This window comes from Rhinoderma darwinii, chromosome 1, assembly GCF_050947455.1.
Source record: "Rhinoderma darwinii isolate aRhiDar2 chromosome 1, aRhiDar2.hap1, whole genome shotgun sequence".
In the NCBI taxonomy this organism is placed as follows: Eukaryota; Metazoa; Chordata; class Amphibia; order Anura; family Rhinodermatidae; genus Rhinoderma; species Rhinoderma darwinii.
In genome coordinates, this window is record NC_134687.1 from 602,157,807 (window position 1) to 602,439,446 (window position 281,640).

The following is a 281,640-nucleotide window of genomic DNA, read 5'->3' on the forward strand; positions in this document are numbered from 1 at the left end:
CAGACGGAAGCCATCAACGGAAAGCGAACACTGATGTGAACAGGCCCTTACTGTACTGTAGAATTCTCACAAGATTAGTGATTTTTGTGAAGTGCAGGGGGCCCCAATCATTAACCCATGTTCTGGGCCCCAAACAAGTTAAGGACGGCCCTGCCTGGAAGAAATTCGAAAATAAAAAGTTCACGCAAAATTTGCTGCTATACGCTTCATTTTTTAATCATAATTTCCTAATGGGTTTTCTCTGCGTCTTCTGTTCCTGTGAAGATCCACAATATACGGCCGTTCTGTTCTCGGAACAAGTGCCGGATTAACGGACAAAGAAGAAAAAAAATGTCCAATGCATAAGGAAATGTATGAGCGGGAGTTGTTCTCTTATTACAGTAGTGAAATACAAGTGCTGTTTTTGGACGCCTGTGTTCTCTAAACAGAATGAAGTTCAATAAAAGCCGTCATAGGTCAAGATCGTCCCTTTATCTGCAAAATCGTCCATTCATGAATTAATAAAATACACCCTTTGTGGCCGCACGATTTTGCAAATTACAACAACTTACCCCCTATTCATTCTCTATGGCAACGCCGGAAAAAGCCGAACACTGCACTGCTATCTCCGGCGCTCACATAGAGAATGAATGGAGCGGCAGTGCGCATGTAACCGGAATACCCCTTAACAAGGTATTTGACAGCCGCGCCTACATAGTGCCAGCGCAGTTGTTGGTCACGTTGCGACAGTGTCAGGGCCGCTCCGTGTAGCCGTACCCTCACTCTGTCAGCACTGATTGGACAGTATCAGGCTGTGCATAAACACACCCTCTACCAGTAACACCCAGTTTTCAATTTTCTCATAAATAACAGAGGAATAGAACAATGTAGCGTTCTAAGAAAATATGCTCCAGAATTGTTATATTATAGGGAATACATGTATTTACTAAAATAGACAAGTCAGGGGAGGCAACGGATCCTCTTTAAGATGAACATAAACCTAGGGTATTTGATGGCAGACCCCTTTGATGTCCACAGGATCCCAAAACAATCTAATGCATATAGTAGCCCCATTATACCTAAAAGTTGGTTTTGGAAAGAGATGGAAGGAACTGAATGTGGAGGCTCAAAGATGGTAAAGACTCCAGGGCAATTTTCCCTTTTTCCCTTCCGAGGATCCGGCCCAGAATGGACCCAAAGACCCCCTCTGCCAATGAAGGGGTGTGATTACATATCAAGGTAAAAACTGCACCCAGTAAGGGTATGTTCACACGGCAGCATCCAATACGCCTGAAATTACGGAGCTGTTTTCAGGCGAAAACAGCTCCTAAATTTCAGACGTAATTGCTCGTACTTGTGTTCTTCGCGGCATCCATTACGGACGTAATTGGAGCTGTTTTGCAATGGAGTCAATGAGAAACGGCTCCAATTACGTCTCAAGAAGTGACGTGCATTTCTTTGACGCGGGCGTCTTTTTACGTGCCGTCTTTTGACAGCGGCGCGTAAAAAAAAAGCCTGTGTGCACAGAACACCGTAACCCCATTGATTTCAATGGGCAGATGTTTGCCGGTGGTTTGGAGCCGTATTTTCGGACGTAATTCGAGGCGTAAAACGGCCGAATTACGTCCGTAAATAGGGCGTGTGAACAAACCCTTACTGTACGCGTGACTGCTGGGGGCACTGGTTCCGATTTTAAATTTTGGCCCAGGAGATTGTGAATATTATTTTCTTTGAATTATTATAATCTATAACAGATTATCATTAGATTATCAATTATCAAACATATTGGCAAAATTATTTGTGCATCTTAAAGTGCAACCCAAAAGATGACCCTTCCCCTATACATAATGAGGACAGGTCTCTATCCTGCATCTACGGTCCCATACAATGTAAAGACTGCCCTACACCATGATATAAAGTACAAAGATCACATCATCTTCACATGAAATTCAAGTACCGCTCCCAACGGGACGCCCGGGAATGCCGGCATTAAAGGGAAGAGACCGACCTGTATAATTGTTACCTTAAATAAAAGGGGAAGCCATTGAGCGTTCATTCTCAGGATTGCCCTTTTACAGGCAGATGGCTGATAACAAAAGAAGGTATCGGTGCATAGAAGAAAACTGGGAAAACTACCAAGATACCGGCTGGAAACCTTAGTTAAACTTGTCAAGTGTATTTATATGAGCTTATTATGGATAACAGGTGCAGGGTGACTGCGGAGGGACCTTCTGCCAAGATGGGGAGAGAAATCATCTGGTGACGTTCATAGAAAACGGATTTTAACCATATATGGGCTGCCATTTGTAAATCGTAAAAAAAAATCTTTCGGAAACACAAAATGCAGGAGTGGAAACAATTAAACCCATTTTTTGACAAAACTAAATTGTGTCACAAAATTTTATTTTTAGATCACAAAATTATATTCTGTCACAAAATGACATTCCTTGGCACAAAATCATGGGATGTTGTGTCATATAATGGTATCCGATGCTATACTTTATGTTTATTGACTCGGGGGGACCTTTTGAGGAATGTTAGTTTTAACCATTCACGTGCATGTTTATATCTTCCGAATATAATCCGTGTAATTTTTTAATCGTTTTTTCAAGGTATAAGAATTTTTTTTCTTTTAACATTAAGGCTAAATTCACACAAATATGTCCTTTTTTTGTGAAAAAATGCAGCGTTTTTTTGCGTTGCAGTCCCGTGTGGCATCCGTGTACAGTCTTCTTTTTTACACCCATGTCATCCGTATGTCATGCGTTTTTTACGTCTGAAAAAACAAACTAAAGGAGGTGTTTTGTTTTCCTCAACCGTTCTTTAGCAACTGGTGCGTGAATTACGGACAGCACACGGATTACGTCTGTGGGCTGTCCTTTGTTTTCACGCACCCATTGACTTCAATGGGCTGCATGGTGCACAAAAACGCACAAAAATTTGACCTGCAGTAAGTTTCACGCAGCGGACACATACTACGTGAAAAACAACGCATGTCTGAATAGCCCCATTGAATTACATAGGTCCGTGTGACGGCCGTTGTTTTAACGTCCGTAGCTCGTGTGAATCAGGCCTAACACTAATGCACTTAGTTCAGCTTTATTTTCTAAATTCAGACATAGAATGACATTTTGTAACAGAATATAAATGTGTAAAAGAAAAATATTTTGTGACATAGACTGCTATTTTGTAACACAAACGTTGATGCAATAGCGTTGATGTTGACACATCAGCAGGTGCTGACAATGACTTGTGTATCATCACCAGTACAACTTTCAATGGTTCAGTCCCAAGGATGTTGGATTATTGGAATTTTTATGTCTTTAACCCCTTTAGGACACAGCCTGTTTTGGCTTTGTGGACACAGATGATTTTTTCAAATCTAACATGTGTCATTTTATGTGGTAATAACTTGGGAATGCATTTACCTATCCAAGCGATTCTGAGATTGTTTTCTCGTGACATATTGTACTTTAAGTTAGTGAAAAAAATGTGGTTGATAAATTCAATATTTATTTGTGAAAAACACCAAAATTTACCGAAAATTTGTAAAAATTTGCATTTTTCTAAATTTAAATGTATCTAAAAACAGATAGTATTATGTCTACTTTATGTTTGCATCATTTTTTGAACGTCCTTTTATTTTTCCGGGACGTTACAAGGCTTAGAACTTTAGCAGCAATTTCTCACATTTTCACGAAAATTTCAAAAGCCTATTTTTTCAGTGAACAGTTTAATTCTGAAGAGGCTTTGAGGGACTTATACATTGAAGGAAATTAGTATTTGATCCCCTGCTGATTCTGTACGTTTGCCCACTGTCAAAGTCATGAACAGTCTAGAATTTTTAGGCTAGGTTAATTTTACCAGTGAGAGATAGATTATATAAATTAAAAAAAACAGAAAATCACATAGTCAAAATGATATATATTTATTTGCATTGTGCACAGAGAAATAAGTATTTGATCCCCTACCAACCATTAAGAGTTCAGCCTCCTCCAGACAAGTTACACGCTCCAAATCAACTTGGTGCCTGCATCAAAGACAGCTGTCTTACATGGTCACCTGTATAAAAGACTCCTGTCCACAGACTCAATTAATCAGTCTGACTCTAACCTCTACAACATGGGCAAGACCAAAGAGCTTTCTAAGGATGTCAGGGACAAGATCATAGACCTGCACAAGGCTGGAATGGGCTAAAAAACCATAAGTAAGACGCTGGGTGAGACGGAGACAACTGTTGGTGCAATAGTAAGAAAATGGAAGATATAAAAAATGACTGTCAACCGACATCGATCTGGGGCTCCATTCAAAATCTCACCTCGTGGGGTATCCTTGATCCTGAGGAAGGTGAGAGCTCAGCCGAAAACTACACGGGGGGGACTTGTTAATGATCTCAAGGCAGCTGGGACCACAGTCACCAAGAAAACCATTGGTAACATATTACGCCGTAATGGATTAAAATCCTGCAGTGGCCGCAAGGTCCCCCTGCTCAAGAAGGCACATGTACAGGCCCATCTGAAGTTTGCAAATGAACATCTGGATGATTCTGAGAGTGATTGGGAGAAGGTGCTGTGGTCAGATGAGACTAAAATTGAGCTCTTTGGCATTAACTCAACTCGCCGTGTTTGGAGGAAGAGAATTGCTGCCTATGACCCAAAGAACACCGTCCCCACTGTCAAGCATGGAGGTGGAAACATTATGTTTTGGGGGTGTTTCTCTGCTAAGGGCACAGGACTACTTCACCGCATCAATGGGAGAATGGATGGAGCCATGTACCGTCAAATCCTGAGTGACAACCTCCTTCCCTCTACCAGGACATTAAAAATGGCTTGTGGCTGGGTCTTCCAGCACGACAATGACCCGAAACATACAGCCAAGGCAACAAAGGAGTGGCTCAAAAAGAAGCACATTAAGGTCATGGAGTGGCCTAGCCGGTCTCCAGACCTTAATCCCATCGAAAACTTATGGAGGGAGCTGAAGATCCGAGTTGCCAAGCGACAGCCTCGAAATCTTAATGATTTACAGATGATCTGCAAAGAGGAGTGGGCCAAAATTCCATCTAACATGTGTGCCAACCTCATCATCAACTACAAAAAACGTCTGACTGCTGTGCTTGCCAACAAGGGTTTTCCCACCAAGTATTAAGTCTTGTTTGCCAAAGGGATCAAATACTTATTTCTCTGTGCACAATGCAAATAAATATATATAATTTTGACTATGTGATTTTCTTTTTTTTTTTTAATATAATCTATCTCTCACTGGTAAAATTAACTGTAATGACGGGGTAGGGAGACAGACAGGTGAGCCCTAATCTACCCGCCACTCAGTCCCTGCCTACTTGCAACGGCCCGTCTTAGGCGACGGCGTAAAATTGGGCGACGGTCCCTACACTCAATAAGTGCACGACAGACAAACAGACAAGGGAAATGGGGCAGTTGCCCACGGCAACACAGTGAGCAATAAGAGTAGTGAACGAGCCGAGTCAAACCAGCAGTGCACAAGGTACAAATCGCAGAGCAGGAGCGTAGTCAGTAAAGCCAGGGTCAAAAATGAAGCAAGGTCAATAATCATAGCAGGAGCAGCAGAGCCAGGAAACAGAAAAGAATCATAGGCAAAGGAGGAGCAGGAAATGCAGGCATAAATAGACAGAGGGCGGGAGCTAGCTCCGTCTGGCCAGGCTGTGATAGGCTCTCCCACTCCTCAGCCTCCCAGCCTGACTGGTAGAAGATCGTGTCACTCTCTCAGACTTAGGAGCAGGTGCAGACTGATTACCCACGGGCGTCAACACAGAAGCTGTGTCTGGCAGATCCTTTACATTAACATAGCCTAAAAATTCTAGACTGTTCATGTCTTTGACAGTGGGCAAACTTACAAAATCAGCAAGGGATCAAATACTTATTTCCTTCACTGTATATTAGAAAGAGCCAATAAAATGCCCCATTTTGAAAACTGCACCCCTCAAAGTATTCAAAACAGCATTCAGAAAGTTTATCAACCCTTTAGGCGTTTCACAGGAATTAAGGCCGGATTCACACGAGCGTGTTGCGCGCTCAAAAGGTCCACAAAAGCTCAGTGTGTCATGAGCATATGATGCGTGGCTGCGTGATTTTCGCGCAGCCGCCATCATTATGACACTCTGTTCTTATGTTTGTAAACAGAAAAGCACGTGGAGCTTTTCTGTTTTCATTCATAGTTTTGACTACTGTAGCGCGCATCACGCGCGGCGCACGGAAGTGCTTCCGTGTGCGGTGCGTGGTTTTCACGCACCCATTGACTTCAATGGGTGCGTGATGCACGATAAACTGGCAAATATAGGACATGTCATGAGTTTTACGCAGCGGGCATACGCTGCGTGAAAATCACTGACAGTCTGAACAGCCCCATTGACTAACATAGGTCCGTGCGTATTATACGTTCAGAAGCCATGACTAAGGATGCAGACAGCGTCTGAAACGCGTAGGCACCGCTCACACTACTAGCCCTCCATTGTACTCTGGAATCACCCGCACATATACTTTTCACTGTTTTAACGTTTTGTGGAATTTAAACTTGGCTGAAGCTTCCATTTTTAACAGATGCACAAGATTCAGCGCTGGATCCTTTTTCTACCTTCTTGTATTATACATTCGTCTGAATAAGCCCTAAAGCAAAGTACAGGTGAAATTTACAAATTTGAATTTTTTTTCTGAAATTCATTTGTAATACATTTTTTAATGTAACACAGAAGGTTTTACCCAAGAAATGCAACTGAATATTTATTGCCAAGATCCTGTAGTTTTTAGAAATATCCCAAATGTGGCCCTAGAGCGCTAATATACTGAAGCACCAGCCTCAGAAGCAAAGGAGCACCTACTGGATTTCAGGGCCTCCTTTTTTTTAGAATATATTTTAGGCACCATGTCAGGTTTGAAGAGGTCTTGTGGTGCCAAAACAGTGGAAACCCCCCAAAAGTGAACCCATTTTGGAAACTACACCCCTCAAGGAATTTTTAAAAGGGTATAGTTAGCATTTTGACCCCAAAGTTTTCTTGCAGAATTTAGTGGAATTAGTCTGTGAAGTTGAAAATCTACTTTTTTTCTGAAAAAACATAGAATTTTCTCATTTTTACAAGGAATAAAGAAGAAAAAACACCCCAACATTTATAAACAATTTCTCCCGATTACGGAAATACCCCATATGTGGTAAAAAAAACTGCTGTTTAGACTCACAGCGGGGCCCAGAAGCAAAGGAGCGCCTTTTGGAGCGCAGATTTTGCTGGAATAGTTTTTGGTGCCATGTCATGTTTCAATGCCCTGGAGGGACCAAAACAGTGGAAACCCCCCCAAAAGTGACCCCATTCTGGAAACTACCCCCATCAAGGAATTTTTCTAAGGGTATAGTTAGCATTTTTTCCCAACAGTTTTTTTGCAGAATTTAGTGGAATTAGTCTGTGAAGATGAATATCTACTTTTTTCTGAAAAAAAACATATAATTTTTTCATTTTTACAAGGAATAAAGACGAAAAAACACCCCAACATTTGTAAAGCAATTTCTTCTGATAGCAGTTTATTACCACATATGTGGTATTGCCGTAGTTTAGACCCACGGCAGGGCTCAGAAGGGAAGGAGAACCATTTGAAGCACAGCTTTTGCTGGGAAGGTTTTCGGGTGCCATGTCGCATTTTCAGAGCTCCTGAGGTACCAGTACAGTGTAAACACCAAAGTGACCCCATTTTGGAAACTGCCCCCTCAAAGAATTTATCTAGGTGTGTGATCCCTTTTATGACCCCATATTTTTTAGGGCTGAATTTAGTAGAAATCTGCCATTAAAAATAAAATGTTAAATTTTTCACAAATGCGTCATTTATAGGACAGATTTTTCAGATACAGCATGTAAGTGCAGGAAGACACCTCAATGTTTATTGGGATTTTTCTTCTGAGTTTAGAAATAGCCCCAAAGTGGTCTAAATATGTTGTCTAGACACTTAGCAGTGCCTGGAAGTGAAGAAGTACCACAAGGGTTTTGAGGCCTTATTTTTACTTTGATGATTTTTAGCCACAAGCATAGGCCTGAAAAATTGTGCAGATCATACACATTTGTTAGAGTATTAGGTATTCATCTAGGGGTATATTGAGGGTTTTGAGTGTCCAATTTTAAAAATAGGTAAAAGACCAGAATGATAAAGGGAGAGGTGGGGGTTTTAAACGTATAACATTTTTAATCCAGGGAGGTGTGGTAGATGCGGAAGCACTCCTTCATGCACAGTCTGGGTTTAGATCGGCAAGTGTCGCACTGATATGTGGTATCCTTACGGATACCCCTTTTTGTGCAGATACGGCACCTTTTCTGTGCCCTGCCTTTTTTTTCTGTAGCAGGCCCTTCACTAGGAAAGTGCTGCCCAGGAACAATTCGGCAAACATTACTTGGAGCAGCAGAAGTTTCCCCTACCTCGTCTTTAAATAAAATACATTTTATAATTTTCTCTTGGTACTCCAAGTATGTACCCGGATTGCCAGCTTTCCTAAAAATTAAAAAGGAGTTATATAGTGCCAGCTGGACAAGGTACACTGCCAATTTCTTGTACCAGATTTTACTCTTTCTCATGGCACTATATGGTTTCAACACCTGATCATTCAGGTCAGATGATGTGAATCCACGTGTGGGGATAGGGGTGCAGCTGGCGTCATGTATAGATGTCAGCATAGAGACCTCTTTTTTGTCTCTAAATTTGAGGCACAGGATCCCATCCTGCAGCAATGCCCTGCTTTCGCCAATTTACAGGGATTGGCTGATGAGGGTCTTGGGAAGGTGCCTCTGATTGTAGTGCACCATGGATTCATCTATAGATATTTCTCTTTGAGGGGTGTAGACTGATGAACATTTTTTGGATAAAATGTTAATGAGGGGCCTAATTTTAAAAAGTCTATCGAAGTTTAGGTCATCCGCAGGGGGGCATTGGGAATTGTCATAAAAAGTGAAGAAATTTATGGAGGGCCTCCAAGCGGGATCTGGTCATAGTATTGCGGTACAGCGGACAATGATATAGAATGTCCGTGGACCAGTAGGATCTCACTTCGGGCTTTTTAGTGAGACCCATGTTGAGAACTAACCCCCAATACTTGTGCATTTCTTCACAATTAGTCTGTTGCCACCGATTGGCCTGGGCATGGAAGGCGTTGGGGTGTTCCAAAATAAACTGCTGGGCGTAAATGTTAGTTTGATCAACCATGAGCTGGATCAAATTGTCTGTCAAGAATAATTTGAAAAATCCAATAATAGGCAGCCCTTCTGTCTGTACGTGAAAGCCTGCCGCAGCAGTAAATTCTGGGATTTGGGGGGTGTAATTGGTTGGGGTTGTCCAATCACTGCTGACTGTACCAGGGTCAGGCAGATCGGTCGTTTGAGGGTCAGGCAGAACCTGGGCACTAACCCTCCTGCGACTACGAGGAGGTTCCTCACTGTCACTGGAGGAGGAGGATGAGAGAAAGAACTGTGGTTTCTCACCACTCGCGGAGTCCGTATCGGACGCGATCATGGCATACGCCTCTTCAGCGGTGTAAAGTCTCGCTGCCATTTTGGGTGTGTGTGTGCATATATATATATATATATATATATATATATATATATATATATATATGTAGTGTTTACACACCCGTAGCTCAGAGATCTGTAACAAAGTCTAACAAAGATTTTTTTTTTATAGCACTTAGTAAGACTTACTAACTGACACTGAGGCTGACTGACTCGGACGCTACGTATTGACACTGACAATGGATTGGCTCTGACTAACTGACACTTACTGACAAGTGACGCGACTGACCGTAATAGATTGCCGCTGACTAACTGACGCTGACTAACTGACACTTACTGACAAGTGACACGACTGACAGTAATGGATTGACGCTATCTCACGCTGACTATCTGACGCTTACTGACAAGTGATGCGACTGACAGTAATGGATTGACACTGACTAACTGACGCTGACTAACTGACACTTACTGACAAGTGACGCGACCAGGGCCGCCATCAGGGGGGTATTAGGGGTACTACTGTAAGGGGCCCGGCCAAACTTAATTGAAAGGGGGGCCCGGCAACTGCCGCGACTTGCCTTTGGTAGAAAAAAACAGGCCCCTGCAATGGGGCCTGTCCTTTTCACCAAATGAATGTCGTGAGCTATGGGCCCCCCCCCTCTCGTCAAACACCGCCGTCAAACACCGCCCGCTTGCGCGCGCGCGCGGTCGTACGCACGCAAATGCACACGCGCCCGCGCGAAGCGGTGCGCACCCGCACGATCAGCCGCGAACTACGCGCAAGGACAGCCACACATGGACAGCAGCGCACAGACTACTTACCTGGGCCGCCGACGCCTCCACCTCCTCCTCCTCCTCCAGAGCGTAGCTGCGTAAGGATACGGGGAGGAGTCCAGTTGTAGCGCGGCGGCAGGCGTTCTACGATCCCCGCCATTTTCTGGAGCCTGGCTGGAGGTGAAGGACTGGACGTCTGGACCGAAGACATCGCCTGACAACGAGGACTGGAGTGGGAGCCAGCAGCTCTTCTGACACAGTGAGTAAAGTGTCTCAAAGTGCTGATTGTGTATGGCCCTGTGCACACAGAGTATTTTGCAGGCAGAAAAAATCTGCCTCAAAATTCCTTAAAGAATTTTGAGGCAGATTTTGACCTGCCCACACTATCTTGCTGCGTTTTTTGCCCGCGGCGATTGAGGACAGCAGACAAAAAAACGCAGCGAAAAATGCATTTTATGCCTCCCATTGATTTCGATGGGAGGTCAGAGGCGGAACCGCGGCAAGAAAAGACATGCTGCTTTTTATTTTTTCCGCGACTATCTCCCATTGATTTCAGATTAAATGAATGGGAGGCGGTTTTGGAAGTTGTTTGGTGCTGATTCTGACGCAGTGTCCGAGTCAATATCAAGGCCCAAAGACTCTATGAACTGGGCCTTATTGTTAGAGTAGGAACACACTAGGCATGAACGCTGCAGATTTTATGCAACACATTTTATTGCGGAAAATCCGCAGCGTATTACAGTCGCAGCAGAGTGGATGAGATTTGAACAAATCTCATCCACACGCTGCAAAAAAAATTGACCTGCAGTGTGGCTTTTTTAAGCCGCAGCATGTCAATTTATGCTGCAGAATCAGGATAGGCCATAAATAGTTTATGGGTCAGTCCGAGCGCTGCTTCCTCTTCATTTCTACTTGCTCACTGTGAATCGTTGACACGGATGTAGCGGTGATTCACAGAATTGCAGCCCTCTCCCGATGAAGTGAATGTGAGAAGGCTGCAATACTCTGAATTGCGCTACATCTGTGTCGACGATTCACAGAAAGCAAGTAGAAATGAAGGGGTAGCATGATCTAGTGCTGGACTGAGTATCGTTAACAGGCGGTGCCACGGTAGGGGGGCCCAGACAATTTAGCTGTATGGGGCCCTGAAATTCCTGATGGCAGCCCTGGACGCGACTGACAGTAATGGATTGATGTTGACAACGGATTGACGCAGACTAACCGACAACGGACACTGACTGACACTGACTTACTGACGCGACGAATTGACGTAGACGAGCAACTACCTATGATCTAAATCAAATTATTATTTGTGATCAAAAAATAAAAAATATCTCCCTTATACACTGGGAGGTGGTGGGGAACAGGGGGAAGTGAAAATTAGGGGTTGTTCACTATTTTCACTAACTACACGATGCAGGCTCTGATCTCTCCAACTACTAAACACCAACTAAGAGATCAGAGCCTGTATCCTGTATTTTTCTCCCGCCCTGCAAGAAAACGCACTATAATTGGTGGGTCTGAACAGACCCACCAATCACAGCTCTCGCCGGCAATGGACCAATAGCAGCAGTCCATTGCCAGTCACATGGGTCATGGGGGAAGGGAGGGGGACCTTTGTAACCGTTCCCGGACTTAACTACGAGTCCCGGGAACGGTTTTTAAAACTTTACAGTTAGGCTGGATTCACACAAGGTCATTACGTCCATATTTGACGGATGTATTTCGGCCGCAAGTCCCAGACCGAACACAGTGCAGGGAGCCGGGCTCCTAGCATCATAGTTATGTACGATGCTAGGAGTCCCTGCCTCGCTGCCGGACAACTTTCCCGTACTGTAATCATGTAATCATGTACAAATCCACCGACCACATCGATCGCCGGCATCGGACCGCTAATCGGGGTCCATTCACGGTGACTTGGGAGTGTTAGCTGTCAGGGACAGCTTCTATCCCAGTTCCCGGCGCACACAGCCACCGGCTGTGTACACCGGGAACGATTCAGTAACTGTACATCCTCGTGCGGGAAGTAACCTCCCGCAGCGACCTAGTTACTTACTCGTGCGGGTAGGGGTTAAAGGGGTTGTCCGAGTTTTAATGACTTTGTGTTAATGCTTGTAATTTATAAATGTACATACATTTGTAATATATTTACATTTTCCAAAGTGGCCCCGTTTCCAGATCCTGCCGTGGGGTACTTGACGGGTGACATCACTCTCTGCTCTGGCCGCTTTGTTGATCTTGAATTCTTTTCTGGGTATACGACACGTCACTTGTCACGTGGTGTATATCGGCTTGTTCTGTTGTAACGCGCATGCGTGGCCCCTGCTGTTATCTCGAGAACAGCAGGGACCGCGAGAACAGCAGTGACAGCGCATGCGCGTTACGGACTGAGAAGCAGAACAGCCCATACACGGCACGTCACAAGTGACGTATTGTATACCCGGCAAAGAATTCAAGATCAACAAAGCAGCCAGAGCCAGTGCAGAGAGTGACGTCACCCGTCAAGTTCCCCACGGCCGGATCTGGAAATGGGGCCACTTTGGAAAATGCAAGTATATTACAAATGTATTTACATTTATAAATTACAAGCATTAACACAAAGTCATTAAATCTCGGACAACCCCTTTAACCCCTTAGTGACCACTAATACGCCTTTTTACGTCGGTCACTAATGGGCTTTAGGCTAGGCTGACGCCTTTTCACGTCAGCCTAGTTTAAGTCCTGCACGGGTCTCCCGTGCAGGCAGGAGCCGGGGCTCTGCTGTCTGATGACAGCTGAGATCCTGCTCCAACGCCCGCGATCGAAGTTTACTTCGATCGCGGCCGTTTAACCCGTTAAATGCCGCCGTCAATAGCGACCGCGGCATTTAACTTTGTTTACAGAGGGAGTGCGCTCCCTCTGTCACCCATCGGCGGTCCGCGAATGAAATCGCGCGTCTCCGATGGGGTGTCATGGCAGCCGGGGGCTTGATAAAAGCCCCCAGGTCTGCCCTGGACATATTCCTGTTAGGACGCGCCGGAGGCACGTCCTAACAGATTGCCTGTCAGATTTACACTGACAGGCAATAATGCTGTGGTATACGAAGTCACATGGGTCATGGGGGAAGGGAGGGGGACCTTTGTAACCGTTCCCGGACTTAACTACGAGTCCCGGGAACGGTTTTTAAAACTTTTTACAGTTAGGCTGGATTCACACAAGGTCATTACGTCCGTAATTGACGGATGTATTTCGGCCGCAAGTCCCGGACCGAACACAGTGCAGGGAGCCGGGCTCCTAGCATCATAGTTATGTACGATGCTAGGAGTCCCTGCCTCGCTGCCGGACAACTTTCCCGTACTGTAATCATGTAATCATGTACAAATCCACCGACCACATCGATCGCCGGCATCGGACCGCTAATCGGGGTCCATTCACGGTGACTTGGGAGTGTTAGCTGTCAGGGACAGCTTCTATCTCAGTTCCCGGCGCACACAGCCACCGGCTGTGTACACCGGGAACGATTCAGTAACTGTACATCCTCGTGCGGGAAGTAACCTCCCGCAGCGACGTAGTTACTTACTCGTGCGGGTAGGGGTTAAAGGGGTTGTCCGAGTTTTAATGACTTTGTGTTAATGCTTGTAATTTATAAATGTACATACATTTGTAATATATTTACATTTTCCAAAGTGGCCCCGTTTCCAGATCCTGCCGTGGGGTACTTGACGGGTGACGTCACTCTCTGCTCTGGCCGCTTTGTTGATCTTGAATTCTTTTCTGGGTATACGACACGTCACTTGTCACGTGGTGTATATCGGCTTGTTCTGTTGTAACGCGCATGCGTTGCCCCTGCTGTTATCTCGAGAACAGCAGGGACCGCGAGAACAGCAGTGACAGCGCATGCGCGTTACGTACTGAGAAGAAGAACAAGCCGATATACACCACGTCACAAGTGACGTATTGTATACCCGGCAAAATATTCAAGATCAACAAAGCGGCAGAGCCAGTGCAGAGAGTGACGTCACCCGTCAAGTTCCCCACGGCAGGATCTGGAAACGGGGCCACTTTGGAAAATGCAAGTATATTACAAATGTATTTACATTTATAAATGACAAGCATTAACACAAAGTCATTAAATCTCGGACAACCCCTTTAAGATTTTTGGTGTTGTTGTTTTGTTTTTTTGAGGAGAATGTTATTTATTTGGATATTTAGTTTAAAAAAAAAGAAGCCAGTGTCATTTGCTGCAGAAGAGAAATTTAGATATAAATATTCTGCAATAATCCAGAAATCCTGATAATCCAGCATGCAACTAAAATGCTACAATGCTGGATTATCAGGTATTTACCTAATAGTTCAGCACTTGATTCCCTCAGATCTGACTGTATGTATTTTCCGCAACAATGTTGGCTTTCTGCTGCCTTCCCAATAAATAAATGCCCGCTAAAGACCTGTATTGGCACAACAATGGTATAGTAAACACATACATGCCAGCGACAGCACTACCATCAAGTAGAACATATATATGTACCAGCTTCAGAATTTCTCATAGTCCGGCACATCAATTGCTCCGGGTATGCTGGATTATTGGAATTTTGAAATTACGTTGGCAACTTTGAGCCATTTTTCGTGGCTTTTGGCAGAGAGGTTACGTGCACCCTTATCGAGACGTGTGCTCCACACACTTTGTGCAGCTTGTGATACCCTCTTAGACCTTGTTGAAGTCTCAGGACACCTGCTCCAGTTACATGATTGAGAGGTATAATTCCACATCTCTTTCCAGGGCTGCGCTCTCATTTTCTGCTGCCTTCCTAATAAGTAAATGCCCCCTAAAGACCTGCCGTTATTACTGCGGGTGCATTCTCCATAGTGATGGATGTTATTAAATTCAGCCTACATCCAATTATCCAAATGCACTGATAAGAGATAACAGCCTTTACTGAGAAAATATTGTGTGTTTAGCCCTTGTGTGAACCTGCGGCAAGAATGGATTGAGTTCCAGGGACGTCATCTAATCGGTGAGTCCAATAACACTTACTAAAATAAACCGGTATTATAACACCTTCAATAGGCAGTACGTAGCCCGGCCGGTGGTGATACTGCGAGGCCCTCTAGTGGCCCACGTACAAATAACATTATATAGCATGCAGGTAATAAGTCTATATGCAATTCAGAAAAATACTTTGTTTAAGCTACTCTGACTCTATTATGAGGTCTCTGTGGCTGTTAAATTTATCGTGGAAGTGTGGGGTCACCTACAGTTCCTCCATAGGTGCTAGCCACAGCGCACTCATAAGTGTCTAAGGGTATGTTCACACGAGGTCATTACGTCCGTAATTGACGGACGTATTTCGGCCGCAAGTATCGGACCGAACACAGTGCAGGGAGCCGGGCTCCTAGCATCATAGTTATGTACGACGCTAGGAGTCCCTGCCTCGCTGCGGGACAGCTGTCCCGTACTGTAATCATGTTTTCAGTACGAGACAGTTGTCCGGCAGCGAGGCAGGGACTCCTAGCGTCGTACATAAGTATGATGCTAGGAGCCCGGCTCCCTGCACTGTGTTCAGTCCGGTACTTGCGGCCGAAATACGTCCGTCAATTACGGACGTAATGACCTCGTGTGAACATACCCTAAGACTAAGGTCCTGCAAACAAGTACTACAGAGGAGCAGGACTGTGAGGCGTCTACTCTAAAGGTTAGTAAGGGGTCTGATTCATTTAAAGGGGTTTTCACTTAATAATAAAATGGCTAATCCTCAAGGGGCTGGAAAATGTCTGCAGTCACGTGATTTACACACGTGAGCGCTTCCCCGGATTTCCCTGGCTGCATCCTCTTCTGTACAGGCGCTGAACAAGCCAAATTTATGAAAGCCGAATTGTGTGACTTTATTTAGGGGTCTGAATTCATTTTGGAGCCTGATCCCGGGTCTGAATAATTTGGGTCTGGGGATCAGAATTTTTTATAGGGTCTGGGGTTTGATTCCTGTATTTTCTACTTATGTGGCTTAGTATGTGTGATACTATTGTCCCAGCATGCTCTGATTATCTGTAAGGTCATGCTGGGAATTTTCACAGAATTTATTTTTTTTACCAAGACTCGGACGGCAAGTGTGCCCTCACCCTACCTTTTACATTAAACTGGTAATTGCTTAGGGGGGCAGAAGGCTAGCTCTACAAAAGCCAGTGTTACAGCTAAAGGGATTTTCCCAGAAAGAGGAAATTGATTGGACAGTGCGGAGCAGCTTGAGCAATGAAGAGGAAGAAGTGCTTGCATGAGCACCGCGGCCTCTTCAAAACAGCTGATCGGTGGGGGGTGCCAGGAGTCGGACCCCCACCGATCAGATATTGATAACCTACGCTGAGGATAGGGCATCAATTTTATCTCTCCGGAAAACCCCTTTCAAGCAGACAGTATGATAAGGGATGGGACAAGGGAAGGCAAAAATTTCTACACATTGACATAGGAGCTGATATTTTTTCGTTCTAGGAAATTATCGAAGACTTTTTTTAACCCCTTAAGGACACAGCCAATTTTGTCAAATCTGACATGTTTCACTTTATGTGGTAATAACATCGGAATGCTTTTACCTATCCAAGCGATTCTGAGATTGTTTTCGCGTGACACATTGGACTTTATGTTACTGGCAAAATTTGCTTGATACATTCAGTATTTAATTGTGAAAAACACCAAAATGTAGCAAAAAATTGCAAAAATTAGCATTTTTCTACATTTAAATGTGTCTGCTTGTAAGACAGGCAGTTATAACACACAAAATTGTTGCTAATTAACATCCCCCATATGTCTACATTAGATTGGCATTGTTTTTTGAACATCCTTTTATTTTTCTAGGACGTTACACGGCTTAGAACTTTAGCAGCAATTTCTCACATTTTCAAGAAAATTTCAAAAGGCTATTTTTACAGGGGCCAGTTCAGATGTGAAGCGGATTTTAGGGCCTTATATATTAGAAACCCCCGATAATTCACCTGATTTTAAAAACTTCACGACTCAAAGTATTCAAAACAGCATTTAGAAAGTTTCTTAATCCTTTAGACGTTTCTCAGAAATTACAGCAAAGTAGAGGTGAAATTTTCAAATGTCTTTTTTTTTTTGCAGAAATTAATTTTTCATCTAATTTTTTTGTAACACAAAGTTTTACCAGAGAAATGCAACTCAATATCTATTGCCCAGATTCTGCAGTTTTTAGAAATACCACACATATGGTCCTAGTGTGCTAATGGACTGAAGCGCAGGCCTCAGAATCAAAGGAGCACCTAGAGGATTTTGGGACCTCCTTTTTATTAGAAAATATTTTAGGCACCATGTCAAGTTTGAAAGGCTCTTGCGGTGGCAAAACAGTGGAAATCCCCCAAAAGTGACCCCATTTGGGAAACTACACCCCTTGATGAAATTACCTAGGGGTATAGTGAGCATTTTGACCCCGCAGGTTTTTGCAGAAATTATTGGAAGTAGGCCGTGAAAATGAAAATCTACATTCTTTCAAAGAAAATGTAGGTTTAGTTAATTTTTTCTAATTTCCACAAGGACTAAAGGAGAAAAAGCACCACTACTTTTGTAAAGGAATTTCTCCCGAGTAAAACAATACCCCACATGTGGTCATAAACGGCTGTTTGGACACACGGCAGGGCTTAGAATGGAAAGAGCACCATTTAGCTTTTGGAGCTCAAATTTAGCAGGAATTGTTTGCGGAGACCACGTCGTATTTCCAAAGCCCCTGAGGGACCAAAACAGTGAAAACACCAAAAATGTGACTCCATTTAGGAAACTACACCCCTTGAAGAATCCATCTAGGGGTGTAGTGAGCATTTTGACCCCACAGGGTTTTCATAGATTTTATTAGAATTGGGCAGTGAAGATAAAAAAAATCCTTTTTTTCCAATGAGGAAATGTTTCATTTTCTCAACAAATAAAGGAATAAAAGAACCCCAACGTTTGTAAAGCAACTTCTCTGGAGTACGGAAATACCCCATTTGTGGTCATAAACTGCTGTTTGGGCACATGGCAAGGATCAGAAGAGAAGGTGCGCCATTTGGCTTTTGGAGACAGATTTTGCTGGATTGGTTTCTTGACACCATGTCACTTTTGCAAAGCTCCTAAGGTACCAGTACAGTGGAAACTCCCCAAAAGTGACTCGATTCACGAAACTACACCCCTTGAGGAATTAATCTAGGGTGTAGTGAGCATTTTGACCCCACAGGTATCATAGATTTTATTAGAATTGGGCAGTGAAAATATTTTTTTTTTTAAATAAGACGTAGTTTTAGCTGAAAATTTTTCATTTTCTCAACAAATAAATGAAAAAAAAGCACCCCAACACTTGTAAAGCAACTACTCCTGTGTACGGCAATAATCCATATGTGGTCATAAACTACTGTTTGGGCACAGAGTAGGGCTCAGAAGGGAAGGAGCGCCATTTGGCTTTTGGAGTACAGATTTTGCTGGATTGGTTTCTGGGCGCTATGTCGCATTTGCAAAGTCCCTGTGCGACCAAAACAGTGTATCCCCCCCAGAAGTGAACCCATTTTGGAAAATACACCCCTCAATGTATTCACCTAGGGGTGAAGTGAGCATATTAACCACGCAGGTGATTGGCAGAAATTGGTGTGCACTCGATGTTGCAGATTGAAAATGGGATTTTTTTCATAGATATGCCAATATGTGGTGCCAAGCTTGTGCCACCATAACACGACCGCTCTTTTATTATTATGCTGTGTTTCCCAGTTTTAGAAACACCCTACGTGTGGCCCTAATCTTTTGCCTGGACATTCGACCAGGCTCAGGGGTGAGAGAGTACCATGTAAAATTTTGGCCTAGTTTGGCAATTTACAAAGTATTGGATCACAATTGCAGAGGCTCTGATGTGAAATAATAAAATAAACTACTGAGAAGTGACCCCATTTTGGAAACTGCACCCTTCAAGGCATTTATTAAGGGGTGTAGTAAGCATCTTCACCCCACAGGTCTTTTCCATGAATGATTGCGCTGCAGGAGGTGCAAAGTAAAAATGTACATTTTTCCCTAGGTATGCCATTTCAGTGGCAAATATGTCGTGCCCAGCTTGTGCCACTGGAGACACACACCCCAAAAATTGTTAAAAGGGTTCTCCCGGGTATGGCGGTGCCATATATGTGGAAGTAAACTGCTGTATGGGCACACTGTAGGGTACAGAAGGGAGGCAGCCATTTGGCTTTTGGAGCGTGGATTTTGCTTGGTGGTAGTTTTGTTTGGAGTCTTACAGGTGTTTCCGTTTATAATGTGGGGGTACATGTAAGCTGGGCGGAGTATATAAGGGGCATAGTCAGGTGGTATAATAATGGGGTAAAAAAAAAACAATAAAATAATCCATAGAATATTTGTTACACAATCCTTTCTGCACAGGCCGGTGTCGCGCTGATAAATGGTCCTTACTTATCCCCCTTCTGGTCCACACTCGGCATCTTTGCAGTTTGGGGAATTTTGCTGGGAAAGTGTTGCCCTGGTATAATACGGGCGCCCTCGCTTCCAGCAGATATGTTTGGGCCCTCCCCTTCCTGGTTCCCTAATTTTAGGGGCCTTGATAATTCGCCACATGAAGAGGTGAGCAGAAGCCTAGACAGAGGAGCCGCTGTGGATATAGTGTTTTTGGACTTTGCAAAGGCATTTGACACTGTCCCTCAGACGTCTAATGGGTAAATTAAGGACTATAGGTTTAGATAGTATAGTTTGTAATTGGATTGAGAATTGGCTCAAGGACCATATCCAGAGAGTTGTGGTCAATGATTCCTACTCTGAATGGTCCTCGGTTATAAGTGGTGACCCCATGGTTCGGTGCTGGGTCCAGTATTATTCAGCTTATTTATTAATGATGTAGAGGATGGGGTTAATAGCACCGTTTCTATTTTTGCAGATGACACCAAGCTATGTAGTATTGTTCAGTCTATGGAAGATGTTCGTAAATTGCAAGCTGATTTGGACACACTAAGTGTTTGGGCGTCCACTTGGCAAATGAGGTTTAATGTAGATAAATGTAAAGTTATGCATCTGGGTACCAACAATCTGCATGCATCATATGTCCTAGGGGGAGCTATACTGGGAGAGTCCCTTGTTGAGAAGGATCTGGGTGTACTTGTAGATCATAAACTAACAGCATTCAATGTCAATCAGCTGCTTCAAAGGCCAGCAAGATATTGTCATGTATTAAAAGAGGCACGTACTGGCGGGACAGGGATGTAATATTACCACTTCACAAAGCATTAGTGAGGCCTCATCTAGAATATTCAATTCAGTTCTGGGCTCCAGTTCATAGAAAGGATGCCCTGGAGTTGGAAAAAATACAAAGGAGGGCAACGAAGCTAATAAGGGTCATGGAGAATCTAAGTTATAAGGAAAGATTAAGAGAACTAGGCTGTGTTCACACTGAGTTTTTTGAAGGAGGAAAATTCTGCCTCAAAATTCCGTTTGGGACTTTGAGGCAGATTTTTACTTTCCTGCAAGGTGTTTGCCGCGATTTTCACAGCGTTTTTCGCTTGCGCCCATTCAGTGGTACGGGCAAAAAACTCGCTGAAATACGCTTTCTGTGCCTCCCATTGATGTCAATGGGAGGTCAGAGGCGTAACCGCGCGAAGATAGGGCATGTCCCTTCTTTCTCCCGCGAGGCAGTTTTACCGCTCGCGGGAGAAAACCGCCTCCGCCTCCCATTGAAATCAATGGGAGGCATTTTCAGCCGGTTTTTGACGAGTTTTGCGGAGCGGTTTCCGTGCCAAAAAACTCGGCAAAATACTTTGTGTGAACAGGGCCTTAAACCTATTTAGCCTTGAAAAAAGACTACTAAGGGGGGACATGATTAACTTATATAAATATATTAATGGCCCATACAAAAAATATGGTGAAGTTCTGTTCCATGTAAAACCCTCTCAAAAAACAAGGGGGCACTCCCTCCATCTGGAGAAAAAAAGGTTTAATCTGCGGAGGCGACAAGCCTTCTTTACTGTGAGGACTGTGAATCTATGGAATAGTCACCGCAGGAGCCGTCACAGCAGGGACAGTGGATGGCTTTACAAAAGGCTTAGATAATTTCCTAGAACAAAAAAATATCAGCTCCTATGTGTAGAAATTTTTGCCTTCCTTTTACCCATCCCTTGGTTGACCTTGATGGACATGTGACTTTTTTCCAACAGTACTATCTATGTAACTGTGTAACTATGTAACTATGTAATTTAGCTTGGACCATTTCTACATTCAGTCAATTCAGTATATTAACTGATATATTAACAGCACTGGCACCGGCTACATCAGCTGCTCTTTCTTCAGTTGTATATACAGAGCTAAAGAACCCATTTAGTAACTCTGCCTTCTCTTGATCGCCTGTGACCAACTCCCCATTACCACTATCTAGGGGTCCTACATGTTCAGACCTTGGCTTTTTTGCATTTATATGCTTGAAGAATTTTTTGGGATTTGTTTTACTATCCTTGGCCGTCTGCCTTTTATTTTGTATTTTTGCTAATTTTATTACATTTTTACAGATTTTATTAAGCTCTTTATATTTTACAAAGGCTACAGCTGTACCCTCAGATTTGTATTTTTCAAATGCCCTTTTTTGTCATGTATTGCCCTTTTTACAAAAAGTGTAAGCCATGTCGGATTTAATTTTAGTCGTTTATACTTGTTACCTATAGGAATAAATTTTGCACTATAATTACCCAAAGTAGATTTGAAAATCTCCCATTTATCATTTGTCCCATTATTTAACATTAGTTCTTCCCAGTCTATATCCTGAATTGCAGCCCTCATCCTGGGGAAATTGGCTTTCTTAAAATTAAGTGTTTTTGCCCTCCCAGCCTGTGTTTGTTTTTTACAGTAAAGGTAAAATGTAACTATATTGTGATCACTGCTACCGAGGTTTTCACGAACATTGACGTTCCCAACAAGCTCTGCATTATTAGAAATGACCAGATCCAACAGAGCTTCACCTCTAGTCGGGTCTTCCACAAACTGGCCCATAAATTTTTCCTGCAACAGGTTGAGGAAATGTCTCCCCTTTGCAGTTGAAGCCGAACCATGACACCAATTAATATCCCGGTAATTGAAATCTCCCATTATTACTACAGTACCAGCCTGTGCAGCCCGCTCCTTCTGTTTATATAGCTGACCTTCCATCTCCTCAGTTATATTGGGGGGTCTATAGATGACACCAAAAGTAATTTTTTTCAGTGTTTACCTCCCTTTCTATTCCACCCACAAGGTTTCAACCCCCTCACAATCTTCACCCACTATTGTCTCTTTCACACTCGCCTTCATATCACTTCTCACATACAGACATACACCACCGCCTTTCCTATTTGTCCTGTCTTTCCGAAAAAGTGTAAAACCATGTAGATTTACAGCCCAGTCGTGCGAAGAGCCTAGCCATGTTTCAGCAACACCAACTATATCTATATTTTTTTCCAGTATCAAGGCCTCCAGCTCCTCCATTTTTCTTGCTAGACTTCTGGCATTTGTGAACATACACTTTAACTTGCATTTCAATTTGTCACATTCTGTATCAGAAATGTGTTTTTTTGAAATTATTTGGGCATTTTTATTTTCACTGCTGATTTGTAACAAAAGGATCTCCTTATCCAGTTGTCTAGTCCTCTCCCCTACATCTAGGGGTGTAGTGAGCATTTTGACCCCACATGTATTTCATAGATTTCATTAGAATTGGGCAGTGAAAATGAAAAATTACATTATTTCCAACAATATGTAGCTTTACCTCAAAATTTTAAATTTTTTCAACAAATAAATGAGGAAAATCACCTCAACATTTGTAAAGCAACTTCTCCAGAGTACGGAAATACCAAACATGTGGTTAAAAACTGCTGTTTGGGCAAGCAACAGGACTCGGAAAGGAAGGCACGCCATTTAGCTTTTGGAGCGCTGATTTTGCTGGATTCATTTCTCTGCACCATTTCGCATTTGTAAAGCTCCTAAGGTACCAGAACAGTGGAAACCCCCCAAAAGTGACTCCATTTAGGAAACTACACCCCTTGAGGAATTCATCTAGGGGTGTAGTGAGCATTTTGACCCCACAGGTGTTTCATAGATTTCATTAGAATTGGGCAGTGAAAATGAAAAATTACATTATTTTCCAATAAGATGTAGCTTTACCTCAAGATTTTTAATTTTTTCAACAAATAAATGAGAAAAAGCACCCCAACAATTGTAAAGCAACTTCTCCAGAGTACGGAAATACCAAACATGTGGTCATAAACTGCTGTTTGGGCAAGCGGCACGACCCGGAAAGGAAGGCACGCCATTTAGCTTTTGGAGTGCTGGATTGATTTCTCTGCATCATGTCGCATTTGTAAAGGTACCAGTGAAGTGAAAACCCCCCAAAAGTGACTCCATTTGGGAAACTAGACCCCTCAAGGAATTTTTCAAGTGGTATAGTGAGAATTTTGACCCCACATGTGTTTCATACACTGGGCAGTAAAAAAATAATATGTAGATTTTTTTCAAAGAAAATATTGCTTTAGCCCCAAATTCATAATTTCCACAAGGGGTTAAAGGAGAAAAAGCACCCACAGTTTGTTACGCAATTTCTCCTGAATACGGCAATACCCCATTTATGGAGATAAACTGCTGTTTGAGCACGTGGCGGGGCTCAGAAGGTAAAGAGCACCATGCAACATCTGAGGCCTAGTACGATGTCATTTACTGCCCTGTGTCATGAAAACAGAGGATCTGGGGTATCAAGACATTAGAAACCCAGAAAAGTGACCCCATTTAGGAAACTAAACCCCTCAAAGAATTAATCTAGCGGTATAGTGAGAAGATTTAGATTGTAATGTAACACCTTTCAAGGTATTCATCTAAGGGTATAGTGAGAATTTTTAATTTGTGAAGTGACAACCCTCTATGTATTCATCTAGGGGTATAATAAGAAATACTTTAATTTTAGTAAATAAGGAGGACAACCTGGAAAACCCACTATGGAGGGAGAGGGAATGGCAGGTCCCATTACCAACCTACCCACCATTCCATAAAATCCAGCACAAAAAATAAATCAAAGGCCTCAGCAAAAAAAGATTTGCTGAGACAACCAATCTCATCTGGATTTATTCCTCTCACACAGATTTGCAACCTGGATGAGACAGACACTCCCTCGGGTATAGTGAGAATTTTTAGTTTTGTTTTAGGTGTTTTTTTACACATTTTAAATGGGGCTGGTCAGTAAAAATTTTTATAATTGGTCATGGCCAATATGGGAGACAGAAAAGGTGAATGAAGAACAAATAAATAAAAAATCCAAGGAGCTATGGTATATTTTGAAACATTGGCCGGGATTTGTGGGACACGTCTCACATTGGTATGTGGTGTCCTTACGAATGCCTCGCTTGGCACACACACTGCATTTTTTGGGGGGCTTCTGTTTTTTTTCAGTGGGGGGGATTTCTGTGGGGAAATGCTGACCGGGAATTATCCTGCTGACGGAAGAACCGGATGAACTGCCCTCCCCTTCCTGGTCACCAAATATCAGGGACTTGATGACCTTTCCCTGAAATTGCAGGAACGTATCCCCACTGCCGGCATATCTGCAGAGGACAAAAACGTTGTATAAAGCCATCTGTGTAAGATGCACAGCTTTTTATACCATACCTTGGTCTTGCGCATGGCGCTGTATGGTTTTATAACCTGGTCAGACAGGTCAACGCCACCCATATATTTATTGTACCCCTGTACACAAAATGGTTTGGGAACTTGGGTGGTGGATCCGCGTACAGGGACTAGGCTGCCTCTGCTGTCGTGAATGATGGTCAGTATAAAGACGTCCCTTTTATCCTTATACTTCAGGAGGAGCAGATCGTCGCTGCAGACAGCTTTGCTCTCTCCTAATTTTAGGATCTGACCCAGCAAAGTTTTGGGGAGGCCCTTCTGATTTTTGCAGATTGTTCCGCACGCCAATGTGGAACTGGACGAGAGAACTTTTAACAATGGGACACTATTGTAAAAGTTGTCCAGATAAAAATGATAACCTTTGCCAAGTAAAGGATGGATCCCATACGATCTTTCCACTAATTCCTACGAAGGCGGGGCATTCTGGGGGGATCTATATGGGAGTCTTTCCCCTCATAAACCCTAAAAGAGTAGGTGTAACCAGTGGCACTTTCACACAGCTTGTAGAGTTTTATGCCGTACCGGGCTCTTTTATTGGGTAGATACTGCCTGAAGTGCAGTCTACTCTTGAAGCTTACCAATGACTCATCCACCAAAATATTTTGTTGGTGGTATAAACTTGGGAAAAAATTTGGGAGTAGTGGGCAATTAATGGTCTTATTTTATACAGCCTATCAAAATTTGGGCCATGTGGGGGTGGGCAAGGAGTGTATAGTCAGACTATACACTCCTCGTCCACCTTATTGGCCGTTTGTTCCGACACGCCCCCTGTACATACGTCATCAGATACACCTTTATTAGGTTTGATTCTCTCGCCGCGCCGCCATCAGCCCCGTGTACCCCTGAGGACGCTACTTGTTAGCGAAACATGTCGGGGGGGGCTCGCTTTGTTTTAATTCCTGCCTCTAGCTGTACCTACTGCTATATCACTTAGACAATCTAATTTAGAATTGCTACTGATGACGGTTCTCATGTCTGTTGACACAGCGCTGCATTTGTATCAGCTGATTACTCTCATGTCCGGCTTCTGGCAGTGATAATTTTAATAATCATATATGTGGTCTGTCTCGTTTTGCTATACGTAGCACATTAAAATATTGTTTCTTACTTTTAGGGTAGTTGGGAAAAAGGGTTTTGTTTGCTGCAGGCATTCTTTTTGTTTACACTCCTCTTTACAACGCCCACTTGGTCTAAAGTAAAAATACGCCCAGTTGGGCATTAAGCAACTCATTAGCATAAATCTAAAATCACTAATAAAGTGGTGAAAACAGATCGTTTTATTAAATAAAAAGCACTGCTGTCACCTACATTACAGCGCCCATCTCCTTATGTAGGAGATACGGCACTTATAATGTGGTGACAGAGCCTCTTTAAGTCATGCATTTAACTCCCTGAGCTCCCACTGTCTTTCCTGTGATGCGCATGGCACAGGCAGTATTCCTGAGAATACAACCTTGGAGGTCCTTCCCTTCAGCTTGTAACCTAGTTCCTTGAAATTATTCTTAAGGCTCCTCCACCTACCATTTATTTTGTCATTGGTACCCACATGGACCACGAAAGCTGGATCATCACCAAACCATCCCAGCAATTTGTCCACCAATTCCACCACTTGCTGAATCCTGGCACCAGTCGGTTGAGGCGGTCTTGGCGACAAATTATTCTATCAGTTTTCCTGATTATGAATACACAAAACAACTCATACGGCACGTGTGGGGCTAGATGCTTGAAGTGTAGCATACTACCCAGGTACTGGAAAAAGGCAACTCCTATAAATACTTATATACACTGGAGAAAAATGGAGCATAAAAGCCAAAGGTAAAAAAGAATAGCTTTATTAACCCCTTCCCGCACCTTGGCGTAACTGTACGTCCAGATAAGCAGTAACTTCGCACACCTAGGCGTACAGTTACGTCCGCGCTTTAAAAGTTAACCGCCGCGCGGCGCCACACCGCAGCGGCGGTTAACTGTGCAGGGTGTCAGCCATGCTCTCCCCGTTGCCGATCAGCGGCCTGTCGCCGCTGAAATCGGCAATTAACCCCTTCGATGCGGTGGTCGATTGCGATCACCACATCGAAGAGGTTTACAGCGGATCGGCAGCCCCCCACATGTATTTGCGGGGGCTGGCGATCCTTATCATGGCAACCAGAGGCCAGACAATAACCTCCGGGTTGCCATGTACGGAAGCCTCGGAGGATCAGCCTCCGGCCGTTCCTCCTCTGCTTCCTGTCAGTGTGACAGTTACATCACAATGACAGTTAGAACACATTACACTACGTGTGTAGTGTAATGTGTTCCAGCAGCGATCAGAGCTGCCAGTCTAAGTGTCCCCTAGTGGGACAAGTAAAAAAAGTTAAAAAAAGATAATAAAAATGTTTTGAAAAAGTGTAAAAATCAAAGTTAGAAGTGACATAAACAAAGAATGCTTTTTTTCCTATAATAAGACTTTTATTATAGGAAAAAAATTAACACGTTAAAAAAAATACACATATTTGGTATCACCGCGTTCGTAACGACCCCAACTATAAAACTGTAATATTATTTTTCCCGCACGGTGAACACCGCGAAAAAAATAAACCCTCCCAAAATATACAATAAAAAGTGATCAAAAAGTCGCATGTACGCCAAAATGGTACCAATACAAACTACAACCCGTCCCGCAAAAAACAAGCCCTTACACCGCTTTTTTGACTGAAAAATAAAAACGTTATGGCTCTAAGAATATGGGGACACAAAAAATAATTTATTTTATAAATAAGTGATTTTATTGCACAAACGCTGCAAAACATAAAAAAATGATATACATCTGGTATCGCCGTAATCGTATCGACCCGCAGAATAAAGTATAATGGTCATTTATAGCCCAGGGTGAAGGCCATAAAAAAAACAAATAAAAAACATTGTCAGAATTGATGGTTTTTGGTCACCTTGCTTGCCAAAAAATGGAATAAAACGTGATCCCAAAAATTTCTGGTACCCCAAAATGGTACCAATGAAAACTACAGATTGTCCCGCAAAGAATAAACCCTCACACGGCTCCGGTGGAGAAAAAATAAAACAGTTCTGGCTCCCAGAATATGGCGATGCAAAATGTGCAGTGTTCCAAAAGCAGATAAGATCGGGCACCATTTATCAGTGCGACACCGGCCACATATCTGCGGATTATTATTTATTTACTGCATTATTATACCCTCTTATTATACCCTGATGTACCCCGCACAGATAACATGTACCCTGATGTACTCCGCACAGATAACATGTACCCTGATGTACCCCGCACAGATTACATATGCCCCCACATTATAAACTGAAACACCAGTAAAACCCCAAACAGAACAACTACCAAGCAAACTCTGTGCCCCAAAAGCCAAATGGCGTCCCTCCCTTCTGAGCCCTGCAGCGTGCCTAAACACCAATTTACGTCCACAGATATGGCAGCGCCATACCCGGGAGAACCTGGTTAATATTTTGAGGTATTTGTCTTTAGTGGCACAAACTGGGCATAACATATAGTGCACTAAAATGGCATTTGAGTGGAAAATTGTAATTTTCACTCCGCACCATGCGCTGCGCATTAACTCCTGCGCGCACCATGACATAGCATGTCGTAGTGTGGGGGGTGATGTATGGAGCGTCTCACGTGAAAAATAAAGAATTTAGAACGGCAAAATCGCTGTTTTTTTGGTCACCTTGGCTCTACCTAAAAATGTAATAAAAAGTGCTCAAAAAGTTGTATGTACCAAAAAGTTGCACCAATAAAAACGACCGCTCGTCCCTCAATAAATAAGCCCTCATACCGCTCTATTGACTGAAAAATAAAAAAGTTGTGGCTCTTGGAACGCGGGGAGGAAAAAACTAAGAAGGAAAAGAAAAAAATGGATCACTCCAGAAAGGGTTAATTACTTTCTAATGAAAAACCATTTATGACCACACGTGGGGTATTGCCGTACTCGGGAGAAATTGCTTTACAAATGTTGGGGTGCTTTTACCCCCTTTATCCTTTGTGAAATTGAAAAAAATGCAACATTTTAGTGGAAGAAATGTCGATATTCATTTTCACGGCCTAATTCTAATAAATCCTGCAAAAGACTTGTGGGGTCTAAATGCCCACTATATCCCTAGATAGATTCTTTAAGTGGTGTAATTTCCACTTTTGGGGGGTTTCCCCTGTTTTGGCCTCTCAGGGGCTTTGCAAATGCGACATGGCACCCAAAAACCATTTCAGCTAAATTTGAGCTCCAAAAGCCAAATAGCGCTCCTTCCCTTCTAAGCCTTGCTGTGGGTCCAAACAGCAGTTTATTACTACATATTGCATATTTCCGTAATCGGGAGAAATTGTTTTACAAATGTTGGGGTGCTTTTTCTCCTTTATTCCTTGTAAAAATTAAAAATGGCTACCTTTTTTCAGAAAAAAAGTCGATTTTTACCTTTACAGAATAATTCCAATGAATTCAGCAAAACAACCGTGGGGTCAAAATGCTTCCCTCCAGTGCATTTCAAACGCGACACGGCACTGAAAACCATTCCAGCAAAATCAGAATTTCAAATTCCAAATGGTGCTCCTTTCCTTCTGAGTCCTGCTGTGGGTCCAAACAGCAGTTTATTACCACATATGGGGTATTGCTATAATCAGGAGAAATTGCTTTACATATGTTGGGGTGTTTTTTCTCTTTTATACCTTGAAAAAATTAAACATTTCTAAGTTTTTTCAGAAAAAAGTAGATTTTCATCTTCACAAACTAATTCAAATAAATTTAGCAAAAAAACTGTGGGTTCAAAATGCTAACTATACCCCTAGATAAATTCCCTGAGGGGTGTAGTTTCTAAAATGAGGTAACTTTTGGGGGTCTTTATTGTTTTGGCCCCACAAGACTTCTTCAAACCTGACATGGTACCTAAAATATATGCTAAAAAAAGAAGGCCCCAAAATCCACTAGGTGCTCCTTTGCTTCTGAGGCCTGTGTTTCAGTCCATGACCGAACTAGGGCCACATGTGGGGTATTTCTAAAAACTGCAGAATCTGGGCAATAAATAATAAGTTACATTTTTGGGGAAAAACCTTCTGTGGTATAGAAAAAAATGTATTACAAATGAATTTTGTATAAAAAAAATGAAATTTGTAACTTTCACCTCTACTTTGCTTTAATTCCTGTGAAACGCCTAAAGGGTTAATACACTTTCTGAATGCTGTTTTGAATACTTTGAGGGGTGCAGTTTTCAAAATGGGGTGATTTATGGGGACTTTCTAATATATAAGACTCTCAAAGCCACTTCAGAACTGAACTTGTCCTTGTAAAAATCGCCTTTTGAAATTTTCTTGAAAATATGAGAAATCGCTGCTAAAGTTCTAAGCCTTGTAACGTCCTAGAAAAATAAAATAATGTTCAAAAAAACTATGCCAAACTAAAGTAGACATGTGGGGGATGGTAACTAGTAACTATTTTGTGTGGTATTACTATCGGTTTTACAAGCAGATACATTTAAATTTAGAAAAATGCTAATTTTTGCAATTTTTCGCTAAATTTAGGTGTTTTTCACAATTAAATACTGAATCTATCGGGCAAATTTTGCCAGTAACATAAAGTCCAATGTGTCACGAGAAAACAATCTCAGAATCGCTTGGATAGGTAAAAGCATTCCGGAGTTATTACCACATAAATTGACACATGTCAGATTTGAAAAATGAGGCTCGGTCAGGAAGATCAAAAGTGGCTAAAGAGGGAAGGGGTTAAACATATAAAGACATACATAAGGAATATTAAAAAGGTACAAGGCTGGACAGGAGGACTCTATAATTTCAATGTGACACAGCTAGAAGACTCTCTACATAGTACAAGGTAACATAGGGTTAATGGAAGCAATGGATGGACTATAGGAGTGGTTTTCCTGATTATAGAATCCCATACAACTACTTATTGTCTTGCCTTACCTGCATTACCATCTTCCCAGGCTTCTTCCCATAAATGCAAATGTATGAGGACACTGACTGTCACCGTGATAGGGCACTGTAACTGTCAAAGTTATGTGGCCACTGTGGCTGTCATCATTAACCCCTTCCCTCTTTAGCCACTTTTGACCTTCCTGACCGAGCCTCATTTTTCAAATCTGACATGTGTCACTTTATGTGGTAATAACTCCGGAATGCTTTCACCTATCCAATCGATTCTGAGATTGTTTTCTCGTGACACATTGGACTTTAAGTTACTGGCAAAATTTGCTCGATATGTTCAGTATTCAATTGTGAAAAACACCAAAATTTAGCGAAAAATTGCAAAAATTAGCATTTTTCTCAATTTAAATGTATCTGCTTGTAAGACAGGCAGTTATACCACACAAAATTGTTGCTAATTAACATCACCCATATGTCTACTTTAGATTGGCATCGTTTTTTGAACATCCTTTTATTTTTCTATGACGTTACAAGGCTTAGAACTTTAGCAGCAATTTCTCACATTTTCAAGAAAATTTCAAAAGGCCATTTTTACAGGGGCCAGTTCAGTTGTGAAGTGGCTTTGAGGGCCATATATATTAGAAACCCCCAAAACATCACCCCATTTTAAAAACTTCACCCCTCAAAGTATTCAAAACAGCATTTAGAAAATGTCTTAACCCTTTACACATGTCACAGGAATTAAAGCAAAGTAGAGGTGAAATTTTCAAATTTCATATTTTTTTGCAGAAATAAATTTTTAGTACAATTTTTTTTATAACACAGAAGGTTTTACCAGAGAAATGCAACTCAATATTTGTTGCCCAGTTTCTGCAGTTTTAGGAAATATCCCACATGTGGCCCTAGCGTGCTACTGGACTGAAGCAGCGGCCTCAGAAGCAAAGGAGCACCTAGTGGATTTTGGGGCCTTATTTTTGTTAGAATAAATTTTAGGCACCATGTCAGGTTTGAAGGGCTCTTGCGGTGCCAAAACAGTCAAAATCCCCCAAAAGTGACCCCATCTGGGAAACTACACACCTCAAGGAAATTATCTAGGGGTACAGTGAGAATTTTGACCGCACAGGTTTTTTACAGAAATTATTGGAAGTAGGCCGTGAAAATTAAAATCAACATTTCTTCAAAGAAAATGTAGGTTAAGCGATTTTTTTTCTCATTTCCAGAAGGACTAAAGGAGAAAAAGCACCGTAAAATTTGTAAAGCAATTTCTCCCGAGTAAAACAATACCCCACATGTGGTAATAAACGGTTGTTTGGAGACACGGCAGGGCTGAGAAGGGAAAGAGCGCTATTTGGCTTTTGGAGCTCAAGTTTAGCAGGAATGGTTTGTGGAGGCCATGTCACATTTACAAAGCCCCTGAGGGGACAAAACAGTGGAAACCCCCCACAAGTGACCCCATTTTGGAAACTACACCCATTGAGGAAATTATCTAGGGGTATAGTGAGCGTTTTGACCCAACAGGTTTTTTGCATAAATTATTGGAAAAAGGCCCTGAAAATAAAAATCAACATTTTTTCAAAGAAAATGTAGGTTTAGCTTATTTTTACTCATTTCCACAAGGACTGAAGGAGAAAACGCACCACAAAATTTGTAAAGCAATTTCTCCCGAGTAAAACAATACCCCACATGTGGTAATAAACGGCTGTTTGGAGACACGGCTTGGCTTAGAAGGGAAAGAGCGCTATTTGGCTTTTGGAGATCATATTGAGCAGGAATGGTTTGCGACGGCCATGTCACATTTGCAAAGCCCCTGACACCATTTAGGAAACTACACCTCTTGAGGAATTCATCTAGGGGCGTAGTGAGCATTTTGACCCCACAGATGTTTCATAGAATTTATTAGAATTGGGCAGTGAAAATAAAAACAATCCTTTTTCTTCAATAAGACGTAGCTTTAGCGCAAATTTTTTCATTTTCGCAACAAATAAAGGAAAAAAAAAGAACCCAACATTTGTAAAGCAATTTCTACCGAGTACGGCAATACCCCATATATGGTCATAAACTGCTGTTTGGGCACACGGCAGGGCTCAGAAGGGAAGGACCGCCATTTGGAGTGCAGATGTTGCTGGATTGGTTTCTGGGCGCCTGTGGGCCCAAAACAGTAGAAACCCCCCAGAAGTGACCCAATTTTGGAAACTACACCCCTCAATGCATTTACCTAGGGGTGTAGTGAGCATGTTAACCCTGCAGGTGTTTTGTAGAAATTAGTGTGAACTCGAAGTTGCAGAGTGAAAATGGGATTTTTTCCACAGATATGTGGACAATATGTGGTGCCCGGCTTGTGCCACCATAACAAGACAGCTCTCTAATTATTATGCTGGGTTTCCTGGTTTTAGAAACACCCTACATGTGGCCCTAATCTCTTGCCTGGACAGTCGACCAGGCTCAGGAGTGAAAGCGTACCATGTAAAATTGAGGCCTAATTTGGCGATTTACAAAGTATTGGTTCACAACTGCAGAGGCTCAGATGTGAAATAATAAAAATAAACCCCTGGGAAGTGACCCCATTATGGAAACTTCACCCCTCAAGGCATTTATTAAGGGGTGTAGTGAGCATTTTCACCCCACAGGTCTTTTCCATAAATGAATGTGCTGTGGATGGTGCAAATTAAAAATTTATATTTTTCCCTAGATATGCCATTCAGTGGCAAATATGTCGTGCCCAGCTTATGCCACTGGAGACACACACCCCAAAAATTGCTAAAAGGGTTCTCCCGGGTATGACGGTGCCATATATGTGGAAGGAAAATGCTGTTTGGGCACGCTGTAGGGTTCAGATGGGAGGAAATGCCATTTGGCTTTTGGAGCGTGGATTTTGCTTGGTAGTAGTTTTGTTTGGAGTCTTACTGGTGTTTCCGTTTATAATGTAGGGCATATGTAAGCCGGGCGGAGTATATAAGGGGCATAGTCAGGTGGTATAATAATGGGGTAAAAAAATAAAAAAAAATAATCCATAGATGTGTGTTACGCTGTGAAGCAATCCTTTCTGCACAGGCCGGTGTCGCACTGATATATGGCGTCCTTTCTTATCCCCCTTTTGATCCACACTCCGCGCCTTTGTAGTTTGGGGAATTTTGCTAGGAAGTGTTGTCCTGGTATAATACGGGCACCGTCGCTTCCAGCAGATATGTTTGGGCCCTCCCTTTCCTGGTTCTCTAATTTTAGGTCCTTGATAAATCGCCTCTTCAAACAGAAGAAATGTTCCCCTCGGGCACAACTGCATATTTTTTTATTTCCTGACTTATTGGAGCCATAACTAATTTTATTTTTCATAGACGTAGCGGTATGAGGGCTGGTTTGTTGCGGGACGAGCTGTAGTTATTGGTACCATTTTGGGGTACATGCAACTTTTTGATCACCTTTTATCCTATTTTTTGGGATGCCAGGTAAACAAAAAAACGCAATTCTGGCACAGCTTTTTTCGTTTTTTTTATACAGCGTTCACCATGCATTATAAACTACATGTTAACTTTATTCTGCGGGTCAGTACGATTCCGACGATACCTAATTTATAGCACTTTTTTATGTTTTACAACTTTTTGCACAATAAAATTACTTTTGTAAAAAGAATGTATTTTTTCTGTCGCCAAGTTGTGAGAACCATAACTTTTTTATTTTTTTGTCGACGGAGGTGTATGAGGGCTTGTTTTTTGCGGGACGAGCTATAGTTTTTATAGGTACCATTTTTGGATACGTGCGACTTTTTGATCACTTTTTATTCTAACATTTGTAGGGCAAAGTGACTAAAAAACAGAAACTCTGGTAACGTTTTTTACGTTTTTCTTTACGCTGTTCACCGCGTGCAATAAATAATATAATATTTTGATACCTCAGGTCGTTACGGTCGTGGCGATACCAAATACATATGGTTTATTATTATTTTTCAATAATAAAGGACTTGATAAGTGTAAAGGGGGATTGTGTTTTATTTGATTACTTGAAACTTTTATTGTTTTCAAACTTTTATTATTTGCACTTCTTTTTACACTTTTTTATACTTTTTTTTTACACTTTTTCTCAAGTCCCACTAGGGGACTTGAAGGTCCAATGGTCAGATTTTTTTTTTTTCTAATACATTGCACTACCTATCTAGTGCAATGTATTAGATCTGTCAGTCATTCACTGACAGCAAGCCGATTAGACTTCGCCTCCCGGCGGGGCCTAAATCGGCTTCCGTAATGGCAGAGCAGGAGACCATTGTGTCTCCTGTTGCCATAACAGCAGTCGCCAGTCCTGATTGCCTGTCAGGGCTGGCGATCTGCTAGTAACCGCTACGATGCAGCAATCGCTTTCGATTGCTGCATCGAAGGGGTTAATGGCAGGGATCGGAGCTAGCTCCGGTTCCTGCCGTTACAGGTGGATGTCAGCTGTACAGTACAGCTGACTTCCACCGCTGATGACGCCGGATCAGCTACTGACCCGGCGCCATCTTGCCGGCAGCTACGGAAGCCGATCAGGCTCCGCCGCCGGGCGGATCTTGACCGGCTTCGGTGCTAGGCAGACCGGGAGGCCAGTATTAGGCCTCCGGTTGCCATTGCAGCCACCGGAACCCCGGCAATTTCATTACTGGGGTTCCGATGAGCTGCAAACACCTTAAGTGCAGCGTTTGAGCGCTGCACTTAAGGGGTTAATGGCGGGGATCGAAGCTAATTTCGGTCCCCGCCGTTACAGCCGGATGTCCGCTGTAAGATACAGCTGAGATCCGGTGATGATGGCACCAGCTCATCTTCTGAGCCGGTCCCAAACATTCGGCGTACATGTACGGCAAGATGCGGGAAGTCAATGCTTTCCATGACGTACATGTACGGCAAATGTCGGGAAGGGGTTAAAACCCCTTCCCGACATCCCGCCGTATATATACGGCGCACGTCGGGTAGGGGAGTATGGAGCGGGCTCATGGGCTGAGCGTGTTGGCTGTATATTACAGCCGACACTTCAGTGTAACGAGTGAGATCCCACGGACAATAGTGACCGCGGCTTCTTAGTGGTGAGAAACAGGGGGGCGGCCCCCTACGATGCCATTGAGGGGTGCCAATAGTTGGCATGGCAGCCTGGGGGCCTGGTGAAGGCCCCCAGGTCTGCCATCTTTGTACTACTATGAAGCCCTGCTTCTAGCAGGGCTTTATAGGAGACTATCAGTACAGCAATATACTGCAATAGATCATGCAAGCGATCCAACGATCGCTGGTTCAAGTCCCGTAAGGGACTAGTAAAAAAAAAAGTTAAGTACAGTAGAATAAAGTTTACTAACATATATATATATATATATGAGGATGAGGCTTTTGGTGCATCAAGATACCTGGAGGTGATCCAGACTATTTTAAAAGTTAGCATATGCACCTGCACCCCATACAATTAACACACTTGATGTCACTTTCACATTAAAGACCTATTATGACTTTTAAATATTCCTTTATATAGTAATGATAGTTTTGTATAAATCATTTTGTATTTAGATATACCGTCTCACTGTATCTTCTACTCCATGTGCTTATGATACCTAAATGTGCTACTGTACAGTTTCTTATACACTTTTTCACTACAATTGGATATTGCTAATTATTTGATTAACACGGTGTTATATAGACCCTGATGTTACACCATGTCATTGCTTGAGAAAGACCACAGTGGACGGGGTTGAAACGTACTAGGGTAATAAAGTAGCGCTACTTCTCACTTATATCTACGGAGCGCTGCCTATTCTTTGCTTCCATACTGACGGGATGTTGGTCTGTTCCCCAGGGCTTGCACCCAGACGATGCCAGTGCTGCTGGACTTTTGATTTTCCCCTAAGCACAACGTAAGGAAGAAAAATTAACATAACTGGTATCGCCGCAATCCATAAAAGTCCAAACTATTACAATATATCATTATTTAGCCCGCAAGATGAACGCAGTAAAAAGTGTAAATGCCAGAATTGCTGTTTTTAGGTCACCTCATCTTCCACTAAAAATTGAATAAAAGGTGATCAAAAAGTTTAAAGGGAACCTGTCACCAGCATTTCACCTATTGAACTCTATTCAGCCCTCGCTGGCCGTTGCTATCAAAAGTTCATTGCCGTTATCCCCTCTTCTAAACTCCTCCTCCGACCGTAAATAACGGTCTGCACACATTCCACGCCTTTTATCGTAATAATCCGGCAGTCTCGTTTGTTCCTCTTCTTATGCCCGCACACCACTGAAAACTGGCTTGCCCTGAACGCTGAAACCTCGTCTGAGATAGCGCGCGTGCGCCTGTCATGTATGGTCTGATACCCTTCCCTGCTTCGACAGGGCCTCAAATGTAGTTACTGCGCACGCACCGGAACAGCACGGGAACACTAAAAAACTGAATACTAAAGGTACAGAGCCCACTTAGAAGATAATTATAGGTTACATAAAAAATATTTTTTCCCCCACTACCACCAGGTATTTCTGGTTTAATAGGTGAAATGCTGGTGACAGTTTCCCTTTAATGTACCCCAAAATGGTAGGTTTTCTCTTGTAAAAGTAGTAAAACATAAAAAATACAATATAAATTTGGTATCGCCATAATCAAATTGAACCGCAGAATAAAGTGAACACCATAAAAAAAAAAACTCCCAAAATCGCTGTTTTTTTCACATTTCACCCCACAAATAATTGTTTCCCCATTTCCCACTACATTATATGGTTAAATACATGGTGCTCCGAAAATCTACAACTCGTCCTGCAAAAAAACAAGCCCTCATATGATTATATACAGTAGATGGAAAAATAAAAAAGTTATGGCTTTTGGAAGGTGGGGAGGAAAAAACTTTAGTGAAAATTAGAAAGATGGTTGTGGCGGAAAAGGGTTAAAGAGAATTGTGGCAGTCAAACTTATGTAAACAATGTGGCTTTCACTGTTATGGGGGTACTATGTCAAATATGTGGGGATACCTTGCCTGTCACTGTAAGGCCATGCTCACATGTGGTGGATTCTGTAAGGATGCATATAAATGTAGTATTTTATGGCCTATTCACATTCTCCGGAAAAATGACCAGAACAAGGGTTTTAAAATTTGCAACATGTTTATTATTGATGCAGATTCCGTGCTAAAAATCCACAGATTGGCCACATTAAACTTATATGGAGCTAATCCGCAGGCAAATCCGCATGTCAATCCACGGCAGAAATCTTAGTTTCAGCTGCGGGTTTTCTGCCACTGATCATTTTAAAAAATCACATAGGATTTGCGCAGTGCCTAGTCCCTCCGAGACCCCTCTCTATTAGCCAAAGCAGAGCATTGCTAGTTCTGGAGGACCCGCCATGATCTTATTCAGTTGACAGGCAAGTTTAACTGGAATAAACGTTACGGTAAGCAGCAGCGATTGCCTGCCACTTCACGCAGCATTATTATGGATTACACCGCATCATGTTACAATCATAATAAGGTTATTCTTTTTTTATTTGTGGGAGTTTCAGGGGGTTTTCCAATTTTCCGAAAACCCCTAGCATGCAGCACCAGTAATAAACATTTTTCACCACTAGATGGCAATGTGTAAGCAAAAGGAGTTTGACAAATCCAAATATTTTGTCCAAGACAAGTGGGGACTTAAAAAAAACTTCTAATAGAAACCAAAAGGAAATCTGCTACCCTCTGTCCTACACCCGCGGGCGGCTGATACACTATAGATACAAAATGTATAAAGTGCTAAACCTTATTTTCTGACACCAGTCCTGTCCTACAGCCACTTCATATTATAAGAGTAACATCTCATGTTCTGCTCGGTACATATATTTCTATATAAAGCTGGCTGCAATAACAATTATGTCTTATGCCTGAAGTAAAACATCATCACATCCAACTGCTGGGGATTGGAAAGAAGAAGTGCAAGAAAATGTTTCAGGTGCCCTTTATCAAATACCGAAACCTAGATAACAGTGCCAGTCAGCGTGGCCAACGTACCAATGCCACTAACTGTCTGCCCTTTGAACTGAGGGAGCTATAGTGACAGATAAAGTGTCCACTATAGCAAATTAACCACAACACCCCCATACCAACAGTGACCGCTGTATGGCACCATCACAGAGCTCACCACAGTGCCTTCATACCAATGACCGCTATATGGCACCATCACAGAGCGAACCACCGTGCCTCCATACCAGTGACCGATATATGGCACCATTACAGAGCTCACCACAGTGCCTCCATACCAGTGACAGCTATATGGCACCATTACAGAGAGAACCACCGTGCCTCCATACCAGTGACAGCTATATGGCACCATCACAGAGCTCACCACAGTGCCTCCATACCAGTGACAGCTATATGGCACCATCACAGAGCTCACAACAGTGCCTCCATACCAGTGACAGCTATATGACACCATTACAGAGCGAACCACCGTGCCTCCATACCAGTGACAGCTATATGGCACCATTACAGAGCTCACCACAGTGTCTCCATACCAGTGACAGCTATATGGCACCATTACAGAATCCACCACAGTGCCTCCATACCAGTGACAGCTATATGGCACCATCACAGAGCTCACCACAGTGCCTCCATACCAGTGACAGCTATATGGCACCATCACAGAGCTCACCACAGTGCCTCCATACCAGTGACAGCTGTATGGCACCATCACAGAGCTCACCACAGTGCCTCCATACCAAGGACAGCTATATGGCACCATTACAGAATCCACCACAGTGCCTCCATACCAGTGACAGCTATATGGCACCATCACAGAGCTCACCACAGTGCCTCCATACCAGTGACAGCTATGTGGCACCATCACAGAGCTCACCACAGTGCCTCCATACCAAGGACAGCTATATGGCACCATTACAGAATCCACCACAGTGCCTCCATACCAGTGACAGCTATATGGCACCATTACAGAGAGAACCACCGTGCCTCCATACCAGTGACAGCTATATGGCATCAATCACAGAGCTCACCACAGTGCCTCCATACCAGTGACAGCTATATGGCACCATTACAGAATCCACCACAGTGCCTCCATAAAAGTAACAGCAAAATGGCACCATTACAGAGCCCACCACAGTGCCTCCATACCAGTGACAGCTATATGGCACCATCACAGAGCTCACCACAGTGCCTCCATACCAGTGACAGCTATATGGCCGATTACAGAAACCACCACAGTGCCTCCATAACAGTGACATCACCATGGCACCATTGCATAGCCCACCACGGTGCCTAATAACAACAGTAACAGCTAAATGGCACCATTACAGAGCCCATATAGAAATAAGCACGTTGAAACTTTGTTTCTCTTTGCAAAAATTTTTCGTTTCTTTATCAAAAGATTAATAACGTGTCAAATTAATAAAAAAGCAATTTTAGATTTTACCCAAAGTGTCCATAAGACATCCGGATTAATTCTTTCCGATGGGTTATGGTTCTGTTGCCAGTCACCTCCCCATAACATCATCATCTACAGTGACCCCCAGGTTTGCAATGCATTTACATCAATCAGTTTTGTTTCTTTTTTTTTTTTTCAGCTGCGATTTTGTCACATTGTGGGGACATTTTTTGGGTGTGACTTCACACTGTGTGTAATTTGCCACTTAGGTCTGAGAGACAGACAATGATTTACTGTAAGAGAATGTTCACACAGGCCGGATACGCTGTACTAAAGCAACCGCCCCGCACGCTGCAGGGAGTTTTCCATCCGGAAAGACTGCTGCGGAATACTGCACACAAAAAAAAAAAATGGATACTTACCATGGTGACGCATCCCTCTGACGTCCTGACGCTCGGCAGCCCTGGGATGACGTTTCATCCCATGAGACAACTACAAATCTTTTTCAGTATATTGTAAAGTATAATTGTAGAATGTTTCCTCGGACCAAGTGCATAACCTTACACGTATCCACATTAAACTTTGTTTGCCATTTCTTTGCCAAAACCTCCAGCTTCCTCAAATCCCTCTGTAGTATTACATTATCCTCCTCTGTGTTGATTAATTTACAGATCTTAGTATCATCTGCAAATGCTGAAATGATACTATGTAAAACCCTCTACAATGTCATTAATAAACTTATAAAAAAGAAGAGGTCCCAATACTGCCCCCTGTGGTACAAAAAAATGGGAACTCAGCACTCCAAGGTAATATGCAATAAGTGATATTTTATTTCACATATAGCGAAAAATAGTAATTCAAAAATAGGTTTCACGTTTCGGTCTATACATTCGACCTTCTTCAGACACGGATTACGTCCGTGGATATGGATATGCGGCGCTTGCGACCTCGTCGCTGTTTACCTAACTGCGCCAACATGTAGAATAAACAAAATACCTGATGATGTGAGTGGTGTACAGCTCTACGGTGCCATATAACTAACGTAAAAATAAAAATCAGTGAAATGATCATGTATATTAAACAGTTTATATGGGGGGGGGGGCATTTTCTACATAATTGTTTTGTTTGTTCAAATTTTATACTTTTTTTTATATAAATTTCACAAAAGGAAAGAATTACAAAACCTTTAAACAAATAAAAATAATAAAAATAAAAAAACGGAGAATTTTTCCCAACAAATATTATGACGATTTTCTACACAGTTTAGCCAATAACTCCAAATCAAAATGCCTCATCCTGTCAAGTATCTGTGCATCAATTACTCCCCACACATAATACAGTTTATTCTATTCACTAATCCATAGATCTATCCAAAATCTATCTATCTATCTATCTATCTATCTATCTATCTCATATCTATCTATCTATCTCTCTCATATCTATCTATCTATCTATCTATCTATCTATCTATCTATCTATCTATCTATCTATCCAAACAAACGAATGGATCCAGAAGCACCGGCAAACAGTGGCTGCAATTCCTTAGGAACAGACCACGTTCCAAATTATGTAGTATTCAAAATATAGGCAGCACTCCGCAGTAAATGTGAAAAAAAGGGTACTTTTATTGCCCCCTGTGCAACGTTTCAGCTCTGTCCTCTAGAGCCTGTCGGAACAGAGCCCCGTTTTTCCCATTGAAATCAATGGGCAGATGTTTGGAGGCGTTCTGCTTCTGATTTTTCGGCCGTTTTTCGGGCGTTTACGGCCTGAAAAACGGCCGAAAATAGGCCGTGTGAACATACCCTAAGACTGTGTTCACACTGAGTTTTTTGCAGGAGGAAAATTCCTCCTGCAAAAACTGGTCCAGACGTTTTTTGCACAGTGGTTCGACAAAAACTCGTCAAAACACTAGTCGAGGTGTTTTTTCCCCCGTTTCTGACTGATTGAAATGGGGTTTTGGAGGCGAAAACCGCCTCAAGATGGGTCATGTCGCTTCTTTTTACCGCGACGCGTTTTTTCCGCTCGCGGTAAGCAAACTCATCCGCCTCCCTTTGCAATCAATCGGAGGCATTTTCGGGCGGTTTTTGATGCGTTTATTTTTGGAGCGGTTTCCGCTCCAAAAAACCCGTCATTGGCGCGAATAATACACCAGATAAATGCCGTGTGTGGACCCAGCCCTATAAAGTCCCCCAATCTGCTAACTTCCATAATGGCAGGGCAGTCGTGCCCATAACGGACATTCACAATCTTAGTAATAAATTAATTATATAAACTGCAGTTCGAGTTGTCCTGGGTAATGATCTGAGGAACAAGCACTATGGATACTATTTTATGGAGATCCTAGAGGTTATCACCGTCCTACCACCAAACAGACGGGTAAAGAAACAGAGCCCCCTAGTTTGTTGAAGAAGATTCACCACCCTTGCTTCTTTTAAGAAATATTCCCCCATTAAATCATCCCAGGGATATCTGGACAGTTTCCCCAATATGGCAGCCACAGTGGTCCATAAATGACAGCAAAAGTGTCCCCACAATAATGTAAGCTACAATGCCCCCATAGAAGTGATAGCTATAGTGTCCCTATAAAAGAGCCAACTACAGTGCCCTTATAATAATAACAGTCACAATGTCCCTATGGTGCAAGCAGCCACAGTGCCCTTATAAAAGTGACAGCCCTAGCACACAATAACAGTGACATCCATTATGCCTCCCAAAAAAGTGACAGCTGCAGCACCCACATAACAGCCATCGTCCCTCAATAAAGAGTCAGTTACAGTTGCCCCATAATATTGACAGACTCAATTGCCATATAAGAGTGACAGCCACAGTGTCTTCATAATGGAATAGCCAAAGAGTACCCATAACAGTGAGTGCCACAGATGTCCAGTGATGGTCATAGTGCACAATAATAAGGACAGGTACAGTGCCCCCATAACAAGACAGCCACAGTGCCCTAATAACAGTGAAAGCTATAGTACACAATCACAGTGACTGAAGCACCATAACAGCTATAGCATCATCCCCCATAACAAGTATTCATAACAGCAACAACCACCGTGCCTCTATAACAGGGTCATCACAGTGCACTTATAACAATGACTGCCACAGTGCCCCCATAACGTGCACAACTGGAATAAGTAATGTATATAAATTAAGCATATAAATATATGGTCTATGCTTCAATGAAAAATGCAGAAACCTTTCCCTGTAGTAAATAGTATGACAGATTCTCAGTTGCTCTCTACCCTTTAATGATATTGCCAATCCGTGGGCAAATCCAAAAAACTTTCCAACTGCTGCCCCACATTTTGATCAGTTCAAGCCAGTAGATTCTTCTATTGTATATGCCGAGATATTAACATAGTCTAAATAATCTGTATATCTTGGGGGTGACTACAATGATAAAGACGAGTGCCCTATACTGGACTGTAAAGTAGGAGAGAAAAGGAGACAGTTTTAGTTGGGGAAGGTACAAGTAAAACAAGTTCTCCTGGCATTGGGTGGCATTAACCACTTAGCACCATTGCCTTCCTGGCCGGCATTCATTAAAGTAACTTTTTGGTTGACTAAAAGTATGAACCCCACCCTGACCCCTGTGTCTATCCATACCTGGAGGGGGCAAGAGAATTGGTCATTTTGGACTCTCTTGACCAATCTTCTATGGTTGTCCTCCAAGATAAGTGGCATACGAGATGTTCAGAAGTCATTCTCCTCTCCTACCTCCATAAAAAAAAAACACATTGGACTGGAAACTGTTATCCAAACTATGCCTTGGCCAATAGTCCATATCTTTACGGATCATCTAAAAGCAATGTGTCTGCCCCTTCCTAGTGAAAGACTTACTAGATGTAGCTCCATGCATAGGAGATAGAAGGAACATGGAAAGAAGCATATGAGAATATATAAGGAGTATTAGATTACTACAAGTCTCCTTCACGTTCACATTCATAGAAATTCTCAGCTCATACCAGTCCTCCGACTCTGCCATCTCTTCCTCCACCACATCCCAGGTGTCGGTAACGGATGCCCCTTGCACAGGTCAAGTACCAGATTGCGTCAGATCGCATTGATAGAAGCCATTAGATATATTGCTCAAGTCAAATCAACCGAGCTTTCTAGGTAGTTCTCTCGGGAGAGCCCCAGAGGAGAAAGGTCCCGAAAGGCTGACGTATGGTATTCAACCACAGTGCTTACGAAATAAGATGCCTCTCAGCCTTAATGAGTTCTTTAAAAAAATATGAAGCTCACGGGGAGTGAAGGAGCCTTGGGAGAGTGTGACGGATTGAGAGGCCTGGAGAACCCTCAAGGACTCTATTACTGGGACAACCTTTGCCATATCTTCAGTTCTACCACAAGGAAGACTTTTTTTTTTTTTTTTTGTAAATGGCTAAAGTTACCTTTTATTGTTGAGGATTTACAAAAGGAGACCGAGAAGATTCAGCTAAGGTTCCTTGGTCGGCATGAATTACTTTCTAGGACTTTTGCCATCTGGAAACCAGGCATCATGGGTCAGTGACTAGTGACGTTAGCTGCAAGCATGCATATTGGTTTATTTATTATGACTGATTGTATTCACGAATGAAACTTTATTCTACCATAGAAATGCCTCACCTACGAAATCTCCTATCATCAGTTACATTTTTTAATGAAATATTTAGGTTAATATCTTTTTACTTGGTTTCCCAGCGATTCTTGGACTTTGATATCCTGAAGAAATGATATGACATAGTGTCATCAAATTCATTCGTAGTCCACATCCTTAGCTTTTAATTACTGTACTAAAATGTGGCACCTGTGGCACAATGCAGCCTAGATAGTGGCATACTTACCATAGATCACATAACTGCTGTGAGGCTCGTGGGCAGAGGGGGCCTGGCACAGAACTGCCCTTGCTACTTTCCTTCACATGGTCATAGAGTTAAAGAGGACTTGTCATCTCTTCTGACATGTCTGTTTTAGTAAATACTTGTATTCGAATGAAATAACAATTCTAAAGCATCTTTTCTTTAAACTCTGTATTGTGCCATTCCTCTGTTATTCCTCCTAGAATTCTAATAATAAATTGCCAACTGGGTGTAACCACTTGGGGATGTGTCTCTACCCAGTCTGACACTGTGCAATCAGTGCTGACATGTCCACACTGTGTAGTGACACGCCATTTTGACAAGAGGAATGCTAACACCCAATTGTTAATGTATTACTAAATTTCCAGGAGGAATAACAGAGGTATGGCACAGTGCAAAGTTCTAAGAGAAGATGCTCCAGAATATTTTTTTTTACGGGGAATACAAATATTTACTAAAACAGACATGTCAGGAGAGGTGACAGGTCCTCTATAAAGGCTATGTAGACCTTTGACTTCGTTTTTAAAAAAGTAAAATATTTTTACTTTTTTAGACACAGCTGCTTTGCATTCTATATACAGAGCAGCTGTATCATTCGCTAAGAGTGATCTGATTCCGACAGGTCCGCGGGACTGACAGGTTCAGTGACAGCGGGGCCTGCGTGTCTATCGATCACATCTAAGTTATAAACTTAGACGTGATCGGTAACAGCTCGATCCTGTGTGTCAGAGACAAGCAGGACCCGCTGTCACTGAACCCGTCAGTCCCACGGACCTGATGGATACAGGTTTCAGCGCAAGATACAGCTGCTCTGTAGACAGGATACAAAGGCGCTGTATCTCAAAAAGTTAAAATAATTTTTTAATAAAATGTATTTAGGAAGTTGCACTAATCACATTGATGCACAATTTTATTTAATAATTTTTTTTAAAAAAGACACATGTCAAAGGTGTATAGTCTTTAAATAATACATTTCCGGTCACGTACAGCAGCCTCTAGGGGGAGCTCACATCCTTCAATGATTTCTATGTGGCAAGGGATTGTGTATGTGACCATTATGTGGAGACAGTTGGTAAATATCCACTACATACAGCTGTGTAAGAAGAAATTGGTCTGAATATATACAAGAATTTTTCTATTTACTTTACAGCAAGACCAGGTCTTGAAAAAGGTAAAAATGTTAAATACTGATGTATCCACTTTTTGCTTTGCTTGAATTTGGTTAAGGACTCCAATTACTCATGAAACAAATCCAATACAATATGGGGGCATGCTAGCAAAACTCTTGACAGATTGCAATTCACAACACAAACATTGGATGGCCAAACACAGATACATACAGCATAGACATCTCGTGACAGAGTATCGCGAAATACTGTTGTTTTTTTTTTTTTTCAAAGCTGGTCATCTCATGCCACACATCTCAGAATATGTTGATATTAGAGGAAAGGTAAGGAAGAACATATCGATATAATGTAAATAGGAAAGCGGCAGAACTTTTCAATATACAGTGATTAAGCTTTATTTAAATAAGATTGGGAAACCCTTTTAAAGAGACAGGGCAAAAGCTAAAAATCTTTCTGCTTATGCCCAGAGTGGAAGAGCCCACTACCAAAGTCTCACTTATATGGTCTGCGCCAATTGAAGGGATCCACAGGTGTCTCCTGAAGAGAGAATGACTTACTGCACAATAATAGTGAGTTAGTCGTTGTGCAAGTTCTGTGGCAGGTCACAACAACCCCTACCCAAGAGCTGAGCGTTCGGGTGGGCTTCAAGAGCACGGCCTGCCAGGAAACACCCTTGGATCCCTAGATCGGTGAGACAGTGGGGTGGGGTAGGCTGTGCCGGAGAGACTTCAGGCAACATCCAGTTGCCCAAGCAGAAAGATTGCCCCCTTTCTTCTCTCGCTCTCACTTCTGACGGGATGCAGTCGCACTTATAACTGGAGGTATGCATTAAAGGGGTTATATGAGATTAATACAAAGGGCCACTCTTGTCAATTGCCTGTATCTGGTATTGCAGCTCAGACCCATTTATGTGAATCAGACAGGGCTGCAATACCAAACACTACCCATGGGCAAGACTTGCGCTGAAAAAAAATCAGACCCATTTTTGGAATCCTGGACAACTTCTTTAAGGTTTTGTAGTTGTCTTTTTAATGGAGATTAAGAATAAGATATTTTGACTGTCCTTGATCACTTTTTTATATTTAACGTCCCTTACAAACGTCTTTAACAAACAGTGTACCTAAGTGTCCATGAAACAAGGAGACTCCTGCTATGTGCACAGGGATAAACTTTTATATTTAAGGGGCTGTAAAAGATACTCGGCGGAAACCCTTATTATAATGAAACAGAATTTATTTTCCTGTAGTAATTTGACCTGCGGCTCCTGAGCTTGTTATGTGACATGTATCGGAGCTCATGTTTCACATGAAACGTACAGGGACATGTAAACACGTAGATATACTAACAGATAGAGGTACAAACTAGTCCACAGGTGTGACTAAATAAAAAACTCAGGGCTCATGTACAGATCTGATAATATGGCACCTTACCGACTGTAACCTTAGATTTCATATGGAGGCATACAGTGTTTTTATCTTACAAATTTATAAGTATTCTGTAAAAAAAAAAACGGCATCATGTTCCATCAGATGTTTATTACTAAGGTATTCTCCCCTTGGAGAATGCGGTGCCACACGGAGGCACCATACGACAGCAAATGCAGTCCCTACAAGGCTGTATTAGGGACCTGTAGGGACTATGTGTGCTGCCATGCAGGGTCTGTGCATGAAAGATTAGGCATGAAAAACATTACAGTAAATTAGTACAGAACTTGTATGGAGATTTTACGCAGATCCATGTACTCTGATCACATTTTACAGACTTCATTGACTTCTAGCGAGGAGGGGGGGTCAGCGACCATATGGCATCTAACGGAGCATGCCTTCATATTTTGTCTCCACAAAATGTGTGTAAAAAAGACCACATGCAAAATTACAGTGTCGCCCAAATAGGATAACATTAGCGCCGTATGTGTACCACACAGAAGTGATACCGATCCATAATAAGGTCGCGGGCATGAGGCCTTAAAGTATTGCAAATACTTTGTATTTGTCCTGACCTTGAGTCTCATCACGTCTTATACTCCAGTCCCACCCAGAACTGCATTCAGCACTTTGCTGGTTTCCGGTTAGAATTCAGGCATCACATGTTCACTGCACCCCCTGCTGGCTCAGTGTCTTGTGTGGTGCCCTATGGGACATATAGTGTTTACTCCTAGCATTATACAGTCTGATATGAAAACAAAAACGCATCCCTCCTAGAACAATACACCGGTTCTTCAAACACGGAGCTATGTCTAAAATACACTTGCACTACCATTTAGGTAATATAGCAAATTTTCAGTGGAGTTCCCCAATAAAACTGGAATATGTCTAATCTCTATTTAAATACATTAAAAAAGGATGAGAAGCGTCTTCCTACCAGTGTAATCGCCTGGTTTGCCATCCAGCTGATGAGCAGAGCTTTTATTGGCAGGTGTTAATGTTCTGCTGAGCTGGCAATCTGTATGGTACAGAGAAAACCACCTCCGGCAAGGGAAATGCCACATCTTGTCTCGGTTTGTATTGGTAACAAAGACTTCATCCACATACCAGGCGTGCTGCTGTTCCAGACCATCATGCTGTGCAAAAACACCAGAATTCTCAATCTGATTAGTATCAATGCAGTGTGGATGTAATGAGACTTTTTGATAGAAAATAAAAGTGTTAGGGCCTGTTCACATCACCGTTTGCTTTCCGTTCCGGGGTTCCGTCAGAGGTTTCTGTCGGGTGAACCCCGCAACAGAAAGTGAAAGTGAAACCACAGCTTCCGTTTTAGTGACCATTGATAGCAATGGTGATGGATACATCGCTAATGGTTTCCGTTCGTCGCCATTCCGGCAGGTTTCCGGTTTTCCGACGGAATCAATAGTGCAGTCGACTCTGCTATTGATTCCGGTGTTAAAACGGAAACCAGCCAGAATGGTGACGAACGGAAACCATTAGCAATGTTTCCGTCACCATTGATATCAATGGTGACGGAAACGGAAGCTGTGGTTTCAGTTTCACTTTCCGTTGCGGGGTTCACCCGACGGAAACCTTCGACGGAACCCCGGAACGGAAAGCGAACGGTGATGTGAACAGGCCCTTAGCTCCACTACAAATATTAAATAGAAAATAACTGAATGTATGACTATCCACCGTAGACCATGATAGTCACAGCCTCATACTGTGGGGTTACTTTTTGGAAAGGTTTGTGATGATAAAGGGTAGAACTAATGTAACAAAATACAAGAAAATCATGAAAGAAAACCTGCTGCAGTCTACAAGAGAATTGCAGTCTGGGAGAAAATGAAAAGGGTTCTACTGGAAAAAATATTGATTGCCGGGACCCCCACTGATCATTGGCCAGGAGCTCCACAAAATGACTGAGACACCTACTGATCAGTGACCCTTTCAATATTTAGTCAGGCACAGTGGCTGGTTCATATGTGCAGTTACCCATAGTACTGCAGCTCAGCGCCCCTCAAGTGAATGGGGCTGAGCTGCAGAATCGGGCATAGCTGAATGTAAGGACAAGCTAATGTGCCTGAACAAACAATTATGAGGCCTTGGTTCTGCAGAGAGCATTAAAGCCTCTTGATCCTACAAACCAGAGGAGTCCCAGGGGTCAGACCTCCACACCGATCGCACGTTGTTTGCCTATCCTAAGGGTAGGCCGTCAAAGTTTGTTTACCTCATCTAGCAAGTTATCCCATACAGATTAGCAGGCATTTGCATGTGTTCATCTGATTACTTCTTCCATACCTACCTCCAGTGTAATGTTCTTGATGTCCCCAATATCAGGGCCATATACTTTGAAGTTGTGGGTTGATCCTTTACCGAATTTAAATTCAGACTGTTTGTCAGGACCCGATTTCTTATACAGCTGGGTCTTGTTAAGTTTTCCTTTGGTTCCCTTCATCTGTATAAACACCTGGGACATAATAATCTTCTTAATATTCTTTACATGTCACCAACATATCACACTACTTTATATATTTGACTCCCCTCCTAAAATAAACACATGAATCCAAGAATTCATTGAAGGAAAATCCTGAGGTGCAGAGAAAATTGTTTTGCTAAAATACATTAATTTTCAAATTTTTTCTAAAATCAACATAAAACTTCCAATACACTTATTCAACAGATGAAGAAGACTTTATTTTCTTCCTTAACTCTACAGAGGGAATAATCAAAAGCTGGATTCCGGGCCGGTCTTACATTGTATGATGGCCTCGGCGGTACATTCTGTTGATGCCCCCCCGATATGGTATACGGTCATACCAAACAGTGTCTAATTATAAGTACCATACATTGGTGGAATAACATTTTCATACAGTTGCTTAAAAACAATCCTATAGAGTGCTGCCACCACCATACATTGTAAAAATAACAATATTATACAGTGCCTAAGTATAGTGCCACACAATGCCTCAGTAAATGGCACCATACAGTGGTCAAATAATACCAACAAACAGAAAATGACTGCTCTGTAAAAATAGAATTGATATTAAATTAATTTTAAGATTCGCAGTGGTCACAAGACGTCTTGAGTACCAGGCCTTCTGTGGCACCCCAATTTGGCAAGTTCGGCTAATGCTCCCTGTACAACCACACAGGTCGTAAAGCCCTTAGATCAGCCTTGGCATCACCAACTGCTATGTGACTATTCAGGGCTCTAATAATGTCTACCACGTCTTACCCTGGCACTAGTCCCACACTGCTTCTTATCGCCAGTCTTCACTACTACCTTGTACAGCACCTTCTTCATTGCTGTAGAACCAGGCCGGGATCTGGTAGATGGGCCACTGAATGCCCGCTTCTATGAAATGAAAACGTGAAGAATATTTCATTGTATATAGTATACATTCCTGATAGCTTATTTCCAGATTTGCAGCTTTTCGTATGTGTAGTGTATGTCAGGTTGCTTAAAAATCACGTTCTGCTATACACTAGAGTGCCTCTACATGCTACACAGACTTGTTTTAGGGCCCTCCCACTTAGATAACAGGAAGTTTGAGAGTATTCAGAAAATGATGCAGTTACGTGATGAAAACAAACAAAAGAAGGGGGGAAAGTTGTTGAAAAAAAAAGACAGTAACTAAGATATCTGTGTACGGAGAGAGAGGTGTTCGCGGAGATAATCTGAAAACGAATGGAGTTCTATACATAACTGGAAGCCAATAATAAGCTGGAACTTTTCCACTTTTTAATCACAAATTCATTATTAGAATTGTTGACATTCCCATCCTCCTCAGAGGTTGAATACTCACACTAGTGGAGGGCAGTGTGTTACCCTGCAGCCCAAATTTCTTGGCGTAGTAGTCATATAAGTGAGGGTCGTTCATCGAGCTGTATGTAGTAAGGGTGTCCACATTACCATTTTTATATCGATAACCACCAGAGTTGGCGCTCATGGTTCGTGCTGATGATTTGAAAGAAATATTATGTTAGATAATGGTTCCTCACTGTTTTACATGTTACCAGGCTAGAAGTTATCTGTACCAGGATTGTGGGTGGGTCATTATGATACGATTTTCATCCTGTTTTTCATCTACAAATCTCCCTACATGTTATATCATCGCTGTCCACCATCTGACCCATGCTCTTCCATGAAGAAAATGACATACGACTATGCTCTAGCCTCATCACACCTGTCTCCAATACTTCTCCTGTCAGAAAGTGATATATTTCCATCATGTGTTAATAACTATTTTTTTTTTAATTCTTTTTCCATTGTTTATTTTTGTATTTTGTCATGCGTTTCTTTGGGAAAATATATGATGTCATATTAAAGTTTTCACTATGGCAAATAGATGTCAGACTATATTCCAAACTAGTGTAATATAAGCATTTCAATTTAACTTGCATGTTATTTAGTTTGGTTTTGGATGAAATATCAGTAAAGCTTTGGTCAGCTTTACATTTATTGCCTATCTAGGCTAAGGCATAAGAATAGAACAATTATTCTGTCATTAACCTTCCGCCTATTAGTGATAACATCCATCTTCACTGTAGGCTGTAAATTGAGATGCTTATATTACACCAGTTTGGAATATAGCCTGACATCTAGTGGCCATAGTGAAAACTATGATAATGTGACACCTACAAAGCTTTCTAGAATGCTACAGCTCCTCGGTCATCTCTTCCAGCTTACTCAAGTCAAGGAGATATAATTTTGGTACAACCTTATCCACGTCTCTAAAAGTACAGTTTCAGCATTGCACTGCTCTGTCAGAATAACTTCTAAAATATATTTTTTAAGAATTCTCATAATTTTTTCTGTGTATAGGGGCAACACGACAACACAATCCATTGTTGAATTGAGATTAGTAGCAACAGATGTGTTTGGCAGCCACTTATTCCATCTTTATCAACCTTTCTATGCCAAATTTCTGTTTTTTGGAAACGGGGCATTTCTTAACAAAAGGGTTGAGCATTGATTTTGTAAATTTCACTCTGTGGGGCGTAGCAAGGTAGAGGCCTTGCAAGTTTCCAAGCTGCTCTGTACAATATAGATCCTTAAAACCACAAGCAATAACAAAACTGCTCCCTCTTTCTGATATCATTCAGTGCTCTGCAGCTATTGGCTGCAACTCACACACTTGCACATAATACTGCGAGCGCTCTCATTTATTTTAACTGCTTCCTTCTGCATTTGGACCAGAAAGCAGAGAGAATTATGTAAAAGAAGCAGAGAGCTCTAAGTATGACCAGTATTATGTGCCGAATACATGCAGGCGGTGGACAAAGCAGGAAGTCTGAGAGGTGCAGCTTCAACCAATAGCTGCAGTGCAGGAAGTGATATCAGGGAAAGGGGCGTCAATTTGCAACTTCTCTACAGCCCAGTAACATGCAGACTTTTTGTTATTTCCCGTGGTATTAAGGATCTGGTTTACAGAGCACCTTGGAAACTTACATTTCAGGGAAAACAGAGAAAGAATGAATGGCCCTGGTGTGTTACATGACCCTAGTAGATAAGTTTTAGTAATTATAATTTTTTTTCTAGAGTTTCACTTTAAGGTTATCTCCCCGCAAAATACTGTATAATTAAATAACAAGATCCCCTATGCCTATATGCTTTTGATGGTCTTTGAAGTCAAACATATGCTAATCAGTTTGGGAATCATCATTCTTTAGTTCTACTCTTACTGAATATGATGTTTAGTGATTTGTATAAGGGGAGGAGTTGTGACAACTGCTCAATTAATTTAATGAAATATTGATTGGTTGTCACAATTGGTTTCACAGTGCCCAGATGAAAATATTTTTAGGAAAATCTAAAATAGTTACGCAGGTATGCCAAGAAAAGTTAATAGTCTTTTTAGCTGGAGTTCCCTTCTAAAGTAGAGAAAACAAAAGCTGGTAAATCTATGTGCACCATTGTTTCCTCCTTTTACATTAGATTTTATGAATTTTACATATATACACAGTATATAGTGATGATGGAAGTCTCAACTTTATGACAATTCGATGGGTGTGGTTTCATAAGATAGGGGTGGGGCGAGTCAACAATGCAGTTACATCGGAGAATAGTTTTGTATTTTGAGGATAGCGTCTCTCTTATTACCTGCAAATGGAGCCCTTTTACTCAGCACAGACTCCACAGGTCTATGATTCAGGTTGACTTTATATCTCCGTAATGAATTTGTCCATACTTCCGACTTACGGGAATCATGCCACACTGGCTTACCACGGGGAGGGGAAACATCTCTAAACTGAAACCCTGAAATAGACAAAGAAACCACAATATCATACATTTAAATCCTGACCACCTCAATGTCCAGCGATGATTTAGACCAGCTTTCTCTATGATGGACAGCCTAAACTATTAGATAAAAAAGTGTTTTCTTAAAAACTCTTGCAGGGAAAGTGCCTTCCTGATGTCCATGTAATTTCCTAATGTACATACAGAATTATTCTACATAAAAAGTTGAGTCACTTTATAAATATATTACTTATCTAGTACTGATTGTGAGCCTGTATTATACTCTAGAGCTGCATTCACAATTCTGCATTCTTCAGAGCTGAAATCTCCCAAGATTCCCTGCTTCTTCAGAGTCGGCACAGAGCTTACTGTGGTGACTTGTATTCTGGGTAGTGTAATCTTTACACCAGACACTAAACAGTCATCAGATGTTGGGAAAAACTGTCCCCCTGCACTATAGGAGCTAAGCTAACCTGTTACAGGCATGTCTGACAACAAGTTTGCTGACTGTTTCCAATAACAACCAGCAGACTTGCATCTCTAGGCTGTAACTCTAAATCAGTATAGCATAATGCATTAAATTGACACATTGTTTTATATAATATGTGTGGAATTTATGAACTTTTCTACATCAGTTTGCTGCTCCTCAAAATTTCTACTTAATATCAACACTAACATAAGTCTTTTTATTGGCTGTTTTGTCATGCTTGTTTCCATGATTTTTGTAATCTCAGCAAAACAAACTTTTGCAATTGTAGTATACATTTGGCTGAATGCTACACAGATTAACCAACCAGATTTCCTCTGTTCAGTATAATGTACTTGGGCTTATGTTGAAAAAATGATGTTGTGAACTGCAGTAGGCCCCATGTCTACTTCCACTCTCTAATATTCACCATGGGCAAAATCATTTATTTATTTTGTATCATACAGGAACGTATCAGCTATCTGTACACTGGACCAAGAAAGGGGTGGAATTTATGCTAATTTGTTCCCAAAAGGGGCGTTTCTGGACATTTTGGGGGCATTCCTCTGTGGAACGGGGTGGGGCTTAACATGTTGGTAAGTATGTATCTGCAGTCATTTGTTCTTGCATTTCCTTTTCTGATTTATATATTACCAGTAGAGGGGCGAATACGTGGCACTGTGGCGGCAGGGTAGACATCTCTGGGTCTGACTGGTCCAAAAGAGCCGGGAGCGTTTTGGGGCTGAAATATGCCCGTGACAGAAGGCGAAGAGTTATAATACTGGATTTGGGTAGGCATTTGCAAATTTCTGATGATTTAATATCCGTCTTCTTCCTGCAACAGAAACACATTTATTAAATGTATTAAAATATAGCCCTAACATAGATCCAAGTACACATCTTACTTTCACACCATATGAATGGTCGCCATGTAATACTACATTTCACCTGCAGTGGCCACTACAGGAGAAATTCTGGGCTGGGCGTGGCTTCCCGAGGCAAAATCATCTGCATACCGGGGTTGCAGCAGCAGCCACATTTTGAAAGGAGTTGTCTCTGATTAAACAACCCCTTTAATTGTCCTCTACCTATGCCCTCCCCTACAGAACTAGATCTATAGCATGTTTCATCCAGATCTTCTGGGTTCATGAATATAAAACAGAACTGTCAAAACTATTGTAACACTAGGGCTAGTGTCACACACAATTCTCACGCGTCACAGTTGCAAAGATGCAACTTTAATGCAATATGGTCATGTGTCTTTTTTAACCTAATTTTTTAACGTAAAGCATTGGTAAGTACCGCATGAGAAAAGCTGCATGTCTCCAATTGAAATAAATGGGATGTGCCTATTGCATCATACTAAAGTTGCCGTCAGCTAAAACATTGATGTAATCAGAAGATTCACAATTTGTGAGACCCAAGCTGGGTTCACATGTCTCGTTCAAATTGGCTCCAGTTGTGCCGCAATATTCTGAAAAAAAATAATTTTTAAGCGACGTGTGAACCCAGCTTCAATACTTTTCTATAGAAGTGGCATCCTCTGTTCACACTAGTGTCATGTCATTTTAATGTCTTGTTCACATAGCTGCCTGAAGCGCCGTGCCCGGGGAGGCTCCTGACGTCACTGTTCATATATAGACAGTGATGTCAGAAGCTACAATACCGGAGTCCCCAGCCAGAGCGTCGGAGGCACTCTGGTGAGGGACTTCGATCGTTGGGAAGCCCTTGACATCACAGTCTATATTTCTGATGCAGTAGTCATTGGGCCTCTGGAGAAGCCCCTGACGTTGATGTCCATATATGGACAGTGATGTCAGGAGCTTCCCCAGGGCCACAATCCGCTGGCAGAGCGTTTCCGATGCTCTGCCCAAGGACTCCGGCATTGGGAAGCTCCTGACATTATGGTCCATATATGTCGGGAGCATCCCAATGTATACCTTTAACATATACCTGTGATGTATGCAATACAGTGGCATCCGTCCCTCATAGGCTCTCATGTTAAAAAAAAGTGTATAGCACGGTTTACGTTTTTTTGCGGGATCCCTCAGGATGGAATAGAGTAGTCTACTATGCTGTCCCAGCCGTCAAAAAAAGAATACCGATGTATACAAGCCAAATACGAAAGGGACAATATTTTGGTCTCTGTCGAGCTAATGGAGCGCTATGGAAATGTTTATCGCATATGTCGGAAGCTTTACCGACATACACGATAAACGTAGAGCAAAGAGTATATTGACAAGTTTTTATTAAATAATGATTAAAAAGCGTACCTCCAACTCTGGTCATCATTACGTTTTTGGGTCCAAAATTCTGTGCTGATCACTTTCAAACACAGGGTCAGAGATCTGTTTTTCTGTTACAGAGCACCAAATCCCCTGCATAGACATGTAGTGGCCAGCTATAACATTAGCAACCTGCCTAATATTGCGTAAGTTCACCTTGTGCCATCAACACAGCTCTGACCCGTTAAGGCATGGACTACACAAGACCTCTAAAGGTGTCCTGTGGTATCGGACTCCAAGACGTTAGAAGTAGATCCTTTAAGTCATGTAAGTTGTGAGGTGCAGCCTCCATGGATCAGACTTGTTTACCCAGTACATCCTACAGATGCTCGATCAGATTGAGATCTGGGTAATTTGGAGACAAGTCAACACCGTGAACTTTTTGTCATGTTCCTCAAACCATTCCTGAACAATTTTTGCAGTGTGGCAGGGCGCATTATTCTGCTGGACGAGACCACTGCCATTAGGGAATATCGATGTCATTAAGGGGTGTACTTGTCTGCAGCAATGTTTAGGTAGGTGATAAGTGTCATAGTAACCAGGGCCGGGCCTTAGGGGTGTGCGACATGTGCGAGTGCACAGGGCGCTGCACCTGCCCAGCATGTAGGTGGCGCCACTGGGCTCTGCCTCGGCTTTGTCCTCAGCTCTTAGTTACACAGAGTAAACAGGAGCCGAGGAGGAAGCTCCGCCCACAGGCCGCCCTGCAAAAAGCATGTGAGCCTGTGGAGCAAGGAGAGATGGTAAGTGCCTAGGTGCTTATACATGTCTCTGTGATTGTATGCGTATATGTTCCAGTATGTGTGTGCCTATATATGTGTCTGCATGTGTTTATATCTCTTTATAACTGTGTGTGTTCAATATTAAAGTAGAACAGATAAAATGAAGATATCTGTGCTGGCCCCTATATACTCTGCTGCCCCCTATATACTATGCTGGCCCTTAAGGGAAACACCACTTTTGCATTTTGCATATTTGGTATTCTATAAAACTTTAACCAATTCATGGCAATTAATTCAGGGAAATAATCTTTTTAAAGTGTATCTCCAGTTTAGAGGTGCACTGTGTGTGTTTGTATGTGCCTGTGTGGGTATAGTTATGAGTGTGTTATCTGTGGTGTTACATAGGACTGCGGGTAACACCTACTACATTATCTGTACTCAGAGAGTTATCACTGTGTTATCTGTGGTGTTGCATAGGGCTGAATGTGAAATCTACTACATTATCTGTACTGTGTATATATGTGCCTTTGTGGGTATATATGGGTCTGTATGTGAATGTATCTTTGTGCTTTTATATATATATGTGCCTTTTTTGTATTTGTATATGTTTATGTCTGTTCATTTATGTTCCTGTGTGTGTATGTGTGTGCATATGTCTGCATGTATGTATATATATATATATATATATATATATATATATATACACACAAATACACACACATTTACCTTTATGTATGTATATATTCCAAAATGTATGTGTGTGTGTGTATATATATATATATATATATATATATATATATTTGCCGGTTTGTCTAAATATCTGCCTTTATGTATGTACAGTATATATGTTCTAGTATGTGCGTGTCTATATATATGGTTAATTTTTGGTTTGTGGAGCGCAGAAATAGTCCATCTAACCTAACATGAATGCCAGGACCCAAGGCAATGTTTCCAGCAGAACATTGCCCAGAGAACCACACTGCCTCCGCCAGTTTGTCTTCTTCACATAGTGCATCTTGGTGCCATCTCTTCCCCAGGGAAGGGACGCGCACACACACCTGGCCATCCACATGATGTAAAACAAAATGTGATTCATCAGACCAGGCTACCTTCTTCCATTGCTTCATGTCCAGTCCTGATGCTCACGTGCCAATTGTGGCATTTCAGCAGTGGACAGGGGTCAGCATGGGCGCTCTGACCGGTCTACAGCTACGCAGCAAGCTGTGGTGCTCTGTGTGTTCTGACACCTTTCTGTCATAACCAGCAGTAACTTTTTCAGCCATTGGTGTTAAAGAGGCTCTGTCACCAGATTTTGCAACCCCTATCTGCTATTGCAGCAGATAGGCGCTGCAATGTAGATTACAGTAACGTTTTTATTTTTAAAAAACGAGCATTTTTGGCCAAGTTATGACCATTTTTGTAGTTATGCAAATGAGGCTTGCAAAAGTCCAAGTGGGTGTGTTTAAAAGTAAAAGTCCAAGTGGGCGTGTATTATGTGTGTACATCGGGGCGTTTTTAATACTTTTACTAGCTGGGCGTTCTGATGAGAAGTATCATCCACTTCTCTTCAGAACGCCCAGCTTCTGGCAGATCACGCTGTGACGTCACTCACAGGTCCTGCATCGTGTCGGACGAGCGAGGACACATCGGCACCAGAGGCTACAGTTGATTCTGCAGCAGCATCAGCGTTTGCAGGTAAGTAGCTACATCGACTTACCTGCTAACGCCGATGCTGCTGCAGAGTCAACTGAAGCCTCTGGTGCCGATGTGGCCGACACGATGCAGGACCTGTGAGTGACGTCACAGCGTGATCTCTCGAGAACACGGCTGTGTCTGCACTGCCAGAAGCTGGGCGTTCTGAAGAGAAGTGGATGATACTTCTCATCAGGGCGCCCAGCTAGTAAAAGTATTAAAAACGCCCCGATGTACGCACATAATACACGCCCACTTGGACTTTTACTTTTAAACACACCCACTTGGACTTTTGCAAGCCTCATTTGCATAACTACAAAAATGGTCATAACTTGGCCAAAAATGCTTGTTTTTTAAAAATAAAAACGTTACTGTAATCTACATTGCAGCGCCGATCTGCTGCAATAGCAGATAGGGGTTGCAAAATCTGGTGACAGAGCCTCTTTAAAGTAGTTTAACCCCAAGAGCATCAATGAGCCCTGTCGCCAGTTCATCGTTTGTCCTTCTTTGGACCACTTTTGGTAGGTACTAACCACTGCATACTGGAAACACCCCACAAGATCTGCCGTTTTGGAGATGCTCTGACCCAGTCATCTAGACATCATAATTTGGCCCTTGTCAAAGTCGCTCAGATCCTTACAGTTGCCCATTTTTCCTGCTTCACAACAACTACAAGAACAGACTGATCACTCGCTGCTGATATATCCCACTCCTTCACAGGCGCCATTATAACGAGATCATCAATGTTATTACGTTCACTTGTCAGTCGTTTTAATGTTATGACTGATCAGTGTAGAGTTATATGATAAAATTGTCACTCCCTGCTGCCGGCACTAGAGGGAGCTCACTGCTTACAGATTTAATATTGAGTTCAATGAGAGCTGTATAAATCTGTATGTAGTGAACTCCCCCTAGTGGTGGTTAAAGCCAGGCAGAAATTTATAATTTCACTGATTTATAGTTTAAGTACTGTAAACCAATCCACAGGGTTTATGTTAACCAACAAAAAGAATAGTCTTTCATATTCTTTATTAAAAAAAAAAAGGCTTCTTTGTATTTGCAAGCTGTCACTTCTGTTAACTAAACCAATATACATGTTGTGCAAATAACAATTATCAGTTACAAACTCTGTAGAAGCTTTAACACCAAGTGGTCAAGTATATCTGGTCTATCCAGCCTGACCACATATTCACCTGTACACTGCTCAAAGGGGACAACAAAAACTCAAGATACATATTAACCCAGGAAAAACCATGGGACAGGAGATGCTATATCTGCTTTATACGCTATAGCTCCTTTAAATGCTTTATCTACTTTATTCCTTACAACCCGTCCAGGATTACAAAACAAATGTGTTGTTTTTTTAAACGAAACAGCGCCACTCTTGCCCATAGGCTGTGTATGGAATTGCAACTTACAGCGTAACTCCATCCAAAACTGGAAATTCAGGAGTGACTTCAGATGCCCCAAACATCAAAGCTACTCCCTAAAAACAGTTTTTAAAGTGATTTTCTGTTCTCCCTTTTTAGCAAATAAATCTTAATTATTGTAAAACGAAAAATTATGCAACTTTCTAATATATTTTGTGTATTTGTTCTGCAATATTTTCAAGATTTCTGCTTGCTGTTAGTAAATAGGAATTGTGTCCAGTAGAAGCAATCCTCTGTGAGCTAAATACAGTAGCAGAACAAATCTCTGTCATTACCTGATAGTTTGTTAGGCTGGGTTCACACAAGCTATTTTCAGACGTAAACGAGGCGTATTATGCCTCGTTTTACGTCTGAAAATAGGGCTACAATACGTCGGCAAACATCTGCCCATTTATTTGAATGGGTTTGCCGACGTATTGTGCAGACGACCTGTAATTTACGCGTCGTCGTTTGACAGCTGTCAAACTACGACGCGTAAATTGACTGCCTCGGCAAAAGAAGTGCAGGACACTTCTTTGCAACGTAATTTGAGCCGTTCTTCATTGAACTCAATGAAGAGCAGCTCAAGATTGACGAGCGTCACAGACGCCTCGTATATTACGAGGAGGAGCTTTTACGGCTGAAACGACGCAGCTGTTTTCTCTTGAAAACAGTCTGTCTTTTCACACGTAAATGCCTGCTATCGTGTGCACATACCCTTACAATGTATCAGTGCAGTTAACATGTGTAAGCCTGGAGTCCAAGACAGGAGAGAGATTTGTGCTGCTTAGGGTATGTTCACACGCCCTAATTATGGATGTAATTCAGGCGTTTTACGCCTCTAATTACGCCAAAAAAAACGGCTCCAAACCGTCTGCTAACATCTGCCTATTGAATTCAATGGGTCTTACGGTATTCTGTTCAGATGGGCTTTTTAAAAGACGCCCGCCTCAAAGAAGTGCATGTCACTTCTTGGGACGTAAGAGGAGCCGTTTTTCATTGACTCCAATGAACACCAGCTCCAATTACGTCCGTAAAAGACGCCGCGAAAAACGCCTGCACTTGTCAAAACGTCTGAAATTCAGGAGCTGTTTTTGCCTGAAAACAGCTCCGTAATTTCAGACGTAATTGGGGTTGCCGTGTGAACATACCCTTAGGGTATCTGCACACACACTATTTACGTCCGTAATTGACGGACGTATTTCGGCCGCAAGTCCCGGACCGAACACAGTGCAAGGAGCCGGGCTCCTAGCATCATACTTATGTACGATGCTAGGAGTCCCTGCCTCGCTGCAGGACAACTGTCCCGTACTGTAATCATGTTTTCAGTACGGGACAGTAGTTCCACAGAGAGGCAGGGACTCCTAGCATCGTACATAACTATGATGATAGGAACCCGGCTCCCTTCACTGTGTTCGGTCCGGTACTTGCGGCCGAAATACGTCCGTCAATTACGGACGTAATTAGTGTGTGTGCACATACCCTTATAGATTTAGCTCATAGAGAATCGCCTATACTGGCAAATCCAGTTTTTACCCACCCCAAAGTTATTAATCTGCGTCTATCTAGACCTCGACCAGCTGCCAGATGACTATGATCTCCAGATCTCCAGTAATTATTAGTATAAGCATGGAGTTGTACATTAAACATTATGAATAATAATAAAGCCTACACGCTAACACCCTGGGTCTATGAGGTTCAGCGCAATAGCTGTTGGATGGAGAATCATTATTCAGTTGCCCCATGTGTCCCCATTCCACTCCACACCGATCCTTAGTGTTATTATAGTACATATTTCTTATTCCCTTCCCATATTTGTAGTTCTTAATGCAGGGCTGGCTATCTGTTGTAGGGTTCGCTGGGATCAATTCATATATTGCACCCCCACCCCTCCATGGTGCCCTAGACGGCTGCCTGCTCTGCCTATTTCTCATCCTGGCCCTGATGTGGCCTAACAGGCATTATCATTCCTGCAGGACAACCCTAGGGACCGTAGCTGCGTCTTCGACAGTAAACCTGGTGATTGCCCTGCGGGGGTTTACAGTAACTCCTCAGTTTTTTGACACCGCAATCAGTATTTTAGTGATTAGAAGGCTGAGATCAGAAGTTTCTCTGATCTCGGCTGTTAGTGAGGTGAGACTGTAGTCGGTACTAGAATCCTGCAGGTGATAATGCAGCCAGAAATCACTAGGACGTATATATACGTCCTGATGCAGAAAGGGGTTAATGTTGTACTCTGTTCCCATGCTCGGTGGGAGACTGTACTGTGTGTGTGGCCAGTGCATGGCGGAGCCCTACATTACAGATAATGGGCCGCGCTAAAGACACAGATTTGGCTACAATCCGACAGATCCCCATTGGGGATACAGGACATTCTATCCCCGGAATGTACGTGTGACTAAATCCATCTAAACATAGAAACACCCGGCCCATTACCTTGACTGTCTGTAATGAAGCTCAGAAAAGAAGTCCTACAGCAGACGCCATCACATGAAGGACTGTCTCAGTCGGCGCAATTTAAGGAGTCATAGAAAGTTCTAGTCCCCTCACAATAACCTGTAATGTTGTCATCTCTCCTTAGAGACAAAGTTTATCCTCAGGACGGTAACTAGCGTTCCCTATAGTCGCAGCCTGCCTGACACAAGCAAACATAACACGGCTTAACTCTTTCCCCACTAGTACCTGTAGACGTAGCAGAGCCAGGTATTTGTCATTGAACTGTTCCTTCTATACTAGGTTAACAATGTATTAAAGGGATTGTTCAGTTTTATTGAAATAAAGGTTATTTATTGTATAAAGAAACTTCCCAATACACTTTGTATTTTAATTTCTCACAAATTCCAAGATCTCTACTTGCTGTCAGTAAGCGGAAACATTATAACCAGTACAGACCTAGTACATCTTAATGTTGAGGGTTTGCTACAATTGTATCTAAGAATCCTCTGTGAGCTAATGACATCAGATCTTTGTCCTTTCCTGCCCTGATAGTTTGCTACAATGTATCAACGTCTCAGTATAAAGTCCATACTGTTTAGCTCAGGAGGATGATCTAAACTGGAAACAACTGTAACAAATCCTCAGTTGTAGAAAGTATTAGCATGTAAACAAGAATGTTCCCATTTACTAACAGCAACCATATATCTTAAAAATGGTGAGATATATTAGAATGTGGCAAATTATTACAGAAATCCTCAATAAGAGTATAACGTAGTTTTGCTTGAGTTCCAAGTATGAGACTCAGCTGTGCTACATTGACAAACCTGGCTGTGCTACATTGACAAACCTGACTCTGCTACATCTTAGCTGTTATCAAACACATTCAGATCACAAGACTTTCTAGAAGTGAGCCCGGAACTATACAAGAGACGACAATGTCATACTTCACCATATATGATGATATTATCCTATTTACATGTGACCCCCTCCCCCACACTGCCTAATATAATACAATGTTGTGAGGGTCTCAGAGGGGGGCAGCTAAAGTGAGACCCATCAACCTCAGCCATGGACAGAGTGAACCTGTAAACTTCATGCTTGGAAAATAGCTCTAGCAGCGTCAGGTAAATGCTGATAATACATCAGAGCTGCGAGCGGGATTCTGTCATCTGACTTTCCAAACACTTTTTCCTATAAGAATAGTGGAGCTGAGACGGCGTGTAACTTCAGGCCTCACTCACACGAGCGTGGCGTTTTTGCGCAAGCAAAAACGCAGCATTTTGCGTGCGCAAAAACCACTTAACAGCTCCGTGGGGCAGTAGCATATGATGCGCGGCTGCGTGCTTTTTCGCGCAGCCGCCATCATAATGACACTCCATTTGGATGTTTGTAAACAGAAAAGCACGTGGTGCTTTTCTGTTTTCATTCATCCTTTTGACAGCTGTTGCGCGAATCACGCTTGTCCCACGGAAGTGCTTCCGTGCGACATGCGTGGTTTTCACGCACCCATTGACTTCAATGGGTGCGTGATTCGCGCAAAACGCCCAGAGAACGGACATGTCGTGACTTTTTTTCAGCGGACTCACGCTGAGTAAAAATCACGGACATGTCTGCACGGCCCCATAGACTAATATAGGTCCGTGCAACGCGCGTGCAAATCACGCGCGTTGCACGGACGTTTTTCCCGTTCGTCTGAATAAAGCCTAAGACATACAATTTATCCTAAACATCGGAAGACACTGATGATGAAGGGGGACAACATCTTGCCCACTCTGAGGGTCACATATCAATCAGCATCCGAAAGAGGAAACCAGCGGACACCATGCGCAGGGAATTCCTTCCATTGGTCCGTAATTCACACAGGAAGCAAGAACAGCAGACACATCACCGGTTATGTCAAGTGCCGGACCGATTAACGGGTAATTCTCAACTCAGAAATGTATGGTATATCCACAGGATATGCCATAAATGTCCCCACCACCGACCGCCGCATCCAGGTAGGTAAAGAATGGAGAGGGGGCCACACATGCAGGCTCGGGAGAGGGGGCTACACATGCAGGCTCGGCTGTTTCCATAACCCCCGGTCGCCGACCGTGTGCACCGGGAAAAACTCAGTAACTATACGTCCTCGTGCGGGAAGTAACCTCCCGCAACGAGGGACAGTTACGTCCTGGTGCGGGTAGGGGTTAAAAGGAAAGCAACGGTTCCGTTAGAATTACCATTGATTTCAATTTTATTTATTTTGTTTCAGTTGCTTTCCGTTTGTCTTCGTTCGCTAGGTTTCGGTTTTCTGAATGGAAACAAAAGTTCTGCAGACTGTGCTTTTGTTTCCATTCAAAAAACTAAAACCTAGAGAACGTAGGTAAACGGAAAGCAACTGATACAAAAGAATTACCATTGAAATCAATGGTAATACTAACGGAACCGTTGCTTTCCTTTTAATGTATCGATCCTCTCTTCCTCTGACGGAAGAGAGGTAAACTGATAATAACAGTAGTGTGAACTTAGCTTAAGTTATGAACTTAGATCTGATCGATAACAGCTCGGTCTCTGACACGCAGGATCCGCTGTCACTTAACCTATCAGTCCCGCTGTCCTGACGGATTCAGGTCTTAGCGCTAGATAGAGCTGCTCTGTATACAGGATACAAAGCAATCTCAAAAAGTTAAAATAATTTTTAATAATAAGTAATTACAAAGTTGAAAAAAATAGAAAAATATATTTTACAAAAAGTTTGCTCACCGCGTTACTTTGTACAAGTTGATTTGATCCAAATGCTGCAGGTGCTCGAAAATACCCCCAACGAAGTCCTGTGTCGACAGCAGGTATACAAGGCAATAGAAGTGAACAATGAAAGGTGTATCCAGCACTCGATATAAAAAATTAATGGTTTATTCGGTCATTTTAAAACAGAAAGATTAAAACAAAAATCCCGGGACCACGCTTACGCGTTTCAGACCGCTAGGGTCCTTAGTCATAGCTGTTTTGAAATGACCGAATAAACCATTAATTTTTTATATTGAGTGCTGGATACACCTTTCATTGTTCACTTCTATTGCCTTGTATAATTACAAAGTTGCACCAATCACAATAGTTTTCAATTGTGTACATAGCGTTTAAGATATCTGCTTGCTGTCTGTTTCCATTTCAAAGGCTAAAAATCATTCTGTTTCTCACACGGCTGAGGGTTTGTTACAATGTATCAGTGTAGTCAATGTAGGTAGCTTTGGCAAAGCTTCAGGGACAGCAACACAAGTCTCTCTGCTTTACTGGACGCCAGACTTTTATCCATACTGATACATTGTAACAAATTGCAGCTGTGTAAAGCAGAATAACATCTGGACAGTTTTGATGTTATAAATGCACATTTTTTTCATTCATGGGTGGAAACTACCCAGGTGATATGTATAGCAACTGCTATGGGGCCCAACATCTGAAGTGTTACACTACGAATCTGGTTGTACAGGATTAAAAAACATGTTGACTTTCTTCCAGAAACAGCGCCACACCTGTCCATAGGTTGTGTCTAGTATTGCAGCTCAGCTTTATTAAAGTGAATGGGAATGAGCTGCAATACCACATGCAACCTGTAAACAGGTGTGACGCTATTTTTGGAAAAATGTTTTTCTCATCTTGGACAACCCCTGTAAAGGCTCGTTTACATGAGCGTGTTATTCGTCCGTGCGACGCGCGTGATTTTCACGCGCGTCGTACGGACCTATAATAGTCTATGGGGCCGTGCAGACAGTCCGTTGCAAAAAACTCACGACATGTTCTATATTTGTGCGCTGTTCGCGCATCACGCACCCATTGAAGTCAAAGGAGATAAAATCATGACAGACTATAGAAGGAAAGGCCGTAAATAATGGAATGTAGGGCAAAAGAATAGCCAAGGAAATGAGGAGAAGACTGGGAACCAAGGGAGGACCATGATCATTTCTTAAAGTGTAGCTAAACGTTTGACAAACTTCCGACATGTCATAGTGACATGTCAGAAGTTTGGATTGGTGGGGGTCCGAGCACTGAGACCCCCACCAATCGCTAGAACGAAGCGGCTGAACCCCTCGTGTGAGCGCTCAGCCGCTTCGTGTCTGTTCGGCTTTTTCCGGAAATAAACGTAACGGTGTATGGACTCAATAGAAAGTCTATGAGCCCGTACTCCGATACATCGTCTTTCCGGAAAAAGCCAAATAGACACGAAGAGGCTGAGCGCTCACACGAGTGCCTCAGCTGCTTCGTTCAAGCAATTGGTGGGGGTCTACGTGCTCGAACCCCCCAAACTTCTGGCATGTCTCTATGACATGTCAGAAGTATGTCAAACATTTAGCTACACTTTAAACACTGCTGTTGGTAATCACTGAGGAGCGGGGCACTATTCCAAATCGCTGGGTAACTTGTTGGGCCCCTGTCTACATTCACTGACAGCAAGCACAGCTGTTGAAAATGCAATGAACAAGCTTTATTCCAAGCATGATATTTACAACCTGACTATTAAAATATTAAAACACACCCCTCCCTAAGGCTAAGTTCACATCTCGTTTTGCGCACACCTTTGTGGTATACGATGATGTACACGTTTTTAAAGTTACAAAAACGTATGCATTTGTAACATACGCATACGTTTTTTTGTAGTATACGTTTTTATACGTTCTTACTTCTAAAAACTTATACTTTTTTTGTTCTTGAACTAAGTCAAACTTTGTAAAGTCAAGATTTCCCATATAATGGTGACAAAAACGTATATGTTTTACGTATGCAAATGTAGGGTTTATGATTGCATATGTCGCCATTTACTTCAGTACAAATAAAAACGTATACGTGTGGTATACGTTTTGGAAAAGTACTGAAAAGCGTAGTAGAATATGTTTTTAAGGCCATGGAAAAAAAAGGATAGAACGTAAGGGCACAAAACGTAAGCACAAGCTACACCATTAGGGCGTCCGTCCTGACCACAGAAATCAATGTACACGCTGTGGTCAAAACATGCACGCCAGACGTACAGTAAGGGCTTATTCAGACGAACGTAAAATACGCGCGTAGCTATATTAGTCAATGGGGCCGTGCAGACATGGCAGTGTTTTTTGCGCAGCGTTGCTCCGTTGCAAAAAACTCACGACATGTCCGTTGATTCAGCGTTTTCAACGCATCACGCACCCATTGAAGTCAATGGGTGCGTGAAAACCACGCATGTCGCACGGAAGCACTTCCGTGCGAACTGCGTGTTTGTGCAACAGCTGTCAAAAGGATGAATGTAAACTGAAAAGCACCACGTGCTTTTCTGTTTCCGAACATCCAAACTGAGTGTCTTTGCGATTAGCGAAGTCGGACAAGCGAACCGAACTTCACCGGGTTCGGCCGAATTCGATTTGGCCGAACCCGGCAAAAAAATTATCGGTACGCGACGTCAGGAAATAGTCACTGTCCATGGTGCAGAAAGAGTTAAACTGTTTCAGCACCATGGACAGTGACTACCGATCCCAATAAACATGAACCTGTAAAAAAAAAACGAAGTTCTGACTTACCGATAACTCCCGGCTTCTTCCTCCAGTCTGACCTCCCGGGATGACAATTCAGGCCAAGTGACAGCTCCAGCCAATCACAGGCCAAGCACAGCCTGCAGCGGTCACATGGACTGCCGCGTCATCCAGGGAGGCGGGGCCCGATGTCGAGAGGCGCGTCACCAAGGACGCGTCACCAAGGCAACGGCCGGGAAGTTCTCGGTAAGTACGAACTTTTTCTTTTTTTCACGGCATTCACTGTCGAGGGTGCTGAAAGAGTTAGCTCTTTCAGCACCTTGGACAGTGACGGGCGTCGACTAGACTCATCTCTATGATGGCGGCTGCGCGAAAATCACGCAGCCGCGCATCAGACACGGATGACACACGCAGCTGTCAAATGGTGTTTGCGCGCGCAAAACGCCGCGTTGTTTGCGCGCGCAAAAACGCAACGCTCGTGTGAATCCAGCCTAAAAACGAGATGTGAACTTAGCCTTATTCTGCAACCTCCCCATGCCCTTTACCTGAGGATATGGATCAGTTCCCTAAAGTTCTTCTCTGTGCTCCTTACAAGTTATAAATTTACCTGTATTGAAGAATACACAGAATCTGCACACAGCGACTCCTAGCAGTAAACTCGAGGAACAGCAGGCAATAAAATTCAACCAGACTGGTCGTTGAACTCCTGCAGTGCAGCCACCAGATCACATAGAGTTCATAGGGGCTGTCCTAGGGCAGACATGCACTCCTATATATTCCTCTGCTCTGCACAGCTATAAGAAGGAGCTGCAATGAGCACAGATCTGGTGCAGGGGGCGATGTTGGGATCTACTGTAGATGCCGGGATCAGGATCCTCCAGGTCCAGGGATCTGCAGTCACATACTGTGAGTATATCAGACATGCACGCACAGGGGTTGCTAAGGACGCACATCACAGCTGCAGCCTAAGGGTGTGTATAGAATGAATGAGACTGAGTCACCAGGGAACAATACACTCAGGATAATGTCTCCTGCCCCAGATCACTACTGATCTCCTGAACAGTCACCCTCCTTCTACCACCCAAGATCACAGCAGCACACATATATATATATTACATCAGCTGCAACTTCAGGGGTTGTTGCTTCTTATGATTTGTCCCACAAGCAATATTAAGGCCAGGATCACACACAGTTTTGATGCAGTTTTTAGCTCAGTTTTTTTGAGCCAAACATTGAATTTGTGCTGTCTTCACTATCTCAGGATCCATTTTGAGGCCCTGATCGGAGATGATGTAGCCCAGGAAGGGTAGAGACTTTCTTTCGAACACGCACTTCTCCAGCTTGGCATATAGGGGATTCTCCCTTAATCGAAGCAAAACCTGGCAGACATGTCTCTGATGAGTTACTGGATTTGGGGAAATAATCAAAATGTCATCGAGATACACCACAAAACAGACATAGAGGAGATCACGGAAAATGTCATTGACGAATTCTTGAAAAACCGTGGGGGCGTTACGCAGGCCAAAGTGCATAACCAGGTATTCATAGTGCCCATCACGTATATTAAATACAGTCTTCCACTCGTCACCCTGATGAATCCGGATTAGATTGTAGGCCCCCCGCAGGTCTAGTTTAGAAAAATTGCCCCCTGTATGCAATCAAATAGTTCAGAGATTAAGGGCATTGGGTATCTGAACTTTACTGTGATCTCGTTGAGACAATGGTAGTCAATGCAGGGTCGGAGGGATCTGTCTTTTTTCTTGACAAAGAAAAACCCGGCTCCGGCCCGAGGATGAGGATTTACGTATGAAGCCCCTCCCTAGATTCTCCTTAAAGTGAATGTGTCTCTAGAAATTTTTTATTTTTTTTAGTTAAACAGTTAGTATATACATGATTAGACATTGTTATAATTTTTTTACATATTTTCACAAGTCAGGAAATATTATAAATTAGATTCTAATTTATAACATTTCCCTGTGCTGGTCACTAGAGGGAGCAATTCCCAAAATAGCAGCATTGGCATGTGGTAAAGCAACCACATTGCTTTATGCTGCAAATTTGGTGTAAACACACACGCTCCTGGCTAGTGCCAGGAGAAAGGAGGGGATTGAATGTTCAAGCCTCCTACACTGTGTGCCGCCATTTTTTGAGCGAATACACAGTGTAGTAGGCTTACAGTGGTAATCACACACTAAAACACGAACATACACAGACATAACTTACCTGCTCCTGCCGCCGCCGCTCCCTCTGCTCCCTCCGCTCCTAGTGCTTGCTTCAAAACACATGTCCGGAAGCCGCGACCGGAAGTAGTCATCTTACACATGTCCGGAACACATGTCCGGCCGCGGCTTCCGATCCACAAGAAAATGGCGCCGGATGTCGCTCGGCCGAAGACCTTCCATTTGGACTGTGTGGGAGCGGCGCATGCGCCGTTCCCCCACAGACAGCGTACACCATAGTCAATGCGAACGGCTCCCGTTCGCATTCTCTATGGGGATGTGTGTGCCGTATTCCACCTCTGTATGTGTCGTTAATCGACACATACAGAGATGAAAAAAAAAATAGTGAAGAAAAAGTTTGAAAAAAATAAAAAAGTAAAACAAAAACACACAAATAAATAAAAAAATGTTTAATAAGACACTAAAAGCAAATTGATCTAAAAAAATTTTGGGGGGCGACACCCTTCCTTTAATATAGGCAGACATTTACTGGGTTTCAGGTAAGGAGAGAGTATATACTCTACCGCGAGGAGGGGACGAATCAGGAACCAAGTGAATAGGACAATCATACGCTCGATGTGGTGGCAACGTCTCCGCTTCCTTCTTGTCGAAGACATCTGAGAACTGAGAGTAACAAGGAGGCAACCCTGCCAATGACTGATGCGGAGGAGGCTAATGCGGATGGATATGCCCCAGACAGCGGTTGAGACACTTGGGACCCTACTGGAGAACCTCTCCGGTGTTCCAATCCAGGACTGGGGAGTGTAGACGGAGCCAAGGCCAACCCAGCAGCACGGGGTTGATGGCCTTGGGCAGGACAAACGGAGATGAGCTCAGTGTGAAGGGCACCCATTTGAAGCCTCAGCGGCTTGGTCACAGACAATATTGGGCCAGACAGCGGCAGCCCATCTACCGAGGCAACGACCAACGGCTTCTCCAGAAGGTCAGTTGGCAAGTGAAGAAGATCCACAAGGTCTTGGCGTATCAAATTGTCTGCAGAGCCAGAGTCCAGGTAGGCAGAGACCGGATGGGGCCTCTCGCCAGTGACAATGGTCACAGGGAGGAACAGCTTGGAGGAGAGTTATCTATCAAATGCCGTGTCACCCAGGGTTGTCTCTCCAACCAATCCTAGGCGTTGGAGTTTTTCTGGCTTCTGGGGACACAGACACATGACATAGCCAGCGAGGCCGCAATATAGACAGAGTTCAGAAGTGCGCCTGCGCTGTTTCTCCTGAACAGACAGTTTAAGCTGATCCACTTGCATCGGGACCTCGGGTGGAGTAGTAGATGAAGGCAAGAGGGGTTGCTGGAAGTTGGGCGCCAGTCTTGGAAGCCTTCTTTCTTGTCGAACCTCTTTGGATCTTTCTCTGAGCCTCATGTCCACTCGGGTGGCAAGTAGAATCAGGTCGTCCAAGGTAGATGGTAGATCCCGAGCAGCAAGTTCATCCTTGATCTCAGATGATAGGCCATGCCAGAAGGAAGCTACCAATGCCTTGTTGTTCCAGGACAGCTCTCCTGCCAGGGTCCGGAACTGGATGGTGTACTCGCCCATGGATGCGTCCTCCTGGCGAAGGTTCAGCATTGCAGTAGCTGGCGACGAGACTCGTCCAGGCTCCTCGAACACAGTGCGGAATAACCGCACTAACCCCTGGCATTCTCGGGTCCCTGTCATTCCCAGATTTGGTTCGCCCTTGCCAGGGCCTTGACAGCAAGTAATGAGATAATGAAGGCGATCCTGGCTCCGACGGAAGGAAATGCTCTGGCATGCAGGTAGAAGTGGATATGACCCTGGTTAATAAATCCCCTGCATGTGCTTGTGTCTCCATGGAAACGAGGTGGCAATGGCAGCGAGAACCGAGGATCAGAACCGGAGCTGTCAGGAGGTGTGGCAGGAGGATCAGTCAGAGAGGCTGGAACAGGTGCAGAGAAGGAAGCAGCTAGTGCCCCTAGCTACTGTGCCATGGAGTCTACTGCCACAAGAAGTTGATCCTGTCATGCTCGCAGGTCCTGCAGGTCCACCTGCATGGCTTGGGAGGGTGACAGGCCCTTGAATTGACAAGCGGGGTCCATGGCCTGAGCGTACTGTCACAGCGCGGGGTGTGGACCCACTGGGCCGTACCATGTAGCGGGATAGCAGCTGGCCAAACAGGTACAAAACAATGTCTATAGTCCAGAAAGGGTACCTGAGGCAATGTAGACCGTAGCGGTGGATTCAGGCTAAAATGAGGCTCCTACAGTAGACAGACACCCGGCGGGGTGTGACACAATAGATGCAGCGGAAGACACGACATGAATTCCAACTCTTGACGGCACGGTAGCACGGGATACAGGGTACAGGCAGCAGGAACGGGTAACACTGGGAACTGGAAAACACTAGGAGACCATTTGCAATGACGAACTTTAGGTACCACAACAACACTCAGGCAATGATCTAGAGGGCAGAGCCCTTTTTATAGTCCAGCAGCATTCTGGGTTAATTGCAAATTTTCTGCAACTGTGCGCGCACTGGCCCTTTAAGGCCGTGCAGGCGCCCGCGGTCTGCGGGAGACAGTGTCCGGACAAGGAAGTGAGTGCCGGCATCTCTCAAGAGGGAGATGCCGCCGAGAACTCACACGTACATGACCGCGGCCGTCAGAGGGTAAGCTCATAAAGACAACATAGTAGAACTTTTGGTGCCTTTCCTAGTATCTAGTGACATCAATGTCGCCGAACAGCCAATTTATGGATATAATGTTATTGAGGAAGTGGCCCTTAGAACAACGCCTTCAGCAACTATAGTGGATTCACTTGCTATATCGTTTTCACTGCCAGCATGAAAAGCAGAGATGGTGGTGAAGTTTGTCCAAGTGAGTCAAACACAGAAATTTTTTAAGGAAGTAAGAACTGGAGGACGGCAGGCACTATAACGAGAGTGAAATGTGGTGTTCATGTCGGACCTCCTCAAAAGAACCAGAAAATGCTGCAGGGAATTATTTCAGGTGAGACTATTGTGACGGTACCTCACAACTTTGCTCGGGTAACCATTCCGGTAATGAACCCCACTGAACATGATATTGCATTGAATAAAAAAAACTGTGTTGGGTCACATTGAAACTAGTCAAAGCAGTATACCCAGCCGGTACAAAACCTGTTCAGAATGAAGATCTAAAAATAGAGTCAAAACCACGCTATTGCTGATAAAATGTATAATTTTTATTGAAACAAAACATAAAAATTCGCATATTAAAATCAAAAATGATTACCACAGTGTGCAAAATAGAGGCCAAACAACTACTAATATTAGATGATATATAATAACTATATATAAAATATATATGTTGGAATAAACCTAGAGCAACTCCAAAAATAGAAAAGTAGCCAGTGTTCTAGACAGCATGTAAAGTCCCAGGTCAAAGTTCACAAATGAGAACATGGATGCATATTGTCAACTGTCCCAAACAAGTGGCTACATGAAAGATACGTATGACTGCAAGGACCCATTGTCCACCTTACCTGCCCAGGACCTTATACCATCCTTCATTAAATAACACACCAACACCTTCTTTATGGAAATGTGGAAGTGGCCACAGCTTTATTATATTTACACCATCGGCATGGAGACATATATATATATTTCTTTCTCTCCTTCTCCTGAAATGCCGATGCTCCATGTCTCCATCAGGCATGTAGGGTGCTAACTCTGTCTTCTTCTGCCGTACTTTCTGCCAAGAAGGGGAACTGAGAAACCTACTCAGTCCCCCGACCACCCCCACCAAGCAACGCCAGTCCTCTCTCGGCACCATCCAACAGATCCAATAAAAAGATATCGAGCCCGATATCATTGAGGTGTACCCCATCCGGTGCCAGCAAGTCCGCATTATCCCCTTCCAAGGATTGGTGCCGCAGCCCAACTCCACCTATCGAGCGAATGAACCGCGACACCCGCACATTAAGTAACCTGCGCACTCTCTCCAACGCTGCCATGTTCCTGGCTCCCCGCCACACCGTCCGTGCCACTATCTCCGACCATACCACTACGCAGCGAGCAAACAGATCCTGAAAGCGCGCCAAATTTGTCCGAATTAATGATAACAACTCGGCCATTTTAACTTGGCCGATATCATTTCCCCCAGCGTGAATGATCAGGACAACAGGTCCGTCAGTGTGCCTCGTAACTGCCACTACTTCTGGCAGCAACTGCACCCACCGTAGTCCCCGGACACCTCTCCAGTGGACGTCGGCCTGTGAGAGGCCCAAATTCGGACCCAACGGCCTCCGTACCGCTCGGACCACCGCCCAATGCACATATGAGTGCCCCAGGATCCACACCTGGGGGCGCCGAGACCCTAACAAAAGAAAAGTCAAGCTAAATTCCCAGACAAATGCGAAAGGATACAGACAGGAATAGCATACACGATACCTTAATGAAACGAGGAAGGAGAGGAGGGGTGGGGAGGGGGGGCATCAGGGGGAGGAGGAGAAAAAAGGGGAACTAACAGGGGGATCACATGATTAATCACACTTTAAAACCAAATCCGGTCGCACATACGACTTATAGCTATTAGAACACCATCTGCCCAAACGCATGATAGCCACTGAATCCAAGCCCAAGGCATCTGCTTCCGTGGCAGCGCCAATCCTAAACGAATGCGTGCCAAACTCGCCCTGTGGCAGCCCCAGGTACTTTAGCCCGGCCTTAAAAACCGCCTCAAATTGAAAACGCGACATCGCTGAACCATTTTGATGTATCAAGAATTGAGCCCCGGGCGCCCGTACAGACATAAATTCTTGAACCAACCTTACTGGACACTCCTGGCCCCCAATCTTCCTAATCGACAACCAAGCTCCCCTCCCTGCCGTATCTGTCTTTGACCTCCGAACGCAGACCCGGAGGGAATCCCCTAAAACAACCACATCAGATCCGAGTAGCCCACCGCTTGTGTTCACGCTGTGCGGAACCAGCTCACTAACCCGTAATGCGGCGAAGAAAGCCAAAGAAAAAGCCGCGCCAAACAACGAAACCTCATATTCATCCCGGCATACAAAACACAACACGGATAGAAGCCGACCCAGGAGCGCAAAAGATACTGGACGCCTCATGTCCCTGAAAAACGCCTCTTTCTTCCACCCTTTCAAAGACTGCCTAACAACAAATTCTTTTGTAACATCTCTACATCCCCACAATTTTAACATAAAGGCCACACCTGCTAAATGTTTTCCTGCAGTGGCCGCACTGCAACCCTCCTGACGTAACTGCACCAAGCTTGCAAGGGTGATATCAAGGTGACAACCATCCTGTGATGGGAAATTACCCCCCGCAATCTCCAACCACCAATCCCACGCTCTGCAATGACTCTTCCAAGTCGCTGGCACCACAGAACCCCTCAACAGTCTCATAAGTTGTCCTCGACCAGGGCCCATAAGTGAAGGGGGGGGGGGACTCCCCTTCTGCCAAAGCTGCCGGGTGCAATTCCCGAAACCAGGACATCTGTGAACGAGACAAAGCATCGGCCATCACATTACGGACTCCCGGAACATGTTTTGCACGAAACCACACATTTAACTGCAGACATTTTAAAACCAACCATCGTAATAACGCTAATACCGGCAATGAACTAGATGACAAACCGTTCACCGCGTGAACCACCGCCATGTTGTCTGTCCAAAATACAATCCGCTTATTCACCATCACGCTACCCCACAACTCTATAGCAACTATAATTGGAAACAACTCCAATAACGTCAAATTACGTACCAAACCTAACTCCCCCCAATGCGCGGGCCAAGGGGATCTACACCAACTTCGGCCCAAAATTGCTCCAAAACCATCACTCCCAGCTGCATCCGTGAACAATTCCAAATCTATATTAGACAACTCAGCGTCCTGACATACCGACCTACCATTAAATGAACACAAAAAGGAATGCCAGACAAACAAATCCTTTTTCATCCAGGACGTCACCCGGATGAAATGATTCGGTTTTAATATACCCCTAGTGGCTAAGGACAGACGCCTAGAAAAAACACGACCCATTGGAATTATCCGACAGGCAAACACCAGCAGTCCCAATAACGACTGTAACAGTTTTAACGTCACTTTTTTAGACCCCATGACCTGGTCAACTTGCGACACCAGACTTGCCAACTTGTCATCAGGCAAGCGAAAAAGCATCTGCACGGTATCAATCTCAATGCACAAAAATGACAAAACAGTTACCGGGCCTTCAGTCTTGTCTTCCGAAATAGGTACACCAAAACGCGACATTACCTGTCGAAACACTCGTAGCAACGTGCTGCACAACCCAGAGCCCGGGGGCCCACAAAAAGAAATAATGAATGACCGAAGCAAAACCGGATTCCAAACGAACCACCTATTCTAGAAAGGACGCAAACATTTCAAAGTAACTACACGATATGGAACAACCCATGGGAAGGCACATATCAACATAAAAAGCATTATCTAAATAACAACCCAGCAAGTGAAAACACTCCGGATGAACCGGCAATAAACGAAAAGCCGCTTCAATATCTGACTTAGCTAACAACGCACCTTGTCCTGCCGCCTGTACCAGCCTCACTGCAACATCAAAAGATGTATACGAAACCGCCGCATCCGCCCTGGGAATCCCATCGTTAACAGAACCGCCACGAGGAAAGGAAAGGTGATGAATCAGCCTAAACTTCCCCCGCTCCTTCTTCGGAACTAAGCCAAGGGGGGAAACTCGCAGATTCGGGTACGGCGGCTTGCAGAATGGACCTGCCATTCTCCCTAACTCCACCTCTTTCGCCAACTTTAGACGCGCAATGTCAACATTCTCATTGATCGACTTCAAATTGTCAGCCAACGACAATGTTGCAGAATATTCAAAAGGAATCTCAAAACCAAACGAAAACCCGCTAGTGAGCACCTCTGCTTTCCGCCTCCTGTGGTATCGTTCTAACCATGGGACCATCTCGAGAACGTTCACCGGCGTTCTCCGCTGCGCCGGAAGGAGGTGCCTTGACCGGCTGCTTGCCTCTCCGGAAACAACGGAGCGCCGAATGAGCGCCCCCACAGATGGAGCATTCATGTCGGAATTTGCACGTGGCAAAGAACCGACAGTGTCCCTCATTGTAGAGCCAACAGGCCCCTGTGGGCCTAGCGGCCGCAGCTCCAGGGGCAGGACCTGGCGCTGCGGCCGCACCGGGAAAGGGTCGTTGCTGTCTGCTCCCTTGCGCTAAGATGAGCTGCAACCACACGTCCGTTGCCTTAGTCGCCCAACTAATATCAGGCGACAAAGCCAAACGACGCCGAAATTCTTCATCATATCGCCACCAGGCCGCACCACCGTGCAGCCTGTGGGCGCTGAAAATTGTGTCAAAATAGACAAACAACTCGGCCCCTTTCCCAGGATAGCGTTGGCAAATAACATGAGCCAGTGTAGCGTAACACTGTACCCAGTTGCCAAATGTTTTCGCGACTTTTGCTTTCCTATCTGAACCTCTCTCAAAACCCCGCTCCTTGTCGACAGTCGCCTGCTCCACCGAGACCAAGGACCAAATATCCACAAATTCATTCCTCCAAATCTTGTCCTTGATCTCAGCTGACAAATGAGTCCCGAGAGGAGCGACTCCACAAAACAATGAATCTCTAAACGTCAAACTAGCTAAAGCATTCTCTTTCTCAGACGGGGGCATAGCTCCCTCTGGTGGCACCGAGGGACACGACGTTCCCTCATTCACTTTTAACCCAGCCACCACGGCTTTTAAAACCGAAATCAAATCCGCACCCGATGCATTAGATTTATTAAGCCATGCGTCACCGCAGGCCGACTCACCGCCCCCTTAGGTCCCACCGACTCCAGAGGGTCCTTCAGCCACTTGCCGCGGCACTGGAACCACGGCCTGCACCTCCTCCACCGGCCCGGCGGGAGGGACAACCTGGGACAGCTGCTCCCGATCCACCGACAAGCGCTGCACCTCCCGGCGTCGACTGCGTCTCTGCGGCCGTGATGATCTCCGCGATGACCTTCTCCACGATCCTGATGATGCAGACGTCGTCGCCGACGAGGAGGAGAATCCATCGCTGTAAGACGAGGAATACCGCCGACCACGCCTCTTCACGTCACCTGATCTGCGACTTCTATGATGGCCGTGCCGGCGATGTCCTCCAGCCCGGCGTTTCCTCCCTCGCCTGGAACGCTCCCTCCTTGGACCTGCAGGAGAAAAAGATGACAAGGCAGGAGAAGGGCAAATCGAGTCCAAAACACCCTCGACCCTATCTTTCCTAGCACACTCCCCCCCTGGCCTTGACCCATGCTGACAGGGGCCCGGGGGGGACCGGGGTGGAGAAGCGACAGGCACCGCAGAAGCCCCCGCCCCCTGGCTGGGCTGCTTGCTCACCGCCCGCTTCCCCGAACCCGCCGCCATCTTCTTTTTATGTGAGCCGCCATCTTGTTTCCTGGCCGCACTGCGCCTGCCAGGACGTCCCGCCTCTGTTCTCCCCACCGCCAATTCTGGCTGCGCAGAGAACAGCACGGGGAAAGATGGCGCCGACCCCGGCTGCACACAGGCACCGGAAGCAAGTCCCAGCTCCTGTGAACATGCCGCATGGTAAGCGACCATGTCGGACCAATCACCTGTGCCCGCCATATTCACCCCACAGTCCCGAAAGTCGACCGCTGCCTCCGCGCCCGCATCAGCAGCTCGAGGCGGGTTGTACCGTGCCCGTGCCGATTTAACAGCTGCCCTCTTACCGCCATGGGGAAGGACGCCAGCGCGACGAGTGGGCGGGGGGAGGGGGGCACTATGTCGACCGACGAAGCGCCCGTCGACATAGGCCTAGGGGACCTGCTGGGACCACCGCATGACTGTGCAGCAGTCACAGCACCCCTCATAGCAACGGGGCTAGGGCTCAGTCGAACCAGAGGGCGTGTAACGCGCTGCGGCCTACCTCGGGTAGCCTCTCCCGACTGTTCCGTGCCGCGCTCTGATCCTCGCTTCTCTCCTTCCTCCAACAGGGATTCCAGCCAGGCAGGTCCCTCCGACGCTACCCGCTGTTTCTTTCACTGCAGCTTGAAGGTAAGAGGGCTTTCTGCCCCAAACCCCTGCCTTATATCTTCTTAACCACGCCCCTCTCAACCCCTTGTTCACCAATCCTGGTCCTGGGCATTATTGAAACGTTCCATCCTTCTTAACCCCTTGCAGTCCCTGACACTCTCCCTAGGCGCTTCAGTGTCTACAATGCTGTATAATAGCAGCTTACCCATAGGTGAATGATGTGCTGTCTGGCATCACACCCGACGCACGTTTCGGCTGAAAGCCTTCGTCTGAGGGTGGTGCCAGAGAGACAGGAAGAAGTATTTGTGTCAGACCGCCAATCAGATACATTAGCGTTAACCATATCAGTCCCAGCTGGTAAGTGGAATGTCAATCATCCGGACAATCCAGAGAATGCAAGTGGGGAACAGACGCACAAAGTGTCATGTATCCGGCGCACCACAGGGCTCAGGAAGATACCCTGTAGAGTGCACATGCCTGAACTACACTCCGACACATGTGACCAGCACAGAATCATTGCGCTGGATTGTCACATGATCGGACCAGCATCGTAAAAGGTACCATGGCAACGTTATTGCATAAAAGTTGTATGTCATGCTGATAGTTGTGTAAGTATGGAAGATTGATCATGATATCACGGTATATGGAGTATATTCATGCATAATTGAATTGAATCAGTCACCTAAAAAGAAAATCATATCAACAGCATTACATAGATCGTATACAGTACTAATGATGAATACAATAAAAAATTTAGTAGTAAAATACAGTACTAATGATTATATACAGTACAGGCCAAAAATTGTTTGTTAACATTTCAGGATATAATAAATATATACCAGCATATTAATATCAAAATGATATAACCTGTCCCTATCCTTTCCCTATCCTTTAAAACAAAATATCATTACATAATTGTCATAACATATGTACTAAACATACAATGTACATATGTATGTTCAAATGGCACAGCAAAAATAATAGATAATAAAGAATAATAAAAATATATATATATAAAATAAATAATATGAAAATAATATGTTAAAAAAAATAATAAAACATAAAAAACTTGTAACATCAATAGGAAAACCATAGAGCTCTATAAGAGAGGAAGGGAGAAATATAAATATTCTCACTCCTCCTTCATGAATATGAATTACGTATTAGTGAAAAAGTGTGAAAAAATGTGAGACGAATATGTGACAAACAATAGTGAAAATAAAATATACAGTGCAGAAAACAAAAAGGAATAAGTATAACATATATCCACAGTGATAATGAAATAGATGAAAATAATGCCACGTGATAAGCCACAAATGTGTGCTAATAAAGTATAAATGATATACTGTGTGTACAACTAATGTAATATCCATATGTACAAAATATGTAACACAATAGGGATGTTGGTGTAAAAAAAATTGTGAAATACAAAGTGCTAATGAAAAGTGCCACAAAAATAATTATTTGAGAATCAGAAGTGCTTAGGTGCATGAGACCCACACACCAAAACATGCGTGCGTATCATGCCGACCAAGAAATAAAAAATAAATAATAAAAAATGAATATTGAAAAGTAATAAAATAAATAATAAAAATTATTAATAAGTAAAAATAATAAGAACAAAAATAAAGGGAGGGAAAAAAAGAATAACAACCACCGGACAAGAAATTCATCTATCCATCTGAAATTAGATAATGGCGCAAATGTTCATACTGGACACATAGAAGACCTCTAGGCAGACTCATGGATCATCAAATGAATCTACAAAAACTGAAACAAAAGAAAAAATGTGCAAATGAAAACAATTATGTCATTACTGGACACCACACAGGAGATCCAGACACCAACTCCAGAAATGCTGCAAATCCCAAATTCTCATTTAAGCCCATAGGATGTATTGTTTTTAGTTCCCAAGTCCAGCGGGCCTCTAAGCGTGACAATCTCTTCATCAAAGACCCACCCCTTAGACCTATTTCTACATGGTCAATACCCATAACGTCTAAACCTTTCAAATCACACCTATGGTGGAGAAAAAAGTGTCTAGGTAAAGTTTTTAACAACTCTACCATTTGAGGTTTGGTTCCTCTAGCAGCCTCAATACCGTTCACATGTTCTCTTGTCCTCACCTTGAGTTCCCTTGTGGTCAACCCAATGTATATCCTAGGGCACGGACACTGTGCATAGTAAATCACCCCTTTGGTGTTGCATGTGATAGGTAAAATTCCTCGCTTTCAACAATATTCAGACAGGCAATACAACGTCCACATGGACGACAGTCCCAGCATGGTCTACCTGCACCAAAAATGGGTTTTACTCTCGGGGGATTGTGATGGCTGTGAACCAAAGTGTCACGGAGGTTCCTCGCTCGTCTGGAGGCAACAGCGGTTCTCAAGGGTAACAATTCCGACAATATAGGATCCGTCCTCAATATAGGCCAGTACTTCAGTAGACATTATATCATTTCTCCCCATCTGTCATGGTAGGTCGTCACGTACCTGGTTTGTACAGACAGGGATTTCTTGGCTACAGGTTGAAGTAGTTTAGATCGGGTAGTCTTACGAGCTCTTTGGTACGCCTTCCATATACTTTTTCGGTTATACCCTCTGTCCAAGAAACGCTGCCTCAAAATGCTTGTTTCTCGCGATAAAGGATCTTCACCTCTTTGCCCGGACACTTGTGTTCAAGAGATGGTTCCATAGAAAAGAGGACAATAATATCTTTGATACATCAGAAGAAATGGAGGCACTACGATGTTTGGAACAACTTTTGGATGAGAAGGAACAACCAGTAGCAGGTAGGATTCCACATTCCATACGTAAACGTTCTACTAGATTTCTACAATTTGCAGTATGTCCACCCATTGATTTATTTGTAAAATTGGTGACACAGGAATTGGAGCAGATTCCTGTGTCTATTAGACATGACAACTTGTCCATAGCTGAACGTAAAAGTCTCAAGGAATTGAGAACTCTACAAGATATTGTATACAAACCAGTGGACAAGGGTGGTAATGTAGTTGTCTGACCAAGAGACGTGTATGAGAAGGAGGCATATCGGCACTTAAGAAATCCTACCTGCTACAGAAAGTTTTAATTCCCTTTCCTCTTTCAGCACAGCATTAATGGGCATATTAAAGGAGGCTTTGGATGATGGCATCATTTCCGCTGAATTGAGGGAGTGCCTTACTGTACAAGAACCTACAATAGCGAGTATTTACTTACTGCCAAAGATCCATAAGAACCCTAAACTACCACCTGGTCGCCCCATCATTTCAGGGAGACCTTTGTGACGATATCAGTAAGTACATAGATGCTACTCTGAAACCTCTGGTGGAAACACTTCCTTCTTATTTAAGGGATTCTGCTGATTTTATTCAGAAATTGGAGGGCATCCATCTCGAACCCGATATGCTTTTAGCCACCTGTGATGTCGAGTCACTGTACACTAACATCAGACACGAGGACGGCTTACGTGCAGTAGCTTATTTCTTGAGGATGACTGACATGAATTCTGCTATGATCCAGTTTATTTTAACCATTTTGGAATTTGTGCTAACGCACAACTTCTTTACTTTTGGTGGTTCCTTCTACCTACAGCTCCAGGGCATGGCAATGGGGGATGCATGCGCACCCTCCTATGCCAACTTATTCCTGGGGCTGTGGAAGAGGAACTTATTTTTGTCTGACCGGATGTCATCAGTGAACAGGGTCATTCTTTGGACCAGGTTCATTGATGACATCTTTCTTATATGGCATGGCACTAAGGAAGAATTCTATTCTTTCATGGCAGAACTGAACTGTAATGAGTCCAACATCAGATTAACATGGAGGGTCGAGGATCTGGCGGTTGATTTTCTGGATGTGCTTATTAAGCGTGATCGCAATGGGTACATAAAGACTGATGTGCACAGGAAGGAGACCTCTATAAATTTGTACTTACCTGCATCTTCATCACACCCTAGACACATGATACGTGCCATCCCAACGGGACAATTCCTCCGAATGAAGAGACTTTGCTCTACTGAAGAAGATTTCGAGAAACAAGCATCTATTTGGAGGCAGCGTTTCTTGGACAGAGGGTATAACCGAAAAAGTATATGAATTTGATGTTCGTGTTATTTTTCAACCTTCCATCAAAGGTTTTCTTTAAATATTGATACTCTATTTAGAATTGTAAACAAATCACTGGAGTAGAAATAGAGTTGGATAAAATGTAACTTTTACTCATATTTTTTTTTTAAATGTGCAAACAAATGCATATAAAGACACTCTTTTAAAATAAAACAAAAATATGCTCCCTATTGCAGGGGGAAATTGACAATCTGTGCGGTTATTAAATGGCAATTTGAGCAGGCTGTAACCATGTTTTTCACAGAATACATATAAAGCTCCAAGTCATTGTAATATATTTGTTTGCACATTTTTAAAAAAATTATGAGTAAAAGTTACATTTTATCGAAAAAGTATATAGAAGGCGTACCAAAGAGCTCGTAAGACTACCCGATCTAAACTACTTCAACCTGTAGCCAAGAAATCCCTGTCTGTACAAACCAGGTACGTGACGACCTACCATGACAGATGGGGAGAAATGATACAATGTCTATCGAAGTACTGGCCTATATTGAGGACGGATCCTATATTGTCGGAATTGTTACCCTTGATACCTGCTGGTGCCTCTAGACGAGCGAGGAACCTCCATGACACTTTGGTTCACAGCCATCAGAATGCCCCGAGAGTAAAACCCATTTTTGGTGCCGGTAGACTGTCGTTCATGTGGACGTTGTATTGCCTGTCTGAATATTGTTGAAAGCGAGGAATTTAGCCTATCACATGCAACATCAAAGGGGTGATTTACTATGCACAGTGTCCGTGCCCTAGGATATACATTGGGTTGACCACAAGGGAACTCAAGGTGAGGACAAGAGAACATGTGAACGGTGTTGAGGCTGCTAGAGGAACCAAACCTCAAATGGTAGAGTTGTTAAAAACTTTACCTAGACACTTTTTTCTCCACCATAGGTGTGATTTGAAGGGTTTACACGTTATGGGTATTGACCATGTAGAAATAGGTCTAAGGGGTGGGTCTTTGATGAAGAGATTGTTACGCTTAGAGGCCCGCTGGACTTGGGAACTAAAAACAATACATCCTATGGGCTTAAATGAAAATTTGGGCTTTGCGGCATTTCTGTAGTTGGTGTCCGGATCTTCTGTGTGGTGTTTTTAAGGTGTCCAGTAATGACATAATTGTTTTAATTTACAATTTTTTTTATTTTATTTCAGTTTTTGTAGATTCTTTTGATGATCCATGAGTCTGCCTAGAGGTCTTCTATGTGTCCAGTATGAACATTTGCGCCATTACCTCATTTCAGATGGATAGAGGAATTTCTTGTCCGGTGGTTGTTATTCTTTTTTTTTTCCCTCCCTTTATTTTTATTCTTATTATTTTTACTTATTAATAATTTTTATTATTTATTTTATTACTTTTCAATATTAATTTTTTATTACTTATTTTTCATTTCTTGGTCGGCATGATACGCACGCACCTTTTGGTGTGTGGGTCTCATGCACCTGAGCACTTCTGATTCTCAAATTATTATTTTTGTGGCACTTTTCATTAGCACTTTGTATTTCACAATTTTTTTTTCACCAACATCCCTATTGTGAATGCTGGGAGACAATAGAATAATGAGAAAATACAAAAATACTTTATTGACATGAAATACACTATGTAATGATAAAAGAATCCATAAACCAACAGTAAAAACACGGATACTCGACTGAATGTATACTGAAATACATACAAAACGGTGCATGAAATATATGAACTCCCTAGATGGAAATGATTTCACTAAGTACTTTTTTTAAATATATGTATATAGTAATGTGGTACTCTGGACTGCTTGGACAGGTAAGCAAAAAATATATATGTGTTGATATGCACGGTAATGTAACCTGCATAGCCCTACAAGTAGAGGTCACAACCCAAGCCAAGTTACAATGCTGATGAAGTAATCATGGTCCACTGACCTCAACATTCCATATATCGCTATACATTCAAGTAAAACAAGCAAGTGCAAGATAGAAGTCAAACAAGGTGAATTTGCATCAAGAGGGGTAAAAGTCTCACATACCCATTATGAATGAATAAGGTGAGTACAGCCGGGATCCTCCCCAACGCGCGTTTCGGCGCTAATGCCTTCGTCTGGGGCTTATCTATTCAATTGGTATGCTGTTTGGGTTTAACACCCTGGAATCAACCCGTAGAGCCACAAATATATCTCACTTGTGATATGCTCTTTATTGGGGTATGTAGATTCATGTTGCTTTTTCGGATCGGGAACATCCCTATTGTGTTACATATTTTGTGCATATGGATATTACATTAGTTGTACACACAGTATATCATTTATACTTTATTAGCACACATTTGTGGCTTATCACGTGGCATCATTTTCATCTATTTCATTATCACTGTGGATATATGTTATACTTATTCCTTTTTGTTTTTTGCACTGTATATTTTATTGTTTTTGATATTCACTATTGTTTGTCACATATTCGTCTCACATTTTTTCACACTTTTTCACGTAATTCATATTCATGAAGGAGTAGTGAGAATATTTATATTTCTCCCTTCCTCTCTTATAGAGCTCTATGGTTTTCCTATTGATGTTACAAGTTTTTTATGTTTTATTATTTTTTTGTATATATTATTTTCATATTATTTATTTTATATATATTTTTTTTTTATTATTCTTTATTATCTATTATTTTTGCTGTGCCATTTGAACATACATATGTACATTGTATGTTTAGTACATATGTTATGACAATTATGTAATGATATTGTGTTTTATAGGGTAGGGAAAGGATAGGGACAGGTTATATCATTTTGATATTAATATGCTGGTATATATATTTATTATATCCTGAAATGTTAACGAACCATTTTTTGCCTGTATATCTGTATATGATCATTAGTACTGTATACGATCTACGTAATGTTGTTGATATGATTTTCTTTTTGGGTGACTGATTCAATTCACATTATGCATGAATATACTCAATATACCGTGATATCATGATGAATCTTCCATACTTACACAACTATCAGCAGGGGCGTAGCTAGGGGGGGGGCAGGCGGGGCATGTGCCCCGGGCGCAACCCGGAGGATAGGGAAGGGGGGTGCCGAAGAGCAGCTGATCGCTGCTGACAGGCGCCCCGTATGTCGGACACCTGCAGGGGCTTAGGAACAGCCAGGACATTACGGCGTTCAGATTGGGGTCTGTGACGGCCAGGGAGTGGACCAGTCCAGTCACCTGACCTCACGTCCGTGACATGAGGTCAGATGATTCAGGTCAGGGGACTGGTCCACTCCCGTGCTGCAGCCTTCCTGCATCTGCCTGTTTGCCGAGAAGCAGAGAGGAAGCTTCGCCCACAGCCCGTCCTGATCTGTCAGCAAGGAGACATGGTGAGTGTCTGTGTATATGTTACTGTGTGTGTGTGTGTGTGTGTGTGTGTGTGTGTGTGTGTGTGTGTGTGTGTGTGTGTGTGTGTGTCTTTGTGTGTGTCTGTGTCTCTGCATGTGTTTGTCTCTTACATCTACTACATTATCTGTACTCAGAGAGTTAACACTGTGTTATCTGTGGTGTTACATAGGACTGCAGGTAACATCTACTACATTATCTGTACTGTGTGCTAAATTACAATCTCTGCTACACAGTACAGATAATGTAGTAGATGTTACCTGCAGTCCTATGTAACACTACAGATAACACAGAGATAACTCTGTGAGTACAGATAATGTAGTAGATGTTACCTGCAGTCCTATGTAACACTACAGATAACAGTGATAACTCAGATTACAGATAATGTAGCAGCTGTTGCCTGCAGTCCTATGTAACACCACAGATAACACACAGTGATAACTCTCTGAATACAGATAATGTAGCAGCTGTTGCTTGCAGTCCTATGTAACACCACAGATAACACATTGTGCTAAATTACAATCTCAGCTCTGCTACAATGTGTTATCTGTGGTGTTACATAGAACTGCAGGCAACAGCTAATACATTATCTGTACTCAGAGAATTATCACTGTGTTATCTGTGGTGTTACATAGGACTGCAGGTAACACTACTATCTGTATTTAGAGAGCTATCTCTGTGTTATCTGTAGTGTTACATAGGACTGCAGGTAACACTACTATCTGTATTTAGAGAGTTATCTCTGTGTTATCTGTGGTGTTACGTAGGACTGCAGGTAACATCTACTACATTATCTGTACTGTGTGCGAAATTACAATCTCCGCTCTGCTACTGTGAGTACAGATAATGTAGTCGATGTTACCTGCAGTCCTATGTAACACTACAGATAACACAGTGATAACTCAGATTACAGATAATGTAGCAGCTGTTGTCTGCAGTCCTATGTTATCTGTGGTGTTACCATGGAAACCCGACGGCGACCCGCGATTTCTTTGCGGGGGCGCCGATGGGGGGACAGAGGGAGCTCCCTCCCTCTGTCAAACACATTAGATGCCGCTGTAACTATTGACAGCGGCATTTAATGGGTTAAACTGCCGGAATCGGAGCGTGCTTCGATTCCCGCAGTTGCAGCAAGAGCCAGGCTGTGTATAACAGCCGTGCTCCTGCCGCTGATCGCGTGGGTACAGTGACAGTACCCGCACGATTACAGGACGGATATATCCGTCCTCCTGCGCGAACTAGCTGCTGCTGAGGACGGATATATCCATCTTTCGGCATTAAGAGGTTAAAAACGCAGATATCCAGTGATTTCAGCTTGTGCTATCAGTAATAGAATGAGAGCACCAAAATGAAGACTGAGATTGCAGAAGTTAGTAGAGCTGGGTGTAGTAGGCGGAGCAAGTGCACTGCTGCATGCACATTGCATGCTGGGACTAGAGCAGTGCATGCAGGGAGGAGAAACACAGGAAAAGAAGAGGAATGAACTTACTGAGCAAAACAAACCTCTCAAGGTAAACAATAGGGAGTAATGTTACTAAAACCATTTATTATCAAGAAAAAGCTAGTCAGAGTGCACTAATATATTAATAGAGGAACATTGCATTGATTTAAAAAAAAAAAAAGGATTGGAAAACCCCTTTAAGAGAAAACAAGTCTATCCCAAGGTATCTGGTTAACTTGGTGGTCAGAGTGTGGAAGGCCTTTGATAACTTTTGGTCTAGTTGCCAATCTGGAGTCAATTGGGTAAAAGAGGGCAGCCAGGGCACATTCAGAAATTTGATGTGGTGGAGGCAGGTACAATATAGTTTGGAGCACAAACTGCCCTTTAGCAAAGTTTTATAAGGAACCTGTTATCCCTGGTGGTCTGTGGTGACCATGGTTGATGAAGAATATTCTTAGTGATCTAGGGTGGCTTAGGGGTTAATGATATGATCCCTCATGGCCTAGGCTGATTTAAGAGCTACAATTACTATCTATACAGTTTAGATTGGTTTAGGGGTTAATACATTTTCTCTTTGGTGGTCTAGAGTGGTGAAGGGGCAAATAATTATAAATCTTCCGGCATGATGATGGTGACGCATAGAGTCCACCCAGTGACCATCCCAGTCTCAATCATCCCAAACCTTATTGACTTGTGTCCCTTGAGCAGCAGAGTCCTCTAGTCCTGTTTGTTCTGCTCCAGACGCTCAACTTGTGCCCTCTGTTCTCTTGCACCAGACTTCCTCTTCAGTCTGCACCTGCCAACTGACTCGCCTGGCAGAGCAGAGACGCCACAGCACTGGCCACACCACTGTGTTTTACAGTCACTAATACACTTCTCCAAGGATCAAGGGGAGATGTAGGGGTGGCATCCTCATCTCCTCAGCCTATAATCCTTATGGGCATGAGACAGAGCTGTGGAGCAGGGACTTGTTTTCTTTCTGCAATTTTTGGGAAAGAGTCTAAGGATTCTGCAATGTACCAGTAAGTCAAAAAATACATTTTCTAAATAAGTGTCTGGAAATCACTGGGATCATCATGGGCTTCTGGGTAGTGTACCCCTTGGTCACCGGTGATAGACATTAGTCTGGATCTCGAGTGAAATATACTAAACTCCTGGGTCACCAGGATCTTCTAGCACTATACCACTGGACGACCAGGGATGAGTGCGTACTAAACCACTTCATTATTAAGCAAGGTCACTAAACCACTAGGTCACCAGGACTTCTAAACTCTATACTACTGGACCATCAAAAATGAGAGCCTATGAAACCACGGCTTCTCATACCTTTTCTACTAGGGCCCTGCCAGCTAGAACATGGTGATGCCATACTGAACCACCTGAATACCAGGGAAGAACACTAATCTACTAGGCCATAAGTGAAGGACACTAATCCACTGGATCACCAGGGAAATAAACTCAACCACTGGGATAGGGATTGATACTCAATGACTGGGATGCGTGAGAGTGGACAATTCTCGGATGGGTCACCATGAAGTGGATACTACACTATAGAGGCATCAGCCGCAACGAACCATTCATTTGTGGACGGCACCAGAGAAGATATGTGGTGTGTTAGCTGACTGGTACAGAACGTAACACTATCGGCGGACATAGAAGAGAGGGGGCCCCACAGCAAAAAAGCAATCTGGGCCCTGCTCATTGTTTACCTTTCTTCCCTCTTGGACCAATTCCCCACCCCCTTGTTTGCTAACAACGCAGGTCCTCTGGAGAGGGGGCTCCTGCACACAGCGGAAAAGGGAATGAGTCCAACCAGGGCAAAGACCCCCTCTTCAAGGGCCCCACGACAGCCACATGGTCTGCCCGTATGGTACGCATCATTTCCCTTGTGTAACTCTATGGCTGGTGACATGAGTGGGGTCCGGCCCAGCTACATAATTCCCCTGGTGTTAAAGCAACAAGACAAGAAAACTCTTCACAAATCGTGTGTTTCTAATCATTATTCATGACTTTATTGTAATCTCATCATTGTCAAATGGAATTACACAGATCATTTTCCTCTGAACACAGTGACAGACAAGTATTCGCCTGATTGCAGTCTACAAGTTATGGCTTACATCGATATAGGCTCATATCAAAGTTATGCTTTCTATACTCCTGGCTTGTGCAATTTTGAGGTACTCCATTCACTGACATACAGGAAGATTCCTCTCAGTACCTTCTCCAGGATTAAAGAGAATTACAATGCATCCATTCTCTTCGGAGATATTCTTAGACGTCTCTTTTAACCAATGTTTTTCGTAAGATCGTACAACCAGCACCCACAGGATATACAGTGGTGGCGGACCTTTTGTGAACAAGGTGAATAAACATGAAATCACCAGGAACCATATGTCATAGAGTGTCAGCTGGTCAGCAAGCTCCTAAACACATCCTACATAAAATATTGCAGTTCCAGAATATGTCACCAGGGGGTGCAATTGTTGTCCAAAACTTTTTTTCTAATATCATGCAAATAAAGCGTAATCATTGCATAATGAAAAGTCAAGCCACTTTCTTATATACTTTGTTTCAATTTGTCACCATTTTCAAAATCTCTGCTGGCTTTCTGTGAATCGGAATATACTTGTTTACACCTAACGGCTGAAGACCATACACGTCTAATGCTCTTTAAGGCTGAGGATTTGCTACCATTGCATCTAGTCTGGAAAATTCACTGTGAAGGCTTATGTAGACTAGCGTATTACACGTCCATGCGCTGTACATCCAAAAAAAAACAGACCGCACACGGACCCATTCAATTCAATAGGGCTGTTCAAAAGGGGCCATGAAAAAATAGGACATGTTCCTCAATAGACTCAAGTCTATAAGGGATCCGTGAAATCGGGGCCTGCACAGGTGTGACTCGGATGTGAAAAACTGCAGTTTTTCATGTTCGCGTTTACACTCGTTCACCTGAATAAGCCCTGAGATAAATAAATCAGCGACAGAAATCGGTCCTGATAGTTTGTTACAATGTATCAGTGCAGGTAAAATGTATCAGTCTGGAGTCCAGGCTGTTTAGCTCACAAAGGATTGTTTAGATAGGATACAATTGTAGCAAACTCTCAGCTATGAGAGGTTTTATGTCTGTATGGGTTTCAGCATTTGGGTGTACATAAGAATGTTTCTATTCACTGACCATAAGCAGAGATCTTGTAGCAAATGCTGAGGAACTGAAACACAAAGTATATTAGAAAGTTGCAAAACTTTTTGTTATACATTGATTCAGCAGAAGATTTACAGAAAACCTCATTAACCCGTCTCCCTTGTCAGGCGCTCCTGTACCAGGTACCGGCAAAGGCCAGGGTCTGGAGATTCATATCATGAAAATCGTACAGGTTACAAGAAGTAGAGAACAGATGGAAGGTAGTATTACTGCACGATTAGACTACGTACAGGTTTATTTGGAGTCGGTAACCATGGAGACACATAGCTCTGCATAGGAGCTGTGAACACAAAACAGGATATTTATCATTAAAACTATTTGCAAAGCTGCTTCATATTTTTATTATTTATTACATTTGCACCAATGAGTAGCCAATCAATTATTATTCTGATCCCTGGAACAAGATATAAACCAAAAGATCAATCACGGTGACTGCTGAGATTGCAAAGCCAAAAAAGAATTGTCAGCTCTTTGGATAGATTTTCCCATTAAACCTGTATTTTTCTTTCTTTATTTTTTTTAGTCTGGGCTGGACAGTAATTTTCATTGAGCTGCACATCTTCCTGGTGGATCTGACTTTTTTTTCCGGCTGTTGATGCTGGATATGATATATACACACCATGCATAACCCAATGGTATACATATCCCATTACCCCAAGTCAAACCCAATTAGGATAGTTAGTATTTAAAGCAGATTCCCTATGAATAATGGGCAGTATACAAGAATGACCCCACATTACTGAAGGCTAGTATACAAGACATACCTCATATTACTGATGACTGCATAAAAGCTTATCGATGGGTAGTGTACAAGCAAGACTTCACATGACTGATGGCTAGTATACAAGGCAGACAGTTCGTTACTGTTTTTAGTAGACAAAACAGATCCACAGTATTTATGGCTAGTGTACAAAGCAGACCCAAGATTACTGATGGCTAGTATACAAGACAGACCCGCAGTATTGACGGCAAGTATACACAGCAGACCTTGCATTAGTGATTCACAGCATACTAAGCATATCCACACTATTGATGACTAGTATACAAGACAGTCCCATTTAATTGATGCCTCATATACAGTAAAGATGAATGACATATTATAGGTGGCTAGAATTGGTGTCAAATTGGGCATTCCAGAAAAGAAAGAGTTAAATTGTTAAATTCTATCGTTTCACAACTTAGAAGGTCGGGTGCCCAGTATACAAGTCAGACATCACAATCAACATTCCCGGTGACTGGTTAACAATGGAGCTGCTACTAAAGCATGCAATAAGACTGGGAGCTAGTATACAAAATAGGTCCCAATCTGCTGCTGCTCCCTTCTCTATTTTACCCCAAAACCTCAAAATTTGTACCATCCAATCAGAAATCTTGGCGACTGATGGCTATTACCGGGGCTACATCACCTCCTGTATGTATATATAATAACGGCTATGTGTCAAGCACATCTATATGGAATATGGCAAATGTTTTATACATATGTTCCAAATATACAGGTTGATATTTACAGATATGTAAATCACTGATAACCTATATGAACATATGGACAGATCCAGGAACATTCAGGGATCGTCTAAAAAATCCAAACTTGACAACTAAATAGAGCACCAAAACGGGCAGATCTAGGACATACTGTACATTAAGGCACTGTACAATTCTTAGACGTAGTTCATAATAAATGTAGTAACATTATAGGAATATTATTAAGTGGGGTAGTGTGATGTTTAGGGGCAATTATCTGCTATCATTACAGGGTATGTATAGTTTTTCAACAATTTTTTAGTGTTTGAATAAAAATTGACTACGATTTTGCGTCTCCAGCTCCGATAGTGACCTATGTGTCTCCATGGTAACAGACTACAAACAACCCTTGTGTAGTCTATCCCTGCAGTTGTATATTACTTCAATCCCTCTGCCCCCTCTCCTCGATAACCTACAGTTAGCAGAAGAGTGAGTGACATGAAACATAACAGCAGGATAAGGCCTCATTCACACGAGCGTGAATCACGTCCGTGTGTTGTGTGTTGAAACAACGCACAGCACACGGACCCATTGATTTCAATGGGGCCATTCACACAGGCGTGATTTTTCACGCAGCGAGAGTCCGCTGCGTGAAACTCACTGCATGTCCTATATAGGTGCGTTATCACGCACCTACGTGCCCATTGAAGTTAATGGGCGCGTGAAAACCACGCACTGCACACGGATGCACATGCGTGTGCAGTGCGTGATTTGCGCATCAATTCAATTGAAAATATATTTTAAAAAAAAGATGTGCTTTGCGAGTGCGTGAATAACGCGTGCCACTCGCAAAAGCACACTGATGCATAATGTAACACACTCGGACCAGATTCACGCTAGTTTTTCACATGGGTGATTCTGATAAGCTCATGTGAATGAGGCCTAAGACTACACAAGGTTTGTTTGTAGTCTGTTACCATGGAGACACATTGGTCAAAATGTATTATTCAGTTTATTCCTAAATTTTGTCTTTCCAAAAAAGAAAACATTCGAGAAAAGTGGGCACTATCAAGTTGTAAACATACTTTAGACTAATTTATCAAAGGTTATAAAAGGCCAAAATTATTGGCGCAAATGTATGGCTGCTAATAAAAGTAGTGAAGAAACAGTCAGACAATTTTTAAATGCACCAGACTTAATAATAGGTGTGGGCCTGTTAATAAATTAGGCGCAATTCTCGCCAACTGCCCCCTCCAATTTCATTGGTGCCAAATGCACCTTTGTTAATAATTGTGGGCCAATTTTCTGTATAGGAGCTGTAGACATCAGGAGAGTTTTAGTCAAGACTATTTGAAAAGTTGCTTTTTTATATTTATATGGTTTGGAGAAATACAAAATAAAATGGGTTGAAAAATTAAGACCGGAGTATAAGGGCTAGTTTCTCACGGCAGATTTTTCGTGGCTGGTCACACCGCAAAATCCGGCGCGGAACTATTCCTGACGACGACAGGAAGATTCCTCCCTCCCATTGACATCAATGGGAGGTTCAGGCGGAATCTGCTCGAAGATCGAGCAGGACGCTTCTTTTTCCCGATAGCTGAAATAATCTGCTAGGGGAAAAAATGCGTCCAACTCCTATGGAAATGAATGAGAGGCGGGAGGCGGAATTTTGTGGCGGAATACGCCTGCAAAATTCCTCCGTATGAACATACCCTTAGTGAACAAGGTATGGATAAAAGAACATCAAATAGATTATTTTGGGAGTTTTCTCTTGGGGTGACACAACAATGACACTTGGGGTACAGAAAAATAACACATTGAAACAAGCGCTGCAGAGCTTCGACAAACTTACCCTTAGGGTGACAGGACAATGAAACACCGACACTTGCGGTGACAGAACAATGACACTGACATCTGAGACCATGACACACTGACACGTGGGATGACAGAGTAATGACACACTGACACCTGGGGTACAGGACAATGACACACTGACACCTGGGGTACAGCACAATGACACTGACACCTGGGGTACAGAACACTGACACCTGGGATGACAGAGTAATGACACACTGATACCTGGGGTACAGCACAATGACACACTGACATTAGGGGTACAGGATAATGACACACTGACACCTGGGATGACAGAGTAATGACACACTGACATTAGGGGTACAGGATAATGACACACTGACACTTGGGATGACAGAGCAATGACACACTGACATTAGGGGTACAGGACAATGACACACTGACATTAGGGGTACAGGACAATGACACACTGACATTAGGGGTACAGGACAATGACACACTGACATTAGGGGTACAGGATAATGACACACTGACATTAGGGGTACAGGATAATGACACACTGACATTAGGTGTACAGGATAATGACACACTGACATTAGGGGTACAGGACAATGACACACTGACATTAGGGGTACAGGATAATGACACACTGAAATTAGGGGTACAGGACAATGACACACTGACATTAGGGGTACAGGATAGTGACACACTGACATTAGGGGTACAGGACAATGACACACTGACATTAGGGGTGCAGGACAATGACACACTGACATTAGGGGTACAGGACAATGACACTGACATTAGGGGTACAGGATAATGACACACTGACATTAGGGGTACAGGATAATGACACACTGACATTAGGGGTACAGGACAATGACACACTGACATTAGGGGTACAGGATAATGACACACTGACATTAGGGGTACAGGATAATGACACACTGACATTAGGGGTACAGGATAATGACACACTGACAGGGGTACAGGACAATGACACACAGACATTAGGGGTACAGGATAATGACACACTGACATTAGGGGTACAGGATAATGACACACTGACATTAGGGGTACAGGACAATGACACACTGACATTAGGGGTACAGGATAATGACACACTGACATTAGGGGTACAGGATAATGACACACTGACATTAGGGGTACAGGATAATGACACACTGACATTAGGGGTACAGGATAATGACACACTGACATTAGGGGTACAGGATAATGACACACTGACATTAGGGGTACAGGACAATGACACACTGACATTAGGGGTACAGGATAATGACACACTGACATTAGGTGTACAGGATAATGACACACTGACATTAGGGGTACAGGATAATGACACACTGACATTAGGGGTACAGGATAATGACACACTGACATTAGGGGTACAGGATAATGACACACTGACATTAGGGGTACAGGACAATGACACACTGACATTAGGGGTACAGGACAATGACACACTGACATTAGGGGTACAGGATAATGACACACTGACATTAGGGGTACAGGATAATGACACACTGACATTAGGGGTACAGGATAATGACACACTGACATTAGGGGTACAGGATAATGACACACTGACATTAGGGGTACAGGATAATGACACACTGACATTAGGGGTACAGGACAATGACACACTGACAGGGGTACAGGACAATGACACACTGACATTAGGGGTACAGGATAATGACACACTGACAGTAATCCAATCCTCCACACTACATATGAATGGGATTATTGAACTGTATTTACCCATATGTCTTACTAGGGTTTATAGAAAGTTGTTGTCCAAACGGACTTGGTAGATGCTCATGTCGGCCAATAACATTATCCATTCTTGAACCAATATACAATAGCACGTGGATCAATGATATCATAGGCGCATGTTCATGAATCTTGGTTCATCCTAAAAACTGCTGACTCCACTGTATATGTCAACAGATGTCAGCTATACATCTATATACAGAAAGTGGATACAAGCCCCCAAACTGATTTGTAGGGGGAAGGCCACAACTGAGTGTTCCACATACTAGTCAATCCTGATCTGCAGGAGTTGGAGGGTACAAGATTGAAAAACCATTCATATATATAAATATATATATAGTCAAAAGTCAGGAACCACCTCATTGCAAGTTGTATTCAAGATGGCGGCATGGTAGAGTGGCATATATCACCCATTGGTCTTATACGAGAGAAGTCTTACATGAAAGTCGAACGCCTTGCCCAACTTGACCTTGAGATCACTTTCAAGATCTTTATCACTTCATTGCTATTTCAACTCTACATAAAAATACGCCCTGTGCTGGACATGGCATAATCCAGTATAGAAAAACTTCATTCTCAGGATTGTGGGGGATACCGGCAGTCTGATCTCTACCGATAGCTAATCGATAACATTTCCTAGCAACATGCCATCACTTTGTGTTATTGGAATAACCATTAAAAGTTTGATCAATTATCCCCGTTCTGTCTGACTTACAATTTCCAGTTTTAAAGGGGTATTCCCTACTAAGACATTTATGACATATCCTCGGGATGTTCCATAAATGTTTGATAGATGCGGGTCCTAGAACTGGGCCGCTTGGCTGTTTTTGTAACTTCCATAGAACTCCATTGATTCTCTGCCTGGATGCGGCAGCTGGCGGCCTCCTCACCAGGGAGGATCGGGGTCGAGTGACCCCCGTTCTAGACATAGGTCCAGGTCCCAGAGCTGCCATGGATATGCCATAAATGTCTTAGGCCCCATGCACACTAACGTATTTTTGCGGCCGCAATCACCCGCAAATCTGCAGATGAATTGCGGCCCCATTCATTTCAATGGGCCCCACACGACCGTGGTTTCCACGGTCCGTGCATTGCCCGGGAGCCTGGACCGCAAAAAGATAGGACATGACTTATTATGGCTGCATTTTGCCGTCCAGGCTCATTGAAATGAATGCACAAGGCAATGTTCACGGCCCGTGATTTGCGGGCGGCCGCAGGTGACACTCCGCGGCCGTCTGAGTCGCAAGTCACGACCCATGCACACCACTACGGTCGTGTGCATGAGGCCGATGGGAACAACCCTTTAAGGTTTCCTTCACACACACATTTTGTGTTGTATTCTTAGGGCAAAAAAAGGCATCTAAATATTTTTTTTTGTGAAAAGGTGCACGCGGTTTTATATGGCCGGTTGTGTTGCCATTTTTTGCAAATATTGCGTTTTACTAGCTGTGGTTTTTTTTAGGTGCCGTTTGTCACATTGCAAATCATGTGATTCAAAGATCATGTGATGCAAATATTCCTCCGTGCAACACATAATTTATTCAGAAAAATCTGCACTAAAAATGGCATAAAAAAAAAGCAAATCACACATTGAGGCCTCATGGACATGGCCGTGCCCCTAATCACGGCCCACAATCCCGGGCACGACCGGCTGCCGACGGCCGCATTTTCGTGCCACGATCCCACACAAAGTATGGGAGCACGGCCTGTAAAAAACGAAAAGTAGGACATGCTCCATAATTCCGGGCAATGTTCTACGGCACGGACACCTATCCATAACGGTACAGAAAGGTGTCCACGGCCAATAGAACCGGGCGGGTCCGTAATTGCGGACCGTATTACGGTCCCCAATTACGGAGATTTTTTACGGTCCTGTGCATGGGGCCTGAAACATTTTTTTGAAAAGAAATAAAAAACGATGCCGTTCTATGGGAGAAAAACGCAACTAAATGCCCAGGATTGCTGCTATTTTGGGAGTCAAAAAACCAGAGACAAAATAAAAACGCTACCAAAAAAAACCACACGGTTTGTAGTGCTTTCATAATTTCCTATTGACTACAAGCTACGGATGTAGCCATCTTTATCTTGACTCTGATGACTTGCTGCAGCGTGATATCACACAACAAAGGCCATTGGAAAAGTCACGTTAAAGTCTCTTGCCGCTGTATTTAATGCATTAGGAGTCACTATAAGAAGAGTGCTACATCTGTAACATCTGGCCGCAACAATTTTGCTGCAAAAAAGGCCACAAAAAACGTGGCATTTTTTTCCCCAAAAAATTCTGCCTATGAAACCAACCTAAAGGGGTTCTCCCATTAAGGGAAATATGGCTGAGTTGATGGATGTTCAAAAAATAATGTTATTTGTAATGTAGATCTATTTTTAATATTGCACGGTTTTAAAATGATTAACGTACATGTGTCTCCTCTGTTTAGAAATTCGATTGCCGCTGGTTAAGTCCTCCAGCGACAATCCAGTTTGGTGGTCACGCATGCGCAGCAGTGATGAGTTTGTGTAAGGAGGGTAGCCCTGGAAATGACAGGAAAGCCGCGCTATGTGGAATAAACCATGGATCACATGGGGAGATGAAAACCACTAAAATGTAAGTGCATTATAATAAAAATCAGCCCAATAGATTTGTCCAACAGATTAAGTGGTCCAGGCATTACTTAGCATGGTTACCCGTTTAAAGGGGGTCTCCGGGCATTTTATATTGATGGCATATTTGTAGGATGGGGCCATAGCGTTTCCCAGTTTACAGGCACAGCCGCTACAGATGTGGACAGCACTGTGCCTGATAAACACTGAAGAGGCCGCGACGATGAACGCCGCGGCCCCTTCAGTCAGCTGATCAGCGGGGGTGTCGGGAGTCAGACCCCCACCATTTTTATATTGATGGCCTATCCTAAGAATAGACCATCAATATGAAATGCCATGAGAACCCCTTTAAGTAAATACTTGTAATCCTTGTAAAATGAAAAGTTCTGACATTTTCTAATATCCTCTGTGTTTCAAGATCTCTGTTTGCTGTCAGTCAGTGGTATATACTTAGCAACATTTGAAAATCAAATCATGGGACTTTTTAAATGCTGCCCCTGTTACGCCCAGGAATTCTCCAAAAATGCCCAGAAATGCTCCATTTTGCAGCAAATCAATAAAAAATAAACCTCGGCGCCATTCACAGCCTGGCTCTTGGGACTGTCCCATGAATATTGGGACTGTTGGCAACTGTGAAATGGATATATTCTTCTTTACACCCAAAATCAGAAAACGTAACATATTTCACAGCTGAGGGTTTGTTCCAATTTTATCCAGTCTAGACAATCCTCCCCTGTCCTGATAGCTTTCTATAAAGTATCATTGTATACTTGCCAACAGTAACGTTTTTTGGGGGACTGTCTCACGAACTGGACCTGAAAATGGGAGTGGCTTGTTTATTTTGCTTTAAAAGGGGTGTTTCTAAGAGCTTTTGGGGCGTTCCCATCTAGAAGGGGGTGGGTTTGGAAATGTCCTGCTATTGGATTCAAATAAGTATAATTAAAATGTATTCGGCTGCAGTGCATGATGTTTGGCTGTATTTACACATGCGGTTTTTCTGAGATTTTTGCCAAAGGACACCACCGGCACCTGACGATTCCATTGACTTATTATGGGGTCTGTCAGGTACCGTCGTGGTGTTCACTGCTTTGACAAGTAGCGTCTAACGCAGATGTGAACAGAGCCCAAAAAAATTCTGACATTTCTACAAAGAAAAGTGACAAAAATTACGGCAAAACCATAACAAACTCTCAGCTGTGAAAAGTATTTGGTCTGTAGTGACAGCAAGCAGAGATCTTGAAACTGGTGATGAATCTAAAAAAAACACTAAAAAGCTCATAACTCTTCATTATACAATCAACAAGCTTTATTTATATAAAGCCAGAGAACCCCTTCAACAACCCACTTTATTTTTTTTTTTTTTACAGCATTTTTTTTTTTACATTGACTTTTTGGGAAAATCACAAAATGGAGAACCATGTGTAAAATTAAATACGTTCCAGTTTTACATACAGGACCGCATTTGATTGCTACTTTAATATAAACGGTTTAACCAATATTTCCGAGAACGGTTTCTTAAAGGGAATGTATCATGTTTTTTGTAATTGTTTTTTTTTTTTTAAATTTATTTAAGGAAATATGAAAATTGTATTAATACAATTTCATGTCTCATTATTAGCCAGCAGAGGGAGCCAAGGACCATAAATGTTGTCTTGCCCCACTCTCTATTTCTCAGTGGTACGCTGCAAGATGTTTTTCAAGATGGCTGCCCCTATATAAATAATATAGTAATTCACATAACATTAATTATGTAAAATTAATTTTGAATAATTCAAAGTAATTAACATTTTTAAATACACTTAAATAGAAAAAAAACATGATACATTGGCTTAAAATAGTGGCACAAAGGCAATTTACTTTACGCTCAGATTCTCATACATACAATCTAAAATTTCAAAAATGTATTAATTAGTAAAATAGAACAAAAAAAAATAACTGCCAGCCTGTAGTAAATGTGAATGCAGTTCTGTAAATTATTCCTGAGGTTTAACACCAAATTAATATTGACTTTTTTATTCATATTGCCTGCTATGACATTTATAAGACAAAAAACTATATCCAAGACGACAAAGAAGAACAAGGGAGCGACTTATCCACTGTCGAGTCAAGTTATATCAAACAGAAAAGGCATAAAATGGTGATAGCTTCAGGGGAAGCTCTGGTTCAGAGCCATAGCAAAGGTCATATTAGGGAATTGCATTATGAGCAATTCCCTAATAAGTGGAGCAGCTTCCTTTACGAGCAAGAGAAAGTCCAATAATAATAATGATACAGTGTTGTGCAGGGGGACATTCGTTGACAGAATTCGCCAACCCCACTATCAGGATCACCCTCACAGCGCCCCCCCCCCCCATTTTTTTTTAAAGAGGTTCCCAACTGAACTCTTCTTTGAAATGCAACATATATTTGTTTTCCCTTCTTTTTTTTAAGTATTTATTTTCCATTTTTTGGAAATATTAAGAGCCCCTTAGTCTTCTTTTTTTTTCCGGCCGATATCTGTGTGCCAATGTGGCTAATATGGGTATTTTAATAGTGCCCATCGACCTACTGGGAATGGCAATACAGAAAGCTTTCATGGAGAAGGCGTAAAGGGCCACATATTAATCAACTTGCCCAATTCTTGTTTGTGCTTCATTGGATTCCACTGCACCGTAACCTTCCATTGTTTTTCATGATTTGCCTTGACCAATATTTTATTTATTTTTTTAAATGAGGGTTACATAAAACCCCAAAAGCAGGAGAGGATACAGAACGCTATGTCATTGGGAGCTGTTCCTGTGCTCCTCCAATCTCCTAGGTGGATGGTGGGTTAGTGGTAGATGCTGGTAAATGCACTGCGTGTGCTAATTTTTTTCGTGTGCTTTGCGGTATTGTAGCTGTCAAACCAGTGCTGATGAAAATGCATTTTTTTTTTTTTGGCTTAACCATACCCCCCCCCCCCCCCCCCCTTTGACAATAAATATTTATTTTGAAGTGGCTCTGGCTATTGCCAACTCATTTGGAGGCATCGTTCTACGTAGTCTGCTCAAAGCATTATTGCATAATTTCGGTTCATACATCCAACACATGTGGTATGCATGGACAGGCTTCTTAGAAGCAGGTACCGGTATGGACACGGAGAATGCCCTTACTATGCATATGGATAAAGTTGAAGATCTCCGAAGGCATGGCATGGAAGCCTGGTCGAGGTTTGACATTGTCATAGTAATGATGAGTAATGAAGATTCCTGATGGGTTCATGGGGAAACCCCAAAAGCCATAGAGGTGGACCTCATCGCACAGTTCCAGAGCGGCCGTCACTAGGATCAAGCCGCTGCTTATACGTTTGGCTCTCACACCTTGGATGAGCCAAAACCGAGAGACGTTGATGAGATACTGAGGGTGGAAATAATAGACGGCTTGTTGGGACTCAAAGTCGTCAAGGACGTACTTTACCCGGATAGAGACGTCGGTGTTCCGGGTGTTGTAGAAGGCAGGGAGAAGGATAGAAGCATTTTCGTAACCCTGTACTACATCGTAGAAAGGTTTCCGCCATTTCTCCAACTTCTGGAACCTATCAATGAAGAATAAAAATGGAGGAGGTTTACCAAGAGTAATGTAAAAAAATGTAAGGGTCTGTTCACGACTGCTGATCATAGTGGTGGTAGAAAATGTGGAGGCTGAAAACACAATCTAGTCTCCGTATCAGTCTAGGCAATGACAACAGCTGCCCAAATCTCTCTCTTGTCCTGCACTCCATATTTATAACTCTTGGAAATGACAGAGATCGGGCCCTGAAAAACGATCCGTGTGTCGGCCGGATTTCCCAGCCCGACCAGGATACAGGTGTATGGGACTCCTGGCATCATAAACATTTCTAATTCTAGGAGTCTCTGCCTCCCACGGAACTGCTGTACCGTACTGTATCATTTTGTAAATAAATGTCTATGATGCCAGGAGTCCCGTATGGTGGACCTCATAATCATCACCTCTGGTGGGCCCAAGGAGCCCCAGTCTGACCCTGACAGTACCAGCCACTTTAATGTCATCAATTGTTATGTCTGAAAAACATTGCACCTCGTCCCTGGTGTCCACATGACTGACCTCTCTGTTATAATACTTGGATTGATTGTCACCACGTCTGTCTTCATACCAACATCCCCCACATATTTATCAGATATGGGAGGAAGGTTGCATCTGGAAAAAGAAAAAAAGGGACAAAATACAATGGTCAAGGCAGAAATGTATCATTGCAGGTTGGCAATGGCTCGTGCAGTTTATTGCTGTTTACAAATAGCTTGTTCATGAATAAAGCCGGTGGACATATAGGTAGACACATACATAGGAGGATACATATATTTAAGGCCAGATTCACATGAACAACTCGGATGTGAAAAATTGCAGCTTTTCATGTCAGAGTTGCAACCATGCGGGACCCGTTTTCACATATCCCCATAGACTTGAGTCTATCGAGAGATCCGTGAAAACTGAAGAAAATAGGACATGTTGTATTTTTCAATGGACCCTTCATATGGTTCGTTGACACAACGGCCGTGTGAACAGCCCATTGAAATACACGCATCCACGTGACGGCTGTTGTTTTAACGGCCATCACATGGACGTATGCTACGGTCACCTGAATTCGGGCTAAAAATCAACTTCAAGGAGATTTGAGAACCCAAGGACCTTATGTGCCACAGAAATGTGCTTCCTATGTAAACCCTGACAAGTACAAAATGACAACTAAAGTGCCTCCATTAACACTGCCATCATTTGTAACCCCATAAATAGACTAAGCAGAGTGCCATCCATAAACAATGGCAGCAGAGTGCCCCCATACATAGTGCCAGAAGAGTGCCCCCATAAAGTGTCAGAAAACTGCCCTTCATAAACAATACTACCAAAAGAATGCTCCCAATACTACCAGCAGGGTGCCCTCAATAAACAATACTTGCAGCCGAGTACTCCCAATAAACAACACTACCAGCATAGTGCCCCTAAGAAACAATACAACCAGCAGAGTTCTCCCATGGAACAATACTACCAGCAGAGTGCACCCAATAAACAATACAACCAGCGGAGCACCCCCAATAAAGAATACTTGCAGCGGAGTGCTCCCAATAAACAATACAACCAGAAGAGTGCCCCCAATAAACAATACTTGAAGCAGAGTGCTCCCAATAAACAATACTACCCGCAGAGTGCTCTCAATAATAATACTACCAACAGAGTGCTCCCAGTAAGCAATACTATCAGCAGAGTGCCCCCAACAAACAATACTACCAACAGAGTGCTCCCAATGAACAATACTACCAGCAGAGTGCTCCCAGTAAGCAATACTACCAGCAGAGTGCACCCATTAACTTCACTATCAGCCGCATGCTCCCAAGAAACAATACAACCAGAAGAGTGCTCCCAATAAAGAATACTACCAGCAGAGTGCTCACAATAAACAATACTGCCAGCAGAGTGCTCACAATAAACAATACTGCCAGCAGAGTGCTCCCAATAAATATTACCAGCAGAGTGCTCCCAATAAATAATACTACCAGCAGAGTACACCCAATAAATAATACTACAAGCAGAGTGCTCACAATAAATACTACCAGCAGAGTGCTCACAATAAATAATACTACCAGCAGAGTGATCACAATAAACAATACTACCAGCAGAGTGCTCACAATAAACAATACTGCCAGCAGAGTGCTCACAATAAACAATACTGCCAACAGAGTGCTCACAATAAACAATACTACCAGCAGAGTGCTCACACTAAACAATACTGCTTGCAGAGTGCTCACAATACTGTCAGCAGTCTGCTCACAATAAACAATACTACCAGCAGAGTGCTCACAATACTGCCAGCAGAGTGCTCACAATAAACAATACTTCCAGCAGAGTGCTCCCAATAAATATTACCAGCAGAGTGCTCCCAATAAATAATACTACCAGCAGAGTACACCCAATAAATAATACTACAAGCAGAGTGCTCACAATAAATACTACCAGCAGAGTGCTCACAATAAATAATACTACCAGCAGAGTGATCACAATAAACAATACTACCAGCAGAGTGCTCACAATAAATACAACCAGCAGAGTGCTCATAATAAATAATACTACTTATACGCTGTATAACAAAAGGAATTGTTAAGAAAAAACTAATAAAGTATAATTTTTTTTTAAAAAAGTAAATCCCCACCCACTTTAACCCTTGACTGCTGAACAAAAATAACATGCTTAAACATTTTAAAAATACAAAATATAAGAATCTCTGGTCAATAAGTAGGAAATGAGTCCAGTTATGAAAACATTGAACCTTGTTTCCATCTTCATGGCTTATTTCAGCAAACAGCATCGAGATTTCTTAATTAAAATCTACAAAGCTTCCATCTTTACATTCTTTTCCCTTCTACTACGATCACAATCTAATGAACGAAGACGATGCAGAGACTGGTATTATTTGTATTGGGCAACAGATGGCGCCAGTGAGATTGATAGCATAATTCTCCGTTCAGCACAAAACAATACAATACAATGAGGACAAAGCGTGTTTAATGTATTCATTCATTTATAAATCCACACACTTTAGAAATAGCTCTCCTGACAGAAAGCCGGGCATTGTCCTTGCTGTGGCCTTCACTGTGTGCCTATTGGCTACTGATAAATTAGAAAAAACAGCAGCAGCGGTGCTCAGTGGATTAAAACCAAGGTCAGGATGAAAAACATTGCTTCAGAAAGGATTAAAAAAATCAGCTGCTTTGACAAAATCTTTGGCCTGGTAATAAAATGTTGTAGAATATTCTAATTTCAATGGATTGTATCCGCCTTTTAACCTATGCACTGCAAGTTTATCCAGAGTATTCCGAGTATATATATACGCAAATGCAGTTAAAGGTGTTAACAACAGATAAATAATAGATTGAGTTACAACAGGTTATCGGCAGTCCAGCCCAATGAAAAATGTGACTCAGCTCCTGATTGATACTTCAAATTGTGCTGGGATTTCCTGCTGTGAATGAGAAAGAAAGAGCTGCTTGATTCAGTATTTAGGTAGGGAGCTGTTCACATGACTGAGTAAAATAGTGGTAAAAGACTATTGTTTTTGCATGTCTGTGAGTAGTTCTTTCAATCGACAGATGAAGCATATTGTGAGTCTTCCTTGCAACAACGCTGAATTTTCCTGCACTATTACAAGGATCCCATTGAAATGAATAAACCATCTATGTAATGTCTTACTGAAACTGTAGGGTTACAAAACAGGGGACCCACTACCATCCATCAACTAAGAATACCATAATGGGACAGAGGAAAAATGCTAGTTCGACCAACTAAAAAACGATTTGAGTAGGATTTTCTTAGGGTATGTACGATATGGAATTTAATTCCATATATATATATATATATATATATATATATATATATATATATATATATATAACACTTCAGGAAATAATTAATAATTGAAAAATTGACCCATTAGGGGCATTTAAAGGGGTATTCCTATTGCTAATATATGCCATCTCTTACTAATCATGGGGTTCCGACAGCTGGGATCCTCAGAATGACATCAGAATGGGAGGGGTTGGTTATGATAACTGCTGCCACTAGATAAGCAGAGTCTGGTATATTTGTGTCACACTGGCAATTTACACTATACAACAGGCATTTGGTGGAACATATGAAACCATGTAATAGCCCCGGTATGTTAAATGTCCTTAGTGGATTAATTTTAACAGTTACTAATAATTTCCCCGATTTTTTTTGTGTGCAAACATTAAACAAGCAAGGGTTGATGGGAGATTTCAGCTCTGAAGCCTGCAGAATTGTTAATGCTGCTCTGGAGTATAATACAACTTTAAAGAGGCTCTGTCACCAGATTTTGCAACCCCTATCTCCTATTGCAGCAGATCGGCGCTGCAATGTAGATAAGAGTAACGTGTTTTTTTTTAAAAACGAGCATTTTTGGCCAAGTTATGACCATTTTTATATTTATGCAAATGAGGCTTTCTAAAGTACAACTGGGCGTGTTTAAAGTAAAAGTACAACTGGGCGTGTATTATGTGCGTACATCGGGGCGTTTTTACTTCTTTTACTAGCTGGGCGTTGTGACTAGAAGTGTCATCCACTTCTCTTCAGAACGCCCAGCTTCTGGCAGTGCAGACACAGCGTGATCTCGAGAGATCACGCTGTGACGTCACTTCCCCAGGTCCTGCATCGTGTCAGACGAGCGAGGACACACCGGCACCAGAGGCTACAGTTGATTCTGCAGCAGCATCAGCGTTTGCAGGTAAGTTGATGTAGCTACTTACCTGCAAACGCTGATGCTGCTGCAGAATCATCTGTAGCCTCTGGTGCCGATGTGTCCTCGCTCGTCCGACACGATGCAGGACCTGAGGCAGGAAGTGAGTGACGTCACAGCGTGATCTCTCGAGAACACGCTGTGTCTGTGCACTGCCAGAAGCTGGGCGTTGTGAAGAGAAGTGGATGATACTTCTAGTCACAACGCCCAGCTAGTAAAAGAAGTAAAAACGCCCCGATGTAACGAACACAATACACGCCCAGTTGTACTTTTACTTTAAACACGCCCAGATGTACTTTAGAAAGCCTCATTTGCATAAATATAAAAATGGTCATAACTTGGCCAAAAATGCTCGTTTTTAAAAATAAATAAAACGTTACTGTAATCTACATTGCAGCGCCTATCTGCTGCAATAGGAGATAGGGGTTGCAAAATCTGGTGACAGAGCCTATTTAACTGGTGTATTATATTCCAGAGCTGCATTAACAATACTATATATACAGTGGGTGCTGACCGCCCACTGTCTATATAGTATATAGTCCCCAAGGTATATCTACAGCGCAAGATTTAGTGAGAGACTGCCGGGGGTCCTGGAGAGACGATAGAAGCGGTTTTCACCGGTTTTACATACACATCTATGTATAGAACAGGGGCAGCGGCAGCGCCACTACGTTTATTGGTCTCAGGGATCATGTGACTGTTCACATGACTGCCAGAATGACATTAGTGGGAGGCTGCTACTGGGTCTCACTTGACTCAGCACAGGCCTAACAGGGCTGATTTTGCCTTTAACTAAAGCTGCCCCAGTTACAGTGGAAAAACATTGTGTAAACGGAAATAAAAATACAAAGCCCCAAAGGTCTTTTCTGACCTTTGAGGAACAGGCCATAATAATTTAAAAAAATAAAAAAAATTAAATGAATACGCATAAAATACCCCCCCCCCCCAAAAAAAACCATCTCCACGGCAATCATTGTCGTAACGCTAATCCTAACCGAATTACCCTAAAATGGACATGTAATATGTCAAAATAAAAGGTCTATTTTAGGGTAATAGCATATTTTTTACTATTATTTTCCATCTATAAGCCTAAAAATTAGAAAATACCAAAAAAGTCATGTATATAAAAATGATGAAAAAAGAAACTGCATTGTTTACGAAGAAAACGTAACTTAATTTAACTAACGCATGCTAAACAATGGCTAACCTGTGTCTGGTCCTGAAGGCTCGAAATAGACTGGTCCTGAACTGGTTAACTCAAGACAGGTAATGCAATGTGGTGGTATCTAAAGGTGATCATTCACTTTAAATCCCTCGCCCCTGCCCAAATTATACTTGACTGCAAAGTGTCCAATATACATGATATTATTATATAATATCATTATATGATTTACCGGAAGACAAAGTCTGCATTGTCTATATCTTTTCCACATTTGCTGTTCTTCAATATTCCTCCATTCCCGACCACAGCGCATTTCTTGAACTGTGATCGATAAAAGGGCATGTCCTGCAAGAAATAAAACACTATTGTTATAAGTTATAGGAAATAGTATACCAGAGCTCTCCACCCTGGCTCAAAACGTGGGGTCCGAGCAGGGGACCAACTCTATGACGTATGAGTATAAATCACAAGAGCTCTGTCAGCATGGAATGCTGGGAGATCTCAGCTCTGAAACTTGCAGAATTATGAATGCAGCTCTGAAGTATAACACAGACTGTAACTCAGGATCTGTGCAAGATAAGTAATGCAATGTATTTACAAAGTGACTCAACTTTTTATATTGCAAAAGGGGAACCTTTTTTGTTTCATCTGGGAAATAGTTTTATTTCTTATATATTAGGTTTTAAAGTTTTGAAAAGGTTATTTTATTTTGTCAGAAATTTGCTGTACCCTCACTTTACCCTGGCTTGCACCAGCACATCATCAGTAACCCAATAGTACACATTTTAGGTACCTTGGGGAATATCTTGAAGATCTCAGGGGTGATCTGAAATATACCGCTTGTATCAACTTCATATCGGAGCTTCGTCCCCAGTGGTGTGTTCTTCTGGGTGGTGAAAAGGAAGGAAGGGGCATTGCAACATCTCGACAGATGAGATCTACAACAAGAAGGTCATCACGGAAGGTTAAAAAGACAGACCAACATAGCCAAGAGAGAAGGGGACACCGGAGAAGAGCTGGATTGGAAAACTTCTTGGCTTCAGTGCAAAATCTGAACCACCGCCACCAAACCATTGCTTTCCATTTATAGAACTAGCTAATGGACCTTTAGGCCCACACAAACCCTCGGGCCCAGGTTCTATGTAAGCTTCTGTTTCTCCTACTTCTGCTTGCCTACTTTGTCAAAGATTTCCATTTTGTTCTAGTACACAATCCTATACCGCTGTAAAACAATGAATACACAAGAATCAAACTATTATTTCTTTTTTTTGTATCCTTAGAAACAGTGTAAGTGCCACAAACATGATTACCAATAATAGAGAAAGCGTTGGCACCTGGCACTCAGAGAAAAAAATAGAAATCTTTCACTTTTATACACTCATTTTAACCTCCTTAAAATTTATGTCCCAATTTTATAATTGATATAAAGACATAAAACATAGATTTAGTATGTTATCAAATAGTATTACTTTTACTGACTGTTGGAAACAATCAGCAAGCTTTTCTAAGACCCTTAAAGCTTAGCTGAGCTCCTATAATACAATGGGACAGTAAGTTTTACTGATTACTATACAATCCCTGGTATAAAAACTAAACTTTCCAGTCTGTAAATTACGAGAGCCAGCACTGGGCAGACACTGAGCCAGAAGGGAATGCTGGAAGGTGAGGGCTCTGAAGCATGGAGAGTTCTGAATACAGCTCTGGAGTTTAATACGGGATGTAACTCAGGATCAATACAGGTAATACAATGTATTAACAAAGTGATACAACTTTTTATGTAAATTAATTCTATGTGGAAACGCTAAAATGGTGCTCAGAGGTGGAGATACCCTTTAATTATGTCCTGTAGGTAAGGGGTCTCCCTGCCACCTTATTGGTAATCTAAAAACGCTTCTACTATAAATTAGACAGCAATCAAACATTGCATTAACTATTGCCATAGCTCACAATTCAGTGGGGGTCACTTACTTGAAAATATTGGCTTCTGTCACATTCATCTCCCACTTGCAGATCTGAATTCCTTTCCATCGATCAAACAAATCTGTTTCCTTCACCCTAGAAGTGAGAAAAAGCAAACATTGTAAATAATAGATATTGCGATATCATTTCCATACTATTGTGAATCCCCCTCCCTTCATGCTTCAGAACGGAGTACAGTTTTTATATTCTCTGTACAGTGGGAAGAGATTAAATAAGAGTAAATAAGGCTGTGCTACCTGTGGCCGGGAGCACTACTGTGCAGGGAAATTCTCAGGATAGGTGGGGGACCCGGCACTCGGACTCCCACCAATCACAAAGTGATGGCATGTCCTAGCAAAACTTCATCACTTTCTGTGAGGGGAAAACCCTTTTAAATGGTACAATTTTGGCTTCCTTTCGCCACCACTAGGGGGAGCTTAGGAATTGACTAAATACTGTTTGATTATTGAGTTCAAAATATTTATGTAGAAAACTCGCCCTAGTAGCGGCTGCATATAGCTAGAATTCTGTCAGAAAGAAATATAAATATAAATGTGGTCCTATTTAAAATAAAAAATAAATACATGGTGTTTAACCCCTTAAGGACCCAGCCACTTTTGGACCATATGACACAGCCTCATTTTTTAAATCTGACATGTGTCACTTTATGTGGTAATAACTCCAGAATTCTGTCACCTATCCGAGCGATTCTGAGAATGTTTTCTCGTGACATATTGTACTCTATGTTAGTGAAAAAATTTGGTCGATAAATTCAATATTTATTTGGAAAAAACACCAAAATTTAGAGAAATTTGCAAAAATTTGCATTTTTCTAAATTCAAATGTATCTGCTTGTAAGACAGATAGTTATACCACAGAAAATAGTCACTAGTTAACATCCCCCATACGTCTACTTTATGTTTGCATCATTTTTTGAACATCCTTTTATTTTTCTAGGACGTCACAAGGCTTATAAGTTTAGCAGCAATTTCTCATATTTTCAAGAAAATTTCAAAAGGCTATTTTGTCAAGGACCAGTTCAGTTCTGAAGTGGCTTTGAGGGCCTTATATATTAGGAACCCCCACAAATCACCCCATTTTAAAAACTGCACCCCTTAAAGTATTCAGAACAGCATTTAAAACGTTTCTTAACCCTTTATGCGTGTCACAGGAATTAAAGCAAAGTGGAAGGGAAATTTGCAAATTTGATTTTTTTTTCAGAAATTCCATTTTAATCCATTTTTTGCTGCAATACTGAAGGTTTTTACAAGAGAAACACAACTGAATATTTATTGCCATGATTCTGCAGTTTTTAGAAATATCCCACATGTGGCCCTAGTGCGCTACTGGACTGAAACAAAAGCCCCCGAAGCAAAGGAGCACCTAGTGGATTTTTCGGCCTTCCTTTTATTAAATTATATTTCAGGCACCATGTCAGGTTAGAAGAGGTCTTGTGGTGCAAAAACAAAGGAAACCCCACAAAAGTGACTCCATTTGGGAAACTACACCCCTAGAGGAATTCATCTAGGGGTGTAGTGATTATTTTGACCACACAGGTATTTCATAGATTTCATTAGAATTGGGCAGTGAAAATGAGAAATTACATGATTTTCCACTAAGATGTAGCTTTAGGTCAAAATGTTTCATTTTCTCATCAAATAAAGGAGAAAAATAACCGTAACATTTGCAAAGCAACTTCTCCAGAGTACGGAAATACCCCATATGTGGTAATAAAGTACTGTATGAATACACATCAGGGCTCAGAAGGGAAGGCACGCCATTTAGCTTTTGGAGTACAGATTTTGCTGGATTAATTTCTTGGCACCATGTCTCATTTGTAAAGCTCCTAAGGTACCAGTACAGTGGTAACCCCAAAAAGTGACTCCATTTGGGAAACTACACCCCTAGAGGAATTCAACTAGGGGTGTAGTGAGCATTTTGACCCCCCAGGTGTTTCATAGATTTCATTAGAATTGTGCAGTAAAAATTACATTTTCTTCCACTAAGATGTAGCTTTAGGTCAAAATGTTTCATTTTCTCATCAAATAAAGGAGAAAAAGCACCGTAACATTTGTAAAGCAACTTCTCCAGAGTACGGCAATACCTCATATGTGGTAATAAAGTACTGTATGAATACACATCAGGGCTCAGAAGGGAAGGAGCACCATTTGGCTTTTGGAAAGCAGATTATGCTGGATTGGTTTTTCTGCACCATGTCGCTTTTGCAAAGCCCCTTGGGTACCAGTATAGTGGAAACTCCCCAAAAGTGACTCCATTTGGCAAACTACACCCATTGAGGAATTCATCTAGGGGGATAGTGAGCATTTTGACCCCACAGGTGTCTCATAGATTTTATTACAAATGGGCAGTGAAAATTAAAAATTACATTATTTTCCAATAACACGCAGCATTAGTTCAACATTTTTCATTTTCTCAACAAATAAAAGAGGAAAAGCACCGTAACATTTGTAAAGCAACTTCTCCGGAGTACGGAAATACCACACATGTGGTTATAAACTGCTATTTGGACACACAGCAAGGCTCTAAAGGGAAGGAGCGCCATTTAGTATTTGGAGTGGAGATTTTACAAGATTAGTTTTTTGACACCATGTTGCATTGAGCTATAGTACCAGTACAGTGGTACCCCCCAAAAAATTACCCCCTTTTGGGAACTAGATCCCTCAAAGAATTGATCTAGGGGTGTAGTGAGCATTTTGACCGCACGAGTGTTTTGCAAAAATGAGTAAACAATAGATGTTGCAGATTGAAAATTGCTGTTTTCCACAGATATGCCATTTCAGTGCCCAATGTGTTGTGCCCAGCTTGTACCACTGTAGACACACATCCCATAAATTGTTAAGCAGGTTCTCCAGAATACAGTAATACCCCATATGTGGTCATAAATTGCCGTTTGGGCACACTTCCAGGCTCAGTTGGACCACCATTTGGCTTTTGAAGCGCAGATTTTGCTTGGTGTTTTACTGGTATTTCAGCTTATAATGTGGGGGCATATGTAAGCTGGGCAGAGTACATCAGGGTATATGTAAGCTGGGCGGAGTACATCAGGGTATATGTAAGCTGGGCAGAGTACATCAGGGTATATGTAAGCTGTGCGGAGTACATCAGGGTATATGTAATATGTGCGGGTACATCAGGGTATATGTAATATGTGAGGAGTACATCAGGGTATATGTAAGCTGGGCAGAGTACATCAGGGTATATGTAAGCTGTGCGGAGTACATCAGGGTATATGTAATATGTGCGGGTACATCAGGGTATATGTAATATGTGAGGAGTACATCAGGGTATATGTAATATGCGCAGAGTACATCAGGATATATGTAATATGTGCGGGTACATCAGGGTATATGTAAGCTGGGCAGAGTACATCAGGGTATATGTAATATGTGCGGGTACATCAGGGTATATGTAATATGTGAGGAGTACATCAGGATATATGTAAGCTGGGTGGAGTACATCAGGGTATATGTAATATGTGAGGAGTACATCAGGGTATATGTAATATGCGCAGAGTACATCAGGATATATGTAAACTGTGCGGAGTACATCAGGGTATATGTAATATGTGCGGGTACATCAGGGTATATGTAATATGTGAGGAGTACATCAGGGTATATGTAAGCTGGGCAGAGTACATCAGGGTATATGTAAGCTGTGCAGAGTACATCAGGGTATATGTAATATGTGCGGGTACATCAGGGTATATGTAATATGTGAGGAGTACATCAGGGTATATGTAATATGCGCAGAGTACATCAGGATATATGTAAACTGTGAGGAGTACATCAGGGTATATGTAAACTGTGCGGAGTACATCAGGGTATATGTAATATGTGTGGGTACATCAGGGTATATGTAATATGTGTGGAGTACATCAGGATATATGTAATATGTGCGGGTACATCAGGGTATATGTAATATGTGAGGAGTACATCAGGGTATATGTAATCTGTGCGGGTACATCAGGGTATATGTAAGCTGGGCAGAGTACATCAGGGTATATGTAATATGTGCGGGTACATCAGGGTATATGTAATATGTGAGGAGTACATCAGGGTATATGTAAGCTGTGCGGAGTACATCAGGGTATATGTAAGCTGGGTGGAGTACATCAGGGTATATGTAATATGTGAGGAGTACATCAGGGTATATGTAATATGCGTAGAGTACATCAGGATATATGTAAACTGTGCGGAGTACATCAGGGTATATGTAAACTGTGCGGAGTACATCAGGGTATATGTAATATGTGCGGGTACATCAGGGTATATGTAATATGTGAGGAGTACATCAGGGTATATGTAAGCTGGGCAGAGTACATCAGGGTATATGTAATATGTGCGGGTACATCAGGGTATATGTAATATGTGAGGAGTACATCAGGGTATATGTAATATGCGCAGAGTACATCAGGGTATATGTAAGCTGGGCAGAGTACATCAGGGTATATGTAATATGTGCGGGTACATCAGGGTATATGTAATATGTGAGGAGTACATCAGGGTATATGTAATATGTGAGGAGTACATCAGGATATATGTAAACTGTGAGGAGTACATCAGGGTATATGTAAGCTGTGCGAAGTACATCAGGGTATATGTAATATGTGCGGGTACATCAGGGTATATGTGAGCTGGGCAGAGTACATCAGGGTATATGTAATATGTGCGGGTACATCAGGGTATATGTAAGCTGGGCGGAGTACATCAGGGCATATGTAAACTGGGTGGAGTGAATCAGGGTATATGTAAACTGGGCAGAGTACATCAGGTTATATTTAAGCTGGGAGGAGTACATCAGGGTATATGTAAACTGGGCGGAGTACATCAGGGCATATGTAAGCTGGGCGGAGTGCATCAGGGTATATGTAAGCTGGGCGGAGTACATCAGGGTATATATAAGCTGGGCGGAGTACATCAGGGCATATATAAGCTGGGCGGAGTGCATCAGGGTATATGTAAGCTGGGCGGAGTACATCAGGGTATATATAAGCTGGGCGGAGTGCATCAGGGTATATGTAAGCTGGGCGGAGTACATCAGGGTATATATAAGCTGGGCGGAGTACATCAGGGCATATATAAGCTGGGCGGAGTGCATCAGGGTATATGTAAGCTGGGCGGAGTACATCAGGGTATATATAAGCTGGGCGGAGTGCATCAGGGTATATGTAAGCTGGGCGGAGTACATCAGGGTATATATAAGCTGGGCGGAGTGCATCAGGGCATAATAGGATGATGTAATAATGGGGTGAATGAATAATCCATGGATTGGTGTGGTACGCTTTGAACCAATCCTTTATACACAGGCCGGGGGTATTATACTAAATATCTGCGCTCCAGTATTGCCTAATCTTTGACTTCTTCACTAGCCCTATAAGCCGCACAAGGCCCTAAAGTTTCCTCATCTCCGCTGCATCTACAGGGTCCACCTGTGGGGTCCAGCAAATGACGATGTGGGGTATTTAGTGAAATTCTACTGGACCTATAAATTAGTCTGGGCCGTCATTTTGCATCATTTTGCATCATTGTGTTTTGAGAGTCATAACGTGTTATTTTTCCGGTGACGGAGCTGAGTGAGGGCGCGTTTTTTGTGGAACGAGATGTAATTTTTATTGGTTCTATTTTACCTGCGATTTTTTTTATCACTATTTATTCCATTTTTTGTTAGATGAGGAAACCAAAAAACAGCCACTCTAGCACTATTTTTTATTTTATTTTTTTACAGTGTTCACCGTGCAGTATAAACAACATGTTAACTTGATTCTGCGGGGCGATACGATTACAGCGACACCAAATTTATATAGTTTTTTTTACATTTCACTTCGTTCCCACAATAAATATACTCTTTTCTAAAAAAAATCATGTTTTAGTGTCGCCATTTTCTGACAGCCATAACTTTTTTATTTTTTAGTTGATATCACTGCGGGATGGCTTGTTTTATGCGTGACGAACTGTAGTTTCTACTGGTGCCATTTTGCGTTACTTGCAACTTTTTGATCACTTTTTATTACATTTTTTTTGAGACAAGATGACCAAAAAAAAAAATGCTGTCATTGTTTTTTATTAACATGTTTTACGGTGTTCACCGTGCGGTAAAAATAATGTGATATTTGTATAGATCAGGCCGTTCCGAACGCGCCGATACCTATTATGTATAGTTTTTTTCATGTTTTAATTTTTTTTCTAATAATAAAGGAGTTGATCAGGGAAACAGGGCGATTGTTGTTTTTATTATTTATTTATTATTTATTTATTTATTTATTTTTCTTTCACATTTTTTTTTTACTTTTTTCACATTTTTTTTACACTGACCTGGGGACTTGAAGATCTGGTCTTCTGATCCCCGGTACAATACACTGCACTACATAAGTAGTGCATCGTAACTGTCATTCTTCATTTGACAGTTAGCCTATTACATCCTGCCTCGGGCAGGACTTAATAGGCTACCGTACCTGGGCAACCAGGAAGCCTAGTAACGGATTCCTGGTTGCCATAGCAACAATCGCCACCCGCGATCCATCGCGGGGAGGCCCGGGGGGGGGGTAAAGAGGGAGCTCCCTCCCTCTGTGAACCACTTCAATGCGGCGGACGTCATTGACAGCCGCATTGAAAGGGTTAAATGGCTGCGATCGGCGGTAACAGCCATCGCAGCCATTGCAGCCGCATGTCAGCTGTGCATAACAGCTGACAGCCGCTGAAGATAAAGCATGCACAGCTCCTGTGCACGCTTTATCTACAGGGCGTGACTGTACGCCCGTCTGCGGGAAATCACTTTGTATTTGGACGTACAGTCACGTCCGTGTGCGGGAAGGGGTTAATGGTGACCCTAAGGACTATGATGGGGTTAGCCTATTGACTAGGAAAATAGTAACACCCAATTGTCAATTTATTTATACATTAACAGGAGGAGCAGCAGCGTTGTAAGAAAAGGTGGTTCAAAATTTTTATTTTATTGGGAATTTAAGTGTTCACTAAAACAGACAAGTCAGGAGAGCTAAAAAGTCCTCATTACTAAACCACACAGGAGAGCTGACAGATCATCTATACTACACCACACAGGAGAGCTGACAGATCATCTATACTACACCGCACAGGAGAACTGACAGATCCTCTATACTACACCACACCGGAGAGCTGACAAATCCTATATACTAAACCACACAGGAGAGATGACAGGTCCTCTATACTATACCACACCAGAGAGCTAACAGATCCTCTATACTACACCACACAGGAGAGCTGACAGATCATCTATACTACACCACACAGGAGAGCTGACAGATCCTCTATACTACACTACACAGGAGAGCTGACAAATCCTATATACTAAACCACACAGGAGAGCTGACAGCTCCTCTATACTACACCACACAGGAGAGCTGACAAATCCTATATACTAAACCACACAGGAGAACTGACAGCTCCTCTATACTACACCACACCGGAGAGCTGACAGATCCTCTATACTACACCACACAGGAGAGCTGACAGCTCCTCTATACTACACCACACAGGAGAGCTGACAGCACCTCTATACTACACCACACAGGAGAGCTGACAGCTCCTCTATACTACACCACACAGGAGAGCTGACAAATCCTATATACTAAACCACACAGGAGAGCTGACAGATCCTCTATACTATACCACACCGGAGAGCTGACAGATCCTCTATACTACACCACACAGGAGAGCTGACAGATCCTTTATACTACACCACACAGGAGAGCTGAGAGATCCTCTATACTACACCACACCACACAGGAGAGCTGACACATTCTCTATACTACACCACACAGGAGAGCTGACAGATCCTCTATACTACACCACACAGGAGAGCTGACAAATCAAATATACTAAACCACACAGGAGAGCTGACAGATCCTCTATACTATACCACACCGGAGAGCTGACAGATCCTCTATACTACACCACACAGGAGAGCAGACAGCTCCTCTATACTACGCCACACAAGAGAGCTGACAGCACCTCTATACTACACCACACAGGAGAGCTGACAGCTCCTCTATACTACACCACACAGGAGAGCTGACAAATCCTATATACTAAACCACACAGGAGAGCTGACAGATCCTCTATACTATACCACACCGGAGAGCTGACAGATCCTCTATACTACACCACACAGGAGAGCTGACAGATCCTTTATACTACACCACATAGGCAAGCTGACAGATCCTCTATACTACACCACACAGGAGAGCTGACAGATCCTCTATACTACACCACACAGGAGAGCTGACAGTTCCTCTATACTACACCACACAGGAGAGCTGACTGCTCCTCTATACTACACCACACAGGAGCGCTGACAGATCCTCTATACTGCACCACACAGGAGAGCTGACAGATCCTCTATACTACATCACACAGGAGAGCTGACATCCTCTATACTACACCACACAGGTCCCCTGTTCTAGTATACAGGTACCACCACACAGGAGCGCTGCCAGATCCTCTATACTGCACCACACAGGAGAGATGACTGTTCCCCTATACTACACCACACAGGAGAGCTGACAGTTCCTCCATACTACACCACACAGGAGAGCTGACAGATCCTCCATACTACACCATACAGGAGAGCTGACAGTTCCTCTATACTACACCACACAGGAGAGCTGACAGTTCCTCTATACTATTCCACACAGGAGCGCTGACAGATCCTCTATACTGCACCACACAGGAGAGATGACAGATCCTCTATACTACATCACACAGGAGAGCTGACATCCTCTATACTACAGCACACAGGTCCCCTGTTCTAGTATACAGGTACCACCACACAGGAGAGCTGACAGGTCCTCTTTACTACACCACACAGGAGACCTGACAGCCCCTCTATACTAGTCCACACAGGAGAGCTGACAGATCCTCTATACTACAGCACACAGGAGAGCAGACTGCAGACATGTCCTCTATACTACACTCCACAGGAGAGCTGACAGATCCTCTCTTCACCACACAGGAGAGCTGACAGAACCTCTAAACTACACAACACAGGACAGCTGACAGGTCCTCTTTACTACACCACACAGGAGAGATGACAGATCCTCTATACTACACCACACAGGAGAGATGACAGCTCATCTATACTACACCACACAGGAGAGCTGACAGATCCTCTATACTACACCACACAAGAGAGCTGACAGATCCTCTATACTACACCACACAGGAGAGCTGACAGATCATCTATACTACACCACACAGGAGAGCTGACAGATCTTCTATACTACACCACACAGGAGAGCAGACAGATCCTCTATACTACACCACATAGGAGAGCTGACAGATCCTCTATACTACACCACACAGGAGAGCTGACAGCTCCCCTATACTACACCACACAGGAGAGCTGACAGATCCTCTATACTACACCACACAGGAGAGCTGACAGCTGCTCTATACTACACTACACAGGAGTGCTGACAGGTCCTCTATACTGCACCACACAGGAGAGCTGACAGATCCTCTATACTATTCCACACAGGAGAGCTGACAGGGACTCTTTAAGGTTAAAAACTAACTATGGGAAATGTAAAAATAGAACCTGATATGCTTTAATAATACATGTTTAACCTCCTAAAGGAACAGGGATGAGTCAGCAGCAATAAGTGGGATAAGTGCCTGGAGATTCACTGCCAAACCCACATGCTATTGGTAATAAGCTCTGGGTTTACTGCATTCTGCCTGTAATATGCAAGCTCAGTATCCTATATAAAGAGACCTTAATGCATTAGGCAAAATGTATGTGTTTTTTTACAATGCATCCTACTAATATTTATTGATTATGGACTAGCTTTTAAAGAAACGTGATTGTAAGGAATTGTCATTGTTAAAGAAAGTTTTTGGCTTACATTTTATTTTATTGTGTCTTTCCACACAAATAATATTATTTTTAAGATCTATGCTTGCTGTCAGTGAATGGGAACATTTTTGCTTCCATCCAGAGGGCTGAAAAACCATGCAGAACTAATTATTTTCACAGCTGAGACTTTGCTATGGTGTATCCAGTCTGGGCAACCCTTAAGGAGAAATCTTAAAAATGGTAAGGAATTAAAACAAACACTGTGTAAATAGAAATCATTGGTCCGTCTTGCAAAAAAAAAAAAAAGACCACCACGCCCCACTGGGAACTCTGCAAATTGTCACACCTTTATTAACGTCAATGCCCACCATTCTGTTCTTATCTCCATTTCATAATATATCTCTATAGAGGATCTCTGTTTTCTGAATTGATAAATTATATAATTCTGGCTGCCTGTAGCCACCACTAGAGGGAGCTAGTATTATACAGCTAGTATTTGAACAAAATTGGTGCTGTATACTTCTGTATACTGCGAGCTTCACCGAAAGGCTATCATGGCAAGAAGAGGAAGCAGTTCAGGACCATACACCCTCCCAACAAGGCCCCATAGATATTGCACAAAACATATAACACTTAATATTATTCTACAAATACATAAAGGTCTGGAAAATTTATTTCACCTTTAATATTTCACAAACTGTTATTTCATGACAATGGAAGGTTGTGGTCCCTGCAGGATGCAAACATACTCACATCGAGAGAACCTTCACACCGATGATGTCCTGCCTCAAATCTAAGCATTTTGATGAATTGAAGTCCAAAGGACTTTCATAAAACTCAAAATACCTGAAAAGGAGAAGAGAATAAAGATATTAGATTTACAGACATAAAACCAGCTCTATAAGGTGAATACAGAGAGTAGCAATATACTGTGTTTCACATTAATGAGTAGGTTCACTTTTAAGAACAGGGGATTGTTATATAAGCACTTTCCCCATATATAAGGATATGTTTAACAATTTCAGGGCTATCCTGTGAGGTGATGATTGATGTAAGGTGGGACAACCAGAACAGCCAACTGTCCCAGATTTCCCAGGAAATCCCAAGTTTTAGTCTCCATCAAGCAATTTTCCAGTCTTCACAGTCTTCCATCTCCTTGATGTTTGATAGATATCCTGCAGGCACCACTAGGGGGAGCTCACTTAATACACATTTATACAGCTAAGACTCTGTTCACATCTCCACCACTAGGGGAAGCTCACTTCCTAAAATGCACACAGCTAAGCCTCTGTTCACATCTCCACCACTAGGCGAGCTCACTTCATAACATTTATACAGATAAGGCTCTATTCACATCTGTATCATGGTTTCCGTTATAAACAGAAATATCAATGTAAGATTGTATGATAGATACCAGCGGCGCCCGATTGATACGATCGCCACCCGACAGACCTTATTGACTTATAATGGGGTTCATCAGGTTCTGTCAAGGGGTCTTTCGTTATGATGGGAAAAATAGCGTTGCATGTAGCGTTTTTCTTCCTGTTAAATATGATCAAATCTGTGCTGGAGGCTTCGAGCAGATGTGAACAAAGCCTTATACAGGGAACTGTGTAAATTTGTATGCAGTGCACTCCCCCTAGTGGTTGCTACAGGCAGTCTGAACTGTATCAATTAACTCTATAGCAGTCAGCAGAAAAGCTGGGGATTTAGAGCTCCGTAAAAGAAAAAGGGGGCTTCACACCTCAATATAGGTATATTATGAAATGAATCAGTACAAAATTTTATTTTATGTACATTTAACCCTTTACAGCCCTAGATCACCACAAATAATGCCATAAACCCCTTAAGGACCAGTTCACACTGAGTTTTTTTACGCTGATTTTGACGTGGAAACCACGTCGGAATCAGTGGCAAAAACATCCGAAAACACTGGTGGGAGGTGGAAGCATTTTATTCTACGGCTAATCAACGGCCGCAGCGGAAAACGCAGCAGTTCCGTCTCTGAACTCCCATTGAAATCAATATAAGAGGCAGAGAAAGCGTTTTTCACTGCGTTTTTTTTGTCCGCGGCGCTTAATGGCAGCGAGCGAAAAAAGATGCAAAAATCGTGGCAAGAATTTGCAGCCATGTCAAAATCTGACTCAAAAATCCTGATGGAATAAAAATCTGCCTGCAAAAAAACTGTGTGAACAGGGCACAGCAATGTTAAAGCACTAGTAATATTATGTGTTGACCCCTAAACCCCACTAGACATACAAACGTATTAGCTATTGATGTATTACCCCCGTGGAGCACCATGAATCTTACAATGTAGATACTGTGGGTTCATATGGAGGTATTATTTAGGCACTTTATAGTAGTATTATTTGAGAACACTTATATTTAGACACGCCAATCCACATCAAGCCACATCCACTTTTATTGCGCCCCCTCGCTATACAAGACAGTGAGGGATCACCCTATTATCTAGAGAACCCACAATTCCATATAAATGTTGACTTGGAAGTGAACCAAGGGCCACAGTAAAATTACCAGGTCATATCTAGCATGCTCTTAGCTCCAGGAAAGTTGGGTGACAATCAATATGTCTATCAGGTCCTGTGGTCCTCTGCTGGTTTCTGCTTACATTGCCAGAGCAATTATGTACCATACTAACATGTGGCCGCTGAAGTTAGTATATACAGCACTTGACCGCTGAGGCCAGTGATTTGCTGCAGCAGTCACATATCAGTATAGTACATATTCACTGTGGCAATGTAAACAGAAACAAGCAGAGGACCACAGGACCCGCACCAGAGGATTAAAATAGTGATTAGGTGCTTATTTTTTATTTTATGATATAAGTAGCTGCCAGAATATTTGGAGCTCACCCAGCTTTTCTTCAGTTATGAAGAGTAAATCTTCCTAGTTAAACATTGATACACACCCTACCATGTTGATGTATGACAAGATTTACTACAGAGGAGACTAGGATTGCTGGATACAACCTCATATAGGATTTAGTGGTGGCCATATTGATTGCCACCCAACTTTCCCAGAATAGGATATAACATTAGTAGAAAGTGCTCCAGTGGATAATGTTAGATCTGGAAAGTTTATTCCTACCCCGTATTGGATTTTCTGCAATACCTAGATAAAGGTGTACTTTTAATCTACTCCGCAAGATCCCATAGCGCTGTAAAACACCCATGTGAATGGCAGAGGGACTCTCAGAGATAAGTCTGCTGTTGTTAGCTTACTCCCCAGGATGTGTAATGGTTTTCCCATAGAGCGCGGTGCCTGGAGCTCACATGTCACACATGTCCCCAGCAGGCAGGAATGACCCGGACTACTTATAGCAATGAGACATTAATATGATGGATATTATTATCCCAGTAAACCACAGCAATGTTAATTATTTCCTCTTTCTCCTGATCTATGTCTCTTGTCATTGCCAACTATGTCCAGGCTACTGGGGGAATCATAGTATTCAAAGCCTTTTGACTATAGATTAACTCTCAATGTTACAAACATTTCCATCGTTTTTATTAGCAGAATATTCCTTATTAAAGGGCTGCAGGTCCAAAATTCTGCGCTGATTACTTTCATACCATATCTGTATAGGGGTCAAAGCTCCAATTCTTTGATGCAAATCCCCTGCTTCCCGCCACAGTGCTAAATTATAACATTCTGGTTGCCTGCAGCCACCACTAGGGGGATCCTAGGAGTTTACAGCATACTACTTATACACTGAACTAAATAATAAAATAGTATGCATTAAGCTCCTAAGCTCCCCCTAGTGGTGGTTGCAGGCCATGAAAAGTTAAACATTTTTCTAACATACTTTGAGGGAAATTTATAAGCCAGTCTTAATATGAAGAGCGATGGCGTGAAATGCACCTGGAGTAAGTTATAGTAAATGTGTCACGCTGTGAGTGGCCCCGTCTCCTTCTGCTAAGCTCTCTGCACTTTTTAGAAAAGTGGTGTAAGCAGCACAAATGTCAACATTTTGGGCCTACTGCAAATTGCTCATTTTGGGTCTTCTACGACTTTTTTTTTATGTCAGTCTCCCGTTTGTGTTTCAAGTTCTCACCATTTTATGCTTGCTGTCAAAGAATGGGAAAATTGTTGTTAACATCCAGAAAACTGTGTAGACGTCACCTCATATTTCTCACAGCTGTTTGCTTGCTACAATTGTATCTAGTCTAGGCAATGTACTGTTAGGCCCCATTCACACGAGCGTCAATAACGTCTGTGTGCTGCGCATGGAAATCACGCACAGCACACGGACCCATTGATTTCAATGGGGCCATTCACACATGCGTGAGTTTTCACGCACCTACGCGGCCATTGAAGTCTATGGGTGCATGAAAACCACGCACTGCACACGGATGCACATCCATGTGCGGTGCGTGATTTGCGCATCAATTCGATTGAAAATAAAAAAAGATGTGCTTTGCGAGTGCGTGAATAATGCACGCCACTCGCAAAGCAAACTGATGAATAACGCTACACAAACGGACCAGATTCACGTGTGGTTTTAACGCGTGTGAATCTGATACGCTCGTGTGAATGAGGCCTAAGTAAAACAATGTGGACTCCAGGCTGATGCTTTACTTGCAATGATACATTGTTGCCAGCTGTCAGCATGAGAGAGATATGCCGCTGAAGTATTTTGCTCACAGGATATTGTCTAGACTCCATTCTATCAAACCCTCAGCTGGGAGAAGTACAGGACTTCAGATCCTCAAGGGGATAAATACTAAGAGGAAATTACTAATGGCTTTACACCACTTTTGTGGCATTAAAAAGTTACAACTATTGCAACTTTTTACTCCAATCGTCACTTTTCAAAAGTGGTGAAAAAAAGTAGATGAAGTGGAGGAGGCCACCAACACACCAACAGATTTACTATAATTTACGCCAGAAACTGTTCATAGCAGGCGCAGATTTCAACTTCTGTCGCACGGACATCCAAAGATGCGCCAAATTTACCAGGAGCCATGCGCCTCTTAATAAATTTGGTGAATTTTATCTCAGCGAAGACTGGATTAAAACTGACGTATGAAACTAAATCTGCCCCTACGAGTTCAGCAATAATAAAAATGCAAGGAAAAAACTTATTTTTATACATTTCACTATAGGGGAGAAAATCTTTCCTCTTGGATGCAAATCACACTTGCAGGAGTCCCCTCTGCTCGTCATGTGCTGCTTTTTAGCCAATCACATGGCAGATCGTCTACCCTACTTATCATGTGATCTGCAGGGAAATCAAGTTTTACAATGTTGCCATGTGTCAGCAGAATACAAGATGCTGTTGTTTATGGCAGTCTGTGTACCAGGCAGTTGATATTTATAATAAAACACATGTCAGCTTGCTCTGTTAATTTGCCTTCTGGAAAGAGTCATCTTTACACCAGGCATTTGATAGAAATCTGATGTAGGAAAAACGTTCAGCTAAGCTGTTAGAGGTTTTGACTGTTAACTGTTTCCAATTACAACCAGCAGAATTGTGAATGCAGCTCTGGAGTATATTACAGGCTGTAACTCAGGATGAGTACAGGATAAGTAATGTTGTGTGTTTATAAAGTGACTCAATTTTTTATGTAGATTATTAATTTTATATATAAACTGGTGTTTCGAGATGAATGTATTTGGTTCGCTGTCAATAGATGTACAAGCATTTTGGTGGATACAATCAATAACATGTTTTCACGCTGATGTTTGAGAGATCTATTATAACAAAGAAGAGTCCCAGTGACTCAGCTGCTGGATATTTATATGTATGATGTCAGTGACTACAGACTCTAAAACCGCCTAAATGTTCCGCCTTGTTAAATTGTCTCAACCAATTCATTAGATTTGTTCCATTATTATTTACAATTCCAGCCAGGAATAAAACTCTACTGCATGAAGTGAACCAGGAGACAGCTGAACAGCGAAAGGGGTCAGCAGCACAAATCTCTCTCCTGTCCTGATAGTTTGCTACAATGTATCAGTGCAGGTAAAATGTATCAGTCTGGATAGGAGCGTAGCTAAAGGCTCACGGGCCCCGATGCGAAGATTCTTCTTGGGCCCCCCTCCCCAAACTTTTCATGGCCGACGGCCCGCAGCTTTCAGCTGCATCGCTGGATCTTCTAAGTGACCCAACGATGCAGCACTAGCAGCCGGGGCGTCACTAAGGTATTGAAACGTCAGGGGAAATAGAACCAATAGATATACCCTCCCAAAAAAATGTGTGCGTGTATGTACATGTGTATATAGGAGACAGCATATCTATAGCACTACGACCCTATAGCTATGGATAGGATTAGATACAGTGGCTCAGCAGACAGTATCACACATGATAGGATTAGATACAGTGGCTCAGCAGACAGTATCACACAATAGGATTAGATACAGTGGCTCAGTAGACAGTATCACACATGATAGGATTAGATACAGTGGCTCAGCAGAAGAGTATCACACATGATAGGATTAGATATAGGGCCCAACTCGCTGACATTGCGGCTCCAGCGCTGGACCCAGGAAAGGTAAATTTAATAATTGTTTTGCTTTTTTACGTGTTTTTTTTGTGTGTTTGTGTTTTTTTACAAGTTCGCTTGTTGGACTACTTCAGATTCGAGGACCACTTCGATAACGGAGTTTTTGTTATTCTCAATAAAATGGATAACGATGGTTGTGTGTGGGATTTTTATTTCAATAAAATATTTTTCCTATGTCTTTGTATTTTTCTAAACTTTATTACTACCATCTTAGTAGTGGCCGCTGGCTGATTGACAACATCCATTACTAAGGCGGGGCTTAATGTTAGACATGAAGAGGCTAACACTAACCGCCATTATTACCCCGGTACCCACCGCCACCAGTGGTACCTGGAAGAGCCGGCTACAATCCAGTACCCGACCATCTGTAGTGATGAAGGGGCACTGGCGCGGCCGCAGGCTGGTATTATTAGGCTGGGAAAGCCCAAAAACTGGCCCTTCCCACCCTGGTAATGCTAGGCTGCTGCTGCTATGTTGTTTCTATCTGGTTATGAAAAATGGGGGAACCCCCCATCGTTCTTTCCAAATATTTTTTTTTATTCTTTTTTAAATGACGTGGGGTCCCTTCCATTTTTCATAACCAGCCAGATACAACACAGCAGCAGCAGTCTAGCATTACCATTGTGGGAAGGGTCACTGCGTTTGGCCTTTCCCAGCCTAATAATACCAGCCTGAGGCCGCCCCAGTGCCCGGCCATCACTACAGATGGTCGGGTACTGTATTGTACCCGGCTCCTCCCGGTACCCCTGGTGGCGGTGGGTACAGGGGTAATAACGGGGGCTAACACTAAGCCCTGCCTTAATAATGGACGCTGTCAATCAGCCAGCAGCTATTAATAAGGCAGTGGTAATAAAGTTTAAAAAAAATACAAGGACAGAAAAAATATTTTATTGAAATAAAATACCCCACACAACCCTCATTAACCATTTTATTAATAATAACAAAAAAGCTGTCATCTAAGTAGTCCTCGAATCCGACGCAGACCAATGACCGAACCTTTAAAAAAACATAAAACACAAAAAAAAACACTAGCAAGGGCCTGTTCACATCACCGCTGCCATTCCGTCGGAGGTTTCTGTTGTGTCCCTCAACGGAAAGGCAAACTGAAACCTCAGCTTCCCTTGATCTCCATGGTAACGGAAACGTTGCTAAAGTTTTCCATTTGTCAACGTTGTGACATGGTTCCGTTGTTTTGACGGAATCAATAGTGCAGGCGACAGCACTATTGGTTGAGTCAAGAACAACGGAACCCTGTCACAACATTGACAACACGGAAACAAACCTTTAGCAACGTTTCCGTTACCATGGAGATCAATAGTGAGGGAAACGAAAGCTGAGGTTTCAGCTTGCCATTCTGTTGTGTGGTTACCCAACAGAAACCTCCAACGGAACCCCTCAACGGAAGGGCAACGTTGATGTGAACACTGCCTAACACATATGGTAGGCTTAGAGACAGGGCCCAAGTGCATGTGTGATACTGTTTGTTGGACCCTGTATCTAAGCCTAACACACGGTAGGCTTAAAAGGGGTTGGCCAGTCCCTAAACATTGATGGCCTATCCTCAGGATAGGCCATCAATAGCTGATGGGTCGGGGTCCGACTCCCGGGACCACGCCAATCAGCTGTTTTGAAGGGGGTGCAGAGCTCGTACAAGCGCTGTTTCCCCTTCATTTCCCTTACTTGCTCACACTGTGAATCGATGACATATCTGTGTTGGCGATTCAGTGTGAGAAAGTGACCGGAATGAAGGGGAAGTAGTGCTCGTACGAGCTCTGCACCCCCTTCAAAACAGCTGATTTGCGGGTGTCCCGGGAGTCGGACCCCGACCCATCAGCTCCAGACAGTAATATTAATCTTACCCTCCTCTTCGGCCGCAGGGGATGTCCTGACTCCATCCAGGGTCGGGATGCTGTGCGCAGCGCATAGCGTTGTGACGTCATGCAATGCGCACAGCGCTGTGACGTCAGGACCGCCGCTGCGCTCCGGAAGAAGGAATATAAGTACTGTCAGTTACTATAGCAATGGGGGCCCGTGTGATTTATTACATAGGCCCCAGTTACTATAGTAACTTTTCATTTATGTGGTGCGGGGAGCCGTGGGCCCACTGGCTTCGGGGGCCCGGTCGCAATTGCGACCACTGTGACCTCTATAGTTACGCCACTGAGTCTGGAGTCCAGGCTATTCACAGAGGATTGTCTAGATTGAATATAATTGTAGCAAACTCTCAGCTGTGAAAAGTATTAGGTCTGTGTGGGCTTCCAGGGCTCACTCAGACGAGCGTGTTCCTTGTCCGTGTGCTGTCCATAGAAACAACTGACAACAGACGGGCCCATGCATTTCAATGGGCCTATCCAGACGTGCATGGGTTTTCACGCAGCGTGTGTCCGTTGCGTGAAACTCACTGCATGTTCTATATTGGTGCTGTCCGTGTTTCACACATCAGTTGCTAAGAAATGCAGAGAAACTTAAAAAAAAAATGAAGTGCTTGCACGGACGTGAAAAACGGATGTCACACGCAAAGCACACTGATGCCATACGCAACGCACACTAACGGCACACGGATATAAAAATCAGGAAATACGCTTTGTTTTTTGCGCACGCAAATTGGACACGCTCGTGTGAATGTAGCCTCAGGATGTAAACAATAAATGTTTCCATTTACTGCCAGAAAGCAGAGATAGATTAGGAGATTTTAAACTCATCCATGGTATGATGAAAAGTTCTGCAACTTTTTAAGGCACTGTTCACATCTGCACTAAGAATTCCATTTTTCTGTTCCATCATAGGAGCAGAAAAACTGAATTCAATGCTGTGACGCTTCCATAACATGATGGATTTCTGTCATGGTGTCCGTCATTATAACGGAAAAAATATTGCAGCATGCTGCGCTATTTTCTCTGGCATTTTTAACAGAATCTGTGATGAAGGAACTTGACAGAGATTCCAACGCAGTTGTGAACACAGCCTAATATACTTTGTGTTTCAATTCCTCACTATTTCAAGATCTTGTCTTGCATCAATGAATAGGAATATTGTTTCCATTTAGAGACTGAAAACAATCCTGATCTAGTCCTGCTCAGACAGCTCAAGGTTTGTTACAATGTATCAGTGTAAATAATCTGTGAGCAACTGCACTGGACTCCAGGTTGATAGCTCCCACCTAGACTGTAGATCCGTAAAATCAAGTATAATCAAGCGCTTGGGCCCCAATGTAAGATCTGTTAAAAAAAGCCCTCATCATGTGACATTTATAGAACTAGTTGTGCTCAGACAGCAGAGCCTGATGCGACTGTTACCCCCCCATGGCTATGCCAATGCTAGACTAATACATTGTAACAAACCACAGCTGTGTGAAAGTAGGAAAATGTCTGGACAAGTTTCAATCTCTGAGTGTAAATAAGAATGTTTCCCTTCACTGACAACAAGCAGAGTTCTTGAAAATAGTGATGAATTGAAACAAAAAGTTGCAGAACGTTTCATTTTATTATGAACAAGCTTTATCTGCAAAAAAAAAAATGGAAAACCCCTTTAGGGATATACCCAACTCAGACATTTATGGATTATCCACAGGATGATATATACGGGTCCCAGCTATGGGATCTCTAGAACCGGGGTCACCAAGTAGGCTCGTCTATTTCCGTGACTTTCATAGGAATAAATAGAGACCCGCGTGTCTAAATCTCCATTCATTCTGCATCTGGATACGGCGGCGGCCTCACCAGGGGGGACTGGGTTCGTGGGACCCCCGTTCTCAACATAGGTGCAGGTCCCAGTAGTGGGTCCCACATCGATCAGACATTTGTGCCATATTCTGTAGATAAGCCATAAACATCTCCGTTAGGATTAACCATTTGGCCTTGTTCACACAGTGCAGATTTGCTGCAGATTTTGCATGTGTTTTTTAAGCCAAAACAGGAATGGAACCTAAAAAGAAACATATAAATGGGGACCTTAAAATGTCTTCTTTCCTCGATCCAATCCTGGTTTTGGCGTAAAACATACATGCAAAACGGACAAAAGGGAAGGTGTCACGAAAAAAACATTTTTCATATATAATATTGCTTTTTTTATTTGTGTTCGTGTGTTCTACTTTTTACTTTTTTCTTACTTTTACTTCTCTATGGGGGCTGCCATTTTTTTTTAATCTCTGTATGTGTCGATTAACGACACATACAGAGATGGAATACGGCACATACATCCCCATAGAGAATGCGAACGGGAGCCTTTCCATTCTCTGAAGCGTACGCTGTCTGTGTTGGAACGGCGCATGCGCCGCTCCCACACAGACCAAAAGGAAGGTCTTTGGCAAAGCTAAATCATTTTTCATGTGGACCGGAAGCCGCGGCCGGACAGTAAGATGACAACTTCCGGCCATATGTTCAAGGCAGCGAAGACGCAAGGTATAGGAGCGGAGGCGGCGGCAGGAGCGGTTAAGTTATGTTTGTGTATGTGATGTGTGTATTATGTTCGTGTATGTTAGTGTAACACCTGCAGAGAAAGCTGTAATGACGGGGGTAAGGAAACAGACAAGTGAGCCCTAATCTACCCGCCATTCAGTCTCTGCCTACTTGCAACGACCCGCCCTAGGCGACGGGGTACAACTGGGCGACAGTCCCTACGCTCAATATGTGCACGACAGACAAACAGACAAGGGTACACAGAAGCAAGGGAAAAGGGGCAGTTGCCCACGGCAACACCGAGAGCAACAAGAGTGGTGAACGAGCCGAGTAAAACCAGGAGTGTACGAGGTACCAAACGCAGAGAAGGAGAGTAGTCAGTAAGCCAGGCTCAATATGAAGCAGGGTCAAATAGATCAAGAAGCTGCAGCAGGGCCAGGAAACCAAATGAAGAAAGAATCACAAGCAAGGAGGAACAGGAAAGGCAGGTATAAATAGACAGAGGGCGGGAGCTAGCTCCGTCTGGCCAGGCTATGATAGGCTCTCCCACTCCTAAGCCTGCCATCCTGAGTGGTGGAAGATGGAGTCAGTCTCCCAGACATAGAAGCAGGTGCAGACTGATTACCTGTGGGCGTGGATATAGAAGCTGTGCCTAGCAGATCCTTAACAGTACCCCCCTTTTATGAAGGGCCACCGGACCCTTTATAGATGGACCTGGTTTATTGGGGAAACGAAGGTGGAACCTCCTGACCAATACCCCAGCGTGAACATCCCGGGCGGGTACCCAAGTCCTCTCCTCAGGCCCGTATCCTCTCCAATGGACCAGGTAATGGAGGGAGCCTTGGACCATCCTGCTGTCCACAATCTTGGCCACCTCGAATTCTACCCCCTCAGGGGTGAGAACGGGGACAGGATGTTTCCTCGAGGGAGCCAAGGACGGAGAGCAGCGTTTAAGGAGGGAGGCATGAAACACGTCGTGTAATCGAAAAGATGGGGGCAACTCCAGTCGGAAGGAGGCAGGATTGAGGACTTCAATGACCTTGTACGGCCCTATAAACCGGGGAGCAAACTTCTTGGACGGGACTTTAAGGCGCAAGTTCTTTGACGATAGCCACACCAGATCCCCGACCATAAACAAGGGGTTAGCAGAACGTCTTCTATCTGCCTGAGTTTTTTGTATGCTCTGGGACGCCTCTAGATTCTTCTTAACCTGGGCCCAGACTGTGCACAGTTCCGGATGAACGACCTCTACCTCGGGATTGTTGGAACTACCAGGTGAAACGGAGGAGAACCGTGGATTAAACCCAAAATTACAGAAAAAGGGGGAGACCCCTGGCGAGTTACTGACCCGGTTATTAAGGGAAAATTCGGCGAGGGGGATGAATGAGACCCAATCATATTGACAGTCAGAGATAAAACACCTTAAATATTGTTCTAGAGACTGATTAGTCCTCTCAGTTTGGCCATTAGTTTCAGAATGGAAGGCAGAGGAGAAGGACAGATCAATCTCCAACTTTTTACAGAAGGTTCTCCAAAACAAGGAAACAAATTGTACCCCTCTGTCAGAAACAATATTGACAGGGACCCCATGGAGACGCAGGATATGTTTGACAAACAAGGTAGCTAACGTCTTAGCATTGGGTAGTTTCTTGAGGGGCACAAAGTGGCACATCTTACTGAAGCTGTCTACTACAACCCACACCACCGACTTGCCTTGAGATGGAGGCAAATCGGTGATAAAATCCATGGAGATATGGGTCCAAGGTCTCTGGGGAATGGGCAAAGAACGTAGTAAGCCCGCTGGTCGGGACCTGGGAGTCTTGGACCTACCACAAACCTCACAAGCGGCGACGTAGGCCTTAACGTCCTTAGGCAACCCAGGCCACCAATAGTTTCTGGCAATGAGGTGCTTGGTACCCAGGATGCCTGGATGACCAGATAGAGCGGAGTCATGATTTTCCCTAAGTACCCTAGGCCGGAATTGCAGGGGAACAAACAGCTTGTTCTCAGGAAGGTTTCCGGGAGCTGAACCTTGATCAGCAGCAATTTCAGAAACTGAATCAGAATCAATAGAGGAAATGATTATACCTGGAGGCAAAATACAAGCAGGATCTTCCTCCAAAGGAGGGCTGGCCATGAAGCTATGCGACAGTGCATCAGCCTTAATATTTTTAGAACCAGCCCTATAGGTAACCAAAAAGTTGAATCTGGTAAAAAATAACGCCCATCGAGCTTGTCTCGGGTTTAGCCTCCGGGCAGATTCTAGGATAACCAGATTCTGGTGGTCGGTAAGGACAGTTACCTGGTGCCTAGCCCCCTCCAGGAAGTGGCGCCACTCTTCAAATGCCCATTTAATGGCTAAGAGTTCGCGGTTGCCAATATCATAGTTACTCTCAGTGGGCGAAAACTTCCTGGAGAAGTAGGCACAGGGACGGAGATGGGTGAGGGACCTGGTACCCTGGGGCAAGACAGCCCCCACTCCCACCTCGGACGCGTCAACCTCCACGATAAATGGCTCCATTTGGTTGGGCTGAACCAACACCGGGGCCGAGATGAAGCACTTCTTAAAGACCTCAAAAGCCTGGACAGCCTCAGGAGGCCAGCGGAGGAGATCAGCACCCTTGCGAGTGAGATCCGTAAGAGGCTTAGCGATGACCGAGAAGTTAGCAATAAATCTCCTGTAATAATTAGCGAACCCCAAGAAGCACTGTAACGCCTTCAGAGAGGCAGGTTGGACCCATTCCGCCACAGCCTGGACCTTGGCGGGGTCCATGCGGAAATCATGAGGAGTGAGGATTTGACATAAAAATGGTATCTCCTGCACCCCAAACACACATTTTTCGGTCTTCGCAAACAGATTGTTTTCCCGAAGGACCTGGAGCACCTTCCTGACATGCTCAATGTGGGAGGACCAGTACTTGGAAAACACAAGTATGTCATCAAGGTACACTACAAGAAAAACCCCCAGGTAATCTCTTAAAATCTCATATATGAAATTCTGGAAGACCGCGGGAGCATTACACAACCCAAAGGGCATGACGAGGTATTCGAAATGACCTTCGGGCGTGTTAAACGCAGTCTTCCACTCATCCCCCTCTTTGATGCGGATAAGGTTATACGCCCCCCGTAGATCAAACTTAGAGAACCATTGGGCCCCCTGAACCTGATTAAAGAGATCAGGAATCAAAGGAAGGGGATACTGGTTCCTTACAGTGATCTTATTCAAGTTACGGTAGTCAATGCATGGCCTAAGACCACCATCCTTCTTCCCTACGAAGAAGAAGCCAGCACCTACCGGAGAAGTAGAGGGGCGAATGTAACCCTTGGCCAGGCATTCCTGGATATACTCTCTCATGGCTTCACGTTCGGGACAAGAGAGATTAAATATCCTACCCTTAGGAAGCTTAGCTCCTGGTACCAAATCGATAGCGCAATCGTATTCTCTATGAGGAGGTAACACTTCGGCGGCTCAGCGAAGTCCTGAACAAACTCAGGTAGCGTGTTCACCTCCTCAGGGGGAGAAATGGAATTAACAGAAAAACATGACGTCAAGCATTCATTACCCCATTTGGTAAGATCCCTAGTATTCCAGTCAAACGTGGGATTATGCAACTGCAACCAGGGAAGGCCTAAAACCAAATCGGACGATAATCCCTGCATCAACAGTACAGAGCACTGCTCCAAATGCATGGAGCCAACAAGGAGTTCAAAAACAGGGGTATGCTGTGTAAAATAACCATTAGCAAGAGGAGTGGAGTCGATACCCACTTGCGGGACAGGTTTAGGCAAATCAATCAAAGGCATAGCTAGAGACATAGCAAATTCCACAGACATGATATTAGCAGACGACCCTGAATCCACTAAGGCACTGCCGGTAGCAGACCTACCACCAAAAGAGACCTGAAAGGGAAGCAAGATTTTATTACGTTTCATATTTACGGGAAATACCTGTGCGCCCAAGTGACCTCCCCGATGATCACTTAGGCGCGGAAGTTTTCCGGCTGCTTATTCTTACGCCTAGGACAGGTGTTCACTTGATGCTTGTCATCCCCACAATAGAAGCAGAGACCATTCTTCCTGCGAAAATCTCTACGTTGTTGGGGGGACACGGAGGCTCCGAGTTGCATAGGTACCTCCGAGTCTTCCGAGGAAGAACGAAGCAACGGAACCTCGGGAGGCATCATGGGGGAGTCAGAGGAGTTAAACACAAAAACGTTCACGTTGTCGTTCCCTGAGACGTCGGTCAAGTTGTACCGCTAAAGCCATAACCTGGTCTAGGGAGTCAGAAGAGGGATAGCTAACTAGCAGGTCTTTCAGGGCGTTCGACAGACCCAACCTAAACTGGCACCTTAAGGCAGAGTCATTCCACCGAGAAGCTACGCACCACTTCCTAAAGTCAGAGCAATACTCCTCAACAGGTCTCTTACCCTGACGTAAGGTCACCAGCTGACTCTCGGCAAAGGCAGTCTTGTCAGTCTCGTCATAAATGAGTCAGAGAGCGGAAAAGAAAAGATCAACGGAGGAAAGTTCAGGGGCGTCAGGAGCCAAGGAGAAGGCCCATTCTTGGGGCCCTTCCTGGAGCCGGGACATAATTATACCCACCCGCTGGCTCTCAGAACCTGAGGAGTGGGGCTTTAAGCAAAAATAGAGCTTACAACTCTCCCGAAAGGAGAGAAAAGTTTTCCGGTCCCCTGAGAACCGGTCAGGCAACTTGAGGTGGGGTTCAAGAGGTGAGGTGAGGGGCACTACCATGGTAGCATCAGGCTGGTTGACCCTCTGAGCCAGGGCCTGGACCTATAAGGAGAGACCCTGCATTTGCTGAGCCAGGGTCTCAAGGGGGTCCATGGTAGTGTGAGGGACCAGGGTAGACTAGGTATAGGGCTTGTGATTATGTAATGACGGGGGTAAGGAAATAATCTACCCGCCACTCAGTCCCTTTCTACTTGCAACGACCCGCCCTAGGCGACGGGGTACAACTGGGCGACAGTCCCTACGCTCAATATGTGCACGACAGACAAACAGACAAGGGTACACAGAAGCAAGGGAAAAGGGGCAGTTGCCCACGGCAACACCGAGAGCAACAAGAGTGGTGAACGAGCCGAGTAAAACCAGGAGTGTACGAGGTACCAAACGCAGAGAAGGAGAGTAGTCAGTAAGCCAGGCTCAATATGAAGCAGGGTCAAATAGATCAAGAAGCTGCAGCAGGGCCAGGAAACCAAATGAAGAAAGAATCACAAGCAAGGAGGAACAGGAAAGGCAGGTATAAATAGACAGAGGGCGGGAGCTAGCTCCGTCTGGCCAGGCTATGATAGGCTCTCCCACTCCTAAGCCTGCCATCCTGAGTGGTGGAAGATGGAGTCAGTCTCCCAGACATAGAAGCAGGTGCAGACTGATTACCTGTGGGCGTGGATATAGAAGCTGTGCCTAGCAGATCCTTAACAGTACCCCCCTTTTATGAAGGGCCACCGGACCCTTTATAGATGGACCTGGTTTATTGGGGAAACGAAGGTGGAACCTCCTGACCAATACCCCAGCGTGAACATCCCGGGCGGGTACCCAAGTCCTCTCCTCAGGCCCGTATCCTCTCCAATGGACCAGGTAATGGAGGGAGCCTTGGACCATCCTGCTGTCCACAATCTTGGCCACCTCGAATTCTACCCCCTCAGGGGTGAGAACGGGGACAGGATGTTTCCTCGAGGGAGCCAAGGACGGAGAGCAGCGTTTAAGGAGGGAGGCATGAAACACGTCGTGTAATCGAAAAGATGGGGGCAACTCCAGTCGGAAGGAGGCAGGATTGAGGACTTCAATGACCTTGTACGGCCCTATAAACCGGGGAGCAAACTTCTTGGACGGGACTTTAAGGCGCAAGTTCTTTGACGATAGCCACACCAGATCCCCGACCATAAACAAGGGGTTAGCAGAACGTCTTCTATCTGCCTGAGTTTTTTGTATGCTCTGGGACGCCTCTAGATTCTTCTTAACCTGGGCCCAGACTGTGCACAGTTCCGGATGAACGACCTCTACCTCGGGATTGTTGGAACTACCAGGTGAAACGGAGGAGAACCGTGGATTAAACCCAAAATTACAGAAAAAGGGGGAGACCCCTGGCGAGTTACTGACCCGGTTATTAAGGGAAAATTCGGCGAGGGGGATGAATGAGACCCAATCATATTGACAGTCAGAGATAAAACACCTTAAATATTGTTCTAGAGACTGATTAGTCCTCTCAGTTTGGCCATTAGTTTCAGAATGGAAGGCAGAGGAGAAGGACAGATCAATCTCCAACTTTTTACAGAAGGTTCTCCAAAACAAGGAAACAAATTGTACCCCTCTGTCAGAAACAATATTGACAGGGACCCCATGGAGACGCAGGATATGTTTGACAAACAAGGTAGCTAACGTCTTAGCATTGGGTAGTTTCTTGAGGGGCACAAAGTGGCACATCTTACTGAAGCTGTCTACTACAACCCACACCACCGACTTGCCTTGAGATGGAGGCAAATCGGTGATAAAATCCATGGAGATATGGGTCCAAGGTCTCTGGGGAATGGGCAAAGAACGTAGTAAGCCCGCTGGTCGGGACCTGGGAGTCTTGGACCTACCACAAACCTCACAAGCGGCGACGTAGGCCTTAACGTCCTTAGGCAACCCAGGCCACCAATAGTTTCTGGCAATGAGGTGCTTGGTACCCAGGATGCCTGGATGACCAGATAGAGCGGAGTCATGATTTTCCCTAAGTACCCTAGGCCGGAATTGCAGGGGAACAAACAGCTTGTTCTCAGGAAGGTTTCCGGGAGCTGAACCTTGATCAGCAGCAATTTCAGAAACTGAATCAGAATCAATAGAGGAAATGATTATACCTGGAGGCAAAATACAAGCAGGATCTTCCTCCAAAGGAGGGCTGGCCATGAAGCTATGCGACAGTGCATCAGCCTTAATATTTTTAGAACCAGCCCTATAGGTAACCAAAAAGTTGAATCTGGTAAAAAATAACGCCCATCGAGCTTGTCTCGGGTTTAGCCTCCGGGCAGATTCTAGGATAACCAGATTCTGGTGGTCGGTAAGGACAGTTACCTGGTGCCTAGCCCCCTCCAGGAAGTGGCGCCACTCTTCAAATGCCCATTTAATGGCTAAGAGTTCGCGGTTGCCAATATCATAGTTACTCTCAGTGGGCGAAAACTTCCTGGAGAAGTAGGCACAGGGACGGAGATGGGTGAGGGACCTGGTACCCTGGGGCAAGACAGCCCCCACTCCCACCTCGGACGCGTCAACCTCCACGATAAATGGCTCCATTTGGTTGGGCTGAACCAACACCGGGGCCGAGATGAAGCACTTCTTAAAGACCTCAAAAGCCTGGACAGCCTCAGGAGGCCAGCGGAGGAGATCAGCACCCTTGCGAGTGAGATCCGTAAGAGGCTTAGCGATGACCGAGAAGTTAGCAATAAATCTCCTGTAATAATTAGCGAACCCCAAGAAGCACTGTAACGCCTTCAGAGAGGCAGGTTGGACCCATTCCGCCACAGCCTGGACCTTGGCGGGGTCCATGCGGAAATCATGAGGAGTGAGGATTTGACATAAAAATGGTATCTCCTGCACCCCAAACACACATTTTTCGATCTTCGCAAACAGATTGTTTTCCCGAAGGACCTGGAGCACCTTCCTGACATGCTCAATGTGGGAGGACCAGTACTTGGAAAACACAAGTATGTCATCAAGGTACACTACAAGAAAAACCCCCAGGTAATCTCTTAAAATCTCATATATGAAATTCTGGAAGACCGCGGGAGCATTACACAACCCAAAGGGCATGACGAGGTATTCGAAATGACCTTCGGGCGTGTTAAACGCAGTCTTCCACTCATCCCCCTCTTTGATGCGGATAAGGTTATACGCCCCCCGTAGATCAAACTTAGAGAACCATTGGGCCCCCTGAACCTGATTAAAGAGATCAGGAATCAAAGGAAGGGGATACTGGTTCCTTACAGTGATCTTATTCAAGTTACGGTAGTCAATGCATGGCCTAAGACCACCATCCTTCTTCCCTATGAAGAAGAAGCCAGCACCTACCGGAGAAGTAGAGGGGCGAATGTAACCCTTGGCCAGGCATTCCTGGATATACTCTCTCATGGCTTCACGTTCGGGACAAGAGAGATTAAATATCCTACCCTTAGGAAGCTTAGCTCCTGGTACCAAATCGATAGCGCAATCGTATTCTCTATGAGGAGGTAACACTTCGGCGGCTCAGCGAAGTCCTGAACAAACTCAGGTAGCGTGTTCACCTCCTCAGGGGGAGAAATGGAATTAACAGAAAAACATGACGTCAAGCATTCATTACCCCATTTGGTAAGATCCCTAGTATTCCAGTCAAACGTGGGATTATGCAACTGCAACCAGGGAAGGCCTAAAACCAAATCGGACGATAATCCCTGCATCAACAGTACAGAGCACTGCTCCAAATGCATGGAGCCAACAAGGAGTTCAAAAACAGGGGTATGCTGTGTAAAATAACCATTAGCAAGAGGAGTGGAGTCGATACCCACTTGCGGGACAGGTTTAGGCAAATCAATCAAAGGCATAGCTAGAGACATAGCAAATTCCACAGACATGATATTAGCAGACGACCCTGAATCCACTAAGGCACTGCCGGTAGCAGACCTACCACCAAAAGAGACCTGAAAGGGAAGCAAGATTTTATTACGTTTCATATTTACGGGAAATACCTGTGCGCCCAAGTGACCTCCCCGATGATCACTTAGGCGCGGAAGTTTTCCGGCTGCTTATTCTTACGCCTAGGACAGGTGTTCACTTGATGCTTGTCATCCCCACAATAGAAGCAGAGACCATTCTTCCTGCGAAAATCTCTACGTTGTTGGGGGGACACGGAGGCTCCGAGTTGCATAGGTACCTCCGAGTCTTCCGAGGAAGAACGAAGCAACGGAACCTCGGGAGGCATCATGGGGGAGTCAGAGGAGTTAAACACAAAAACGTTCACGTTGTCGTTCCCTGAGACGTCGGTCAAGTTGTACCGCTAAAGCCATAACCTGGTCTAGGGAGTCAGAAGAGGGATAGCTAACTAGCAGGTCTTTCAGGGCGTTCGACAGACCCAACCTAAACTGGCACCTTAAGGCAGAGTCATTCCACCGAGAAGCTACGCACCACTTCCTAAAGTCAGAGCAATACTCCTCAACAGGTCTCTTACCCTGACGTAAGGTCACCAGCTGACTCTCGGCAAAGGCAGTCTTGTCAGTCTCGTCATAAATGAGTCCGAGAGCGGAAAAGAAAAGATCAACGGAGGAAAGTTCAGGGGCGTCAGGAGCCAAGGAGAAGGCCCATTCTTGGGGCCCTTCCTGGAGCCGGGACATAATTATACCCACCCGCTGGCTCTCAGAACCTGAGGAGTGGGGCTTTAAGCAAAAATAGAGCTTACAACTCTCCCGAAAGGAGAGAAAAGTTTTCCGGTCCCCTGAGAACCGGTCAGGCAACTTGAGGTGGGGTTCAAGAGGTGAGGTGAGGGGCACTACCATGGTAGCATCAGGCTGGTTGACCCTCTGAGCCAGGGCCTGGACCTATAAGGAGAGACCCTGCATTTGCTGAGCCAGGGTCTCAAGGGGGTCCATGGTAGTGTGAGGGACCAGGGTAGACTAGGTATAGGGCTTGTGATTATGTAATGACGGGGGTAAGGAAATAGACAAGTGAGCCCTAATCTACCCGCCACTCAGTCCCTTTCTACTTGCAACGACCCGCCCTAGGCGACGGGGTACAACTGGGCGACAGTCCCTACGCTCAATATGTGCACGACAGACAAACAGACAAGGGTACACAGAAGCAAGGGAAAAGGGGCAGTTGCCCACGGCAACACCGAGAGCAACAAGAGTGGTGAACGAGCCGAGTAAAACCAGGAGTGTACGAGGTACCAAACGCAGAGAAGGAGAGTAGTCAGTAAGCCAGGCTCAATATGAAGCAGGGTCAAATAGATCAAGAAGCTGCAGCAGGGCCAGGAAACCAAATGAAGAAAGAATCACAAGCAAGGAGGAACAGGAAAGGCAGGTATAAATAGACAGAGGGCGGGAGCTAGCTCCGTCTGGCCAGGCTATGATAGGCTATCCCACTCCTAAGCCTGCCATCCTGAGTGGTGGAAGATGGAGTCAGTCTCCCAGACATAGAAGCAGGTGCAGACTGATTACCTGTGGGCGTGGATATAGAAGCTGTGCCTAGCAGATCCTTAACAGTACCCCCCTTTTATGAAGGGCCACCGGACCCTTTATAGATGGACCTGGTTTATTGGGGAAACGAAGGTGGAACCTCCTGACCAATACCCCAGCGTGAACATCCCGGGCGGGTACCCAAGTCCTCTCCTCAGGCCCGTATCCTCTCCAATGGACCAGGTAATGGAGGGAGCCTTGGACCATCCTGCTGTCCACAATCTTGGCCACCTCGAATTCTACCCCCTCAGGGGTGAGAACGGGGACAGGATGTTTCCTCGAGGGAGCCAAGGACGGAGAGCAGCGTTTAAGGAGGGAGGCATGAAACACGTCGTGTAATCGAAAAGATGGGGGCAACTCCAGTCGGAAGGAGGCAGGATTGAGGACTTCAATGACCTTGTACGGCCCTATAAACCGGGGAGCAAACTTCTTGGACGGGACTTTAAGGCGCAAGTTCTTTGACGATAGCCACACCAGATCCCCGACCATAAACAAGGGGTTAGCAGAACGTCTTCTATCTGCCTGAGTTTTTTGTATGCTCTGGGACGCCTCTAGATTCTTCTTAACCTGGGCCCAGACTGTGCACAGTTCCGGATGAACGACCTCTACCTCGGGATTGTTGGAACTACCAGGTGAAACGGAGGAGAACCGTGGATTAAACCCAAAATTACAGAAAAAGGGGGAGACCCCTGGCGAGTTACTGACCCGGTTATTAAGGGAAAATTCGGCGAGGGGGATGAATGAGACCCAATCATATTGACAGTCAGAGATAAAACACCTTAAATATTGTTCTAGAGACTGATTAGTCCTCTCAGTTTGGCCATTAGTTTCAGAATGGAAGGCAGAGGAGAAGGACAGATCAATCTCCAACTTTTTACAGAAGGTTCTCCAAAACAAGGAAACAAATTGTACCCCTCTGTCAGAAACAATATTGACAGGGACCCCATGGAGACGCAGGATATGTTTGACAAACAAGGTAGCTAACGTCTTAGCATTGGGTAGTTTCTTGAGGGGCACAAAGTGGCACATCTTACTGAAGCTGTCTACTACAACCCACACCACCGACTTGCCTTGAGATGGAGGCAAATCGGTGATAAAATCCATGGAGATATGGGTCCAAGGTCTCTGGGGAATGGGCAAAGAACGTAGTAAGCCCGCTGGTCGGGACCTGGGAGTCTTGGACCTACCACAAACCTCACAAGCGGCGACGTAGGCCTTAACGTCCTTAGGCAACCCAGGCCACCAATAGTTTCTGGCAATGAGGTGCTTGGTACCCAGGATGCCTGGATGACCAGATAGAGCGGAGTCATGATTTTCCCTAAGTACCCTAGGCCGGAATTGCAGGGGAACAAACAGCTTGTTCTCAGGAAGGTTTCCGGGAGCTGAACCTTGATCAGCAGCAATTTCAGAAACTGAATCAGAATCAATAGAGGAAATGATTATACCTGGAGGCAAAATACAAGCAGGATCTTCCTCCAAAGGAGGGCTGGCCATGAAGCTATGCGACAGTGCATCAGCCTTAATATTTTTAGAACCAGCCCTATAGGTAACCAAAAAGTTGAATCTGGTAAAAAATAACGCCCATCGAGCTTGTCTCGGGTTTAGCCTCCGGGCAGATTCTAGGATAACCAGATTCTGGTGGTCGGTAAGGACAGTTACCTGGTGCCTAGCCCCCTCCAGGAAGTGGCGCCACTCTTCAAATGCCCATTTAATGGCTAAGAGTTCGCGGTTGCCAATATCATAGTTACTCTCAGTGGGCGAAAACTTCCTGGAGAAGTAGGCACAGGGACGGAGATGGGTGAGGGACCTGGTACCCTGGGGCAAGACAGCCCCCACTCCCACCTCGGACGCGTCAACCTCCACGATAAATGGCTCCATTTGGTTGGGCTGAACCAACACCGGGGCCGAGATGAAGCACTTCTTAAAGACCTCAAAAGCCTGGACAGCCTCAGGAGGCCAGCGGAGGAGATCAGCACCCTTGCGAGTGAGATCCGTAAGAGGCTTAGCGATGACCGAGAAGTTAGCAATAAATCTCCTGTAATAATTAGCGAACCCCAAGAAGCACTGTAACGCCTTCAGAGAGGCAGGTTGGACCCATTCCGCCACAGCCTGGACCTTGGCGGGGTCCATGCGGAAATCATGAGGAGTGAGGATTTGACATAAAAATGGTATCTCCTGCACCCCAAACACACATTTTTCGGTCTTCGCAAACAGATTGTTTTCCCGAAGGACCTGGAGCACCTTCCTGACATGCTCAATGTGGGAGGACCAGTACTTGGAAAACACAAGTATGTCATCAAGGTACACTACAAGAAAAACCCCCAGGTAATCTCTTAAAATCTCATATATGAAATTCTGGAAGACCGCGGGAGCATTACACAACCCAAAGGGCATGACGAGGTATTCGAAATGACCTTCGGGCGTGTTAAACGCAGTCTTCCACTCATCCCCCTCTTTGATGCGGATAAGGTTATACGCCCACTGTAGATCAAACTTAGAGAACCATTGGGCCCCCTGAACCTGATTAAAGAGATCAGGAATCAAAGGAAGGGGATACTGGTTCCTTACAGTGATCTTATTCAAGTTACGGTAGTCAATGCATGGCCTAAGACCACCATCCTTCTTCCCTACGAAGAAGAAGCCAGCACCTACCGGAGAAGTAGAGGGGCGAATGTAACCCTTGGCCAGGCATTCCTGGATATACTCTCTCATGGCTTCACGTTCGGGACAAGAGAGATTAAATATCCTACCCTTAGGAAGCTTAGCTCCTGGTACCAAATCGATAGCGCAATCGTATTCTCTATGAGGAGGTAACACTTCGGCGGCTCAGCGAAGTCCTGAACAAACTCAGGTAGCGTGTTCACCTCCTCAGGGGGAGAAATGGAATTAACAGAAAAACATGACGTCAAGCATTCATTACCCCATTTGGTAAGATCCCTAGTATTCCAGTCAAACGTGGGATTATGCAACTGCAACCAGGGAAGGCCTAAAACCAAATCGGACGATAATCCCTGCATCAACAGTACAGAGCACTGCTCCAAATGCATGGAGCCAACAAGGAGTTCAAAAACAGGGGTATGCTGTGTAAAATAACCATTAGCAAGAGGAGTGGAGTCGATACCCACTTGCGGGACAGGTTTAGGCAAATCAATCAAAGGCATAGCTAGAGACATAGCAAATTCCACAGACATGATATTAGCAGACGACCCTGAATCCACTAAGGCACTGCCGGTAGCAGACCTACCACCAAAAGAGACCTGAAAGGGAAGCAAGATTTTATTACGTTTCATATTTACGGGAAATACCTGTGCGCCCAAGTGACCTCCCCGATGATCACTTAGGCGCGGAAGTTTTCCGGCTGCTTATTCTTACGCCTAGGACAGGTGTTCACTTGATGCTTGTCATCCCCACAATAGAAGCAGAGACCATTCTTCCTGCGAAAATCTCTACGTTGTTGGGGGGACACGGAGGCTCCGAGTTGCATAGGTACCTCCGAGTCTTCCGAGGAAGAACGAAGCAACGGAACCTCGGGAGGCATCATGGGGGAGTCAGAGGAGTTAAACACAAAAACGTTCACGTTGTCGTTCCCTGAGACGTCGGTCAAGTTGTACCGCTAAAGCCATAACCTGGTCTAGGGAGTCAGAAGAGGGATAGCTAACTAGCAGGTCTTTCAGGGCGTTCGACAGACCCAACCTAAACTGGCACCTTAAGGCAGAGTCATTCCACCGAGAAGCTACGCACCACTTCCTAAAGTCAGAGCAATACTCCTCAACAGGTCTCTTACCCTGACGTAAGGTCACCAGCTGACTCTCGGCAAAGGCAGTCTTGTCAGTCTCGTCATAAATGAGTCCGAGAGCGGAAAAGAAAAGATCAACGGAGGAAAGTTCAGGGGCGTAAGGAGCCAAGGAGAAGGCCCATTCTTGGGGCCCTTCCTGGAGCCGGGACATAATTATACCCACCCGCTGGCTCTCAGAACCTGAGGAGTGGGGCTTTAAGCAAAAATAGAGCTTACAACTCTCCCGAAAGGAGAGAAAAGTTTTCCGGTCCCCTGAGAACCGGTCAGGCAACTTGAGGTGGGGTTCAAGAGGTGAGGTGAGGGGCACTACCATGGTAGCATCAGGCTGGTTGACCCTCTGAGCCAGGGCCTGGACCTATAAGGAGAGACCCTGCATTTGCTGAGCCAGGGTCTCAAGGGGGTCCATGGTAGTGTGAGGGACCAGGGTAGACTAGGTATAGGGCTTGTGATTATGTAATGACGGGGGTAAGGAAATAGACAAGTGAGCCCTAATCTACCCGCCACTCAGTCCCTTTCTACTTGCAACGACCCGCCCTAGGCGACGGGGTACAACTGGGCGACAGTCCCTACGCTCAATATGTGCACGACAGATAAACAGACAAGGGTACACAGAAGCAAGGGAAAAGGGGCAGTTGCCCACGGCAACACCGAGAGCAACAAGAGTGGTGAACGAGCCGAGTCAAACCAGGAGTGTATGAGGTACCAAACGCAGAGAAGGAGAGTAGTCAGTAAGCCAGGGTCAATCTGAAGCAGGGTCAAATAGATCAAGAAGCTGCAGCAGGGCCAGGAAACCAAATGAGAAGAATCACAAGCAAGGAGGAACAGGAAAGGCAGGTATAAATAGACAGAGGGCGGGAGCTAGCTCCGTCTGGCCAGGCTATGATAGGCTCTCCCACTCCTAAGCCTGCCATCCTGAGTGGTGGAAGATGGAGTCAGTCTCCCAGACATAGAAGCAGGTGCAGACTGATTACCTGTGGGCGTGGATACAGAAGCTGTGCCTGGCAGATCCTTAACAAAAGCATTGTATATAGAGGATGCTGCAGTTAATGCCAAGCAGGGACTCGCTTCAACCAACTTTAGCACATCTTCTTCTGAAGTGCAGTGGACTACATGTCCCAGCACCACTTGCTTCCCTATACCCCTGCAGCCTAGGAGAGGAGCAGCAGAGGGGAGCACTGATTGGCTGAGCAGGGGATTGTGGAACAAGGCTGAGCAGGGAGGAGAGACGGTGGCCATCTTTGGGAGAGACACATGGTCAGGAGATAGGGAGACTGTGAGTGCATTGCAGGGAGAAGAGAGTCCTGCACTGGGGCACACAGCACAGAGACCCAGAGACAGTCCTGACAGCCCAGCAGCTCACTGTATGAGAGAAAGAAATGCTGCAGCAGCATCCCCTCTGCAAAACAGCCTGATTCCAGGGAGGTGCCCTGGTCTGCAGCACAGGAGGATTTTGCCTGCCACTCCATTGTCGTCCAGGCGTCTGAACGCTGTGGCCCCGAGCTGGATCCCGGGGGAATATCATCTTTGCTGCAAGAAGTAGTGAGTACACATTGCTGGAACTTATTGTGCTGAAATTGAGGACTTAGTGATAGAACTGTTCTTGAGAGGAACTTCAGTATCTAAGTGCACCAACGGTTCCTGAAAAGCGCACCAACATCCGCGGCAACAGGGCCCCAACGTTTGGACTGTGTTCATTGCATTACTGCAGCCATTAGTACAGTATAAGTGTGTGCCATCTGTTACCAGCAGTATGAGTGTGGGTGAGCGATCATTATCCTGTGTGGGTCACTGATATACTGTATATTTTTGGTGAAGACAGTAGATTAACCCTTTGTTATCCCCATAACATTTCTGGGAATATTGATATGTGTTGTACCAGCCAGGCCTGGCATATAGCCCATGCCCACCACTAGGGGGTCAATCACACAGAACTGTAACTGTTATGTCATTTGTGCTTTTTCTTTATTTGCATCATTCTTATTCAGATCGCCCGTGTTTATCTTTCCCTAAATAAAACAGTTGAGTAGTTTCACCATAACCGCTTGTGAGTGTGTACTGAGCTCAGGTGGGGGTTTCCCGAGTCGACCCCTGGCAGAAGAGGAAGACCCTTCTGCTTTCCTATAGAGCTCCTAGCAAGATTCGGGTGGAGGCACTGCGCCATAGTGAGGTGAGAACTACACTACACCCTGCCTACAGAGGTCGGCCCAAAGGGGTGTTACAGTGGAGGCACTGCTGAGATAACGAAAGAAACAGCCGCCATGGAAACGTTCACCGAGGGAGAGGTGTACACGTGGTGTGAGAAGATCAGCGCTGCTGCGGAACATAGTTTTGTAGTGTGGGGCGAACTCTTTAAGGCGTCTAATGATGACATACTGCAGATAGTAAACAGGCTTCATGGGATTGTCCACCCCAAAGCGATTGACCGCCGGGAAGAAGAAGTGGGGCAATTGTCAGCAGCTTTAATAGCCACGGAAAGGGTTTTAGAGAGAGAATACTTCCCATCTGTTATAGCTGTGCCACCAGAACATGGTCGGCAATGTAAGATCGTATGGCCTATGAGGCCTGCAGCAACCTTGCATCAGGATCAATTCATTCAGAATAGGAGGCCCAGTAGATGTTTACCTACTACTCCACCTCAGGCCAAGTTAGAGGAGACTTCTGCTACTGCTGACATGCTGATGGCAGCCATGGAGAAGTTAGTCAGCCAATTTGTAAAGATGCAGCCTGAGGGGAGCTACCACCGTCTGAGGACCTTCTCAGGTGTCACCCCTACCCCAGCTGGAGAAGAAGGGTATGACACATGGAGAGATGTTACCCTGCAGTACCTAGAAGAGTGGCAGTGTACTGATATTGCAAAGAAGCAGAGAATAGTGGAGAGTTTGAGGGGTCCGGCTATGGAAGTGATACAGGCTGCATGGCGAAGCAAGCCCCAAGCAACTTCCCAAGACTATATGGCTGCTCTTGAGGATGCTTTTGGGTCCCCAGAGGATGCCACAGACCTACTTTATAAACTCCATACTACATACCAAGATCCTGGTGAGAAAATGTATGACTGTCTTTACAGACTAGACAAACTGGTTCACAGAATAGTATCCAAAGGCGGGCTTAGTCCTGGAGAAGTTGACCGGTGCCGCCTTGATCAAGTACTGCGTAGAGCTCTGACCCAGGACCCTATCGCTCAAAGATTGAGGTGCTGCGATAAAGAGAAAATTCCCCATTACTTCCCTCAGTTACTTAAGGAAGTGCGACTAGAGGAAGTTACTTTGGCAGCCAGGGAGCAGACCCCCAAGATGGTAGCTGCTGTTGCTCTAAAGCCTATGCCAAATTGTCGTGAGGAGGAGCTTCTTAAAATCATAGAGAAGCAGGGGAGCAAATTGCACAACTCTTAAGTGCCCAGGCTAAGGAAGTGGAGTGGTTAAAACAGGTTGCTGAGGCTGTCACTGAGAGACATCAGCAGTCCCCGAGAAGGGCAAGTGATGATCCACGGAGAGGTAGAGATATGAAAACAGAGGGGTGCTTTGTGTGTGGGGAGTCTAGCCACACAGCTCGCCAGTGCCCGAAGAGGTGGCATTCCAAGATGTCTCCGTCTCCTCCCCATCAGAAGAATAGGCCGTCGGGAAACGGGAAAGGGGGCCAGTAGAGTCCCATACTGGCCCCCCGTCAATATCAAAGGCATACTCTACTGCACCATCTACTGTTGCTCGGTTGGAACAACTTCCTGAAGGTTTAGTAGGACCGGCCCCACATGTACCAGCCTGTATCAATGATCAACCATGTACTGTGTTGTTGGATAGCGGATCTCAAGTCTCCATCATTTTTGAGAAATGGTACAAGAAATACCTGTCAGATGTGCCCATACAGCCCTTATCGGGACTTGTGGTTTGGGGGTTGAGTGAACATAGCTACCCATACAGAGGATATGTGTCTGTTATGCTACGGTTCCCGAAGACAGTTGCTGGAGTGGAGAAGGGGACACCCATCATTGCACTAGTCTGTCCAGAGTCTGAAGCAGACCAGAGATCCGTGCCTATTATAGTGGGGACAAATGCGAACATCTTCCATACCCTAGCACAGTGGTGTCGAGAAATCGGGGGCAATAATTATTCCCAGACCCTCACGATTCACCCAGCCTGTCTGGCTGCTTACGTGAGAAAGGAGGAGGAAAAAGAAAGGGAACTACGTCCTGAATGTTTCAATCCCTGTTTTGAAGATAGTGACCTGCAGGAGGAAGAAAAGGGGTCACTAATAAAGGGCCTGATGGAGCGTGGTGCCGCTTTCTCATTAGGAGACTGGGATCTGGGCCTGGCACAAGGAATGGGACACCGCATCCGACTGAATGATGAGAAGCCTTTCCGAGAGAGGTCCCGAAGGCTAGCTCCTGCTGATATTGAAGATGTCAGGCAGCATCTAAGAGGCCTGCTAGATACTGGAGTCATCCTAGAGTCCAACAGCCCATACGCTTCTCCCACAGTGGTTGCTCGGAAGAAAAATGGGGATATCCGGATGTGTGTGTATTACTGCACTTTAAACAGGCGCACGGTTCCTGACCAATACACTGTGCCCAGGATTGATGAAGCTTTGGATTGCCTACAAGGCAGCAAGTGGTTTTCTGTGCTTGATCTCCAGAGTGGTTATTACCAGATACCCATGAATAAAGAGGATCAAGAGAAGACCGCTTTCATATGCCCCATTGGGTTCTTCCAGTTCCAGAGGATGCCCCAAGGAGTTACTGGTGCTCCCGCCACTTTCCAGAGGTGCATGGATAAGGTGATGGGAGACATGAATTTCCGGGAAGTACTGGTCTACCTAGATCACCTTACATGACAGAAGTTGAGAGACAATTGTCAGATCAGAATACATATAACAAAATTGATTGTGACCCTATAGCGAGGATACGTACTAAGATAACCACTATCCTAGAGGATTACAGGGACCGTGGTACGATAGATGAGAAAACATTTAAATTTCTACAGAATTCACATCCGATTACTCCAGTCTTCTATATTCTACCTAAAATCCACAAATCCCTACAAAATCCACCTGGTAGACCAATAGTAGCCTCAACCGACTCTATTTTATGACCTCTCTCTATTTTTCTGGAGAGAATATTGACTCCTCTAATAAAGACAACACGTTCCTTTATTTTAGATACAGGCCATTTTTTACGGAAAATAAGGGACCTCGCGAGGGTTAATCCCACCTGTACTCTAGTGACATTAGACGTCAGCAGTCTATACACTTCCATAACACATCAGAAAGGTATACAGGCTGTTACACATCTCCTTGATTCCACTATACTGACAGCTGACTCAACATCACTATGCCTAGAGTTACTTAATTTAATTTTACACGAAAATTTCTTCCTATTTGGGGACGACTATTATGTACAAACCTGTGGGACCGCGATGGGTTCAAATGTAGCACCACCTTATGCTAATGCATACATGGCATTTTTTGAAGAACAATATGTATATAATAACTCGTCTTTTATACAACATGCGAGATGCTAGTATAGATATATCGATTAAATTTCTGCATATGGGACGGCCCCCAAGAGTCCCTTGAGAGTTTCTTCAACGATATTAACCAGATAAGGGAGGAACTAAAATTTACTCTAAATTTTAGTAAAGAGAGGATTTGTTTCTTGGATACTACTATTGTGAAAGATATGGAGGGGCATCTTAGTTCAGACCTTTATTCCAAACCTACAGATAGAAATGCCCTGTTACATTACAACAGCAGCCATCCTAGGAATACGTTATGTTCACTACCAAGATCACAATTTATGAGGGTGTCTAGAATTGTATCGGACGACGATACAAAAAAGACTAGGCTACGACATATGTCTAGGAAGTTTGAACAAAGGGGCTACCCGAGGCCTATGTTATCAAAGGAACTGAATAGAGTGCTTGTAGCGAATAATGAGACCTCTACTAAAAGACCAACACAGGCTAGATTACCCTTGATACTTACCTATCATCCAATTATACCCAAGTTATACCAAAACATTCGTAGACATTGGCCTATCCGGAGATTGAAGAATTCAAAAATCCGGTATTGATGTGTTCCAAGAGGTCAACAAATATTCGCGATCGTCTCATTAGGGCTGATATTGGTAGCGCCGTAAGAGTTCCGAGACAAACTTTCCTACAAACTAAACGCAATGGCACCTTTCCATGTCTACATTGTTCTAGCTGCTCGAACATTATTAAGGGTGACACAATCCAGCATCCCCACAGCAACAAAACTTTTCCGGTCAGGGGTTTCTTCACATGCGACTCTAATTTTGTGGTCTATTTGATCAAATGCCCATGCGGGCTAACCTATGTGGGAGAAACCACCCAGCACATTAGAGATCGATTGTCAGGCCATAAATCCACTATTAGATGCAAAAAAACGTGGCTACCTCTCCCTGATCATTTCCGGAAATCTAACCACAATATCTCACAATTAAGATTTCAAGTGATTGAACAGGTATCTAGACCTAGGAGGGGAGGCAACCACATAAACCTCTTAAAACAGAGAGAGTCTTATTGGATCCACACATTAGAGACACTTTCACCAAAAGGTTTGAATAGGGAGTTTGACCTACTATGCTGATATATCTATTTGTACTAATTACTACTATTGATCATTGCCGCCACTGCCATTAATGCTATATATTCATTTTTTCCTCAGGCACGATAAAGAGAAAATACGACATCCATTGTGCGACCAGATACAGGTACCATAAAACCGGCTCACACTCTATCCCCTTTTCCCCCCCTCCCCCTATTTTCTATTTTTTCTATTTTTTGTTTCTTCTTTTTACCCACAGCCCTTCTCCCCCCCCATTTTTCCTTTTTTACTCTCCATATGTTTTACTTTGTTATTTCATTTTCTTTTCTTCAATATATACATCATTAGCGAATCTTTTATATTTTCCATTTATAACGATTTATATATTCGTTACAATACATTTCAGCTCAAATTATCATCTCTTTATACACATTTCAATGTTTCCCATATAGATTTATTATTCTAGGCACAATTTTCTATAAACTAAATTGACATCATACATTCTAGGGTGGAGGCAGGGACTGGTTTACATGACAGCGGCTTGCTCCCAGCAATAGGGATAGCTTGCATTCCATATTGCATATCGCTTCTGGCTTGGCCTTGCTGCGCATGCGCCGTTCCCGGGTTTGCGTTCCACAGCGAGACCGGATGTATGGACTTATAGGGCTCACAGGTTTACGTTCCACAGCGGGACCGGATATCCTGCTTAGAGATTTCACGCCCTATATCAGGGCCGTCCAACACCCTTGGACTCACACTACTTACCAGGAGCGTCTGGATGACGCCGGGATTTCCTCTGTCCACATTCTATGCAGGTATGTCTTGTAACGATCCCTGTATACGCTACACCCCGTGGAGCTTTGTCCATGTATACCTTATTGACTTAACACATACTGCGCAGCCTCAGATCTATTTCATGTTGCCCTACTCTACCCTTCTGCTTTTGGTCACTATTCCATTTTTTGATATGTCCTATACTATACTTTACCTTGCAATATTCTGGTCACTATTTCATTACCGGTACTTTATGGTATGGTCTTGAGAGGCATTTTGCTAATGCCTCTCCTATAGCTTCTATATGTAATTTCTTGTCTATTTATAATGTGTTTTTACATTGTATATGCTTTATACCTTGAGATTTTTCGATGGGTACATGATTAAGAGTCTCCTGTATACATGCATTTATTACTTACTATATGTTACTTGTCTTCATTTGATGATTTACTATACATGCATGTCATATATAATAATTCTATACCATATATTTCTCTGATTGAGACATGAGATAGGTTTAGGTCTGTTAGGCTCATATCTCGTACTGGATTCATAATAAATATATATCTTGGAATCTAGTTTCTATCTATCTTACATTGTTTGTAATATTTTCCCTTGCCAATGTTTTTTGTGTATATATATATATATATATATATATATATATATATATATATATATATATATATATGTATACCATGTCCTTATTTTGTCTCATTTCTTTGCAGCGATTGTGAGAAAGGCCTAGGTTGGGCCGAAACGTTAACTATACATCGCTTGCTTCTAAAATACATTCTATGTTACTATTCTTTGGAAATAAAAAATAATAAAGTAACAATTTCTTGAAAACCAAACCAAACAAGTATTCCCGAAGTGCTTTTTATTTAGGTTCTATATATACATATTTGGGTACTCCAACCCGAACCTGAATAGCACGAGAAAATAGGAGCGCGTCCTTACAATATTTATATAGATGACCTTATCGTGTTTGGGCAAACCATAGAAGAGCACAACCAGAGATTGTTCAAGGTACTGGATCGGCTGAAGAAGGCTGGGCTCAAGTTGTCCCTCGACAAGTGTCGGTTCTGCCAGAAGACTGTGAAATATGTGGGACACATTGTCAGCCGGGAAGGGATCTCTACAGACCCAGCCAAAGTGGAAGCTGTAGTCAAATGGCCCAAGCCCACCAAATTGGGGGAGCTCCGGTCTTTTCTAGGATTCTGTGGGTACTACAGAAGATTTGTACCACAGTACTCAAAGATTACGAAGCCTCTGACTGCCCTCACCCAGGGGTATCCTCCTCCCAGAGGGACAAATCACTCCAAGAAGCCAGCTAAGCAGTCCTACTTCAAGGTTAATGAGCTGTTTGGAGAAAGATGAACACCTGCATGTGATGAGGCATTTGAAAAGCTGAAGTCCTGCCTTACACAGGCTCCAGTGTTGGCCTATGCGGACCCCAGCAAGCCATACGAGCTGCATGTGGATGCTTCCCTTGAGGGGCTCGGAGCAGTCCTGTATCAGGATCATGGTGGTTCTCTGCGACCAGTCTATTACATCAGTCGAGGATTGACTCAGAGTGAGCGCAACTACCCAGCACACAAGCTTGAGTTCCTAGCATTGAAGTGGGCAGTGGTGGACAAGCTGCATGACTACCTTTATGGGGTACAATTTGAAGTTCACACCGACAACAATCCTCTGACCTATGTGAGGACCACAGCCAAGCTTAATGCAACTGGGCATCGGTGGCTTGCAGCGCTGGCAGTGTACCACTTCAGCTTGAAGTACCGTCCGGGCACCACCAACATTGATGCTGACGCCCTATCCCGTCTGCCCAGGCAGCTGCTGTATGATGACGAAGAGACCTGGATAGAGGTTCCTGCCCCAGAGGTAAAAGCCATGTGTCGCAGACACCAAGCCAAGACTGTTCCTTTACTGGGCTGCGCCCATTTCTTAGGGGTTTCAGAGGAGGCCATTCCACCCTTGTTTTGCCAGTTGACTAAGGTGAATACTGAGTCCCTGCCTCAATTAACCAGAAGCAAAGTAGAGAAAGCCCAACAGGAAGATCCTTCTGTGGGAGTGGTCCGGTGGTCAGTGAAAAGGGGCTGGAGACCTGAGAGGAATGCTCTGAAAACAGAAGAGTCCATCTTGCTTGCTCGCCAGTCAGAATTTCTAGTAGTAAGAAATGGACTGCTGTATCGAGAGGCCAAACGGCAAAATGGAGAGGTGAGAAAACAGCTGGTGCTACCTGGCCAGTTTAGGGAGATGGCCATGAAGGCTTTGCATGATGACCACGGGCATCTTGGCATTGAAAAGACAACTGGCCTTGTTGCAGACAGATTCTACTGGCCAAGAATGGAAGCAGACATTGAGGGCTACTGCAAGTCATGTGCACGGTGTGTTCTGAGAAAGACTTTGCCCACTCGATCAGCCCCTCTTGTTAACATCACAAGTGATGGTCCACTGGAGCTAGTGTGCATTGATTTCCTCTCCATTGAGCCTGACGAGGGCAATGTCAGTAATGTCCTAGTGGTCACTGACCACTTCACCCGTTATGCGCAAGCCTACTCTACCAAAGATCAGAGAGCGGTCACCGTGGCCAAAACATTGTGGGAGAAGTACTTTGTACATTATGGGCTGCCAGCCCGCATCCATGCTGACCAAGGAAGAGACTTTGAGAGTCGGCTGATCAAGGAGCTGTGTGAGATCTGTGGGATCAGGAAATCTAGAACCACACCTTTCCACCCCCAAGGGGATCCTCAACCAGAGAGATTCAACCGTACCCTTCTCAACATGTTGGGCACCTTTGACCCCAAGCAGAAAGGACGCTTGAGCCGACACATAAGTCAGTTAGTTCATGCCTACAATTGCACAAAAAATGAGTCAACTGGGTACTCCCCCTACTTCCTCATGTTTGGTAGGGAAGCCCGACTACCAGTGGATATTAGCTTTGGAGTATCACCTGACCAGTCATCGGGAAATACATATTTGAAGTATGTGTTGCAGTTAAAGGAAGAACTGAAGGAGGCTTACAGATTGGCTGACCAGGCTTCCAGTCGATCAGGAAGGCGAAACAAAAACCGTTATGACTGCAGAGTCCGAGAGCAAGTTCTGCAGCCTGGGGATAGGGTCCTCATTCAACAGCTTGGCCTTCATGGAAAGCACAAGCTTGCTGATCGGTGGCGTCCAGAACCCTATGTGGTGGTAGAAAAGCTGCCTGGTGTTCCAGCCTACAGAGTGAAGCCTGAGAATGGAAGTAGGACCATCAAGACCTATCATCGCCAGCATCTGTTGCCTGTAGGACAAAATATTTGTTTGCAACAGCCACAAGCAAATGGAGCCAAGACGCCCACCTGGCCTCCTAGAAGGAGTGGCCGCCATCGATGAGGGATCAGCCCAGTGCTTCCCCCTGAAGGAAGTGATAGTGAATCCAGTGATGAATGGGGTCCAGACTACAGATGGGTAAGCAACCCAGGCCCTATCATCAAAGATGGTACAGATCGGTTGCTTGATGTGAACAACCAGGAAGAATCCAGTCTAGAAGACAGCATACCATGTCCCCAGTCGGGGGAGAATTTAGACGATATAGAGTCACCAGGTGACGAAGTAAGCATCATGGAACCTGAGCCTGAAAGTCAAGAGCTAGGGGTTGAGGAGGGGGCTCCCACAGTGCACACTCGTCCCAGACGGGACACTAGGCCCCCAATGATGCTAACCTATGATAGAATGGGGCATGCTACTGAGTATTACACCCCAATTTCATTGACATGTGGCCATATTTCCCCTCTGTGCCCATGTGGCATGGAAATGGTATGTGCGTGACTGATTGTGGTGTTGGTCAGGATGCTTTAACGGCAATTTGTATTTCAGGTGGTGAGTCTTCACTTTGTGCTCGGACACTAGCACCGACTCACCAGGGGGAGAGTGTAACACCTGCAGAGAAAGCATTGTATATAGAGGATGCTGCAGTTAATGCCAAGCAGGGACTCGCATCAACAGACTTTAGCACATCTTCTTCTGAAGTGCAGTGGACTACATGTCCCAGCACCACTTGCTTCCCTATACCCCTGCAGCCTAGGAGAGGAGCAGCAGAGGGGAGCACTGATTGGCTGAGCAGGGGATTGTGGGACAAGGCTGAGCAGGGAGGAGAGACAGTGGCCATCTTTGAGAGAGACACATGGTCAGGAGATAGGGAGACTGTGAGTGCATTGCAGAGGGAACAGAGTCCTGCACTGGGGCACACAGCACAGAGACCCAGAGACAGTCCTGACAGCCCAGCAGCTCACTGTATGAGAGAAAGAAATGCTGCAGCAGCATCACCTCTGCAAAACAGCCTGATTCCAGGGAGGTTCCCTGCTCTGCAGCACAGGAGGATTTTGCCTGCCACTCCATTGTCGTCCAGGCGTCTGAACGCTGCGGCCCTAAGCTGGATCCCGGGGGAATATCATCTTTGCTGCAAGAAGTAGTGAGTACACATTGCTGGAACTTATTGTGCTGAGATTGAGGACTTAGTGAGAGAACTGTTCTTGAGAGGAAGTTCAGTATCTAAGTGCACCAACGGTTCCTGAAAAGCGCGCCAACGTCCGCGGCAACAGGGCCCCAACGTTTGGACTGTGTTCATTGCATTACTGCAGCCATTAGTACAGTATAAGTGTGTGCCAGCTATTACCAGCCCTATAAGTGTGGGTGAGTGATCATTATCCTGTGTGGGTCACTGATATACTGTATATGTTTGGTGAAGACAGTATCCTAACCCTTTGTTATCCCCATAACATTTCTGGGAATATTGATATGTGTTGTACCAGCCAGGCCTGGCATATAGCCCATGCCCACCACTAGGGGGTCAATCACACAGAACTGTAACTGTTATGTCATTTGTGCTTTTTCTTTATTTGCATCATTCTTATTCAGATCGCCCGTGTTTACCTTTCCCTAAATAAAACAGTTGAGTAGTTTCACCATAACCGCTTGTGAGTGTGTACTGAGCTCAGGTGGGGGTTTCCCGAGTCGACCCCTGGCAGAAGAGGAAGACCCTCCTGCTTTCCTATAGAGCTCCTAGCAAGATTCGGGTGGAGGCACTGCGCCATAGTGAGATGAGAACTACACTACACCCTGCCTACAGAGGTCGGCCCAAAGGGGTGTTACATTAGTGTTATACTGTCTGCTGAGCACTGTATCTAATCCTCCTACACTGTGCATTCGCTCAGAAAATGGCGGCACACAGTGTAGGAGGTTTGAAGATTCAACCCCCTCCTTCTCCTGAAACTAGCCAGAATAAGGGAGGGGGAATTGTGTGAGGACACTAGAGCGAGTGTGTCTACCCCAAATTTGCAGCATAAAGCAATGAGGTTGCTTTACCGCATTGCCAATGCTGCAATTTTGGGAATTGCTCCCTCTAGTGACCAGCACATAGAAATGTTATAAATTAGAATCTAATTTATAATATTTCTTGACTTGTGAAAAAATTAAAAAAATTAAAACAATGTGTAATCACTTATATACTAATTGTTTAACTGAAAAACAAAAAAAATTCTAGCGACACATTCCCTTTAAACTCCTACACAAGGTAAAGCCATAAACTCTGTGGTTGGCAATGTTGTAGAGAATGTGGGTATTTACATTGACCAGGGGAGTGGTATTTGTTTTCTATTTTCCAGTGACAGACAGGGTATTCTAATATAGTGCCATCTCAGTATTTAGTGTACCAGGGCCCGTACATTCACACTTGAGACCACTACATAACTAGAATTGACAGGTCTTGTAATAACACTCGCACTTCAGCTGTGCATGGATAATGTTTCAGATCCGGAGGAAGCAATAAATATGGCCGACACTGATCGCTCACCCCCTGCTCAGATCATTCCGCCTCCACTGTGTCAGGAAAGATGATGATTTATTAAAATAAGTGTATGGGTGGATTGAATGTCTAGCTCTTGAAACCGAAGACTCAGGATGAAAAAATGTATATACTCATATCGATGGATGGATTGATCGATCTTAGACATTTTTTACTTGCACTACCATTTATCACCACTGCAAGCAGCAAACCTCAACGTTTCCCTTTTTTGTAGCAATGGCTGTGGGCACATATGTCTTACAACTGACTTTCAGCCATAACCATTCCCAACTCTCCACCTACCCTAGAATTATAGGGTTTGTCCAGGATTGGAAAAACATGGCTGCGTTCTTCCAAAAACAGCGTCACACCTGTCCACAGGATGTATCTGGTACTGCAGCTCAGCTCCATGAAAATGAATTGGGCTGAGCTGCAATACCACACACAACCTGTGGGCAGATGTAGTGCTGTTTTTGTCAAAAACGTCTCAAAATACGGAGCTGTTTTCAAGAGAAAACAGCTCCTGATTTTCAGACGTTTTTTGTGCCACTCGCGATTTTTGCAGCGTTTTTTACGGCCACTTTTGGAGCTTTTTTCAATAGAGTCTATGGAAAACGTCTCCAAAAACGGCCCAAGAAGTGTCCTGCACTTCTAAAAAAACACAGCAAAAAACACTCCGTCGGAACAGAACGCCGTTTTCCCATTGAAAACAATGGGCAGATGTTTTGAGGCGTTCTGCTTCCGATTTTTCGGCCGTTTTTCCGGGCGTTTACGGCCTGAAAAACGGCCGGAAATAGGCCGTGTGAACATACCCTAAACGTCACAGTAGTTCAGTAGTTCTGGCATTTTCGTGAAGCAGGAAGCTCTGGATGAAAACAACCATAGGGTAGGCATCATTTATTGGACATGCACACCTTTTGAAGTCAAGCATGTCATGTAATCATGAATAAAGACTTTGACCTTTAATCCGCATCTATATGAACCTGTCTAGCTGATTGTCAGCTCTTTAGGCTAGACTTAGGCACCCATACAAATTATCTCTGGGTTCTGTAGAATATACTGCCAGTTATACTTTAAATAAAGCCAGCCGATTACCACTATGAAAAGAAAGCACCAACATATCAAGTTGTCACATAGTGAATGCAAATCTGTGCAAGACACATTTCTCCCGGTTGTGCCCGGGGTACAGTCACAAGGGGTTAACCGGCTTTGGTGCAGAAGAGTAGAAGAAATAGAGGGATTATATAATGATGGCATTCAGCTTTCAGCTGTGCTCTCTCCAGCGGAGCGTACGCTCAGGCAGATTCGAAAACCTGCGGCATTCCTGCCAGATGATCTCACCATGGATTGGATGTCTGCTTAATGACCCCTGATCAATGCCCCCATAACTGCGCTCTCCGGGAGAAACATCACAAAGCCCACGTCTCTTCAGCTCCACTTACTGTGAGACACTTTGCTCTTATAATGTTACACACGGTGACAATAATTTCTAGATTTTGACATGTGATAAAACACTACACAAAAAAACAGATAGCGGCATTTAAAAAAAAAAAAATTGTGCAGGGGAAAGCAGATAAATAAGCAGCTGCCAAATAGCTATTGTGCCGCTTATCACTTAGTCATAATAGGGCTGGACAGAAAAAAAAAATGATACCCTTTAACATCCTTTAGTGGTTAAGGTCCAAAATTCTGTGCTGAAAAATTTCTTTACATATGCTTAAAGCGGTCGGAGCTCCGTTTTTCTGACACAGACCTCTAAATAGATTTAAAACACAAATATTCTGGCTGCCTGCAGTCACCACTAGAGGTAGCTTAGGAGCTTACTGCATACTGTCTCATTATTGGGTTCAATGTAAAACAGTATGCAGTATGCTCCCTGCAGCCTATGATATTCATTTGTGTCTGCATCCTGAGGACACAGGTACAAGTGAATGTGGCTGTCGCTAGCACTAGTGCCCCTCCGGTGCTAGTGACACCACTGTGTCCGCCTGCCGACCGTTACAGTGTGTGGGCTTTAAAGTTTACTGAGCGGGTGGATCGTGGAAGGTGCGCGGCCGCGCACCTTATAGGGAACACTGCTGCTGGGCAGGGTCCCGAAGAGAAAATATATGCGTGAAGTTTACCTATCTGCGGTTGGTTACGGTGCCCCTGAGCCTGTGTTTTGATTGGCTGAGGGTAAAAATTGGAGTTTTGAGCAGACTGGCGCCAGATCTTTCTTCTGAGCTTCAAGTACCTCCTCCCCAATTTTTCTGTAGGGGCGAATGTTTTTTTTACACGAATGTTGTTAGAGTGGGATTGCGTGAAAAGATGAAATAATTTGTTATTTATTGTTGTATTTATGTATATGTTATTTATTGATTTCTTTTTTGTTGCTTGTTAATAAAATGGCTGCTGTGACCAATTTAATCCAAGAAAGTCTCTGAGTCGTTATTGGGGGAGTCTGAGTGCTACTAGAAATTCGGAGATAAATGGACGGTGTCAATTGGTACAGCGATATTAAAAGGGAAGACGGATCGTAATCTATTTTCCCTTTGTCATGGTGTGCATGCATTGGAACGGAAAAAGACGACTGGAATCTACAGAAGTGGCACAGCGATTTCCAGGCGCCAATGCTATTTTGTCCTAATGATAGAGAGGGGTCACAGCGGTCAAACTTACGCTGATCGGGCATTTGTGGCAAAATGCCACCAATGTCTATGATGAGACAACCCCTTTAAGGCTCATCACTGTCCTGACCATGCCTTGGTATTATATATGACCTTGATTTTGACATGTCTCCTTTAGACATCATTTGCTTATATCTTCTGTGTCGCCCTGTGCTAATCCTACACATTCCATCTGTAGAGTACGGCCAAGATTTTCATGCTTCATGGTCTACGTATTGTGTCAGCAGTTATAGACAGAACATCACTACTCACAGCACAAAAGTAATCAACGTCTGTCCTCTAGTTCTCCTTCATGTACAATCACTATCATATAAAGAACAAATCCAGTCCATTATACATTTCCCATATTTCTACAAGGTAGCTGAAGAGACTACTACTCCTGAGTAGTAGTGGTGTACAGTGTATTCGGAAAGTCTTCAGACCCTTTCACTTTTTTCACATGGACTTGTGCTAAAATAAAAAAAATATTTTCTCCATCATTCTGCACTCAATACCCCATAATGACAAAGTGAAAACAGAATTTGAGAAATTTTTGCACATTTATTAAAAATGAAAAACTCCAATTTCGCATGGACAGAAGTATTCAGACCCTTTGCTATGACACTTGAAATTTAGCTTTGGTGGCCTCCCACCTCTCTAGATCATCTTTAACCCCTTAATGACCGGGCCTGAAAAGACCTTAATGACCAGCTACATTTTTCTGTTTTTGCCTCTCTGCCTTTCAGCAGCCATAACTTTTTTATTTTTTCATTGACGTGGCTGTATGAAGCCTTGTTTTATGCGAGAGAAATAGTATTTTTTTCCACGGCGTGAATATAGGAAAAAGCGATTCTAAGCATTGTTTTTTAAACCAGGCGCTGCTCATAACCTGCACAATACCATCCCTACAGTGAAGCATGGTGGTGGTCGCATCATGCCTTGGGGGTGTTTTTCAGCGGCTGGGACAGGGAGACTGGTCAGGGTTGAGGGAATGATGAGTGGAGCAAAGTACAGAGATATTCTTAATGAAAACCTGATCCAGAGTGCTGTGGACCTCAGACTGGGCCGAAGGTTCAGCTTTCAACGAGACAATGACCCTAAGCACACAGACAAGACAACACAGGAGTGGCTTAGGGACAACTCTGTGAATGTCCTTGAGTGGCCCAGCAAGAGCCCTGACTTGAAACCAATTGAACATCTCTGGAGAGACCTGAAAATGGCTGTCCACCGACTATCCCCATCCAACCTGACAGAGCTTGAGAGGATCTGTAGAGAAGAATGGCAGAAAATCTCCAAATCCAGGTGTGCAAACCTTGTGGCATCAAACCCAAGAAGACTGGAGGCTGTTATCACTGCCAAATGTGATACAACTAAGTAGTGATAAAGGATCTGAATACTTATGTCAATGCAATATTATAGTAGTTATATCCTTGTCCATAGGACAGTATTATAGTAGTAATATAGTAGTTATTTCCGGATCGTCCTTGGCAGCACAACACATATGGGTTTTAGTCCCCTAGGTACAATTAAGCAGAGACAGGTTAATTAGCAATAAGCATTAAGCCATTAAGGACTTCCCCTATAAGTATCTACCGGTAACCAAGCCACAGCATATTTTTTCTTTCTCTCTAGGATCAGTTCGGAGACAGTTCCCTATCCTACCACTGAGGAAAAGATTTATTCCGGGCTGCATACAGGGCTGTGCCCCTGTCCCTCAGCCGCGAAGGTGTACCAACATGGCGGACGTTTTCTTGGTACACGGCGACGGGGCATCTTACCTCATCCAGCTAACAGTAGCAGGGGAGGAGGATTCCCTGTTGGAGCATCCCCCATTCGTCTAGGTCCGAGGTGGATTGTCGGACCGATCGCTTCCGCTCTCCCGGTACCCGGAAGTGCTGCTCGGCATTACAGAGGCATGAATGGGGGCTGAAGTGATGTCAGCTTGGACCCGCCCCCCGGATGTGACTCGCCAACGCAGCGGGCTCATAATGCTGGCGTCTCGTTTGAAAGATTGTGCGCTCTGCCTCTGGACAGCCCTCTGCTTGCTAAGGTCAGTACGGCTGTTTACCTTGATGGGTCCTGATGTGTTTCTATGCTGATGTCTATGCACATTTCCTACCATACGTTTGTTTCTACTCTTCTCTAGATGTCTGCCAGAAGAGAAGGTAGGAAAAGGACCCACAAATCCAGATGCAGGCTTTGCAGGGAATGCCTCGAGCCTCTGCCTGATGACAGTTTAAGATCTATGTGTATCATGCTCCACCCCAGTCGCCTCCCCTCCCAGGGAGGATTCTAGGGGATTTATGCAATGGTTCAAACAACAGTTATCTGTAGCTTTTGAAGATGTCAAAACATCACACCATGCTAAGAGGGCCAGGTGCTCTTCCTCTACACCTCCTCAATACCAGGAGGATTCCTCCTCAGCAGGAGGTTCAGATTCAGAGGTGGTCCCTGACACCCCAGATTCTGACGACCCTGAAGAATGTTATATCCTGCGTAAGGATAAGCTCCATGATCTCCTCAAAGCGGTGAAGGATACATTGGAGACAGGGAAAGAGGTTGAGCACAAACCTAAAAAGGACAGACTGTTCTATTTCCCTATTTCTAAGGGGAAAGATTTTCCCAGCCATTGTGGTACACCGCGGGCGCCAAGTCGCGGAGGGAGGGGCTCTCGGAGCAGACGTTGGTTTTGGCGCCCTTTAGTCACGGCGGCGCCCTTTGTCTCTCTCCCGCTTCTCGGGCCGCGGAACCAGTGAAATAAGAGTGGTACTTACGGGATACACTGTTCTCTGTCCCCTGGGGTGTTATGTGATGTACCCCGAAATAAAGATGTTCCAGGAGACAGGGTTCAATAGACTTTCACAGTAGTTTTTACTGGGCACAATACGCTTGATGGTTACGTTTGTAACAGCATAAGACAGGAGGCTGAGGTGGCAGTTGAACAGGCTAGCTCGCGGCACAATTTACTTCAGTTTCAAACATGGCGGTTACAATCTTCCACATAGAATGGAGGCACAATTCCTTATAGTAAAACTCAATCCTTCCAATACAATGCAGCCCCCGAAGTTTTCTGCTTCACATCTAATCCGCAGGAGTTGGCGACCCTCCCTCACTGCTCCTCTTCTGATACTACCCTTGGCAATTTTAGGGCATAGCTGACCCCATAGTATGCTGGACAATCCAGAATCTGTTCAATCTCTGCCAATCTCTGTAATGGCCTGTGCTACTTCTGCCTCTATCATGGGTAGTCAGGGTTAGTATAATGAAGGATGAGACTCACCAACATATATGGTGGCGGTGTTCAAAATCCCCAAATGGCTTCTGGTTTCTCTGTTTTAAGAACTACTTCCCTTCAGCTTGTTCACTTTCTTTCTGCAAGCTTTTCTATGGCCTGATGTTGTAGGCAGCCTCTCTCTGGATCTTAGATGGATGAACCCAGGAGCAACTCCACCTTGCTGTTCACTCAGCTGCTCACTCTTTTCAACTCTCCCCCTCAACTGCCTTCTCCAACCGCCTCAGGACTCTCCTCTCTCCCCTAAGCTCCTCCCACCTTCTGGAAACTTCCCCCTGTATCCAACACTCCTATATAAGCTGTAAAACAGTGCATTGCAAATTCACATTTACTTCTTTAAAGTGACAGTACCTAATAGTTGGAAAAAGGTAATCAAATACAAGTACAACACATTATTTTTCTAGTAATGTTTTGGGGATATTACACCATCCTGTCCTAACGGAATGGATGAAACGGGATTGGGATATGCCTGAAAGGAAGTTAGAACTGGTCTCTCGGATGAAAAACCTCTACAGGCTGAATAAATCTGGCTCCAAAGAATGGGAAAATGTACCAAATGTGGATTTGTCAATGGTTAAATTGGCAAAGAAAGCCATTTTTCCATTCGATGACTCAGCCCTGCTGAAAAACCCTATGAACCGCAAAGCGGATTCCCTTCTGAAGAAGGTGTATACTTCAGCAGTGGGCTCGTGCAAATCCTCCTTGTCTTCAGTACCGGTGGCTAGAGCACTCTGGGTATGGCTAAGTCACCTATCAAGAGATCTAGAGGAAGGAGTCCCGAGGGCAGAAATTCTCCAGTCCTTCCCAGTAATGAAGGCAGCCTCGAAGTTCCTCTGTGATTCCCAGCTGGATAACATCAGATGTGCATCTAGGGCAGGGGTCTCAAGCACGCGGCCCGCGAGCCGCATGCGGCCCCTGGGGCTGTCATCTGCGGCCCGCGGGACACAGAGCCGCTAGTATCGGCTCTGCTCCAAGACTCTGGAATTCCCTGACATCGCTGTCCACATATGAACAGCGATGTCTGGGGCTTCCCCAGAGCCGGAGTCCCGAGCAGAGCGCTGGTGTCGGCTCTGCTCCTGGACTCTGTGGAATTCCCTGACATCGCTGTCCACATATGAACAGCGATGTCTGGGGCTTCCCCAGAGCCGGAGTCCCGGGCAGAGCGCTAGTACAGACTCTGCTCCGGGACTCTTTGGAATTCCCTGACATCGCTGCCCATATATGGACAGTATGTCAGGGTCTTGCCCAGAGCGGAGCAGAGCGCTGGTGTCGGCTCTGCTCCTGGACTCTGTGGAATTCCCTGACATCGCTGTCCACATATGAACAGCGATGTCTGGGGCTTCCCCAGAGCCGGAGTCCCGAGCAGAGCGCTGGTGTCGGCTCTGCTCCTGGACTCTGTGGAATTCCCTGACATCGCTGCCCATATATGGACAGTATGTCAGGGTCTTGCCCAGATCGGAGCAGAGCGCTGGTGTCGGCTCTGCTCCTGGACTCTGTGGAATTCCCTGACATCGCTGTCCACATATGAACAGCGATGTCTGGGGCTTCCCCAGAGCTGGAGTCCCGGGCAGAGCGCTAGTACAAGCTCTGCTTCGGGACTCTGTGGAATTTCCCTGACATCGCTGCCCATATATGGACAGTGTGTCAGGGTCTTGCCCAGAGCGGAGCAGAGCGCTGGTGTCGGCTCTGCTCCTGGACTCTGTGGAATTCCCTGACATCGCTGCCCATATATGGACAGTGTGTCAGGGTCTTGCCCAGAGCGGAGCAGAGCGCTGGTGTCGGCTCTGCTCCTGGACTCTGTGGAATTCCCTGACATCGCTGTCCACATATGAACAGCGATGTCTGGGGCTTCCCCAGAGCCGGAGTCCCGAGCAGAGCGCTGGTGTCGGCTCTGCTCCGGGACTCTGTGGAATTCCCTGACATATCTGCCCATATATGGAGAGTGTGTCAGGGTCTTCCCCAGAGCGGAGTCCCGGGCAGAGCGCTATTATCGGCTCTGCTCCGGGACTCTGGGGAGCCTCTGACATCGCTGTCCATACATCGACAATGATGTCAGGGGCTTCCCCAGAGCAGGAGTCCCAGTGATGTCAGGAGCACAGCTGGAGTCCCAGGAAGAGCCTACTAGCGCTCTGCCTGGGACTCCAGCTCTGGCGTTGCCCCTGACATCTCTGTCCATATATGGACAGTGATGTCAGGAGCAGAGCTGGAATCCCAGGCAGAGTGCCAGAAGCGGCTCTGCTCCGGGACTCCAGCTCTGGGCAAGTCCCTGACATCACTGTGGCAGCATCTGCAGAGGGCACTGTGGGAGAATGTACAGAGGGCACTGTGGGAGAATGTACAGAGGGCACTGTGGCAGAATGTACTGAGGGCACTGTGGTAGCCTCTACAGAGGGCACTGTGGCAGCCTCTACAGAGGGCACTGTGGCAGCCTCTACAGAGGGCACTGTGGCATTATCTACAAGTGGGTGTGTGGAAATATCTGAAGAGGACACTGGCATTATCTAGGGGTGTGTTGCATTATCTACAGAGGGCACTGTGGCCTTATCTACAGAGGGCACTGTGGCCTTATCTACAGAGGGCACTGTGGCCTTATCTAGGGGTGTGTTGCATTATCTACAGAGGGCACTGTGGCCTTATCTACAGAGGGCACTGTGGCCTTATCTACAGAGGGCACTGTGGCCTTATCTAAAGAGGGCACTGTGGCCTTATCTAGGGGTGTGTTGCATTATCCACAGAGGGCACTGCGGCAGCATCCACAGAGGGCACTGCGGCAGCATCCACAGAGGGCACTGCGGCAGCATCCACAGAGGGCACTGCGGCAGCATCCACAGAGGGCACTGCGGCAGCATCCACAGAGGGCACTGTGGCACTATCTAAAAAGGGGCTGCCCAATCTTGACATGTGTGCTAACTGAGCCGCCGGACTGCATTTAGCGACACTTAAACTGGAAAGCTGGATTGTTGAAATAAGCACGTGGAGAAATATCTCAAATTTTAAACCTAGCGGTATTATTATAGTAATGTAGTATTATTATTCTAGTAATGTAGTGTTATAGTAGTTCAAATAACTAATTGATTAACAATAATTTTGTATTGTATCAAATTTGAAAGTAATGCGGCCCGTCAACTTCCCATTTTTTCTATATGCGGCCCACTTACCCGGCCGAGTTTGAGACCCCTGATCTAGGGCCTTGTCCCTGTCGAATGCAGCCAGAAGGGCTCATTAGCTTAAATTATGGCCAGGGGATAATCTCTCCAAAATCATTTTTGTAGCCTCCCTTTCCAGCCAGAATCCCTGTTTGGTCCCCAACTTACGGATATCTTGAATTCCTTGGGGGAAGGCAAAGGGGACAGGTTTCCTAAACCTAAAAGCAGGGATACCGGGCGTTACTTTCGGGATCAGAAAAGAAGGTCCCCTAAGTTCAAAAGAAGGTTTCCAGACCGTCAGCGCAGGTTTAAAATGAAGCGGGAAAACCCTTCCTCCTTTCAGAAGAAAAAAGCCAATCAAAATCCAAACGATTTATGACGCCAAGGAGATCCTACAAGTAGGATCAAGGCTTCAGAGATTCTCCTTTTGGTGGTTGGTGGCATCATCCGACGAGTGGGTAACGACAACCATCAAGAGAGCGTACTCGTTGGAGTTCAAAAAGCTCCCCTCCTCCCTTCAGCTTTTACAGGTTTTTCTCCAGAAAGGAGCCCTGGAAGATGTTCCAGTCTCAGAAAGGGGGCAAGGACTTTACTCCAGAGTGTTCCCGGTGCCCAAATGAGATGGCAGTTGGAGACTGGTTATAGACCTGACTTTCCTGAATCAATATCTGATGAGGAGAACTTTCAAGATGGAGACTATCCAGTCGGTGATGAACCTTCTAGAGAGGAACGATGTTCTTGCAACTAATGACCTTATGGACACATACTTGCATGTCCCTATTCTGGCCGCTCACAAGAAGTTCCTTCAACTGGCGGTCCAGACGCAGGGTGGAATACAGCACTTCCAGTTCACCTGCCTACCCATCGGGATTTCGCCGGTACCCCGTGTGTTCACGAAAAGTGTAGTGGTCCTAACCGCAGCGGTGAGGCTGAAGGGGATGTGTGTGGTGCCTTACTTGGATGACTGGCTAATAAAAGCGCCATCAAAGTCCCTGCTCCAAGAACATCTCCAAACTACATTGGAGAAAGAACGCCTTATTTGCCATCCGAATGTATCAGTTTGAGGAGCTATGAAAGTCCTAGGTCTAATGACCTCATCTATAGATGCGGTCCCCTGGGCAAAAGCCCACATGAGATCATTACAGCTCGACATCCTTAGATTTTGGGACAAACTTTTCAGAAATCTGGATGCTATCTTCAAAGTCTCCAACTCCACCCTTCAAGACCTCAACTGGTGGTTAATCCCGGACACTCTCCGGTCCGTCAAGTCTCTTGTTCCCCCACCACAGAAAGTCGTCACAACGGATGCCTCCTCCTGGGGCTGGGGTGCCCATGTAGATCACCTATGGGTTCAGAACAAATGGAGTCAGAAGGAAGTTTCACTATCCTCCAACATGAAAGAACTCAGAGCAGTGAGATTGGCGCTAATGTCCTTTCATTCTCATCTGGGAAATGCCCAGATCCTGGTCCAGTCGGACAACCTAGCAACCCTTTTCTACATAAACAAGCAAGGAGGAACGAGGAGTGCCTCAATGTCGGCCGAATGCAGACGACTTATGAGTTGGGCATAACAACATTCGTTAGGAATTTCAGCAGTTCACATCCAGGTCTCGTTGAACCACAGTGCAGATTTCCTCAGCCGCAATATCCTCCATCCGGGGGAGTGGAGTCTCAACCCTCAGGTTTTCAGCCGCTTAGCTGCCACATGGGGAATGCCAGACTTGGATGTGATGGCATCGGAAGAGAACAACAAAGTCCTCAGCTTCTGTTCTCTGTACCATTTCACCATGCAGTAGCATTAGATGGCCTGTCTGTCAGCTGGAGGGAAAAATTAATCTATGTTTTTCCTCCCTTCCCCTTAATACCCAGGGTATTGAGAAAAGTTCGGGACAAAAGAGCAGAAGCCATTGCAATCCTACCATTTTGGCCCCGCAGGGCCTGGTTCTCCCTAGCATTGTCTCTCACGAAAGACAGGTTCCTGAAACTATCAGTATCACCGGACCTCCTGTCCCAGAGAGGGGTGTATCACCCAAACCCTCGTAGTCTACACCTCACGGTCCGGAGACTGACCGGCAGAATCTGACAGAAATGGGGCTCTCGTCTGAAGTCATTAACACCTTGCTGTCAGCCAGACGCCCCTCAACGGTCACAGTATATAACAGAGTTTGGACCGTGTTCACCTACTGGTGCTCTAAGAATTCAGCAAACTCAGTTTCTCTGAATACTATCCTGAACTGAAATTTCTTCAGGAGGGCTTCAATAAAGGGTTGAAGTTAAATACCGTTAAGGTGCGGTTCATCAATGCCCAACTGCAAAATTATTTCTCTAACCAACAGTTGGTGAAGACCTTCTTCAAGGCTTAAAGAAACCTTAGCCCAGTCTCTCAGGAACCCTCTCCTTCCTGGGACCTTTCAGTAGTGGTGTAGACTCTAACAAAGACGCAGTTTGAACCCATGCAAGAGTCGTCCATCGGATTTCTCTCCTTCAAGGCCTTCTTCCTGGTGGCAATCACGTCGTCCAGGTGCATAAGCGAGCTTCAGGCCCTCTCCTTCAAAGAACCCTATCTGAGGGACCTGGGAGATTGTCTTCTACTACGTACCATGCCTGGGTTCTTGCCTAAACTTCCTTCCTTTAGGAATATAAATCAAGAAATATTATTTCCAGTTCTTTTCCCTCATCCCCAAGGTGAAGATCAGGAAAATTGGCATATACTGGACGTGAGAAGAGCAGTGCTCACCTATATTCAAAGGACAAAGGCTTTTAGGAAAGCAGAAAATCTGTTCCTTCAACATGCTGGACCTAATAAGGGGCAAAAGCAAGTAAAGCCACCCTAGCCAGGTGGATTTGGTCAACTATTGAAAAATGCTATCATCTCAGTGACCTTCAATCTCTGCAGATCAGGGCACATTCCACACACTCTACAGCTACCTCATGGGCAGAAGTCGGGCATCCACATCAACCTTTGTCAAGCACTACAGGCTCGACTCGCTGGCATCAGAGGGTTCTCTATTTGGCAAAAGAGTGTTTGAAATGGTGTCTGCTATCCCGGCCATATAGCTATTGCTTGGCAAGTCCCACATGTGTTGTGCTGCCAGGGATGATCAGGAAAACTAAAATGTACTCATCAAAATTTTTATTTCCTGGAGTCCGTAGGCAGCACAAGCTTCCCTCCCTGGCAAAACGTATGGATATTGTTTCATAAAAATATGCTGGGGCCCGGTTACCAGTACATACTTGTAAGGGAAGTCCTTAAATGCTTAATTTTTTAATGCTTATTGATAATTAACCTGTCTCTGCCTAATTGTACCTAGAGGACTAAAACCCATATGTGTTGTGCTGCCTACGGACTTCAGGAAATAAACATTTCGGTGACTAAATTTTCGTTACTCTTGTACATATGGGGCAGTATTATAGTAGTTATATTCTTGTACATATGGAGCAGTATTATAGTAGTTATATTCTTGTACATAGGAGGCAGTATTACAGTAGTTATATTCTTGTACATAGGAGAAGCATTATAGTAGTTATATTCTTGTATATAGGACGGTATTATAGTAGTTATATTCTTGTATCTTGTATATAGGGAGCAGTATTATAGTAGTTATATTCTTGTACATAGGAGCAGTATTATAGTAGTTATATTCTTGTATATAGGAGAAGTATTATAATAGTTATATTCTTGTATATAGGATGGTATTATAGTAGTTATATTCTTGTACATAGGGAGCAGTATTATAGTAGCTATATTCTTGTATATAGGACGGTATTATAGTAGTTATAGTCTTGTACATAGGGGGCAGTATTATAGTAGTTATATTTTTGGACATAAGCGTCAGTATTATAGTAGTTATATTCTTATACATGGGGAGCAGTATTATAGTAGTCATATTCTTGTACATAGGGGGCATTATAGCTGTTATATTCTGGTACAGAGGGTAATATTATAGTAGTTATATTCTTGTACATAGGGGGCAGTTTTATAGTAGTTATATTCCTTTACTAAGGGGCAGTATTATAGTAGTTATATTCTTGTACACATAAGGGGCAGTATTATAGTAGTTATATTCTTGTACACATAAGGGACAGTATTATAGTAGTTATATTCTTGTATACAGATGCAGTATTCTAGTAGTTATATTCTTGTACATAAGAGCAGTATTAAAGTAGTTATATTCTTGTATGTAATGACGGGGGTGGGGAGACAGACAAGTGAGCCCTAATCTACCCACCACTCAGTCCCTGCCTACTTGAAACGACCCGCCCTAGGCGACGGGGTACAACTGGGCGACGGTCCCTACGCTCAATAAGTGCACGACAGACAAACAGACAAGGGTACAGAGAGCTAGGGGGAGAAAGGGGCAGTTGCCCACGGCAACACCGAGAGCAACAAGAGAAGTAAACAAGCCGAGTCAAACCAGGAGAGTATGAGGTGCCAAACGCAGAGCAGAAGAGTAGTAAACAAGCCGAGTCAAACCAGGAGTGTACGAGGTACCAAACGCAGAGCAGGAGAGTAGTCAGCGAGCCGGGGTCAATATGAAGCAAGGACAATGGTACAAGAAGCTGCAGCAGGGCCAGGAAACCAAACGAGAAGAATCACAAGAAAAGGAGGAACAGGAAAGGCAGGTATAAATAGACAGAGGGTGGGAGCTAGCTCCGTCTGGCCAGGCTGTGATAGGTTCTCCCACTCCTAAGCCTGCCACCCTGAGTGGTGGAAGATGGAGTCAGTCTCACAGACATAGAAGCAGGTGCAGACTGATTATCTATGGGCGTTGACCCCGAAGCTGTGCCTGGCAGATCCTTTACAGTACCCCCCCCCCTTTTATGAGGGGCCACCGGACCCTTTCTAAGTGGACCTGGTTTACTGGGGAAACGAAGGTGAAACCTCCTGACCAATATCCCAGCGTGAACATCCTGAGCGGGTACCCAAGTCCTCTCCTCAGGCCCGTATCTTCTCCAATGGACCAGGTACTGGAGGGAGCCTTTGACCATCCTGCTGTCCACAATCTTAGCCACCTCGAATTCTGCCCCCTCAGGGGTGAGAACAGGGACCGAAGGTTTCCTCGAGGGAGCCAAGGACGGGGAGCAGCGTTTAAGGAGGGAGGCATGGAACACGTCGTGTACTCGAAAAGATGGGGGCAACTCCAGTCGGAAGGAGACAGGATTGAGGACTTCAATGACCTTGTATGGCCCTATAAACCGGGGAGAAAACTTCTTGGACGGGACTTTAAGACGCAAATTTTTAGAAGATAGTCACACCAGATCCCCGACCATAAACAATGGGTTAGCAGAACGTTTTCTATCTGCCTGAGTTTTTTGTATGCTCTGGGACGCCTCTAGGTTCTTCTGAACCTGAGACCAGACTGTGCACAGTTCTCGATGAACGACCTCTACCTCGGGATTGTTGAAACTACCAGGTGAAACGGATTAAACCCAAAATTACAGAAAAAAGGGGAGACCCCTGACGAGTTACTGACCCAGTTATTAAGGGAAAATTCGGCGAGGGGAATGAATGAGACCCAATCATATTGACAGTCAGAGATAAAACACCTTAAATATTGTTCTAGAGATTGATTAGTCCTCTCAGTTTGGCCATTAGTTTCAGGATGGAAGGCAGAGGAGAAGGACAGATCAATCTCCAACTTTTTACAGAAGGCTCTCCAAAACAATGAAACAAATTGTACCCCTCTATCAGAAACAATATTGACAGGGACCCCATGGAGACGCAGGATGTGTTTGACAAACAAGGTAGCTAACGTCTTAGCATTGGGTAGTTTTTTGAGGGGCACAAAGTGGCACATCTTACTGAAGCGGTCTACTACAACCCACACTACCGACTTGCCTTGAGATGGAGGCAAATCGGTGATAAAATCCATGGAGATATGGGTCCAAGGTCTCTGGGGAATGGGCAAAGAACATAGTAAGCCCTTCTCAGGAAGGCTCCCGGGAGCTGAACCTTGATCAGCCGCAATTTCAGAGACTAAATCAGAATCAATAGCGGAAATTATTATACCTGGAGGCAAAATACAAGCAGGATCTTCCTCCGAAGGAGGGATGGCATGAAGCTACGTGACAGTGCATCAGCCTTAACATTTTTAGACCCAGCCCTATAGGTAACCACAAAGTTGAATCTGGTAAAAAATAACGCCCAACGAGCTTGTCTCGGGTTTAGCCTCCGGGCAGATTCTAGGAAAACCAGATTCTTGTGGTCGGTAAGGACCGTTAACTGGTGCCTAGCCCCCTCCAGGAAGTGGCGCCACTCTTCAAATGCCCATTTAATGGCTAAGAGTTCGCGGTTGCCAATATCATAGTTACTCTCAGTGGGTGAAAACTTCCTGGAGAAGTAGGCACAGGGACGGAGATGGGTGAGGGACCTGGTACCCTGGGACAAGACAGCCCCCACTCCCACCTCGGACGCGTCAACCTCCACGATAAATGGCTCCATTTGGTTGGGCTGAACCAGCATCGGGGCCGAGATAAAGCACTTCTTAAGGACCTCAAAAGCCTGGACAGCCTCAGGAGGCCAGTGGAAGAGATCAGCACCTTTGCGAGTGAGATCCGTAAGAGGCTTAGAGATGACCGAGAAGTTAGCAATAAACCTCCTGTAATAATTAGCGAACCCCTGGAAGCACTGTAACGCCTTCAGGGAGGCAGGTTGGACCCATTCCGCCACAGCCTGGACCTTGGCGGGGTCCATGCGGAATTCATGAGGAGTGAGGATTTGGCCCAAAAATGGTATCTCCTGCACCCCAAACACACATTTTTCGGTCTTTGCAAACAGTTTGTTTTCCCGAAGGACCTGGAGCACCTTCCTGACATGCTCAATGTGGGAGGACCAGTCCTTGGAAAATACAAGTATGTCATCAAGGTACACTACAAGAAATAACCTCAGGTAGTCTCTTAAAATCTAATTTATGAAATTCTGGAAGACCGCGGGAGCATTACACAACCCAAAGGGCATGACGAGGTGTTCGAAATGACCTTCGGGCGTGTTAAACGCAGTCTTCCACTCATCCCCCTCTTTGATGCGGATAAGGTTATACGCCCCCCGTAGATCAAACTTGGAGAACCATTGGGCCCCCTGAACCTGATTAAAGAGATCAGGAATCAGAGGAAGGGGATACTGGTTCCTTACAGTGACCTTATTCAAGCTTCGGTAGTCAATGCATGGCCTAAGACCACCATCCTTCTTCCCTACGAAGAAGAAGCCAGCCCCTACCGGAGAAGTAGAGGGGCGAATGTAACCCTTGGCCAGGCATTCCTGGATATACTCTCTCATGGCTTCACGTTCGGGACAAGAGAGATTAAATATCCTACCCTTAGGGAGCTTAGCTCCTGGTACCAAATTGATTGCGCAATCATATTCTCTATGAGGAGGTAACACTTCGGAGGCCTCCTAGAGAAAACATCGGCGAAGTCCTGAACAAACTCAGGTAGAGTGTTCACCACCTCAGGGGGAGAAATAGAATTAACAGAAAAACATGACGTCAAGCATTCATTACCCCACTTGGTAAGGTCCCCAGAATTCCAGTCAAACGTGGGATTATGCAACTGCAACCAGGGAAGGCCTAAAACCAAATCGGGAGATAATCCCTGCATTAACAGTACAGAGCACTGCTCCAAATGCATGGAGCCAACAAGGAGTTCAAAAACAGGGGTATGCTGTGTAAAATAACCATTAGCAAGAGGAGTGGAGTCGATACCCACTACCGGGACAGGTTTAGGCAAATCAATCAAAGGCATAGCTAGAGACATAGCAAATTCCACAGACATGATATTAGCAGAAGACCCTGAATCCACGAAGGCACTGCCGGTAGCAGACCTACCACCAAAAGAGACCTGAAAGGGAAGCAAGATTTTATTACGTTTCATATTTACGGGAAATGCCTGTGCGCCCAAGTGACCTCCCCGATGATCACTTAGGTGCGGAAGTTCTCCGGCTGCATTCTTACGCTTAGGACAGTTGTTCACTTGATGCTTGTCATCCCCACAGTAGAAGCAGAGACCATTCTTCCTGCGGAAATCTCTACGTTGTTGGGGGGACACGGAGGCACCGAGTTGCATAGGTACGTCCGAGTCTTCCGGGGAGGAACGAAGCAACGGAACCTCGGGAGGCATCATGGGGGAGTCAGAGGAGAAAACATCAAGACGTTCAAGTCGTCGTTCCCTGAGACGTCGGTCAAGTCGTACCGCTAAAGCCATAACCTGGTCTAGGGAGTCAGAAGAGGGATAACTAACTAGCAGATCTTTCAGGGCGTTCGACAGACCCAACCTAAACTGGCACCTTAAGGCAGGGTCATTCCACCGAGAAGCTACGCACCACTTCCTAAAGTCAGAGCAATACTCCTCAACAGGTCTCTTACCCTGACGTAAGGTCACCAGCTGACTCTCGGCAAAAGCAGTCTTGTCAGTCTCGTCATAGATGAGTCCGAGAGCAGAAAATAAAAGATTAACGGAGGAAAGTTCAGGGGCGTCAGGAGCCAAGGAGAAGGCCCATTCTTGGGGCCCTTCCTGGAGCCGGGACATAATTATACCCACCCGCTGGCTCTCAGAACCTGAGGAGTGGGGATTTAAACGAAAATAGAGCCTACAACTCTCCCGAAAGGAGAGAAAAGTCTTCCGGTCCCCTGAGAACCGGTCGGTCAACTTGAGGTGGGGTTCAAGAGGTGAGGTGAGGGGGACTACCATGGTAGCATCAGGCTGGTTGACCCTCTGAGCCAGGGCCTGGACCTGTAGGGAGAGACCCTGCATTTGCTGAACCAGGGTCTCAAGGGGGTCCATAGTGGTATCAGGGACCAGGGTAGACTAGGTATGGGCTTGTGATTATGTAATGACGGGGGTGGGGAGACAGACAAGTGAGACCTAATCTACCCACCACTCAGTCCCTGCATACTTGCAACGACCCGCCCTAGGCGACGGGGTACAACTGGGCGACGGTCCCTATGCTCAATAAGTGCACGACAGACAAACAGACAAGGGTACACAGAGCTAGAGGGAGAAAGGGGCAGTTGCCCACGGCAACACCGAGAGCAACAAGAGAAGTGAACAAGCCGAGTCAAACCAGGAGAGTATGAGGTGCCAAACGCAGAGCAGAAGAGTAGTAAACAAGCCGAGTCAAACCAGGAGTGTACGAGGTACCAAACGCAGAGCAGGAGAGTAGTCAGCAAGCCGGGGTCAATATGAAGCAAGGACAATGGTTCAAGAAGCTGCAGCAGGGCCAGGAAACCAAACGAGAAGAATCACAAGCAAAGGAGGAACAGGAAAGGCAGGTATAAATAGACAGAGGGCGGGAGCTAGCTCCATCTGGCCAGGCTGTGATAGGTTCTCCCACTCCTAAGCCTGCCACCCTGAGTGGTGGAAGATGGAGTCAGTCTCACAGACATAGAAGCAGGTGCAGACTGATTATCTATGGGCGTTAACCCCGAAGCTGTGCCTGGCAGATCCTTTACATTGTACATATGGAACAGTATTATAGTAGTTATATTCTTGTACATATGGAGCAGTATTATAGTAGTTATATTCTTGTACATAGGGACAATATTATAGTAGTTATATTCTTGTACATAGGAGGCAGTATTATAGTAGTTATATTCTTGTACATAAGAGGTAGTATTATAGTAGTTATATTCTTGTACATAGGAGCAGTATGATAGTAGTTATCTTCTTGTACATAGGGGCAGTATTATAGTAGTTATATTCTTGTACATAGGGGGCAGTATTATAGTAGTTATATTCTTGTACACAGGAGCAGTATTATAGTAGTTATATTCTTGTATATAGGAGCAGTATTATAGTAGTTATATTCTTGTATACAGATGCAGTATTATAGTAGTTATATTCTTGTATATAGGGATAGTATTATAGTAGTTATATTCTTGTACATAGAGGGCAGTATTATAGTAGTTATATTCTTGTATATAGGGGCAGTATTATAGTAGTTATATTCTTGTACATAGGAGGCAGTATTATAGTAGTTATATTCTTGTACATAGCTGACAGTATTATAGTAGTTATATTCTTGAACATAGGGGGCAGTATTATAGTAGTTATATTGTTGTACATAGGGGGCAGTATTATAGTCATATTCATGTTAATATAGACAGCAAGGTAGTATGAATTCCACTTTTGGATTAAACTTTTGCAATGTACAGTGAGTTTGCTTGCTGACTTTTTTTGTTTCATAATTAGTATTAGATCCAAACAACATGGGGGTATTAAGTTTTTTTTCTTATCATCACCCCCTTCTGGATTGAATAAAAAAGATTTGGGAAAGAAACTAGGGGCGCCAATGTTAGTCTAAATTACTGGATTATTTGAAATATTAATACGGAGTTACAAATTAAAACATGGAAGGGAGTACTGTATTATTACTGGTAGCGGGCACAATAACAAGCTGAGGTGTTCATCTCACTTGTCTAGGTGTTTGGATGACATAAGGAGCAGCTGTGATACATTTTCTCTCCCTATTATTAGACACAGTAAAACCCACCCGGGATTGTCTCCAACTCGGTGTGATGAGAAGTCAAAGGGGAACTGATGGGGGATGGGCAGCTGGCAAAAGGGTAGGTTAGAAGGCACCACAGTGCTGAATTTTGCTATGTAATGGAACAATGCGGTCCTTTAAACAAAACAATTTATAGATGCTGAATGGCTCTTAATGCATGATAAGAACCAAATTTCAGATGTCTCCTATATTTTCCTTCCGCATTCACCCCTCTGTAAGGGTAAGAAAGAGACAACCACCTCTGGTACTACAAAACGGCATAAAGGCCCCTCACTATTTTTAGAACTTAAACTCAGACGCCTTACGTATGTATACACTAAACAGTATAAAAGTATTTTTAGACTGCCTGCTACAAAAATGAGCGCCAACTGACGATACAACATGTCGATCGGCGCTGGCTAGCTCCATTCACAAGGAGCAACGCTCGTTAATGTATGAGAACGAGTGATCGTTAATCCCTAGAGTTTGCTCGTTCATTGGCTGATTGTTGCCCTGTTCAAACAGGGAATGGTCGGCAATGAGCGTAAGTATGAGCACTCATTTGCCTGATCATTTAAAAGGGCCATTACCCATCTCTACTGGTTGGGTGCTCCTCCCCTGCTTCAAGCCACTGGCTGTCAGGCCGAAGCAAACGACTACTTGGTTTACTATTCCTTTAACCAGCAGTGTCTTCCTACTTTCAGCCGCTGGCCACATTGGATTGCTGCAGCATCAAGCGTCCTCTAATGACATCAGGTCTGGCAGTCTATTTAAAGTGTTATCCTGCCAGACATCCCAAGAATTATTCTTCTGAACTATTACTTGTGTTGATCCTGACGCTGACTCTGACCTTAGGCTTGTCTTGGATCATACCTTTATGATCGAAATTTGTCACCTAGTACTTGTAGGTTAACCTTCTGTTTTTGACCGCTAGTCCATCTTCTAATCTTGGCTTGTTTTATCCTGATCGCTCTTCTGGTGACGACAAAATGACCTGGACAGGTCATCGGCCCTCACATTCTTGTCAGTGGGACGGTAGTGGAGCACAAATTGGAAACAGGTGAAGAACAGCGACCACCTGGCTTGACAAGTATTTAGTCATTGAGCGGACTGAAGGTAGGTGAGGTTCTTTTGTCGGTGTAGATCAGGATGCGGTGAGCTGCGCCCTCTAGAAGATGTCTCCACTCCTCCAGAGCCAATTTGATAGCCAGTAGCTCCCAATCCCCAATAGAGTAATTGCGCTCTGCAGAAGAAAAAAGTCTCGAGTAGTAGCCACATACTACTGCCTTTCCTTTGGAGTTCCTCTGGAACAGAATTTCACCTGCAAAAACAGAAGAAGCGTTCACCTTCAATGAAAACTGCAAAGATACGTCAGGGTGATGGAGGATCGAGGCTGAAGTGAAGGCTTTTTTGAGACTAATAAATGCGGATTCTGCCTCTGGAGTCCACACCTTGGTGTTCACACCCTTCTTGGTAAGGGTAGAGATGGGAGCTGTCAGTGATGAGAAGTTTGGGATAAACTGCCGGTAGAAATTGGCGAATTCCAGGAAACGCTGTATGGACCTCAGGACTTGAGGACGTGGCCACTCCAGGACAGCTCTCACTTTCACAGGATCCATCTTGAGACCTTGATCCGAGATGATGTAGCCCAGGATGGGCAGAGAACTCTTCTCAAAGACGCACTTCTCCAGCTTGGCATATAAACGATTCTTCCTTAATCGTAGTAGAACTTGATGGACATGCCTCCGATGAGTCGTCGGATCTGGGGAGAAAATCAAAATATCATCGAGATAAACTACAACAAAGATATAGAGGAGATCTCAGAAGAAAACAAATTCCTGGAAGACCGTGGGAGTGTTACAAGTCCGAATGGCATCACCAGGTATTTGTAGTGCCCGTCTCGAGTATTGAACGCGGTCTTTCACTCATCCCCTTGACGGATTTGGATAAAATTATAAGCCCCACGCAAGTCTAGTTTAGAAAAAATTCTGGCTCCTCGTATATGGTCAAACAGTTCAGATATAAGTGGCAACGGGTATTTGTTCTTGACCGTGATCTGGTTGAGACCACGGTAGTCAATGCAGGGTCTAAGGGATCTGGCTTTCTTTTTAACCCCTTAAGGACACGGCCACTTTTGGCCTTGAGGACAGAACTATTTTTTTATATTTCCCTCTTTGCATCCCGACGCTCATAACTCTTTTATTTTTTCTACGATGTAGTGGTATGACACTTTGTTTTTTGCGGGAGGAGTTGTACTTTATGTAGGTACCATTTTTTGGTACGAATACATTATCGTTTAATTTCTATAAATTTTTATTTTGACAAAAATACAGAAAAAAAGCAGTTCCGCTGCAGTTTTAATATTTTATTTTTACACCATACACCGATCATCATAAATAATGTTATACATTTGTTGTACAGGTTGTTACAGTCGTGGTGATACCAAATATGTCTATATTATTTCATGTTTTGTGACTTATATTTTAAAAAGTTTATTTATTATAAAAAAATGTGTGTTTCTGTGTATTTTTTTTACTTTTTATTTATCATAAATTTTTTTTTTACATTAATTTAACTTTTTGATTTCGATTTTTTAACTGTAATGTACTGGCATAGATCTATATGGGGGGGCAGTCCCGCCAATGACTGAGGCAGAGGAGGCTGGACAGGATGAATCTGCAACTGACAACGACCGAGGCATTTGCAGCCCCATTGGAGAACCTCTCCAGAACTCCAGTCCAGGACTGGGGCATGCAGTCTAAGCCAAGTCAGGCCCAGCAGGACAGGATTGATGGCCTTGGGCAAAACAAGGAAAGAAATTAGTTCAGAATGAAGGACTCCAACCTGGAGATTTAACGGCTTGGTTTTAGAAACGATCGAATCAGGCAGAGGCAGTCCATTCACTGAGGCAACAGCCAAAGATGTCTCCAGGGGAACTGTGGGCAACTGGAGATGATCCACTAGCTCCTTTTGGATGAAGTTTGCCGCGGACACAGAGTCTAGATAGGCAGAAACCCAATGCGTCCTCTCGCCGGATACTAGGGTCACAGGAATAGTCAACTTGGAACAGAAGGCTTTATTTGGTACCGTTCCACCTAGGCTTGTCTCTCTAACCAATCCTAGGCACTGGGGTCTCTCTGGCCTCTGGGGACAAAGATGCAAAATATGGTCTCCCAGACCGCAATACAGACAAAGTCCAGAAGTGTGTCTGCGTTGTCACTTCTGGGTAGACAATTTGACACGGTTCATCTGCATAGGATCCTCTGGTGGGACAACTGAAGAGGATGGTAAGGATTGCTGGAAAGTAGAATCTAGCCTAGGAAATCCTCTCTCCCGGAAAACCTCTTGAGAACACTCCCGGATCCTCATGTCAAACCGGGTGGCAAGTAGGATGAGATCGTCCAGGGTAGATGGCAGATGCGAGCGGCCAGCTCGTCTTTAATCCCCGAAGACAGTCCCGGACAGAATGTGGCCACCAAAGCCTCGTTGTTCCAGATTGATTCAGCAGCCAGGGTACGGAACTGAATGGCATGGAGAGGTCTCCCTGGTGTAGGGTCATCAGGGATGCAGCAGCTGAAAAAACTCTCCCAGGTTCCTCAAAGATCGAGCCGAAAGTCCGTAAGAAGCACTGCAAGTCACGAGTCTCTGGTCCCCGATGTTCCCACAGTGGATTAGCCAATGCAAGGGCTTTGCCAGTAAGGAGAGAGATGATGAAGGCGATCCTGACGTCATCAGAAGAGAAGGTCCTGGCATGTAGTCTGAAGTGGATCTCGCACTGATTCAGAAATCCCCTGCAGGTCCTCGGGACTTCGTCATAGCGTGGAGGTAGCGGCAAGAGGCACAGGGGATCGTCACTGGTACAGACAGGAAGTGTAGCAGGAGAAACAGCAGGAATGGGTGCGGTGACGGCTGTGGTTGGAGAAATCAGCCGATGGGCAATGGTGTCCACCGACAGGAGGAGTTGGTCTTGCCGTGACTGGAGGTCTTGCATCACAGCCAGCATGGCTTGTGTCGTCAAGGTCTCAGGTTGACCAGCGGGGTCCATGGCCTGAGCGTACTGTCACGGTTTGTGGGTATGTGGACCCACTAGGCCGCACCGCCGTAGCGGGGAGGCAGCTGGCCAAACAACAGAGCACCCCAGTAATACAAAGTCCAGCACTAGGGCACCTGAATAGTCCAGACAGTGGCTGCAGCTCTTGCACGGATGGAGGTGGGTGCAGCAGATTACGCCAGACGTGGCGGATAACAGCAGGTGCTGCAGGTTGCGCCCGATGTGGCGAATCACACTGGACGTGGAAAATGACACTGTACGTGGCAGATGACACAGGACGTGGCGGATGACACCAGACGTGGCAAACGACAGCAGGTGCAGTAGACACGACTCCAACACTATTAGGCACAGGAACAAGAACACAGCACGGGATACAGGAACAGGTAACAGGGCACGGGTAACAATTGGAATGGGAACACACTAAGGGACCATTTGCAAGACAGACTTGGGAAACACTAACAACGCTCAGGCAAGGATCAGAAGGGCAGAGACCTTCTTATAGTCCAGGAAATCATGTGAGTTGATGATGATGATGATGATGTTTGTTTTCATGTGCGTGCGCTAACCATTTTAGAACTGGCACGAGGGTGCGCGTGCGCCCTACGGGACACATCGGACCGGACCGAAAGTGAGCTCTGGTGTCTCCTAGGAAGGAGATGGGGACCAGTGCTCACTGATCCATGGCTGCGGGCGTCGGGATGTGAGTAAACCCGACGGCTAGCGGCCATGGAAGCTACAAATACTACCTCCTATGTACATGAATATAACTACTATAATTCTACCCCCTATGTACATGAATATAACTACTATAATACTACCTCCTATGTACACAAATATAACTACTATAAAACTGCCACCTATATACAAGAATATAACTACTATAATACTGTCCCCTACGTACAAGAATATAACTACTATAATACTGCCCCTTATGTACAAGAATATAACTACTATAATACTGCCCCTATGTACAAGAATATAACTACTATAACACTGCCTCCTATGTACAAGAATATAACTACTATAACACTGCCTCCTATGTACAAGAATATAACTACTATAATACTGCCCCCTATGTACAAAAATATAACTACTATAATACTGCCTCTATATACAAAAATATATCTACTATAATACTGCCTCCTATGTACAGGAATATAACTACAATAACACTGATCCATGGCTGCGGGCGTCGGGATGTGAGTAAACCCGACGGCTAGCGGCCATGGAAGCTACAAATACTACCTCCTATGTACATGAATATAACTACTATAATTCTACCCCCTATGTACAAGAATATAACTACTATAAAACTGCCCCCTATGTACAAGAATATAACTACTATAATGCTGCCTCCTATGTACAAGAATATAACTAATATAATACTGCCCCCTATGTACAAGAATATAAATACTATTATACTGCCCCCTATGTACAAGAATATAACTACTATAATACTGCACCTTATGTATATGAATATAACAACTATAATACTGCCCCCTATGTACAAGAATATAACTACTATAATACTACCACCTATGTACAAGAATATAACTACTATAATACTGCTCCATATGTACAAGAACTGCCCTTAGGTACAATAATATAACTACAATTCTGCCCCCCAATGGATTAGAGTAGTGACCTGTATGATTCGGAAACTTTATGTCTGACTGGAATTGCTCTTTAAGGCGAAATTCTCACGAACGTGTGCATTTTGCGTGCGCAAAAAACGCAGCGTTTTTTGTGCGTTGCAGTTCCGTGTGTCATAAGTGTTTGGTGCGTGGCTGCGTGATTTTCGTGCATATGGCATCGTTATGACACTCTGTTTTTAAGTTTAGAAACAGAAATGATGGATGTGCTTTTATTTTTTCCTTAATTTCTTGAACAACTGTTGCGCGAATCACTCGCAGCACACGGAAGTGCGTCCGTGTGCTGTGCGCGATTTTCACGCACCCATTGACTTCAATGGGTGCGTGATGCGCGAAAAACGCTCAAGTATAGGACATGTCGTGAGTTTATGCAGCGGACACACGCTGCATGAAAATCACGGACGCTCTGAACGGCCCCATTGAGTTACATAGGTCCGTGCGACGTGCTTGATTTACACACACATATCACGGACGTGAACTACACTCGTGTAAATAAGGCCTAAGTTGTATGTGAGTGTTGTATATTCATACGCAGGGTCTTAGGAGCAGCCATCTGTCATATTTTGCTGTGTATTGTCATTCCGTGTAAGTCTGTACCTGCCGCCTGCGTCACTGCCCGTCTTCACTGCTCCGTCATCCGTGAAATTAAAGATCCCCGTCCAATTCCCCAACTCCTCTCCGTTCTGCCAGCTAAACTGCAGTTCTCTAGTGAGAAAAGGAAGCAGTTTACTTTGTGTACCCGTATTCTCCTGTCCAGTAAAAAATCAGTACATTGAATTTTACCAAGTATTTAACCATTCCAGCACCACTGCAAGGACAACCCCATCATTGTAAACAAACCGCTGCAAGAATGCGACAGTTTAATATGTTCCAATTTGATTGCTGACAGTCAATTTAAGATCAATTTACCAGAAAACATTATATTTCCAGTAAATAGAAGTATTCCTCAAGTTCTATTCACATGGTGTTTGGTTATATCTCGGATAGTACCCATATGGCTGCCATTAAAGGAGTTGTCCCCCGGCCAACAGATGATTTTGCTGGGGGGGGGGGGCCTCAGCTGGCCTGACATTTTCCATGCATGACCACTGCAGGGCAAATGTTATTTTACACGGCGGCCATTCAGACATGGACGACTCGCGTCCGTTAGAGCACGTCTCTCCATTCTGGCTCATAGAGTCCCCTGGCCCTTCTCTATGACATTCATATGCCCTAATAGAGACAGCTCCTTTAAGTTCCACGTGGAGGGTTATTCAGCTTTCCCATACTACTGAACACCAATTCTGCTTGGTTATGTACTCATAAATACTCTCTTCTGTACAATTAGGCAGATTTACAATTCAGGGGCCTGGGAAAGATCTGTGGAAATCTCTGTGCAGAGAGGGACTTAGTGCCTAAAAACCCTCCTCAGAGCAGTTCAGGAAAAAAAAAATTGCAGTTAAAGGCTGCAATTCTTTCTGCCACCACTAGGGAGGGCACACTGCATATGAATTTATTATTGAGTTCAATAAGTGCCGTAAAAATCTCTGTGCGGTGAGCTCCCCCTCGTGGCACCTTCTGGAAGGCAGAATTTTATTAAGCTACACTATGGATGTGAGAAGGGAACCAGGGGATTTGGAGCTCATTATCTAAGAACCGAGAACCGGCCTATACAAGAGTTCTGAACCTATTTATTAAATACAATTTAATTATAGGTACACGTTTCTGCCAGAAGTCATCACTAACCCCTGCCCCATCTTTACCTATTAGATAATATTATAATTACAATAAAGGTTTTTAGTGTTAACCACCAAAGCACCATAGACCTCAAGGGATATTAGATATTAACCCATAACCACTATGTATAATGTACACCAATATTGACCCCTTCTTCACCTTGAAGCGTCAAAGGTACTAGGTATCACCCGCTGAACTACTCTAGACCACCAGAAATATTATAGGAATGCTATCACTAACTCCAAAACCACCCCATGTAAAAGTGTCTGATATAATTTAGCAAAGTATTTATATTCAGCTCCATATAATCTGTTGTGGGAACCAACGCAATTGGAAACCCCCTTCAAAAATCCGGCGTTTGTCCCTGCTGTGAATACTGAAATGGAAGCCATAGTGTGGTCAATAGCTTCACCAGACCCAGATATAACTAAGAAACTCCTGAATAAAATTTGTAGGAGCTTGACAGAAAAAATCTTTCTATGCATATTAAATTCCTCAATGTTCATGGAAGCCTTGTAAAGCATGCCACCATTAGAAAGGTGTTATCCTGTAAATATGCATATATTGTTGCACAACCTTAAATAGAATGACAGACGACAGAGATCAGTAAGGTGTAAGCACACATAAAGAATGTGGTAAAAAAAAACAAAAAAAATGCAATGCAAATCGAATATAAATTGTCGGATAAATATAACTGTATGCTGCCCAAAAGATTCTCTTTTATTTCAAATGGTTTCCTATCTTAGTAACAAGGGTGGGGCAATGAGAACCTACCATTTATTTAAAAGGCTATGTCCGCAATTTTTTTTTTCAACTGTCCCAATGCATCTAAAAGGAAAAATGAAGCAACTCTACAAATAAAGTTGATTAAAACATTTCCCACTGTTTTATGCCTACAGGTCCTATACAGACCTATGTGTCTCCATGGTAACAGACAACAAACAAACCTTATGTAGTCTGATCCTGCAGTGATGCGCTCTTCCATCTTTCCTCCACTTCTTGCTAATATACAATAGGTAGGCTGGTAAGAAATAGGGGACAGATGGAAAAGGAGAATGATTGCAGGATCTGACTACATAGGGTTTGTTTGTTGTCTGGAGATGTAGAGGTCTGCATAGGAGCTGTAGACATAAGAAAGACATTTTTTCATGAAGACGGTTTGCAAAATTGCTTTATTATTCAATGTAGATTTATTGGAGCATTAAGTGTTTTGGGAGGAAATTATAATTTTCAGCATAAACATGATAGAAATGTTATCCCCCATTCCATCCACAGTGGTACAGATATTTTGTCATCTGGGGATCCTTAAAGGGGGAATGGAAGTGGGGCAATATGATCTTTTTGTACTCTTTAAAGAATTCTTGAAGAATAAGAGGGCTAAGTAAATATATAAATATCCCGGAGGTACCACATATTTGGTGGTGTGACAAAAGCTAACTGGGGACAGCAAAATTTATTTAACATAAATGAGACTGTGTTGGTCCCATGTAGTGAGTGTAAAATATTTGAGGGTATTCTAAGAGATGAACTACAACAGTATATAGCGGAGAATAGTCTAATAACTGTTAACCAGCATGAATTTATGAAAAACAGGTCATGCTTAACCAACATGCTCGGTTTCTATGAGGAGGTAAGTGCAAATCTGGATGTTGGTCATGCGGCTTATGTGATATATTTGGATTTTGCAAAAGCATTTGATACTGTTCCAAACAACATTCTTGTTCTGAAGATACAGACACAGGGACTCGGGGGACCATGTATGAATGTGGGTAACGAATTGGTTAAGGGACAGAAAATAAAGAGTTGTTATAAATGGAACTTACTCAGCCGGATATTCCTTGACGATAGCCAGACTTTGGTACCTGGAAGATACAGAGGTGGCTCTCTTCTCTTAGCATCTGCTTTTCGCTTCATGCGATCGACTGCCTGCAGAATAGAGGACCGGGTTTTCTGCCAGACCTGTAGAAAATCTCCAAATGCAGAGTCAGCTGCGGGTACCAGAGATGTAGCTGGAACAGGAAGAGGAATTTGTGGATGTTGGCCGTAGACAATGTAGAATGATGTGGAGGTGGTGGACTCACTTGTGTGGTTGTTGTATGAGAACTCGGCCCATGGAAGAATCTGTACCCAATCATCATGGAGATGAAGTGGCAGAGATAATTCTCCATGATTTTGCTAATCCTCTCAACTTGGCCATTAGACTGGGAATGATAGGCTGAAGAAAAGTCCAACTTCACATCTAGGAGTTTACAGAGGGCTCTCCAGAATTTAGAGGTGAACTGAACCCCCCGATCAGACACAATATGAAGAGGCAAACCAAACAGAAGATGTGTTGGATGAAGAGATTCACCAGTTGAGGAGCAGAAGGTAGGCCGGTTAGCAGAATAAAATGAGCCATCTTCGAGAACCGGTCCACCACCACCCAGACCGTATTGCATCCTGCTTAGGAAAGAAGGTCAGTGACAAAGTACATTGCTGTATGTTGCCAGGGAGCATTGGGCACAGGCAGATGTTGGAGCAGACAGGCAGGCTTGGAGTGAGCAACTTTGTTGGAAGCACACTCAGTGTAGGACGAGACAAAGTCCACAATATCTTTGGGCAGCGTGGGTCACCAGAAATTACGGTCAATCAGATCTCTGGTTTTATAAGCACCCGCGTGCCCATGCAGTTCGGCGCTGTGCCCCCAGCGAAGGATTCTCCTCCTGTCTGCCAACCACACAAAAGACATCCCCGGAGGTCTTTTTGGATGAAGTTTGCTGCGTACCCGGAGTCCAGATATGCAGAGACCCGGTGCGTCTTTTCACCAGACACTATGGTCATGGGAATGGACATTTTTGAGTAGAACTTTCTATCTAACACCGTTCCACCTAGGGTTGTCACTCCAATCAATCCTAGGCATTGGAGTTTCTCTTGCTTCTAAGGGCACAAACGCACAAAATACGGCCGCAATACAGACAAAGTCCTGAAGTGCATCTGCGGTGTTTCTCCTGGGCAGACAGTTTGAGCCGGTCCACTTGCATAGGCTCCTCTGGAGGGACAACTGGTGATGCCAACAGGGATTGCTGGAAGATAGGAGCCAGCTTAGGGAATCTTCTCCCCCGACGAACCTCTTGGGATCGCTCCCGGATCCTCATGTCAATCCGGGTGGCTAGAAGTATGAGGTCATCCAGGGTAGATGGAAGAACACGAGCGTCAAGCGCATCTTTAATTTTAGGAGACAGTCCCTGTCAGAATGTAGCCACCAAGTCCTCGTTGTTCCTCGACAGCTCTGCCGCCAGTGTGCAGAACTGAATGGCGTACTCGCCAGATTCCTCAAATACCGTTCGAAAAGTCTGTAAGAAACACTGGAAGTTACAGGTCTCTGGGCCCTGACGTTCCCAGATAGGGTTTGCCCATGCCTGGGCCCTGCCAGTAAGGAGTGAGACTATAAATGCAATCCTTGCGCCATCAGTAGACTGAAGTGGCATGTGGATCTGGCACTGGTTCAGAAATACCCTGCAGGTCCTCGTGTCTCCGTCATAGCGAGGAGGTAGTGGCAGCAAGAATCAGAATTCAGCACTGGTTCTGACAGGAGGTGCAGCAGGAGGAACAGGAACGGATGCTGAGATGACTGCAGCTTGTGCATACAGCCGAAGTGTAATGGCGTTTACCGCCTGGAGGAGTTGGTCTTGTCGAAATTGGCAGACTAGCATATCCACCTGTATAGCTTGTGATGTCGTCACGGTCCATGGCCTGAGCGTACTGTCACGATCTGTGGGTATGTGCACCCAATGGGCCGTACCGCTGTAGCGTGATAGCAGCTGGCCAAACAGTATACCAAGTCAATGTCTATATAGTCCAAGCACAAGTGTACCTGTAGCAGTTCAGACAGTAGTAACAACTAGGCTAAGATGGGACCTTGGCAGCAGACACCAGGCGTGGTGTAACACAGCAGGTGTGACCGATGGCACAACACAACTCCAACTTTCTAAGGCACAGGAACAATGGTAGTCCAAGTAGTCCAGGGTGATCCTGGGTTAACATCCTACGGGACACAGCAGAACGGAGCGCTCACAGATCCATGGCTGCGGCCGTCGGGGGGTGAGTAATCCCGATAGTCCATGTCCGTGGACGCTACAGATAGCTTACAGGTGAATCCTGCGACCCGCTGTTACTGAACCCCTCAGGGGACCCCCAGGTCCGCGGGACTGACGGATTCAGTGAATAGCACTAGATACAGCTGCTCCGTAGAGAGAATACAGATCAGCTGTATCTAGAAAAGTTAAATTAATTTTTAATAAAAAGTATTTGTAAAGCTGCACCAAACACAAGGATACACCTTTTTATTTAAAAAATAAATAAATAATAATTTGCCTTTCAAAAGTGTCCATAGCCTTTAACTTATTGGACCTGCGTCTTTTTTCAACCTATGTATCTATGAGTGGATGGTGGCCTACCGATTGTCCCCTGGAGGTAGATGTAGGGGAAAAGTATGATTTCAACATGTCTGATCCTTTCTTTTAAATTATTTTATTATTTCAGGGGCTAAGCTGCTGCAAGACAGTCAGATAGCAGCTTAGTCCCCTCTCCCTTTGGAAATAAACATGCCCACTCAGCTGAGCCAAGTGCACATATATGAGGAAGTCAGTGAACTACTCTCTAATGTGTATTTGCCAGCTAAAGATCCTAAAACGAACCTATGTAACATGGAGAACATGTGCCAAACCTCTTCTTGTGCAGAACTTCCTGTAGTCGCTTCAGTACATGAAAAGCCTCAAAGTTAATCACCCCAGCCAAATTGTGAACATTCAGTCCTTGTACCAAGTGCTGTATTGACACCTGCGTTAGGTCTCATGCACACGGCTTCTGTATTTTGTTCCCCCTCAATGTACTCCAATGGTGCCAATGAAAACTACAACTTGTACTGCCAAAAAAAACAAAAAACCTCATACAGCTACAGTACTCCGAAAGAAAAATAAAAAATGTATGGCTCTCGGAATGGGATGACATAAAAACAAATTATTTTCAATAAAAAGTATTTTTATTGTACAAAAGTAGTAAAACACAATAAAAACAATATATAATTGTAACAACCTATAGAATAAAATGTTAAAATGTCATTTATACTGCACAGTGAGTGGTGTAAAAACAAAACGAAAACAAGTTATACAGTATATTTTTATGTACCCCAACATTGTGGCATTAAAAATATAACGCATCCCGCAAAAAAAAAAAAGCCCTCTTATGGCTACATCAACGGAAAAATTATACAGTTATGGCTCTTGGAATGTGGTGATGAAAAAAAAAAATAGCCTCATCCTGAAGACACACAAATGGGGTTAAAGGGGATGTCTCCATGGGTCCAGCTGATGGCAAACAACTTAATTCGCCTGGAAAGCCGCGACTAGTCAGTAATGTAGCATTATTGAAGGCCAATACGATTCAGAAAGGGCGACTTGGGCTGGAAACCACCCTCTTTGATGTCCCTATGGGTATGTTCACACGGCTTATTTACGGACGTAATTCGGGCGTTTTACGCCTCGATTTACGTCCGAAAATGCGGCTCGATAGCGTCGGCAAACATCTGGCCATTGAAAGCAATGGGTTTTACGTTGGCCTATTCCCACGAGGCGTAAATTTACGCGTCGCTGTCAAAAGACGGCGCGTAAATAGACGCCCGCATCAAAGAAGTGCCTGTCACTTCTTCAGACGTAAATGGAGCCGTTTTCCATTGACTCCATGGAAAAACAGCTCCATTTACGTCCGTAATTGACGCAGCGAAAAGCACCTCAACATGCCATGACGGCTGAAATTACGGAGCTGTTTTCTCCTGAAAACAGCCCCGTAATTTCAGCCATAACGGACGCTGCCATGTGAACATACCCTAAGCCTTAATAGGACACATGGACAGGAGTTGTCTTCTCGAGACAAGCCCCTTAACCGGTTTCCGACCGCCGGCTGTATATAAACGTCCGGCGGTTGGGGTCCTTAAAACCCGTGCCATAGCGGATATATGGTGCCGGTTTTAGCTGGCTGCCCGAGCGTTCAGGCAGCTGAATGTGAGGTTCTCGGCAGTCAGTGACTGTCAGGGAACCTGAGGAGAAGAGAGAAGCAGCATCCGTTGCTTCTATCTTCTTAGATAATTTCTGCACAGCGCTCAATGTGTATAGAATAGAGGCAGTGGCAGCTTGATCACATGAACCCGGGATGCCGTTAGTGCCAGGCTGCTGCTGGGTCTAACTAGACCTAGCCCAGCCCTGTTAGTGACAATAGTCACTATAAGAGGGCTGTTTTCTTGTTACAATGGAAAAATAAGGTTGAAAAGAAAAATAAATCCCCCAAAGGTCTTTTTCTGACCTTTGAGGGACAGACCATAATAGTAAAATAAAAGTAAAATAAATTGCAACAAAACTAAATAATAAATACACATAAAATAGCTGCACCAAAAAAAACATTCCCCCCGCCAATCATTTTCGTAACGCTAGCCCTGAACTATTTAACCTAAAATAGACATGTAATATATCAAAATTTACAGTAGACAATGACGATCACAAATAAAAGGTCTATTTTAGGGTAAAACTATATTATTACCAGAATTTTTTGGGAAACTTTAAGCCTAGAAATTCTAAAATAGCAAAAAATGTGTATAAAAATGATTAAAAAAAAGAAATCTGCATTGTCTACGGAAAAAACATTGCAAAAATCACATCGCTAGCGCAACAAATAAAAAAGTTATAGCCGTTTAACTAACGCTTGCTAAAAATGGCTAAACGGGGTCTGGACCTGAAGGCTCAAAATAGCCCGGTCCTGAACCGGTTAAAGTGATTTAAGAACTATACACATGTATTGCCTAACGTTGGGCACCGCCTGAATATTTGATTGAAGTCCAACAGACGGGGTCGAGGGATCCCCATTCGGGAAATAGGTATAGGTTTCAGAGGTGGGAGCGGCATCTATCAGACATTTTTGGCATACCCTGTGAATATCCCATAAATGTCTGTCATGATACAACCCCTGAGGCCCCCATAATGTGCTAGGTTGACCACCATTGTACTAGAGGGAGGTCCTGACTAAGGGTCTTCCACTCTAACAAATGTCTAATGGTATATATTAGACGCAATTGTAAAATTATCTTGATCTTTGAGTCCTGGGGGCTGCTGAGGTTCCCGTCATGACGTAATTACAAGTGACATCCACTTCAAATTCCGATTTCTGGGCCAAGAATTAAGAAGATCATTTCGTCAAAAAGTTGAAATGTCGGATTTTGAAAGCTCTACCAAAAGGAAACAAATGTCCCTTTCATAGGAACACAGTGTGGAGAAGCGAAGCTTTGTGTGAAGAGTCTTGAAAGAGAAAGACAAGTGACTGACATATTCTATGATTTTTTAAATTATTTCCAGATTTCGGGCTCCATGCCTGGAACTTCCTAAACACAACCGCATATAGAATGAAGCTAATTATATGCTCAGATCCCGTCTGTAAATCACATGCCAGAGAGCAAGCTGGTAATTTACTTGGAAAAAAACGCTGAATGTGCGAAACCTCAGCATCTGATGTCTCCGGGATCACAAAATATAGAACGTGTGTTCGATTTCTTTAGAAAGTAATGATGAAATTGTGAGGAAAAATGTGGGGATCTTCATCATTGTTATGGGACAATTAAATGTCTAGTGTGTGTTAGCAAATATAGTACAAACAGGTGGGGCTTCTCTTTAGGAGAGCAGGCCATTTAGCAAAAATTTAAATGTGGCCCCCTGGTGGTAACGGCATGGAGAAACAGATGTCTAGACTAAGTTTAGAGCTGCTTGGTAAACAACAGGGCCACATTTATAAAAGGGAATGTATCATCAGAAAATAACATATTATTTAAATCTGATTTTTATTATATATGTTTTATTAAAAAATGTTGTTGGTGCTTTTTTGTTGTTGTTACTAGCCACATAAAAAACCCTGTAATTTCACAGTATTCACACTGACTAATAAAGTTGTAATGGTGGGGGGGGGTAGGGAAACGGACAAGTGAGCCCTAATCTACCCGCCACTCTGTCCCTGCCTACTTGCAACGACCCGCCCTAGACGACGGGGTACAACTGGGCGGCGGTCCCTGCGCTCAGTAAGTGCATGACAAACACGACAAACAAACAAGGGAACACAAGCAAGGGAAATGGGCAGTTGCTCGCGGAAACACCGTGAGCAACAGAGTAGTGAACGAGCCGAGTCAAGCCAGGAGAGTGCGAGGTACAAAGCGAAAAGCAGAAGAGTAGTCGGTAAGCCAGGGTCTGTATGGAGCAGGATCAAAAAGTAGCAGGAGCTGTAGCTGGGCCAGGAAACCTCAAGGAAAGAATTCACAAGCACAGATGGACAGGAAGAGCAGGCTTAAATAGACCGAGGGCGGGAGCTAGCTGAGTCTGGCCAGGTTGCGATAGGCTCTCCCACTCCTAAGCCTGCCAGCCTGAGTGGAGGAAGCTGGTGTCTGTCTCAGGGATGTACACTCAGGTGTTGACTGATTAATTCTGGGAGTTAACCCTGAAGCAGTGCCTGGCAGATCCTTTACAGTACCCCCCCTTTTATGAGGGGCCACCGGACCCTTTCTAAGTGGACCTGGCTTACTGGGGAAACGCAGGTGGAACCTCCTGACCAATACCCCAGCGTGAACATCCCGGGCGGGTACCCAAGTCCTCTCCTCGGGCCCGTATCCTCTCCAATGGACCAGGTACTGGAGGGAGCCTTGGACCATCTTGCTGTCCACGATCCTGGCCACCTCAAATTCCACCCCCTCAGGGGTGAGGACGGGAACAGGAGGTTTCCTCGAGGGGGCCAAGGACGGGGAGCAGCGTTTCAGGAGGGAGGCATGAAACACGTTGTGTATACGAAAAGACGGGGGTAACTCCAGCCGGAAAGAGACAGGACTGAGGACCTCAATGACCTTATACGGCCCAATAAACCGGGGAGCAAACTTTTTGGACGGAACCTTGAGACGCAAGTTCCTGGATGACAACCACACCAGATCCCCGACCACAAACAGGGGGTTAGCAGAACGTCTTCTATCGGCCTGAGCCTTCTGTATGCTCTGGGACGCCTCTAGGTTCTTCTGAACCTGGGCCCAGACTGTGCACAGATCCCGATGAACGACCTCCACCTCGGGATTGTTGGAACAACCAGGTGAAACGGAGGAGAACCGTGGATTAAACCCAAAATTACAGAAAAAGGGAGAGACCCCTGACGAGTTACTGACCCGGTTATTAAGGGAAAATTCGGCGAGGGGAATGAAAGAAACCCAATCAAATTGACAGTCAGAGACAAAACATCTTAAGTATTGTTCTAGAGACTGATTAGTCCTCTCCGTTTGGCCATTGGTTTCAGGATGGAAGGCAGAGGAGAAGGACAGATCAATCCCCAACTTATTACAGAAGGCTCTCCAAAACAATGAAACAAATTGTACCCCTCTGTCAGAAACAATATTGACGGGGACCCCATGGAGACGCAGGATGTGTTTGATAAACAAGGTAGCCAACGTCTTGGCGTTGGGTAGTTTCTTGAGGGGCACAAAGTGGCACATTTTACTGAAGCGGTCTACCACCACCCACACCACCGACTTGCCTTGGGATGGAGGCAAATCGGTGATAAAATCCATGGAGATATGTGTCCAAGGTCTCTGGGGAATGGGCAACGAACGCAGTAAGCCCGCTGGTCGGGACCTGGGAGTCTTGGACCTGGCACAAACCTCACAGGCGGCGACGTAGGCCTTAACGTCTTTAGGCAAACCAGGCCACCAATAATTTCTGGTAATGAGGTGTTTGGTACCCAGGATGCCTGGATGGCCAGATAGTGCGGAGTCGTGATTTTCCCTAAGTACCCTTAGCCGGAATTGCAGGGGAACAAACAGCTTGTTCTCAGGAAGGTTCCCAGGAGCTGAACCTTGATCAGCAGCAATTTCAGAGACTAAATCGGACTCGATAGAGGAAATGACTATACCTGGAGGCAAAATACAAACAGGATCTTCCTCCGAAGGAGGGCTGGCCATGAAGCTACGCGACAGTGCATCCGCCTTAATATTTTTAGACCCGGCCCTATAGGTAACCAAAAAATTGAATCTGGTAAAAAACAACGCCCATCGAGCTTGTCTCGGGTTTAGCCTCCGGGCAGATTCTAGGAAAACCAGATTCTTGTGGTCGGTAAGGACCGTTACCTGGTGCCTAGCCCCCTCCAGGAAGTGGCGCCACTCTTCAAATGCCCATTTAATGGCTAAAAGTTCGCGGTTGCCAATATCATAGTTACACTCCGTGGGCGAAAACTTCCTAGAAAAGTAAGCACAGGGGCGGAGATGGGTGAGGGAGCTGGTACCCTGGGACAAGACGGCCCCCACTCCCACCTCGGACGCGTCAACCTCCACAATAAATGGCTCCCTTTGGTTGGGCTGAACCAGCACGGGGGCCGAGATAAAGCACTTCTTGAGGGTCTCAAAAGCCTGGACGGCCTCAGGGGGCCAATGGAGGACATCAGCACCCTTGCGAGTGAGGTCCGTAAGAGGCTTAGCGACGACCGAGAAGTTAGCAATAAATCTCCTGTAATAGTTAGCGAACCCCAAAAAACACTGTAGCGCTTTCAGGGAGGCAGGTTGGACCCATTCAGCCACAGCCTGAACCTTGGCAGGGTCCATGCGGAATTCATGAGGAGTGAGGATTTGACCTAAAAATGGTATCTCCTGTACCCCAAATACACATTTTTCGATTTTGGCAAACAGTTTGTTTTCTCGAAGGACCTGGAGCACTTTCCTGACATGCTCTATGTGGGAGGACCAGTCCCTGGAAAACACCAATATGTCATCAAGGTACACTACAAGAAATATCCCCAGGTAATTTCTCAAAATCTCATTTATGAAGTTCTGGAAGACCGCAGGGGCATTGCACAACCCAAAGGGCATGACGAGGTATTCGAAATGGCCTTCGGGCGTGTTAAACGCAGTCTTCCACTCATCCCCCTCTTTGATGCGAATAAGGTTATACGCCCCCCGTAGATCCAATTTAGAGAACCATTGGGCCCCCTGAACCTGATTAAAGAGATCAGGAATCAAAGGAAGGGGATACTGGTTCCTTACCGTGACCTTATTCAGGCCACGGTAGTCAATGCATGGCCTAAGACCCCCATCCTTCTTCCCTACGAAGAAGAAGCCAGCACCTACCGGAGAAGAAGAGGGACGAATGTAACCCTTGGCCAGGGATTCCTGGATATACTCCCTCATGGCTTCACGTTCGGGACAGGAAAGGTTAAATATTCTACCCTTAGGAAGCTTAGCTCCTGGTACCAATTCGATAGCGCAATCGTATTCTCTATGAGGCGGTAATACTTCGGAGGCCTCTTTAGAGAAAACATCAGCGAAGTCCTGAACAAACTCGGGTAGCGTATTCACCTCCTTAGGGGGAGAAATAGAATTAACAGAAAAACATGACGTACAACATTCATTACCCCATTTGGTTAGCTCCCCAGTATTCCAGTCAAACGTGGGATTATGCAACTGCAACCAGGGAAGACCTAGAACCAAATCGTACGATAATCCCTGCATCAATAGTACAGAGCACTGCTCCAAATGCATGGAGCCAACAAGGAGTTCAAAAACAGGGGTATGCTGTGTAAAATAACCATTAGCAAGAGGAGTGGAGTCGATACCCACTACCGGAACAGGTTTAGGCAAATCAATCAGAGGCATAGCAAGAGACATAGCAAATTCCACAGACATGATATTAGTAGAGGACCCTGAATCCACGAAGGCACTGCCGGTAGCAGACCTACCACCAAACGAGACCTGAAAGGGAAGCAATATCTTAGTACGTTTCATATTTACAGGAAATACCTGTGCGCCCAAGTGACCTCCCCGATGATCACTTAGACGCGGGAGCTCTCTGGCAGCATTCTTACGCTTGGGACAGTTGTTTACTTGATGCTTGACATCCCCACAGTAGAAGCAGAGACCATTCTTCCTGCGGAATTCTCTACGTTGTTGAGGGGACACGGAGGCCCCGAGTTGCATAGGTATTTCTGAGTCTTTAGGGGACAAACGAAGCAACGGGACTTCGGGAGGCATCATGGGGGAGTCGGAGGAAAAAACACATAAACGTTCACGTTGTCGTTCCCTGAGACGTCGGTCAAGTCGTACCACTAAAGCCATAACCTGGTCTAGGGAGTCAGAAGAGGGATAGCTAACTAGCAGGTCTTTCAGGGCGTTCGACAGACCCAACCTAAACTGGCACCTTAAGGCAGGGTCATTCCACCGAGAAGCTACGCACCACTTCCGAAAGTCAGAGCAATACTCCTCAACAGGTCTCTTACCCTGACGTAAGGTCACCAGCTGACTCTCGGCAAAGGCAGTTCTGTCAGTCTCGTCATAAATAAGTCCGAGGGCAGAAAAGAAACAATCAACGGAGGAAAGTTCAGGGGCGCCAGGAGCCAAGGAGAAGGCCCACTCTTGGGGCCCTTCCTGGAGCCGGGACATAATTATACCCACCCGCTGGCTCTCAGAACCTGAGGAGTGAGGCTTTAAGCGAAAGTAAAGCTTACAACTCTCCCGAAAGGAGAGAAAAGCCCTCCGGTCACCTGAGAACCGGTCGGGCAACTTGAGGTGGGGTTCAAGGGGTGCGGTGAGGGGAACTACCAAGGTAGCATCAGGCTGGTTGACCCTCTGAGCCAGGGCCTGGACCTGTAGGGAGAGACCCTGCATTTGCTGAGCCAGGGTTTCACGGGGTTCCATAATGGTGTCAGGGACCAGGGTAGACTAGGTATAGGGCTTGTGAATTTGTAATGGTGGGGGGGGGTAGGGAAACGGACAAGTGAGCCCTAATCTACCCGCCACTCTGTCCCTGCCTACTTGCAACGACCCGCCCTAGACGACGGGGTACAACTGGGCGGCGGTCCCTGCGCTCAGTAAGTGCATGACAAACACGACAAACAAACAAGGGAACACAAGCAAGGGAAATGGGCAGTTGCTCGCGGAAACACCGTGAGCAACAGAGTAGTGAACGAGCCGAGTCAAGCCAGGAGAGTGCGAGGTACAAAGCGAAAAGCAGAAGAGTAGTCGGTAAGCCAGGGTCTGTATGGAGCAGGATCAAAAAGTAGCAGGAGCTGTAGCTGGGCCAGGAAACCTCAAGGAAAGAATTCACAAGCACAGATGGACAGGAAGAGCAGGCTTAAATAGACCGAGGGCGGGAGCTAGCTGAGTCTGGCCAGGTTGCGATAGGCTCTCCCACTCCTAAGCCTGCCAGCCTGAGTGGAGGAAGCTGGTGTCTGTCTCAGGGATGTACACTCAGGTGTTGACTGATTAATTCTGGGAGTTAACCCTGAAGCAGTGCCTGGCAGATCCTTTACAAAAGTAGTCAAAATAAGCAGACACTTCCTGTTTTCTGCAGCTTGTCAGCTTTGCTGTATAGACTGGGGCATAATGAGGAGATTCATCTCATTACCATTAGATGGTGGGCGACTTAATGACAGCTCCATTGTATTGGTGGAGGCCTAGATAAGGCATGATAGCAATATTATACACTATATACAGAAATAAGATTCTGTTTGTATCCCCCCTGAATTCTGGGGAGGGGGCTTTACTCCATCACTTCCTGGAGACTGTAATAATTAATGACATTTCTCGGTCAATTACTCACAATAATTTGAGCTGCAATAAATCACACACATTGTGCTGCACTGTCTATATGGATAATACAGGTAGGATGTGCCTCCAATTTGGCCGGCCAAGGGGAAGTTTTTGAAAATGTAAAAAAATAGCCATGACATTTTAAACAACAGAACAAATATATATTTCTTTTCTACAGACTTACATCGAATTAAGAAAACTATAATCATATGTATGAGAGGAATCTTAAATGGGTTGTCTCACAACAGACATTTATGGCATATCTACAGGATATGCCATAAATGTCAGACAGATGCGGGTCCCACCTCTGGGTCCCCCGACCCCTCCTGCCTGGCGAATCCAGGAGGAGACAGTGCAGAGCAGAAGGGGATTCCAGAAACTGCCAAGCTCGCTGAACTATGCTGTTTCCGTGACTCCCATAAAAGAGAATTAGAATTACGGAAACAGCATAGCTCAGCAAGCTTGGCTGTTTCCAAAATTCCTGGCCACCAGCCACCTTACCAGTTGGGACGGTAACGAAGACCGCCAATCGGGAGAGGTGGGACCCGCATCTATCAGACATTTATGGAATATACTGTGGATATGCAATAAATGTCTACCGTCAGACAACCCTTTAATGACTGAATGACTGGCTAATTTTAATGGGGAGCAAATTGTAAAAAGATAAAATAAAGAAAAGAAACATATGTAACACAATGCAAGTAGAGAGAAAAAAGGCCTGACACTGTCTTTGTCTTCGTCTTCCCCCACACACCTTTTTTACAAGCATTAAGGAATTTTCTACGTCAGACCGTGTGAGTGCGGCTTTTTTCTCCCTACTTGCATTGTGTTACATAGGGTCTTACCTACGAAGCCCAGCAACTCCCTAAACTTATACCGCAGCCCCTGTTGCGCCTCCGTGGGCAGTGTACTACCGAATGTCCCGAAGGACTACTGGTCACAGCAGTGCCCACTGATTCTCTTCTACTTATACACATTACTTATTCACATTATTTTTTTTTTTAAAAAGTGATTTGACCGGGATTTCATGGGCATATTTTCCTAGGAATAATGGAGATGGAGAGTAATTACTTGTCCTGGACACCATTCTCTTTTAGGCCTAACGCACACTTCCGTTGGCCGTCGTACGGCCGCTAATGACGGATCCGTCAAACACAGACCGCACATGGATGGCTTCCATGTGCAGTCCGTTGTTTCAACAGACCAAATGAATGAAATGGCGGAGACTATTCCGTCAAAAACGGACAGGAGTTAGACCTGTCCTATTTTTGTCGGAACGGCCACACAGTTCGGTTAAACCAACCGAAGTATGCATGGCCCCATAGAAATAAATGTGTCAGCGTGCTATCTGTTAAAAAAAACGGATAGCACCCTGAAGAAAATAACTGAAGTGGGCATGAGACCTTAAAGAGGCTCTGTTTAATACTTCCCTATCTCCTACCTAATCTAATAAACGCTTTGATGCTAATAAATACTGTTTTTTGAAAAACAATTATTTACAAAATTATTTATGCAAATTTTTCGTAAAAGCCCAACTAGCCGTTTTTTTTTTTGTTTCACCTAGTGTGCGTTGTAAAGAAAAGTGTATGACGCTGACCAATCACCGTCATACACTTCTCTCCATTCATGTCTAGCTTTAGAGACAGCACAGCGTGATCTCGCGAGATCACGCTGTGATGTCACTTCCTCCCACAGTTTCTTCATGCCTATTATCTAGAGGGCAAGTACAATGAAGAAAGTTCAGCGGATGCAGGGCACAAATAAAATGACTTCTAAATGTCTTTAATAATCTATACAGCTGTTTCTGAACCATCCTAGGATCCTAAACTGGGGACAGTTCCTACTGGTCGCCATTACACTACGTTGAAAGGCATATGAATTTTTTACAGTTCTACCCATCTGTAAATCCATTATCTACTACTGCTCTTCGCAAGTGTCAGTCTTCACTGTACTAGCATTGAATTTGATTCAATTGTATCTGCAGCTGCATTTGTATATGTATATGTCTTGAATATATTCATGCAGTATAATGATTCTCTGTGTCCATTTTTCAGACACGACATGGTGTCACAACGATAATAACGTGACTATTGTCACCATGTAGCCCTAGCTTAGTACACACGGAAGAAAGCGGGATAGTGAGGAAGCTGCTTTCCACGTGGCTCAATCTACAGCTAAACCAGCTTAGTGGAAGCTCAATTCAGTTAAAAAAGATTATGAATCTGGCAAAAGAATAAAAAAAAAACAAATCTGAAAAATTACTTGTTTTATTCTGCTAAACGACCCTAAAGCGGTTCTAGAAAGATATGAGAAATCTCCGTCCTCAAAAGTGTGCTGAATATAGAGTATCACCACTCCGGGGAAAAGGCTGGTGACAACCGGAAAATATTACCAGCGCCAATCCAGGTGAGTTTCTTTCAGCGTGTGGGGGGCCTGCAGCTGTACGGCAGTATATCAGCAGTCAGCGCATTCTTCTCTTAGCTTGTACGTTACATTATGCCTTGTACTCCAATCACAGCAAAAGCAGCACCCAAGACTCTCCTTCTGTTCGCATTCAACAGCCAAACTGATCTTCCTGCAGCTCCCTGCTGTTTCAGTGTCTGTACATATAATGCTCTGCTTTGGTGCACTGTTGGCAGTGTATTGTTTGTGACGGAAACTGTACAGTGGCCTATTGTAGATAATAAGGATGTACATTTCCCAGAATGCAGTGCAGCCAGTGCACAGTGCACTACGGTCTCTCAGCTAAGCTGTTAGTAGTGTGATTTAGCATGGTGCTGATGGATATCAAGTAGCAGAAAGTAGGACTTTCATAGCAGCTTTGGATGGGAGAAGAGGACTGCTATATCGATCTAAAGTAGTATTTGCAACGGTATCTAGATTTAGCGAATTTCAAAAGTGGATCTAGATCTTGTGTCTGTCAAATATTTCCCATGGCAGTGGCAGTAACAATTACATCTCTCAAAATCTAACGTGGAGTCACAATAAACATTATATTAAGGAATTACATTCTTTTGCCATGAGTAAGAGCACAGGACGTGCTCGAAACGCGTAGGCTAAGGCACAACTGCCTACTATTCACACTTGTTTTGGGACTGCGTCTCCCTACAATTTTAATCTTCTATACTCCAATAAAGGTGGGAATATCGTTTCCTTTTTAACTTGAAGCACGACTCAGCGCTGGATCATTTCTTTCTTTTCTTCCATTACACACCGCCAGCCGTAGCGGGGATCCGAGCGGCGAGTCTGGAGACGCATCAAACTGGTGAGCTGGAGGTTCCCTCCCTTCTTTACTGTTGGCGACTTCTATGGCTGATAATACAATTCTGAAAATAATGTTTAACGTGGCTGCAAGGTGGCTATCGATGATTCACATACAGCAGTCCAAGAGCCAAGAGGGAGACATATAGCAACCCAAGCGGGAAATGCCCATATATTAACCCTAGCAAGGAGGGTCCAGAAGAAATAGAGCATATAGTTGGCTGAGCAGGAAGTCCCCATACCGTAACCCCAGCATAGAGGGCTCATATAATAACCCCAGCAGACAGCACTCATATAATAACCACAGAAGACAGCACTCATATAATAACCCCAGCAGACAACACTCATATAGTAACCCCAGCAGACAGCACTCATATAATAACCCCAGCAGACAGCACTCATATAATAACCCCAGCAGACAGCACTCATATAGTAACCCCAGCAGACAGCACTCATATAGTAACCCCAGCAGACAGCACTCATATAATAACCCCAGCAGACAGCACTCATATAATAACCCCAGCAGACAGCACTCATATAATAACCCCAGAAGACAGCACTCATATAGTAACCCCAGCAGAAAGCACTCATATAGTAATCCCAGCAGACAGCACTCATATAATAACCCCAGCAGACAGCACTCATATAGTAACCCCAGCAGACAGCACTCATATAATAACCCCAGCAGACAGCAATCATATAGTAACCCCAGCAGACAGCACTCATATAATAACCCCAGCAGACAGAACTCATATAATAACCCCAGCAGACAGCACTCATATAATAATCCCAGTAGACAACACTCATATAGTAACCCCAGCAGACAGCACTCATATAGTAACCCCAGCAGACAGCACTCATATAGTAACCCCAGCAGACAGCACTCATATAATAAACCCAGCAGACAGCACTCATATAATAATCCCAGCAGACAGCACTCATATAATAATCCTAGCAGACAGAACTCATATAGTAACCCCAGCAGAAAGCACTCATATAGTAATCCCAGCAGACAGCACTCAAAGTAACCCCAGCAGACAGTACTTATATAGTAACTCCATCAGACAGCACTCATTTTGTAACCCCAGCAGACAACAATCATATAGTAACCCCAGCAGACAGCACTCATATAGTAACCCCAGCAGACAACAATCATATAGTAACCCCAGCAGACAGCACTCATATAGTAACCCCAGCAGACAGCACTCATATAGTAACCCCAGCAGACAGCACTCATATAGTAACCCCAGCAGACAGCACTCATACAGTAACCACAGCAGACAGCACTCATATAATAATCCCAGCAGGCAGAACTCATATAGTAATCCCAGCAGACAGCACTCATATAATAACCACAGCAGACAGTACCTATATAGTAACTCCATCAGACAGCACTCATTTTGTAACCCCAGCAGACAGCATTCATATAGTAACCCTAGAAGACAGCACTCATATAGTAACCCCAGAAGACAGCACTCATATAGTAACCCCAGCAGACAGCACTCATATAGTAACCCCAGCAGACATCACTCACATAGTAACCCCATCAGACAGCACTCATATAATAACCCCAGTAGACAGCACTCATATAGTAATCCCAGCAGACAGCACTCATATAATCGTTCAAGCAGACAACACTCATATAATAACCCCATCAGACAGCACTCATATAGTAACCCCAGCAGACAGCACTCATATAGTAACCCCAGCATAAAGCACTCATATAGTAACCCCAGCAGAAAGCACTCATATAGTAACCTCCTGCAAACAGCACTCATAAAGTAACCACAGCATACAGCACTCATATAATAATCCCAGCAGACAGAACTCATATAGTAACCCCAGCAGACAGCACTCATATAGTAACCCCTGCAGACAGCACTCATACAGTAACCACAGCAGACAGCCCTCATATAGTAATTCCAGCAGACAGCACTCATATAGTAACCCCAGCAGACAGCACTCATATAATAATCCCAGCAGACAGCACTCATATAATAATCCCAGCAGACAGCACTCATATAGTAACCCCAGTAGACAGCACTCATAATAATCCTAGCAGACAGAACTCATATAGTAACCCCAGCAGAAAGCACTCATATAGTAATCCCAGCAGACAGCACTCAAAGTAACCCCAGCAGACAGTACTTATATAGTAACTCCATCAGACAGCACTCATTTTGTAACCCCAGCAGAAAACAATCATATAGTAACCCCAGCAGACAGCACTCATATAGTAACCCCAGCAGACAGCACTCATATAGTAACCCCAGCAGACAGCACTCATCCAGTAACCACAGCAGACAGCACTCATATAGTAATTCCAGCAGACAGCACTCATATAGTAACCCCAGCAGACAGTACTCATATAATAATCCCAGCAGGCAGAACTCATATAGTAATCCCAGCAGACAGCACTCATATAGTAATTCCAGCAGACAGCACTCATATAGTAACCCCAGCAGACAGCACTCATATAGTAATCCCAGCAGACAGCACTCATATAGTAACCCCAGCAGACAGCACTCATATAGTAACACCAGCAGACAGCACTTATATAGTAACCCCAGCAGACAGCACTCATATAATAATCCTAGCAGACATAACTCATATAGTAACCCCAGCAGACAGCACTCATATAATAATCCTAGCAGACATAACTCATATAGTAACTCCATCAGTCAACACTCATTTTGTAACCCCAGCAGACAATAATCATATAGTAACCCCAGCAGACAGCACTCATATAGTAACCCCAGCAGACAGCACTCATAGTAACCCCAGCAGACAGCACTCACATAGTAACCCCATCAGACAGCATTCATATAATAATCCCAGCAGACAGAACTCATATAGTAACCCCAGCAAAAAGCACTCATATAGTAATCCCAGCAGACAGCACTCATATAGTAACCCCAGCAGACAGCACTCATATAGTAACCCCAGCAGACAGCACGCATACAGTAACCCCTGCAGAGAGCACTCATACAGTAACCACAGCAGACAGCACTCATATAGTAATTCCAGCAGACAGCACTCATATAGTAACCCCAGCAGACAGCACTCATATAGTAATCCCAGCAGACAGGACTCATATAGTAATCCCAGCAGACAGCACTCATATAGTAACCCCAGCAGACAGCACTTATATAGTAACCCCAGCAGACAGCACTCATATAATAATCCTAGCAGACATAACTCATATAGTAACCCCAGCAGAAAGCACTCGTATAGTAATCCCAGCAGACAACACTCAAAGTAACCCCAGCAGACAGTACTTATATAGTAACTCCATCAGACAGCACTCATTTTGTAACCCCAGCAGACAACAATCATATAGTAAACCCAGCAGACAACAATCATACAGTAACCACAGCAGACAGCACTCAAAGTAACCCCAGCAGACAGCACTCATATAATAATCCTAGCAGACGGAACTCATATAGTAACCCCAGCAGAAAGCACTCATACAGTAACCACAGCAGACAGCACTCATATAGTAACCCCATCAGACAGCACTCATTTTGTAACCCCAGCAGACAACAATCATATAGTAACCCCAGCAGACAGCACTCATATAGTAACCCCAGCAGACAGCACTCATATAGTAATCCCAGCAGGAAACACATATATAATAACCACAGCAGACAGCACTCATATAGTAACCCCAGCAGACAGCACTCATAAAATAACCCCTGCAGAGAGCACTCATATAGTAATCCCAGCAGATAGCACTCATATAGTAATCCCAGCAGACAGCACTTATATAGTAACCCCAGCAGACAGCACTCATATAATAATCCTAGCAGACATAAATCATATAGTAACCCCAGCAGTAAGCACTCATATAGTAATACCAGCAGACAGCACTCATATAGTAACCCCATCAGACAGCACTCATTTTGTAACCCCAGCAGACAACAATCATATAGTAACCCCAGCAGACAGCACTCATATAGTAACCCCAGCAGACAGCACTCATATAGTAATCCCAGCAGGAAACACATATATAATAACCCCAGCAGACAGCACTCATATAGTAATCCCAGAAGACAGCAATCATATAGTAACCACAGCAGACAGCACTCATATAATAACCCCTGCAGAGAGCACTCATACAGTAACCACAGCAGACAGCACTCATATAGTAATTCCAGCAGACTGCACTCATATAGTAATCCCAGCAGATAGCACTTATATAGTAACCCCAGCAGACAGCACTCATATAATAATCCTAGCAGACATAACTCATATAGTAACCCCAGCAGTAAGCACTCATATAGTAATACCAGCAGACAGCACTCATATAGTAACCCCATCAGACAGCACTCATTTTGTAACCCCAGCAGACAACAATCATATAGTAACCCCAGCATATAGCACTCATATAGTAACCCCAGTATACAGCACTCATATAGTAACCCCAGCAGACAGCACTCATATAGTAACTCCATCAGACAGCACTCATTTTGTAACCCCAGCAGACAACAATCATATAGTAACCCCAGCAGAAAGCACTCATACAGTAACCACAGCAGACAGCACTCATATAGTAACCCGATCAGACAGCACTCATTTTGTAACCCTTAGCAGACAACAATCATATAGTAACCCCAGCAGATAGCATTCATATAGTAACCCCAGCAGACAGCACTCATATAGTAACCCCAACAGGCAACACATATATAATAACCCCAGCAGACAGCACTCATATAGTAATCCCAGAAGACAGCAATCATATAGTAACCCCAGCAGACAGAACTCATATAGTAATCCTAGCAGACAGCACTCATATAATAGTCCCAAGTACAGACAGCACTCATATAATAACCCCAGCAGACAGCACTCATATAGTAACCCCAGCAGACAGCACTCATATAATAACCCCAGCAGACAGCACTCATATAGTAACCCCAGCAGACAGCACTCATATAGTAATCCCAGCAGACAGCACTCATAATAATCCCAGCAGGCAACACATATATAATAACCCCAGCAGACAGCACTCATATAGTAATTGTAAAGGATCTGCCAGGCACTGCTTCGGGGTTAACTCCCAGAATTAATCAGTCAACACCTGAGTGTACATCCCTGAGACAGACACCAGCTTCCTCCACTCAGGCTGGCAGGCTTAGGAGTGGGAGAGCCTATCGCAGCCTGCCCAGACTCAGCTAGCTCCCGCCCTCGGTCTATTTAAGCCTGCTCTTCCTGTCCATCGGTGCTTGTGAATTCTTTCCTTGAGGTTTCCTGGCCCAGCTACAGCTCCTGCTATTTTTTGATCCTGCTCCATACAGACCACGGCTCACCGACTACTCTTCTGCTTTTCGCTTTGTACCTCGCACTCTCCTGGCTTGACTCGGCTCGTTCACTACTCTGTTGCTCACGGTGTTTCCGCGAGCAACTGCCCATTTCCCTTGCTTGTATTCCCTTGTTTGTTTGTCGTGTTTGTCATGCACTTACTGAGCGCAGGGACCGCCGCCCAGTTGTACCCCGTCGCCTAGGGCGGGTCGTTGCAAGTAGGCAGGGACAGAGTGGCGGGTAGATTAGGGCTCACTTGTCCGTTTCCCTACCCCCCCCCCCACCATTACAAATTCACAAGCCCTATACCTAGTCTACCCTGGTCCCTGACACCATTATGGAACCCCGTGAAACCCTGGCTCAGCAAATGCAGGGTCTCTCCCTACAGGTCCAGGCCCTGGCTCAGAGGGTCAACCAGCCTGATGCTACCTTGGTAGTTCCCCTCACCGCACCCCTTGAACCCCACCTCAAGTTGCCCGACCGGTTCTCAGGTGACCGGAGGGCTTTTCTCTCCTTTCGGGAGAGTTGTAGGCTTTACTTTCGCTTAAAGCCTCACTCCTCAGGTTCTGAGAGCCAGCGGGTGGGTATAATTATGTCCCGGCTCCAGGAAGGGCCCCAAGAGTGGGCCTTCTCCTTGGCTCCTGGCGCCCCTGAACTTTCCTCCGTTGATTGTTTCTTTTCTGCCCTCGGACTTATTTATGACGAGACTGACAGAACTGCCTTTGCCGAGAGTCAGCTGGTGACCTTACGTCAGGGTAAGAGACCTGTTGAGGAGTATTGCTCTGACTTTAGGAAGTGGTGCGTAGCTTCTCGGTGGAATGACCCTGCCTTAAGGTGCCAGTTTAGGTTGGGTCTGTCGAATGCCCTGAAAGACCTGCTAGTTAGTTATCCCTCTTCTGACTCCTTAGACCAGGTTATGGCTTTAGTGGTACGACTTGACCGACGTCTCAGGGAACGACAACGTGAACGTTTATGTGTTTTTTCCTCCGACTCCCCCATGATGCCTCCCGAAGTCCCGTTGCTTCGTTTCTCCCCTAAAGACTCAGAAATACCTATGCAACTCGGGGCCTCCGTGTCCCCTCAACAACGTAGAGAATTCCGCAGGAAGAATGGTCTCTGCTTCTACTGTGGGGATGTCAAGCATCAAGTAAACAACTGTCCCAAGCGTAAGAATGCTGTCAGAGAGCTCCCGCGTCTAAGTGATCATCGGGGAGGTCACTTGGGCGCACAGGTATTTCCCGTAAATATGAAACGTACTAAGATATTGCTTCCCTTTCAGGTCTCTTTTGGTGGTAGGTCTGCTACCGGCAGTGCCTTCGTGGATTCAGGGTCCTCTACTAATATCATGTCTGTGGAATTTGCTATGTCTCTCGCTATGCCTCTGATTGATTTGCCTAAACCTGTTCCGGTAGTGGGTATCGACTCCACTCCTCTTGCTAATGGTTATTTTACACAGCATACCCCTGTTTTTGAACTCCTTGTTGGCTCCATGCATTTGGAGCAATGCTCTGTACTATTGATGCAGGGATTATCGTACGATTTGGTTCTAGGTCTTCCCTGGTTGCAGTTGCATAATCCTACGTTTGACTGGAATACTGGGGAGCTAACCAAATGGGGTAATGAATGTTGTACGTCATGTTTTTCTGTTAATTCTATTTCTCCCCCTAAGGAGGTGAATACGCTACCCGAGTTTGTTCAGGACTTCGCTGATGTTTTCTCTAAAGAGGCCTCCGAAGTATTACCGCCTCATAGAGAATACGATTGCGCTATCGAATTGGTACCAGGAGCTAAGCTTCCTAAGGGTAGGATATTTAACCTTTCTTGTCCCGAACGTGAAGCCATGAGGGAGTATATCCAGGAATCCCTGGCCAAGGGTTACATTCGTCCCTCTTCTTCTCCGGTAGGTGCTGGCTTCTTCTTCGTAGGGAAGAAGGATGGGGGTCTTAGGCCATGCATTGACTACCGTGGCCTGAATAAGGTCACGGTAAGGAACCAGTATCCCCTTCCTTTGATTCCTGATCTCTTTAATCAGGTTCAGGGGGCCCAATGGTTCTCTAAATTGGATCTACGGGGGGCGTATAACCTTATTCGCATCAAAGAGGGGGATGAGTGGAAGACTGCGTTTAACACGCCCGAAGGCCATTTCGAATACCTCGTCATGCCCTTTGGGTTGTGCAATGCCCCTGCGGTCTTCCAGAACTTCATAAATGAGATTTTGAGAAATTACCTGGGGATATTTCTTGTAGTGTACCTTGATGACATATTGGTGTTTTCCAGGGACTGGTCCTCCCACATAGAGCATGTCAGGAAAGTGCTCCAGGTCCTTCGAGAAAACAAACTGTTTGCCAAAATCGAAAAATGTGTATTTGGGGTACAGGAGATACCATTTTTAGGTCAAATCCTCACTCCTCATGAATTCCGCATGGACCCTGCCAAGGTTCAGGCTGTGGCTGAATGGGTCCAACCTGCCTCCCTGAAAGCGCTACAGTGTTTTTTGGGGTTCGCTAACTATTACAGGAGATTTATTGCTAACTTCTCGGTCGTCGCTAAGCCTCTTACGGACCTCACTCGCAAGGGTGCTGATGTCCTCCATTGGCCCCCTGAGGCCGTCCAGGCTTTTGAGACCCTCAAGAAGTGCTTTATCTCGGCCCCCGTGCTGGTTCAGCCCAACCAAAGGGAGCCATTTATTGTGGAGGTTGACGCGTCCGAGGTGGGAGTGGGGGCCGTCTTGTCCCAGGGTACCAGCTCCCTCACCCATCTCCGCCCCTGTGCTTACTTTTCTAGGAAGTTTTCGCCCACGGAGTGTAACTATGATATTGGCAACCGCGAACTTTTAGCCATTAAATGGGCATTTGAAGAGTGGCGCCACTTCCTGGAGGGGGCTAGGCACCAGGTAACGGTCCTTACCGACCACAAGAATCTGGTTTTCCTAGAATCTGCCCGGAGGCTAAACCCGAGACAAGCTCGATGGGCGTTGTTTTTTACCAGATTCAATTTTTTGGTTACCTATAGGGCCGGGTCTAAAAATATTAAGGCGGATGCACTGTCGCGTAGCTTCATGGCCAGCCCTCCTTCGGAGGAAGATCCTGTTTGTATTTTGCCTCCAGGTATAGTCATTTCCTCTATCGAGTCCGATTTAGTCTCTGAAATTGCTGCTGATCAAGGTTCAGCTCCTGGGAACCTTCCTGAGAACAAGCTGTTTGTTCCCCTGCAATTCCGGCTAAGGGTACTTAGGGAAAATCACGACTCCGCACTATCTGGCCATCCAGGCATCCTGGGTACCAAACACCTCATTACCAGAAATTATTGGTGGCCTGGTTTGCCTAAAGACGTTAAGGCCTACGTCGCCGCCTGTGAGGTTTGTGCCAGGTCCAAGACTCCCAGGTCCAGACCAGCGGGCTTACTGCGTTCGTTGCCCATTCCCCAGAGACCTTGGACACATATCTCCATGGATTTTATCACCGATTTGCCTCCATCCCAAGGCAAGTCGGTGGTGTGGGTGGTGGTAGACCGCTTCAGTAAAATGTGCCACTTTGTGCCCCTCAAGAAACTACCCAACGCCAAGACGTTGGCTACCTTGTTTATCAAACACATCCTGCGTCTCCATGGGGTCCCCGTCAATATTGTTTCTGACAGAGGGGTACAATTTGTTTCATTGTTTTGGAGAGCCTTCTGTAATAAGTTGGGGATTGATCTGTCCTTCTCCTCTGCTTTCCATCCTGAAACCAATGGCCAAACGGAGAGGACTAATCAGTCTCTAGAACAATACTTAAGATGTTTTGTCTCTGACTGTCAATTTGATTGGGTTTCTTTCATTCCCCTCGCCGAATTTTCCCTTAATAACCGGGTCAGTAACTCGTCAGGGGTCTCTCCCTTTTTCTGTAATTTTGGGTTTAATCCACGGTTCTCCTCCGTTTCACCTGGTTGTTCCAACAATCCCGAGGTGGAGGTCGTTCATCGGGATCTGTGCACAGTCTGGGCCCAGGTTCAGAAGAACCTAGAGGCGTCCCAGAGCATACAGAAGGCTCAGGCCGATAGAAGACGTTCTGCTAACCCCCTGTTTGTGGTCGGGGATCTGGTGTGGTTGTCATCCAGGAACTTGCGTCTCAAGGTTCCGTCCAAAAAGTTTGCTCCCCGGTTTATTGGGCCGTATAAGGTCATTGAGGTCCTCAGTCCTGTCTCTTTCCGGCTGGAGTTACCCCCGTCTTTTCGTATACACAACGTGTTTCATGCCTCCCTCCTGAAACGCTGCTCCCCGTCCTTGGCCCCCTCGAGGAAACCTCCTGTTCCCGTCCTCACCCCTGAGGGGGTGGAATTTGAGGTGGCCAGGATCGTGGACAGCAAGATGGTCCAAGGCTCCCTCCAGTACCTGGTCCATTGGAGAGGATACGGGCCCGAGGAGAGGACTTGGGTACCCGCCCGGGATGTTCACGCTGGGGTATTGGTCAGGAGGTTCCACCTGCGTTTCCCCAGTAAGCCAGGTCCACTTAGAAAGGGTCCGGTGGCCCCTCATAAAAGGGGGGGTACTGTAAAGGATCTGCCAGGCACTGCTTCGGGGTTAACTCCCAGAATTAATCAGTCAACACCTGAGTGTACATCCCTGAGACAGACACCAGCTTCCTCCACTCAGGCTGGCAGGCTTAGGAGTGGGAGAGCCTATCGCAGCCTGCCCAGACTCAGCTAGCTCCCGCCCTCGGTCTATTTAAGCCTGCTCTTCCTGTCCATCGGTGCTTGTGAATTCTTTCCTTGAGGTTTCCTGGCCCAGCTACAGCTCCTGCTATTTTTTGATCCTGCTCCATACAGACCACGGCTCACCGACTACTCTTCTGCTTTTCGCTTTGTACCTCGCACTCTCCTGGCTTGACTCGGCTCGTTCACTACTCTGTTGCTCACGGTGTTTCCGCGAGCAACTGCCCATTTCCCTTGCTTGTATTCCCTTGTTTGTTTGTCGTGTTTGTCATGCACTTACTGAGCGCAGGGACCGCCGCCCAGTTGTACCCCGTCGCCTAGGGCGGGTCGTTGCAAGTAGGCAGGGACAGAGTGGCGGGTAGATTAGGGCTCACTTGTCCGTTTCCCTACCCCCCCCCCCCACCATTACAGTAATCCCAGAAGACAGCAATCATATAGTAACCCCAGCAGACAGCACTCATATAGTAACCCCAGCAGACAGCACTCATATAATAGTCCCAGCAGACAGCACTCATATAATAGTCCCAGCAGACAGCACTCATATAATAACCCCAGCAGACAGCACTCATATAGTAACCCCAGCAGACAGCACTCATATAGTAATCCCAGCAGACAGCACTCATATAATAACCCCAGCAGACAGCACTCATATAGTAATCCCAGCAGACAGCACTCATATAATAACCCCAGCAGACAGCACTCATATAAAAACCCCTGCAGACAGCACTCATATAGTAATCCCAGCAGTAAATTGCTCTAGTAGGAAATGCACTTTTAGTAGCCACCAAGCAAGCAGTGAGTCAATTTCCATTGAGTCAGCAGCAGGCAGTTCCTATATACTAGCATATAGTATCTATATGCAAGAAAGAGCGGCTATATGGTAGCCTCATCAGGGTCATTTTGCAGTGCCAACAGGTGCACCTACATAAAGGACCCAGGAGCACCCATACATTATGAGCTGCACGCGTATTCTACTACAAATTGCTGCATGCTGCCTTCTGACATGGGCATAGCTATATAGGGTGGAGTTGCACTTTGACCCTGGTGCCTTAGTGTACCTAAAAGCACTTCTGACACAAAAGTAGACATCAGTATTATAAATGGCACATGCTAGGTGGGGGCTATGTTACAGATTTTGCATTGGAGCTTCAAGTTACGCCGGCTGCATCGGTCTATGCTGCGTATTCCCGGCTCTATGCATTCCGCAGTGAGTAAGCACCTGGCTCCGCAATATAGTTACGTCTGCAAGATAAATGCCTATTGTCAGGAAGGGTTTTAATAATGGTAAGGCTGTGCCTTGTGTATGTAAGCATGGGTGCAGCACTGAATTCAATACAATCTGAGCAGGTCAGGAAACTGCAACATATTAGTCAGTGCAATTATCTATGAACAAGGCCTCCCCGCGACTGCTGTATCCTGACAATGTGACGTGAAGGTTATACATGGACACTGAGAAACCAGAGGACACGCTGCAGACCTCACCCCAGTTCAGACACCTTCTATAGGAAGAGAATGGCTCAGACTGTGCTCGTATATTCCACGTCCCAAGGGAAGATAAAGGAGACTTGTGAATAATCTGCCAGTTTAAACAACAATTCTGGGGGCTACATTCGCAAAGCTCCAGCATAAGCTCAGTTCTAGGATTTCATGTCCCTGGGGGACAACGTCCGAGAAGACACAATAGTCTGCAGCAATATATGGCTACACGGCATCCATGGCCCAGGCAACAGGGTTGTAACTTTACACCCATAGAGGCCGCACTTCAGCAGTCATAGGAGTAGCCCTGACCTTTTAAGTGGACCTATTCTTGTTTAATTGAGTCAATCTTTCCAGTGTTCTACTGCATCACCATGCCAGATCCAGAAACACATCCAGAGCTGCATTCAGAATTCTGCTGGATTTCTGTTACAAGACAGCAGTATATCACAGGAGCAGAGTCGGCAGTTACGTAGTTCCAGCTAAACTGTTAGGTCACATGTCTGACAGATAGGCGGAGCTAAACTGTTGTCTGTTTCCAAAGGCAACCAGCAGAATTTTGAAAGTAGCCAGCTTGCGTGTGAATGAAGAATACAACAAGAAATAAAACAAAATTGAAACGAACACAGTAAGGCCTCATGCCCACGAACATATTTTTTTTCCTTCCGTAAATACTGGCGTAAATACGGGTCCTTGGTCACACGTATTCGACCCGTATTGCACCAGTATTTACGGACCCGTGCCCGTAAATACGGGTCCGGTCTCACCAGTATTCCACCCGTATTTACGGGCACATTTTCGCTGCAAAACTGCACTGCACTAATCGGCAGCCCCTTCTCTCTATCAGTGCAGGATAAAGAGAAGGGACAGCCCTTTCCGCAATAAAAGTAAAAGAAATTCATACTTACCCGGCCGTTGTCTTGGTGACGCGTCCCTCTTTCGACATCCAGCCCGACCTCCCTGGATGACGCGGCAGTCCATGTGACCTCTGCAGCCTGTGATTGGCTGCAGCGGTCACATGGGCTGAAACGTCATCCCAGGAGGCCGGACTGGAGGAAGAAGCAGGGAGTTCTGGGTAAGCATGAACTTCTATTTTTTTTACACGTTGATCTATATTGTGATCGGTAGCACTGTCCAGGGTGCTGAAAGAGTTACTGCCGATCGTTTAACTCTTTTAGCACCCTGGACAGTGACTATCTCTTGATTATGGGCATTTTTACGTTCGTGTGCATGGGGCCTAAAGCAAAGGATTTGCAGAGTTACTCAACTATTTATGTCGATTTAAAATGTAAAATAATGTTAAAAGTGGAATTATGCTTAAAGAGGCTCTGTCCCCACATTATAAGTGCCCTATCTTCTACATTATGTGATTGGCGCTGTAATGTAGATTACAGCAGTGTTTTTTATTTAGAAAAACAATCATTTTTGATGGAATTATGACCTTAATGAACAACTGGGCGTGTTTTACTTTTGACCAAGTGGGCGTTGTGGAGAGAAGTGTATGACGCTGACCAATCAGTGACCAATCAGCGTCATACACTTCTCTCCATTCATTTACACCGCATATAGTGATCTTACTAGATCACTATGTTCAGCCACATACACACACACTAACGTTACTCAAGTGTCCTGACAATGAATATACATTACCTCCAGCCAGCATGTGATGTCTATTCAGAATCCTGACCACTTCTGTAGCATCTGTGTGAGATTTACAGCAAGGCAAGCGTAATCTCGTTTTAAATGACAGATTACTTCGTAATCTCGCACAGATGCTACAGAAGTGTCAGGATTCTGAATAGACAGCACGTCCTGGCTGTAGGTAATGTATATTCACTGTCAGGACACTTGAGTAAAGTTAGTGTGTGTGTATGTGGCTGCACATAGTGATCTAGTAAGAACACTATGTACTGTGTAAATGAATGGAGAGAGGTGTATGACGCTGATTGGTCACTGATTGGTCAGCGTCATACACTTCTCTCCACAACGGCCACTTGGTCAAAAAGTAAAACACCCCCAGTTGTCCATTAAGAAACTCATTAGCATAAAGCAAAAATAGGTCATAACTCCATTATCGTTTTTCTAAATAAAAAAAACATCTACATTACAGCGCCGATCACATTATGTACAAGATAGGCCACTTATAATGTGGTGACAGAGCCTCTTTAAAACTGACCTTAAGATGAACAGAAATGTCATCAGAGGTCATAAATGATCACATCTCAGGTTTTGTACTCACAGATAATTTAGTCTATATGACCGATAATGAATGGTCATGCACTTAACCCTTTCTGTCAAATGGAAATCGGGCTCATTGGGCATAGATTTTCTCTGCAGATGATCTTTGTACTTACATCAGTGTGAATACATTGAAAAATATGAAGCCTCTGCAACACTTTTTCCGACAAACACAGTGTCGGAAAAAGTGGGTGGGGCCTTCGATTCAGACCAACATGGCGAGGGAGTGGTAGAATGACAAGAGTCAGGGGAGCAATGAAATGGCACCCGCAGTGGTTGTCACGTTATATCATTTAATTCCTGTTAGGTATTGTTCAGTCTGTATATACTTACTATACATACTATAAGTACTTTATTAATTTGTATAGGGTCAACTGTATAAATATGCTGCTACTGCCGTTGTCTTCACGGGGTGTGGTACCGACACTACTCACATAATGTACTGCAGTCTATAGGTAGCGTCTTACCTCATACTGGAGTACAGGCACTGTTAGCATGTTATATACGTACTGGTGGTGCTACCAACCTCCCTATAGATCAGGTAATGGAATTTCTATCCTCTCCTTTACTGGTCTGCAGATTCTGCTAATATATGCACCCACTAAATATACAACTTTCTATAGACAGGCACTACTTAACATGCACAGAACTGCAGATCCATAGGCACTAGGTACTGTAACTAATACATACATACATACATACATACATACATACATACATACATACAGTACATATATGCATACATGCATACAATACTATTGCTCAGTGCTCTAGACTAATAAACACCTTTCGAGCTAAACTATTATATAGACTCAGGGTCTGGCACCGCTTCTCACAGTCCACAAGGGCAGTCACTAGATGTATAATAATGTAATATTCTAATGTTTTTATAGACATCTATGCTCATAGACTACAACTTTCTACAGACCCTGATGCTGACATCTATACTCATATAGGTGCTGGTACTAGTCATCTATACTTACATCATGGTCTATAGATGCTGAAACTCATATTGTAATCTGTTAGGATATGTTCACACTGCGTTTTTTGCCAAGCAGAAAATAATCAGCCTCAAAACTCCTTCAGGACTTTTTAGGCAGATTTTAAAAATGCAAGTGTTTTTGATGCTTTTTTGACACGTTTTTTGAGGCATTTTCTTAGGGGTGATAGGGCATGATGCTTTTTTTTCCGTGATCGGTCAAAAAATGCATGGCTAAAAAAAATGCCTCTACCCCCCCCCCCCACACTTAAATCAATGGAAGAGTTTTGGGGCGTTTTCGTGTTTATTCCGACACGGTTTCCACATCAAAATCAGTGGCAAATAATGCTGTGTGAACTGGGTCTTCTATAGGTCCAAGAACATCTACACTTATGCAATATCATGGTTCCTGTACTTTCATATGTATATTGTTTGCTATGAGTGTCAGAACTGCCATTTATAATAATACTGTACATTTTATGTAAGTGCAGGTGCTGCCATCCATTCACACATTACATACATTATATTCACACATTATGTACATTACATACATTATAGTCATACATTATATTCACACATTATATACATACATTATATACACACATTATATGCACACATTATGTACATTACATTCACACATTATATAGATACATTATATTCACACATTACATACATTATATACACACATTATATTCACACATTATATACATACATTATATACATTATATTCACACATCATATACATTATATTCACACATTACATACATTATATTCACACATTACATACATTATATTCACACATTACATACATTATATACACACATTATATTCACACATTATATACATACATTATATACATTATATTCACACATTATATACATACATTATATACATTATATTCACACATCATATACATTATATTCACACATCATATACATTATATTCACACATTACATACATTATATTCACACATTATGTACATTATATTCACACATTATATACATACATTATATACATACATTATATACATACATTATATACATACATTATATACATACATTATATACATACATTATATACATACATTATATAAATTCTATTCACACATTATATACATGCATTATGTATATGACAAGTACATGTGCTAGTACTATATATATATATACATTGTACAACAATCCTGAAGTTGTGGCATCTATCTCCATTCTCCTATAATACATTTTCTATAGGTTGCACTGCTATAACACCAGTCCCTGTTTGTTATTCTATATATATATATATATATATATATATATATATATATATATATATATATATATACTGTATGCCATTCTATAAATGCTGGTAATGTCATAATTATTGCCTATAGATGCTAGTACAGTCTTCTATACTATGATAACAGCTATAGGAGTTAGAATTGCCATCTATCTCCATAGTATGCACATTATTGTATAGAAAATAATATAGTCGCTCACTGAAACTGTGCCTGCTGTTCTGTACAAAGTGGCACTGCCACCCACTCTCACCGTGTAAAACTATTATCAACCTAAGCTTCCGAACACGGTATGCCTCATTATTAATGTATGAGGACATTCCTATATGATTGCAAGCTCTCTAAAGAGAGGACATTGCTACAGAACTAAGTGCTCTTATATTTTTTAGGGTAACAGAGTCATAACATTGATGAACGGCATGGCCTCATATTCCCTTAGCACCCAACACAACTTGATGCCACCAGTCTTAAAACTTGGTGTACCTTCTATGCGCAGCCTGCTGTTCACACTTATGTCATACTCCTCATGCAGGATACATTGTCCCAGCATGTTACCATAACAGGACACACACATGGATACACTACACATGTGACAGCACTGGCTACAAGGGTCCTTTCCAGTTAACCCCTCTTGTGCCACAGATGAATAACAGACCTGCATACAAATATTCACCACCACACTGGATGCAATGGTGCAGGGTTATTTAAAGGGTTAATGAATCACCTTGCTCAAAGTCACAGGCGTTATGCTACAGCCTCTATACAGCATTGCCAGCTGTGGAGGAAAGAGTTAATGCCCTGTGATGGGCTAGGAGCTGCCACTTACCTCTTGATGTAGTTTCTGCCATACAGGATCTGTTGCAGCAAGGTCACCAGGGCAAAGGCGCAGATGAATATAAAAAATAAAGTTCTGTTCCCCAGCAGATCCCTGCTGGATGAGGGGTCTGCGTACCCCATGACCAGGGCACCCCCAAAACCACCACCCCAGGGACTGTGATGTCTCTAAAGCTGCTTATTTATTGCAGGACTGCAGGGAAGAAGATGCCCTTGTTATTCACAGTGAAAGCATGACAAGCCCCTTGCCCAGCCCCCCTTAGCTCTACCATCCAGAGGACAAGGTACCCCATTGTGCAGTTTCCAGGGTAAAGTTTACAAGAGCCCAGGACATGGAAAGAGGGATGATCCCCCTCCCTGATCTTCCCACTAGAGGGGTGCAGAACAGGCAGGTCCCTTGCAGCCCCTTCTGTGTCAGTCTCTCCTCCCCTCTCAGAAGCCTCTGCTGGTAATTATGTTCTCCATTATGAGTCTGATGTTCCTGGTGACTGTGAACAGCTCATAGAACAGGAGGCACCCAGCAGATCTCCCCCATGCCAGTGCCCTGGCAACAGCATCACATCTCCCTCATGTCTGTGCCCTGGCAGCAGCATCAGATGTGCCAGCCTCTGCAGTGATCAGCTGCAGTGCTGGGCTGGAAGGAGCTGCATTCTCTGCTGACAGTCAGTGCACAGAGCTGAGCTGCTGCCTCCTTCCCTCTCCCTGATCACAGGGCTGATTGCTGAGGGTCTTGTGTCTGTACAGAGCCAAGGTCATACTGTGCATCTGCCCAAGGACACAGCTCCAGGCATATAGTGCCCTGTTGCTTTGACACTAGGCAGTATGTGCCTCCTGCAATGATTTATTTCAGCTGCCAGCAAATGGGGAGGAAATAATGAATCCTTCTCACTTGTGACCACATTTTTTTTTTCTTTTAATGGTTTTTGTGTGTCAGGTTGGTATATGATATTCTGGAATTGACATATATAGAGTTTCATATCCTGATTCAGAATTAGTAATTTGTATTATTATTATTATCATCATTTTTTTATTATTATTATTATTATTATTATTATTATTATTATTATTATTATTATTATTATTATTATTATCATCATTGTATTAGACATATCTTTATATTTTTTTATTTGATTTATTGTTGTTATTATTATTATTCTATTTTTTGTTGTTATTATTGATGTTATTGTTATTATCATTGTATTAGTAATAATATCACTTTATGTATAATTCTATTTTTTATTATTATTATTATTATTACTATCATCGTTGTTGCTGTTATTATTAATAACAATGATGATTAAAATAATAATGAAACCTTAACTTTAGCCCAAACCAGCACATTACATCTGGAACATAATCTATACAAGGGCTGTACTTATAACATATAGACATTCATGGGCCAGTGCCTAGGGCGGTGGTAGCTGTTTGACTGCCTGCAGTCTCTTTTTGTCTAAGGGCATGCCCAGACGTGGCGGAATTCTTCCGCAACTGTCCGCATCAATGCCGCACAGAATCTGCATTGCAGATTCTGTTGCGGAACTGCCCAAAATGGGCAATAAATTGATGTGGACTAGCCGCTGCGTATTGAGGTGAAAGTACTTCCCTTCTCCCTATCAGTGCAGGATAGAGAGAAGGGACAGCACTTTCCCTAGTGAAAGTAAAAGAATTTCATACTTACCGGCCGTTGTCTTGGTGACGCGTCCCTCTTTCGGTATCCAGCCCGACCTCCCTGGATGACGCGGCAGTCCATGTGACCGCTGCAGCCTGTGATTGGCCTGTGATTGGCTGCAGCTGTCACTTGGACTGAAACGTCATCCTGGGAAACCGGACTGGAGGAAGAAGCAGGGAGTTCTCGGTAAGTATGAACTTCTATTTTTTTTTACAGGTTGCTGTATATTGGGATCGGTAGTCACTGTCCAGGGTGCAGAAACAGTTACTGCCGATCGCTTAACTCTTTCAGCACCCTGGACAGTGACTATTTACTGACGTCGCCTAGCAAAGCTCCCGTAATTACGGGTGCACACACGTAGACACCCGTAATTATGGGTGCACACACGTAGTCACCCGTAATTATGGGTGCACACACGTAGTCACCCGTAATTATGGGAGCCCCATTGACTTCCTCAGTCTGGCTGTAGACCTAAAAATACATAGGTCCAGCCAGAATGAAGAAATGTCATGTTAGTAAAACCAATACGCTCCGCAGCACACATAACATCTACATTACATCTGCGGACTTCATTGTGGAACTTAAAATCTCCATTGAAGTCAATGGAGAAATTCCGCAATGAGTCCGCAAACAGTCCGTCACACGTCCGTAACAACCATTGTATGCTGCGGACACCAAATTCCACACCGCAGCGGAATTGTCCGCAACGCGCAAACTAACCCTACTAAAAAGCTGTGGAAGGGAATGGAGAAACGGGTCCGCTGCGGATTTCAGCTGCGGAGTGTCCGCAGCGGAATTCCAGAGCAATTCCGCCACGTCTGGCCATGCCCTAATAGTTATGACAGCAGCCACCAGACACTTTGCATGTTAGGCACCAAATCCAGGGTAATGTGGGGGTGCAGATTGGATTAAAGCATCCATGAGGCGAGGAGAGCACTTTGCCTGAATGCTGCACACTTCTCTGGTGGCAGAAGTGGAGAGGGCTGTATTTTGGTTAATATGCGATCCTTCCATGAAGTAAAATTATTGAGGGTTCATATAAACGCTCATTCCCGATCATTGCCCTGTGTAAAAAGGGTAAAGATCAGCCAAGTGAATGAGCAAACGCTCGTTCATCGGCTGATCGTTTCATTCATGCAGCAGATCGTTTCATTTAGGGCATGACCACACGTGGCGGATTTCCTCCGCAACTGTCCGCATCAATGCCGCACAGAATCTGCGTTGCAGATTCTGCTGCGGATCTGCACAAAATGTGCAGAAAATTGATGCGGACTAGCTGCTGCGGACTGCGGGAAAAGTGCTTCCCTTCTCCCTATCAGTGCAGGATAGAGAGAAGGGACAGCACTTTCCCTAGGGAAAGTAAAAGAATTTCATACTTACCGGCCGTTGTCTTGGTGACGCGTCCCTCTTTCGGCATCCAGCCCGACCTCCCTGGATGACGCACCAGTCCATGTGACCGCTGCAGCCTGTGCTTGGCCTGTGATTGGCTGCAGCCGTCACTTAGACTGAAACGTCATCCTGGGAGGCCGGACTGGAGACAGACGCAGGGAGTTCTCGGTAAGTATGAACTTATATGTTTTTTACAGATACATGTATATTGAGATCGGTAGTCACTGTCCCGGGTGCAGAAACAGTTACTGCCGATCGCTTAACTCTTTCAGCACCCTGGACAGTGACTATTTACAGACGTCTCCTAGCAACGCTCCCGTCATTACGGGAGCCCCATTGACTTCCTCAGTCTGGCTGTAGACCTAGAAATACATAGGTCCAGCCAGAATGAAGAAATGTCATGGTAGTAAAAACAATACGCTCCGCAGCACACATAAGATCTGCGGACTTCATTGCGGAATTTTGACTCTCCATTGAAGTCAATGGAGAAATTCCGCCATGAGTCCGCCACTGCTCCGCAACAGACTGAGCATGCTGCGGACACCAAATTCCGCTCCGCAGCCTATGCTCCGCAGCGGAATTTTACGCCTCGTCTAAACGAACACTGCTAAATTAAAGTGTAAGTCAATGGACAAACGGCACCGCTGCGGATTAACGCTGCGGAGTGTCCGCAGCGGAATTTAAGTGAAATTCCGCCACGTGTGAACCCGCCCTTATGCAGCATAAAATATTATCATTGTCGGCAGCACATCTCCCTGTGTAGACATGATGGATATGTACGGAGATGAACGATCATTGTAACAATCACTCGACCCCAAACTTTACTGATCATAGCTCCTTGTGAAAGGAGCAAAGGAGCACCGATCAATGAGATGTCTCGTTGTCTCATACTTACATATTAACAATATTGAAGTGTTTAGACAGTGAATAGACATTCCACAGGATGTCTATTCACAATCTCTGCACTTCGTTACTGTTTCCGTCGGAGTTACAGCAGAGGAAGCGTAATCTCGTTGTAACCTGTCATTTACCGCGTAATCTCGCGAGATCACGTTTCCTCTGCTGTAACTACCACAGACCGAGTAACGAAGTGCAGAGATTGTGAATAGACATTCCGTGGAATGTCTATTCACTGTCTAAACACTTCAGTATTGTTAATGTGTTAGTATAAGACAGCACATAAGGATCTAGCAGGATCCCTATGCGCTGAGTAAATGAATGGAGAGGAGTGCATGATGCTGATTGGTCAGCGTCATACACTCCCCTGTACAACGCCCACTTGGTCTAAAGTAAAAAGACGCCCAGTTGGGCATTAAGCAACTCATTAGCGTAAATCTAAAATCGATAATAAAGTGGTAAAAATAGATTGTTTTATTAAATAAAAAGCACTGCTGTCACCTACATTATAGCGCCCATCTCCTGTAGGAGATAGGGCACTTATAATGTGGTGAAAGAGACTCTTTAAGTAACTGTATTTTCAGGTAGACTTATCTTAATGAACTTGACTCCCCCTCCTCCCTTCTCTTTGCCGAAATACTGCAATGCCATTCTCCAGGGTATGTGCCTATATCTATGTGGCTGTAATGCAGCAGTATTGTTTTATCTGCCTACTGCTTGTTATCCTTTTATTTTTGGTTATTGTCTTTCACAAACTATTGTCTTAGTTACCCATTATGTAATCTGTACATAAGCGGCTGTCTGTATTAAAGAGGGCCTGTTTCCTCTGTTGTTGTTCCTGGAAATGTATGAATAAACTTAAAACAGGTTATAACCACTCGCCTTGTCAAAAGAATGTGTCCCTACTCAGTCTGACAATGTACCATCAGTACTGACAATGTCAGATTGTGCGGGGACACTGCGCATTGACAAAGGAAATGAAAACATCCAGGTATTTATACATTTCCAGGAGGAGTAACAGCACAGGAGTCCAGGAGGAACAGCACCGCGCGCCAGTCTAAGAAAAGATGATCCATAATCTTTATTTTATGGGGAATACAAGTATTTACCAAAACAGACATGTCAGGAGAGGTGACAAGTCCTCTTTAACTAGATAGGTTTGCCATTCAGGAGACTGGGAAAGTTAGGTGACTTCTACTCACTCAGCTTTCCCCAAATCAGATTTCATTTAAAAAAGTAATAGAAATGCTTAATAATGTTGGTGACTACGGACCAGACATAACCACATTATAATCAGAAGATGCATACGATTAGAACAATACATTTCCCCCTAACTCTGTAAGTTTAATAATGAACAAAATCTGCAAATTTTAAGGATGAAATAGAGCGAGAGACTCACATAGCAGAAAATTGTTGCGGACAGATTTATTAGAGGAAAGAAAATGGACAAATCCACACACAAAATGCCAATTATATTATTGATGTATAATAATATGAGGCACCAAACAGATGGCAGAAGCACAGTGGTATAATAGAGAACGATTTGGGAATTTATCAAAACTGGTGTAATAGAAAAGTGGAGCAGTTGCTTATAGCAACCAATCAGATTCCAGAACACTTTAAAAAAATGAAAGAATCAATCTGATTGGTTGCTTTAGTCAACTCCTCTAATTTTACTTTGCAACAAAAGTGAAAAGCAAAACTAGCTCACCACCAGTAGGCTTCTCCAGGAGGAAACCTCGGCATTCGCATGTGTCACAATAGAGAGTGCTTGGGTAAGCTTGGTAAAACAATTGTACAAATTTGGCCCAGCACCGCTCATATAAAACATGAAGTTTTATTTTGTTGGTTAAAACCATATACATAATGATGATGATGATGATGATGATGATCCCCTAGTGGCATCTGCAGGCAGCCATCATTTTATCATTTAATTATTTGTCTATGTAGGGAATAAGGAGCTCTATATCCAAATAAACGGAGCTCCGACAGCTATAAACATATATTAAGAAATTAATCTGGGTTGACAGGTGGATATTAACTATGTAAAAGGTAAATTATCTAACATTCGGATGTAGGACGGAGAAAAATCTGATTTATGGACTTTAAGAAATCCCTGAAAAATCAGAACTCTCGACTGGGAACTCTACCTGTAATTGCTCCACCTGTTAATTAGTAAGAATACCTAAATTTACTCCCACTAAAACAATTCAATTCAAAGCATCCAAAAAATAATACAGTGATTAATTTTCTATAGGCATTAGCATCATTTACACTATTAAAAGCTGTTGTCAAGCACTATTACTCTGCCGGACTGGTCAGCCAAGCTTATGTTTATACAGCAAAAGGCCTTTTATCTGAAATTGGACCAGATAAATGCCGGAGAATTAGATACTATGGATTATTAGATGGTCCTAGAAAGTTATATAAAACCTACTTACATGGCAGTTTCTAGAACATTTCACTAACAGCGATGGCCGACCATGTGACCACCAGAAAAAAGTCATTTCATTCTAGTAATTGGCATGGGGGTCACAATGGTAGGACCCCACTGAGCAGACATTGATCGATATGACCAATATTGAGTGATATGCCATCAATGTTTGAGCTGACACAATCCCTTTCATTGCAAAAGGCACAGGTCTCCCAATGCTTTCAGTGCCATGCCTGTAAATTGAATTGACTCCTGGTGGCATTGCTATACCAGGTGAAGAGGTAGCTTAAAGCTCCTGGGCCCAAATGCAAGCTCTTTACCAGGAGCCCTTCAAACATCAAATGTTTTTTTTATATTACTGCTCTCCTCTTATGTGGCCAAGATGGATCTGGGGCAACTGCAACCTCTGCAGCCCAGGCCAAGAATATAGCAATTGCCCTTGGGCCTAAACACCCCATGAACCCACCACATATAGGCTGCTCTAAACTTCCTCTGTGGGGAGAGCCATCTGAAACTTGAGTGATGGCACCAGCCGTGACACTCTATTGCACTGTAAGGGTATGTGCACACACACTAATTACGTCCGTAATTGACGGACGTATTTCGGCCGCAAGTACCGGACCGAACACAGTGCAGGGAGCCGGGCTCCTAGCATCATACTTATGTACGATGCTAGGAGTCCCTGCCTCGCTGTAGGACAACTCTCCCATACTGTAATCATGTTTTCAGTACGGGACAGTTGTCCGGCAGCGAGGCAGGGACTCCTAGCATCGTACATAAGTATGATGCTAGGAGCCCGGCTCCCTGCACTGTGTTCGGTCCGGTACTTGCGGCCGAAATACGTCCGTCAATTACGGAAGTAATTAGTGTGTGTGCACATACCCTTAGTTGGACACTGTTATGGCGTCATTATGTAGGCACTCTATGGTACTGCTATCTGGCACTGCAGGGTCGATTCTAGCTTTTCTGCTACCTGAGGCAAAAATTGAAATGGCGCCCACCCAACCGCAAAAAAAATCATAAGAAATCGAAGTAGCCAACCTCTATTAAATTATTCACACATGTAAATTGAAAATCAAAACTATGTAAATAAAAATATTCATACTGCTAACTTTTATTTTTTCGGTAGGTTCCGCCGGACCGTTTGGACTGAGTTGCAGATCCGTTGGACTACTTCGATGATCTACGTTTTTTTTTTAAAAATAAAATGGTGAAAGAGGGTTGCATGAGGGCGTTTTTATTTTAACCCCTTAAAGGGAATGTGACGCTAGAAAAAAATGTCTTTTTTTTTTAGTTAAACAATTAGTGTATAGGTGATTAAACATTGTTCTAATTTTTTTAATTTTTTTCACGAGTCAGGAAATATTATAAATTAGATTCTAATTTATAATATTTCCCAGTGCTGGTCACTAGATGGAGCAATTCCCAAAATTGCAGCATTGCATGTGGTAAAGCAACCACATTGCTTTATGCTGCAAAATTTGAGAAAACTCACTCGCTCTAGTGAGCTCTCAGAATCCCCCCTCCTTTATCCTGGCTAGTGCGGGGAGAAATGAGGGGATTGAACGGTCAAACCTCCTACACTGTGTGTCGCCATTTTTTGAGCTAACACACAGTGTAGTAGGTTAACATACACTAGTAAACACACAGTAAAACACTTACATACACAGAAATAACTTACCTGCTCCAGTCGCCGCCGCTCCCTCCGGTCCGTCCGCTCCGTCTGCTACCGCCGCTCCAAGTGCACAAGTCCGGAAGCCGCGACCGGAAGTAGTAATCTTACTGTCCGGCCGCGACTTCCGGTCTACAGGAAAATGGCGCCGGACGGCGCACAGTTCAACTTGGACTGTGTGGGAGCTGCGCATGCGCCGTTCCCACACAGACGGCGTACAGCATAGTGGATGGAACGGGCCCCGTTCGCATTCACTATGGGACTGTAGCTGCCGTATTCCATGTCTGTATGTGTCGTTAATAGACACATACAGAAATGGCAAAAAAAATGGCAGCCCCCATAAGGAAGAAAAAGTGAAAAAATAAAAAAAAGTAAAACACAAACACACAAATAAATATAAAAGTTTTTAATAAAACACTAAAATCAAACTGATGCAAAATTATTTTTTTTCGTGACACTGTTCCTTTAAGGACGCAGCCTAGTTTGGGCCTTAAGGCTCAGAGCCCATTTTTCAAATCTGACAAATTTCCCTTTATGTGGTAATAACGTCGGAATGCTTAAACCTATCCAAGCGATTCTGAGATTGTTTCCTCGTGACACATTGGGCTTTATCTCAGTGGTAAAATTTGGTCGATATGTTCAGTGTTTATTTGTGAAAAATTGCAAAATTTAGAGAAAATGTTGAAAAAATTTAATTTTTGGGAATTTCAATGCATCTGCTTGTAAAACAGACAGGTATACCACCCAAAATAGTTACTAGTTCACATTTACCATATGTCTAATTTAGATTGGCATTGTGTTTCGAACATTCTTTTATTTTTCTTGGACGTTACAAGGCTTAGAACATAAACAGCAATTTCTCAAATTTTTAAGAAAATTTCAAAAGCCTTTTTTTTAAGGTACCTGTTCAGTACTGAAGTGGCTTTGAGGGGCCTATGTATTAGAAACCCAAATAAAACACACCATTTTAAAAACTAGACCCCTCCTGGTATTCAAAACAGCATTTATAATGTTTTTTTTAACCCTTTAGGCATTTCACAAGAATTAAAGCAAAATGTAAATTTTTCTTGCTGAATTTCAATTTTATTCCATTTTTTCTGTAACACAGAAGGTTTTACCAGAAAAACACTACTAAATATGTATTGTCCAGATTCTGCAGTTTTTAGAAATGTCCCACATGTGGCTCTAGTGCGCTCATGGACTAAAACACAAGCCCCAGAAGCACCTAGTGCATTTTGGGGCCTCTTTTTTTATTAGAATATATTTTAGGCAGCTTGCCAGGTTTGAAGAGGTGTTGAGGTGCCAAAACAGTAGGAATCCCCCTAAAGTGACTGCATTTTGGAAACTACACCCCTCAAGGAATTCATTTATGGTTGTTTTTTACCCCACAGTTTTTACACAGTACGTATTTAAATTGGGCTGTGAAATTAAAAAGATGACATTTTTTCCAATAAGATGTAATTTTTCATCAAAATTTCTTATTTTCACAGGGAACAAAATACCCCATTTTGTTGCCCAATTTCTCCTGAGTGCAGCAATGCCCCATTTGTAGTGATAAACTGCCGTTTGGGCCCATGGGAGGCCTTAGAAGGGAAGGAGCGCTGTGTGTTCTTTGCAGTGCAGATTTTGCTGGATTGGTTTTCGGGTGCCATGTTGCATTTCCAGAACCCCAGAGGTATCAAAGCCATGGAAACCCACCAGAAGTTACCCCATTTTGGAAACTACACCCCTCAAGGAATTCATTTATGGGTGTTGTGACCATTTAGACCCCACAGTTTTTTCACAGAATTTATTTGAGTTGGGCTGTAGTTTTGAAATCTAAACCATGGGTCAAGTTGGAACAATCCTTTTTATCCCTTCCTCTTTCTGCGGCCCCATGGTTGTTGGATCAGATTCCACCATCTGCGAGATCTCATTCCCGATATCGATCCTACCCTTCGAGTTGCGACACTTGCATTCAAGCATTTCCGTATCTCCCCTTCCCTGTCACCGCTATACCCCATATTGGACAATCCCTCTTTTCAGCCGGGTTGTGAACATGGACGTTTCTCTCAAAAACGTCTAGCTAGGGAGACCCAGGCCTGTCATTATATTATTAATGACAGTTGGAAGACGTCATCTCAACTAACTGACAGTGCGGACCCGGGACACCTCCCGTTCTGGCAGGCTTCCCAATTACGTCACTTTCTTTAATCTCTCTCCACCGCAACCAAATTTTCCCGTGAGCTAACAGCCTTTGAAACTATATGTATAACGTCGGGTCCTCTTCGCCACACCCTTTCGGTAACGTATAGTTTGTTAAATTCCCCAATGGCAGAATCGCATCCATCTTATTTGGCTAAATGGGTGACAGATCTTGACATTACTATTACAGCGGATGTGCGTACTTGGTTGTATACCATGACTCATCAATCTTCCATATCGAGTAGAATCCAGGAAACAAGATATAAGATCCTGATGAGATGGTACAGGGTCCCTTCCAGACTTCACAAATTTTACCCTGGGGTGTCCCCCATGTGTTGGAGGTGCGGTGTGGGGGTAGGTGATCTGTTACATACCTTTTGGGATTGTCGGCGATTAACAGCTTTTTGGGATAAGGTTTGGAGTGTAGCGTCTAGGTTTACTGACTATACGCTGCCCAGATCCCAGGGCTTCTTCCTGCTTCATCTGTGTGACATCCCGATCTCCACATACAAGAAGTCAATAGTGCGACATCTGATCAACACGGCCTGTGCTTGCATTCCGGCTATGTGGAAACAGGTTGAGCCCTCCACGGTGCGCCTTTGGTTTCAGAGGATCCAAGAAGTGAAACGTATAGAGGAGCTTACGGCTTTCTTGCGGGACACGCACGATAAATTTATGCGCATCTGGTCAACCTGGGTAAGCTTTGAGAATTCATCGGAGTATATAGTTCTGCTGTCCTAATTGTATGTAACTTTATTTACTTATTTTTCTTATGTGACGTCCGCTTATGGGGTGGATGCTGAGGATAAGCCCCCTTATACTCTTCCTCCCTCTTCCCTTCCCCTTTCTAGTTCTTTCTCTCTCATCTTATTCTTTTTAACCGAATGATCTTCCTCTCTGCTCACATGTTACAAATGTATATCATTGAGTCGTGATATGTTATATGTTTCGGTCGCAAACTTGTGATAAATAAATAAAAACAGAATTGAAAAAAAAAAGGATGTCATTTTGGCTCAAAATTTCTTATTTTCACAAGAAATAAAATACCCCATTTTGTTGCTCAATTAGTCCTGCGTGCGGCAATACCCCATTTGTGGTGATAAACTGCCGTTTGGGCCCATGGGAGGGCTCAGAAGGAAAGGAGCGCTATGTGCTTGTAACGTTCGTGGTTGCTGACCACGAACTCCTTCCATCCAGTCGATGCCCTTTTCTCCAGAGATGTCTGCACATACGGCCGTCGTGTTCCACAGTGACCACCAGGGTGTGCTCGCGAGCTCAGTCCAGACTTAAGCCAAAGCGCACGCAGGTGGGAGATTGAGCTGATTACTCCCAGAGCACCCTGGGTTATAAGAAGGGCTGTGCCCCTCCCTGCAATGCCTGAGCGTTGTTTGTCGTATCCAAAGTTTGTCTATGCAAATGATCTCCTAGTGTTTTCCAGTTCCCAGTGTTCCCCGTACCTGTATCCTGTGCTATCGTGGTCAAGTGCCGTGCTGAGCTGTAGTCGTGAAGTGCTGTATTCCATGCCTGTCCTGCTACTCCATGCCTGACGTCTACCTGCTGCCTAGTCCCTGCCGAGCCTGCCTTGCTACTGTCCGAGCTGCCACAGGTACACTATACGAAGTATAGACTGTGACCTGCGCCCTGTTGGCCAGCTGCCATACCGTCAAGGCGGTACGGCCCAGTGGGTCCACTAATCCAACGTGACAGTGTTATTTGGAGTCCAGATTTTGCTGGATTGGTTTTCGGGTGCCATGTCGCATTTGCAGAGCCCCATACGTATCAAAGCAAAGGAAACCCACCAGAAGTGACCCCATTTTGGAAACTACACCCCTCAAGGAATTTATTTATGAGTGTTGTGACCATTTAGACCCCACAGTTTTTTCACAGAATTTATTTGAATTGGGCTGTGAATTAAAAAAAATGAAATTTTTTCCAATAAGATGTCGTTTTGGTTCAAAATTTCTTATTTCCACAAGAAATAAAATACCCAATTTTCTTGCCTAATTTGTCCTAAGTGCGGCAATACCCCATTTGTGGTGATAAACTGCCGATTGGGCCAATGGGAGGGCTCAGAAGGAAAGGACCAGCATTTGGCCTACTGGGGATTTTCTGGTGCAAAGTCATGTATGCAGAAGCCTCTGAGGTACCAGTACAGTTGAAACCCCCGAGAAGTGACCCCGTTTTAAAACGAAAGCATTCATCTAGAGGTGTAGTGAGCATTTTGAACGGAGACATACACCCCATTGTAATGTCCGTGGCTGCGGGCTGTCAGCTCCAGCCTCCCGCTGACAGCCGCAGCCACGAGTCGGCAAGCGCTGGCCCCAGCCTCCTCCTCAGGAGACACCAGCGCTTGCATCCACTCACCTCCGCCGGAGCCCGCAGGGTGCGCGCGCACGCTCGTCCCCGCTCTTAAAGGGGCAGCGCGCGCACCGGACATCTTGAACGACCTTTGACCCGTGAGTACCCTGGGCTATAAGAGGGGTCCAGACCCCGAGTTCGGTGCCTGAGCGTTGTTAGTTTTCCCAGTCTGTCTTGCAAATGGTCCCTTAGGGTTTCCTGTTCCTGTTGTTACCCGTACCTTGTTCCCCGTTCCTGTTTCCCGTGCTTTGCCCTAGTATCAAGTCGTGCCACGTCCAGAGGAATCTGCCACGTCCTGTGTCATCTGCCACGTCCGGAGGGATCCGCCACGTCTGGAGGAATCCGCCACGTCCTGTGTCATCTGCCACGTCCGGAGGAATCCGCCACGTCCTGTGTCATCTGTCACGTCCGGAGGAATCCGCCACGTCCTGTGTTATCTGCCACATCCGGAGGAATCTGCCACGTCTGGCGCAACTTGCGGCTCCTGTGTCATCCGCCACGTTTGGCGCCATCTGCTGAACCCATCTCATCTGTGCCAGAGCTGCGGCCACCATCTGGACTATTCAGGTACCCTTGTGCGGGACATTGTATTTCTAGGGTGTCTTGTTGTTTGGCCAGCTGCCTCCCCGCTGCGGCGGTACTGCCTAGTGGGTCCACTAACCCGCTTCGTGACACCCATAAACTGTAATGTGGGTTCTCCCGGGTATGGCAAGACCCGACATGTGGCAGTTAACAGCTGCCTGGGCACACGGCAAGGCTCAGAAGGGAAAGATGAGGGGGATAAACTGTGCGGAGCGGATCAGGGTAAGTAAAACTGGGGTAGATTAAAAATCAAGGGATGTATGATAAATTTTAAAAAACTCTTTCATACAGAGCCCTGGTTTTTCGGGACATTGATATATTGTGTTCTTCCTTATCCCCCTCTTATAGCAGACTTTGCACCTCTTTTGACTTTTTCCCTTCTTGCAGTTTGGAGAACTTCTCCTGGAAAGTGTTGCCCTGGTACGATGCGTGTGGCCTCGCTTCCAGAAGTACTGGGTGCCCCTTCTTGGTCCTTAAAGATTAGGTTCTTGATAACCACCTCTTGAAATTCCAGGAAAGTTCCCCTCTGGCCTGTACATCGACGTAGCACGTACGCATTGTACAATGCCATCTGTATGATGTGCACGGCCAGCTTCTTATACCACACCGCATGGCGCTATAGGGCTTCAGGACTTGATCTAACAAGTCCACCCCTTTAATCTACCTATTGTAGTCCAGGATGCAGTCTGGTTTGGGGGTCTCTGTACTGGTACCTCGTACTGGTGTGGCCATGTATTGTTGTCAATACAAGGACATCTCTCTTGTCCTTGTACTTGACACACAATATATTGCTGCTAGAATGTGCCCTGCTCTCACCCCTTCTGAGTGTTTGCCCACGCAGAGTCTTAGGGAGGCCTCTAAGATTTCTTCTAGCAGTGCCGCATGCCGCAGTACTTCTGGAAGCGAGGTATTTGAAGAGTGGGACACTGGTATTAAAATTATCCAGGTAGAGGTGGTAACCCTGGTCCAGCAGTGGGTGCACCAAATCCCACACAATTTTTGCATTAACTCCCAGTAATGGGGGGGGGGGGGGCATTCTGGGGGCTGAATACTGGTGTCCTTCCCTTCATATATCCTAAATCTGTAGGTATACCCTGATGCACTCTCGCACAGCTTATACATCTTCACGCTATACCTTGCCCTCTTACTTGGCAGGTACTGGCGGAATTGAAGCCTCCCTTTAAAATGTACCAAGGACACCTCAATAGAAATACAATTCCAGGGGGTGTATGCTTGGGAAAACCGGGCACTGAAATGGTCTAATAGGGGTCTCCGTTTATACAAACGGTCAAAACTGGGGTCATCTCGGTGTGGACACTGCTCATTATCAGTATAATGTAAGAAGCGAAGTATTGCCTCATTTTTTTTTTTTTTTAGGTTCCAGTTCAGTTCTGAAGTTGCTTTGAGGGGCCCATATATTAGAAACCCCTATCAAACACCCCATTTTAGAAACTAGACCCCTCAACGTATTCACAACAGCATTTAGAAGATTTATTAACCCTTTAGGTGTTTCACAGGAATTTAAAGCAAAGTAGAGGTGAAATTTACATATTCCATTTTTTTCTGTAAAACAGAAGGTTTTACCAGAGAAACGCAACTCAATACTTATTGCCCAGATTCTGCAGTTTTGAGAAATATCCCACATGTGGCCCTAGTGTGCTAATGGACTGAAGCACCGGCCTCAGAAGCAAAGGAGCACCTAGTGGATTTTGAGGCCTCCTTTTTATTAGGCACCATGTCCGGTTTGAAGAGGTCTTGTGGTGCCAAAACAGTGGAAACCCCCCAAATGTTTTTTGGAAACTAGACCCCTTGAGGAATTCAGTTCAGTTTCTATTCTATTTATAAGAGGCGTGGTGACTAAAAAACCGCAATTCTACTATTGTTTTTTATTCTATTTTTTTTACAGCATTCCCCGTGCGCCATAAATTACATATTCACTTTATTCTACGATTACGGCGATACCATATGTTTATAGTTTTTTTTTATGTCTTATGGCGTTTGCACAATAAAATACTTTTATTCTTAATTATTTTATTTTTACATAACTTTTACATAACCGCTATAGGAGCTGCGGCAACTGCTGTATGAGACAGCAGCTGTCACAGCTCCTGTATGTACCGGGAAGACGGCCGAAATGGCTGTTCCTCCCGTGACGTACTATTACGTCATGGAGTGCGAACGCTATGGTTACCATGACGGAATAGTAAAGGGGTTAATAAAAAAAAAAATCTTATGTCTCTGTGTTTTTTTAATATTTTATTAGCGCCTTAGTAATGGCCGCTGGCTGATAGACAGCGTTCCATTACTAAGGCTGAGGCTTAGTGTTGAACAGTAAAAAGGCTAGCACTAACCCTCCATTATTTCCCCGGTACCCATCGCCACCAGTGGTACCGGGAAGAGTTTGGTACGATCCAGTACCCGACCATCTGTAGCGATGGCCAGGTACTGGGGCGGCCGCAGGCTGGCATTATCAGGCTGGGAAGGGACAAAAACCATGGCCCTTCCAACCCTGGTAATGCTAGCCTGCTGCTGCTTTATTGTATCTGGCTGGTTATGAAAAATGGGGTCCACATTGTTTTTTTTCAATTATTGATGTAAAAAAGAATTACGTGGGCCCCCCCCATTTTTCATAACCAGCCAGATACAATATAGTAGCCGCAGCCTAGCATTACCAGGGTGGGAAGTTTTTTCTCCCTTCCCAGCCTGATAATTCCAGCCTGCGATCGCCCCAGTACCATCACTGCAGATGGTTGGGTACTGGATCTTACCCGGCTCTTCCCAGTACCCAGGGCCGGCCTTAGAGGTGTGTGACCTGTGCCATTGCACAGGGCACATCACTCCCAGCAGGTGGAAGGGGGTGCTGCTCTGGCTCCCTTCCCCTGCTTGTTTCAGTCGCCGGGCCTGGGTGCTTCTTCTCTCAGTGGCGTCGCTACCGCTGTAACAGCCTTGGGACGTAGATACTATTAGATACTAAGGGGGCTGTGTGGCACTACCTACAAGGGGCTATGTGGCACTACCTACAAGGGGGCTGTGAGGCACTACCTACAAGGTGGCTGTGTGGCACTACCTACAAGGGGGTTGTGTGGCACTACCTACAGGGGGCTGTGTGACACTACCTACAGTGGGCTGTGTGGCCCTACCTACAAGGGGGCTGTGTGGAACTGTGATTGGCGGGCTGATGGTCATTTTACTGTGAGTGGGGGCTGATGGTCATTTTACTGTGAGTAGGGGGCTGATGGTCTTCAAGTGGTTTCCACCTCTGATCTCCAATTGAAATTAATAGGAGGCAAAAAAAAACCTGTGGCGCTCGTTTGCAATGCCTTTTTGGCTGTGTTTTGTGTTTTTTGCATTAACTTCAACGGCTTAAAAAAACGCAAAAAAAAAAGTCAAATAACGCTGAATTCCTGAAAGAATTTCGAGGCTACAGGATCATGCCGGCCTACGCAAGGATCACAGTTATCTCCGATAAATAAACGTTTTACGTAATAAAAACAATAATCGCCCTGTTTCCCTGATCAAGTTCTTTATAATTAGAAAAAAAACAAAGAAAAAAACTATACATAATAGGTATCACTGCATTCGTATCAGCCTGACCTATAAAAATATAATATTATTTATCCCGCACGGTGAAGACTGTAAAAAAAAAACAAAAAAAAAAACATGGCAGAATTTCCTTTTTTGGTCACGTTGTTTCCAAAAAAATGGAATAAAAAGTGATTAAAAAGTCGCAAGTACCCCAAAATAGAACCAATAAAACCTACAGTTTGTCACGCAAAAAACAAGCCCTCACACAGCTCCGTCGACAAAAAATTCAAAAAGTTATGGCTCTCTGGATATGGCGACACTAAAACATTATTTTATTTAGAAAAAACACCCTTGAGGGTATGTGCACACACAAAATCAAAACCGTCTGAAAATACGGAGCTGTTTTCAAGGGAAAACAGCTCCTGATTTTCAGATGTTTTTTGTTCAAACTCGCGTTGTTCGCAGCGTTTTTGACGGACTTTTTGGAGCTGTTTTTCCATAGTCAATGAAAAACGGCTCCAAAAACGGCTCAAGAAATGACATGCACTTCTTTTTCGCAGGGTTTTTTTTTTACGCAAAATCTGCGCTCCAAAAGCCAATGACATCACTGTCCATAAATGGACACAGAAGACAGGAGCTCCTCCAGGAGTGGAATCCCCGGTCACAGCGTCAGCAACGCTGTGGACGGGGATTCCGATTCAGGAGTTGCCCCTAATGTCACTGTACATATGTGGACAGAGACATCATACGGAGCACTCCAGGAGCAGAATCCCCAGCCACACGGGGATTCCGCTCCTTCAGAGAGCTACAGTGGCGCTATCTACAGGAAGGGGGGTGCTATCTACAAGGGGGCTGTGGGCAGTGTGGCACTACCTACAAGGGGGCTGTGTGGCATTACCTACTAGGATGCTGTGTGGCACTACCTACTAGGATGCTGTGTGGCACTCCCTACCAGGATGCTGTGTGGCACTCCCTACCAGGACGCTGTGTGGCACTACCTACCAGGGTGCTGTGTGGCACTACCTACAGGGGGCTGTGTGACACTCTCTACAGGGTGCTGTGTGGCACTCTCTACAGGGGGCTGTGTGACACTCTCTACAGGGAGCTGTGTGGCACTATCTACAAGGGGGCTGTGTGGCACTATCTACAAGGGGGCTGTATAGCACTATCTACAAGGGGGCTGTGTGGCACTATCTGCAAGGGGGCTGTGTGGCGCTGTCTACAAGGGGGCTGTGGTGCGCTATCTACAAGGGGGCTGTGTGGCGCTATCAACAAGAGGGCTGTGTGGCGCTATCTACAAGGGGGCAATATGGCACTATCTACAAGGGGACTGTGTGGCACTACCTACAAGGGGCTGTGTGGCACTACCTACAAGGGGATGTGTGGCACTATCTACAGGGGGAATCTGGGAGTGGTGGGCTGATGGCCATTTTACTGTGAGTGGCGGCCTGATGGTTATTTTACTGTGAGTGGGGGGGCTTATTGTCATTTTATTGTGAGTAAGGGGCTGATTGTTATTTTACTGTGAGTGGGGGGCTGATGGTCATTTTACTGTGAGTGGGGGGCTGATGGTCATATTACAGAGAGTAGGGGGCTGATTGTCATTTTACTGTGAGTGGGGGGCTTATGGTCATTTTATTGTGAGTGGGGGGCTGATTGTCATTTTACTGTGAGTGGGGGGCTGATGGTCATTTTACTGTGAGTGGGGGGCTGATGGTCATTTTACTGTGAGTGGGGGGCTGATGGTCTTCAAGTGGTTTCCACCTCTGACCTCCAATTGAAATTAATGGGAGCCAGAAAATACCTGCGTCGCCCGTTTGGAGTTTCATTGCCTGTGCCTTTTGCTTCAATGGCTTAAAGAGGCTCTGTCACCACATTATAAGTGCCCTATCTCCTACATAATCTGATCGGCGCTGTAATGTAGGTAACAGCAGTGTTTTTTATTTAGAAAAACGATCTATTTTGACCAAGTTATGAGCGATTTTAACTTTATGCTAATGACTTTCTTAATGCCTAACTGGGCGTGTTTTTACTTTTGATCAAGTGGGCGTTGTGAAGAGAAGTGTATGACGCTGACCAATCAGTGATCAATCAGCGTCATAAACTTCTCCCCATTCATGTAATTAGCACATAGTGATCCTGCGTTGTTCACTTTGTGCTGTCACATACACCCACATTAACATTACTGAAGTGAAGTGTCTTGACAGTGAATAGACATCACCTCCAGCCAGGACGGGATGTCTATTCAGAATCCCGACACTTCGGTAACGTTTGTGTGGGACTTACAGCACATCAAGCGTAATCTCGCGAGATCACATTGTAAATGACAGCACAATGTGATCTCGATGTGCTGTGCTGTAAGTCCCACACAAACGTTACCGAAGTGTCGAGATTGTGAATAGACATCCCGTCCTGGTTGGACGCGATGTCTATTTACTGTCAAGACACTTCAGTGATGTTAATGTGGGTGTATGTGACAGCACATAGTGAACAACGAAGGATCACTATGTGCTGATTACATGAATGGAGAGAAGTGTATGACGCTGATTGGTCACAACGCCCACTTGGTCAAAAGTAAAAACACGCCCTGTTGGGCATTAAGAAAGTCATTAGCATTACAGCGCCGATCTCATCATGTAAGAGATAGGGCACTTATAATGTGGTGACAGAGCCTCTTTAAGAAAAAACGCAAAAAAAAAAAAGGTCAAACAACGCTGTCAGTTGCTGAAGGAATTTTAAGGCAGATTTCTTTGCCTTACAAAAAACGCTGTGTGAACATACCCTACGAGTGTAGTGCTTGTTTTTAGACGTTTTCTGTCTTTCTCAAAACAATTTGTGGTAGGGGTGCCCTGAGGAAATTTTATTTTTCCAGTGCTGCCTCGAGTCCGAAAAGGTTGGGAAACTCTGTACTAGGCTACAAGATCATGCCGGCCCACGCAAGGATCCCGTTGTGGAGCAGCTCAGTTAGTCGTGGGAGTACAATTTTTGTTTTTGTTTGGGGGCACTGTCTACAAGGGGAAGGTGGGGGGCTGTATGGCACGATCTACAAGGAGGAGGTGGGGGATTATGGCACTGTCTACAGGGAGGCTGCATGGCAAAATATACAGGGGGCACTATACTGTGTGGGGGCCACTAAGCAGACATTATACTGTGTAGGGGTACTACAGGGGGCATAATATTGTGGGCACAATTAGAGGTCAAAATACTGTGTCCTTGAACGAGTTGTAATATATTATATTATTAAATATTATTATTATACTGTATGGGGGCACTAAAGGGGCATTATACTTTTTTTATGGGGCATTTTTTTTTAATGATGGGGGTGGGTTGCCGAAAGATCATTTCGCACGAGGCGCCATCTATCCTAAGGCTGGCCCTGCTTGTACCTCAGCGCAATGCAACATGGCGATAAAAAACAATTTTGTAAAGTCTCCACTCCAAAAACTAAATTGCACTTTTTCCCTTTAGACCCTTGCCGTGTGTCCAAATAGCAGTTTACGACCACATATGGGGTATTTCCCTACTCAGGAGAAATTGTGTAACACATTTTGGGGTGTCTTGTGGAAATAAAAAATTATGAGCTAAATCTACATGTTATTGTAAAAAAAATATGTTTTCATTTTCACGCCCCAATTCTAATAAAATCTATAAAACACCTGAGGGATAAAAATGCTCACTACAACTCTAATTTAATTCTTTGAGGGATATAGTCTCCAAAATTAGATCACACCTGGGGAATTTCTACTATGCTGGTACTTCAGGGGCTCTGCAAATGCTACATGGCCCCCAGAAACCAATTCCGCAAAATCCAAATGGCACTTTTTCCCTTCTGAGCCCTACCATGGGTCCAAACAGCAGTTTATTACCACATATGGGGTGTTGCCGTAATCGGGAGAAATTTCTTTACAAATGTTGGTTTGCTTTTTCTCTTTTATTCCTTGTAAAAATTAGAAAATTCTACTTTTTTCCAGAAAAAAAGATTTTCATTTTCACAGACTAATTCAAATAAATTTAGCAAAAAATCTGTGGGGTCAAAATGCTAACTATGCCACTAGATAAATTCCCTGAGGGGCGTAGTTTCATAAATGTGGTCATTTTTGGGGTGTTTCCACTGTTTTGGCACCACAAGACCTCTTCAAACCTGACATGGTGCCTAAAATATATTCTAAAAGAAGACCTCAAAATCCACTAGGTGCTCCTTTGCTTCTGAGGCCTGTGTTTCAGTCCATGAGCACCCTAGGGTCACATGTGGGATATTTCTAAAAACTGCAGAATCTGGGCAATAAATATTGTGTTGCGGTTCTTCGGTAAAATATTCTGTGTTACAGAAAAAATGTATTACATATTAACTTTGGCAAAAAACATTACATTTGTAAATTTTACTTCTACTTTTCTTCAATTCCTGTGAAACGCCTAAAGAGTTAAAACACTTTCGGAATGCTGTTTTGAATACTTTGAGGGGTGCAGTTTTCAAAATGGGGTGTTTTATGGGGGTTTCTAATATATGGGCCCCTCAAAGCCAGTTCAGAACTTAACTTGTCCTTGAAAATATAGAGAAATTGCTGCTAAAGTTCTAAGCCATGTAGCGTCCTAGAAAAATAAAAGGATGTTCAAAAAACGATACCAAACATAAAGTAGACATACGGGAAATGTTAATTAGTAACTATGTTGTGTGGTATTACTATTTGTTTTCCAAGCAGATACATTTAGAATTAGGAAAATCATAATTTCTTCAAATGTTCTCAAAATTTTTGTGTTTTTCACAGATAAGCAATGAATTTATCGACCAAATTTTTCCACTAACATAAAGTATATGTCATGAGAAAACAATCTACGAATCGCTTTGATAGGTAAAAGCATTCCAAAGTTATTAGCACATAAAGTGACATGTCAGATTTAAAAAAAAATGGGGCTTGTCCTGAAGGCCAAAATGAGCTTGGTCCTGAAGGGGTTAAAGGATAAGTAAACATTTAAAAAACTTCCAAGATGTCATAGTGACAATAGTAGAATAATCCCTCCCCATAGAGCCCTCAGTAGTTACTATACTGCAAGGGGGGCTGTCTGAGCTTCTAACTGACTGCTGAAGTCTCTATGGGGGGGAAATTACCCCCCATAGTGCCCTCTGCAGTCAGTCAGATGCTCATACCTCCCCCTGCAGAATAGTAGCTACTGAGGGCTCTGTGGGGGGATTATTCTCCCCCACAGATCCCTCCGCTGTCAGCAAGATGCTTAGAACCCCCTTGCAGTATAACTCCCCCCCCCCCCCCACCGTCGGCCGATTACTTTTAAATTAGTGGGGGCAAGAGGGTGAGTAAAGTAAGTGGTGCTCTGTCAGACTCACTATTTAAATCACAGGCCGCTCTGCTCCTCTTGCTGACCTGCTCCTGCTCCTCTGTCGCAGTGCATGCTTCGTGCAGCGTCAGAGAGGAGGAGTGTTCTAGCAGACGTGCACCTATCGTGCTGCACGTCTGATAAATAAGTGCTGCCAGCAAACATAGTTGCCAACATTTAAAAGAAAAATCCAGGGACACTTATGGTGTGGCGTATTTTGTGGGTGTGGGTTATAGGGGCGTGGCTTATCTGATGGGGCATGGCTTTCCAGAATTTCTGCATACAAATAAACTAACAAAAATGTCTGCACTAGTTTGGCTGACAACTATTTTGGTAGCTAGTATCTCTCTCTGGTTTTCCGGTTGTATACAGGCAGGTGATGTCTCACTTTATCACTAGGGCTAGGCGATATGTGCTGACCACTACCGGTAGTGTAAAAACCAGCGTAGATAGTGCCACACTCAGTGCACCTTATAGATGGTGCTCCACACTGCCCCCAGTAGATAGAGCCACACACTGGTCGCTGTAGATAATGCCACATGGCCCCCGTGTAGATATTGCCACACACTGCTCCCTGTAGATATTGCCACACACTGCTCCTTGTAGTTATTGCCACACACTGCTTCCTGAAGATAATTCCACAGTGCCCCCTGTAGATAGTGCCACATGGCCCTCATGTAGATAGTTCCACACTGCCCTCTATAGATAGTGGCACACATCTGTTTTTTAGATAGTGCCACACAGCCCCATGTAGATAGCGCCACACAGCCCCCTTGTAGATAGTGCCACACAGCCCCCTTGTAGATAGTGCCACACAGCCCCCTTGTAGATAGTGCCACACAGCCCCCTTGTAGATAGTGCCACACAGCCCCATTGTAGATAGTGTCACACAGTCCGCCGTAGATAGTGCCACACAGCCCTCTGTAGATAGAGCCACACAGCCCCCCTGTAGACAGAGCCACACAGCCCTCCCTGTAAATGATGCCACACAACACCCCGTAGATGATACCACACAGCCTCACTGTAGATGTCACGCTTTGACGGGGCATTCCTCTGCTGGAGGAGGCCCTGACATCACTATCCATAGACAGGGATGTCAGGGGATCCTCCTGGTTTGGAATGTAATGTCAGGGGCAACCGCAGAGCAGGAGTCCTAGACAGAGCGCTACTAGCACGCTGCCTGGGACTCCAGCTCTGCTCCTGACATCACTGTCCATATATGGACAGTGATGTCAGGGGCTTCCCCAGCCAGAGTTCCAGAGCAGAGCACTACTAGCATCCTGCCTGGGACTCCTGCTCTGCTCCTGACATCACTGTCCATATATGGACGGTGATGTCAGGGGATTCCACAGCCGGAGCACCAGAGCAGATCCGGTTCTAGCACACTGCCTGGAAATCCTGCTCTGCTCCTGACATCACTGTCGATATATGGACAATGATGTCAGGGGCTTCCCCAGCCGGAGTCCCGGAGCAGAGCGCTACTAGCACCCCGCCTGGGACTCCTGCTCTGCAGGAGTCTCGGAGCAGAGCACTAGTATAGTCTCTGCTCTGGGACTCCTTCTCTGAGGACAGTGAAGTCAGGGGCTCCGTCTATGAGCGGAATCCGAGGCAGCACATCGGCAATGCTCTGGTAGGGGATTCCACTGCAGGAGGTGCCCTGCCCTGAGGTCACTGCCCTTACATGGACAGTGAAGTAAGAGGCTCCGACTATGAGCGGAATCCCAGGCCAGGGCATCGGCAACGCTTTGGCCGAGGATTCCGGCGCTCCAGGAGGAGTGAATGGCAGAGCAGGAAGCGGATAGTTTCCTCCTCTGCCATAGTATTCAATTGTATCTGTGTCCTGAGGACGCAGATAGAATTGAATGTAGCAGTTGCCGGGACAAGTCCCAGGACAGTAATTTGCCGGGACTGTCTCTGTAAATTCGGGACAGAACAGGCAAATTCTGGACTGTTAGCAAGTATGCCAGCAAATAGAACTGCTGTCCTCGTATTCACCTGACATTTCTGCACCCCCATAGTTACACCCCCGGGGTTGAGAGTTTACCACGCATTCGTAAGTAACAGCCGGAGCTCAACGCAGTAGATTAGTCTAAAGTGGACAGTAGAGTATGTAGAGCCATGTTTAACCCCTTAAAGAGGCTTTGTCACCAGTTTATAACGTCCCTATCTCATACCTAATCTAATATGCACGACTGGAGCAGGAGTTCCAGGGTGAATACCTCTGTGGCAGATGTGAGCATGTTGGTCACCTGGAAGCTCGTATTAGAGATCTGGAGGAGCAGAATGCAACACTGAGGAGGATAGACAATCTTAAACTGAGCTTGCTGCTCACGGAGCATGCAGTTAGTGGGTTAGAACTGGAGGGTGAAGACATGGGTGAGCAGGATCAGGTAAGTAGCTGGGTTAATGTAGTTAGGGGCAGTAGAAAGGGGTCAAAGAAAAGGAAGGCCGATCCGGTTTCTGACATTCCAGGCAAAATTGCCAAGTTGGGTGATGATGCGAGGGTGTCAGTCTCAGAAATGGCAGCCCTAGTGGATACTGATCTCCCTAACAGCCGGGAGAACAGCCCAGCTAGTAGTCGGCGGGATGGTAATGCAGGTAAGCCAAGACAATTGATAGTCGTAGGGGATTCTATAATCAGGAAGACGGATAGAATAATTTGTCGCCAAGACCACCTCAACCGAATGGTTTGCTGTCTCCCTGGTGCCAGGGTTCGGATTGTGGTGGAACGGGTGGACAAATTGCTGGGAGGGGCTGGTGATGATCCAGCTGTCGTGGTCCATGTCGGTACCAACGACAGAATAAATGGTAGGTGGAGGAGCCTTAAGAATAATTTTAAAGAACTAGGCTACAAGCTGAAGGGAAGGACCTCCAAAGTAGTATTCTCAGGAATACTGCCTGTGCCATGCGCATCACAGGAAAGACAGCGGGAGCTCAGGGAGTTAAATGCATGGATGAAGTCTTGGTGTAGAGGAGAAGGATTTGGGTTCCTAGAGCACTGGGCTGACTTTTCATTGGGGTACAAACTGTATTCTGCAGATGATTTGCACCTAAATGGAAGAGGGTCCGCTGTGCTGGGGGAGAGAATTCTAGCTGGGGTGGTGGAGTATTTAAACTAGGGCTGAGGAGGGAGGTCAATGTAGAAAAAAAAGGGGTAGCCAGGTTAGAGAGGGGTCAGACTATATTGGTGGGGGGAGAAACAGAATGTGGGGAGAGGACTAGACAACAAGATAAGGAGATCCTTTCGTTACAAAACATCAGTGTAAATAAAAAGGCCCAAATAATGTCAAATCACATTTCTGATAATAAAAGTGAAAAACTGACAGGCAAGTTAAAGTGTGTGTTCACAAATGCCAGAAGTCTAGCAAGCAAAATGGGGGAGCTGGAGGCCTTGATACTGGAAGAAAATATAGATATAGTTGGTGTTGCTGAAACATGGCTGGACTCTTCACATGACTGGGCTGTAAATCTACAGGGTTTTACACTTTTTCGGAAAGACAGGACAAATAGGAAAGGTGGTGGTGTATGTCTGTATGTGAGAAATGATATGAAGGCGAGTGTGAAAGAGACAATAGTGGGTGAATACTGTGAGGAGGTTGAAACCTTGTGGGTGGAACTAGAAAGGGAGGTAAACACTGAAAAAATTACTTTTGGTGTAATCTATAGACCCCCCAATATAACTGAGGAGATGGAAGTTCAGCTATATAAACAGATAGAGCGGGCTGCACAGGCGGGTACTGTAGTGATAATGGGAGATTTTAATTTCCGGGATATTAATTGGTGTCATGGTTCAGCTTCAACTGCAAAGGGGAGACATTTCCTCAACCTGTTGCAGGAAAATTTTATGGGCCAGTTTGTGGAGGACCCGACTAGAGGTGAAGCTCTGTTGGATCTGGTCATTTCTAATAATGCAGATCTTGTTGGGAATGTCAATGTTCGTGAAAACCTCGGTAACAGTGATCATAATATAGTTACATTTTACCTATACTGTAAAAAACAAACGCAGGCTGGGAGGGCAAAAACATTTAATTTTAAGAAAGCCAATTTCCCCAGGATGAGGGCGGCAATTCAGGATATGGACTGGGAAGAACTAATGTCAAATAATGGAACAAATGATAAATGGGAGATTTTCAAATCTACTTTGAGTTATTATAGTGCAAAATGTATTCCTACAGGTAACAAGTATAAACGACTCAAATTAAACCCCACATGGCTTACACCTTCTGTGAAAGGGGCATTACACGACAAAAAAAAGGGCATTTAAAAAATACAAATCTGAGGGTACAGCTGTAGCCTTTGTAAAATATAAAGAGCTTAATAAAATCTGTAAAAATGTAATAAAATTAGCAAAAATACAAAATGAAAGGCAGGTGGCCAAGGATAGTAAGACAAATCCCCAAAAATTATTCAAGTATATAAATGCTAAAAAGCCAAGGTCTGAACATGTAGGACCCCTAGATAGTGGTAATGGGGAGTTGATCACAGGGGATCAAGAGAAGGCAGAGTTACTAAATGGGTTCTTCCGCTCTGTATATACAACAGAAGAAAGAGCAGCTGATGTAGCCGGTGCCAGTGCTGTTAATATATCAGTTGATATACTGAATTGGATGAATGTAGATATGGTCCAAGCTAAATTAAATAAAATAAATGTGCACAAAGCCCCGGGACCAGATGGGTTACACCCTAGAATTCTTAAAGAGCTTAGTTCAGTTATTTCTGTCCCCCTTTTCATAATATTCAGAGAATCTCTAGTGACTGGTATAGTGCCAAGGGACTGGCGCAGCGCAAATGTGGTGCCTATTTTCAAAAAGAGCTCTAGGTCTTCCCCGGGTAATTATAGACCAGTAAGCTTAACATCCATCGTGGGGAAAATGTTTGAGGGGCTATTGAGGGACTATATACAGGATTATGTGACAATAAATAGCATTATAAGTGACAGCCAGTACGGTTTTACTAAGGACAGAAGTTGTCAAACTAACCTAATCTGTTTTTATAAAGAGGTGAGCAGAAGTCTAGACAGAGGGGCCGCTGTGTATTTAGTGTTTTTGGACTTTGCAAAGGCATTTGACACTGTCCCCCATAGACACCTAATGGGTAAATTAAGGACTATAGGTTTAGAAAATATAGTTTGTAATTGGATTGAGAATTTGCTCAAGGACCGTATCCAGAGAGTTGTGGTCAATGATTCCTACTCTGAATGGTCCCCGGTAATAAGTGGTGTACCCCAGGGTTCAGTGCTGGGACCACTATTATTCAACTTATTTATTAATGATATAGAAGATGGGATTAATAGCACTATTTCTATTTTTGCAGATGACACCAAGCTATGTAATATAGTTCAGTCAATGGAAGATGTTCATGAATTGCAGGCAGATTTAAACAAACTAAGTGTTTGGGCGTCCACTTGGCAGATGAAGTTTAATGTAGATAAATGTAAAGTTATGCATCTGGGTACCAACAACTTGCATGCATCATATGTCCTAGGGGGAGCTACACTGGTGGATTCACTTGTTGAGAAGGATCTGGGTGTACTTGTAAATCATAAACTCAATAACAGCATGCAGTGTCAATCAGCTGCTTCAAAGGCCAGCAGGATATTGTCGTGTATTAAAAGAGGCATGGACTCACGGGACAGGGATGTAATATTGCCACTTTACAAAGCATTAGTGAGGCCTCATCTAGAATATGCAGTTCAGTTCTGGGCTCCAGTTCATAGAAAGGATGCCCTGGAGTTGGAAAAAATACAAAGAAGAGCAACGAAGCTAATTAGGGGCATGGAGAATTTAAGTTATGAGGAAAGATTGAAAGAATTAAACCTATTTAGCCTTGAAAAAAGACGACTAAGGGGGGACATGATTAACTTATATAAATATATTAATGGCACATACAAAAAATATGGTGAAATCCTGTTCCTTGTAAAACCCCCTCAAAAAACAAGGGGGCACTCCTTCCGTCTGGAGAAAAAAAGGTTCAAGCTGCAGAGGCGACAAGCCTTCTTTACCGTGAGAACTGTGAATCTATGGAATAGCCTACCACAGGAGCTGGTCACAGCAGGGACAGTAGATGGCTTTAAAAAAGGGTTAGATAATTTCCTAGAACAAAAAAATATTAGCTCCTATGTGTAGAAATTTTTCCTTCCCTTTTCCCGTCCCTTGGTTGAACTTGATGGACATGTGTCTTTTTTCAGCCGTACTAACTATGTAACTATGTAACTATGTAATAGGCACTTTGATGTAGATAAATACTGTTGTTTTTTTCTAAAAAGAAACGTTTGTTATAGATCAAGTTATACATTTTTTTCGATATATGCTCATTTTTTAAAAATGCCCAACTGGGCGTATTTTTTCTATTCACCAAGTGGGCATTGTATAAAAAAATGTATGACGCTGACCAATCAGCGTCATACACTACTCTTCATTCCAGCCCAGCTTGATTCACAGCACAGCATGATCTCGCGAGATCACGCTGTGACGTGACTTTCTCCCGCAGGTCCTTCAACGGAGCGACGGAAGACTGAACAAACATCGCCTCCAGCCGTGCCAGGACATTTATCCGAATCTACATATAATGTATTAAAAACGTTGTTTTTTTTGGGAGGGGTATAGAAAATAACCGAACCATTGCTTTTTGAGATTTGTTCTTACGACATTCACAGTGTGGTATAAATGACATGTTATCTTTATTCTGCGGGTCAGTACCATTAAGTTTTTTTTCATGTTTCACTACTTTTGCACAATAAAAACACTTTTTTTTTTTTTTTCTTATCCTGAGACCAATACCATTTTCATTTTTCCATGATTGATGAGAGCTAATTTCTTACGAGACAAGTTCTAGTTTTCTAAAATGCAATTTCAACATTGTTATTTTTTTTTAAACTTAGCTGAATAATGTGTGGGTTGTTCCGATTACGACAATGCAAATTATGTATACTTATTTTAAGATTTTATTTTTTACCATAATAAAGCATTTTATAAAAGGAAAAAAAGAAGTTGTTTTGTTTTTTGATTTTCTGAACATTTATTTTTTTAGTCGTTTACATAAAACACAGAAATACTTCTGTATTGCAGTCTATATGTCTGTCAATATAAAAGCTGCTGTGTCGGCAACATCCTATGCCGGCTAACTACATATTGCCAGTGCCGTAAATGTACGTCAAATGTCACTAACGGGTTAATCTATTGCATCTCATATAATAGCCATACTCTCATTTCCTTTTAAGGGTCGCTGTACCATGTGCTGTCATAGGAGCTCCCTCTGCAATTCTAGGACACGTCTCCTTCTTTGCGCCTTGCTGAATAATTGGTGCAATCAGAGCCGCATTGTGAGGACAGATGGGGAATTTTCATTGTTGTCTTTTGTACTAGATCTCTATAAAAATTATATTCCGTTCAGCTGGAACAGGAATTGGCCTACAGGAAGCTTGTCTGTCTGGCGCGGAAGAGTAGAAAAATTATTGACAAGGACAATTATACCCGGGGACCGTGTGGTAGAGGCAGCAAAAATCACAGCGTGTCACTGCAAACAACATCTGCTCCTCCATCCCTCTACAAAACGCATCATTATCAAACAACGGCCAAGAAGACGGCTCAGCCAGGGCAGACATCTCGAGAGAAGTCTGTAAGGGTTGGAAAATCTTGGAACATCTTCATGTCATATGGATAATGCTCTACACCGAAATGACAGAAGGATTAACCTCTTCCCTCCGTAGCCATTTTTCATTTTTTCCATCCCGCCTTCTAAAAGCCATACGTTTTAAATTTTTCCAACGTTATAGCCATTATGTTCTGCGGCACAAGTTGTAATTTTTCACGGCATCATTTATTGTACCATATAATGTACTAGGAAATTAGAAAAAAAATATTTGTGGGGTGGAATGGGAAAAAAACTGAGATTTCTCCATTGTTTTTTCAGTTTTGTTTTTGCAGAGTTCACCCTGCAGTAAAAACAACATGTTAGATTCATTCTGCAGGTCAATACGATTACGTTGATACCAAATTTATATTGTTTTTTTTATATTATACTAATTTTACAAGGAAAAAACCTGGTTGTTAAAAATAAAGTTTGTTTTGAGGTGCCATATTCTAAGAGCTACAGTACAACTTTTTTATTTTTCTGTCATGTGATTGAGCGCTATGGGGGCTTAATTTTTGCGGGGCGAGCTGTAGTTTTGTTGTATTTACAAGAATATAACTGCTATAATACCGCTTCCTATGTACAACAATATTACTACTATAATACTGCCTCCTATGTACAAGAATATAACTACTATAATACTGCCTCTTATGTACAAGAATATAACTAATATAATACTGCCCCCTATGTACAAGAATATAACTACTATAATACTGCCCCCTATGTACAAGAATATAACTACTATAATACTGCTCCTATGTACAAGACTATAACTACTATAATACTGCCTCCTATGTACAAGAATATAACTAATATAATACTGCCTCCTATGTACAAGAATATAACTAATATAATACTGCCCCCTATGTACAAGAATATAACTACTATAATACTGCTCCTATGTACAAGACTATAACTACTATAATACTGCCCCCTATGTACAAGAATATATCTACTATAATACTGCCCCTATGTACAAGGATATAATTACTATAATACTGCTCCTATGTACAAGAATATAACTACTATAATACTGCCCCTATATAAAAGAATATAACTATTATAATACTGCCCCTATGTACAAGAATATAACTACTATAATACTGCCCCCTATATACAAGAATATAACTACTATAATACTGCCTCCTATGTACAATAATATAACTACTATAAGGGTATGTGCACACGATGAGAGGCTTTTACGTCTGAAAAGACAGACTGTTTTCAGGAGAAAACAGCTGCCTCGTTTCAGCCGTAATTTCTCCTCCTCGCATTTTGCGAGGCTTCTCTGACAGCCGTAAATTTTGAGCTGTGCTTCATTGAGTTCAATGAAGAACGGCTCAAATTACGTCTGAAAGAATTGTCCTGCACTTCTTTTGATGAGGCTGTATTTTTACGCGTCGTCGTTTGACAGCTGTCAAACGACGACGCGTAAATGACAGGTCGTCTGCACAGTACGTCAGCAAACCCATTCAAATGAATGGGCAGATGTTTGCCGATGTATTGTAGCCCTATTTTCAGACGTAAAACGAGGCATAAGGCTGGGTTCACACGAGCACATTAACGTCCGTAATGGACGGACGTATTTCGGCCGGAAGTCCTAGACCGAACTCAGTGCAGGGAGCCGGGCTCCTAGCATCGTTGTTATGTACGACGCTAGGAGTCCCTGCCTCTCCGTGGAACTACTGTCCCGTACTGAAAACATGATTACAGTACGGGACAGTTGTCCTGCAGAGAGGCAGGGACTCCTAGCATCCTACATAACTATGATGCTAGGAGCCCGGCTCCCTGCACTGAGTTCGGTCCGGGACTTCCGCCCGAAATACGTCCGTCCATTACGGACGTTAATGTGCTCGTGTGAACACAGCCTTATACGCCTCGTTTACGTCTGAAAATAGGTCGTGTGAACCCAGCCTTTTACTGCTTCCTATGTACAAGAATATAACGACTATAATACTGCTCCTATGTACAAGAATATAACTATTATAATACTGTCCCCTATGTATAAGAATATAACTACGATAATACTGCCATCTATGTACAAGAATCGTACTACTATAAGGGCTAGGTCACATGTAGCGTAAATACTGACGATTTTCCGCAACGGAAAATCCGCAGCATTATGTAGTAGCAGATGAGTGGATGAGATATGAAGAAATCTCATCCACACACTGCGTACGTGATATGCGGATATTCCACCAACAAATTGACCTGCGGCGCGGATTTTGAAGCCGCAGCATGTCAATTGTGGTTGCGGAATCGCCGAAATTTGGTTGCAGTCAAGTGTTGTGACTTTTGCGGCGGAATCGCAACGATTACGCTGTACAAAACGCAACTTACAAAAAAAACAACTCATACTTACCTCTGACGTTCTGCAGGCCGGCCTCCTGGGATGACATTTCATCCCATGTGACTGCTGCAGCCGAATGCTGCAGTTTTCCGAAGCAGACATTCTGGCCGTAAAACTGCACAACAATTTGGTGCGGTTTTTCGCCTGGAATTCCCTGCGGCCAGGATACGCTGTGTGCCTTTGCTTTTCTGTTTTTCAAAAATAAAAAATGACTGTGTTTGGTCCAACTTTCAAATTAGTTTTTCTTAAAAATTATTTTTGCTTTTTGAGATACAGCTGCTCTGTATCCTGTATACAGAACAGCTGTATCGTTCGCTAAGACCTGAATCGGTCAGGTCCGCGGGACTGACTGGATCAGTGTCAGCGCGTCCTGGTTGATCCACCTGTAATCTAACACAAGTTATGAACTTAGAAATTATGGATAACAGGTGGATCCTGCATATCAGAGACACGTAGGACCCGCTTTCACTGAACCCGTTAGTCCTGCGGACTTGACGGGTACAAGATTCAGCGTAAGTTACAACTGCTCTGTATACGGGATGCAGAACAGCTGTATCTCAAAAAGTTAAAGGGGTTGTCCGAGATAACAGAATATTTTTAATAACACCATTAAATCATTTAAGTTAAAAAAATAAATACATTTGTAATATACTTACGTTTTCCAAAGTGGCCCAGTTTCCAGATCCTGCCGTCGGGAACTTGATTGTTGACGTCTCTCTCTGCTCCGGCTCTGCTGCTTTGTTGATCTTGAATTCTTGCCGGGTACACGACACGTCACTTGTGACGTGGTGTGTATCGGCTTGTTCTGTTGTAACGCGCATGCGCGGCCCCTGCTGTTATCTCGAGAACAGCAGGGACTGCGAGAACAGAAGTGACAGCGCATGCGCGTTACTGCATGTGAAGCAGAAGAAGCCGATCTACACCACGTGACAAGTGACGTGTCGTGTACCATCCGAGGTCTCGCTGGTGCGAGACCATGTGATCGGGATATGACACGACAGTGGAGGCGGCTGAAAAGGTGACGTCAGAGCTCAAGTGACCAGAAGGAAGAAGCAGCCAGAGCAGAGAACAGAAGCAAGATTGCACAGGTAAGTATATTATGCAATTTTTAATATGTGTAATGTATTTCTAACTGTACTTAAAAAAAAAATCTCGGACAACCCCTTTAAAATAATTTTTTGTAAAAACTAATTTGAAAGTTGCAGTGGACTCTATGGGGGGTATTATCTACAGGGGGCACTATCGAAGGAGACCCTATAGGGGCAATATCTATAAGGGGTAATATCTACAAGGGGCACTATTTACAGGGGACTCTATGGGGTATTATCTAAAGGGGCAGTATCTACAGGATACTCTATCGGGGGCACTAACTACAGGGGGCACTATTTACAGGGGACTTAATCAGGGTATTATCTACAGGGGGCACGATCTACATGAGACTCTATAGTTGTGTCGCAATACTTATATGGGGCAATATCTACAGAGGGCACTATTTACAGGGGACTCTATGGGAGGTATTATCTACAGGGGGCACTATCTACAGGATACTCTCTGGGGGGCACTATGTACAGGGAGCACTATCTACAGGGGACTCTATAGGTGGCACTATCTAGAGGAGACTATAAGGGACAATATCCACAGGGGACGAAATCTATAGGGACACTATCTACAAGAGATTCTATAGGGGGCACTATCAGGAGACTTTATGGGACAATCTCTACAGGGGGCGATATAGGAGCAATATATACAGGGGGAGCTATCTACAGTATACGCTATAGGGGACGCTATCTACACGGGGCACTATCTACAGGGGACTCTATGGGGGGCACTGTCTACAGGAGACTATAGGGGCACTATTTACAGGGGGCTTTAGAGGGGGCAATATCTACAGGGGGCACTATTTATAGGAGACACTATAGGGGCACTATCTACAGGGAACTCTACGGGGAACACTATCTACACGGGACTCTATGGGGCACTATCTACAGGGGCCTCTATGGGGGCATTATCTACAGGGGGCTTTATGAGGGGCACTATCTACCGGGGGCTCTGTATGGGGCAATGTCCACAGGGGGCATTGTGAATGGAACTGTCTACAGGGGAATCTATGGGGAGCACTATCGACAGAGCACATTGTCTACAGGGGACTTCATGGGGCACTATTTACGGGGGACTTTGAGGGGCATTATTTACAGGGGGCTCTATGATGGGAACTATCTACAGGGGGGCTCTATCTACAGGAGGCCCTATATAGGGCACTATCTACAGGGGGCATTGTGAATGGCACTATCTACAAGGGGCATTGTGAGTGGCACTACCTACAGGGGGCACTGTGTGTGTGGTGCTTTACTTTACTGTGTTTGACACAATTGAATTCAGGGGCACAGTGTATGGTACTAGTATATTCAGGAGCGCAGTGTATGGTATTATTATATTCAGGGGCAAAGTGTATGTTACTATTATATTCTGGGACGCAGTGTATGGTACTATAATATTTAGGGGTGCAGTGTATGATACTATTATATTCAGGGGAACAGTGTATGGTACCATTATATTCAGGGTCACAGTGTATAGTACTATTATATTCAGTTGTGCAGTGTATTGTACTATTATATTCAGGGCGTAGTGTATGCCCCTACATCTGCGTGGCAAATTCTGCATTAAGTCGTGGCCAGGAGATGTCATCATTAGGTCTGGACTAGATGAAGAAGAAAAGAGAAAAAGAATGACTCCTTTCAGGGAAGACTTCACTTGTCAGTCACTGGATTTATAGGGACTCTGTCACCTTTCCTGACATGTTTATTATAGGAAATCCTTGTATTCCATAGAAAATCTTTGTGTAGTCCAGGACTAATAGCCAAATGGGTGATACCATGTGTCCCTGCACAGTGTGATGCTGTCAGCGATAGTTGGAGACTGTCAGTTTGTAGAGGCACAGCCCTTTGACATCAGGAATCGTAACAACTATTTGTCAATGCTCGCACAGAAAGCTGGTGTTAAAGGGAATGTGTTGCCAGAAAAACATGTTTTTTTTTTAAAAATTAAACATTTAGTGTGTGGGTGATTAAACATTGTTCAAATTTTTTTTATTTTTTTCACGAGTCAGGAAATAGTCAGGAAATATTATAAATTAATTCTAATTTATAATACTACCCATTTTTGGTCACTAGATGGAGCTATTCCCAAAATTGCAGCATTGCAACAATGGGTTAAAAGCCCTCGCTCTAGTGAGCTCTCAGCATCCCCCCCTCCTTTATCCTGGCTAGTGCCGGGATAAACGAGGGGTTTGAACGGTGTAACCTCCTACGCTGTGTGTCGCCATTTTTTGAGCTAACACACAGTGTAGTAGGTTTACATACAGTAGTAAACACACACAAACACGAACATACATTGAAATCTCTTACCTGCTCCTGCCGCCGCGGCTCCCTCCGGCCCGTCCGCTCCGTTTGCTGCCGCTGGTCCAAGTGCACAAATCCGGAAGCCGCGACCGGAAGTAGTAATATTACTGTCCGGCCGCGACTTCCGGTCCACAGGAAAATGGCGCCGGACGGCGCCAATTTCGAATTGGACTGTGTGGGAGCGGCGCATGCGCAGTTCCCACACAGACGCCGTACACTGAAGTCAATGGGACGGGAGCCGTTCGCAGTCCCTATGGGACTGTGGCTGCCGTATTCCATGTCTGTATGTGTCGTTAATCGACACAGACAGAAATGGAACAAAAAATGGCAGCCCCCATAGGGAAGAAAAAGTGTAAAAATAAGAAAAAGTAAAACACAAACACACAAATGAATATAAACGTTTTTAATAAAGCACTAACATCTTTAACATATAAAAAAATAATTTGTGATGACACTGTTCCTTTAACTATAGACATAGCGTAGCGGGGCAGTGGTGGAGAAGGGGGGACCAAGTTTGGGGAGCAGCCAAGGGCTTATGGTCTACTTAATCCACCAATGCTTATACCACTCCAGCCGACACTTAGCTTTGTGCATGATGATCTTAGGCTTATGTGCAGCGACCATGTCAACCCATTTCATAAAGCTCTGGACGTACAGTCCTGGCGTTGATGTCACATCCAGAGGCAGTGTGGATCTCTATAGTGAGTGATACAACAGGGGAAAGAATTTTACGCGCCACACACTTCAGCACTTAGCGGCCCTGCTCTGTGAGTTTCCATGATCTACCACTTTGTTGCTGAGCTGTTCTTACTCCTAGACGTTTCCACTTCATAATAATATCACTTACAGGTGACCAGGGCAAATCTAGCAGATCAGAAATTTTACAAACCGACTTGTGGCAGAGGAGGCATCCTATGACAGTGCCACAAGAAAAGTCAATGAGCTCTTCAGTACCACACATATTACTACCAATGTTTGTCTATAGAGATTGTATAGCTGTGTGCTTGATTTTATGCAGCTGTTTGCAATGAGTGTGGCTAAAACACCTAAACTCGCATCTCTGCACCCTGGAATGCAGCACAGTACATGAGTTCCCAATTCTCAAGGAAGTAGGCTGTCGGGTTTGCATTGGGGGTGATCATTAAAATGCCATCCTTCAAAACCACCTGAGTTAGAGGCTATGTAAACCTTTGAAGACTTTTTTTTTTACTAAAACAGTGTATTTTAGTGTTTAGTGCAACTTTGTCATATGTTTTTATAAAAAAAATATTCAGATACAGCTTCTATGTATCCTAGATACATAGATTCTGTGTATTGCGCTAAAACCTGAATCCGTCAGGTCTGCGGGACTGACGGCTTCGTTGACAGCGGGTCCTGCATGTCGCTGACATGCAGGATCCACCTGTTATCGATCATATCTAAGTTATGAACACGCAGGACCCGCGGTCACCAAAGCTGTCAATCCCGCTGACCTGACGGATTCGGGTTTCAGCGCAATATACAGCATGTATGTATCCAGGATACATAGAAGCTGTATCTAAAAAAGTAAAACATTTTTAATAAAAACAAATTACAAAGTTGCACTAAACACTAAAATACACTGGTTTTAGTAAAAAAAAAAAAAGTCCTCAAAGGTTTACATAGCCTTTAAAGGCTATGTACACCTTTGAAAGGAATTTTTTTATTTTTTTTTATTTTTTAATATCCGTGTATTTGGTGCAACTCATGGGGAACTCATGTTTTATGGTCACTTCAAGGGATACAAAATTAAAGCGTGGGGAAAACAATTGTTTATAAAATTCTCTCATATTTTCTGTTTTTTGTTGTGTAATTAAAGGATATGAAAACTTTTGTAGCCATTTTTATTAATAAATGTATGTTATAGAGTTGCAGAGCTGCAGAGTCAGGTCAGCGGCACGGACACTGACGGGTTCAGTGTCAGCGGGTCCATATTATCAATGACATTTAAGTTCATAATAAAAATTATTTTTACATTTTTTTAACATTTTATTAAAAATTATTTTTATTATGAACTTAAATGTCATTGATAATATGGACCCGCTGACACTGAACCCGTCAGTGTCCGTGCCGCTGACCTGACGGATACAGGTTTCAGCGCTAGATACAGCTGCTCTGTAGACAGGATACAAAGCAGCTTCATCTCAAAAGGTAAAGATATTTTTTAATAAGAACTGATTAGAAAGTTGCACCAAACACACTGATAGACATTTTTATATATATATATATATATATATATATATATATATATATATATATATGTATATATATATATTAGCTTTCAAAGGCTTACATAGCCTTTACGTCTTAGATTTGAATTCTAATGCAATCAAAGTATCTAAACTCCGGCTTTCAATTGTAAAGTGTATTGAACAAGCCGCAAGTCCAGAAATAGCTTCAATGAAGGTGTAAATTATGTCTCTTGCCACACTCATGTTTTTAGGCACATGAAGTCCAACTCTACAGTATACATGTGCTGCCATCTAGTGGAGGATAGGGTGACCTGATTGATTGTTTTTCTTCACATTTATGTTATATGAAAAGTTCTGCAACTCTATAACATACATTTATTAATAAAAATGGCTACAAAAGTTTTCATATCCTTTAATTACACAACAAAAAACAGAAAATATGAGAGAATTTTATAAACAATTGTTTTCCCCATGCTTTAATTTTGTATCCCTTGAAGTGACCATAAAACATGAGTTCCCCATGTTTTTGTATGTGCCATGTATTCAGGTCCATAGAAGTATGGATTAGGCTTGACATACAAAGAATTATTAGAAATTCCTAGAAATTCTAATACTTCTTACTGGAAAACCAACATAGTTACATAGTTAGATAGTTCCATAGTTACATAGTTACATAGTTAGTATGGCTGAAAAAAGACACATGTCCATCAAGTTCAACCAAGGGATGGGAAAGGGGAAGTGGGATGGGAAAGGGGAAGTAAAAAATGTCTACACATAGGAGCTAATATATTTTTGTTCTAGGAAATTATCTAAGCCTTTTTTGCAGCCATCTACTGTCCCTCCTGTGACCAGCTCCTGCGGTAGACTATTCCATAAATTCACCGTTCTCACAGTAAAGAAGGCTTGTCGCCTATGTATGTAAAATGTAGAAGTTTTTTTTGTTTTTCTTATTTACATTTTTCCCAGTTCTATTCACATCTTTAGGCGATTTAAATATTTGTATTCAATAACACTTGAAATCTAGAGGGCAAAGAATTGCACACCTATTTAGATTAAAAGAGTTGTCTCAGGAGGATAACCCCCATCCGTATGCCCCATTAGGGCATACACACTAGATGTCATAGAGGGGGATCCCTCGCCTTGTAATGCTACATTTCCCCTCCATCGCCTCGTCGGCTTCATTATAACCCCCTAACTATACGAACTGTGTTGGGGGGGTTTGGAGCAGGCTCACGGGCTGAGCCCAAACTACACGACAGATGTCTACAGGGCCGCCATCAGGGCAGTACAGATGGTACTTCCGTCAGGGGCCAGGGCTGAACAGGGGCCCGCCGCGACCGTGTAGCTATAGGGGTCGCAATGGTCGTAATTGCTGGATGGCGTCAGGACTCTCTGCTGCACCCGGAGCTGAAGTGGAGGGTAAGTATACTGTTACTGTCTGCTGGGGCCCTGTATCTAAGATTACCATGTGGTAGCCTTAGATACAGGGCCCATAAGACAAGATCACACATAGTGTGATCCTTGTGCTGGGCCCTGTATCTAAGACAGAAAAACAACTTTTGACCCTGGGTAGTCAGCAGGTACAATAATTATGGTCAATAAGAGGAATGCCTGCAGGCAAACAGAACCCTTTTTCCTGACCACCCAATAGTAGTTGAAATAATTTTTAAATTTTTATTAAGCTACGTGTAGCAAAAGACAGACCACATACATAAGTTTAAAACTGTCACTGCCAGAAGCCGAAGTAAGAGTGGTTCGCTGAAGGATTCAGCAAAGTATTTAAACAACCGAAAGTAAACACTGACTGACATACAGCAAGTCAGTTATCAGGCAATAAACACCATATGGCTCGGTAGATGAATATATTCGGCTAAGGCAGGAAATTAAAACAAATAGAGCCCCCCGACATGTTTCGCTAACTAGTAGCGTCCTCAGGGGTACACAGGGCTAAGCCTACCTTGTGACAGGCTTAGATGCAGGGTCCAACAGACAGTATCACACATGGGCCCTGTATCTAAGCCTACCACATGGTAGGCTTAGATACAGGGCTCCAGCAGACAGGATCACACATGGGCCCTGTATCTAAGCCTATCGCATGGTAGGCTTAGATACATGGCCAATGTGTGATCCTGTCTGATGGGCCCGGTATCTAAGTCTACCCCATGATACACTTAGATACAGGGCCCCAGCAGACAGTAATCTTATACTGTATAAGATTACTGTCTGCTGGGGCCCTGTATCTAAGCCAACCTTGTGACAGGCTGAGATACCGGTCCCATCAGACAGGCTCACATATGGTGTGGTCCTGTCGGCTGGGCCCTGTATCTAAACCTACCACATGGTCGGCTTAGATACATGGTCCATGTGTGATCCTGTTTGATGGGCCCTGTGTCTAAGCCTACAACATGGTAGGCTTACATACATGGCCCCAGCAGACAGTAAGCTTATACTGTATAAGATTACTTTCTGCTGGGGTCCTGTATCTAAGCCTATCACATAGTAGGCACAGATACATGGCCCATGTGTGATCTTGTCTGCTGGGCCCTGTATCTAAGCCAACCTTGTGGTAGGTTTAGATACAGGGTATAACAGACAGTATCACACTTGGGCCCTGTATCTAAGCCTACCACATGTGGTTTTTTTTGTGTTTGTGCTGTTTTTTACAGGTTCGGGAGTTGGACTATGTCGGATTTGAGGTGTACTTCGATGACGGCTATTTTTATTTTCAATAAAATGGAAAACGAGGGTTGTGTGTGTTTTTTTTTTTAAATTCAATAAAACATATTTTTTCTATGTCTGTATTTTTTTAAACTTTATTACTACTGCCCCAGTAAAGGCCACTGGCTGATTGACAGCGTCCATTACTAAGTCGGGGCTTAGTGTTAGCCGATGCAGAGGCTAACACTAAGGGTATGTTCACACGGCCTATTTACGGACGTAAATCGGGCGTTTTTGCCCCGAATTACGCCCGAAAATAGCGCCTCAATAGCGCTGACAAACATCTGCCCATTGAAAGCAATGGGCAGACGTTTGTCTGTTCACACGAGGCGTATATTTACGCGCCGCTGTCAAATGACGGCGCGTAAATTGACGCCCGCGTAGAAGAAGTGACCTGTCACTTCTTTGGCCGTAATTGGAGCCGCTATTCATTGACTCCAATGAATAGCAGCGCTAATTACGGCCGTAATTGACGCGGCGTTTAAGCGCCTGCACATGCCGGTACTGCTGAAATTACGGGGATGTTTTCAGACTGAAACATCCCCGTAATTTCAGCCGTTACGGACCACCGCCGTGTGAACATACCCTAACCCCGATTATTAGACATCACGTCATTGTGTAAGTAAGGTAAACAGAGAGGACTGGAGACAGGCAGGTATCTGCGGTGCGGGAATGGCACAGAATTACTAAGATAATTTGATCTATTTTAAACCTAAAGTCCTATTAAACTAATTTTAATATCTTAGAAAACCCATTTGACAACCTTCCCCAATGGTCGCTGCTTACTATGCTTCCCGCTGACTCACTACCCTCCCTTTACAGGCTCAAACCCCCAGGGGCCCTGACCAATCTCACTCTGTGGGGCCCTGAAATTTCTGATACTATGGTATGGGCATTATGGTTAGTACTATTTTGTATACTGTGACAAATGTGATATGGGTACAATAGGAACTATTATGTGGATAATGTGGTTGGCATTAATATATAATTAATATATAGGCATCAATATGGCTGGTATTATTGTGTAACACTATTATCTACAGCGTTGAAGGGGGTTGTATTTGTAGAATTTTATATTGGCATGGTACAACACTATTATTTGTGAAATGAAATGCACTGTTAGGCTGGATTCAAATGGGGCGGATACGCTGCATAAAAGCACGCACCGTATACGCCCTGTGCACCGCAGGGAATTCCTGGTAAAAAAACACACCAAACTGTGGTGCAGTTTTTCGTCCAGAATGTCCGCTGCGGAAAACTGCTGCATTAACCGCCTGCCAACAGGCTGGCCTCCTGGGATGACGTTTCATCCCAGGAGACCGCTGCAGCCTGTAATTGACTGCAACGGCGGTCACACGGGATGAAGCGTCATCCCAGGAGACCGCTGCAGCCTGTAATTGACTGCACCGGCGGTCACACGGGATAAAGCGTCATCCCAGGAGGCCAGCCAGGAGGAAGAAACACAGACTCCTAGGTAAGTATAGATGGTTGTTTTTTTTTCAGATTTGCGTTTTTTGCGGCAGAATTGCTACAAACCTGTCACAAAAAAACACAACTGCTATTTGTTGCGGGTTTTACCTCCCCATTGAATTCAAAAGAATTCAATAAAATTCCGCACCACAGGTCAATTTCTGAGCGTTTTCTGGGCAATATACAATAATATTATTTGGGTACTACATGGCACTGAATAGAAATGGCCCAGAGGTCCTGTATTTCATCTGCAGTGTTGTGATTGGGGAAGCGTAGGTTGTTAAAGTCGGACTGAGGATACAACATTCACTATGTAAAGTCGCCCCTGCCGCAAATTCTGATTAAATACATGTAAGTGCATTTGTCTTCCTTCCCGAGTCATAATTCATCAGGGGAATGAAATCTAAGAAAAGCTTGTGTTACAGATATCTTCTTTTGAAACCCCACATATCACAGCAGACGACAGCGTGCAGTAGGCGGACTTCCATTAGTCGGATGTAGAGTTATTAAGCTGTCTATGGGGGCGGTATTAGCATCCCTGCTGAGATGACTGGCAGCCCATTCTTCCAGACTGACGATAGCATGCCATCTGGAGACGGTGACAGATATTAACATGTAGCTGACATTTACTACGTCCTCCTTAGTCTGACACATTGTACAATGTGTACTCATCAACTGGAGACAAAATGGACAAAAAAAAGGTCCTGTGACAGAGGCGATCTGCTGCTAGATTATATACCAAGGCTGCATTTATTACATAGGCAAACTAGGTGTATATTTAGGTGCGAGTATGTCGGGATAGGATAATTTTAGAAAAGAGGCCCGATGGAGCCCATTGACTTTAATGGGTTCAGTCGGGTTTCCAACATGGTGCCCTTTGTTTTACTGGAAAAATTAGCGCAGCATGCTGCGCTATTGTTTGCAGCATTTGGACCTAATGGAGCCTCCAAGGCAGATGTGAACAAGCATTTATTGAGGCTCATTTCCATCAGTCTATGTGCAGCAGTTACGGGATAATCTTCTTTTCCTTACTGGTGGTTTATTTATCTGTAGTTAATAGTCATTCTGAATCTGTAATGAAGCTTACAGAAAGCACAAGGTGGCGGTCATACAATGTTAGCGTTTCTGTACCTGCCTACTAGCAGAGGGAGCAGGAGGTGAATAGGTGGTGGGAGGGAAGGCCTTGCTATGACTACAAGGAAAGTGAGTGGACAGGCTGCCGTAACTACTGGGAGGTGGACTGCTGTGACTGCTAGAAGCTGCTGTGACTACTTGGGGTTACTGCTGTGGCTATCGTAGTTTGGGGAAGGAATGCTATGACTTCTGGGGATCTGCCCCCACAGTACAATAGTGCTCCCAAACTGTACAATGCCCCCATAGCTGCCCCCACACAGTATAATGCCCCCACAGCTGTCCCCCTGTATAATGCCCCATACCTCCCGTATAATGCCCGCATAGTTCATAATGAAAGTAATAAAATTCTATCCAACCCCATTCCCACGACGAATGGAGAAGAACCCTCGGCTGGTCTCCTGCGGACTCTGCAATTTCTGTGGCTCGGTACAGGCAGGCATGATGACGTGACTGCCTCACGCCTGTCTCCGCCAAGCTGCTCACGGCTTGCTTTACATAGTGAATGATCGCGCCACGTTGTAACCCTTGATCATATCCTGACCTCTAGACGGCAAGGTGATAGATTAACTTGTTTAGAAAAAAACAAGAATTAGAATGGATATTAAAATGAAATACGTTAAACCCAAATAGTTTGAATGTAGAATTTTAAATTAAAGTCTCTATATGCCAGATGGGCTGGTGCACAGTGGGCTGGTTGGCTGCCCCCCCCCCCCCACACACAGTTCTTATTACCGGGTTAGATGGGATCAAGAAAAAACAGGCCATGTGGAGTGGGGGTGGCATATGATAATAAAATTATAATATTATAAAAAATAATATTGCTTACCCTTTAAATCCAACGCTACCATTAGGTGAACTCCTCCGGTCTTTGCTTACTGAGCTGTATCAACACACGTGACTGCTGCAGCCAATCACTGGCCTCAGAAGTGGCTATATCAGTTACGTTTGTCAACGTGACGTCACTGTGGCAGCTCCGGACACAAAGTACGGCAGGGTCAACAGAGCAGTGGCGCTGGAGCAGCAGCGAATTTATAAGGTAAGTAATGCATTACTCATGTGTACCGTATATATTAGTATTATTTATTTGTACAGTATATATGGTGTGATTATTCATGTGTTTAGTATACATAGCAGCATCATTCATGTGTACAGTACAGTGGTGTTATTCATGTGTACAGAATATATGGTGGCATAATTCATGTGTACACTATACATGGTGGTATTATTCATGTGTATATTGAAGCATTATTCATGTGTACAGTATATATTGGAGTCATTTATGTGTACATCGTATGGCGGCATTATTCATGTATGTAGTTTATATAGCATCATTATTCATGTGTACAGTATATAGTGGTGTTATTCATGTGTACAATATATATGGCAGCATTATTCATGTGTACGGTATATATGGCAGCATTATTTATATGTATAATGTACAGAGAAGCATTATTCATGTGTACAATATATGCTGATTGAGCGCTGTGTAGAAGAGATCAGAGAAGATAGAAGCAGTATTTTCTCCTCAGGGTCCCCGGGAGTCACTGACTGCCGGGTAACCGATCGATCGGGCAGCAAGCTCAAAGGACCCCAACTGACGGACTTTTATACACAGCCGGCAGTCGGGAACCAGTTAAACATATTTAACCCCTTAATACCGAAGGTATTTTAAACCTTAATGACCTAGAATTTTTTTTACGCTTTTCCATCATCGCATTCAAAGAGCTATAACTTTTTTTTATTTTTGCGTCGACATAGCTGTATAAGGTTTTGTTTTTTGCGGGACAAGCTGTATTTTTTAATAACATCTTGGGGTACATTTAGTTTATTGATTAACTTTTATAAACTTTTAAGGTGGGGTAACAGGAAAAACAAACTAAAATTTTGCCACCCTTTCTTGTGTCTTAAATTTACGCAGTTTACCGTGTGGTATAGTAACTTTATTCAGCGGGTCTTTACGATTGTGGCGATACCAAATTTATATCGTTTTTTTTTATGTTCTACTGCTTTTAGGCCCCATGCACACGACCGTAAAAACTGTCCATAATTGCAGACCGCAATTACGAGCCGCAATTACGGACACATTCACTTCTATTGTCCATGGATTCCTTCCCGTTTATTTATGGGAAGGTGGATGGGCCGTAAAAGTGTACCGCAAAAGAAAGGACATGTCCTATCTTTTGCTTTTTACGGTGCGTGCTCCCATACGTTGTGCAATCATACATCAACTGGAGACAAAATGGACAAAAAAAAGGTCCTGTGACAGAGGCGATCTGCTGCCAGATTATATACTAAGGCTGCATTTATTATATAGGCAAACCAGGTGTCCGCGGCCGTCGGCATCCGGCCGTTCCCGCAATTGCGGACACATTCACTTCTATTGTCCATGGATTCCTTCCCGTTTATTTATGGGAAAGTGGATGGGCCGTAGAAGTGTACCGCAAAAGAAAGGACATGTCCTATCTTTAGCTTTAGCATGTCTGCAATACCACCGGACGGCGCGGGAACGTGTTCAAGTGAGTATGTAAAGTTTTTTTGGGGTTTTAATAAAACTGTGAGTGGCATTATCTACAGGGGGGGCTCTATCTACAGCGGGGGTCTATACATGGGGATGTGGAGCACTATACACAGGGGGAGCTATAATTGTCAGGGATCATTACTATGTATATTGTTTGAAAAATATTATCCTTTTTTATATATATATATATATATATATATATATATATATATATATATATATATTCCGTATATTACACAAAGAGATTGGATTCATGGAGCACGAAGAGCCTGCATAACACGCCTATGGAAGACACCGCCCCCTGGAATGCAAAGAGGAGTGTGCAGAAGAATGTACAGGAAAACTTACAGCAGAGGAGCCAATGGGAGGAGCCACTTCTTTCCAGGCATGCCTTCAGCTTTCAATTTACAGAGGTGGTTATTCGGTGTGAAATGACAGGGAGAAAGGAGCTTCCCTGATATACGGACCTGACATTTGGCGCCCGAACAGGGACCTCACTCGAGGAAATATCAAAATCCGGACAATCGACAGTCACAGGGTGAAACAGAGGACTCAAAGTTGCCCACTGAAGGAATTTGATCACCTCCGCAATAACACAGTAAGTGAATTGATTTTATAAATCTTCGTCTTATCTGTGTTAGTGGACAGTCTTGTGGCGATCTGTAGAACCCTTTTGTTGATTTCCTGCATTATCTCAGGCGACAGAGGTGATATCTTCCGCTGTGAGGTTGAAAACCTGTGAGACCTTAGTCGCGCCCGACTAACCATCCTCTGGGTAATTAGAGTCTAAATAAAGGATTATATAACTGACCGGAGAGCTATAAACTGTGAAATTTTAATATTTCCAGCGAGGCCGGAGAGTCTAAATAAAAATTATATAACAGACCGGAGAGCTATAGACTGTGAAATTTTAATATTTCCAGCGAGGCCGGAGAGTCTAAATAAAAATTATATTTCGGCGGACCGGAGGCTGTAGACTGAGGAATTTTTATATTTCCGGCGAGGCCTGGGAGTCGTTGACCGAAAATTGTTATATAAATTACGTGTATAATATAGACTGTTAGGCATATGATTTAGTGAAGCGAAGAGAAGGGAAGCAGTATGTTAGTAAAATGAAGAAATTGATGGAAGTGTGTGGAATCCATAGAGGAGGGCGGCTGCAAGCCGGAGATTGGGCAAAAGGTATTCTGGAGAACAAAGGGAAGTTGGAAGGTAGTAAGTTGATGGAAAGTGCTTTAGAGGGATTTGCAGAAGAGGAAGTTAGGAATAAGAAAGGTATTGTATGTATTAGAAAACAGGACCAGCCGACGCCCGGTAATGGCGTCCGTACCTCATGTTGAGTGCGTCCTCATTGTGGGTGGGAAACCCCCCCCATCACAGCTGCGCACTGTGTTTCCAATGGGAGAGGCTGCCCCCCCCTGCCCCTGATGTGGCCACGCCCGGCCCAACCAAATCAGTATGAAATAATCGCCTTGTTAATTTTGTCATTTGTAGTGTCTTTCTATTTACAGAAGTTCCATTCTAGTGTGCAGGACGCTGTTCACTGATGAAACAACAAGTCATCATAATATAGAGCTGGTGGCCGACAGATTTGACACGGTTACAGATTATGTGTTTGATGTTTTGAACGTAGATAATTCCTATACAATGGTGTGATGAATGATTGCAGATACGTATGTTGTTTTGCCGGCATTGAAAATGTTAAAATTGTGAGACTAGAAGCTGTGAGAAATGAGTGTGTGACCCCCCCTCCCTCCCCCCAGTAGTATGCTGTGTTTGGGAGGAGGAGGGGGGGCTGACTGGGTGCAGTCTGCAGGGCTGATGAGACAAAGGATTTCAATATGCACTGCTTTGAGATATATATATATCAGTGATGTCTACAAACCTAAATAAATTTCTTCTCTTTGCGCATGCGCTGTTGTTTATAAAAGTTACGATATTTATGTGTTATGATGTGATCAGATTTCATGTGTTTTGATGTTAATTCAGAGGTATTAAACTATACATACTGTGAGACACGGGGTTTTTAAAATGTATGTGCCCCCCACCGTTCCCTATTTTTATATACAGTTTATTGGTTTGCAGTAATTAATGTTATCAGATATAATATTTTCTGTTTTATTGAATAACTAACTACAATTGTTTTGTTTTTGATTTCACACATGAGTTATGTCATTGTAAAGATAAAATTTATTTTCGTCAGGAAAAAGTCATTTTTGTTTCAGGCTGTTGTACATTACAGGGGGTTAAACTAGTGTTAAGTTGAGATGTAGTTTTGAACTCTGCTACATTACTTTCGCAGAGTCCACAAAGGGGGGAATGGTGAAGGGACTGATCAGGTACAATTTTGGTTTGTTTTGAATTAATTAATTTGGTTTCAGGAGATCTAAAAATGTGTATGAGACCCCAATGAGTAATCCAGATTAAATGTGTATGAGAGTAACCTAAATGTTGAGGTTTTTCTGTGTAGATGGTTCCAGATCTTTCCAGAACGGTGAATATGGCACTGGGTAAACTGTGCTGTAGTCTCCACCCAATATGAGGTATTGTGTAAGAGACCATCCCCCTCCAGCAAATTTACACAGGAGGCAGAGGTGACGTCACCCACACGAGTCTTTATGGATTTAGATGGGGGAGAAGGCAAAACAAAAATTGTCTGGACATTGTTAATTTGATGTAAAGTTTTTAGGAATTTTTTTATTTGTTTTTGTATTAATCAAGTATTTGCAGAACCTGATAAAAGTGAGATTCTCGAAGTATTCTGGATTATCAGATGAGTGTGGAGAAGTGTATAACATTTGGTTTTATTTTAGAGGATGAAGACGTCACCCCTTTGAGATGTTCTATCTATATGTGACATGGGTTTCTAATGTCAATTTGTAATAAAGAGATTTTATTATACAGTATGTACAAGACAGGATACGAGGCACCAGGTAAATTACCCAGAAACCACTCTCACCTTCTTGTTCATCTCAAGGAGCGGAGCTGGAGGTGCTCGCCGAGGCTGTAACCTGGCGAAAGGTAAGACGCCCGAAATTTACACTGACTCTAGGTACGCTTTTGGCATCACCCACAATTATGGGCCCATTGGTAGTAGGAACTTTATTGGATCATCGGGTAAGCCAATTGAGAGAGCGAGAGACGACAGACCTGACAACAGGATATGTGCAGCCAGGTGTCAGTAAATTGACATAGGTAAAACAGCAAAGGTACCTGTGAAAAGTGAAGCCCGGCCAGATTAACAGTCCCAGCGACTGCAGAACATACAACTACCCGAGGTAGAAGTGTATGACAATGTGCTCGTGTGTGTAGACCTATTCTCAGGGGGGCCTGAAGCCCGGCCGGTATTTTCCCCACTGCAGACGTTGTGTGTAGTGACAGGGGAACAGTGTTATCCCAAGTATTGACCTAGTGTTTGTACAATAATAAGATGTCAGCAGTTCTCCAGATGTTATTCCAAAGTTAGTTTGTTTAATAATTGTATTTAAGAAGTGTTGTGGGAATATTAAATACTGAAGTTAAGTTTTATGTAAAGTTCTGGACCAGCCTTAGCATTGGACTATTAGAGTCATGTGACAGATAAAAGGTACAGAAATGGAATATTCCCATTCGAAAACATTTTTAGTTATTTGTTTTTTTTTTGTTGTTATTGTGAAAGGAAAATTCTGTGCAGTGTTTGTGTGTGTTTGTATATATATATATATATATATATATATATATATATATATAAAGAAAAATGAGTTTGCATGTATCATTTCTAGTTATTGCTTAATGTGAACGTTTGATGTAAAGATGTTATTTGTTAATGTTTTTCTTCAAATTAATTATTTGATTAAGATCAATTAATGTTTATACAATGAAAAAGCTTGTTCTCCACAGGAAGAGTCCAACTGGGAGCAGAAGGCGTGAGAACCAGATTCTAAAAGAATGTGGACGGATAAGGGAAGGTGAACCGGTAACACCCAAGGCACTCTTGATGGCACTTGTATTGATGGTGTATGACCTCACATATGCCCCAAGACTGCAAGAATCGACGTGGTAAGATCTAATTGGTATGCCCCAGGTTTTACAGCTGATGCTGCTAAATTCTGTTAGAGCTGTTTGATTTGCCAACAGAACAGTCCTGGCAGACCGTTGCCAACCTTATCATACCCGCCTCCCACGAAGAGAACCGACCTTGAGAGGCCTTCCCAGGTAGAACGAACCAGATTAGAGTAAGAAAAATAGGTTTAAGACACTTGTCAGATAAACATGTGGAATCTGTGTATATTTCTGTAAGGTGGAGATGTTCTAGGCAATCAGCTGAGATCAAGGTACAAATCCTGCTGAAAGAGTATCACCAAGTGCAAATGAAATGTACCCAGTAATCACACATCTTCTAGGTGCACTGTCCATTGTAACAGAGAAGTTTTTCCTTATATATATATATATATAAAGGTGTTTGATGTCATTTAAGGGCCTGACATTATTGTATGTACTTAGAACAACGTTTATAATGTATGCGGATGATGTTATCACCAGATTAGTATTTATTTTAACAATTGACAAGGGTTGGGGGTCCCCAGCAAGTGCCAGTAAATATGAACTAAGAGACTTTTAATATGATGAACTCCATCACTGAGATGCGGCAGGCGCAGCCTGAGCCACTACAACGCGTTTATCATGAACTGACGGCAGTGTCACAATTCTAAGCGGCCGCCCAGACAAGTAACTTGCCAGAGGAAGAGTACAGATGAGAAGGACCAAACCAAGTCCTGATGATGTTCGGGTACTAATCAGTCTCAACCGGCAGGGATAATACGCTGAGTTCGTACGAAAGGAATCACACCACACAGAGTCTGGTACAAAGCTCCTCACTCAGCATCAGGCGTCACTGACTTATTTATTAGACACATTTGTTCTATATATCCCCTTTCTCCTGGGGGTGGGTACATGTTATCACACTTTTATAAAAGCACGTATCACTGTAAGCCTCTTGATACTTGTGTCATCCATGGATAGGTTCACCCTTATCTGGTCCTTTAGATATGTCTTCCTAGTTCATAGTTCGTTCATACCAGGAAGTGACTTGTTATTTTATTAGTGCGTAGTCCCTGTTCAGGGGCCATCTTGCCACGTATACTTATCTAATCCTATTACTATTGCTTCATCACAATTATGTACACAACTCTATAGTCTATATTTTATTAAAGAAAGAAAATTATTATAAACATTAACTTCTGTCCACTCCATCCTTCACAGTCCCCCCTTTTATCATTATTTTCTTCATTTCTTAACCTAAGTGTGTCCGTGCTCTGGGAAAGGGGAGTAAAAGGATTTTTTCACCAGTTTGAGACGAGCCTCCCCTATTAGGAGACCCCCCTTTGTAGCTGGACTTAAAGAGTCGGTGCACACCCTACACTATCTATTCATCTTCAGAACAATAGTCTCGATAAAGGGTGGTTGTTCTCATGGATGGAGTTGGTAAAAGTCCTTCAATTTCTGAAGAAAACATAAAAGTGGGAGTTACTTCAGTTATAGTTTTAGTCATTAATTTCTTTATACATGGTAATACACAACAAGCAATAACTGCGAAAAGCACTAGAAAGATTAAGATTACAATCCCAATTTGGGCCAGAATTTTCTGCCATCCGGTTAACCATGAGAAATACTGATCCCATGGGTCTGTGAAACCTGAATTTCGTTTTAATTCCTCGGATAAAGAAACAATCTGTTTGATTGCCATGGTTACTTTGCCGTTTGGTCCTGTGTTATCTGGAATAAAAGTACAACAGGTAGTACCTATCATGGCACAAACGCCTCCTTTTTCTGCTAGTATCATATCAAGGGCCATACGGTTCTGGAAAGTCATAGTAGATGTGGGTCCTAACTGGTCAGCTAGACCTTGTAAAGCGTCCCTAGTATAGTTAACAAACCGTTGCTGGTTGTAATAGATATAATTTATCCAATCTACATTTTTGTTAGCTGTGATCATAGGGATTAATGATTCAAATCAAGCTGCTACCTGATCCCGGGCCTTGAATTCATCTGGGACCCCCCTTGGGACTCCTATAGCATCTATATACACATGGGGGTCAAAACTTCCTTTCAGATCTCTTTTTTCCCCTTGTAAATATGTGACTATTTTGAGAGATGGTCTCTTGGGTTTCTAACTGTATACCATTCAATACTCCTAAATATCTCTTAAAATTGTTATCAAGAATACAAAATATCTTCTATTTCTTATTTGGCTATTATTCATACATAATATCATCCCATCAGTTTCTTTTATTACAATCGTAGAGTTGAGCCTCTCCTTGTTGCATCTTTCATAAATCTTATTTATCATTTTGTTTCTATTTTTACTGGTTGTATATTTCTGTAGATATTGTAAATCTGGTTCATAACAACAAAACCACAGTCCCAGTCTCTTCTTGTATGCTAATGTTGGCTGTTTTGTCTATGTGAAGGTACACAGTCCCTCCATGTGGCCCTTTTTTCCAAGTCCCTTCGGTTGTAGTCACATTTGTAGTATAACACGGGGCATTGGCCTTACAGGTGTAGTTACCCTGCTTTCTATCCACTGTGGCATTCGCCCACCCTGTCCTGAACTGTTCCAGTGATTCTGTACTGATTACGTGTACAGGAGTAGCAGTTCTGCCTTTTTGTATAAGAGCACACGCAACAACCGCCGCAACGACCGCAAAGATCTTCATTCTTCTGGCTGAAGAACCTTTTTACAATGACTGGCGTGAATCCAGCTTGCCTTTCCTTCGAGCTTCACTGAGGTGCTTGTAACGAGTAGGACTTGAAAAGGACCATCAAATCTTGGGTCTAGACTTTTCCTCACGTGTCTTTTAACAACGACCCAATCTGCTGGTTCTAGCTTATACGTCAACTGAATCAGGACCTGGAATGGAAGCAAATACTTGTGCATGCACCTTGGTCAATTGTTTGTCAAGCGTTGATACATAATCTGTTAGTCTACCATACTGCATTTGGAGCACCTGTGGAAAATAACATCCTAATCTGGGAGCCGACCCAAATAAGATCTCATATGGGCTGAGACCTGTTCTTTTTGTGGGCGTGTATCTTACTGAGAACAAGGCTAATGGTAGACACTCGGTCCATGGTTTCCCGTTTTCTACCATTGCTTTTTGGATTTTCAATTTGAGAGTCCCATTTAGTCTCTCAACCTTCCCACTGCTTTGTGGATGGTATGGTGTATGTAGGGCTTGACTTATGCCTAGAGCTGACAACACATGGTTCATGATTTCACCCGTAAAATGAGTTCCTCTGTCGCTCTCGATCATCTCTGGAACTCCATATCTGCACACCACCTCGTTGATCAGTTTCTTTGCTGTGGCTACGGCTGTAGCTTTGGTTACTGGAAAAGCTTCTGGCCATCCTGAAAAGAGATCAATACAAACAAGCACATACTCCTAGGTACCAACTTTGGGTAGTTGAATATAGTCTATCTGCAGTCTCTGGAACGGATATATAGGTCTGGGTGTGTGCTTCTGTGGTACTTTTACAGTTCTTCCAATATTATGTGTTGCACAGATCATGCATCCTTGTGTAAAACTGCTGGCCATCACACTAAACCCTGGGGCATACCACACCTTGTTTACCAAGTCCATCATTGCCGTTTTTTATTGGTGTGTCTCTCCATGTGTTATCTGGGCCATCATTGGGAACATTGTCTTAGGCAGGCACAGTTTATTCTGGCATTGCCAGAGGCCATCTTTTCGTAGCGTTGCTCCTTGGGCCGTCCACTTGTCTTTTTCTTCTTTTGTTGCTTGTCCTTGAAGTTTTTGCCGTAGTTCCGGGCTTACAGCTGGTCTTGTTTCCTCTGGATCTTTTATCTGACATACGGCTGCTAACACGGGTAGCTTCTGTGCTGCTTGCTTTTGCGGCTTGGTCTGCCAAAGCATTTCCTTTTGTCTCTGGTGAACTCACCTTAGTGTGAGCTTTTAATGTTTACTACTGTTAATTGAGAGTCAGTGTATATATTTGCTGTCTTTCCTTCTGCATGTTGGCATGCTGCTGCCAGGGCCTTAAGCTCCACTTCTTGTGCTGAGCGGGACGCTGGTAAGGAGGCTGCTTCTAGGACTACATCTTCGGTGGTTACTGCATATCCTGTAAGAAAAGATCCTTCTACAAAATACCTTGAACCATCCACAAAGAGTATTTAGGTCTGGGTTTTGGAGTGGGGTATCTTTCACATGTGCGAACACCACTGTTTCCTGGGCCATAAGGGCCATACAATCATGTTCATCAGTTTCAGACAAAAATTGTGACCATACTTTACCTACGTCTTCTCCCCCCTTGCTCCAAAGGCAGTAAGGTAGCTGGGTTCAATGTAGTACAGCGGTGTAAAGTAACCTGCTCAGGGAGAAGAAGCGCACAGGTTAATCTCAAATGTCTTGCAGTGGACAAATGCTTAGGTTGTACTTGAGTTAGAATAGCAGTAATATATATATCATGTGGTGGAAATGCCAGGACCAAATCTGAGGCCTTGTTTAACATTGAATTTACAGCAATGATAGCTTTCACACATGATGGGGAACCTCGGGCCACAGGGTCTAGTCTAGCTGAATAATATACTATCGGGCTCTGCTGTGGTCCATGACTTTGTGTGAGAACCGCAGTGTCATGTCCATTTTGTTCAGTACAGTACAAAGTATATGCTTGCGTAGAGGTACTCCATGGATTGGTGTCACAAGCCGCTACCAAACACAACTCCTCCTCATTCAGCTGATAATCCAGAATACTTTGAGAATCTCACTTTTATCAGGTTCTGCAAATACTTGATTAAATACAAAAACAAATAAAAATAAAACATTCCCAAAAACTTTACATCAAGTTAACAATGTCCAGACAAGTTTTGTTTTGCCTTCTCCCTCATCTAAATCCATAAAGACTCGTGTGAGTGATGTCACATCCTCCTGTGTAACTTTGCTGGAGGTGGATGGTCTCTTACACATAAACCACAACTGTACCTGATCAGTTCCTTCACTCTTCCCCCCTTTGTGGACTCTGCGAGAGTGATGTAGCAGAGTTCAAAACTACATCTCAACATAACACTAATTTAACCCTCTGTAATGTACAACAGCCTGAAACAAAAATGACTTTTTCCTGACAAACATTTGATCTTTACAATGACATAACTCATGTGTGAAATCAAAAACAAAACAATTGTAGTTAGTTATTCAATAAAACAGAAAATATTATCTCTGATAACATTAATTACTGTAAACCAATAAACAGTATATATAAATAGGGAACGGTGGGGGCACATACATTTTCAAACCCCGTGTCTCACAGTATCTGTAGTTTAATACATCTGAATTATCAAAACACATGAAATCTGATCACATCATAACACATAAATATCGTAACTTTTATAACCAACAGCGCTTGCGCAAAAGAGAAGAAATGTATTTAGGTTTGTAGACATTACTGATATATATATATATCTCAGCAGTGCATATTGAAATCCCTTGGTCTCATCAGCCCTGCAGACTGCACCCAGTCAGCCCCCCTCCTCCTCCTCCCAAACACAGCACACTTTAGGGGGGAGGGAGGTCACAAACTCGCAGCTTCTCACAATCTTAACACTTTCAATGCCGGCAAAACAACATACGTATCTGCAATCATTTATCACACCATTGTACAGGAATTATCTACGTTAATGTTTAACCGTACAATCTGACGGCCACCATCTCTATATTATGATGACGTGTTGTTTCATCAGTGAACTAAAACTGGAACTTCTGTAAATAGAAAAAACACTACAAATGACAAAATTAACAAGGTGATTATTTCATACTGATTTGGTTGGGCCGGGCGTGGCCACATCCTACGGAGGGGGCTTATAAAATCCACCTTCTTGTGTGAGTACCGGATATAACGGAACAACAGGTTTAGGTGTACCAAGATGGCCTCCTGGGGCGGGGAGTGGTGCCGAAGGCGTGGCATATATGGGAGGATCGGGGCGTGGAAAGTGACATGATACACAATATTCAGCTTGGGGCGGGTTCTGTTAACCACAACTGGGACACTCCCACGAAGTTAGAATTCCACCGTCGCCATTATAGGGCGGTGGCTGGACACGTACTTTGTAATACACATATCTGATGATTTTACCCTTTCTGTCTCGTATTTCTTGCTCAGTAAACTTGTCTTTAGTTATGGCTATGGCTGTTCTTTGCCAAGCTAATGCTTCATCTAACTTTCCTTCGTCACTTAATCTTCCCTTGTTTTCCCTAAGAGCTGCAGCCCATTCTTCCATCTATAAATATGCCACATATGTGCATAACTTTCTTACTATTTTCTACATTCTTCTTGCCTGTCTCTTTTTTTTTTTTTTTAAACACATTAAACATACTGTTCTATATTTAACACCGTCCTGAGAATGAAACCTTATTCTCGATGTTTCTGAACACAAAACACAATTTTTTTTATATTTTTTTTTTTTTTTTTTTTTAAACACAATTATAACTGACTGTCTGTCTCTGTCGTCTTAATGGTATCAAACTATACCCTGCGACCAATTAAATTAAATTATTACACTTACACCTGTCGTCTTAATGGTATCAACCTATACCCTGCGACCAATTAAATTATTACACTTACACCTGTCGTCTTAATGGTATCAACCTATACCCTGCGACCAATTAAATTATTACACTTACACCTGTCGTCTTAATGGTATCAAAGAAAGAAAATTATTATAAACATTAACTTCTGTCCACTCCATCCTTCACAATGACATCAGCAAAGATCAAAGTAAAGACCAAAGACCTGAGTGAATCCGTCAGCAGGATCAAGTGTTTTGATAAGTAAGTGGCTAGGAGGGGGTAATAATAACTCCCCCACTGGACACCAACGTAGTCTGACTCCACAATTGTGTGGGTTACCCTGAGGGTGACAGTCAGTGAAGAGCAGAAGACAGGAGAAGAAGAAGACGATGGTGTACAGGACTGGCAATGAACTGATGGGACCCGAAACCTGAGGGTGATAGCATGAGATTGGTGATAGCATTATGATTATCAGTTGAGGCCCTATTGTTTATAATGTCTGAGGTTTATAAGTATAATATGTGTAAATATGCCACGGTGCTGCAAATTACAATCTGAGGAGTTTTATGTGAAGGTGTGAGGTGAAGGTCACTGTGCTGCCCATGACCTGTCATATCTGCAGGGGTAAAGTCCCATTAGGACAGTAAGTGACAGTGCGACAATTATTACTGTTAATAAAAATGTCGACCGGATTAATTATATATATATCTATTACAACCAGCAGCGGTTTGTAGATTATATCAAGACAACCATCCTGTATCCGGAGGAGAATAGGGACAGTTAGGACCATTCAGAAACCTTGGAAGTCCAGGTACAAAGGGGGGTTACTTATAAGGAGTAGCTCGTCTCAAGCTGGTGAAGAAATCCAAAACCCCTACCCGCCTGGTTCGAGTGGTCAGTGGTAGGTTGACAGGCAAGACTCAGGGATAGAATAATAATAATATTTTTAGGGGGGACTGTCAGGGATCATTACTATGTATATTGTTTGAAAAATATTATCCTTACATATAAATATATATATATATTCAGTATATTGCACAAAGAGATTGGATTCATGGAGCACAAAGAGCCTGCATAACACGTCTATGGAAGACACCGCCCCCTGGAATGCAAAGAGGAGTGTGCAGAAGAATGTACAGGAAAACTTACAGGAGAGGAGCCAATGGGACTTAAAGAGGCTCTGTCACCAGATTTTGCAACCCCTATCTGCTATTGCAGCAGATAGGCGCTGCAATGTAGATTACAGTAACGTTTTTATTTTTAAAAATCTAGCATTTTTGGCCAAGTTATGACCATTTTTGTATTTATGCAAATGAGGCTGGCAAAAGTCCAAGTGGGCGTGTTTAAAGTAAAAGTCCAACTGGGCGTGTATTATGTGCGTACATCAGGGCGTTTTTACTACTTTTACTAGCTGGGCGTTCTGACGAGAAGTATCATCCACTTCTCTTCAGAACGCCCAGCTTCTGACAGTGCAGACACACAGCGTGTTCTCGAGAGATCACGCTGTGACGTCACTCACTTCCTGCCCCAGGTCCTGCATCATGTCGGACGAGCGAGGACACATCGGCACCAGAGGCTACAGTTGATTCTGCAGCAGCATCGGCGTTTGCAGGTAAGTCGATGTAGCTACTTACCTGCAAACGCTGATGCTGCTGCAGAATCAACTGTAGCCTCTGGTGCCGATGTAGCCGACACGATGCAGGACCTGGGGCAGGAAGTGAGTGACGTCACAGCGTGATCTCTCGAGAACACGCTGTGTGTCTTCACTGCCAGAAGCTGGGCGTTCTGAAGAGAAGTGGATGATACTTCTCGTCAGAACGCCCAGCTAGTAAAAGTAGTAAAAACGCCCCGATGTACGCACATAATACACGCCCAGTTGGACTTTTACTTTAAACACGCCCACTTGGACTTTTGCAAGCCTCATTATGCAAATACAAAAATGGTCATAACTTGGTCATAACTTGGCCAAAAATGCTCGTTTTTTAAAAATAAAAACGTTACTGTAATCTACATTGCAGCGCCGATCTGCTGCAATAGCAGATAGGGGTTGCAAAATCTGGTGACAGAGCCTCTTTAAGCAAGTCCCACATCTCGAGGGAGGGGCATGTGTCTCCTCTGTCTGTTTCTTTGTTCTGAATAAAGTTCAGTTCTCCTCTTTTCTGATGAAGGGAAAGTTGTGTAGCAAACATTTCTGACTGGTTCACTTCTTTCCAGGCATGCCTTCAGCTGTCAATTTACAGAGGTGGTTATTCGGTGTGAAATGACAGGGAGAAAGGAGCTTCCCTGATATACGGACCTGACATTATTAGGGCACTATCTACAGCGGTGGGCTATATGTGGAACACTATATACAGGGGTGGGCTATATGTGGAGCACTATCTATAGGGGAGCTATTTGTAGGGCAATATCTACAGGGGTGGGCTATATTTGGGACACTATATACAGGGGTGGGTTACCTGTGGGGCACTATCTACAGGGGGGCAATATGTAGGGCACTGTTTACAGGGGTGGGCTATATGTGGAACACTATATACAGGGGGAGCTATATGTGAGGCACTATCTACAGAGGTGGGCCATATGTAGAGCACTATCTATAGGAGATCTATATGTAGGGCAGCACTGTCGCTTGGTGTTTAGCACTATTGCCTTGCAGCTCTGGAGCCAATATGTGGGCACTATCTACAGGGAGCTGTATGTCGGGCACTATCTACAGGGGCTTCTATGTAGGGCACTATCTACAGAGGCTCTATGGGGGTCACTATCCACAGGGGGGCTATGAGGGCACTATCTACAGGAGGCACGGTGTGTGTGTGTGTGTGTGTGTGTGTGTGTGTGTGTGTGTGTGTGTGTGTGTGTGTGTGTGTGTGTGTGTCACGTTGTATGGTACTATTATAATCAGGGACAAGGTGTATGGCGCTAATATAATTAGAGTTGCAGTGTTTGGCGCTATTATATTTAGGGGTGTTGAGAATTGTATCTCCGTTTATAGGTGCAGAAATGTTTTAGAAGTGAGAAGCTGAAGATATCTGAGCGGAAAACTGCAGAAATGGGTTGTGGCCAGGAGAAGTTATCATAGAGGTCTGGACCGGATGGAGAAGAAAAGAAAAAAAGAACTAGAATCTGAGACTTCACCAATGAGTCACGTAATGTAAATGTTTATTCTCCTCTAATCAGTACTGTAGTCACTGTATGATCTGCATCGAGATGTTGGGTGGTATGATTATGATATGGTGTATTTTTGGGGGAAACAGCATCTCCCAGCATATCCTTACCATTGTTCGGGCCATGCTGGGGGCTGAATTTTTACACCGTACAAACCTATACGGCATGGGTTGCACTAAATTGAGCTGTATTTGTTCTGGTGCTGTATATATGTAGTGAGCTTTGTTCTGGTGCTGTATATACTGTATGTTCTGAGCTTGGTTCTGGGGCTGTATAGATATACTAAGCTTGGTTCTAGGGCTGTATATATGTACTGAGCTTGGGTCTGGTGCTGTATTTATGTACTGAGCTTTGTTCTGGGGCTATATTTATGTACTGAGCTTGGTTCTGGTGCTGTATATATGTCAGAGCTTGGTTCTGGAGCTGTAATTATATAGAATATATTTATAATAACAAAATTGTAGGGCAGATGGCATTGTTTTCAATTCATTGGATATTTAACCCCTTAATGACTGGGCCATTTTGCGCGTTAATGACCAAGGATTATTTTTGTTTTTTCACGGTCGCATTCAAAGAGTTGTAACTTTTTTTTTATTCCGTCGACATAGCTGTATAGAGGCTTGTTTTTTGCGGGACGAGTTGTATTTTGTAATTGCACCATTTTTAGATGCTTATAACATATTGATTAACTTTTATTAACTTTATTTTAGGAGAGAATTGAAAATAAGCCGCTATTCCAGCATTGATTTTCACGTTATAAATGTACGCCGTTTATATGCAGCGTAAATAACATGTTAACTTTATTCTATGGGTCGGCACGAATATGTAAATGTTTTATATGTTTTCCTACGTTTGCACAATAAAAAGCCTTTTAGAAAAAAATTACTTGTTTTTGCATCGCCGCATTCCAAGAGCCGAAACTGCTTTAATTTTTCTTTTTTTAGTCCCACCAGGGGACTTCACCATGCGATCTGCTGATCGCATATATAATGCTTTGGTATACTTAGTATACCAAAGCATTATTGCCTGTCAGTGTAAAACAGGCAACTAACAGGCATGGCCTAATAGGCATTTGCTGAAGGCAGACCTGGGGGACTTTGTTAGGCCCCCGGCTGCCATGGAAACCCAACGGCGCCCCACGATTACTTTGCGGAGGCGCCGATGGGGTGACAGAGGGAGTTCCCTCCCTCTGTCAAACACATTAGATGTCGCTGTTGCTATTGACAGCGGCATCTAATGGGTTAAACTGTCGGAATCGGAGCGTGCTTCAATTCGGGTAGTTGCGGCAGGAGCCAGGCTGTGTATAATAGCCGTGCTCCTGCCGCTGATCACGTGGGTACACTGGCAGTACCCGCGCGATCAGAGGACGGATGTATCCGTCCTTTTGCGGGTACTAGCACCTGCACAGGACAGATATATCCGTCCTTCGTTGTAAAGGGGTTAATGGTAACCTGTCTGGTAGTTCTAACCTCTTGAACCGCCACCATGTCCGGTAATACATGACCTGACAATATTTCCAAATGTATATTTTTTCAGATGCAGCAAAATCTATAAAATCAACTTATATATGCTATTTACTCATTAAAAAGTCATGGGGCGGTGCTGCTATCCTGAAGAGTCCCATAGTCCTGCATCCAAACCCACCTTTCCTTGTTTGATTGACATCCCCCTGGCTGATACAACATTCTTGGATGCGCCATTGCCTTGTACTACTTGGGCACGCACCGTGCAGCGAGGTGAACTCTGCCCAGCTTCATCGCTGCACTGCACATGCCAGGAGGGTACAAAGCAACGGCGCATCCGCAAGAGTTTGCGGAGGCTGTTAGTGATGTAGAACAGCCAGGGGGATGTCAATCAAAATCTGTGGGGCGCCATTTCAATTTTCACCTCAGGCAGCAGAAAAGCTAGAATCGTCCCTGAGGCTGCAGCCCTTAAGGTGCTGGGAAGACTCACTGCGCAGGCCGGCATGATGACGTCACTGCATCACGCTGGTCTGCGCATGTGTCCTGACCAGAGCCTGTGCAGCGCTCCGTTCGTCGCCAGAACGGGGCAAGGTAAGTACAATATATTTTTTTGGGGGGGCTGTGTAGCACTATATACAAGAGGGGGAGCAGGGTGGCACTATATTCAAGGGGGGAACAGGGTGGCACTATATACAAGGGGAAGCAGGGTGGCACTATATACAAGGGGGGAGCAGGGTGGCACTATATACAAGTGTAGAGCAGAGTGGCACTATATACAAGGGGGAGCATGGTGCCAATATATACAAGGGGGGAGCAGGGTGGCACTATATACTAGGGGGGCTGTGTGGCACTATATATAAGGGGGGCTGTGTGGCACTATACAGGGGGGGCTGTGTGGCACTATACACAAGGGGGAGTTGAGTGACACTATATGCAAGTGACTGTGTGGCACTACTAAGGGGGGGGCTGTGTGGCACTACTAAGGGGGGGGCTGTGTGGCACTACTAAGGGGCTGTGTGGCACTATCTACTAGGGGGGCTGTATGGCACTATTTACAAGGGGGAGGGCTGTGGCGCTATCTACAGAGGGCTGTGTGTGGCACAATCCACAGGGGTCTGTGCGTGGTACTATCTACTAAGGGGGGGCTGTGTGGCACTATATACAGGGGGAGCTGTATGGAACTATATACAGGGGGCTTTACGATATGTACAGGGGGGCTGTATGGCACTAACTACAAGGGGAGGTGGGGGCACTATCGACAAGTGTGGTGTGACTGTCTACAGGGGGGCTGTATAGCACCGTCTACAGGGGGGCACTATGGCACAATCTACAGAGGGCACTATCTATAAGGGGGGCTGCGTGTGGCACCTGGGGGGGGGCAGTCAAAAGTTTGCAATGGTGCCCAGACTTTCCTAGTTACACCCCTGGCTACATTACTTCTTGTTCATTTAGAAAGTAGTGCCAAATTGTCCCTAAAAATATTAGTGCCACATGTAGTGCCCGTAAAATAGGAACCACACATATAGGTGGCTCCAAAACTAGTGTCATACATACACAATGCCAAAAATCATTATAAATAAAATGCCCCTGAAGCTCACTTGTCCCCATTCCCGTGATACCTCCAGCGCTACAGGCCAGTGAAGTCTGGGAACGATACAGACAGGAATGATGACGTCATCATGCCAGATTGCGTCAAAGACTGTAGCCCCGGAATGTCGGGT

At 44.0% G+C, this 281,640-nt stretch overlaps 1 protein-coding gene across 2 annotated transcripts; it reads right to left on the reverse strand.

Annotated features, from left to right (window-relative positions):
• Positions 1-90,391: 90,391 nt before the first annotated feature.
• On the reverse strand, positions 90,392-219,960 carry ST8SIA5 (ST8 alpha-N-acetyl-neuraminide alpha-2,8-sialyltransferase 5). 2 transcript variants are annotated; one of them, XM_075840643.1, is made up of 8 exons: positions 219,254-219,960; positions 184,477-184,584; positions 121,283-121,375; positions 110,687-110,773; positions 109,512-109,656; positions 108,951-109,063; positions 103,359-103,451; positions 90,392-102,828 (listed from the first exon to the last, which is right to left on the reverse strand). In XM_075840643.1, the coding sequence occupies exons 1-8, from the start codon at positions 219,382-219,384 to the stop codon at positions 102,366-102,368; spliced, it is 1,233 nt and encodes a 410-aa protein (XP_075696758.1). In that variant the 5' UTR covers positions 219,385-219,960; the 3' UTR covers positions 90,392-102,365. The 2 variants fall into 2 exon arrangements, with proteins under 2 accessions (XP_075696758.1, XP_075696761.1); XM_075840646.1 differs by lacking the exon at positions 184,477-184,584.
• Between the last annotated feature and the right edge of the window lie 61,680 nt (positions 219,961-281,640).

Bases quoted from the DNA above. Each gene is read 5' to 3' on its own strand.
- ST8SIA5 (XM_075840643.1), bottom strand. From the start codon at position 219,384: ATGGGGTACGCAGACCCCTCATCCAGCAGGGATCTGCTGGGGAACAGA. The intron at 110,774-121,282 runs GTGAGTATGTTT...TCTCACTTCTAG, and splicing joins GGTGTGAAGGTTCTCTCGAT to GGTGAAGGAAACAGATTTGT. The intron at 109,064-109,511 runs GTACCTAAAATG...TATTTCTTGCAG, and splicing joins TCTTCAAGATATTCCCCAAG to GACATGCCCTTTTATCGATC.